This window comes from Pogoniulus pusillus, chromosome Z, assembly GCF_015220805.1.
Source record: "Pogoniulus pusillus isolate bPogPus1 chromosome Z, bPogPus1.pri, whole genome shotgun sequence".
NCBI classification, from domain to species: domain Eukaryota; kingdom Metazoa; phylum Chordata; class Aves; order Piciformes; family Lybiidae; genus Pogoniulus; species Pogoniulus pusillus.
This window is the reverse complement of record NC_087309.1, coordinates 84,748,998-85,037,355: the sequence shown is the minus strand read 5'-3', so window position 1 is coordinate 85,037,355 and position 288,358 is coordinate 84,748,998. Positions and strand designations below refer to the sequence as shown.

The 288,358-nt window shown below is 40.9% G+C and overlaps 2 protein-coding genes across 5 annotated transcripts; both read left to right on the top strand.

Moving 5' to 3' along the window:
* Positions 1–76,393: 76,393 nt before the first annotated feature.
* ADAMTS19 (ADAM metallopeptidase with thrombospondin type 1 motif 19) lies at positions 76,394–265,799 on the top strand. 4 transcript variants are annotated; one of them, XM_064140285.1, is made up of 24 exons: positions 76,394–76,688; positions 77,717–78,327; positions 124,882–125,047; positions 132,395–132,567; positions 133,401–133,484; positions 134,389–134,546; positions 142,330–142,373; positions 187,674–187,779; positions 201,507–201,647; positions 202,852–203,002; positions 210,202–210,303; positions 212,660–212,790; positions 214,304–214,473; positions 218,340–218,467; positions 222,720–222,840; positions 225,870–225,950; positions 234,546–234,703; positions 235,526–235,679; positions 238,396–238,531; positions 240,775–240,979; positions 242,819–242,971; positions 261,312–261,489; positions 264,559–264,643; positions 265,581–265,799. In XM_064140285.1, the coding sequence occupies exons 1-24, from the start codon at positions 76,604–76,606 to the stop codon at positions 265,633–265,635; spliced, it is 3,576 nt and encodes a 1,191-aa protein (XP_063996355.1). In that variant the 5' UTR covers positions 76,394–76,603; the 3' UTR covers positions 265,636–265,799. The 4 variants fall into 4 exon arrangements, with proteins under 4 accessions (XP_063996355.1, XP_063996354.1, XP_063996356.1 ...); XM_064140284.1 differs by having other exon boundaries at positions 264,559–265,799; XM_064140286.1 differs by lacking the exons at positions 261,312–261,489; positions 265,581–265,799 and having other exon boundaries at positions 264,559–264,620.
* Positions 265,800–273,801: 8,002 nt separating this feature from the next.
* Positions 273,802–281,472, top strand: MINAR2 (membrane integral NOTCH2 associated receptor 2). The gene is made up of 3 exons (XM_064176352.1): positions 273,802–273,966; positions 278,650–278,895; positions 281,278–281,472. The coding sequence occupies exons 1-3, from the start codon at positions 273,802–273,804 to the stop codon at positions 281,470–281,472; spliced, it is 606 nt and encodes a 201-aa protein (XP_064032422.1).
* Positions 281,473–288,358: the final 6,886 nt, after the last annotated feature.

Genomic DNA, 288,358 nt, shown 5'->3' with positions numbered 1-288,358 from the left:
GAAGATTGTGTGTCGATCCTGATTTCAGTTTGTTACAAGTGTTTATTTGAATTTTCAAAAATGGCAATGCTTTATTGAATAAAAAGCAACACATATAGTGTGTTATGTCTGCACAGCATCAGGTTAAAAAAAGAACAACAAACAACTCTCAATAAACCATAAGAAAAAACTAAATAAGTACAAGAGAGTAAAATTGAAATAATCTTGAAGAAATAAGGCCAAGTAATTACTGCTCTTCAGATATATGGACTATAAAGAAGTGTTTCCCTTGAAAGAATTTGAGGTTAACCATATGGCATACTGACCTAATCTTCAAAAGTGCAAAGATGAGAGGCTTTTGATGAAGTATGACATTGCTATCTACATCTGTCACACAAGAGAAGAAATTATGTAGCTCTTAAGATAATTTGCCAGTCACCATCTCTGGGGGTGTTCAAGAAAAGACTGGATGAGGCACTTGGTGCCATGGTCTAGTTGACTGGATAGGGCTGGGTGATAGGGTGGACTGGGTGATCTTGGAAGCCTCTTCCAACCTGGTTGATTCTATGATTCTGTGATGGCAACATTCAAGTATAATGTTTTAGGATATAAACTGAACAGTGTCAAAGCCAGAAACTAAATCCCTTGTTGTTGTGGAGAGGAGTTTTGGGGAGTTTTGGGGAATAACATGCGAGGCCGATTTTTATGAAAGTTGAAATGATTTATTACTAAAACACTAGAAATCCCCTTCCCCAAACTTATTTATAACTATCCCACGAAAGTTCTTCATTTGCAGTTGTGAATTAAAATACAGAATGGCAAAAATGAAGAGAGTCTGTGATTTAAGAAAGTTCACTGGAGTCTTGAGAGATTATTCAGTCTTTAGATTAAGGTTTTGTCAGTTACTCATTGTCCAAATGCAGTTCTAAGAAGTGAATTTAAGGTGCGTTGTCCGAGCCTCCATGGGTCCGGGCCAAGCTGGATGCTGGCTTCCGAGGCTGACGAGGATCAGGCGCTGCCAAGTTCCATTCCGTCCCAAGCCGGCTGTAACTTCGATGCTGCAGTGCGAATGCCGAGTGAGTGCCAATGTGTGCGTGTGCAAGCAAGCAGGGTAACAATAAAAGAGGGGAGATGCCCGATTAAGGCAAATGCAGTGTTTTTTATAGTGTCCTGAAGAGGTGTGTTCAGCCAACTCAGGCGGACTTACGTGAACTTTACAGATTGGTACAAAGTTATAATCAATTCACACATTGGATAATTTTTACCAAAAACAACCTGTGGCACCACCCAGGGGTCAGCCCCCAACAGGTGTTCATCAGGTAATGAGAATGCATGAGAACCAAGGTCCCTTATTGCAAAACAATAGCCTATGTTTATACTTTTGCCCCTCTGGGGGAGAGATGTTCCCAGAGACTATACGGCTGCTGGGACAGCAGCTGCCGTCATGCAGGCAGATAGAAAGCAATGTTTTGACTTTTTCGATGGCTGGCCTTTATGTGAGCCACAACCCTGTGTACAAATGAAGGTTTTGCAAAAGGGCAAGAGGGCTCTGCAACTCTCCATGACAGCTGTGTAGGACAGTGACTCACTGCAGCATCAATTATTTATGTCAAAAGCTATTGTGCTGTTAGATGTGGTGTTATTGTGATTTGCATCATGTCAATATTTCCATGGTAAATATTTTTTTTCAGAGCTTCTATCCATGGAAAATGGATTTTTTTATTGACATCAAGCCAGCAGCACAAATGTTAATTACTGTAATAGGTGTTTTCCCATGAAGAATCAATCTGAGTCCTTTGTATAAACGTTCAAGACAAAATTTACTTTCAAATTAATAATTTGATTTTGATTTTGTACTTATATTTTGTGAACTTAATAAAAAAACAAAACACCTGTGCATTTGGATGTATCTCATTATTTGGATTTCATGATTTTATTTTTTCTTAATGTTTTCTTTTCTCTCAGTCCTTTCTACTGTTTACCAGAAACATGTTTGTTTCAGGATTTATTTAGCTACAGGTATAAACCCAGTGGACTTCTCCTCCTCCCAGAATATATTTGTACAAATTATGCTTAGATTAACTGCTACTTTTGAAGATGTTTTAGTTGCCTTTTTGCTTTTATTCTTATGCAGTTTAGTGGTTGTAGCCTCCAACTGTTCCAAAAGTTTAGGATGAGACTATTTTTGTCAAAATGAAGAATTATCTTCTATATCTATTGCTAAGAGAATTGAAATTACCACCTCAGAACTGTGACGATAAATACTAACAACATCACTCAAATTATCATTAAAATATGTTTAGAACATCAAATGCAAATTTCAGTAAGTATTCATTAAAGCATCAAACAATACACATGATGCTGCTCAATTTTGCTGACAAAAAATATTTGCAACAGTAACAACAAAAATAATATTTAATAAGTAACAGCTGGGATTGTGCCACTTCCTGTATAGTATGAGAAAGTCATTTCAACAGCGAAAATAAAAGTATAGAAAGGTTTAGTTTTGCAGTCTTCAGATAAAATCCACAGGAAAAAAAAAAGAGAAAATTAACTTGATTTGGAATAGATTTTTTCATGTTTCCAAATAATGAAAATGAGACAGAACATAATCCAAGAAGTGTATAATACCTAATTTGACAGTTTTGTTCTGATTCTCTCATGTTAGAGTTCAGAAAATGAGAACAATTATTACTGTCTTATTTTTACTTGATTCCTCAGCATGAAATAATGTAAGTTTTCATTCATTTTCTTTTTAACATGGATTAACAGTATTATTTTTACTACTACAAATTGTTCAGGTCTACAATTAAGAAAGAATATGAAGACCTTTTTCTAAAACTGCCTTTTTTTTTTTTCCTCAACAAAATAGCAGTTAATGTTTTACTTCTCATTTTTATGGGAGAAATGTTGTCTTTCTTGATATTTGTCCTGGAAGTCCTGTGTACCCCTAAATTCCTCTCTCTCTGTGGCTTGAATGGGAGGGGGAAAGCCGCTTGGTTCCCCCCCCCTTGCCTGCCCTGCAAAGGGGTCCTGCCCGCACGAGGAGTGCCCCCTGCAGTGCCCGCGCTGGGATCGAGCCGGGATTGGCTGTGCGCTTTTGTGCCTAAGGTGTGGTAACTCTGCCCTTTGTCTATCGAAGGTATAAATATTGGGGTCTTCTCGCCTTTGGGGGTTCCTGCCTTGGATTTCGTCCATGCCTGGACGCTGGTGTCTGCCTGAGACTCCCCCCCTCCCTTGCTCACCTAAGGTGAATACAGAAAGCTTCAAAGGATTGCTTCCCCATTGACACCTTTGTAAGAGCTGAATACCTCTTAACGACTCTCCGACAGCTTCTGCAGGAGAATCAGAGAGACAAACCTCAGCAGGAAGCCAGCCTGATCGTGAGTTATTTTGGCTCAACTTTATTAGTAAGAAAACTGCTATTAATTAATAGCTAAAGCCTTTTCCAACTTCTGACTTCCACAATAGTCAGATTATTGATGATATCCCTGTAGATGATTCTCATGCGACTGAATCTGCTAATTAAACAAAATTAATCTTTGTATATATAGTTTTGGGGGTGGATTTTTGGGAAAATAAAATAACTATTTTTGTATAAAATTCCCGACTCAGCCACACATTAATTCCTGCCTCCACAACAATATTTATTTTATTTTCCTACTCTGGTCTAAATGTAATAATATTACTCCAGGCTTAAAAGTGAAAGTACTCAGGGTAGAAGATGGGAGAAATCATCATCCCTCTGCTTCTTTTGCTGACAACAGTGCACTTGCATAGACAAAACATGCAGGAGAAACAGATGGGATTAAAGATCATAATCTTATTTTCTTCTCCATATGAGCCAGAAGAGTAATTTCTTCTGTAGGTGATATGTACTTTGTTTGAAAGACATGACATTTCCATTTTGCCCTTGCAGCAAATATGGCAATAGATGTATTTAAGTCACAAATCTGACTTCAAGCAAGAAGGTGGTCAGGTTGAAAAGGAGTGGTTTAGGTCTTCTTAGGTTTTCTGTAGTATTTTCACTGTGAAACATTTCTATGAGAAAATGTCACACTTGCTATTGTCTTTACTATTCCAAAATGGGAAAATTTTCTCTAAAGTAACAGTCAGTGTCCCATGGATACCTTACATCTGGAACAGATTACCTGTGTGCATCTACAAGAGTAAGTTGCTCTGTAACCTTTTAGTAAATGTTTCACTAGAGACACTGGCAGCTCCTTTCATCACTTTACTGTCTCATGCAATTACTTTATCCTTGAAGCTACCAAGTGAAACTGTAGCTAATGCTTACAGTTAATTTAGTTATGGTACTTTGCTTACTGCACTCCACAGCAAGACAAGCCTGCACAAACTCCTACTATGCCAGCAATAAAGTAGGATTTCTGAGGAATAGCTTCTTATTTTGGAAGTTTGTTGCTATGAATAGGAAGAGTTTCCTGTCCTCATAAGTGTGCATGATTCTTGCCATCCCTAGGTCTTGCATTCAGAAGTCTGCCTGGAGTCGGCAAGCAACTTGCTAGTCAGTTTCAGAAGTGTTATATACCAAAGTCAGGAAGATTTATGTTTTCTTAAGTGAAGACTAACAAGGCTATTATAGGTGTCAAAGAGTGACAGCTGCCTGCTCTGGGGTAAAGCAAATATTTGGTAACAAGAGTACCTATGATGTAGTCTGCTGTGCCTAAAAAGATGGAAATGAAAAAGTATTCCTAGCATCAGACTAAAAGGCTCTCGAATCAGGTGAGATACATTGGAAAGTATCTACTGCTTGTATGTCTCAAGGGGAGACCTGTTGTGTAAATGTGCACCTGTTAAAGTAGTTAGTAATATTTGAACCCTTGGAGATATCCAAAGTCCAACTGGACACAACCCTGACTAACTTGCTCCAGCTGCCTCTACTTTGAGCAGGGAGGTTGGATTAGTCTATCTCCACAGGTCCCTTCCACTATCAGCCACTTCATGATTCTGAAAAGGATCTGTATGATAATCTGTAAAGCCCAGTGGACTATCAGTTTCCTTGGATCCTGTTGTGGAAGGCCAAAATTGGCCTAAAACATGGCCTGGCTTGTACAGACATGTTCTCTGTTCCTTCTCCCTTCAACATGATGGGGGAAGCAACTACAGGAAAGGAAGATAAAGGCTTGGTGCCATTGAGTCTCCTTCCTAAGTGGTAAACAGGTCCCTAAAAGTGTTTATATGCTTGTTTGTGTGCCACCCTAAAAGAGTAAAAGCAAGCCATAGCTCACCTAATATGGTCAAGTTTGGAAAACTGCCATTCTGATTGGGTAAGCTCTCTGGACAAAGAGCCATTAGTCTCAGGCTGAATCGATAAAAGAGAAGAGCAGGTAAACACAATGTGCTCTCGGATATTGCATACATGTTCTCTGCCACTGCATATGTGCTTTTGCTGTTGTACCCTGTCATGCTCTGTCTGCTGCATAATAACAAGTCCTGATGCCTTGGGCTTGTATGCCTGAAACTGCTTTAGTTTACCAGCAATAGGCAATAAGTGCCTCCATACGATAAGCTTGCTTAGCCACTGGCCTGACATTGTGCATGTCTGCGTATTTGCAAGTCATCATGCCAAGACTGCACACTTGCAAGTCCTCTGTCAAGACTGAGAGCCCTGGAAAGGACAGATTCATCCAAAAGGCACCAGGGTCAGTTCAGAGATCATCTGCCACTCTCCTAGCACCCTGGTAGAGCCCAGGAAGATCCAGAAATCTTCAACACTGACAGAACTTCATTCAAGTGTTTGGGTACTGTCTGATACTATTTTGTGAGTAGATATTCAAAACCCTCTCCCTAAGAAATTCTGTAACTAACTCTTAAGTGCCTTCTGCCTTAAGCAGGAAGGAGCCTCTTGTGTCCCTCTAGGGGGAAGCCATATCACAGACTGCAAGGACCTCTTTCCAGTTCTAATAATTTAATGTTTGTATTTTGCAAGTTATTTCTTGTATTCTAGATTGTCTGTTCCCTCTGTGTAATATTATTCCAACTGCTAATGAATCTCATGAGGATGCTTGCAATAAACAACAACAACCAAAAACCAAGAAACCAAATTCTGTTTCATTCTAGATTTTTTCCATCTTTAAAGTTCTAACTCCATATTAAAAAGTTAGAAATCTTTCTATTATTTTCCTTCTTTTCAATAAAATGATATTTTTATTAGTTAAAATTTGATATCACCTCTCTATGCCATGCCTTCACATACAGAATTCATTACAGGATTAGCTGATATGTGGCTCATAGAAAGCAATATTTGCCCTTGAACTTCTGAGAGTTGTATTTACATCCTTGTCAATCTAGAAATAGAGGCTAAAAAATTGTTAAGTCCTTTTCATTCCTTAAGTGTCAGTACTAAAAGCTCAACAGTAGAAGTTTATGAAACAACTAAAAAGTTGATTTGTTTTGATTTTTTTTTTTTTTGGATGAAAATGTAGTGAAAGTCATTCTGACTTTTTACTAACTATCTGATTTTGAGCACTGTGTAGTTGGCTCCAGAGTAATTAGGGTATTGGGGGTTACAACTCGTTATGGAAACTGTTCATTGAATTGAACTGAACTTCACACTATATTGCAGTAGATAATCAGCATACTTTATTGCCAGAGATTTGGGTTTTTTTCCCCTGTTTATTCTGATTCAAATGGCATATAGGTTGGGTTTTTTTTAATGATCATTGGTTCAGGTTATTAATTTGGGGTTCTGAAGGTTTGTACCTAACTTACTAAGAACATTGTACTGTGGAAAGAGACTAACACAAATATCTTAGGCAATAGGGCTGTATAAGCTATCTTAAAAAAAAAAAAAAAAAGCCAAATGGCCATTTTCATATATGTATCTAGGGTTCTGTTTAGGCTCTTTTTTGTTGTTGTTGTTTTGTTTGTTTGTTAGTTACTTTGTTTTTCTTTTTCTATTTTTTTTCATAGAGTATGTGCAGGTCTTTTGCCTTTCAAGTGTTAAATGAGATATCATTCAGCCTTTTTTAGACTGAGTCTCCTTCATCCTGCATCCATTAGAAGCCATTGAACTCAATTACTATTTGCTATTCTCCGTCCATTAAAAAGTAATGTCAAGTTCTCCGCAAAGATTTGTTCTCCAAACCACTCACCAGATCCTTTCCCCAGACATGCTCCAGCAACTCAATGTCTTTTTTGCAGTGAGGAGTCACAAGGGGCATGATTGATACCCTGGTACTACTGGCCACGTTACACCCAATGCAGGCCAGAATACTGTTTGCCTTCTTGTTTACCTGAGTACACTGCTGGTTCTTATTCAAGCAGCTGCCAGCCAGAACCACCAGCTCCTTTTCTGCCAGGCAGCTTTCCATTCACTCTGTCACAAGTTCATAGCATTATGTAGGGTTCTTGTAACCCACTTGCAAGACCTCACACTTGTCCTTATTGAATGTCACCCACCTGACCTCTGCCTATCAATCCAGCCTGTCCATGTTCCTCTGTAGAGCCTTCCTATCCTCAAGCAGATCAACACTCCCAGATTAGTGTCATCTGAAAACTTACTGAGGGTGTGTCTCCTTGTCTAGATCATTAATGAAGATAATACGGAGAACTGGCCCTGATATCATCTGTGACCAGCCAACAACTGCTTTTAACTCCATTCACCACCACTTTTTGGGCTCAGACATTCAGCTAGTTTTACCCAATAAAGCATCCATCTATCCAAGCCATGAGCAGACAGTTTCTCCAGGAGGATGCTGTGGGAGACAGAGTCAAAGGTTTTACTAAAGTCTACGTAAACAACATCCACAGCCTTTGGCTCACCCACTAAGCAGGTCACCTTTTTTGTAGGAGGCCAGGTTCATCAAGCAGGATGCTGGTTGCACTGCATGAGCTGCATAACAGCACACGTGGTCATCCTATCTGTAACCTTCCTCAGCACTGAGGTCAGACTGACAGTTTTGTAGTTACCCAGATCCTCCTTCCAGCCTTTCTTCTAGACAGACATTACATTTGACAGTCTCCAGTCATCTGGGACATCCCTAGCTAGCCAGGACTGCTGGTATATGTTGGAATGTAGCTTGATGAGCACTTCTTCAAGTTTTGTCAGTACACTTGTGTGTATGCCACCTGACCTCATAGACTTGTATATGTCTAAGTGGTGCATCAGTGTGGTGGAGGGGCAGCAGCCCCAAAACTGAGGCTTCACCATGCCTCTACATGCCCAGACATTTTCTTCTGCCAGGACTCACGAGGCAGCAAACAAATTGTGTAACACACACACGCCCAGCCCGTGTGCCCCTGATGTCCGGGCAGGTAATCCCCATTGGGAGGGTCCAGGCATGTCTCTATTGCCTACTGGGGCAAGGTTTGGCTTACGGCCAGCCTAATTGGTCATTTTAGATGTCCAACGAGCCATGAGTCTTGGCCCCAGAGCCTATAAAGAGGGGTGCACAGCAGCACCATGTGGTCAGATGTTCAGTCCTGTTTAGTCCAATCAGATGATCCAGACTGTTTACCAGTTCAGAAGCTTAGAGCATTTTAGACTCAGCTCTGATCCACAGCAGCATCCTGCTGCCCTGACCCGCTTGCAGTGGCCTAGACACGGGATCAGGCCTTGCTCACTTGCAAGCATTACAGAGGCTTAGACCTCATGCATTGATCTCAAGGCACAGACAAGCTATCTGCAAGCCCTCTGAGAAGCAGAGCACATTCATGCCTGCACCATACATATATGGTGAGCTGAGAGCCCCCCTGCCTAAAGCCTAGAGCTATCTTGATTCATCTGCAGAGTTAAATTTCCCTGCAGCACGGCATAAATGCTACTTGTCAGCTATCCTGTAACTCTGGAAAGACCCAGAGCTCAGCAGACCCTCAGACAGTCTGCAAACCTGCAAACACAGCTTGCTAGCTGCCAGACCGTGTCAGAAGCTACACGGACCAAATCCTTCTCCTGCACCTGGAATCCTGCCAGCTGGTCATCCCCGGACACACGGCTTCCAGAAGAAGAAGCAGCACCGAGGCAGAGATCACCCCAGGAGTGAAGGTTAGAGAAAACTCAATTTACCCCAGAGACTGGGAAAACTTTATCATCCCTTGCAAGCTGGGACAGACTCCAGCTCACCAAGACCCCAATACTAGGCACACACTGAGACAGATTCTCGGGAGGGTGATTTAATGATTAATACTTAAGAACAGCACACATAAGTAAGCTTCAATTCTTTTGTAATGTAAGTTACCTCTATCTGAGGAGCACACATAGTTTCACAGTATCACAGTATCACACAGTATCACAGTATCATCAGGGTTGGAAAAGACCTCACAGATCATCAAGTTCAACCCTTTACCACAGAGCTCAAGGCTAGACCATGGCACCAACTGCCACGTCCAACCTTGCCTTGAACTGCCCCAGGGACGGCGACTCCACCACCTCCCCGGGCAGCCCATTCCAGTGTCCAATGACTCTCTCAGTGAAGAACTTTCTCCTCACCTCAAGCCTAAATTTCCCCTGGCACAGCCTGAGGCTGTGTCCTCTCATTCTGGTGCTGGCCACCTGAGAGAAGAGAGCAACCTCCTCCTGGCCACAGCCACCCCTCAGGTAGTTGTAGACAGCAATAAGGTCACCCCTGAGCCTCCTCTTCTCCAGGCTGACGGGTCTGTAGTTCCCAGGTTCCTCCATCCGACCCTTCTTGTGGATGGGGACCACGTTGGCAATTTTCCAGTCTCCTGGGACCTCTCCGGTGAGCCAGGACTGCTGGAAAATGATGGAGAGCAGCTTGGCCAGCTCAGCTGCCAGCTCTCTCAGCACCTGGGATGGATCTCATCTGGTCCCATGGACTTGTGGGTGTCCAGATGGCTCACTGGCCTCACTGGGCAAACACTAGAGCTGTTAAGAGGCATTAAGTCTAAGAATATTTCTCTCTGTCAATAATTGTTAAGAATTTGATATTTCCATTTAATAATCAATCCCTGTAAATATATCCCAAAGCTATTTTCAAAAACTTGCAAATGAACTTGAATTTCATAGTGGTTGGGGGTGGTACAAATTTGTAAATATTAATTTTAATAAATAATTTTATAAAAAATCAAAACCACCTCAAATTAATTTCTCACCTCCCCCTAACAGGGGAGGAATAGAGAAACCCTTCCACGACAATCAGGTCACTAACAGATTCATCTTGGATTATGAGGGCTCTATTCCACTCCCCACCCCTATCTTACAGCCCAGAGGGCAGGGTATCCAGTGAACAACTGGTCCTACTACTAAAGACTGAGTTGAAGAAATTATTGAGTACTTCAGACTTTTTCTTATCCTGAATCACTATCTTCCCCTCTATATCCAACAAAGAACAGAGGTTGTCCTTAGTCTCCCTTTGGTTACTTACATATTTGTAGAAGCATTTCCTATTCTTTTTAACAGCTGAAGCCTAATTAGTTGTGGTTTGGCACATCTAATTTTCTCACTGCACAGCTGCATAGTCCTCCTGAGTGGCCTGCCCCTTCTTCTAACAACCACAGACTCTCCTTTTCTCTATGACTTGCAGACAAAAGTCCCTATTCAGCCAAGCTGGCCTTCTTCCCAGATGACTTGCCCTTCAGCACATTGGGGACAGCCTTTTTCTTGTGCCTTCAAGAGTTCCCTCTTGAAGACCATCTAGAATTTGTGGGTTCCTTAACCCTTCAGAACTACCTCCCACTGGAAATCCAATGTGGGAGTTATGTTTGCCTTCTTCTCTTCTACAAAAACTGACAATACGACTGATGATTTCAAGATGACTGTGCCCAAAATGGCCACCAGTTGTAACATCCTCCATAAATCCTGTTTGCAAATAGCAGATACAACAGGTCACCTTCCCAAGTTTTTTCCCTTACAGCTGTGTCAGGAAGTTATAGTTTACACACTCAAATTGCCTCTGGGAACACTCCCTTTCTGCTGCAATGTATTTCCATTATATCTATCAGGGAACTTGGGTGGTCTGTAACAGACTTTCACTGTGATATTTTCCTTGTTGGCTGCTCCTGACCCAGTTTATACTACTCACTGATCAAGAAGTGCAAATATCTGATATCAGATCTTGCTAGAGGAGAATGGGAGGAGGCTATTCCTTGCACAGAATGGATAAGTTTTACTTATGTAATGCATTTTTCATATCTAGAGTCAACATTTAAACATATTTCCTGCAGACTTTTGAAAATTTATGAAGGCTATAAATGAAGAAAATTACTTTAAATGGCCAACTAAACTGTGGCACACTTTAGCATAGTAGAAGTCCAAGTATGAGTATAAATACTCTGGAGAATGTATTTTTTGATGGTTCTGTGTGTGTAAGCTGTACATGTTTCTTCGCTTGGAATCAAACACTCTATATGGAGCTTAAGAGCAGTAAGAGAATAGAAACAAAAATCTTCAAAGTGCCTGAGAAATGACCAAAGGGCAAAGGAAAAGAGAACATTATAACTGAGAAACAAAAGATGAATAAACACATTGTCTCCATTACAGTTCTGCAGTTTCTGAGGGGGTCCAATCCAGGTCATGTGGTGTTAGTTACAGAGAAGTATCTACAGTACCTAGCTTAAAAAAAAAAAAAAAAAAAAAAAAAAAAAAAAAAAAAAGGCAGCGTTTTTGAAAGTGTGATTTGTATTCCTGGTCACTATGCAACACAGTACCAAAAAAAGACCACAGAAAATGTAGAGAAGTTGTTCCTAAGGAACTGCCTGTGGAAAGGTGACACAACAGGTTGTACAAGCACATATATTTATTACTGAAAAAGTATTGAAAGAGTCTATTTGTTACTCAGAACTCCTGCTAACTCTAACACATACTCAGCACAATTACATTAACATTATTGTCTACGTAGAATACCAAAACCTGTCATGAAATATGTTGTTTCCTATACACATAACTATGAAACACAACTTGTAAAATTATAAAGCCTGCAGTATGATCTACTCATCTGTCTCCAATGAAAGTCTGAGGGACTTAAAAAACTCTATATTGCATTGTGTTTGGCTCAGAAAAGGGAAATGCATTATAAAACAAATAAACAAAAAAATCCCAAAATGCAAGCAACCAACATATGAAAACCTTCCTGCTGAAGTCCACTTCCTGAAAGAAATGAAACTCCAACTGGAGACCACTACAGGTTGCAGCTGTGGTTTTACAAGCTGAGTGGAAAGACTCTGTGTGCCCCATACCTTCATATACATAGCTAAGACAGACCATCCTGGGGACTGCAGTCCTTAAAACTCCCAGTAGGAAATGCAATCTACCAGAGAGTGATTAAAGGCTTTGCATTCTGGTCTGTATTGGAATTACAGTAACCTCCTAGTGACCCATATGTGGCTACCTCATTGTCACAGAATTAGGAAATCTGCTCAAGATTTCTAGGTGATGGGAATTTTTTTTGTTGAACGTTAAACTCACCCTGTACCAAATGGAGGGCAACCAAACCTAAACAATGCTTTATATAGCCTTTATCTTAAACAGATGATAAACTGGCATTTCTGAAGTGACACTGGCCAATTCAGTCCAGCAAGGCACCAGTTCACCATTATAGCTAGTCTAAACGCAAGTCAGACTGGGCAAAAAGGGACTAACAGCAGCTTTCTCCAGCCTAGCAGGACATGCGATTTCACCAGATTCGCTCACTTGTGAGCTAATAGACGTCCTCGTGTGCTATCAAGGCTATTCAACTGCCCTCTCTGACTGCATCTCTGGTTGCCTTCTTTCCATGAAATACCTTTTGTTTACAGCTGTAAAGGGCTAACAATCCTCAAAGTGGTGTGAACATGATCCCAAGTCCTCCTGACTCCTCCATGGGGATGGTCTGAACCTGACCCCAGATGTAGTGGTTAGGTCACTCCCACTTCCTGTCCAGCTGTCTGTAAAAACAGAGGAACTTCCTGTTTCTTTCTCTGTCTGCCTGCCTGCATCAACCTTGTTCCTGCTGTTTCTGTTTTGCCATGTGGCCACCCTACCACATGGTGGACAACCCCTTCCTGAATCTAACCTCCATCCATTGCCATCAACCTGGTTGTATATATTTTCATATCTTGTTTCACTTCCCTACACCATTTTGTAACTCCCCTACCTTAAATATCTATTATTTATTCTTAAAATTTTTCTTTTAACTTCCAAATCAAAGCAAGACTATTCTTTGGGTGTTTTTACCCCTTTCCTGTCTATATCTAATTCCTTTTCTTCCAAAGGTGGAGAGAGGAGAAGGAATCCTATTAAAGTATTGGTTTTGTTAGCTATATTTTGACTCTCTGAGAAGCTTAAACTAGAACTAATTCAACAGCATGCAGGTAGGTATTAGAACTCCTCTATAAGGGTTTTCATTAAACCATCTTGTCTTGCTAGAAGTAAGTTGGTTCATCATAGTTTGCCATAGCACAGCTTGCCATCAGATAACAGCAGACTTATGCTCCTAGTTACTCTTCTAGTCCTTATGAGAGCTTGCATTTTGGTTGTGATGAGATCTTTTTGTCTGTGAAAGAAATCTGTCACCTGCAATGCCAGTCAAGCACAACACTGCAAGAGTACAGCTTTGTTCAGTACTGAGTTGTGTTAGGTATGATGTAGAAGCAAGCAATTGTGTGTAGCTACAAATGGAGGCCTTATTACAGAGCTCTGGCACTGAATGTTAGATTTCCTCATTTAGAAAGTGAACTAATCACACATATTATCCTTTACCTCATTCAGACTATCTTCATGTAGTGTATGTAGGTAACAATATCCTTAAAATGATGACAGTTTAAAAAAAATAACTTTTAAAGTATGTGGTTCTGTCTGTTTCTGGCATATATTTTATCTGTCACTAACCTTTTATCTCTTTAATATCTCAGTTTTTCCTAGTAAAAATGTCCTACGAGTCACACATAATTCTGTCTTTCATTTCTTTTTAAGTTCTTCTTTCACTCTCTTATTTCAAGGCAGTGTGAGTTCTCAGATTTCCTTGTGAAAAAGGAACTACTGATTGTTTCTTCTTCCTTTAAAGATGTCTTTATTAATTTTCATAGCAACAAAACACTGGACTATGTTTTCATCAAATCCATGACCTGATAAAGCAGTATTTGTGTGAGATGTTATTTAATATCTACTGTCTTGTAACAAAAATGGCAAGCAATGAAATAAGTGATAATACTTATTTTGTAAATAGTTTTTAGAAGTTCTGTGTATAGGGTTAACACTCCTGGGGGAGTGACCCTGAACCTGACCCTAGGGGTCTTGGCCCCTCCCCAGGGGTGGGCCACACTCCAGGTGATGGTTAGCCCACTCCCCCCACTTCCTGTGGTATAAAAGACAGGAGTTCTCCTGTCTCATTCTCTCTTTTTCCTGCGTTCACGCTACACACACATACACTGATACTGCATGCCAGCACACCACGTGGCAGCCACGAGACAGAGACACCATCACACTACTCGGGTTGTATCCATCCCTGTTTGTATTTTGCTGTTTTCCCTTCCTTACCCTTTGTAAACTTCCCTACCTCCAATCCCCTTTCTCTAAGTTATGGTTAAGCTTTTCCTTTTTAACTTCCAAATCGAGTGAGATTGATTTATTTGGGTGTCCCTACCTTTATCTCTCTCTCCCTGTCTTTGGGGAAAGGAGGGGGAAGAGGGGAGGGCACTCTATAAATTCTATAAATTGTCATTGGGTCTACTAAATTTATAAGAGTCTCTGGGAACCTGCATTTGAACCCAAGACAATTTATTTGGCGTCTCAACGTGGGGCTAGGTAGAAAGAATTCTTTCAGAGAAGATTTGGAAGTTAAAAAATGGATATTCTGAGAGTCTTAATCATTCACGCTTTTGCATGGCTGTTTTGGGGCTGGCTGTTAAAGTTTATAAGTTACCATGTCTTCTGGATTGTCATTGATATGCTCTGGGAATATTCTATGCATTTGCCTGTCCGAGTCTATGCCTGTTTCCTGAATTCTGTTAGTAATATCACTGTGTTTAGAAATGTTTCTGGAACATGGAATCAATCTGAGTATATGTTTTGGGGCACAGAAGCTCCAGATATTTTGGGGGAGAAATGGTACTGGATAGCTGTTATTTCACTGTGTGTAAATGTGGGTTTGGGAATTAACAAGGTAGTTCTGAACTTGGACACGTGGGGACCTCGGGTGGGCGCCGCCATTAGGATGCTTAGGGGGAGGGGTGGCCCTCACTGCCCGAGCTGCAGCTGCGGGGGGGTGGGCGACAAGTCAGACCGGTACGGCCGCCCCGAACTCCGCCCCCGGTCCCGCCCAGGGCAGCCCCCCGGACCCTGCCCCCTCAGCCCAGCCCCCTCCATCTGGCTCCAATTACCACACGGCCAGCCAGATCAAACCCAAACCCTCCCGCAGACACAGATCCAGGGCAAGGGACCTCTTCGGGAACCAGCACCCCCCAGCAACAGCAACCAGCTGGAAATGGACCTGATAATGGAGTGATCCTTATCAGCTCCATGCCCAGAAAGGAAATCAGGCACACAAGGCAGGAGTATGCAAGGGCAAACGGACAGTCCCTTTTAGCCTGGCTTTTGAAATGTTGGGATGCAGGAGCAGAAACCGTGGACCTAGATCAGAGGGAGGCAAAGCAGCTGGGATCCTTGTCGAGGGATGGAGGTGTGGATAAGGAGCTGGGAAGGCTCGATGGTACCCACTCACTTTGGGCCAGGCTTCTGATAGCTGTGAGGTACAGGTACCCAACTAAGGATGACATGATTTTCCATCCCCTTAAATGGACAGATATGGAACAAGGCATTTCCTACCTGAGGCAAATGGTGGTTCAGGAGTTAATCTATGGAGCCGACCAGAGGCCCTCGGACCCTGATGATGTCCGCATGAAGCCAGCCCTCTTAAAGAAACTGACCCAGTGTGCCCCTTCCACATATGCCCCTACACTGGGAGCACTGCTGCTGGGCAGAGACCCCAACAACCTTCCCACAATCAGGGAGTTTGTGAATGACCTAAGACAGTTTGAAGACAGTTTGTCGAGGAAAACCTTAATTGCCACTGTAGAGACCCTCACCCAAGAAATGAACGAGCTAAAAGCCTCTTTCTCTGAAATGCAGAAGGCAGAGGATGACTGCTCCTCACCTTCTGAATGGGTACAGGTCTCAGCTGTAAGGAACACACGCCACCGTGCTCCTCCTCCTCCCCGCAGGAGACCAGCCCAGAGCAGACAGGGTACACACAGGGGGTCACTCTGGAGAACACTGTGTGACCATGGGGAAAACATGGACAGATGGCATGGCCAGCCCACCTCAGCTTTATCGGCCAGGGTAAGGGAACTGCAGGGGACAAACACGGGGAATAACTCCTCCAGAAGAGGGGTTGCCCCAGTGTCCCGCAGGCAGCCCTCTCACCCAAGGGGTGGTGAAGCCAGTAACTCAGGTCCATGTGCCTCATGCGGTCACACTGCTGAGCATTAGAGGTGCCCTGTCTCCAGCCAGGCGGAGGCCAGGGATAACAGAGTATATTGGGACGTGTTTGTGAAATGGCCTGGCACTTCTGAAGCCGAGAAGTACAGAGCGTTGGTAGACACCGGTGCCCAATGCACTCTGATCCCCTCCAGCCACAGGGGGACAGAAACTGTTACAATTGCAGGAGTCACAGGGGGGTCTCAGGAGTTGACTGTGCTGCAGGCTGAGATAAGCCTCACCGGGAATGTGTGGGAGAAGCACTCCATAGTAACTGGCCCTGATGCACCTTGCATCCTGGGGATCGACTTTCTCCGGGAAGGGTACTTTAAAGATCCGAAGGGGAACAAGTGGGCTTTTGGCATAGCAGCTGTAGAGACTGCAGACAAAGAGCAGCTGTCTGTCATGCCTGGCCTGTCAGATGACCCTTCTGTGGTTGGTACCCACAAGGTGGAAGATGTTAAGCTACCTATTGCTTCTCATGTAGTTCATCGCAGGCAATACCGCACCAACAGAGACTCCCTGCTACCCATCCAGCAGCTGATTTGCTGCCTGGAGCAGCAGCTTGTCATCAGCAAGAGCCCCTCGCCCTTCAGCAGCCCGATATGGCCAGTGCGAAAGGAGACAGGGGAGTGGAGACTCACGGTGGATTTCCGAGGCCTGAACGAAGTGACTCCTCCAATCAGCGCAGCCGTGCCTGATATGTTGGAGCTGCAGTATGAACTGGAAACGAAGGAGGCCAAATGGTATGCCACAATTGACATTGCTAATGCCTTCTTCTCCATCCCCATTGCAGAAGAATGTAGGCCACAGTTTGCCTTCACCTGGAGAGGAGTCCAGTACCACTGGAACAGACTGCCTCAAGGGTGGAAGCACAGCCCTACAATCTGCCATAGCATCATCCAGACTGCACTGGAGAAGGGTGGAGCTCCTGAACATCTGCAGTACATCGATGACATCATTGTATGGGGTGAGACAGCAGAGGAGGTCTTCGAGAAGGGTGAGAAGATCATTAATATCCTGTTGGATGCTGGTTTTGCCATTAAGCAAAGTGAAAGGGCCTGCCAGAGAGATCCAGTTCCTGGGAGTTCGATGGCAGGATGGTCGACGCCACATCCCTATGGATGTGGTGAATAAAGTGGCCACTATGGTGGAACCCACTAACCGGAAGGAGACACAATCCTTCCTGGGGTTTGTGGGCTTTTGGAAGATGCACATTCCTGGGTACAGTCAAATTGTGAAACCCCTCTTTGACGTTACAAGAAAGAGAAATAACTTTGGGTGGGGACCTGAGCAGCAGGTGGCATTTGACCAGATCAACCGAGAGGAGGTCCATGCCATGGCCTTGGGACCAGTTCGAACCGGCCCAGAGATTAAGAACATTCTCTATACAGCAGCCGGTGAGCATGGTCCTAGCTGGAGCCTATGGCAGAAAGCTCCTGATGAGACACGGGGCCGCCCACTCGGGTTCTGGAGCAAGGCGTACAAAGGCTCAGAGACCAAGTATACCCCCACAGAGAAAGAAATCCTAGCTGCCTATGAGGGAGTCAGAGCTGCCTCTGAGGTGATTGGGACGGAGTCACCACTCCTTTTAGCTCCAAGGTTTCCAGTCCTGACTTGGATGTTTAAAGGGAAGGGTTCAACTCCGCACCATGCCACAGATGCCACTTGGAGTAAGTGGATGGCTCTGGTAACTCAGAGGGCTAGGATGGGGACTCTCGAGTGTCCAGGCATTGTGGAGGTCATCACCAACTGGCCAGAGGGCACTGACTTTGGAAAGCCAGCAGAAGAGAAGGCAGTGACCCATGCCGAGGAAGCCCCCCCATACAGTGACCTCCCTGAGGAGGAAAAGGCATATGCTCTCTTCACAGATGGATCCTGCCGCCTGGTAGGCAGCAAGCGGAGATGGAAGGCTGCCGTCTGGAACCCCACACGCAGGGTTGCAGAGGCAAGAGATGGAGAAGGTGAATCCAGCCAATATGCTGAGGTGAAAGCCATCCAGCTGGCCCTGGACATTGCCGAACGAGAGCAGTGGCCAATGCTATACATCTACACTGACTCATGGATGGTAGCAAATGCTTTATGGGGGTGGCTGAAGGAGTGGAAGAGAAATGGTTGGCAGAGAAAAGGGAAGCCTATTTGGGCTGCTGATCTCTGGCAAGACATTTCTGCACGCCTGGACAAACTGCCAGTTAAAATCAAACACATCAGTGCTCACATCCCAAAGAGCAGAGCCACTGAAGAACAGCAGCATAACCACCAAGCTGACCAGGCTGCCCACATCTGCCAGATTGACCTGGACTGGAAGCACAAAGGTGAACTGTTCTTAGCTCGGTGGCACATGACTCTTCTGGCCACTAAGGAAGAGATGCCACATACCAATGGGCCCGAGACAGGTCTGTGGACATATCCATGGAGGCCATAACTCAGGTTATCCATGAATGTGACATCTGTGCCACCATAAAGCAAGCTAAGCGCATGAAGCCTTTGTGGTACGGGGGGCGGTGGTCAAAGTACAGGTCTGGGGAGGCCTGGCAGATCGATTACATCACTCTGCCTCGGTCTCGCAGTGGCAAGCAGTATGTGTTAACCATGGTGGAGGGAAGCACGGGGTGGCTGGAAACCTACCCAGTACCTCATGCTACTGCCCGTAACACCATTCTGGGCCTGCAGAGCCACATCCTGTGGAGACACAGTACCCCAGAGAGAATTGAGTCAGACAACGGAACCCATTTCAAGAACCACCTTGTAAGCAACTGGGCAAAAGAGCATGGGATAGAATGGGTTTATCACATCCCATACTACCCACAAGCTGCAGGAAAGATTGAGCGACACAATGGCCTGCTGAAAACCACCCTGAAGGCTATGGGAGGTGGAACTCTCAGAAACTGGGAGAAGCACCTTGCAGAAGCCACTTGGCTGGTGAATAGCAGGGGATCAGTTAACAGAGCTGGTCCTGCTCAGTCTGCCCTACTGCCCATAGTTGAGGGAGATGGAGTTCCTGTAGTCTGTGAAAGGAATCTACTGGGAAAGACTGTGTGGGTTGCTCCTGCCTCTGGTAGGGGAAAACCTATCAAAGGGGTGGTATCTGAAGAGGGTCCTGGTCACACATACTGGATGATGATGGAAACTGGTGTTATCGAGTGTGTCCCTCAGAGAAATCTCTCTTTAGCTGAAAAGGTTTTGAAATCTCAGAGTTGATTCCATGTGTTCCAGATACTTTCAGGTTATCTTGTATAATAGTTGTATCATAGTTGTATTATAGTTGTGAATACTTGTATCATAGTTCATAAGGGGTTACAGGTTGTTTTTGTAGTTATACCCTCACCACTACACGGCGTCCAACAGAACCTACATGACAGCAGCAACTATCCAGAGTCCTACAGCATCGCATCACACCATGGCGTCCAACCAGAACCCTGCATCTGATTCGTCACTGGTGCCCTGCAGTGAGAGACTGTTCCTGATTTCCCTCCAGAGGATGTCTACAGCCATCTCATCCACACCTGTTCCCCTGATGCCAGACACCAAGAGAGACTGTTCCTGATGTTTTCTTCACAGAGGGAAAAGACTCTTTCCTGAGTTCCAACAAGAACTGTTCCTGCTTCACTGACTTTTCTCCCGTTCCTGTCCTGCTCACACCTCACCAACCTGCACCGGACCAGAGGAGCACATCGCCTTGGGATACAGCCGGGGACCAAGAAGGACTTCACGAACTCTTAACCCATGGACACTTTTCCCATCTTTGGAGAAGAAGACTGTTCTTAGGAAGGTGGAAGTGGTCTAACCAAGGGGTGGAATGTATAGGGCTAACACTCCTGGGGGAGTGACCCTGAACCTGACCCTAGGGGTCTTGGCCCCTCCCCAGGGGTGGGCCACACTCCAGGTGATGGTTAGCCCACTCCCCCCACTTCCTGTGGTATAAAAGACAGGAGTTCTCCTGTCTCATTCTCTCTTTTTCCTGCGTTCACGCTACACACACATACACTGATACTGCATACCAGCACACCACGTGGCAGCCACGAGGCAGAGACACCATCACACTACTCGGGTTGTATCCATCCCTGTTTGTATTTTGCTGTTTTCCCTTCCTTACCCTTTGTAAACTTCCCTACCTCCAATCCCCTTTCTCTAAGTTATGGTTAAACTTTTCCTTTTTAACTTCCAAATCGAGTGAGATTGATTTATTTGGGTGTCCCTACCTTTATCTCTCTCTCCCTGTCTTTGGGGAAAGGAAGGGGAAGAGGGGAGGGCACTCTATAAATTCTATAAATTGTCATTGGGTCTATTAGATTTATAAGAGTCTCTGGGAACCTGCATTTGAACCCAAGACATTTCTGTGACAAAGACAGACATTTGCTCTTAACAGCTTGTCTGCTTCTTTTTCCTCAATCCATGTAAGACTGTCAGATGTACAAGTGGTTGTCATAATTCTTAGAGCAGTTGTTGCTCAAACAGAGGGGATTACAGAAGTGACAGGGAATGTTTCTTTAAAGAAGAAAAAGCTTTCATATGAAAAAAAGCAGAATATAAGTCTAATTTTCTGTAGCTGCATGCTCCCAGGATTTAAAAAATAGGAAGCCCCAGGACTTTTCCCTAGAGACTTTTTCAAAGCTATTCATTCAGCCAGCCACTGACTTGAACAAAAAAGGCCTTTATATTATTAACCTGGCACAGGATAAAATTCTGTGGGTTTGTTTTGGTTTTCTGTTTTGGTTTTTTGTTGGGTTTTTTTTTTTGTTGTTGTTGTTTTCAAAAAGAAAAAAAAAGTGATATTCTAATGTATTTACTTCTCAGAGCACAAGTCGAGTTTCACAGTTAAGTGAAATCAGTAAAGGACTTGTGTGAAGGAATGGATGTCTGTATGGAAAAAAAAGGAGAAAAGGAGCAGAATTTAGAAAACATGCATTTGAAGACAACAAGTTCATGAAGAAGTAACTCCATTGAGTTGAAGATTTATAAACATTTCTGCTCCAAATCAAAGAATCAAGTAATAGCTTAAAAGACAAAACAAAACAAAACATATCCTACCCAAATCTCCCAACCACTCCCCAAAAATATGAACCAAACCAAGAAAAAAACAAAAAAACCCACACCATAAAATAATTGAAACACAAACCAAACAAAAAAATAAGCAGAAATCATAAATAACTGAAAAACTTTGAATCTTGCCCTTTTGCATTTTTCCAGATTAAAACTAGCTTTCAGAGCTTCAGTATCTGCAATAGCTGTCTTTTGAACATCCTGTTTCTAAAACATCTTTCACACATCCAGTGGGACTTAAAAAACCCAGCTATTGACATCCGGTAAGACTGATGAGGGAAAAACAAATGAGTGCAAACCTCTTGTGACGAAAAGAGTAAACACAGTTGGAAAAGTAGATTTCTAAGTACTCAAGGAAAAGGATTTTGGAAGAAATTTCCTAGAGGAAAAAAAATATGTGTACAGTCAATTTTAAGTGGAAACTTAAACATTTGTGGAAGGCAGGACATAAGAAGATTACTTGCAGTAAAAAGGGGTCAGAGTTACTATTCCAAAAGCATCTTTACAGTTTTATCTTCTTACATCACATTACAGAAAGCTGCAAGTTAATGGAATGCATGAATTTTCTCACATAGTTGCTGAAGCTCTGCACGTGAAAAAGATTTAAATATTCAACCCAAGAGTCTGGATTTGTTTTCAAAAGGGATAGGACTCAGCACATTACGCTGTCAGAACTGCTGTGTAGCATATTTTTAAAAGATACTTTTAGATAGTTTGAAAAGTATAAAAAATGAAATGTCTGTTTTCAAGAAATCCACAGAATCACAGAGGCTTAGAGGTTGGAAGGGACCTTCAGATATCATCAAGTCCAACCCCCACGCCAAAAGAATCATCACCTAGGGCAGACCACACAGGAATGTATCCAGGCAGGTTTTGAAAGTCTCCAGAGAAGGAGACTCCACGATCCATCCAGGCAGCCTGTTCCAGTGCTCTGCCACTGTAAGGAAGTTTTCCACTGTAAGGAAGTTTCTCTTTGTTCCTTGTCCAAAAAGACACCGTCCCCATCCACTTGACACTCACCCCTCCTATATTTATTGATATTGATCAGATCCCCTCTTAGTCTTCTCTTCTCAAGACTAAACAGCCCCACGTCTCTTAGTCTCTTCAGAGGGGAGATGCTCAGTTGCTGTGTAGGACTTTATATCCCACTCTCTCAGACAAGTAAGTCACTACTAGAAACAGCATTTGTTTTCTTTAATCAGCTGTACCAATTAGTTTCTGTAAGTTTATAATCAGAGAAACATTAGTTTCTTTAAAATTATTTCATGAAAAAAAATTAAAGCATACAGCTGGTTCTGAAGTAGTTCTAGGACTTTGAGGGTTTTATTATTCAGCAACCACACATATTGAGTGAGCTGGCTAAGATTATTGCTAAGCCACTTTCCATCATTCTTTCATGAAATTTCCAATGACAATTCAAACAGATGAAAGGTGTCTGAGGCCTGGAGAAAACCTAACATCACTTCAATATTCAAAAAGGGCAAGGAAGACATAGGAAATTACAGGCCAGTCAGCCGCACCTCCAGTCTTGGAAAGGTGATGGAACAGTTCATTTTGGAGGTCATCTCAAGGCACGTGGAGGAAAACAAGATTTTAAGGAGCTGTCAGCATGAATTTGTCAAGGTGAACCAGTGCTTGCCCAATCTCATATCCTTCTATGAAGGTGTGACTAGCTGGGCAGATGAGGGGAGAGCAGTAGACTTCTGCAAGGCTTTTGATGATGTCTCCCATAACATCCTCATAGGTAAGCTTAGGAAGTTAGATTAGTTAACTAAGTTGCAGGCTGAAATTAGTTTAACTGGTAAAGAGTGGAAGAAACATACTACCAGTTGGTCCTGATGCGCCTTGCATTCCAGGAATTGACTTTTTGAGACAAGGTTGTTTCAAAGATTCTAAAGGTCACAAATGGGCTTTTGAAATAGCATCTGTAGAAATTGAGGATGGTACATTAAAATTATCCATTATATCTGAGCTTTCAGATGGATCTGCAGTTATGGGACATCATGACATAGAGGATGTAAAACTGCCAATTGCTACTCAAACTGTGTACCATAGGAAGTTCAGAACTAACTGTGACTCTTTGTTGCACATTCATCAACTGATTTGTCAACTGGAACGTCAGTATTTTGGAGTACTCCATATTCCTTTCTTCCCCCCCCCCACCCTGTGGGTTTGAATGGGGCAAAGAAAGCATGAAAACTGAACTAAGTTTTTTTTAAAAAGAAAGACTAGCAGGGAGCACATCAAAGAATCCTATATGAATGAAACTGCAGCTCAGCAGCTATGTCAGAGGAAATCAGTGCTTTACTTCAAATCATACAGAAGACAATCACTCAGCTTTTCACTCTGTAGTGCCCTTCAGTGGCCTGCGAGTCCTGGCTTGTGGTTTTGCTTAGAGAATCTGTAAAGCAGTAATGCTAATCTTTGGAAGTAATTTTTAATCCACTTGACAGAGGTGTTCTATGACCATGAGCCAAGAAGGCTTAGGTAGAATTCCAAACTGTTATCATGGTTTTCAAATGGCATGTAAAGCAGCAGGGCAAATGGTAGACATATGACAGTGATGCTGAGAGGATGGCAGAAAGGAGTGGAAAGAGGAGAGGGACCTCTGCCAGGATTGTTGGGTTGTTTTTTTTTCCTAAGTGGCAGTTCCCCATAACACTTACTTTTGAGCTAAAATGCATGCCTTTTGTACTGGCAACTTCTGCTTCAGGTAGTCACTTAGCCTGTGGAAGTTAAATTTCTTTTGACAGTTGTCAGTAAGTGTTTTAGTTGAAACCAGGTTGTTTTAAACAAACACAAGGCCATATTCTGCAAGGGCCTGTGCTAGTTTGAAGCTAGCTAGAATGTTCTGGTGAAAAGAACTAGATTACAGGCTATGAAAGGAAAACAATGTTGATGTCTACTTCACTCATAGGCTTGCTGAATAACAAATGAAAACATCAGATAACACTCTCGCCATTTTTTCTCACTCTTGCTTGGGCTGCTGGCTGAGCAACATCTTACTCCCTAACCTCACCTTCCATTTGGCCTAACCCACTTTGCTTCTTAGCCTCTTGGCCGAACCTCTATTCTTCCTTAGGACTGCGGTAAGGTTGAGAGGGGCAGGGGGAAGGTGAAGGGGTGGTTGAGAGCCCCTCCTGGGGACTCAGGTTTCTGGGAGGGGAGTTGTGTTTCTGTATTACCTTTTGCCTTGTATATTTCTGTATATAACTGTATATACTGTACATATCTGCTTGTATATTGTGCTAGCTGTAAATATAAGCTTCATTCATATTTCCAGAGCTGACTGAGTCTAGTCTGGGTGACTTCTAAAGTCTGGGGGGGTGGGGAACACCTAAACCATCACAGGGCCTGAGTGCTTAACGTCTTTACTGACTGTACTAGTAGATAGAGTTCTACTGGTGTCAGTCAGGGACTGTGCAGTACTTTTTTTCAATATATAGCCAGTGTCAGATGTACTGGCTCCATAATTGCCTGGGCACAGTTGAGGATGCTGAGAACTCCTCTTGCTATCACATCTCAATGAGTTATTCTGAAGACTAATTTGTTATGAGGTCTGCCTGGACTATATACAGCAGTAAGGGTATTTGTATCTGATTTGTTCCTACCATTGGCATAATCATTACGTAAAAGCTACCAGCCACTATCTTCACTCTGCCTTTCACTGCCATATGAAAGTGTATCATTCCTTGAAGTGAGGTTTCTGGGATGTAACCCTTTCTGAGTTGAGTCAGTCACTTCAGCTGACAACAGCAAAATGATAATGCGACAGCAAACAAAGAGTTTAATGTAATGTGACAATTTTACAATTTTCCATGTTGTTTTAAAATATGAAATACATAGAACTGTGTGTGACTAGATGTTACTGTCAAAGGCAAATTTTACCTTACGGAATACCATGGTTGAATAATACTATCAAAATAACCCACATACCATCAAAGTCCACATGGTGGTTTATACAAAAACTGATATGCTGGGTTAATATTCCTGTTTCAAAGCTGATGTCAAAAAAACTGGATGGAATTACAGTAGCAGTAATTGCAAGTTACCATCAACTTGAATTCTAGATTTTGGTTCATTTTCACCATATAATTATTTCATTGCCTAAAAAGAAAAAAAAATAGCAAGCTGAAAATAAAATGGAAGATTCAGGACTTGATACACACAGCTTTGAGTGATCAAGGATCTTCTGTTAACGGTCACATTCAGGAAGGTCTGCTCTGCTTCTCCAGTGTGGCAGCTCATACATAGCCAAGGCAGCACAGCTTGCATAGGCTCTTGCTGGTAGAATTGCTGAATTTGCATCTTCATTATTAAGACAGTACACTAGTCTGTATATCTCACTACCTTCTGATCATGGTCATAATAATGACAATGAAAACTAATATGGTAGAAGAAAGAGCAAAATATTGAAAACCAGATAGAGAAGCTATATTCTACCATCTCTTTTATAATTAGTTATCTGTTAGATAGAAAAATATTTTTTTCTGCCACAATGACACAGTTCAAGGACTTGATATTGCATCTGTGTATGATGGCACACAGGCCTAAGTGTGCTAGCATATCATCTGTGTCTGTGAACTAAGATGCTTTAAATCACAATTTATCCAAGAGAAGCTCCCATGTATATCAGAGGTAGTTCTGATAGACTAACCAAGGCATGCTTTTTTTGAGTACTAGCTAACACCAGTATCTATTATTAAAAAAAAAAAAAAACACATATAAACTGATTGGAAGTCTGATAATGCACATCAGATTGCAGTTTTGTATCCCTATGTAATAAAATGACGTTCTACAAACACTTATTTCAACTATTTAGATAATGCATTTTTTCTTTTCTGAATCACTTCATCATGTTGGTTTGTACATTCTGTGCTAGTTTGAAGCTAGGTAGAATGTTTTGGTGAGAAGAACTAGATTACAGGCTGTAACTTTGCTCTGTTGAGACCTCACCTGGAATATTGCATCCAGATCTGGAGCCCTCATAGGAAGTACATGGACCTGATGGAGTGGCTCCATAGGATGGCCATGAAAATGATCAGGGAACTGAAGCACCTCTGCTATGAGGACAGGCTGAGGGAGCTGGGGTTGTTCAGCCTGGAGAAGAGAAAGCTCCAGGGATACCTAATAGTGACTTTCCAGTACCTGAAGAGGGCCTACAAGAAGGATGGAGACTGTAGTGACAAGACAAGGGATAATGGCTTTAAACTATAAAAAAGCAGATTTAGATTGGATGTTAGGAACAAGTTATTTACTATGAGGGTACTGGAGCACTGGAATAAGTTGCCCAGGGAGGTGGTTATGGCCCTATCCCTGGAGATACTCAAGGTGAGGCTCAATAGAGTTCTGGGCAACTGTCCTAGAAGGTTAATTGGCCTAAAACATGTCCTAGCTTGCCCCACCCTTCTGGTGATGGAAGAAGCAATGGTGGGAGGAAAACATTATGTCCCCGTCCAGAGTGATAAACAGGTACCTGCAGGTGTTTAGGATCTTGACAGCGTCTTGCCCAAATAAGGGTAAGCAAGTCCTCGTTTCATCTAATCCAGTCAGTTTTGCAAATGTCATTTTGATTGGTGAAACTCTGTGGCCAAAGGAGACATTACACTGGGACAAATAATATAAACTGGACTAAGTTGCAAGCAGTTGTGCTGCCTCTGCCTCAGTGTGTGCTGCTCTACTCTATGCATTCTGGTCTGCCTCATTGTGGGCTTGAACTACCTGGAAACTTAAATACCTCATAACATGGTGAAAAGTGCCACCAGTACCATGCTCTCTGAACACCTGCAAGAGATCCAGCCTGCGCCTCTGCAAACCTCCATGCCAAGAGGAACCAGGATCAGGTCAGAGATCATCTGCCTCTTTCCTGGCACTCTGCTAGAGCCTAGGAAGATCTAGAAGCTTCTCAATGGCTATCAAGGCACTGACATGATGAAGTTCCAACACTGCCACAAAGGAGCCAGGGACTATCTCTGAATTCTACTCCACTGCTGTGCCTAGAACAGACTTTCCCTAGTGCTCCAGGCTGCTTATTTATAAATGGGGCAGAGACATTTCCAATTTTCTGATTCTCCTAAATTAATGAGTTGCCCATAAGCATCCTTGTGAAGGTTTTCCCAGTTGAATTAGAACCCAAATTTAATTAGTTTGAATAGACTTTGTGGGCAAGGCTCCTTGGAAATAAAATAACTATGCCTTTTATAATCCCTGCCTTGTTAATTGCTTCTACTAATTCAGCAACCTGATCTAATGGAGGATGTTTCTGAAGCAGGAAGTAATTGCACTACAGCAAGCACTTTCCACATTTTACTGCCCTGGTTATATGTAATTTTACAGGAGAATCCTTCCTTTTACCAGACCAGTTGAAGGATTTTGATTTTTTTTTTCAATTTGGTTATGAATTACTATAAGATTTAACTCACAGAGATGTCCTGCAAGGTCTAATTTAAAGTAATAACAATGCTACAATCCAGAAAACTGTACTTATGAAACACTCTGACTGGAGCACAAATCCTATAAGGAGAAGTTGAGGGAGCTGGGCCTGTTTAGCCTGGAGAAGAGGAGGCTCAGGGGTGATCTTATTACTGTCTACAACTACCTGAAGGGGCATTGTAGCCAGGTGGGGGGTGGCCTCTTCTCCCAGGCAACCAGCAATTGAACAAGGAGACACAGTCTCAAGTTGTGCAGGGGTAGGTATAGGCTGGATATTAGGAAGAAGTTCTTCCCAGAGAGAGTGATTTCCCATTGGAATGGGCTGCCCAGGGAGGTGGTGGAGGCACCGTCCCTGGGGGTGTTCAAGAAAAGACTGGATGAGGCATTTAGTGCCATGGTCTAGTTGACTGGATAGGGCTGGGTGATAGGTTGGACTGGATGATCTTGGAGGTCTCTTACAACCTGTTTGATTCTATGTGGTATATGAAAGGTGGCAGTTGAAAAGTAATGGAGAGAAACAGAAACAGAAAACAGGTACAAGTTCAAGCCTGGAATATTTCAGAAACATAGCAAATTACAGATGAGTATGATAGAACCATGAAGGAATAGATTCCTGAGAATTTATTTTATAATTAGAATATGAGTATTGGCTATCTGGTGGATACTCTTCAACTACCGATAGGCTGACATCTTAAATAACTAAATTGTGTACTCTTCTCACATTATAGCAAAGTCACCACAATTTCACGTGTTCTAACTGCAAGATAGCATACTGAGAGTAACTGACCGCTTGCTATCTCTTTTGTAATTCAAATTCTCCTGACTAGATGTCAGAAAACGAGACACAAAGTATATCAACAAAAGGAGAGAATAAGAATAGAGTATATTCTATATAAATATATAGAATATATAAATATGATATAGAACATATTCCATATATAGAATATAAACATAGAAAATATTAGAAATAAGAATTGTGTAATTTACCCAGAAGTTGCATTATATACATTTAAATGAGACATCAGTGCGGAGACTTGGGTGATCACACTTCACATTATTTAAGTGCATCTTCTGTCAAATTTAGAAATGATGTAAGTAAGGTTCTGTGAATGCAGGTGAATTTAATTTGCAATTGTCACTTCATAATTTTAGAACAACAATTATCAAAGAGCATCAGTCTTTTCCATAAAACAACCTGATTTTGAAACTTACTATTTTCCCCCTTCTCTTTCAGCACAGAACTACCATGACTTGGAGATAATGTTATGTGATGTGAAGAAACACACACAAACACAGAAATGGAGATATTTTTATAATAATGAAGACAGAAAAAAGATACAGTGGATGACAGTTTCTGATACACTTAAAAAACAGCTTGAAAAACATTAATGTGGTACTAGTGTAACTCAAGGGAAGGTTCAAAGAACAACTAGCTTAATGAAATTTATTGACTACTGCTTAAGCAGTTGTTGAACTACATCTGTAGGCTTTCACCTACCATGAAACAATTAATTTTATGAGCATTTCTTCAGTGCAAAGTTAGACAGATTGTTTTCTTTGGACCATTTTGACTTGAGCCTCGAAGGAAGCCAGTCTGTGAGGCAGCAATAGTGAGGAGCTCCAGGGACGACATCTGCAACTACAAAGCCAAGCATGGCAGTTAAGGTGAGGATTTTGGGACTGAAAAGTACTATTGTGCAGACACCAACAAATTGTATAAATATTACATTAAACATGAAAAAGACCAAGGATCTGAAATCACCTGGAGGCCATCTCCAGCATAGGTTAAGTCTACACTGTGGAAGGGAATTACAGTGAAAAGGGACCACAAGGAGCTCTTCTGGGGCTTTCAAATATGAAGGCCAGCAGTTGTGGGTAGATACTGAGGTGGAGTGTGCAAAGTCAGGATCACTAGTGGCAGAGATAATTAGGGTTTCGAGGCTTCAGTGGCCACTCACCCAGACCATACACGCTTCATAAAAGAAGCCCCTTGGGAACACAGTGAACAGGCTGCGCACTGAGCAGGCAAGCAGTCAGTGAGTATCACCTAGAGTGTTGGAGTTTGTGACAAAGCACATGTGGGCAGGGCACTGCCAGTGTAAGAGGTAAGTTTGTGTGGTGGTAACTGATTCTCTCTCTTGGACTGAAAAGTAAACTCAACTAGAGATCATTGCCTTCCAGGAAGAGTATCCAGCCATGGTTACCACTTGGCCAAAAGCAGTTTCCAGAAGGAAAATGGGCATCTAGTCAGAACTCTCTCACAAACATGTGGCAGTGCAGGCCTCCAGCTGTAGGGAACTTCTGAGCCTGCCACTCATACCTAAGGGCAGCAGAGATAACACCTGCATGTGGTGTGACCAAGTGAATGGTCTGTTCAAATGGATGGCAAAGTTGAAGTAGAAATTGGAAATGCTAAGGAGTACCAGAGAGTGAGAGTGAGAGATAGATTGGTGGAGCCACATCCTCAAACAAAGGCAGCAGGTGGAGGAAGGTCATTATGCCATCGTACACTGAACTGCTGAGTAGCTTCAGTGCTGCATTTTGTTTTGTGACACTCACTGCAACTAAGACTTTGAGGTGCTGTAGTATGTCCAGAGAAGGGCAATGAAACTGGTGAAGGATCTTGAGAATAAGTTTTATGAGAAGCAGCTGAGAGACTTGAGGTTGTTTATGTTGCGGAGAGCAGGAATTAATATGTGGCCGAGTCGGGAATTTATCAAAAATAGTTATTTTCCCAAAAACCCGCCCCCACAACTATATATACAAAGATTAATTTAGTTTAATAAGCAGATTCAGTCGCTTGAGAATTAACCTACAAGGACACCGTCAATAATCTGACTATTTTGGAAGTCAGAAGTTGGAAAAGGCTTTAGCTATTAATTAATAGCGGTTTCTTACTAAATTAAGCTAAGCCAAATAACTCACTCAGGCTGACTCCTGCGGTCTGTCTTCCTCTTCCTTTCAACGGCTGCAAGTGAATCGTTAAGAGGTCGTTAAGGGTCGTTAGGCACACAAAGGTGTCAATAGGAAAGCAAATCCTTGAAGGTCTCACAGTATCACAGTATCACCAAGGTTGGAAGAGACCTCACAGATCATCAAGTCCAACCCTTTACCACAGTGCCCAAGGCTAGACCATGGCACCAAGTGCCACATCCAACCTTGCCTTGAACTGCCCCAGGGACGACGACTCCACCACCTCCCCAGGCAGCCCATTCCAGTGCCCAATGACTCTCTCAGTGAAGAACTTTCTCCTCAGCTCGTCTCTCTGCAGTCCAGGCACAGGGCAGTGTGTGAGCTCAGGCAGACACATAGGTCCAGGCACAGGCAAACTCCAAAGCGGGAACCCCAAAGGCAGGAAGATCCCCAATAGTTATAACCTTCGCTAGACAAAGGGCAGAGTTACCACACCTTAGGCGCGAAAACGCACGGCCAATCCCAGCCTGGCTCCAGCGCGGGAACTCACGGGGCAGTCCTCCCCCCCTTCATGGCTGCAGGGCACGCAATGGGGGAGGGAAACCAGGTGGCTTTTCCCCTTTCCCCCAGAAGTCCGGGCAGGAGAGGAATTTAGGGGTACAGGACTCCAGGACAGTTTAATCTGGAGAAAATGAAGATCTTATTGCTCTCTACAAATACCTATTTATAGAGAGGTGGGTGGTGGTCTCTTTCACAAGCCACAACTGGTCTGACAAGAAGAAACAGAATGAAGTTTAGATTAGACATCAGGAAAAGACTTCCATATCAAAAGGGTCATCAAAGCCCACACAAGCTCTCTGGAGAAGTTGATGAATCCCCATTCCTGGATACATTTAAGAGCCATCTAGACATAGACTTGATGATATAAAAGATACGGACTTGAAACAGACTTAATATGGTCTTGATGATACTAAAAGTCTTTTCCAATCACAATGGTTCTGTGTTTCTGTGATCTTAAAAAAAAATTAGAAGTCCAGGTTACTCAGAATTCAGGATAAAGAACAGGCAAAATACTCTGCTAATATTCCATGGCTTGTATTGCCACAATATAGTCAATCTTGTTCAAAAGAACAAGATTATTTACTAGCTAAAATCCACATAAATATAGTTGTAATTATAAGGAAGAGATCAGGTTATTCGGGTAGTGTAGTTGTGTGTCACTAAAATCAATGTTTTGTGCAAGTAGTCAGAGCCTCATTGAAGAGCAAGATGAGTTACTGCCTTGTGTCAATAGAGGAGTCACAATATCTGCTATCCAACAGATTTAAAATTAGTCTAATTAAATTGTAATTTTTTTTTTTTGTAATGGGAAGGTGCAACATTTAATCAGATTTTAATTATCATTGGAAGTTATACTGATAATTCGAGGAAAGTGAAATTGGAATAAAGTTTATCTTCTATTTCTTTTTTGAAATAATTGAGATTCCTCAAAATTACTGTAAGGACTACTTTGATTAAAATTACATGCTTTAAATAAGGATTGATTTGCAAATAATGGATATATAATTACAGAAAATATACTTCACACTCAGAGACATTGTTATGATTTTTATTAAAACTCTTTATTCAGAGGATAATATTACTTGCTTTGGAGGCTTCTTGATATGCAAAATCATATTGCTGAAGAGTGCTTCATTCTGTATTTACAAATAAATGGGTACCAGTACAAAGTAAGATTTTCAGACAGTAGCTCTGTTTTTTAAACCTGTCTTAGAATAAAACATTTATTATGTTTAGTAGTTCTCTGGTGTAACATAAGATGTAGATAGATATTTACAGAAGTGGAAGACAATACCTGTGAAAATGAAAAAGGCAAGTATATGATGGAATAATCTGACACTTCACCTGCAATTTAGTTAGCATGTAATTTTGGCCTTACCCTTTGTAATGTTGAAATAGACTGGTCAGAAGCAGGCACAGAAAAGAGATTTTGATAAGATCTCTAAATAATGTTTGCAAAACATTTAGAAGAAATCTTCTATATATGCCATAAATGAAGGGGGGAAATCAAACTAAATAATCTGATGTTGCAGTCTGACGAAGAACTCTCAAGCAGACAAAGAACTCTTAAGCAGACAAAAACTGGTACATGGACTGGGGGCACATGGGAGTCACACCCACAGTAAATCTAAAGTCCCTAGAGTTTTCCCAAGAACCCATATATCTTGTTTTCTAAATGCAATTTTGCTAGAAAATAGATTATTTTGCCTTCTATTTTTCAACACTTAGATCTAAAATAACAGCAATTTACAATGCGCAGAACAATGAAGATAGCTCCAGGTAGGCACATTTGGATTTTTATGTAAAATCACTCATCCCAATCCAACAGGAAAACTATCTCAAAGTAGCAGAGTACCTCGAGAAAAATCATATGAAGTCATTCATACTTTGTACTATCAAATTTTATTTTGGCATCAACCAAGTATAGCTGTCATATTTAATAGAAAACTGTAACATTTTAAACTGATGCCAGAGGAAATGAGGAATTGCAGAAATATTAAGAAACAAAAAAATAGCAAATAGCATAATCAGTATGGTACAGCATCTGAAGGACTTTCTTGTACAGAAAAAGGTACTATATATCCAACAGGGAAAAACACCACTAATGGCTTGCAGTGTGGCCCCCAATATTAGCATACATAAACTACAGGGAGGTCCAGCTGGAGAGCTGTGACTAGTGGTGTCTCCCAGGGATCAGTGCTGGGGCCAGTTCTGTTCAACATCTTCATCAATGACATTGATACCCTCAGCAAGTTTGCTGACAACACCAAGCTGGGAGGCTGTGCAGCCATCCAGACAGACCTGGACAGACTGGAGAGCTGGGCACAGAGGAATCAGACAACGTTCAACAAGGACAAGTGCAGAGTCCTGCATCTGGGGAGGAATAACAAACCCCACCATTACAGGCTGGGAGGTGACCTGCTGGAAAGCAGTCCTGTAGAGAGGGGTCCTGGTGGATAACAAGTTATCCATGGCACAGCAATGTGCCCTTGTGGCCAAGAAGGCCAATGGGATCCTGGCGTGTATTAGGAGGAGTGTATCCAGCAGATCAAAGGAGGTTCTCCTCCCCTCTACTCTGCCCTGGTAAGATCTCATCTTGAATACTGTGTTCAGTTTTGGGCTGCCCAGTTTAGGAGGGACAGGGATCTGTGGAGAGGATCCAGCAGAGGGATACAAGGATGATTAGCGGACAAGAGGGCATGGTTTATGAGGAGAGGCTGAGGGACCTGGGGCTTTTTAGTCTGGAGAAAAGAAGACTTAGAGGGGATTTGATAAATGTTTATAAATATCTGAAGGCTGGCCAGGAGTGGGGGGACAGGCTCTGCTCACTTGCTCCCTGTGATAGGACAAGGAGAAATGGGTGTAAGTTGCAGCAAAAGAGGTTCCACCTCAACAGAAGGGGGAACTTCTTTACTGTAAGGGTCACAGAGCACTGGAACAGGCTTCTGAGGGAGGTCGTGGAGTCTTCTTTTCTGGAGAGTTTCAAGGCCTGTCTGGATGTGTTCCTCTGTGATCTGTGTTAGATAGGATTGTCCTGCTTCAGCAGGGGGGTTGGACTCGATGATCTGTTTGGGTCGCTTCCAACCCCTAACATCCTGTGATCCTATGATGTTTTATTATCCCAGCATCCTGCAAAAATACAGAGAAGGGACAATGGCAATCTGCTAGTTTGTACAAGAACATCTTATACAGCAGCAACAGCAGGTCAGTAGCAATGCTTCTACCAAAGCAAAGAGCTCTGTGTGGCTCTTTTATGAAAAGCAATCAGCTTATAAATCTGCAGTAACAACATTTCATTGTTGCATTCATAACAAGCATCTATACTGTATGACTCCCTTGACAATGCTGTGGAAACTTTTACTGAAAAAAAAAAAAACAGAAAAACTTCAAAAAGTCCTTTGGGAACAAAAAGATCACTATTAGAGACTAAATAAATCTTTTTATGCACAACACAGCAAATTAATGTATTTTTATATAAAGTGTTTATGATATCTATAAACAAATATTTTCAAAATATGCTGACCACACTGTCACTTTTTCAGGTTATATTTCAGTCCATAAAAGAGGTTTACTTCATTGGCTCAGGAGTAACTCAGTAGTTGAGAACAGGTACTTTAACTTTTGAGTGTTCATGCTTTTTGTATGTCGCTTGACCTTGTTGCTGCTCTGCAGTAGGGTGAACATCAGTGCTGCAGTTTGGGGAAAAAATGTGAAGACTTAACAAGGGAGCAGAATTTCTTAGGAAAATGAAACCCAGGAATTTAAAAAAACAGGAGGTGGATAACTACGGCTAGACTGCCATTGCTCAAATTTGTCAAAGTTCTACTGTGGTGGGTCAGGAACTTTACCCCTGCCATGCTATTGAAATTTGCCAGGCCAGTTCAGACGGCTTGGAAATTAGATAAAGCTATATTTACGGCAAAGCAAAATTTGCAAGCATATTTACAGAATATATTTACAAATATTTATATTTAGTAATACAGAAACAATACAGAAATCTGCATTCCCTCCTGAGCAAAGAAACTGCCTACAAAGGGCTCAAAGCCCCCCACTCTCTCTTTCTTCCTTCCCAGACAGAAACCAGAACAACCAGCAAAGCTTACTTGTTATCTGGTTAGCCAAGGTTAGTGGAAGATATTGGAGCGGAGAAAGGGAGACATGAAGGGAGAAGCATCCCAGAGCAAAGAGGGACAGATTGTTTACAGTTTTATCCCTTTCAGCAAGCCAATGAATAATACAGACTTTATTATTCTTTTACAAGCAATGATCCAATTTCTCTCATTAGAATATTTGTGCTAACCTCAAATCAGCAGATTTACCTAAAATACAGTATCTTAAAAAAAAAAAAAAAAAGAAAATACCTACTGTCACATTTAACTTCATTCACAACTTCTTTAATCAGTCTTGGACAAAAGAGAAACATATGTTACAATGTCAAGCTCAAAACAATATAGTCACCTCTTTCTCTGGTTTAATTGCTTTCCTTCCAGGAATATAGGAAGTTCCTCTTTTTTGTGAACTAGTGTCCCATGACACTTAAAATACACTAAATGTTTTGAATGTACTGATCTGTAATTGTCTGTCCAGCCCACAGCTATTGATGCTAAGGAGTTACATGCGCTGCCTCCTCTGAGACTGGCTTGTGCTGCAGCCTGTTCAAAGTTCACGTTCCAGGAGTAACCACTCATGGCTGTTTGTAATAGTCTCCTCTTGCATGTCCATGCTGCTAGCTACCAGGCTGTTCCTCACACAGAGGTGATGTAAAGAACCACAAACAGAGTTAGCTGTAATTTATCTGTAAATCTGTCCATTTCATAGAAATTCATAGACCTGGTTTTGTACTTAAAGTATTAAGAGGGTAAGAGTTCTTAACAGCTGAGACTGGGTATAACAAGAGCCATGATTTTCAGATGTCTCCAAAAAGCTGACAAGGACCAGGTAACTAGAGTGAGACACAGAGACAGAGAAAGGCATGTGGAGGACCACGTAATATGTTCCTCACCTCCTTCAGCACAGGAATGTGGATCATAATTTTCCATTTCCTTCTTGCGATGGCACTCTATCACAAACAGCTGGCAGATAAGCAAGGATTGGCAGTCTTCTGGGAAGGGCCCTAAAGTCACCTTTCACCTCTTAGTAACTTGACTCTTTTAGTAACTTCCCTCATCCTGCTTGCAAAAGAAATGAAACTGTAAGGCAGATTGGCTGGGAAGATTGAGACATTTAGGAACAGTCAAGGACCTGAAGACCAAAATAAAATATAAGTGTAAACAACTTCAGTCTGATGCTTCTGGAAAAGAGATACCCGTAAAGGAATGCACTTCTTGCAGATAAAGAAAATCTTAACCAGTCAATGTTTGTACAACTGAAAATACAAAAAGTAATTTGAAGACAGGACATAAAAGATTCCTGTTGCCTTCACTGGTCTTGAGACTGGTCCCATTAAAAAATCTGTTGTTGTTGCAAGCTGGGTTTTTTTGTTTGGTTGGGTTTTTTTGTTTTTTTGTTTGTTTTTTTTTAGGCTGACAGATACCTGCTTGGAGGTCTTGGCGTGGAAATCTTGAGGCTTATTACAAAGCTGTGTACTCTTTACATGATGTTCCATCCTGTTTTGCAGCTGCAAAATGCTAAACAGTTTGCAGTTTCTTTACCCCAAGCAGATGACAGTGTTCTTGCTTATGACGTGGTGTAATGCTCTGAAAATGAAACCAGCTGATAGACCAGGACTTATCCTATGAATTTCCTAAGAGAATAAAAAATGAAGATCCTTTAAGAAGGAACATTGTTTGTGGTTTAGATGGTATCTAGCATTGTAAGTGATAATTCTATTTGACTTTGTGTAAAGGAGAAATAAACCACAGCCTGGTTCGGCAGGAGAGCAGGACCCAGGCTAGCTCAGCTGAAATGCGCTTTCTCGCAGCCTTTTTTCTCCTCTTTTCTTGAGGCTCTCTCGCTCTGAGGAGCCCAGAGGGAGGGAGGGAGCGGCAAGCAGGCGCTAAGTGCTCGCAGGAAGGTGAGTCAGAGGGCGGTGCCTGGCGAGCGGCAGATTTAAACGAGGAGCTCACTGCTGTCTCTGGGAAAGAAAAAAAAACCAAAAACCCACCACACCTAACAACTCGCAGCGGACCTTCAGGATAGCAGACATGGTTCGAACTAGGTCCAAGCTGTATAATACTTGTAAAACTGTGGGCACCCAAACAGAGCCCACCTGTAGGAGTACAGGCGTCCAGACGTCTGGATGTGAGGAGTGCTGGAGCCTGGCACTCGACACAGGCAATGGCTGCATTAGGTGTGAGCAGATTGATTGTCTGCTTAACCTGGTGGCTGAACTCAAGGGAGAGGTGGAACGACTGAAGGCTGAAAGGGAAGGTACAAAAGAGCAACATGCTCTGCAGTCCCCCTTGCCAGAGGGAGACGAACAGAGCAACCAAGAAGAATGGATGCAGGTGCCTGCCAGAAGGGGCAAGGGAAAACCCTTCCAGCCATCTTCACATCCCCAGCTGCCCTTACATAACAGATATAGGGCACTAGAGGTTGAGGATGAGGTGATCCTGGAGCAGGCAGAAGCATCACCGGCTGGGAGGGCAACTGAGACAAATCAGTTGCCCCCTCGCATCAGAACAAGTACCCAGAAGAAAAAGAGGAGGGTAATTGTTATTGGTGATTCCCTTCTGCAGGGAACAGAGGGCCCCATATGCCGGCCAGACCCCTTCCACAGGGAGCTCTGCTGCCTCCCTGGAGCCCGGGTCAGGGATGTTACCAGGAGGCTGCCTACTGTAGTGCAGCCCTCTGATTACTATCCCTTATTAGCTACTCAGGCAGGGAATGATGAGATTAATAACAGAGGGCTAAAAGCTATCAAAAGGGACTTTAAGACACTGGGGAAAGCAGTTGAGGGAGCAGGGGCACAGGTAATCTTTTCATCTATACCCTTAGTCACAGGCTGGAATACAGAGAAGAATAGGAAAGCATATTTGATGAACAAGTGGCTCAGAGGTTGGTCCATCCAACATAACTTTGGATTCGTTGATCTTGGGGAACTTCATCTTGCCACAGGTCTGCAATCAGCAGATGGGACACAACTATCACAGAAGGGGAGAAGGACCCTGGCACTTAAGCTGGCTGGGCTTGTTGAGAGGGCTTTAAACTAGAATGGAAGGGGGAGGGGGTTAAACATGACAGCACCAGAGATAAATCAAAGGGAATTGAGGATGGTAGGCTAGAGCTAGGAGTAAAAGCAGCAGCCCAGCTGAAGTGCATGTACACTAATGCACACAGTATGGGTAACAAACAAGAGGAGCTGGAAGCTCTGGTGCTGGAGGAAAACTATGATATTGTCGCCATCACTGAAACGTGGTGGGATAGCTCACATGATTGGTGTGCTGTAATCAATGGCTACAGACTCTTCAGGAGACACAGGCAAGGGAGAAAGGGCGGGGGAGTGGCTCTGTATATTAGGGATGCTCTGGATGTCGTGGAGGTAGAAATCAAAGATGTTCAAGTTGAGTCATTATGGGTGAGACTTAAGGTGAAGGCCAACAAGGCTGATATCCTGGTTGGAGTCTGTTACAGACCACCCAACCAGGAAGAAGAGGTTGATTTATTACTCTTTAAACAACTGGAGGCTGCCTCAAGATCACCTGCCCTTGTTCTGGTGGGCGACTTTAACCTACCAGACATCTGCTGGGACTTAAACACTGCAGAGAAGAAGCAGTCTAGAAGGTTTCTGCAATGTGTGGAAGACAACTTCCTATCCCAGCTGTTACGTGAGCCTACCAGGGGGGCAGCCCTGCTTGACCTGCTGCTCACAAATAGAGAGGGGCTGGTAGGCGATGTGGTGGTTGGAGGCTGCCTGGGGTCCAGTGACCATGAAATTATAGAGTTTTCAATCCATGGAGAAACCAGGAGGGGCATCAACAGAACCTCCACACTGGACTTCCGAAGGGCAGACTTCAGCCTATTTAAGGAACTAATTCAGAAAGTTCCTTGGGAAATAGCCCTTAGAAACAAAGGGGTCCAGGAAGGTTGGACCTGCTTCAAGAAAGAACTCCTGAAGGCACAGGAGCAGGCAGTGCCACTGAGCCGGAAGACGAGCCGAGGAGGGAGGCAGCCAGGCTGGATGGGCAGGGAGCTGCTGAAGGAATTAAAGATTAAAAAGAGAGTGTATCACCTTTGGAAGAGAGGGGAGGTGTCCCAGGAGAAGTTCAAGGAGGTTGCTAGGTCTTGTAGAGGAAAAATTAGAGAGGCAAAAGCCCACTTGGAGCTCAGGCTGGCCACGGCTGCCAAGGAAAATAAAAAGTGTTTCTTTAAATATATGAATGGCAAGAGAAGGGCCAAGGACAACCTCCAGTCCTTATTAGATAGAGAGGGGAACATAGTGACAAAGGATGAGGAAAAGGCAGAGGTGCTTAACACCTTCTTTGCCTCAATCTTCACTAGTGGGACAGGTTTTCTCCAGGACAGCTGGACTCCTGAAGTGGTGGATGGAGTCAGGGACCAGTACAGTCCCCCTCTAATCCATGAGGAAGCAGTAAGGGACCTGCTGCGTCATTTGGATCCTCACAAGTCCATGGGACCGGATGGGATCCACCCTAGGGTGCTGAGAGAGCTGGCAGCTGAGCTGGCCAAGCCACTCTCCATCATTTATCAGCAGTCCTGGCTCACTGGAGAGGTCCCTGAAGACTGGAAACTGGCCAATGTGATTCCCATACACAAGAAGGGTCGTAAGGAGGAGCCAGAAAACTACAGACCTGTGAGCCTGACCTCAGTTCCAGACAAGGTCATGGAACAGGTCATCTTGGGTGCCATCACAAAGCACCTACAGGATAGCCAAGGGATCAGGCCCAGCCAGCATGGGTTTAGGAAGGGCAGGTCCTGCCTCACCAACCTGATCTCCTTTTATGATCAGGTTACCTGCCTGGTGAATGTGGGGAAGGCTGTGGATGTAGTCTACTTGGACTTCAGCAAAGCCTTTGACACTGTCTGCCACAAGAAGCTCCTAGCCAAGCTGGCAGCTCATGGTTTGGACAGATTCACTCTGTGCTGGATCAAGAACTGGCTGGATGGCAGAGCTCAGAGAGTGGTGGTGAATGGTGCCATCTCCAGTTGGCAGCCAGTCACAAGTGGTGTTCCCCAAGGATCAGTGCTGGGCCCAGTCCTGTTCAATATCTTTATTGATGATGTGGACAAGGGCATTGAGTCCAGCATCAGTAAGTTTGCAGATGACACCAAGCTAGGAGCAGGTGTTGATCTGTTGGAAGGTAGGAGAGCCCTGCAGAGGGACCTGGACAGGCTGGATGGGTGGGCAGAGGCCAATGGGATGAGATTTAACAAGGCCAAGTGCAGGGTTCTGCACTTCGTCCACAATAACCCCAAGCAGCGCTATAGGCTGGGGTCTGAGTGGCTGGAGAGCAGCCAGGAGGAAAGGGACCTGGGGGTACTGATAGATAGTAAGCTGAAGATGAGCCAGCAGTGTGCCCAGGTGGCCAACAGAGCCAATGGCATCCTGGCCTGCATCAGGAACAGTATGACCAGTAGGACAAGGGAGGTTATTCTTCCCCTGTACTCAGCACTGGTCAGGCCACACCTTGAGTCCTGTGTCCAGTTCTGGGCCCCTCAATTCAAGAAAGATGTTGAGGTGCTGGAACATGTCCAGAGAAGGGCAACAAAGCTGGTGAAAGGCCTGGAGCACAAATCCTATGAGGAGAGGTTGAGGGAACTGGGCCTGTTTAGCCTGGAGAAGAGGAGGCTCAGGGGTGATTTTATTACTGTCTACAACTACCTGAAGGGGCATTGTAGCCAGGTGGGGGTTGGCCTCTTCTCCCAGGCAACCAGCAACAGAACAAGGGGACACAGTCTCAAGTTGTGCCAGGGTAGGTATAGGCTGGATGTTAGGAAGAAGTTCTTCCCAGAGAGAGTGATTTTCCATTGGAATGGGCTGCCCAGGGAGGTGGTGGAGGCACCGTCCCTGGAGGTGTTCAAGAAAAGACTGGATGAGGCACTCAGTGCCATGGTCTAGTTGACTGGCTAGGGCTGGGTGATAGGTTGGACTCGATGATCTTGGAGGTCTCTTCCAACCTGTTTGATTCTATGATTCTATGATTCTATGATTCTATGATTCAGCATACAGGAAATGCTCAAATGGATGTATTATGGTGTTTATTTTGTCCAGATTAAAAAAAATTACATTAGCTTGTCTGGTAAATTTTACATAACAACAAAGCTACAAAATAGCTGCCACTAATCATTACAATGTTATACACAACTCTTTTAAAAAGTTTATATGTGCTTGAAATTAGCCTTGTGTGTATTGTTTCGGTTTCATATCTCTGTGTCTTACATGTTGTTGTGTTTTGGTTTTTTTTTTCATTTCCAAATGGAAAAAAAAAACAACGAAACAACAAACCCATGAAATTGTTTTGCAGCAAGGTTTTTTTTCCTCTCTTTTTTGTTCTTAGTTTGATGGCTTGGGATTTTTTTTTTTTTGTGATTTTGGTTTTGGGTTGCTTTTTTTTAAATCTCTCTTCGTACTCTTACAGTCTGTTTGGCTGCTGAGAACGACAACCCCGCCTTTTTTTTTTTTTTCCTTTTCTTCCTTGTAGGCAAGTATATAAGAAATTATAACCCTGCTAGAATTATAGAATTCCTCTAGATGGAAAAGATGTTTAAGATAATTGAGTCCAACACCTAAGGGATGGCAAAGGGCTCAGGTCCAGCCAGCATGGGTTTAGGAAGGGCAGATCCTGCCTTTCTAACCTGATCTCCTTCTATGATCAGGTGAGCCGCTTGGTGGATGTGGGGAGGCCTGTGGATGTGGTCTATCTGGACTTCAGCAAGGCCTTTGACACTGTCCCCACAGCAAACTGCTGGCTAAGCTGTCAGCCCATGGCTTGGATGGCAACACTCTGTGCTGGGTTAGGAACTGGCTGGAGGGCCGGACCCAGAGAGTGGTGGTGAATGGTGCCACATCCAGCTGGCGGCCAGTCACTAGTGGTGTCCCTCAGGGATCAGTGCTGGGCCCCATCCTCTTTAACATCTTCATAGATGATCTGGATGAGGGCATGGAGTCAGTCATCAGCAAGTTTGCAGATGACACCAAGCTGGGGGCAGATGTGACTGGGTTGGAGGGCAGAAGGGCTCTGCAGCGGGACCTTGACCGCCTGCACAGATGGGCAGAGGCCAATGGGATGGCATTCAATAGCTCCAAGTGCAGGGTGCTGCACTTTGGCTACAACAACCCCATGCAGAGATACAGGCTAGGGTCAGAGTGGCTGGAGAGCAGCCAGACAGAGGGATCTGGGGGTACTGATTGATACCCACCTGAACATGAGCCAGCAGTGTGCCCAGGTGGCCAAGAGAGCCAGTGGCATCCTGGCCTGCATCAGGAATGGTGTGGTCAGCAGGAGCAGGGAGGTCATTCTGCCCCTGTACTCTGCGCTGGTTAGACCACACCTTGAGTATTGTGTTCAGTTCTGGGGCCCCCCAGTTTAAAAGGGACGTTGAGATGCTTGAGCGTGTCCAGAGAAAGGCGACGAGGCTGGGGAGAGGCCTCGAGCACAGCCCTACGAGGAGAGGCTGAGGGAGCTGGGATGTTTAGCCTGGAGAAGAGGAGGCTCAGGGGTGACCTTATTGCTGTCTACAACTACCTGAGGGGTGGTTGTGGCCAGGAGGAGGTTGCTCTCTTCTCTCAGGTGGCCAGCACCAGAACGAGAGGACACAGCCTCAGGCTGTGCCAGGGGAAATTTAGGCTGGAGGTGAGGAGAAAGTTCTTCACTGAGAGAGTCATTGGACACTGGAATGGGCTGCCCGGGGATGTGGTGGAGTCGCCGTCCCTGGGGCAGTTCAAGGCAAGGTTGGATGTGGCACTTGGTGCCATGGTCTATCCTTGAGCTCTGTGGTAAAGGGTTGGACTTGATGATCTGTGAGGTCTTTTCCAACCCTGATGATACTGTGATACTGTGATACTGTGATTATGTAAGTCAATCAAGTCTGGAGCTAAAACATTGTTGCAGAGGGGGGATCTCGGTACCTATGCCTATTTGGCGGAGGAGAGAAATTAATTTGGGGCGACATAAATTTTATATAAAAATATGGATTTTTTAAATTCAATATTCTGAACTCTCACCACCCCCAACCACTGTATATTAATATTAAAGGTCGTACACGATTATGAAAACAATTTAGGATAAAATATGTACAGAGATTTGTTCTTTAATTAGCAAATATTCAAACTATAAACAGAGAGAGGAGTTTTCCCTGTGGCTTAATGCTGCTTGGGACCTTTATGCTATTTGCCCAGCAGAGCGGGCTGAAAACTCTTTCTGCTCCATGGCAGAGACAACTTATATTACAGAGGTATTGAAGCTTTTACTCACAAGTGTTATTAATTATTAATCAATAATCACCCTCTGGGGCTGTGTCACAGCCTATGTCTAATGTCCAGTTCTCCAGGGTCTCCGCCTGTGGACTCTGAGGCTGGAATCTTCCCAGTTTGAGGGGGAAAGATGAATCTTCCCAGTTTCTGGGGAAATAGGTTTTCTCTAACCTTTGTTCTCCTGGCGAGGGATGATCTCTGCCTTGGTGCTGCTGGCTTCTTCTGGATGCTTTGTCCAGGGATTCTGAGCTTGGTGGGATTTCAGGAGCAGGGGAATGGTTGTCCACGGCTTCAGGCCATGTGTGCAGACAATCCAGAGTCTGTTTCCTGGTTATCTCAGCGGCAGCGGCTTTTATCAGGCAATGGTAGGCAGCAGGCATGCAAAGTGTGCACGGCTGCTGGGAGTCTGAGCTCCATAGGTAAATGCAGTGCAGGATCTGATCCTGGAAGCAATAGTATGCAGATGTGCACAGCTGGCTTAGGAGGCTATAAGCTTCTTATATATAAATGTGCAGGCTTAAATGAGCTCTGCAAGAAAGGTATGCAAGCAGGTAAGCTGTGAATAAGTCAAAGCATGAGGTCTGAGCCTCTGAGCATTGGAGCTATGCAGTGGCGTCCGAGCGTGGGGTCTGAGCAGCTGAGGACTGCAAGTGAGGGTCAGAGCACGTGTGTGAGCCGTACAGGTGAGTCAGATCTGAGCTGAGCTGCAGGTAGGGTCAGAGCAGGTTGTTTACCTGTGCACCCCTATTTATTGACTGTGGGCCGAGATTAATGGCCTCTTTGGCCACTAGAATGACCAACCAGGTTGGCAGTTAGCCAAACCTTACCATAATAGGCAGAAGCTCTTGCCTGGACTTTCCCAAATATGGGGATCACATGGGTTTACTCCAGGGAGACACGAGCTGGGTGTGTGTGGCTTACACCACCTGTTTACAACCAGGGGTCCTGGCAGAAAAACATGTCCAGGCAAGGCATAAATAAGCCTCTTTTCGGGCCTACAGGCCCTCCATGACAAACATGTCCTGTTAGCACCACATGGATGCATCTTTTGAATACCTCCAGGGATGGTGATTTGACCACCTCCCTAGGAAGCCTATTGCAGTGCTTGCTAAGCCTTTTAGTGATGAAGGTTCTGCTAATATCTAATCTAAACTTCCCCTGACACAATTTCATGCCATTTCCCTTCATCCTTTTACTTGTTACTAAGGAGAAGAGATCAACATTCACCTTGCTACATCCTCCTTTCAGGTAGCTGTAGGGAACAAGAGGGTCTCCCCTCAGCCTCCTCTTCTCCAAACTAAACAAATCCATTTCCCTTAGCTGCTTCTCAGAAGATTCCTTCACCAGCTTTGTTGCCCAGGACACACTCCAGCATCTCAATATCTTTCCTGTACTGCGGGCCCCAAAACTGAACACAGTACTCACAGTGCAACCGCACCAGTGCTGAGCACAGGTGCACAATCACTTCCCTGATCCTGCTGGCCACATCACTCATGACACAAGCCAGGATGCTGCTGGCATGCTACTGACTCCCATATTCAGCCAGCTGGCAACGAAGACCCTCAGGTCTTTGTGTGAAAGGCAGTTTTCCAGCTACTCACCCTCAAGGCTATAGCTTTGCATTTGGTTGTTGTGACCCAAGTGCAGGATCCCACACTTGTCTCTTTTGAATCTCATACTATTGGGCCTAGCTACATTGATCTACCCTGTCCAGGCCTCTCTGTAGAGCCTTCCGATCTTCAAGAAGATGAACACTTCCTCGCAGGTTAGCATCATCTGCAGACTTAGAGTGCACTCAATCTCCTTGTCAAAGATGGTCACTTCTCATTGAATAACTTCATTAAAATATCTGTACATATAAAGATCTTTTCAATACTTTTGTCAAGGATCTTATCAATACAGCTACCTCTTCACCACATACTTGTTTTTCTCATATCATATTACAAGAGTCTTCACTTCTATTCCAAGCTGAGTCTGAATAATAAGTACAAAAGAGTATAGGAAGACATTTTAATGAGGACAGGACCAGGGACAGGACTTGAACTGAGTGGGTGTGGTGGAGGGGCAGCAGCCCCAAAACTGAGGCTTCTCTATGCCTCTACATGCCTGGACATGTTTTTCTGCCAGGACCCATGAGGCAGTAAACAGATTGTGTAACAAACACACGCCCAGTCTGTGTATCCTGGGGTCCACCCAGGTAATCTCCTATTGGGAGGTCCAGGCAAACAGCTACTGCCTATTGGGGCAAGGTTTGGCTTACTGCCAACCTGATTGGTCATTTTAGATGTCCACATGAGCCACGAATCTCGGCCCAGAGCCTATAAAGAGGGGTGCATAGCAGCACCACGTGTTCAGAGGTTCAAACTGTTCATTAGTTTAGAGCATTCAGACTCAGCTCTGATCCACAGCAGCATCCTGCTGCCCTGACCTGCTTGCATGGCCTAGACACAGGATCAGGCCTTACTCACTTGCAAGCATTACTGAGGCTCAGACCTCTTGCATTGATCTCAAGGCGCAGTTAAGCTGTCTGTGAACCCTTTGAGAAGCAGAGCACAAGCACGCCTGCACTTCATACATATATGGGGAGCCGAGAGCCCCCTGCTTAAGCTCAAGAGCAGCTGTACATACTGGCTTGCTGCCTTACATTTTTCTATGGAGATCATCTCCCTGCAGCACGGCATAGACCCTGCTTGCCCGGCATATACTGCTTATCTGTAAGTCTGGAAAGATCCCAGGCCCAGCAGACCCTCAGACTGTCTGCAAACCTGCAAACGCAGCCTGCTAGCTGTGAGACCGTGTTAGAAGCTGCATGGACAAATCCTTCTCCTGCATCTGGGAATCCTGCCAGCTGATAATCCCTGGACACACACAGCATCCAGAAGAAGCAACAGCTCCAAGGCAGAGATCACACCAGGAGAGAAGATTAGAGAAATTCTGTTAACACAGAGACTGGGAACCCTTGCCATTCCCTGCAAGCCGGGACAGATCTTCGGCCCCACCGAGACCTGAATATTGGGCACACGCTGAGAAAGAATCCCGAGAGGGTGATTAATGATTAATACTCAAGAGCAACACATCTAAACAAACTTTAATCCTTTTGTAATATAAGTTATCTCTATCTGAAGAGCACACACAGTTTCAGCCCTTGCTGGGCAGACACTAGAGTTATTAAGAGGCATTAAGCCTAAGGGAATCTTTCTCTCTGTCTATAGTTGTTGATGATTTGATATTTTCATTTAATAATCAATCCCTGTAAATATATCCCAAGCTATTTTTATAACTTGCATACGAACCTGATTTCATCGTGGTTGGGGGTGGTACAAATTTGTAAAAATTAATTTTAATAAATAATTTCATAAAAATCAAAACTGCCTCAAATTAATTTCTCACCTCCCCCTAACAGAGGAGGAATAGAGAAATCCCATCCACGACAGTGGGGAAAACATTTCTGAGAGAATGACTAAAAGAAGCTGTAGGAGATAAATGAATCTTGTAGGGCAGAAGGGGAAAGGCTGCTGCAATGGCATGGGCCAGAAAGAATTTGGAAGAATTCAGGACCAACTCTTTGGACAAAAGAGTGTTAATACTTGTTTAGGCACTGCTTACAATGTCAGTGGCTGGCTGCACCTTAACCAATGTATTTTGTCAGAAGAACTCAAAGATGAAGCTCTTACAACAGGGACTGTACTTCTGGTACCATCTTCAAAGGTCACCAAACTAACTATACGGTAAATGACCCCACCTACGAAGTGTGACATCATTATAACTGGAAAATGAATTCAGGAGGTGAATTCAGCAAAAAGAAGGAAGTCCTACTTTCAGAGTTATATCCCAGTGAATTCTCAAAGGCAGAATGACTACTAACCTTTCTTAGTTTTAGGGCAGAAAATTGCACTTCTGTCTATATCTTCGTACCATAAAAACAGAAGGAAGAAGAAAAAAGTGAAAGGACCATAACTAACTTCTACTGTCACAGCTATGAAGCTTTAAACAAGTAAGATCCAAATAAAGCATTCAAATCTTGAAAGCTTTAGGACAGGCTACAACTGTCCCCAGCATGTTTTGCGTCAGTAAAAGATGGGACATAAACCAGTGCACTCAGACAATATTTCAGAGGAAGATGTTGTATGGGATGGAACTGTTCTTGTGAAGGTGAGTTCTGCAGTGCAGAGATGCTGCAGAACTGGATGGGTTAGTAAGCACCAAAAGTAAATCTGTCTTGCATAGTCATGCTTTCCTTGAGATCAGCCTGTCCTGCAGCATGCTCTCTCAGGTGCCAACTGCAAAAAAATAAGGGGCTAAGTGAAAGAGACAGATGTTGGGCTGTACAGCCTTGTAGACAGTGGCTGTATTTTAGGTTATGACTGTTAGCTGAGCAGGACAGACTATGCCAGCAGCCTTGCAGTGCGTGAAGGATCAGTCTGTCTAACATGTAGCTTAGTTTTCATAGATGTGATGTAGTGGGAGTGTTTCCCTTGTTCCCTATGGAAGTGAAAGAGGCTGTCAGTGGACTGGCAGCTGAAGAATATAATTACTATTAGACTCAATCTCAAATGAGGTCATAATAATAAATATTGTGAAGTACATTTGACAACATCGGTAGATTGCTTAGTATTTGCGGCAGCCACTACTTTACGGAATAGCAAAAAAAATACTTTTGTTAATAAAAATTGATCTGGATTTTTCTCAGTTTCTGCCTTTCCTCTTCTCTATTGCACCAAGTGCCTGTATCTTTTTAAAATTACTCTACTAGTTCAAAATCCTTTTTGTTAAGGTCCAGTTTCCCACTGCAAAAATCACATAGAGGGAGAAGGAGTAAGAGACCATGATACAAGGCAGACACTGTTTTGCAGTAGAATTTCTTAACTACTTCTGGCCAGTAAATGTATGTTTTCTGTCATACTTTGCTCTACCATGTGGCCTAATCTTCTTGATATTTTGCCCAACATATTACGAGCTCAAGCGACTACTTCTTTCCTTTGTACAAGCCAGTAAAATAAATGCTAGAGCAATGAGTATAAACCCCAGTGGAAACCACATATCTATTTTATTTGGGTTATTTAGCTGCCAATGGGAATAAACAGATTTTTGTCTTTGAAGAGCCTACTGGCTTCTAAGAAAAAAAAAAAAGAAAAAGAAAAAGAGCAACACAAAAAAACTTCCTAACCTTGGAACTCTTTTGAGATCCAAACACAAAATTTCAGTTAGTATTCTTGGGAGTGTCTGCTAACCTTGGCTTTGACAAACTGTGTGAGCTGTACTTTAGCCCACGCAGCTTTAGATGCTCACAGTAAGCTACAGGACACCAATTACTGCTCGTGTCAAACTGAAAAGGGTATTGGTTTAGAAAACAACTGCCTGAACGGCCACAATTAACTCCTCAATCTCTATTGCTAGCTTTTTGCTGCTATCTGAGTACTTATCTTTTTCTTAAGGTTCACGAAGGGAGTATCTTTCTTGGACAGTGTAAAACTGTGTCCCCAGAAAATTCTATCCCCATACAGAAGTGCAGTGATTGTAGGACATACAAATTCCCAGATAACCTGTTTCACTGTTTCCACTGGAAAACAAAACAAAACAAAACAAAACAAAACAAAACAAACCCCCACAAACAAAAAAAAAGGAACCTGGCAACATACAATGGCTCAAATATTGTGATTCTTACTTGATCTAAATTGTGAGCAATGCTGAAAGGAGAGTTGTTCAAGAAACTATCAGGAAGTCTATTGCTTTGTTTTGCTTCTTTTTCTGAAAGGCACTTACATCTTGCTAGTGATCTTGTCTCCAGAGGTAATCCTAACATACAGCTTTTAATCATACATACTTCAAAACTCAAATAATTTTGCAATCGGGAAAAAGAACTTGTGGATAAACAACATGTGCCAGAAAAAAGTGGGATTTTTTTTTTTTAATTTGGGATCAATTTTTCTGGTTGCATGTCATTTAAAAGTAATGGGTTTATGATGAAGAATACGGTGTTGAAAGAAGCAAGTAATTCAATTTAACCTGAATGGTTTTCATCCAAAATATATGCCTATGAGCTTGGAAATGCTGGCAAATTAATATAAAATTTCCAACTTAAAAATACAAATCTGTGAATAAATGTTGTGAAAAGTACTAAATTCAGTTTTGTTGCTAAATCTAACAAACAGTATTTTCAAATGCATTAAAAAAAAAATCAATGATAACTGACAATGTATTTGAATCAAAATTAAACTTTCATAGTCTAGGCTAAATTCTCTGCTGTACCCAAGTTCTTGTCCACAGTTACAAATATAAATGAGTTATTCAGTCTAAGGGAATAGTACCAAAATATTCATTGTAAGGTCTTAAATAATTGTTTTCCTGCATTGGCAGAACCAGCCAGTGAAGATAACCTCAGGTTCTAGTAAGATACTACAGCGTGGCCGCAGGCATCATGACTATTAGTGCTCCAAAAGCATCCATCTCTGCTTTGTCTGTCTTGTGGTTGCCTTACACTCTCATACACTTGAATCTCTTCTTAAAAATAACTGTTAAAACTTCTACTACTGAAGATCATGATTTCTTTCATTGTAGCTGCTATTAATGAGTTTGTTAGAGCCCTTCTCCTAGCACAAGCACTGGCAACTTTTTATATACGTAGTCTCATCATCACTGTGAAAACTACCTATAGCTGGCAATATGTCATTGCTGTTTCTTTTTTAATCTAATGCCTTTGGCTGTTACCAAGGAGACCTCAGCAACAAGTACTAAAAGTACATGAATCACATTTTTCTTGTAGAAAAACAAACAAACAAACAAACAAAACAAAACAAAACAAAACACCTTGATCTTGCCCAGAAATTTTAATCTAATAATACATTTTATTTAGTCATGTAAACAAGAAAAGCATAAAGCTGCCTGGATTATGCTGCAAAGTCAGAATTGAAAGGGAGAACAACTGCGGCAAATCTGAAACTACATGAATATTTTACCATTTCAGAATGATGCCAAGGTTGAATTAAAGGGCCAAGGCAGGATGGCTAGGGAGAATCAGAGTATGGAGCTAGAAACTGCTATGCTAAAGATAAAAAATAATTTAACTAATTGTGGTGGATTAGGAACTACACCTCCCCACCTCCCAGACTAACTCAAGTGATTTGGAAGTAAGAAGAAGCTATATTTACAGCATGGGAAAACTTGCAAGCACATAAACACAACATATACAAGCATTTACAGTTATATACAAGTTAGAAATAATACAGAAATCCAAATTCCCTCCTAGACAAGGAAACCGCCCAGAAGAGCTCAAAGCTACTCCTTTCTCTGTTCCCTCCCCTCTCTATCTCAAAAAGACAGCAGCAGCCAGCAAAGCTTATCATAGAATCAACCAGATTGGAACAGATTTCCAATATCATCCAGTCCAACCTATCACCCAGTCCTATCCAATCAATTAGATCATGCCACTAAATGCCTCATCCAGTCTTTCCTTGAACACCTCCAGGGATGGTGACTCTACCATCTCCCTGGGCAATATAAGAGGTAAGCTATCAAAGCAGATTGGGGTTAATAGGAAGTAATCAGATCTAATGATGCAGACCAGACAGAAATGAACAGGGCAACATCCCAGGACAAAGTAAGAGGACATTGTTTATGTTTTGACTTTTTATCCCTCTCAGTAAACCAGTGAATGATATAGACATCATCATTTCCTTTTCACAACAAATGATCTCATTTCTCTCATTAAAATATTCCAATTAGTCTCAAACCAACACACCCATTTTCTGTTCCCAAGTCAAGAGAACCTCATCATCTTCACTGCAGAATCCTGCAATACCCCTCTCTTTGATAGAGCTGGGCTCAGAGGAAGGTCCTTAACACAGAGAAAAAATAAACTGATATTTTTGTCTGCATGTGATTCATGTTTAGCCTGGAGAAGAGGAGGCTCAGAGGTGACCTCACTGCTGTCTACAACTACCTGAAGGGACATTGTAGCCAGGTGCAGGTTGGCCTCTTCTCCCAGGTAACCAGCAATAGAACAAGGGGACACAGTCTCAAGTTGTGTCTTCAAGAAGACTGGATGAGGCACTTAGTGCCATGGTCTAGTTGACTAGATAGGGCTGGGTGATAGGTTGGACTGGATGATCTTGGAGGTGTCTTCCAACTTGCTTGATTCTATGATTCTATGATTCTATGTGCTACACGGTTGTCAATTCTAAAGCAGGATTTTCTTTCTAAAGTGCAAGCTAGTATTTTAGAAGCAGGAAAAAAGAAGAAGTGTACATCATAGCAAATTGCAATGCAAGATGCTATTGTGATTGCCACAGATGCTATCTTAAGTTTTACTATGTAAAGTGTCTTCCAGCTAGAAGCAACTTTACATGCACCTGCATGTAAGATGGATGCAAAACGAAATAGGTGATGAGAAGGGATGTTTCGACAAATTGCACAGAAAGTACTTCATAATAGAATAATAAATGGGTTTCTTTTTGTCAGAATTCTTCCAAAAGAAAAGGCCTTACAGACATGTCAACTGTTATATCTCATTTAATATTAGGGTATTAGGTTCATTGGGAGTACTGTTCCAACAGTTTAATATAACATTATTTTTTCACGTCCAGTTTTGGAACATTAACATTCATTTAGATACAGATACTAATTGCTAACCAGTGGTAGAGCATAGACCCATTAACTTTGCTACCCCAGTTGCATACTTTGTCTACACTATTAATCAAGGCATAATCTAAGCCTTTCTAAACAGCCACCAAATAGTCATAGTATTTTGCTATTTTACAGTGTCATTTTTAGAACTATTTACAACTCTACTTGCATGCTATACCATGGGTAAAATCTTGGCCAACTTAAATGGCTGATGAACTCAGATTCATAGAATGCTTATGGTCAGAAGGGACCTAAAAGATGATTCTTACTTAGAGTTTTTCAATTCCGTATTTGAAAAAGAAGCACAATACTTTGTTTTAAATTAGACATGCAAGTAATTGCATTTAGCTGGGTACAATACTGTCTAAGTGTGATGAAACTGCCAGCAACTGTACTACCCATACAAACAACAAATCTGCAGAACAACTTTAAAAAATCATTGTTTATGTAAGCAGAAAAGAAAGGAATAATTATGGAGCCTGTACAATCAGTGTTCACTTTCTGGATTTTGGTTTTCATACAGGACTGGAGACAGTGCAGTGGAGTAGAGAGAGTGCATATTCTACATAAAATTAATTTAGAAATCACCCTAGTACCTCATGATTAAGAATTTCCTTGCTATAGTCTGGAGTATTTTCAGATCCAAATTGGCTATAAACAGATCTGAAGATGATCTCTTTTGCTGCTTACTAAGTCTTTTTAAACCAACATGCCCAAAATTATAGGTGCAATGCTGCCTAATAACCTTTTTGAGGTTCAGTGTAGCAACATTGTAAAGTATGACTGAAGATAACTAGAGTGTTGGTGACAAAGATGCTGATAAAGACTGTGTTTTATGTCATGACTGCTCAAGAAAAAATATATGAGCCTTCTTTTCCATGACATCTGCAACATCTCAGTCAGTGACTAGTTCCAAGTAATTGTCTACTCTTGCGGCTAGTTGAGTGTTTCATGATGAGAATTTTTTGTTATGCTTGGATAAACTCACTAAAACTCAGACTTGACTTTTGGCTTACAAAGAAAAAAGGGCTGGCTTCAGAAAGGACAAATTTTTTTTGGCTTCACTTTTAGTCAACACTATCTCTTGGTTAGAATCTAGAAGCACTGGGGGATTTTCAAACTGATAAATAAGCCAAACACACAAATTGATTTTGATCAATGAAATTACTAGGAGAAACTAAGATACCTCTTCCCATGTAGTTAAAACTGGTGAAAACTTGGTTTAGTTCTAACGTCATTGTACTATGTCTTACTTGCTATCAAGCATTCCTTTTATGACAGCACACGTAGTCAGAAGAAAAATGAATAGTCTTTTCTCCTGGTTTATGTTTTGTAATACAACACTGTCACCTCACAATACATGAGAATAAAGAGTGTATATACTTTAGCCACTGATACTAATGGGAAAAAAAAACCCAAGGACTGTAACCATGACAGCCCAATACGACAGAAATAATGCCAACTGGGAATTTATTTATGTATTTATTTCTTTACAGACTAAGAACAATCTTCAGTCTTCTGTTTTCAAAGAAATTTGTGATGGTGATAAAGTACTTGTGATTTTTATCTATTAACCAGTTTTTACAATGCAATATTCTAGTTAGACCAGTATTTTGCTCAGGGCATGTATGCAGGTAAATAATCACTCCAGCAAACATTTGTTAGAAGATCTAATGACATTGTTCTGCCTTCTATTGAGGAACGTTGTAACCGTTGTAAAGCTCTCTCCCAGAGCTTTCAGCTGAGTTCATTACAAAGGCTCACAGCAAGCATTTCTCAGAAAGTAAGATTCTTCAGTGTTCAGATTTCTCTTCATTTCATGACATAACACAAAGTTTGGATTTGTATTTCAGTTTTGGTTTTAAACTTCTGCTGTCTGAAAGGCAGCTAGTCTGAGAAGAGGGCTGTCACCACAGACAATAGTGAAGCTATGTTTGCTGGTTTATTCATGAGAAACTGGAAATTAAGTATTTGAATGAAGGAATTTTCGCAGTTAAAAATCTCATATGGGGCTCTTACAGTCTTTTGAGAAGATGATAAATCAGAATATATGAAACTCTTAAGAAACCTATGTTTTTCGCGAAGGAACTCTAATTGTGCTAAATTGTAATAATTGCTAGGACAATACTGCCAAATGTGAAAAGGGTAACTCATACATTCCTTGTGCTCTGATCCCTGATGTGCTTCTTCTTAGGGTTACAAATGATGAATGTCCTGTTTTGCTGTGTCCATAAAAAGACCAAGAAATCTAATCCTTTCACATAAATTTTCAAGTATAATACCCAGGGACTCTCCAGTTCTTTCTGCAAGGGATTAGACAGGACTGTCTGTGAGTAGTCCTACTGCTGAATGTGTGGGTTTACCACTAAGAGTGCTCTCCAGGGACTGTCACTTTTGTTCCTTTTTGTTAAGGCCAGGCAGAATGGGGCTCTGAGCAACCTGATCTACTGCGGGGTGTCCTTGCCCACAGCAGGGAGGGTTGAAGCTAGGTGATCCTTGAGGTCCTTTCCAGCCCTGACAATTCTATGATTCTATGATTTTATAACTTTGGAGCAAAACCTGCTCTTCCAGTATGGTTTACTTGACTTACCCATTTATTTGACATCATGTAGTATTTTCTTGCTTCAACAATTAGATTTTTCTCTTTGTAATTTCTGGTGGATGACATGAGTCAATAGTTCACACCTGCAGACCAGAATGCCAATCTCATCCCGGGCTCAATCAAAAGAAATGTGGCCAGCAGATCAAGAGAAGTTTCTGCAACTTTGCGCTGCTCTGGTGAAGACCTCACCTGGAGTACTGTGTCCAGCTCTGCTGCCCTCAACACAAGGACATGGACCTGATGGAATAGGTCCAGAGGAGTGCCACAAAAATGATCAAGGGACTGGAACACCACATCTATAACTGTGGTTGTTCAGTGTGGAGGAGACTCCAGCAGACTTAACAGCAGCTTTCCAGTGCCTGAAAGGGGCCAACAAGAAGGACGGAAAGGTACGGTTTACAAAGGCCTGTAATGATAGGTCAAGGAGCAATGGTTTTAAATTAGAGAAGAACATGTTTAGTTTGGGTGTTAGGAGGAAGTCCCTTACCATGTGGGTAGTGGAATACTGGAACAAGTTTCCCAGGGAGGTAGTTTAGATCCCATTCCTGGAAATATTCAATATCAGGCCAATGGGTCTCTGGGCAATCTGATCTAATGGAAGATGTCCTTGCTCACTGCAGGGAGGTTGGACCAGATGACCTTTGGAGGTCTCTTCTGACCAAAACCATTATATGATTATATGATTCTACAACTATTTCTTTGGTTTTCTTCCTGTTCTCTTATTCATTTAAACAGTCATGGAAGCCTTTCTCCTTTTGTCAAAGAAGATAAATCTCCATCTGACCCTTCTTCCTTACACATTTATGTTTCAGTTTCTTGCCTAATATTCCTCTGATTTCTCCTCCCTGGGAAACTCAATCATCCTCATTTATTTTAACTATCCAACACATTAAATAGTTGAGGAGAGGGACCCTGTGGTTGAGTACAGGTGTATACACATGCAGTGTGGACACTTCTTTTACTGACAGGCTTGCGAGTTTGTCCATATGCTTGGACAGTTCCCATATCACTGAGTGAACCAGAAGAACACAGAGTGTGACTAGAAACTCTTCCCAGGAACTACATTTGAAGCCTATGATCTAGACTTCATTTGGTGTCTTTGTATATCTGTCCACTATCATATGGATCCCCCCAAGCTATTACAAATTCCTTTACACACTCAAAGGTAAAGGTCTCGTTTCTTGCTCTTGACTGAATAGTAGAATGCTACTTTTCTTTCTCTCTCTAGTGTGCATGTATCCATCTGGTCCAGATGCCTTTCAAAATCACTTACTAAAACCTACCAAAAGTACTGTATTTGGGAGTGTGCCGAGGGAAAATATTCATGATCTCAGTGGATTTTCGATTGTTCTGAGTATCCTTGTTTTTGTTGAACATGATCTAAGGCAAGCTTTAAATATGTCCAGAACAAAACTGGACACCGAATTCACTCTAACTTTCATGGCACAAATTCAAAACTTTTCTGATTAAAGGGAAAAATGGTAATACACAATATCTTTCTGTGCAATTAAGCCATACTTCTAGATAGTTCCTGGCAGAGCTGGAATCCTCAATTCATACTTAGAAAATTATGAACTTCTTGGTATGCCTCTCCTCAGACTGTGAACAAATGCATTATGCTCACTGCTGATTCTATGTAGTCATTGATTAAATGAAAACTGAATCTTTGTAACCAGTTCACATCACCTAAAGCTGAAAATTCAATTATTATTGTCACCAGAAAAAAAAAACCACCATAAAATAACGCATAAAGAAAAACATTTTTAGTATGGGAGGTCAAAGAGGGTGTGAAGCAAGTTCACTACTCTGGACTTCAAGAGAGCAGACTTTAAAGAGAGTAAATTTCATTCTCTCAGCAATCTGCCTGTCAGAGTGTCATGGGATAAAGCCCTGAATTGAAGAAGGGCCCAAAAAAGCTGGTCGATATTCAAGGACCACCTCCTCCAAGCCCAGGAGTGGTGGATCCCAAAAAGGAAGAAGATAGGCAAGAGCACTGGGAGGCTAGCATGGATGAACATGGACTTACTTAGGAAAAAAAAGGAGAGACTATAAGCAACGCAAGGGAGAACGAGCCACAAGGGAGGACTACAGTGAAGTTGTCTAAGCAAACAGAGATCAGGTTAGAAAAGCAAAAGCACAGACAGAGAATAACAAAAGTAAGGCTAGGGAAGGTGTGGGGCCTCACCAAAAGAAAAAAATGACACCTCATCATTACAGATACAGAGAATACTAAGGTGCTCAATGACTACTTTGCCTTAATGGTCACTGGTAAGGGCTTCAGCTGCACTGTCTGACCTCCAGAAAACACAGCCAGGGATGGGGAGAGGAAGATCTGGCATTGTAAGTGAAGATCAGGTTTAAGACCATCTAAGGAGCATGAAGGTGAAAAAGTCTATGCGGGTTGACAAGATTCACCCACAGGACCTGAGGTATTGGCAGATGAAGTTGCCAAAACACTGCCCATCATATTTGAAAAGTCATGGCCATCTGGTGAAGCCACTTCTGACTGTAAAAGGGGAAACATAACCTACATCTTACAAAAGGGGAAAAAAGGAAGACCCCAGAAACTACAGGCCTGTCAGTCTTACTTCTGTTGATGGCAAGATCATGGAGCAGATCCTCCTGAAGACATTGCTAAAGCATACGGAAATTGAAGAAGAGGTGGTTGGTTGCAACCAAGGGCAAATCATGCCTGACTAACTTGATGACTTTCCATGATGCAGTTACAGCATCAATGGATACGTTAAAAACAACTGATGTACTTCTGTAAAGCATCTGACGCTGTCCCACATGACATCCTTGTCAACAAATTGGACCATTCACTGGAGAAGGAATTGTCTGGATGGTTCTGCTCAGACAGTTGTGGTCAACTGCTCAATGTCCAAATGGAACTAGATGATCTTTAAGGTCCCTTTCAACTCAAACCATTACATGACTCTAGGAAACTGAGATTATAAATCTCCAAAATCAAATTACTTCATTTCTGATTTAAGAACTCATTTGAAATAAAAACTATTTTGAAAAAGTAAAAAAGACCAAAGTTATTTTTCTTCTACATAAATTAATTTTCAAGACACTAGCAAGCATTTGCTTTCACATATACCTTGATACGTGAAAGTGGCTGTTGTGAGATCATACTATAGAATCATAGAATCATAGAATCAAACAGGTTGGAAGAGACCTCCAAGATCATCCAGGCCAACTTATCACCCAGCCCTATCCAGTCAACTAGACCATGGCACTAAGTGCCTCAGCCAGGCTTTTCTTGAGCACCCCCAGGGACGGTGCCTCCACCACCTCCCTGGGCAGCCCATTCCAATGGGAAATCACTGTCTCTGGCAAGAACTTCCTCCTAACATCCAGCCTATACCTACACCGGCACAACTTGAGACTGTGTCCCCTTGTTCTGTTGCTGGTTGCCTGGGAGAAGAGGCCACCCCCCACCTGGCTACAATATCCTTTCAGGTAGTTGTAGACAGTAATAAAATCACCCCTGAGCCTCCTCTTCTCCAGCCTAAACAACTCCAGCTCCCTCAGCCTCTCCTCAGAGGGTTTGTGTTCCAGGCCCTTCACCAGCTTTGTTGCCCTTCTCTGGACACGTTCCAGCACCTCAACATCTCTCTTGAATTGAGAGGCCCAGAACTGGACACAGGACTCAAGGTGGGGCCTGACGACAGCTGAGTACAGGGGAAGAATAACCTCCCTTGTCCTACTGGTCATACTGTTCCTGATGCAGGCCAGGATGCCATTGGCTCTGTTGGCCACCTGGGCACACTGCTGGCTCATCTTCAGCTTACTATCTATCAGTACCCCCAGGTCCCTTTCCTCCTGGCTGCTCTCCAGCCACTCAGTCCCCAGCCTGTAGCGCTGCTTGGGGTTGTTGTGGCCAAATGGCAGAATCCTGCACTTGGCCTTGTTAAATCTCATCCCATTGGCCTCTGCCCACCCATCCAGCCTGTCCAGGTCCCTCTGCAGGGCTCTCCTACCTTCCAACAGATTAACACCTGCTCCCAGCTTGGTGTCATCTGCAAACTTACTGATGCTGGACTCAATGCCCTTGTCCAGATCATCAATAAAGATATTGAACAGGACTGGGCCCAGTGCTGTTCCCTGGGGAACACCACTAGTGACTGGCTGCCAACTGGATGTGGCACCATTCACCACCACTCTCTGAGCTCTGCCATCCAGCCAGTTCTTGATCCAGCACAGAGTGAATTTGTCCAAACCATGAGCTGCCAGCTTGGCTAGGAGCTTCTTGTGGCAGACAGCATCAAAGGCTTTGCTGAAGTCCAAGCAGACTGCATCCACAGCCTTCCCCACATTCACCAGGCAGGTAACCTGATCATAAAAGGAGATCAGGTTGGTGAGGCAGGACCTGCCCTTCCTAAACCCATGCTGGCTGGGCCTGATCCCTTGGCTATCCTGTAGGTGCTTTGTGATGGCACCCAAGATGAACTGTTCCATGACCTTGTCTGGCACTGAGGTCAGGCTCACAGGTCTGTAGTTTTCTGGCTCCTCCTTACCACCCTTTTTGTGAATGGGTATCATATTGGCCAGCTTCCAGTCTCCAGGGACCTCTCCAGTGAGCCAGCACTGCTGATAAATGATGGAGAGTGGCTTGGCCAGCTCATCTGCCAGCTCTCTCAGCACCCTAGGATGGATCCCATCCGGTCCCATGGACTTGTGAGGATCCAAATGACACAGCAGGTCCCTTACTGCTTCCTCATGGATTAGAGGGGGACTATACTGGTCTCTGACTCCTTCCACCACTTCAGGAGTCCAGCTGTCCTGGAGACAACCTGTCCCACTAGTGAAGATTGAGGCAAAGAAGGTGTTAAGCACCTCTGCCTTTTCCTCATCCTTTGTCATTATGTTCCTCTCTCTATCTAATAAGGACTGGAGGTTGTCCTTGGCCCTTCTCTTGCCATTCATATATTTAAAGAAACACTTTTTATTTTCCTTGGCAGCCATGGCCAGCCTGAGCTCCAAGTGGGCTTTTGCCTCTCTAATTTTTCCTCTACAAGACCTAGCAACTTCCTTAAACTTTTCCTGGGACACCTCCCCTCTTTTCCAAAGGTGATACACTCTCTTTTTAAGCTTTAACTCCTTCAGTAGCTCCCTGCCCATCCAGTCTGGGTGCCTCCCTTGTCGGCTCATCTTCCGGCTCAGTGGCACTGCCTGCTCCTGTGCCTTCAGGAGTTCTTTCTTGAAGTAGGTCCAACCTTCCTGGACCCCTTCATTTCCAAGGGCTATTTCCCAAGGAACTTTCTGAATTAGTTCCTTAAATAGGCTGAAGTCTGCCCTTCGGAAGTCCAGTGTGGAGGTTCTGTTGATGCCCCTCCTGGTTTCTCCATGGATTGAAAACTCTATAATTTCATGGTCACTGGACCCCAGGCAGCCTCCAACCACCACATCCCCTACCAGCCCCTCTCTATTTGTGAGCAGCAGGTCAAGCAGGGCTGCCCCCCTGGTAGGCTCACGTAACAGCTGGGATAGGAAGTTGTCTTCCACACATTGCAGAAACCTTCTAGACTGCTTCTTCTCTGCAGTGTTTAAGTCCCAACAGATGTCTGGTAGGTTAAAGTCACCCACTAGAACAAGGGCAGGTGATCTTGAGGCAGCCTCCAGTTGTTTAAAGAGTAATAAATCAACCTCTTCTTCCTGGTTGGGTGGTCTGTAACAGACTCCAACCAGGATATCAGCCTTGTTGGCCTTTGTCTTAAGTCTCACCCATAATGACTCAACTTGATCATCTTTGATATGTACCTCCATGACATTCAGAGCATCCCTAATATACAGAGCCACTCCCCCACCTTTTCTCCCTTGCCTGTCTCTCCTGAAGAGTCTGTAGCCCTTGATTACAGCACACCAATCATGTGAGCCATCCCACCACGTTTCAGTGATGACGACAATATCATAGTTTTCCTCCAGCACCAGAGCTTCCAGCTCCTCGTTTGTTACCCATACTGCGTGCATTAGTGTACATGCACTTCAGCTGGGCTGCTGCTTTTACTCCTAGCTCTAGCCTACCATCCTCAATTTCCTTTGATTTATCTCTGGTGCTGTCATGTTTAACCCCCTCCCTCTTCCATTCTAGTTTAAAGCCCTTTCAACAAGCCCAGCCAGCTTATGTGCCAGGGTCCTTCTCCCCTTCTGTGACAGTTGTATCCCATCTGCTGATTGCAGGCCTGTGGCAAGATGAAGTTCCCCAAGATCAACGAATCCAAAGTTATGTCGGAGGCATCAACCTCTGAGCCACTTGTCCATCAAATACGCTTTCCTATTCCTCTCTGTATTCTGGCCTGTGACTAAGGGTATAGATGAGAAGACTACCTGTGCCCCTGCTCCATCAACTGCTTTCCCCAGTGTCTTAAAGTCCCTTTTGATAGCTTTTAGCCCTCTGTTATTAATCTCATCATTCCCTGCCTGAATAACTAATAAGGGATAGTAATCAGAGGGCTGCACTACAGTAGGCAGCCTCCTGGTAACATCCCTGACCCGGGCTCCAGGGTTTAGGAGGAAGTTCTTCACAGAAAGAGTGATTTCCCATTGGAATGGGCTGTCCGGAGAGGTGGTGGAGGCACCATCCCTGGAGGTGTTCAAGAAAAGACTCGATGAGACACTTAGTGCCATGGTCTAGCTGAATGGATAGGGCTGGGGGATAGGTTGGACTGGATGATCTTGATGGTCTCTTCCAACCTGGTTGATTCTATGATTCTATGATTCTAACTATCACACTCCTTCTTTGTTAAACTAGATCTAATTATTGGCATTGGCTGACATGTGCTTGGTAACTGAGCAGGTGGACTTTACCCTCTGCCCGATCCTCAGTTTCTAGTGCCTCATATCTGTTACGCAACAGCAGCTGGTAAGACTGAGAAGACCAGGAGAACCTGACTTCTCCAGCAAATGTCATACCTCCAGAGGGTGGCTCATGAATATATGCTTGTACTGTGTTAGCATGTATTTCCTCTGTTCTGCATAGTATAACATTACTTATTCTGTTGTTTTTTTCCCCATAATCCTGAGGCTGGGAAAATCAGAATAATAGCTGCCAATGAAATTCAGTTTGGGTTCCTTTCACATGAGTATCATATGGCATTTGCAAAATAAGATAAAGCTAGTAGTAACCATGGTTTTTGGAGGCACACATTTCCTGAGATCATTGTATGTGCTTCCAAGTAGATTAGATTAGGTAAGATTATTATATAAACAGGTGAATTTTTTTCTTGGTAGTAATGTTTGTGCTCTCTGTAGGTATGTAGCATGGTCTGATATTCTTTAGTCTCAGTAAGTCCTTTCTGTTCATTTGCTATTGAGTGGTTCATTAAAAAATCAAATGAATTATTTCTATGAGCAATTGAAACTGAAGGTCATTTGGAAGAACCACTTTTCACGTCTGCCACAGGTTAATAAAATGCCTGTATGAATAGGCATAACTGTTTGGCTTTTAACTACAGAAATAAGGAGAGTAACAAATCACCATAATGCTTCCTGATGTAGAATCTGAAATACGTGAGAAATCACGGGGAGGCAGGGAACATAATGCCAAATACACCTTGAGGAAGTTTATACACAGTGTAATTCAGCTAATACCTGGAAAGCACCTCACTCAGCTATACTACCTTATCATTCTTACTTTCAATCTAACAGCAATATAGGGAAAATCAAAGTGCTCTGTGTGCTCTGTTTTCTCCCCTCCATTGTTTATGCAGGTCTTCTGAATATAGCAAAATCTATCATACACATAGAAATGTGTCTTTGTTTCTGCATAACATTTATGATAGAAGAAGAAATGGTGTACTGTCCTGGAATGCAATGTGCAGATACTGACTTACATCACTTAGTCATTTTGGAATGCAATTCCAATTAAAGAACACAAGATAAGTATATTACATAGTTAGCTTTTATTCTTACAAAATATTTAATGTCATGAGAGCTTTCTTGTCTGGGATCATGACCAAACTCTATGTCAACAAATTTCCATAAGGGTTATTGGATGCCTTCTCGTAAGTCCTTGCAGTTGTGCTTTTTTAAAGCCAAGGAAACAAAATATTTTTAAGTGTTTTTTTCTTTACATGTGCTGTCAATGAAGAAAAGCACAGGGAAACACTGAAAAGAAATTGAACTGCAGTAAAAGACTCTCCTGTTGAACAGAATCATTCATCAAATCCAACAGTAGCAGAAAGTGAAGGAAAACCTGACCTGAATCAGCAGGTTTAAAAAAAAAAAAAAAAAAAAAGAGTAGAAGTTAAGCCCCCTAGAAATGTTTCTGTCATATTTTTGACTTAGTTTTGCTATTTTATTATATGTCTAAAATACTGTAGGTATGTTCTCAAAATAATAATAATGATAATAAGAACAATAGTAATAACAACAATAATAAAAATAATAGTAGCAACTGTAGGAGATAGTAAAGCAATTCCTCTTCAAGAAGCAATGTAAGCTTAATAGAAACCATCTGTTAAGATGCTTGGACTCAAGAGGCCATTGTTTTATCTGCTTATTTTGATCTTATTCTGTGATATTTTAAACAACATATTCTTTGCAAAGATACTCTTTTATAATAGTTTCTAAATTACAATGTCCATATTTTCCCATTTTAAGTGGGGAAAAAATTAAATCACATTGTACAGCTACTTGCTTTATAAGTGCTTAAATGCTCTCTCATTCCTGGCAAAAAGCTCCTCCTGGAACCATTTGCTACCTTATGTATAATGAAGCGTTTTTGCAAGCTAGCATAGGAAATTGAAGCTTGTCACTAATTGCTCTTAATAGCCATCTTTTCTCCTCTGTTTTTTAACACTAATTTCTATCTTCTGATCTCTGAGCTGTATATGGGAGGGAGATAAAGCCAGAAGCCATTAATGAGATAAGGTCTGTCTCTGCAATGATTAATAAATAAATGCTATTTTTAAAGAAAAAGCAGTAATAAAGAAACTCCTGTTTTTTCTCTCACCATACACTTTGTACTTTCATTAATTTGGCAGTCCTCTCTGTGCAGACCACTGCATGGAAGTGTACAGTCTTCTGAAATAGGCTTTAACTATAAGGTTTCAGTTCTGCTAGCAGCATAGTTACAGTGACTACAACATTAAACACACATAATATGTCTTTCCTGCTCCACACAGGTTTTGTGACTACTGGGGCTGTTTCACACAAGGGAATTTCATGCTGCCCTTGGCTGATAGCAATGCCTGCACACAGTAATGCAAGGTTGCCACTGAGAGACTATGGCAGTACAGCTGTATGGAAGTGGCGAACTCAAAAGTGAGTAGGAAATGAGGCCTGTCTATGGAATAATTAGTAGATGAAGTGAGATAGTTTGACTGTAAATTACGCATCATTCTTGATAATCTTAAAGTATATAAGTAGAAATTGTGACCTTTTCCAGAGCTCACGTATTTAGTATGGCTGTACTCTAAAACTAATGGATGATTTGCCTAACATAGAATCTGTCTTTCTCCTGCATTTCTGGTACAACATGTTTGGTGTCTACACTCAGGTTTGAAACTAAGAAAAGACATTTATTTCTTATCATGTAACATTATTCACATTCTTGCATCCATCTATAATACAACTACCATTTAAGCTATTGCTGTCAAAAGCAGACTTGGTAACAAAAATAGTACTCAAAGAAAAAAATGTTTTAGAGATCATAGATTATCAGTAATGTAGATGTTGTGCCTGGGATAACATATAATTTCTACATGCCACTTCCAAGTTCATGTTAATTTATCATAATTCTGCATAGAGTTCTGGAAATTATGTATGTCAACCATCATAACAGGGCTCAACTTTAGGTCTGCACTGAATCAATTACCAGAAAATATATTAAAATGCTTTTTATTAATAGCTCTGCAGACTCCGAGGAGGAACCCTGAACAAAGAAATCTCTAAGCAATTATATCCTTACAATCTAAGGTCCCTACCCCTCACATGACAGTTCAGGCCAATAGTAATATTGTCAGCAGTCTTCTTGCTTTTTAGCTGATTTGATTGGCTTATCATTTTGTTACTAAGAGGTTACTAACTAGTCATCTCCTTATGCAATATCACATCCTCTAAGGCTGGTTTCAGCTGATTCTGTAGTTAGCTACCTGGCAAGTTTTAATATGGTTGTTACATTTCATATGCCGTGATCTATGTCTGCTCTAGCTATGATTAATGTATGATTTTCTAGCTCCAAATTTTGATTAACTTTGCCTACAAAAGTAGGTAGATTGCAAATTCTTGTAAAGTTCACTGTTTGAGCAAATAATGCAGCTTCAGAGCTCCCTCTAGCAGAGTTTAGTTATTCACAGTCATTTTATCCAGTGTGTCCTCTAAACTGGTTCTATGACTGCTTTTCTCTTTGTTTATTTAAAATATATTGCTTCATATAGATTTTTTTTTTCCCCCAGAATTTAAGGCCAGGTATTCTGAGAGCTTAATTAATTTTGGAAGTGATTTATACAATATAGGAATACTATTTTCATCACACACCTAAGAGGGGAGAATAAACATTTTTATCTTTAAAAGATGTGAAAAGCTGAAAACAGCTTTGAAATTTGTAGTTACCTGTATACTCTCATGAACATGTCAAACAAGCTTTAAAAGAGAGGGAACATATGAATAAAATGTGTAGTGATGATGCTGTTGATATGTAGTTGAAAAGTCACAGTGTTGTTTAGAAAGTTAGAGGAAGTGTAATTAAGTCCTACAAGCACTTTCTTCCAGCAGCATTAACAGGAGTTGGTGGATACATGATAATGAACTGGAAGACAACGTGCATCAGTGCTAAGATAAACCCCCATACACTTTAATCCGCTCATTCAGTAACCTTGAGGACCAAAGCTAGGTTGTATATCCAGGTTGTGCAACCTGCTTACGAAGCTAGGCATACAGAGATCGAGAACTGGCTGAATGACAGAGCGCAAAGGGTTGTGATCAATGAGGCAGGGTCTAGGTGGAGTTCTGTGAGTGTTCCTCTAGGGTCAGTACTGGGTTCAGTTTTGTTCAACCTCTTAAACAACGTGGATGAGGAAACAGTGTGCACTCTTCACAGGTTTGCTGATAATACAAAACTGGGATGAGTGGTGAACACGCTAGAAGACTGTGATGCAGTTCAGTGAGACCCGGACAGGCCGGAAAGCTGGGCAGAGATAAACCTCATGAAGTTCAGCATGAAGTGCAGAGTCCTAAACTTGTGGAGGAATGACACCATGCACCAGTACAGGTTAGGGGATGAGCTGCTTTCAGTTGTGGCCAGTGACAGGACAAGGATCAATGGGTATAAACTAAAATATAGGAGATTTCACTTGAACTTAAGGAGAAAATTCTTTCCTTTGAGGGCAATGGAGCACAGGAACAGGCTGTCCAGAGAGGTTATAGGTTCTTCTTCTCTGGTGATTTTCCAAACCTACATGGGCTTTTTTCTGTGCAACTTGATCCAGGCAAATCTGCATTATCAGGACGTTGGGCTAAATGATCTCCAATGGTCCCTTCCAAACCTTATCATATGATTCTGTGTTCTTATATGAGGTGGATTGCTGCTTTAACTTGAGATGAACAATTAATAGATAATCTGGTATGACAGCTACAGACAGCAGGGCATAACAGACTGTTTGACTTGAGACCATTCAGGGTCTGTATTGAGGTACTGCCATGTTAGGGAAGAATTATTATGTGTAGCCTATCACTGAGATGGTTTCAGTACAGAAAGTGGGATTATTCTGGGGGCCACTGAGTTATCAATTTCATAAAAATGAGGAATACAGTTAGATAGAGTATGATACCTAACTACAAGTTAGCAAATGTGGTAGATACATTAAATGTGTTGTCTACATTAAATGTAGTGTAAGGGGGCAGCTAGGGTAATACACAGACTCACATCAGATGACAGTGATTCTTATCCAGTGTGTATAAAACTGGAGTAGTTCTTAAGAAGAAATGTTCAAATGGAGACCAATAATGAGTGGTGTCCTTCAGGGGATATCTTTGCCAGTGATATGGACAGTGGAACTGACTGCACCCTCTGCAAGTTTGCAGATGACACCAACCTGTGTTCTGCTGGACAGAACAGATTCCATACAGAGGGACATGGACAGCCTTGAGAGGTGGGCACAGACCAACCGCATGAAGTTCAACAAGGCCGAGTGCAAGGTCCTGCACCTGGGATTGGGCAATCTCAAGCACAAATATAGGCTGGGCAAGGAATGTCTTAAGAATAGTCATGAGGAGAAGGATTTGGGAGTGTTGATTGATGAAAAATCTCAGTGTGAGCTGACAGTGCACATTTGCAGCACAGAAGGCCAACCTGTCCTGGCCTGCATCAAAAAAAGAGTGACCAACAGAATGACGGAGATGATTCTAACCCCCTACTCTGGTCTTGTGAGACCTCACCTGGAGTCCTATGCTCATTTCTGCTGCTGTCAACACAGGAAGGATACTGAACTGCTGGAGCAGGTCCAGAGGAGGGCTGCAAAGATGATCAGAGAGCTGGAGCACCTCCCCTGTGTTGACAGGCTGTAAGAGTTGGGGCTGTTCAGCCTGGAGAAGAGAAAGGTCTCGGGAGACCTTATAGTGGCCTTCCAGTACCTGAAGGAGGCCTAAAAAAAAAAGCCGGGGAGGGAGTTTTTACAAGGCTTTGCAGTGATAGGATGAAAGGGAATAGATTTAAGCTGGAAGAGGGTAGATTCAGACTAGATATTACAGAGAAATTCTCTATCATAAGGGTAGTGGACAGGTTGCCCAGGGAAGTTGTGGAAGCCCACTCCCTGGGGACGTGTGTTCAAGTCCAGGCTGGATGGGGCCTTGAGCAATCTGGTCTAGCGGAAGGTGTTCCTGCCCATGTAAGGGAGTTTAGAACTACATGATTTTTAAGGTAATTTTCAACCTAAACCATTCTATGATTCTATGAATTGTAATTTGTAAATTGGGAAGGTACATTAACTAAAGAAAAGTGAGTTCAATTATTCTATAAAAGTCAGTTTTATAGAAAACAGACTCAAGCTCTATTTTTTATTGAGTTGAAATGCATGAATCTCATCACAGAACCAAAATGTAGCACTCTTTGTAGTGCTGGTAGCATTTGCAATCTTAATAAAAGGTTTTTACTTACTTATATATAACGCATTATGATTTGTATTGGTCAACATAGGTTAGATATGATGCAGCAGATTTTCTTACAATCTCCATTTACTTGCTGTTTCAATTTCTGTACTACAGGAACAAACTGTTCTTTTCTTAGTTAAATGAAATAAATTTCCAACATCTTCGTGACCACTTTCTACCAATGCCACCCTGTAGCTCTGAGAATCTGAGTAGTCTCATTTATCTATGACTGTCTACACTGAACTATTAAAATACATAACTTATATTTGAATAGTCAGTAAAATAGGAAGGAGATTTTTTTCAGCATCAAGCCAGCCCCAAGAGCCTTAGAACTTTACTGTCTGCTGCTGATGTACTATGACCGGCACATTAATTTGTCTAAAAACAATGACAGTATTTGGTTTTCTTAAATGATATAAACTATTGATGGACATTAGGAAAATAAAATATACAACTTAGTGATGTATGGTAGGAATTTTAAATTAATAATTTCAAGGACAGAAGTGGGATTAATTTTATTTGAAGAGAGCATGCAGGAGTTTGACATGATGCCTTAAATTTGTTACAATAGTATGCCTTTTGCAAAACTCTGTAGGTTAAAAAAGCAGGATCAAAACTACAGCAGGTTTCAAGCTGAGAGAGTATAGCAGAGAGTCACCACAGGAACCTTGCAGTAGCTGTAATGGGAAAAAGATATTATCTGTTTCTTTTGTTGTTGTTGTTGTGTTTTCTTCTTTCCCCCCTCCCCCCTCCTTTTTCGGTTGTCTCCTTGGTCATTCATCAGTTTTGACTGCATTTATGAATCACAATTCTTAACAAAAGAGGCACCCAATTTTGCATGCTGGCAAGTATTTCAGAAATGAGGGAAGAATTATGATGTGCTAATCAAAGCAACTCAGCTGTCAGGCAGATCTGAACAGCATGTCCATGTTGGTTCAAAGAGAGCTGATCTCTGCGTGCTAAAGGCTGAACAGTTTACTGCAGTAAGTTTTTGCAGTGCCTAAAAGAGGAAGATTTTACCCTTCAAGTCTGTTTTCATTTTTTTCATTTCTTAGAACAACTTCTAGCTTTTTCTTGTCAGGATAGCCATTCCTTCTGTGGAATCCTTTCAGTTATTGTTTATTCTACCTTTCCCAGGTGTCATACAGTATAGTAGTTTGAATACAGAGAGAACTGTTTCCTTCATATTGACTACAAAACAAGCTTATACTGCTATCTAGTCATGAAGGTAAAATCCATGGTGAACAAGCCTTCACATTGGCAGAAAAAATAAGGAAAACAACCACAGGAGCAGACATGGGCAGCTGATTCATATCAGCTTGTTTAGATAAAGTATTTATAAATAATCCCAAGCAAGGTTTTCTGACAGTACATCTTAATTTACATTTTACTGGACACCAGAGCTTTCGGGATAGTAATGATGTACAACATTTTTAATCTTCAGAGTGCTCTGCAAACAAGATTTAACGTCTTTACTACAACAGACATCTTAGAGCTCTCTGTTGACTGACACTTCCTGGCTTTGGTCAGGAACGTGATCCCTGTTGTGCAGTTTCTCAATTTGTTTATTTCTACTCCCTGACTCATCTAAGTGCACCAACTCTTGTACTTTAATTTGTCTCAGCACAATGGAAGGAAGAGGAAAATGGAAATCAGCATCTAAGGAGCAAACCTGACATCTCATGTGACAGCAGTATTTTTTTTCCACCTAAATTCAAGCAAAAGACTATTAGAGACTAGCTTGGAAACCATTTAGCCATGTGTCTTTGGCCTTCTGCCTGCTTAACAGAGGTCTTGCACAACCTGTGTTTTATGTGCTGTCACCTTGATTTCTCTATATTTCAGCTGGTCTCTTGGTTCCACTGTTTGCCATTGGCCTGCCTTCAAAGTGAGTGCCTGTGGACAGTATTCATATGGTATGTAACATACCGTATGCTTTGACAACTCATGTGGTCTTAATGGCTTTCCCAGTTACAGAGGCTAAAAGAGCAAGGCAGCCTGTTCTGCAGGCTACCACACAGCAGTTCTTATGAATAAATCCTTTAGATAGGAAAAAATAAATCATTTCTACAATGTTTGTTTTTTATCTGGTAGATATAATGAAGTCTTTCTCTCCTGTAGCTGAGAAAAATGCAAATAGGATATCTGCAATGTCATTTAAATGAATAATGACCTGGGAGACTATTTAACTTCATTTCTCTAAGGCTTCATGACATCTTCAGTGCTTGCAGTCAGGGGATATATCGAAGAAGGATGTCTAGCAATCAATGATTATCTTTGTTTATCTATTACATGCTTTCTTTAAATCTTTACAAAAAGATATGTTTCAGAAAGCAAGGTTATTTATATGCCTCACTTTATAAAACAGCATGGAAATGATCCTTGATGCATGGAATACTTGGTTTGAATTACTTACAGCTCTTGAAGTGGTATCTCATTATCTTCTCAATTCTTTCTTGTTTTCCCTGGCTTTGTTTTCTTGATCGGCTTTTGATCATCTCTACGCTGGCTTCTCGTGATCCTAGATCCATTGTGCTTCATCATATCTTCCTTCTTCTCTGTGTGCATAAATAGTGTAATACACATATTCTTATATACTAAAAATAGTAATGCATCTATGTTTATAAACTGAAGAGTGTAAAGCAGTTTAACTGTCAGAATTTTTAAAACTCAGTTTTAAAACATTTAGTGGAGCCGTATTTCGTGTTCTACAACATTTGTCTCCTTGTGCTGTCTTTCATTTTACTTACACTATCATTCCTATCCCTGTATTCTTCATTTTATCTTCAAGTTTATATGTTTTCAAAATATAGTAATTCCTTGACAAGAAAAAAATGATTATCTAGATCTAGACCTATATAATTTTTCCTTTGGGTAAAATGGAGTAAATACACTATGATGGTATTACCACTCGACCATTTAAACTTTGTATATAAGCAATTGAAATATATTCTTAACTCACTGTATAAATCTTAACATAAGTGCTCCATTTCTTTTCACAGAATCACAATAAATCCTGAAGCAAACTGGCTACCTAGTAGGGTTGGGATAATTATGATTTATAAAATCTTTTAAACTTACTAGTTTAAACATAGCAATCATGTACCTAACATTCAGTAGTAATGTAACGTAAGGTAGTTGCCAATTATTGCAGGTTCATAACATTCATAACAAATACCAGAGTTTTGCATACAGCCTCAAATATTTGTAGCTCCTACAAAACAGTTTCCTTTATTGTACAGCTTGTGATTCCTGCCTGCTGTTTCCACCATCTTTTTATGACAGAACAGGCAGGTAAGGATGAAGCATCTCAGTCAAGTTCCCTGTGTTTGTTTCTGACATAAATTAGAGGAGGTTAGAATTTTTCACAACACAAATGTCACAGATTTTATAATTTTCCACTACTATCCAGGATTATAATTTTTTTTTTTGGTGATTCAAAAATTATTTGATTTTCCTAACCCACTCTCACAGTTTGGCAGAGGAGTCAGTTTCACTACTTTATTCTTCAAAACAAGCAATTTTTCCAGAATCAAAGCAAGTATATTTTTACTGTCAACAGAAATAACTGTTATCAGACATTTCCAATGTCACAGAAGGTTAGGGATAAAAGTTTGCAGATTGAACTCTGTATTTGTTTAAATGTTTACATGTCTGCAATTCGCAGCCATCTCCCAAAATGCAAACTAAGCTGTCCTTTGCCATCATCTTTGTTAGGAAGAAACTCAGAAGGATGTGCTTTTCACGCTCTTGAAAATTCATGAAATACAATTCCTTTACAAATCTTTTGAATTTGAAAAGAAGCTCAGCATTGCTTGATTTCCTTAATGTACAAAAGAAGTATCACCAACTGGGTCACTGTCTATGGGCAGAGCTTTAAAGCTAGAGGAGGGAATCTGCACTCAGGGTTTTTAAAAAAATCTACTATGTTGTTTCTTGTCTTGGTATAACTTTTTTTTCTTTTTGTATTAAAACTGTGAGACACAATTTCTGTCTCAGAAAAGCTTTCTCACAAATTAGCAATTCATTATCTCCAACAGGTGACTTGCAAGTTTCAAATTTGAATCTTGTTCTTCTAAGGTGCTCCAAAAATTGTAACTATTTCTTGATCATTCTGGACTAGCCCCTTTCTCACAACTGATAGAGTGATGTATTTGACAGATAACTTGCAGTTCAGGAATTTGAATAAGCTCCTCTTTGTGGGAGAGTTTAACCCGGTAAGTTGTAAGGGACTCAGATGCACAGAGTCTTGCTGCATTTTAAGAGGCTTTAAGGAAAAGAGTACTTTAGTACCTTCCACTGTACAGATAGAGCCTTCTGTCAAACTGTCAACAATTGTCAAAAATTTAGGGTTTTTTTCTGAGAATAAAAGTCAGCACATTAGAAGTCTATTCTGGTTAAATCACAACTCTGTCAAACATTCTTTTTGCTACACTGCTGGCATCCATGAAGACTTTGATCAATTTCACAGTATCACTCAGTAAAGTAATTCACAAGGCAACAACTGCAACTTGAGCATAAATTTCACTGAACTACTTAAACTTGATAGGATTATAAGAATTGGTGGCATACGCTAATAGCATTGAGCTCCGATGAGTTTAGCTTTGCACTTAAAACAATTTTGCACTTACAATGATTTTGCACTTTAAACCGGTAGAGGCATTAAGCTCATAATAATTTGACTCAGATCTTATTCCACGGGTCATCTGATTGTACCACTGAGTTTAGATGTAACTGAGAGATTTGCTCTGAAGAAAGATCTGCTAAAGAGAAGTTCTTTGAAGTGGTCTTAAATACATACGTTTTAAATAAACCCTTCATTTTCAGCATGTAAATAACAGTATAGAATTACACTCTAAACATTTAGAGTCTATGAGCTAACAGGCAGTTGAAATTCACTGTTCAGTTCAAGGGATTGAGAGCACAACATTTCCTAAAGTGGAAAGAACTTAATTTCATTCCTACTTAAGCAGAGAAAAGTTGTATTAATTTATATCTATCTTGCAGCTAACCCCAAAATTTCAGTTCAATCTGCTTTTAAACAAGCCTATTTATACTGAGATAACATTTGCAAAGCACCCTAGAAACAGGAAGATGAGAGTTTCTGTTTCTAATCTCAGCAGTCATATGATACGTGGCCTTAAGGTAGTATGCACCATTCAAAACAGGATAGATTTTTTTCCATTCATCTAGCATATTATGTTAAGCTGTAAAAATTTGAAACAAATGTACTCAAATTTTTTTTTTAAATCAATGATACCATCAATCACATTATATATAAAGCATATGCAAAAATAATTACCAACTATTTCCCTGTGAAGAGGATTAAAGGTTTGAGGTGTTTTGCTAACAATTATTTAAAGCAATCTTGTATATATTCTAAAGCAGGGGTAATTTTAAATCATTTTTGTATGTATGAACTTTGTAGCTTTTATACTTAGATAGTGAAGAGGAAAAATAAACCAAGGGAAGTCCCTGACTGATGGTTATGTCTATATTTGTAGAAGCTGTTATTATGAATTCAAAAGTATGATTTGTCCCTACTTAATGCCCGGAACTAAATCATGGGAAAATTCATTATCAGATATGGGGGCAGGGAGATTTATCCTTGCTCATGTAAGACAGTAACTGCAACACAGATTAAAATAAAACCACAATGATAAAGGTTATGGAGGGTTGAAGAACAACATCCATGCCTTGAAAAGGTGGTTTGAGAAGTCTGTGGTATGTCACCAGTGACTGGAGCATTAATGAACAATCCCTAGACACTAAAGAAGTTAAGAAGTCAGCCTGCAGCAAGGCCTGAGAGAGTCCTTGCTCTATCTGTCAGCTCCTATGGGACTGATGGCACAATTCCGTAAATTTAACATCAAGGAGGAACAAAAGAGAGGAAATAGCTAAATCTCTATTGATTTCAACAAAATTAGGCTGATTCATGTCAATCAAGATGGACTGATGAGGACACATACTTTACCTATTTTCTGTAATTTTTTCCTCATGTCAGTAGGATGGTCCTGATCATTGTTATACTTTACAAATCAACACATTCTTAATGCATTTATGATTCTGCATGAGTCCCTTGGAATGACAAAAAGTTTAGAATTTTCAGATAGGGAGGACAGTTTCAAGAATCTACTGAAACTAAGGAAATGTTTCTTTCTTTTTCGCTCTATGTTGTTTGAATATACTATTTCCACCAACTTTACAAAAGCACAGTTAATATTAGCTTATGTGCAATGCTTTCTGTAAAATACATAACTACTTTGCAAAGAGTTTTGATGATTTTGTGATCTAGAAAATGAAGATTTTTATAAAGTGCATGTGGATACAACAGTATATAATAATTGCAGTGTGGAAGTACTACTTTGTACCTTTAATTCTTACTCTTTTTGGCATAGATTTCTTTGTGATAGTTTTGTAGTGATGACAGTTAACATGTGGTGGGCTACAATACCATCTACCAGTATTAACCTATGACCATACTCTTTGTTAAAACTAATGAGCACCAGTAGGGACTCTATTTTATAGTGTACTTTCCCCAAAGTTAAACATAGAGAGCGTTTCCCGGTATTATTACTCTAACTATTGAAACAATAAAAATAAAACATTAAATGAGCTAAAGAAATTTGTTGCAGCTCCTCGCTGACTCCAGCTTCCGCTGTATTTGTACGGGGACCCACGTGAAATACTCCTCTTTTTCGGTTTGAAGTTAAACATACTAAAGCCTTCCTCAAATGGCGTCTTACCCTCTCTTTACCCCTTGCAGCTTGTGTCAAAATGGTCAAATTATACATACCTTACTGACAAAGGCAATTCTTTTGTCTTTATAGTAAGATTACACATATGAATGAGAAGCAGAGATAAGTCCAAAGAGACTGCTGACTTCAGCAGACTTAAGACAGCTATAGGTCACAGTTTTAAAATGAGCAAATGTACATGCCATGTCCTCTTTCCTTATTCCAGCTTGTCTGTTTCTCTTTTGGAATATAATTGTGTGTATTTTAAGTAAAGATTTTCTCCATGTTTTTTTTTTTTTTTGCATCCTGCCTTTGTTTTAAAATATACTACACAGTTTGTACCTATTCTCTTCACCAGAACTTGTAAATCACATCTTACAACATGTCCTGATGTTTGGCTGAGGAAAGGCTGCAGTATTGGGCCTATTAACAAACTCCACTGTAAATTAGTACGTGTGTTATTTACCTGGGAAACAAAGTTTCCCTTTAAATGCATTTTAAAACTAACCTAATCGCCAGGCAAATACTAGTTAGCAGCTTCTGGAAAACTCCTTGCTTTCTAATCTGTTAGATGTAAATCTGTCATCTTGTCTTTACTAAGCGACTCTAATATTAATGGGTGCAAGTTGGCTCAAATCCCTACAGACGACCACTGTATGAGTAACTTTTTTTCCTATAAAACCAAACAACTTATCAAAAATACTATTTGGAGGTAGTTGAGAATACACGTCCATGCAGCAGAGGTTTCAAGTAGCTATTGAATAGATCAGAGAGCAAACCCCAGCTGCATTTGGCTTCTGTGGAGTTTAAACGTGTTTTTTATTTGGAGTCCATGTGATTTTTGTTTTGCTTTTCATTTTGTACAACCAACTTTTAGAAAGAATCCTTTCAACTTCACAGCTTACCCTAAACAGCACAGATGGCTTTCAACACTAGATTGCCCTGCTCTTCCCTTGAGGCATGAAGTCACCCTTGACACCGACAACAGTAGATAAACCAGCAGGAGCTGTGATAAGAAATCAGGCTTTTTTCAGAGGTGTTTACCTGTTGCTTCTGCCGTTTATACTCACGTTGATGTGCATTTAAAAGCTTTTGCTTTGGTGACAGAGGGTTGGGGTGGAAGTGATGGCTTTCCGTGAAAGGTCGCACGGCCGGGGGGGAAAAGGAATACAGATTCAAAATACACAAAAAACAGGCAGAAATGGGCAGTTTCAGCTGCTCCCTGAATTTGAGGCAAAAGCTACGCACAATGCGGGACAGGGACGAGGGCAGGCCCTTCCGCTGACACACGGGGTGCCCGCTGCTGCACAGCCGGCGAGGCGAGCGGGGTGCGAAGCGCCGTCTCTCGACAGTCGGGCCCGCGTCTGCGCAAGGTGCCCAGAGGGCACGGAGAGGCCTCGGCTGCCCGCTGAGCCGCCCGGGTGCCAGTCGATTGCGAACCGGCGAGACTCCAGAAGCAAGGGGAAAAGGGAGGCCGCCCCGGGTGCCCGCCCGGGCGGAGTGGGGCGGGGCCGGACGGGACGGGACACGGCGCGTCCCGCCCCATGGGGGCGACCGGCGGGCGGGGGCAGCGCGGTCGCATTCACCGGGGCGCAGCTGCCCGCCCGCCGCCGGGCGCTGTGTTCGCGCACATCGCGCTGCTGCTGCCTGCGCCCACACGCACACACGGAGAGGCACGGGCACAGCCCCACACCCGCTGTTCCTATACGTCTCCCGCTGCCGGTGTTGCCCGCCCCGCTGGGACGCGCGCTTCGGGCTCGCCCGCCGATTCTGGGCGGGCGCCCAGGTGCTTGCGTCCCGCAGCGCTCCCTACCCGGCCGGCTGGGCACGGCCCTCCCTGTCCTGCCTGCTGGCGTCCCGCGGGCGCGGACTCAATGGGGACGGGTGGGAGGATGCGCCTGAGCCGCGTCTGCTGCGTGTTCTACCAGTTGTGCGTGCTGTCAAGCGGGCTTGCCGCAGGTAAGTATGAGCCTTCCGCCGGGCGGGGAGGCTGCCGCCTCCTGACGGTAGCCGGTCCCTGCCCATTGTTCAGCGCCTTAACAGACGTGACCATGCCTCGCAGCCGATCGGCGCTCAGAGAAGGCGTGCCGCGCCGCGCCGTGCCATGCCCAGCCGCCGCAGCGAGGGCGCGGGGCAGTGCTTCGGTCTGCAGAGGATGCCGGTTCTTAACCGCAGCCCTGTCATCTCGGCAGAGCTGCCCCTTGTAAATAAATCTGCCTTCTCCTTCAGCTCGGTGCATATGATGTGTGCTCACACGTTCGTAGACATAGCGCTGGTATGCTGGGAATTTTGGTTAGAATGAGATGTGTTGTGTGTAATAGGCAGACAACACTAGTTAGTGATTATAATGCAGTTTTATTATCATAGAATGCCATGGCTTGGAAGGGACCCCTAGAGGTCATCTAGTCAAACCTCCCTGTGGTAACGATGACACAGCATGCCCTATGAATCTGCCACTTCGGTGTGTGCTGACAAAGGTGCGGCTGCAGGGGGTATGTGCATTTGGCTGCGTTTTTAAGTCAGTCTTGCAGAACATGCCAAGAACAAGGTTGAAGATTTGAAATGGTTTTGTCCAGGTCTTCCCTGCTAAAATAGCAATTATTTTTAACTCTCTGGAAAAAAATGACATTTTAGACTAAACAATGAAGGATTTGTGCAACTCTCCTTGTGTGGAGATGGTGGTAACGAAGAACATCCCCAGCTACTGGTGCAAACAAAACTTCTGCCCAACTCGAACTTTAGCTGACTTTCAGTGTTTACCAGGGCTGTGCTGTGTTGCAGACCCCGAGACAGATGGACGTGTGTCTAGTGGCTGGCCTGACTGCTGCTGTGTGTAAGGACAAGATGAAAGGGCCAAATGGAGCTTGCTGTATTTTGTATGGTATACTTGGTGGGCTGAGAGAGTGTGTCACAGGGAGTCATAGGGTAGATTTCTGGCATATGCTGGGTGCTCCAGTCTTCTAAAGCATCTGCTGGTCTTCCCACAGGTCTCCATGCTTCAGAAGAAACTGAGGAGTGGGAGATCATCTTTCCCGCGTTGTGGAGCAGGGGCCAGCAGGAGCCAGCGGGTGGCAGTGGCGGTGGTGGAGGTTGCAGCCCCGATCCCGGCTGTGGGAACCGGAGCAGCACACTCACCGACCCTGTCATTCCTAGCCCAGTGGCTAGCAGTTCCCGGGAGGTGCGTTCAGTCTCCTCCTCTGTGGAGGGGCAGGCACAGGCTGTGGGGGAGGCGGCAGAGGAAGAGTACACTGAGGATGAGTATGAGTCTCAGGAGTTTTATCACTGGTCCCCTCTGCCCCAGGGGTCTGGTGCTGCTTCTCAGTTGCCACCACCACCGTCATCCCCGCTGCCACCTCCAGCAGAGGATGGAGATGAGGTGCTGCTGCGGATCCCAGCTTTTGCTCGGGAGCTCTACCTGCTGCTCAAGAGGGACAGCCGCTTCCTTGCTCCTGGCTTTGCCGTGGAGGAGAGGATTAGGGGTGAGGGCAGAAGCCCATCAAGTGCTGCACAGTTGCAACCTGAGAGAGCTTGTTACTACAGTGGTGCCGTCCTCCGCTACCCGGGCTCCTTCGCCTCCTTCAGTACCTGTGGTGGATTGGTAAGACTACTTTGCATGCAAGGGTAACACTCCATCCAAATGTCATCTTCATCTGATGCTTTTCACTCCTTTTCATAAGATCTTCCGTCTTTCATATACTTTTGTGTCCCACCTCTGTACTTACTTTTAACCATTTTTTTAATTAATATTTTTATTACTCCTAATTTTCTATAATCCTGCTTGTATTCTGTAAAGTTTTGATTTTTTTCTCCCTTTTCCAGATATATTTTATGTCTCTTAGTCTTATGCCTCCTTTTTTGTCTCCTTTATATTCTTATGCTATTCTTCAACTTTTCTCATGTGTGTCAAATTTTATCTTGATCTCCAGTGTGTACCTGTAATTAGTTACCTCCACTCTTACTCGTACTTCCTTTTCCCTGTATCTCTTTTCCAGTCCATCTGTAATCCATTTGTTCTTTGTTCCCATCACATGCTATAAACTTCCCTTTTTCCACTGTGTAATCTTCTTTATCTTCTACGTCTCATTTTTCAGACTATTCTTTCCTTGCTTTACTGATATTTTACATCTGTGTTTCTTACTATTCCCTTCCTTTCATTCTTCTCATCCTTTTGTGTACCTTGCAGTGTCCCATATGCAGTACCTGTACTTGCTTGGCTTTGAGGCTCCATACAATTCTTTCCTTTCAGTTTCTCCATAACAGTATATTTTCAGCAGCAATGTTAATACAGTGTGACCTTTTGAATGGTTATTACTTCTGTGGCATACCTCCCTTATTTAAGACATGTTTCACCTACTGTAATTTCTCTTGTATCAATCATGATTTTTACATGGTAAAGATCACAACTGGGCAGACTGACAGCAGCAATGGTGATGTAGCAAGCTGCAGTCCCAAGATACTTGGGGGTGGATGGAAAGAGTAGAAAGCATCTGGGATGATGTAAAATGCTGGCAGGATTAAAAAACAAAACAAATCAGACCCAAATATTACTACTTTTATTCTCATTTGGGACTTTTATATAGCATCATAAATGGACATGCCTTTATGCAGCACTTCGCAGAATATAAACTATAAACACTAATGATGCTAGGCAGAGTTAAGATCAAGCTGCTAGGGTTTTGTTTTGATGGCTAGGTGAGTATAAATCATGTCAATCAAATGAGAGATAGGTTCTTCTGTTCCTTGTTTCATCATTAGTTCATGAAGACAAGCCTGACTAGATACAGTCTGCATGATCATGAAGTGAAACCAGGTAAAGTGTGGAACTTTTGACTGCTTATTCATTTGCCTTTGAACTTACTCAAGACTGAAAGGAAAGTGCTGGAGTGGGAACATATATGGATTGACACCAAATAAAATATTTGTCAGAACTCCTTCAAAGTGAGACCAAGAGATTTCACAAAACTCTTAAGTGGCTGAAATCTATGTATTGACATTTTGTTAGATTTTCCAAATCATAGTAGCAGAATTAATTGTGGAGAAAAATAATGAAAGTCAACTGAAGGTGGTTTGAAAGCAATTAGGGAAGGATTTTTTTTATTCTGGAAAAGCATTTGATTTCTGTGCTCCTGGTTCTTAGAATTTTACTTCTTTCTGCATTTTGTATGGGTAAAATCAATTTAGAGAAAGTCTTTGTAAAGAAATTGGCAAAGATAATTATCACAAATGTCTAATGGAAAGTGGTGCACATCATTGCATACCTCTAAATCTTTCAACTTGATTTATAAATTGAAATTCACTGCAAAGGTAGCTCCCAGTTCTCTAGGAGGTGCATTAGTAATTTTTTATTTTACCAGAAGTACCAACATACTCCCAGCCTACCTGCCATCTAACCACGCATGCACCCTAATCATCTTCTCCATTCATAATTCTACAGCTGAAATATAAACGATTCTATGTATCCCACATAAAACTGGAAACTCTTGTGGTGTTGGCTGGTGGCATCATGGTCCTCACCTGCATAGTCTTCTTTGTATGATATAGTCAATCATCTGTTCTTACAGAGAGTTTTGCTGTGTTAGGCACACAGTTGAAAAATTATACAGTGGTATTATGTCAAAGTTGTCATGGCAACTTGTCATTCTTTTTTCAGTCATTCCTTGGGCTCTATTATATTTGTAAGTTGCTCTATTTCCAGAAGTCTTGGAAAGATACCAAAAGTACATTACATATTCTACCCTACATATTTTGCCCTGCAAAAAAACCCCAAGCAATGTCCAAACAACATTTTCTCTTCTAAGATGTAAAAATCTGCTCTATCTTGAAACTATATATATATTTTATTGTAATTAATTCAATTACATTTAACCATTTTAAAGGCATTTCAGTGATACGTTGATATGAGCATATTAGATATACTCTCATTCTAAATCTTTGCAGGTTTTGTGTTAGAATTGGTAGGCTGCATACACTTAGGAAAGTCCAACACGTGGTCTATAAATGCTTTAGTATAGAATCATAGAATTGGTAAAGTTGGAAAAGACCTTTTGAGATCATCAAGTCCAACCATTAACCCAACACTACTGAGTCTGGTGCTGAACCATGTCCTTTGGGACCACATCTGCATATCCCACTACTGCCCTGGGCAGTTTGTTGCAGGGCCTGACAATCCTTTTGGGAATGAAATTTTTTTAACTTCTGAGCTTCCCCTTGCCATAAGGTGGGCAGCAAAAAATATGCCATCCAAGCCACTTTGTGGGGCTTTCAACATATTTTTCTTGTCTGTGAACTGGCTGTACTGGGGTGCAGACCCTACTCATGCCTCCTGCAGGTCAGGAAGCCTACATGCAGAGGTCTCTGTGCAATAGCTGACCTTCAAGTGGCTTATTCCCAAGTGAAACAATACTGTGTTACTCACAGATTTGTCTCATTAATTTTTCTTCTTAATGTGAAATACAGCATCTCTCTAACAACAAAATGTTCACCTCTCTGCTCTTTTTGCAGTAGACTTTTAGCGAATCTCCTTATTTGGCTAAGTAAGTAAGTATGGTCTGACAGACAACAGTGATTTTTCTACACAAGAAGGAAGGATGAGAAATGTAAAGGCCAATAGAAAAGCATACTTGTCATGTTCAGGGGAGGGTAATACTTAATAGTAATGATAGGTGGCTAGTGACATAGGGACTAGTTTTGTGAAAATACAGAGTATCTTCAACAAAAGGAGAAAAAGGCATTGCATAAAATTGTGTCTTGGTTCCCAATTTCTCAAACAACATTAATGAAATTGAAAAAAGTCTATGTGAAAGTCGTGACTGCTCCTTCCACAGACAGAAAGGCATTACTGAAGGTGTTAGGTACCTTATGCCCTTGAAGTGAGGTTTAGATGCTTTTGGAATAGTTCACAAGTTGCCATTGGGCAACATACAACACATTAAAGCTTCCCCCTATTTGTTTCACAGTTCTTGAAAAATGCAGTAGTGCATTTTTTCCTGAGTTGTTTGTCAAAAGCTATTATGGAGCAGTGATAATAATGGGGTTCATAACATAGTATACTATCTTGTAAATATTTAGTAAAGCCTTTGATGCTGTTTCCCACAGCATCTCCCAGAAGATGTGCGTGGCTTGGATGGGTGGATGCCTTGAGAGGTTAAAAACTGGCTGGGTTGGCCAGACCCAAGGAGTGGTGGTGAATAGAGCTAAATCCAGCTGGTGGCCAGTCAAAGAATTGTGTTCCCCAGAGCTCAGTACTGGAGCCAGTTCTCTTTAATACATCAATGATGTGGGTGAGGGAATTGAGTGCCCCTCAGTAAGTTTACAGATGATGCTAAATTTTGTGGGAATGTTGATCTGCTTGAGGGTAGGAAGGCTCTGCAAAGGGATCTGGACGGGCTGGATAAGTGGGCCAAGGTCACTTGTATGAGGTTTAACAAGGCAAAGTGAAAGGTCTTACAGCTGGGTCACAGCAGCCCCTTCCTTGTTACAGGCTTGCAGCCAAGCAGGTGGAAAGCTGTCTGGTAGGAAAGAACCTGGAGATGCTGGTTGACAACCAACTGCACATGAGTTAGCAATATGTCCAGGTGACAAAGGTGGCTAACAGCATCCTGGCCTCTGTAAGGAACAGTATGAACTGCAGGAGTAGGGAAGTGATTGTGCCCATGTACTTGGCACTGGTGAGTCTGTACCTTGAATTCTCCGTTCAGCTTTGGGCCCCTCACCACACAAAAAACACTGAATTACTAGGGCATGTCCAGAGAGGGATAACAAAGTTGGTAAAAAGTCTTGAGAATAAGTCTTCTGAGGAGTGGCTGAGGGAACTGGGATTGCCTTAATAAGAGACTAAGGGGAAGCCTTCTTGTTCTATGTAACTGCCTGAAAGGAGGTTGTAGTGAGGTAGGTGTTGATCTCTTTTCCCTAGTAGCAAGTGATAGGTTGAAGAGGAAAATGCCTGAAATTGTACCAGGGGAGATTTAGTTTCGATATTACAAAAAAAATCTGTATGGAAAGAGTGGCATTGGAACAGACTGTCCAGTTTGGTGGCAGAGTTGCTGTCCCTGAAAGTCTTAAGAAACGTGGACATGTCAGTTCTGGACGTGGTTTGATGGTCATGGTTGTGTTAGGTTGGTGGTTCAATTCAATAATCTTAAAGTTCTTTTCCAACTCAAACAATTCTATGATTCTGTATACAAGTGAAAAATAAGAGCTGTACTAGCAGATAATTACTAATCAATTATGGCAGCACTGTCATCATCTGGCAACCTGTCTTGACAACTGAGTGAAGCATAAATCAGTGCATATATGCTAAGTATGTACTAAATACACACTACAATTCAAGAACTCCCATCACCATGACCTTGGTGTAATCTTAGCCCTCAAAATGATGAATAGGACCAGGCCTATCCAACTGCTTGGTAAAGCACTTGTGGATAATTTTGTACCTCAAGGAGATTTGCTTGGAGTACAGTCTGGGATTCTGAAGTGGTTCTGCAGAAAGATGAATGACAGTTTTCTAGGAATTTTCTGTCTGTGTGCTGACTGCTTACTTGTTCATTGTCAGCCAGATACCAGGATGTAAGCAGTCCTGCTGATGTCAGTGAGACTGCTCATCTGAAAAGGATGAATTGCAAAGCTGAACCATTTCTTTTTCTTTGTGTTCTGCTCTATTACTTGGAATAAGAAGAAAAACGTTAAATGTTGTTGATGATTTTATTTGTAACTGGTAGTGTGTGTATAACTTAAAATTGGTAGTTGTTTTAGACCATGTTGTAGGACAAACTGTGGGCACAGAATTAAGAAATCTGGCTATTGGTTCTTCACCATCTGGCTTGCTGCCAGGATGGAAATTGTAGTCTCACTGTATTTCCCTGCAGGGAGCTGTAAACATGGCGAATGTGTGTTTTATCCTCCATTCCTTTCATGTCAGAAAGAGAAGAATTTAATACCATTTTTCTCTGAATTGCTTAGGTAGTATGCTATGGCTGTGATGACAGGCAGGGCTTTTCCCAATGTTTCTTCCTTTTTTCCAACTCCTTTCCTGGCACAGAGCCAGGCTGATTGAGAATGCATATACTGTGCCTTCCTTTTGTGAGCGTCCCTGCCTTTATGGGGCTCATGGACCAGGAGGCCAGGAATAACTCCCTGTCTATTACAAATTGCGACTTCCTAGTGTAAGGCTCTGAGACTTAATAGAGTTTCTCCTTTGATTAAGCTGGAACTATCCTCTACATATCCTGGGCTATACAGTACCAACATACAGGCCTGAAATGAGTTAAATACCAAGCCCCTTGTTAACCAAAAATGTTACTCCTGCCTTCCTACTTCACTGATGTGTGACTTTCACACCATAAGCTTTTCCAAAGAAACCAGAGACAATTTCAGCTTCCTTTGTGCTGAGGATAAACATTAGAACACAGAGATCCCTCACAGTTTTTAATAAAAAGGGAAAGAAAATGAATTGTTAGCAATATTCATAGTACATTTAGTACATACATCCCTGAATATGACATTGCAGAAGGAAGATTTTAAAATTAAATAGGATAATTTTTAAAGACCGCCAATATACATTGAAAACCACTCTCCTTCCTTCTATAAACCCAGCTTCATGGAATCCTTAGTTGAATGGTGATGAAGACAAACAGAAAAAAAGTACTTGTTTAGATGCCCTCATTTTAAAAACTAGGGCTAACCCTAAGCAAACAGATGTGGGAAACCACAGGTCAGTTTTTCAGGAGTAATTTCTGTTAATTGTTTAGAATGTTAAACTGTTCATTGCTTAGTGTGCAGTCTGTCTACTGTTGCATTGCAAGTTTGTTAAAGGAGTAAAACTTTGCCTAAAGGGACAGAAATAAATATATGAATGAAGGTAGTCTTATGAGTATATCTTACGTATATAGGTATCCCTTAACCACCTCACATCGTTGCTTTGTTGACTGTATTTTATGCTGTATTTCTGTTTTAAACATTTAGAAAATGGGCAGTACAAAATTTGTCATTAGTAGAAATGAGTGGGCAAGGTAGGACATAAGTGGAAATGTAAGCCCCGAACAGAAATCATCTTTTCTCTGTTATGGTAGTGGGTTTCTTTCCAGAAAACAAACCAAACCAAAACCAAACCACCAAAAGCCAGAAGCACCCTATGGAAAATAAAATACTGGACTAAAATTTATGGTTCTGATCTTCACATAAGGTAGAAGCAAGGAAATTAAGTGGTACTTCTGCGAGAATATGCATACTTTCAATGTATGTGTTCAGTCTGAGATGGATTGTCCTCCTGAATTTACATGGCAGTGGAATGTGGGAGAAAGGAGGACAGGCTTCTAGAAAGTCTGGTCTCCAATAGAACAAAGCAGCTTGTTTACATGAGATTACTTTGGCATGCTTAGGCATCTTTCTCCATCATATGCTTATCTACTACTTCTGTTAGTCTCTCTGTTATATTAAAATCTCTTAATTATGATCTCACCTTAGATAGCTAATGAAGCACAACCGAAAACAGTAGAGAAGCCAGACAGATGAAAATCAAGAAACTAACTATGTCCATGTGGAACAGGGGCATATATGTACAGGAAGAGCACTATTAATAATCATTGCATTACCCTACTTGAACAGCAAGTTAATTACAAACAGAACTACTACTTACAGATTTGTTGTTGTTGTTGTTGTTTTCTTGGGGTTATTTATTTTTTTTCCTTCATAAAGAAGTACTGGATATGACATCCCTTTATATATTTGATTCGTGTCATTAAGAACCATAAAACAAAAAAGATCTGTGTTAACATAAAGGACTAAGAACTCTCTATTTTCCTTCTTGAGCCCTGTTACTACAATCTGTTGCTATTCATCTTTGCATGTTTCGATAAATCATCATTTGATAGATTTTTTTGTTTTGTGTCTCTGAGGACTTCTGCTATTGGTAAGAAGAAATCTTCTAAACATAGGAATATTAGTGTTAATGTAAAGTGGAAAGGTTTAGAAAATCAGTTTTGATTTAGGCTGAGATTACATCTGAACTATAATGATCTTGGTTTCCTTTACTATTAAACTCTGGCATGGTATTTGAGATGTTAGGCCAAGATGTCTCAGACCATGTGGTAATGATTTCTTTCTCCTAAGATCTAACCTATAATCATTTAATCACTCCAGGCTGAGGCAGGTTTGGTTTCTGATTCCAATCCTACTTACAGTAGCCTGCTGCTCTCCTAAAGGGCTTATTTTCAGTACAGATGCTTCCTTTGCAATGTATTTCCAGGTCATAATTATAAATGTGAAATATGCTATCTCCAGAGTAGCTTTATTTCTGAAAATTGAGACTGCTGACAATGACTTGAGATCTCCACACATTGTAACTAATAAGTATAAACTTATCAAGAAAGTTTTGCAAGATGTGAAAGTGAAATGGTAAACCAGAAGAACTGGCTAAGTCTATTGACGAGTAAACTTTTTGCAGTAATTCAATTAATAAAACTTTGATATCCTAATTTGAAAGTAACTGCTTTAAAAATAAGCCTCTAAGCTATAGCTCTTAAGGCTAGTGAAGTTACTGTTCTCTCCAGTACCCCTATCCCTGACTTTTATTCGTATATCATATATATTCCAGTTGTTTCTTTTATAGCAAATGAACAAGGATTTTTTAAAGAAGATGTTTTTGTTGTTTTTTTTTCTGTGTTGCAACCTTGTATTTTTGTATTAAAGGCACTATTCTTTGTCATTCTTTTTGGAAAGATTTCTTGGACAATTAAGAGTGGAGATCCTTTTTAGGAGTTAATGACAGATTGTGATGGGGCAGAAAGCCAGAAACATCCATAATTATGAAGATATAATACCATAAAAATAGGGAAGCTGGGAAATAGAGGCTAAACAATAGAAAATGTCAGGTATGAGTCATCATAGGATTTATGTTAGGTAACGATCTTGAAGAAGGAGTTTGTGAAAATTGGTGGTGATGTAGAGCATGCATATGTAATATGTAAATAATGCACATCTATCTTTGTTTTGTAATAAGAAATGCTGCCAAAGTAGAAAAGGATGAGTTGAAGCTGTTTGGATTTGGAGTTGAATGAGATGTTTACAGAAGTTCTTCTTTAGAGTGTGTACTTTTTCTTGGTTTACTCAGGTCTCTCACTAATTAAGTTGGGGACACAGCATGAGGGTTGGATTGGTTGCTTCTTGTTTAGCAGAAGCAGCAATATAATGGAAACAGTGTGAAATATGCTAAGCATGTTGCATGTGTGTTACATTGCATATACACAGGTAATTGGTCAAACTGCTATGATCCAACAGCCCAAAATATCTATATTAGATTTAAAAGCAGATGTACATCTGTTGTGCGTTAGTAGTTCAGTTAACCTTTTGTTGTTAACCTATTATTTCCTGAATTCTCTGATCTTTTTGGTTATTTCTTTTTCTTCTAATAATGACATAAACAAGCAAAACCATCTAATTGGAAAGAAAAAAAAAAGGAAAATTTCCAGCATTAATTGTAGAGCAGTGTATTTAGGATGATAAATCAATATCATAACACTAGTTGCTAATGATATATGCATCTACATGTGAATAGAAGTAAATTTTTTGGAAGACTGTGCTGTGAATGTTTTTCTTGGGTCTCCCACTACTTCAGTCAGAATTATTTTCTGAATGAGTTTTGCATTCAAAAATGTAGAAACGTGCCCATAACTGACTTGCAAAGTGATTTAATTTCTGTGTGATTATTCTCCAACAATTGTATGTGCTTGTTTTATGATCTCAGCTGTTCTACCTTAAGTTCTCATTAGATGTCAGATGTTTAACTGGGTCAGGTCAGGTCATGCTTATTTAGATAGCAGTATGTTAAGGAAAATACAGATATTTCTGCATGTGATCTTAATTCAGCTGGGGATGACTTTTTATGATTCATTACAGAATAAATATCCTGTTATGTCCCTTCTGGCTAAAGGGGGTGCTGGGCTGGGAGATGTGTCTAGGTAGTGTCTACAGCCATTACAGCAATGCCATCTTCTATAAAAAATGGTGAACAGTGGTTCAAATGGGATTAAACTGCTCAGTGCTTTCTTTGTCAGTTTAAAAATCTGATTAATTTGCCAATCTGTGACTGACTTCCTGACACAGCAGGTGAGGGGGCAAACTAAGGAGGATGCCTTTCTGGACTTGCTGTATGTAAACAGAGAAGGTCTTGTGAGTGATGTCATGGTTGAAGGCTGTCTTTAGCATAGCAGTCACAAAGTGAGAAGAGTTCTTGATTGTTGGAGAAATCTAGGGTCAGTAGAATTGCCACCTTGGATTTCCAGCAGCGCGATTTAGGGCTCTTTCAGAGACTGATTGACCAAGTCCCTTGAGAGACAGTCTTGAAAGGCCATGGAGACACAGATGTCATGCCCATCTACGAAAAGGGATGGAAGGACCATACAGGGAACTAGAGACCTGTCAGTCTGATCTCAGTTCTGGAAAACGTCCCAGAGTCACAGAATGTTAGGGGCAGGACGAGATCTTGAAAAATTGTCGAGTCCGACCCTCCTGCCGGAGCAGGATCACCTATGCCAGATCACAGAGGAACACATCCAGATGGATTTTGAGTATCTCCAGAGAAGGAGACTCCACAACCCCCATGGGCAGCCTATTCCAGTGTTCTGTTACCCTCACAGTGAAAAAAATGTTTCCTCATGGAACTTCCTATGCCTCAATTTCCACCCATTGCCCCTTGTCCTGTCATTGGGCATCACTGATATGCTTGTTTTGCACCAGACAGAACGTGGTATTTACCTCAAAAGGAGTGAAAAACAATGCTTGCACAGAATTTGGAACTTAAATGAAATTATTATTTACAAAAGTATATTAAATACAAAAGATAATGAATATATATACATATATATGTTCATATATTTATACATATATATATATATATATATAAAAGCTGACAACACCTGAGTGTCCCCTCCCAGACCAAAGCCAGAAGGCTGTGTGGTGCAGTTGAAATTTATCACTTTGTCCTTGCCTTACCTCCCACATGCAGCAAAATCAAAGCAAAGTTATGCAAGGGAGCAAGGAGAAGGTGAGAGAAGCAAGAGCAAAATGCAAAGAGCAAAAGAGAAAGAGTAAGCTGTAATGTCTGATTATACAGAGATTTGCAGGAAGATGGGATTGGCTAAAAATGTTTTTTAATGTCCTGTCCAACCCCCTGGGAATTGTCTAGCCCCCCTGGTACTCTGTGATACTCTGGAGGATTTTTACATACTAGTCTTCAACCTAAAATAACTGAACAGAGACTGACTACATCGTCTTGGCACTCACCCTTTACATATTTATAAACATGAATGAGGTCACCCCTCAGTCTCCTCTCTAAGCTGAAGAGCCCCAGCTCCCTCAGTCTCTCCTCATAAGGAAGATGTTCCACTCCCTTACTCATCCTTGTGGCTTTGTGCTGGACTCTTTCAAGTTCCTTCTTAAAATAAGGAGCCTCACCAGGGCAGAGTAAAGGGGGAGGAGAACCTCTCTCTCTCTCAACCTAGTAACCACATCCCTTCTAATACACCCTATTTGGCCACAAGAGCACAGTGCTGGCTTATGGTCAGCTTTCCATCCACTAGGACCCCCAAGTCTTTTTCCCCTTCCCTGCTCTCCAACAGGTCAGTCCCCAACCTGTAATGCTACCGCTGGAGAGTGGCCAGGCAGAAAGGGACTTGGAAGTACCATTTGACAGCTGTCTGAACACCAGCCAGCAGTGTGCCCAGGTGGCCAAGGATCAGGAATAGTGTGGCCCATAGGATCAGAGGAGTTATTATTGTCCTCTACTTAGCACCATTTGGGCCACACCTTGAGTACTGTGTCCAGTTCTGGGCCCCTCAATTTAAGAAAGATGCTCAAATGTGTCCAGATAAGGGCAGCAAGGCTGAGGAGGGGGCTGGAGCACAGCCTTATGAGGAGTGGCTAAGGGAGCTGGAGTTGTTTAGCCTGGAGAAGAGGAGGCTCAGGGGAGACCATACTGCCCTCTACAACTACCTGAAGAAAGGCTGTAGCCAAGTGGGAGTTGGTCTCTTCTCTCAGGAAGAGTGACAGAATGAGGGGACACAGTCTCAAACTGCACCAGGGGAGGTTTAGGCTGGATACTAGGAAAAAGATCTTCACAAAAAGAGTGATTGGCCATTGGAACAGGATGCCCAGGGAGGTGGTGGAGTCCCCATCCCTGCAGGTGTTTAAAAAGAGACTTGATGTGGCACTTAAGTGCTGTGATTTAGTTGATTAGATAATGTTGGGTAATAGGTTGGACTTGATGATGTTGAAGGTCTTTTCCAAGATTCTGTGGGATTGTATAGTACTGGTCCCAGTACTGATCTGAGGGACTCCACTAGCTACAAGCCTCCAACTAGGCTCCATCCCATTGACTACAACTCTTTGATTTCTTTCCTTTAATCAGTTCTCAGTTCACCTCACTACCAGACCACACTGCCTTGGTTTAGCTGTGAGAATGCGGTGGAAGACAGTGTCAAATGCTTTACTGAAACTATGATATAGAGCAGATGATCATGGAGCAGATGACCATGAGTGCCATTATGCAGCATGTGCAGGACAGGCAGGCTCAGTTAATGAGGGTTCATGAAGGGCAGGTCCTGCTTAACAAGCCTCATCTCATTCTATAACAAGGTGACCCACTTAGTGAATGAGGGAAAAGCTATGGATGTTGTTTAGATTTCAGTAAAGCCTTTGACAGTGTCTCCCATAGCATCCTCCTGGAGAACTGTCTGCTCATGATTTGGATGGATAGATGCTTCTCTGGGTTAAAAACTGGCTGGCTAGGCCCAAAGAGTGGTGGTGAATAGAATTAAATCCAGCTGTTGGCCAGTCACAAGTGGTGTGAAGCTTGTGAGGAGTGGCCAAGGGAACTGGTTTTAGTCTGGAGTAAGGGAGGCTGAGGGGAGACCTTCCTATTCTCTACAAACAGCTGAAAGGAGGTTGTAGTAAGGTACGTATTGGTCTGTTTTCTCTAGTAACAAGTGATAGGATGAAGAGATTATGGCATGAAATTGTGCCAGGAGTGATTTAGATTGAGTTTCACTGAAAGGATTATCAAGCATTGCAATACACTCCCCAGGGAGATGGTTAAGGGAGCAAGAACTAGCAGGGCTGTTCTTTAATTTTGAAGGGAGAAGAGGGAAAATCCAGGCTCACTGAAGACAAACCTGGGACACTTGTGAGGTGGAGTACCAGCTCCATCACTATCCCAGAGGCTGTAGGGGATGGTGGATTGTGTAACGCACACAATGGTAGCACATACTCCTCTACTAAGTCTCTGCAGTGTCTGCATACCAACGCAAGTGTCACTGCATATATGTTATGGACAAAAGAGCAACACCACGTTGTGTGGACATTGTAGTCGTTTATTGCTATAGCAGCAGTCTTTTTATGTTCCATTCTATAAATTGTGGTATCTCTACAAGTTGTGGAATGCAGTGATTGGATTGGTGTTACTAAAGGTAAAAGGCTTGTTCTAATGTGCATCGTTGATTCCAGAAGGATCAAGGCTTTACTTTACTTCTAGGGAGAGAACTTGCATCCCTTGTTGCACGGTTCAACACAAAGAAGTCAAGACAGTCGATCAGATCCACTCCAAAATGGTTGTTCTCTTGCTGTTAGGTGTTTGCCTATTCACTGCTATAGTGATTTTGGCTGCCAGTGTCTATTATTATTTAATCTGTTGTTGCAAATAAGTTGTTTTATATTCCCTGTTGATATATTCGCTGTTGATGGTTATTGTTATATATGTTACATACATGTTATCCTAAAGTTTAGTTTGGTTATTTAGTTTATTAAGAGCCTTTCCTTTTATATATATATTTCTAATAGACCCATTAAAGGCAAAAAGAAAGAAAGGGAAAACAGGGTGGGAACTACTACATAGCTTGGCTATAATAATTCTGATATGTGATCGCATTGGGTGAAGTCACTGTGATGGTACCTTTTAATAGCTGCAGTGGTCTGTATTAAGCCATCTTTTTGAAGTGTCACCACTTTTTATGTATCTGCTATAGAAGGTTAGTAGCTAATCTAACATGCTGTGGTGGTTTGGGTGTAACTCGCCCCCCCCACACTTTAGAAGGTACACCACTAGACTCAGCTGGGCTCTGGGAATATAAATGAAGCTATTTATTTACAGCTAGCACAATATACAAGCAGATATTTACAATATATACAGAAATATACAAAAATATACAAGGTAAAAGTAATACAGAAACACAACTCCCCTGCCAGAAACCTGAGTCCCCAGGAGGGGCTCTCAACCACCCCTGCACCTTCCCCCTGCCCCTCTCAACCTTACCCCAGTCCTAAGGAAGAATAGAGGTTCAGCCAAGATGTTAAGAAGCAAAGGTGAGTGGCAGGTGAGGTTAGGGAGCTGCAGCTCAGTCCAAAGCCAGAAGCAGAGTGAGAAAATGGCGAGAGTGTTATCTAATGTTTACTTTCTTCTTGTTCAGCAAGACTGAGGGAAGCAGACATCACCATTGTTTTCCTTTCATAGCTATGATTAATTCTTTTTCACCAAAACATTCTAGCCTGCTTCAAACTAGCACACATGCTGTGCATGAAATCTCAGCTGTTTACATGTGAAAACTGAATTTGGTAATCTCTACCATTTTTAAATCTTAACGTGATCCCTTTCCTAAGACGTTATCATTGATATAAAGAAAAACCCCAAAACATCCTGTAATATGCCTGTTCTGAACTCCTGACCTTAACTATGCTAATGCTAGAAATGCATAAACTGAAAGACTGTGTTGAAGTTAAACCACTGAATCAATTCTGAAAACAAAAAGAACCAAAAAAAAAGTTACACGGAGCCCCTTTAAAATACCATGGTATACAGAAAAAGACCTTAAGTCAGTCAACCTAAAAGAAATTTATTAACTTATAAACTCACAAGCAATTTATCCTATTAAAATTACTCCAACCTTACTCCCATTATAGTATTCCATTATAATTCCTAACCTTTTATCATATTCTATTACAATTGCCAACTACTTAACATGCTCTATTTTAAGTACCTAAGCCATATTATAATTATGCATTGTTTTATTATTTCTTTTACTCCCATTGTTCCTATACCCCCATTAATATCACCTGTTACCATTGGTATTACTAGTACTATGTATTCCCCTTGCATTCACCGCACTTTCCCTTGTGAATCTTATACATATCAAAGCTGTCTTATCCATTAACTTTTAAGGTCTATTACAATCAAAAACTAAAGACATTATAAGGGGTTTTGCACACAAAATACTAAATCATTCTTTACCACTAGAATACAAATTCAGCATTCCCACTTTAAAAGTCAGTGTAGCTCCTGGAGAAAGTAAAGGTTTACAATACATGGAAAAAAGGTCAATTGAGAGAATTATAGAAATATTGCCAGACAATGTAAAGATGCGACAAGAAACGCCAAGACTCTCTTGGAACTAAGTCTTGCCAGGGATGTGAATGAAAACAGGAAGAGCTTTTTTAAGCATATCAATAACAAATGGTGGGTACATCAAAGAAAAGGTGGGTTCCCTACTGAATGATGTGATAGATACGTTAACTGAAGATGCAGAGATGGCAAAGCTCCGAATGCCTTCTTTGCCTCAGTCTTTACTCCTAAGACCAGCTCTCAGGAACCTCAGCCTCTGGAAGCAAGGCAGCAGAACTGGAGGAAGGACACTCCACTAGTCAGTCAGGACTGGATCAGAGATCTCTTATACCAGCTGAAGACACACAAATTCATGGGCCCCATGGGTTGCACCCATGAGTGCTGAGAGAACCATCTGATACTGATGCTGAGTGTCTCTCCATCATTTTTGAAAAGTCTTGTAGAAGAGGAGACGTGCTTGATGACTGGAAGAAAGACAGTGTCACTTCAGTGTTCAAAAAAGGCAAGAAAGAAGACCCAGGCAACCACAGACCAGCCAGCCTCACCTCCACCCCTGGAAAGGTGATGGAGCAGCTCATTCTGGAAGTCATCTCTAACCACAAGGAAGAAAAAGGGATCATCAGGAGGGGAAATCTTGTTTAACTAACCTGATAGCCTTCTATGATACCATGACCAAATAGGTAGGCAAAGGAAGAGCTGTGGATGTCACATGCCTTGAATTGAGCAAGGCTTTTGGTACTGTCTCCCAAAACATCCTCATAGAAAAGCTCATGAGATGTGGCATACTGTTGGTCTGTGAGGTGAATTGAAAACTGGTTTGACAGCAGAGTTCATAGAATTGTTGTCAGTGTCACAGAGACAAGTTGGAGGCTTGTAGCCAGTAGTGTTCCCCAAGGATCAGTACTGGTCCAGTTTTGTTCAGTGTCTTCATCAACAATCTGGATGAGGGCATTGGGTGTACCTTTAGCAAGTTCACTGGTGACAGAAAACTGGAAGGCTGGCTGACAGCCTGTCAGACTGTGCTGCCATACAGTGAGACGTGGACAAGCTGGAGAGCTGGGTGAAGGGAAACCTCATGAAGTTCAATAAGGACAAGTGTAGGGTCCTACATCTGGGGAGGAGTAACAACAGACACCAGCACAGGTTGGGGGCTGCCCTGCTGGAAAGCAGGTCTGTGGAGAAAGACCGTGGAGTACTAGTGGACAGCAGGTTCTCCATGGGACAGCAATGTGCCCTTGTGGTCTAGAGAGCCAGTGGCACCCTGGGGTGCATCAAGAAAAGTGTGTCCAGCAGGTTTAGGGAGGTCCTCCTGTTCTGTTCTGCCCTAGTGACACCACATCTGGAATACTGTGTCCAATTTTGGGTTCCTCAGTTCAAGAGAGACAGGGACCTGCTGGAGAGAGTCCACCAGAGAGCCATGAAGATGACTGGGGGACTTGAGCATCTCCCCTGTGAAGAGAGTCTGAGAGACCTGGGGCTGTTTTGTCTGGAGAAGACTGGGAGATGTCATTAATGTGTACATGTATCTGAAGGGTGGGTATTGAGTGGATGGGGACAGTCTCTTCAGTGGTGCACAGCACAGTGGATACAAACTGGAATACAGCAAGTTTCACCACAACATGAGGAGAAACTTCATAGTGAGGGTGACAAAGTGGTGGAACAGGCTGCCCAGAGAGGATGTGGAGTCTCCTTTTGCTGGAGGCTTTCAAAACCTGCCTGAATGCATTCCTGTGAGGATTGCCCTAGGTAATCCTGATTTTGACAGGGACATAAGATACAATGATCTCTGGAGGTCCCTTCCGATCTCTAACATTCTGTGATTCTGTGTTCCTGTGCATCACCATCCCTGGAATTGTTTAACAAATGTTTTGATACGGTGGTAAGGGACATGATTTAGTAGCAGACTTGGTAGAGTTTGGTAATGGTTGGACTCAATGATCTCAAAGGTCTTTTCCAATGAAAGCGATCCTATAATTGGACTATAACTCTGCTTGCTTCAGGGCTTCATTTGTGAAGTGCTCTGCTTTTGTTCTACAGGTGTGAGACAGAAAGAAAGGAAAAAGGACAGGATAGGGGACGAATGAAGTTGAACACCTGCTATTCTGAGACACAGCAGTGGGCACTCATGGTATGTGCAGGGAACATAATGACAGCTTAATACACGTTTTCAGGACTTAAAATTCTGGTCTTGCTTAATTTGCTTTTTAAAAAACATTCTATAAGTCTGCATCTGTCTTGAGCTTTGCTTCAGTTGTAAACTCTGCATGAGAAAGCTTTTTTATCAAATCAACATCTTTGTTGGTGACATGGACAGTGGCACTGAGTGGAGCAAGTTTACTGACAATACCAAGCTGTGTGGTGGAGCAAACATGCTGGAGGGAAGGGATGCCATCCAGAGGGACCTGGACAGGCTGAAGAGGTGGGCACAAGCCAACCTCATGAGGTTCAGCAAGACCAAATGCAAGGTCCTGCATCTGGGTTGAGACAGTGCCAAACACAAATAGAGTCTGGGCAGTGACTGGCTTGAGAGCAGACGTGAGGAGAGAGACTTGGGGATGCTGTTGGACGAGAAGCTCAGCATGAGCCAGCAGACTGCACTTGCCGCCTGAGAGCCCAGTCAGATCCTGGGCTGTATCAGGAGAAGTGTGGCCAGCAGGTCAAGGGAGGTGATTCTCCCCCTCTACTCCACTCTGGTGAGACCCCACCTGGAGTACTGCACCCAGTTCTGGAGCCCCCATTACAAGAAAGATGTGGACGTGCTGGAGTGTGTCCAGAGAAGGGCCATGAGGATGATCAGAGAGCTGGAGCACCTCTCCTATAAGGATAGACTGAAAGAGTTGGGGCTGTTCAGTCAGGAGAAGAGGAGGCTCTGAGGTGACCTTCTTGTGGCCTTCCAGTATCTGAAGGGGGCCTACAAAAAATCTCCGGAGGGATGTTTTAGGCTCTCAGGTAGTGACAGGACTAGGGGGAATGTAGTGAAGCTGGAGGTGGGTAGATTCAGACTGGCTGTGAGGAGGAAGTTGTTCAGCATGAGAGTGGTGAGAGCCTGGAATGGGTTGCCCAGAGAGGTAGTTGAGGCCCCATCCCTGGAGGTGTTTAAGGCCAGGCTGGATGTGGCTCTGGCTAGGCTGATGTATGGTAGGGCGTCCCTGCCCAAGGCAAGGGAGTTGGAATTAGGTATCCTTGTGGTCCCTTCCAGTCCTGACTGATTCTATGATTTTGTGATTCTATAAAATAGCATATGAGGAGAGTGAGGGAATTTAAAGTAGAAAATGGCTTATAAACTGAAATGAATGTGATTATGTATACAAAAATCTTAGTTTTCCAATATCTGTCTGATATTCCTAGCATACTTCCCTTCCTTTTTTTTTTTTTTTGATTCTTCTCTGATTGCCTGTTTCTTCTATAGTAATCTACCAGAGGAATCATACAAAGATTCCGTGTCCCTTTTGTGTGTTATTTTATGTCTAATACCAAGTTAATTGCATCTGGAAAAAAATCCTTCCTTTCTGATTTCATTTTGACTGATAATTTTTTAAGTTGTTTCATAGAAAGAAATTTTCTTAAAAGCAGCCACTGATACTAATGCTACTTGGTTCAAGTCACTGATACCAAAACTCCGTTCTGCTGACATTTATGTTCTTACACGTCAGTTAAAAATTCTAATTCTTCAGAAATACATACTCTTCTTTCATGAGGGTAGCATAACTTTAGTGTCTGTGTGCAACAAAAGGTAAATTAATATTTTTTTCCCCCAAAAAAGGGAAGGAAGGATTAGAAGTTAAAACCAAAATACTATTCATATTCAAGTATGAATTTCAGTGTAGAGTGAGTCATAGAAGTACTTCTACATATTATTTATGTTTTGAAGTGATGTGATTATAAAATAATAATAAATGGTGAGAACCTTATTTATTTCTCTTAAAGCCACCATTTCTGGATTCAGGCAATTCTAGATAGAGATACAAAAAAGCTGTGCTAAGAAGTCTGTCCCCATCTTTCTTATAGGCCCCTTGTCCTGGGTTAATTTGAGTATTTGAGGCTCCTATTTAAAACCATCCTGCCTCATGCCAGCTTGAAAATGAAATGCAGGCTGGAGCAAAGTATTATGGGGCTTTGTTGTGGAGGGGGGAATCTCACTACCTACACCTATTTGGCAGAGGGGAGAAATTAATTGGGGCGATATAATTTTATATAAAAATATATATATTTATTAATATCAATATTCTGAACTCTTGCCACCCCCAACCACTGTATATTTATATTAAAATCTGATACATGGTTATGAAAACAATCTAGGATAAAATATGTACAGGAATTTGTTAATTAACTAGCAAACATTCAAACTATAAACAGAGAGAGGAGTTTTCCCCACGGCGTAATGCTGTTTGGGGTCTTATGCTATTTGCCCAGCAGAGTGGGCTGAAACTCTTTCTGCTCTATGGCAGAGGTAACAGATATTTACAGAGGTATTAAAGCTTTACTCACAATTCTTATTAATTATTAATCGCGCTCCGGAGCTGCATCACAGCCTATGTCTAATGTCCAGACTTCTGGGGATCTCTGCCTGTGGACTTTGAGGCTGGAATCCTCCTGGCTTGAGGGGAAAGGATGAATCTTCCCAGCTTGTGGGGAAATAGGTTTCTGACCTTTTTCTTCTGGCGAAGAGGCGATCTCTGCCTTTGGTGCTGCTGGCTTCTTCTGGATGCTGTGTCCAGGAATTCTCAGCTGGCAGGATTTCAGGAGAATATCGTGCTGTCTCTGGCACGGCTCTTCATGGCTAGCAGGCCGTGTGTGTGTGCAGACAATTCAAAGTCTGCTTCCTGGTTATCTCAGCAGCGATGGTGCTTACCAGGCAATGATAGGCAGCGGTCATGCAAAGTGTGCGCAGCTGCTGGGAGTCTGAGCTCCGTAGGTAAAGACAATGCAGGATCTGGTCCTGATAACATGATAGTGTGCAGATGTACACAGCTGGCTTAGGAGACTATAGGCTCCTTATATATATATATATTATAGGCAGGCTTAAATGAGCTCTGCAAGAAAGGTACTCAGGCAGGTGAGCTGTGAATGAGTCAAAGCATGAGGTCTGGGCCTCTGAGCATCTGAGTGGCTGAGCTATGCAGGCTCTGTGCCTGAGGGTCTGAGCTGAGCATGTTGTTTACCTGTGCACCCCTATTTATTGAATGTGGGCCGAGATTAATGGTCCCTTTGGCCACTAGAATGACCAATCAGGTTGACAGTCAGCCAAACCTTACCATAATAGGCAGAAGCTCTTGCCTGGGCTTTCCCAAATATGGGGATCACATGGACTTACTCCAGGGGGACACGAGCTGGGTGTGTGTGGGCTTACACCACCTGTTTACAACCAGGGGTCCTGGCAGAAAAACATGTCCAGGCAAGGCATAAATAAGCCTCTTTTCAGGCCTACAGGCCCTCCACGACAGGCTTGAAGTTCAGTTTGTAACATGAGAGGCTTCCTGTTCTGGTTGCCGTTTTTGGGTTCCAGATTTTGGGTGTTGGCTCTGCTTTTCCACAGGGATGGTGGCGAGGCAGGTGGGAGTTGGGTAGCATGCTGGCTTTCTTTTATGCTGTTTTTATTTCCTGCATTTTGCTGCACTTTTTCTGCAGAGACTAAGCTAAGGTAATCATGCATTGTATTGTTAGCTAAGGTAATTGTGCGTTTATGTTACCTCATTTATATTAAACTCTTCTCTCAACTTTTTTTTTTCCTCAACCTGGAGTTTATGTGTGTTATTTTTCTCTCACTTCTGTATTGAGGGGGGAATGATCAGATTAACCTGTTCTCAGGGTTTAACCTTTTAGACCCTTTTAAGTGCTGAAAGTCCACCAGAAGTTCTCCCAGGAGCTGTCTCTTCTCTAGGCTGAACAACCCCAGCTCTCTCAGCCTATCCTCACGTCAGAGGGGTTCCAGCTCTTGGATCATTTCCATGGCCTCCTCTGGCCCTGCTCCAACATGTCTATGTCTCTCCTGTGCTGAGGACTCCAGAGCTGGACCCTGCATTGCAGGGGAGATGGGCACAATCCCTCAACCTGTAATTCTGTGCCCATAAATATGATTTATTTTCCTGTCTTGAATTACTGTTCAGAGTTAGTAGTTCTGGCAAATCATAGATTGAATTAAATTAATTTTCATGGAGCATTGATGTGAATGCAGTACAACCCATCTCTCAGAAGAAAACCAAAATAATAGAGTCTTGGATAGATATTTCAGTAGGGATTTACAGTGATTAAATTTCTCTATGAGCAATCACGACTGGGTTTAGGACCTCTGCCACATCTGTCCGTGGCTACAATGAAAGCACATGGGTTCGAGCAATAGTAGCTCATTGGTATGCAATATGTAAATGTTTTACACTGATGACTCAATCTAAATTTGGAACCTTCGTATTGGTCTTTTTGGTACTAGTCTATGTATATTACCTAATGCAGATTATGTACACGGGTGCTGATATTCTCTTAAATCTCCTGTGTGTAAGGAACTCAGTGTAGAATACTTTGTGCTTATCCTTTTAAACTTTTTTCCTGCATAAAATAGCATTTCAGGTTGTGATGGGATTAAAACCAGACTTGCACTAAAGAAGTGGGATTAATGCAGTTTCATTAGCTAAAGGTACAGCAGTTTGATTCATACCCCAAAAGAGTGGTTTTTAGTCTTACCACAAGAAGTGCTAAAGTTACTCATATTGCACCAAAAAGCTCTAAAGAAACACGTCTTTACAAGCACTGAGACTTAAACTGCAAAATTTTTTCTCAGAGGTGCTATTTTTCCGTAAGTGTTGCTATTTCTAGGACTAGTGGTAGTTCACTATGGAGAGGGACTTTCATACAGAGTAACAGTAATTGCTGAAATTTTGTATATAATAAATTAGTCTGGACTACCACTAAGCCAGTTCATTGCAAAGAATCTGCAAATGAAGTTTATGTAAAACAGTTTTTTTTAAAAATCTTGGCTTACTGTAGAGAAGCTGTAGTATTTCTTCTGAAATAGGGATATGGTTGCAACTGTGAATTTTATTCAGTAGTAAATCAATGGCAGTGTTCTTGTACTTGAGGAGCAAAATCAAATGGTTAACATCGTGTGTCACTCATTTTTGACAACATGTTAACCATAGTTTACAGGTTAGTTGGCTGTTTTAAAAATGGGTTGTTATGACAGTTCTGCTTTTAACTGTGCAAGTAAAGTGCTGTGTCATGTTTGTTCATGCATAGTTGTATCCTGGTTTTTAGTTTGATTATGGTGTGTGCTATTGTGTTGGTGGTTGTTTTTTTTTCTGTATTAGTCATCTGTGGTTGGTTGAGCACATTGCTTCAGCATTCTTTTGGAAACAAAACAAAATTAGGCTTTCCAGAACATTTCAGGGAATGAAGAAGCATCTTTATTCATTAGTCAGTTCGTATATGCACCAACAATGCAGCTGAAGCCATACAACTACATAAAACTGGGAACAAAATGAAGATCTTTTTCCATAGGACTCACACATTTGATATCTTTGATTTTTTCCATATGGTTTAGCAGTCTTGCTAGTTCATTAATGCTTACTTTTGTAGTGGTGGGTACTTCTTTTAATTCATTTGGAAACTGCTTGAATCATGTTAATCTCTGATCATTGTGTTTTTGATGAACTCTGCTGAAGACATGTCCCTTCTGAAATTCCATACTGTTGCTGCGGCTCCCAGCTTCTTGAAACATAGTCCTATGTGAAAATGAGAACTCATACAAACAAAAAAGTAATGACTCTTGCCTACACAGGGACAAATCAAAATACAAAACCTGAAGGCCATAAATGCTGAGACACCACTGAAAGAGCTCCATGGGGGAAATAAGGGTACTGATTGTGACTGACCATTTATAGTGTGAATACAGAAAGTTTACACGTTCTCTTAGTTGAATAATAAATTCCATTTTAATTAAATTGGTTTCTGATTAATGATTTTTTTTTTAATGAAGTGAAAAGGAATGTGCTACATGGTCAGTTCATTACTTCTGCATTAATGTCTTCTAGTTTTCTTTTTTTAACTAGTTCTAGCTACGTTTAGGAATTACTATTTTAAAAATAGATGTAATTTATAACATAAAGATACAGGCAGTGAATTTTTCTACACACCATAAAATCAGATACTTGGTTATGTAACAAAACTTTCTATCTGCCACAGCTCTATCATTGATCTAAACTGATAAGAAATCAGATCTGGTTGAGCTTAGAGACAAAGGGCAAAATACTGTATTCTGCCTTATAGACAATATATTGACCAAAGCAGACAGAGTTTTGAGGATAGTATCCATGAAATTATTTTTTCAGATTTTTTTTTCTTTTAAACATTCTAAAATGGAGAGTCTTCTGATATTAAGTATGTAGTTACCTTCTTGATGGGGAGGGGAAATTAATTAATGCGAGATTGTATTTTCCAAAATTAATTACTTATTAATTTTGCTATTCAGAACTCTCACCACCCCCAACCACTAAATTTAATAATATTTCGGTTCTTACATGGTTATGGAAACATTCTAAGAATAATATCTACATCTAGTAATAACCAGCAAAATATATAAACATGAATTGAACTGGAAGAGACTATTCCCATGGTCAAATGCTGCTTGCGGTCAAACATGCCGTTTGCGCAGTAGATGGGCTCAAGCTCTTTCTGCTCTGTGGCAGAAGGCAGTAGAGAATTACAAAGAGGCATTTAAGCATTTACTCACAGATTGTTATTATTATTACCCACTCGTGGGGGCTAGCCACAATCCAGACCAAATGCTTTCAGGGGACTCTGTCTTGTTGGACGTTGAATCTTGAATCTTCCTGGCAGACAATCTCTGACCTTGTTCTCCTGGCTTCCTCTGGACGATCTGTATGTATGTCCAGGAATTCTAGGCAGGACCTGCAGGTGCAGAAGGCAGATGTTGTGCAGTCTTAGCATCATGTCACACTGGCCACACAGGCTGATCTCATGCAGGCATCCAGGGTCTGCTCCTGGTAACTCTTGGCAGTGGAGTTTACCAGGCAAGCAATAAGGCAGTGTGCAATAGCAACACGACTGGGCACAGCAGAGAGAGCACAACAAAGAGCAGGGAAGCAAAGCAGGGAAGCAAAAGCAGGTTGTTTACCTGCGTATCTACTTTTAACAATGTGGGCCAAGATTAATTGCTCTTTGGACACAAGAATAGCCAATCAGGATGGCAGTTAGCCAAACCATACCATATTAGGCAAAGCCACAGGCTCGCTTTTCCCTAATTTGGGAAAAGCACAGGCCTTGCACTAGGCAGGCACAAGCTAAGTCTGTGTACTTTACACCACAGGACCCAGGGCAGGCCAAACTCTGTGGCTCCAGGTCCTTTTGTGTCCGTTTCTGCACTTGCCTCTCTGGTGGTGCAGAAAAATATGCCTAGGCAAGGCAGGACACGTAGATGCCTATTTTGGGCCTATGAGTCCTACCACAACACTTCTTACTGTAATATCAAGGCTTTTTATGAACAGTGATTTAAAAAAAGACACAGAATGGTCTTTAGTGTTGATATTCTTAAAAAAAAAAAAATGTTACTCAGGGTTTCTGAGCAAAAAATACCTACTTTACAAATTCAGCTTCTGTCTTTGGAATAAATAGACAATCATTCACAGTATCACAGTATCACAGTATCAGGGTTGGAAGAGACCTCATTCAATCATTAAGACTTTCTAACTTTTTTTCCAGAGCATCTTTTTCTTTTAATAGAAGCAAAGCTGACAGGTAAAACAGTTCCAGAATTAACTAGTTCTAACAATGAGTTTGACTTTTCAAGATAAAAAGTAGGAGCTAACTAATGAAGGGAGAAATGATCAGAGGAGGATCGGTAATTTATTATATAGTGTTTGGGCAGAGTAGGTGATGTTTTCTATTCTAACATAGACATGGTCACCATAAAATCTGTATAGTTTTATGCATCTAAAGTTGCGAATACCATGTTTGTTTTCTTACAGATTTCAAAGTGTGTTTTGTATGCAGTTGTAAATGTCCTCACACTTCATACTTGCACTACTGATGAGGTCTGGTTTGGCAATAGCTGTCTCTCCTTGCGGAATTAATCTGCAGCAAATGCATACAGTACAGCTTTTTAATATCAGTTAGTTTAAAAATCAAATGCTTTCAGTGTTTCTTTAACCTAGTGTGTCTTGAAAATAGATTTTAAATTGACTGTCACACATACAATGTAGAATTGGGCTTCCTGTTTCAAAATGACTGGTAGCACTTGGATCAGAAATGCTAATTTGATTTTAAAATTATATAATCTCAGAATTGCAGAATGTCAGGAGCTGGAAGTGATCTTGAAAGATCATTTAGTCCAACTCTTCTGCTAGAGCAGGATCTCCTATACAAGATGACACAGGCATCAGTGCCGTGAGTAATAGGTTTCCTGTACTTCTTAAACTTTTAGAGGGCTGCATAAGGAAAAGAAATAATAAGATGCCTGTGGTAAGTCTGCATTTCTTAGTTTGTAATTTATAAGTATAAATTTTCGTATGTTAATAATCTTGAATTTATGGTTTTAAAGATAAATTTTTAAAGTACTTTTCTTGAGTTATCATGAAACTGCTTATTTGGAAGAAAATGAAATTTCATGTACAGTAAACGCAGAAGTCCAGATCACCTCTCTATAGTATAGTCTCTCTCTCTCTCCCTCTGCTTTTTGCCTCCTTTTTTTAAAGGATGTAGTGCTTACATACTTAGAAGATTAATAGATGCATAGCTACAGAGAAGGCGTATTTGCAATACATGTAGTAGCTTGAATTTAGTATAACAATGCCTTTATGTCACAGTAATTCTGTAGTATACTTCTGTCAAACATTTTTCATGCATATACATTTGCATGCAACTGCAGTTGCTTTGTAGAAGTTGCAGTTGAAAGTTTGGCTTAAAACTGTGGTTTATGCCAAAGTTTTAAAACTATTTGTATGCCTCAAATTATTACTATTCAGTATATTCAGATATAATTTCCAAACAATGCTAGTTATGAATACATGAACATAAATATCTTAGGAAAATTTATATTGCAAGTCAGTGACAGAACAAGACTAGACTTCAAAACTTAATGCAGAGAAAAAAGTAAACAACAGAATCGGACTATACAGATCAGGACAGTAACAGCTTAGTACAACATGACAGCCAAGTACATGTCTGCTGTGTGAAAAGTGATGGTGTTAACAGAGGCAGTCTCGCAGATAGCTTTTGTTACAAGAAAATGAACAAACAAACAAACAAACAAGAAACCAACAACCAAAATCCAACAGAATAGAGTTGTAGGAATTATTCAGCCTAAACTGAGGAAGTAGTGAATGAGCTGTTACATCTTTTAGAAATTATACATGCATAAATGTTCTAATATTCATGCAATACAGCTGATGGTGGGATTTTTGTTGTTGTTTTTTGTTTCTTGTTTTGTTTGTTTGGTTTTTTTTTCCTCGGACAAAGATACTTAAATATATTTTCTCTTTCTAAATGTATATTACAGTTCAGTAGGATTACATAAGTTTTTTCATTATAATTTTTCTCTTTATTTACATATGCCCCTTTGTTGTATTCCATGCTCCACTTACTCCCCACAATGACCACCACATCTAGTTTATCAGATCTGCTTGCAATCCCTCCATCCATCCACCTGACTTAGGAATTCTCTTCTAGTGCAAGGAGTGAATCTGTTCTCAAGCAGTCATCCTTGCTGAGTGACCTTCCAGCTGATAACTATTCATAAATACCTATTTGTACATATATTTATTTATATAGGTAGATTGTATGGCACTGAAGTGAGGTCATGTGAATGACTGCTGTTTCCATGAGTCCCATATTTGCATCATTCCGTGGCTTCAGTCAGATACTATCTATCCCTGCTCTTTATGTCTTTATTTGGCTCATGTGGCATTCTTTGTCCAGCCATACCTCTTTGAACCCTAAAATTCTAAATTACCTGAAAGTTAGTAGTATCTGTAATGCAAATAATTAAGTAACAGAGTTATCTGCATGTGACGCATTGGGAATAAGCTATCCACAGTTAGGCACAGTTGGTTTCATTGACCTCTTTCTAGAAAAATAAACTATACAACACAAATAGCATGTTTAGCTTTAGGAGTTTTTTGATTAATATATTTGTTACATTTTGAAATTTGAAGTGTTTTAAAAATTGCACTTAGAACTCCCTTATTGGAGGAGTTTCCAGTTAATTATTAGTAAAGATACTTTAGATATTTCAAATGGAACATACTCGACTTGTCTCTGTGGAGAGAAAGAACAAAATACACACACCTGTAGCTTTTGGGACAGTCTATGTAGGGTAGTCATTGGTTATAAAGGTTTATGTAGTTCCAGAGAGTCATCTTAAGAGCTGTAGGGATTCACTCAGCACCAGTGTCCTGTTTGAAATTCGAGTTATGGTGCACTAGCAATTTTGAAATTTTGTAATGTATGGTTAAATCATACTGTGCCTTCTCAGTGCGAGACTTAAAAGGATGAGTTCTGCATTTTAAAACATCGAGCCTCTTCAACTGTTTTGACACAACTAATTTGACTGAAAGAAACTGCAGTTAAAGTGTACTTCTGTGTAACTGCTTCCAGAAAAAAGAGTGCATGGTACAGTGCAGTTACAACGTGCAGTAGAAGCGATAAATCCCTGAGAAAAATAACATATCTTTAATTCCAGTAAACATTTTATACTTTTTGTCGGGTTTTTTTTCTATAAGGAGAAAGCTTATACACAATGTTGTAATGAACCTGCTGTCATGTTACCTGGGAGAAACAATTTTCTCTGCTATGTATGGCTAATGTGTTGTATGCCTTACAATACCAAAGGGGAGCGTAGCATCAAAGACTAAAAAACTGCTTAAATCTAGGAAACTGAGACAATAAAGTTATTTTTGTTGACACAGAATGTCAAAAGAAGTAATCGCCTTAAACTAATTTCCCAGTTCTACTCATGAAAAACTATCTTGGAAGCTGTAGATGTACAGGAAGTCATAATTGGAAGCAACAGCTGGGGAGCTGACTTTGATTTACTGCTAGGTAAATGCAGAGATGGTAGGCACAAAAGAATTAAACAACACAAAGGTTGGATTGAGTGGCTTCTAGTGTGACTTACTACTTTTATAGTGCATTAGAGATTTGACTTCTAGATCAGTGACTTAGCCAACAGTCGCAGAATCAGAGAATCATAGAATTACAGAATGGCAGGAGTTGTGAGGAACCACAGGAGATTATAGAGTCTAACGCCCATGCTAAAGCAGGTTCACCTAGATCATATTGCATAGAAGTATGTCCATGTGTGTTTTGAAAGTCTCCAGAGGAGACTCCACAACCTTTCTGGGCAACCTGTTCTAGTGTTCCACTATAATTAAAATGAAGAAGTTTTTCCTTATGTTCAAGTGAAGTGATATCTCCACTGTTCTTTTTTATACCCATTAGCCCTTGTCATGTCACTGGACACTACTGAAAGAAAGCCCATCCCTGTCCTCTTGTTCTCCATCATTTAGATATTTGTAAGATCACCTCTCACTCTCCTCCAGGCTAAAGAGCCCCAGGTGTCTCAGCCTTGTAAGACAGATGCTCCAGTTCCCTAATAATCTTCATGGGTGTCCATTTCACTCTCTTCAGTAGTTCCCTGTCTCAAACTGGGGAGCCTAGAACTACACACAGTACTCCAGATGTGGCCTCATTAAGGTGAAGGAGAGAAGAGAGTGCCCTGTGACTTGCTGGCCAGACTCTTCTTAAGGCACCTCAAAATACCAGAGTGTAACAAAAGGAGGAAAACATTATTTGGTGATCCTAGAATCATTATGAATCATCAGGTATGACATGGATGTAAAAGATGCATCTATCTGGTGTTGTGGTAGGCTTGATAGCCCAAAGTTACATTATACTCCAAAATATCCCAAAAATCATGGCAGTCTGGTGAAGTCCCCAATGACTGGAAAAAGGGAAGCATATCTCCCATTTTCAAAAAGGGTAGGAAGGAGGAGCTAGGGAACTAGCTGACAGGGCAGCCAGTCTCACCTCTGTGCCCAGTAAGATCATGGAGCAAATCCTCCTGGAGGCACTACTGGGACAGAAGAATAGTGAAGAGGTGATTGGGTACAATCAGCATGGATTCACCAAGGGGAAGGCTTCTATGAACAGGTCACAACATTAATAGATGAAGGGTGAGCAACTGATGTCATTTACCTGCACCTGGGCAAGGCCTTTGACACTGTTCTGCACCACATCCTGGTCTCCAAGCTGGTGAAACATGGGTTTGGTGGGTGGACCACTAGATAGATGAAAAACTGGCTTGATGGACACAACCAAAGAGGGGCTGTCAATGGGTCCATGTCCAAATGGAGGCCAGTGACAAGCAGAGTCCCTCAGGGATAAGCCCTAGGACCAGTTTTGTTCAAGCTCTTTGTCGGTGACATGGACAGTGGGACTGAGTGGACCCTGAGCAAGTTTACTGACAACACTAAGCTCTGTGGTGCAGCAGACATGCTGGAGGGAAGGGATGCCATCCAGAGGGACCTGGACAGGCTGAAAAGGTGGACACAAGCCAACCTCATGAGGTTTAAAAAGACCAAATGCAGGGTCCTGCATCAGAGTCGAAGCAGTGCCAAGCACAAATAGAGTCTGGGCAGTGACTGGCTTGAGAGCAGACGTGAGGAGAGAGACTTGGGGATGCTGTTGGACGAGAAGCTCAGCATGAGCCAGCAGACTGCACTTGCCGCCTGAGAGCCCAGTCAGATCCTGGGCTGTATCAGGAGAAGTGTGGCCAGCAGGTCGAGGGAGGTGATTCTCCCCCTCTACTCCACTCTGGTGAGACCCCACCTGGAGTACTGCATCCAGTTCTGGAGCCCCCATTACAAGAAGGATGTGGACGTACTGGAGTGTGTCCAGAGAAGGGCCATGAGGATGATCAGAGGGCTGGAGCACCTCTGCTATGAAAGAGTTGAGTCTGTTCAGTCAGGAGAAGAGAAGACCCCGAGGTGACCTTCTTGTGGCCTTCCAGTATCTGAAGGGGGCCTACAAAAAATCTGGGGAGGAACATTTTAGGCTCTTAGGTAGTGACAGGACTAGAGGGAATGTAGCAAAGCTGAAGATGGGTAGGTTCAGCCTGGACATGAGGAGGAAGTGGTTCAGCATGAGAGTGGTGAGAGCCTGGAATGGGTTGCCCAAGGAGAAGCGGTTGAGGCCCCATTTCTGGAGGTGTTTAAGGTTGGATGGGGCTCTGGCTAGGCTGATCTAGGGTAGGGTGTCCCTGGGCATGGCAGGGAGTTGGAACTAGATGATCCTTGTGGTCCCTTCCAGCCCTGACTGATTCTATAATTCTATGAACATCGGCTTATACATGTCCTGACTTGCCCAGGTATGTTTTTCTGCTCTCCCTTCTGTTTTGGAGAGAAGCAACAGTGGGAAAGATGACAAAGAACCTGGAGCTACTGAATCTAAGGACTCTGGCCTGGCCAGAATTATTTTGCTCATGTGGTAAACAAGGTACACATGCTTATCTTGTGCCTGCCTTGTGCAAGGCCTATGCTTTTCCCAGATTTGAGTAAAGCAAGCCTATGGTCAAGCTTAGCTAACTGCTGTTCTGATTGGCTATTCTGTGTCCAAAGGCCCATTAGTCTTGAGCTGCACTGATAAAAGAGTTGAGCAGGTAATGCAGTGTGCTCTGCCATTGTGTTAATGCCTGCTGTTGCCTGCTGCTATTGCTTATTGCCTCAGTGCATCCTGAATTGCCTGGAAACTGCCTGCATTGAGTTTGCCAGGGACAGACTCTAAATGCCTCCGCGCGATCGGCCTGCATAGACATTGTGCTAAGACTGCACATTGCAAGACATTCTCCCTACACCTGAAAGTCTCCTGCCAAGACGGGAAATACTGGAGATACACAGATCGTCCAGAGGAGCCAAGAGATGGGGTCAGAGATTGTCTGCCTCCTTTCCAAGCACTCTGAAGCCAAGGATGACTCTGAAGTCTGAGCAGCTGACAAGACAATAACAGAGTTTCCTGAAAGCGTTTGGGTACTGTCTGAAGTTGTAGCTAGCCCAGCAAGTTGGGAAGTAATATTTATACTTAAAGCCTCTTATAATTCACCATGGGCAAGTGGTATTTGGCTGAAAGAACCTTCTCTTCCAGTTCAATGAATGTATATATTTTTGCAAGTTATTTCTAGATTTAGTTATTCCTTTGTATAATGTTTCCATGACCGTACGAAGAACCGATTATTATTAAAATTAGTGGTCGGAGGTGGCGAGAGTTCTGAATATCAAAATTCATAAGCAACATTAATTTTGGAAATATGTAATGCTCACATCAATTAAGTACTCCTTCTTTATATAACTGGTGATGGATATTTAGTGGGGATACAAAACCTTTAGTGTTTCTGTAAGCTGAACTAAAAAAATGACTGAGATACGGCTTGCAATTCTGTTTGCTGCTGCTCCGACAGAGGAATCTATGGGTATAAAGATAATTACAGTAATAAAGCCTGTTTCATCAAGCAACAGTCAAAGACTGATGTGCTTATCCCAAGGAAGAAATTATGATACTGTATGATTGCCTGTTGTGAAAACACTAGAGTGATTGAATTTCAAGGAGCCAAGACGAAAATCAATTTAGATCCAAGATCAGAATGATCTTAAACTAAGGGCTATGAATAAATTAAGGTAGAAAATTGGAAAGATTTTCAGATGAGAAAAATATGAAACAAATTTCAAACAGGAGAAGTAGCAGTTTTATTGAAACTACAGTGAGTAAGAGCAGCAAGAAAATAAAAAATCTAGAGCAATAAAGAATCTGTTAGAAGGCTGATAAGTGTAATAAGGCCTCTGTTTTACAAAGTCTTGAATGCTCAGGCAGTTAGACTTGATCTGTGGATATAAAACATCTACAAAGATAATTTCCAATCACTGTTCTAGACTGTTTATTGTCTTTTATTAACTTTTTGATACTGCAGGACTTAAGTAATGAGAATTACAGTAGTATGAGATTAAAGAAATAATGCATGCTGCATATGATGCAAAGTGAAGATTGGATATGATTTTGCAAGTTCAGTCTAGCTGGGTCTCGTTTTAATATTCAAGTTAAATGTATAAGTAAACCTACAATTTCATGAGTGGTATGTAATTCTCTTTGATTGATTTCCTGGCTAAAATAAAAAGATTAAGTGCCTTTTAGACTTTGAGACAGTATTAAAAACCCTGAAAATTCATGGTACTAGAGGAAGAAGCCAACTGTTCTCTTGGCCTGTGCTTCTTACAAGACAGTGTAATCCGTGTAGGAGAATACACATTGTTTCTGTTGCTAGTGGGTGCTGTGATCAGCACCAGAGTAGTCCAAGTTACTCACTTGGTAGCAAGTGATGTTTCCTTGTGAAAGTTTTCTGTCCTTCACAGAATACACAGGTTTGCTGTGCACTGATTTTTCTAGAAACAGTGCCACAAGCTGAGCAAGCCTACTCCATGAGTGATGTGACGATATTGTTGCTGATTGTAATCAATCGATATTTCTAATAATTAGAACAGCAAGTAGTTGGCATATGGAGAGGAGTTTGCCTGACTCTGATGACCAGCCTGCTACATTGCACTGAAAACTGTGGTCCTTGGAGGAGCTTGTGTCAGATTGATGAATTTCACTGCTGATGTCAGTGACAGTGTGTTTGAGTTGCATACCAATTCATGACACAAAAATTTTAAAATATTAAACTAGGATTGATTAAAAACGCAACCATACAAAATGCAGGCAAAAGCCCATTTTGTATGAGCTCCATGGAATATAAATATGATAGCATCATTACACATTTATTATGATGATCATGGGCAAGTTTCAGATTTTTATGGATTTAGAAAATTTCATGAGACAGAAAAAAGCAAAAGATATGATAACTTTTATGCTAAACCCAGATATTGCAGGATCTGAGACCAAAGTGCAAATGCTGAAACAACACCAACAAAAATATATGATATATGGTCTCTTCTCCCAGGCAACCAGCAATAGAACGAGGGGACACAGTCTCAAGTTGTGCTGGGGGAAGTATAGGCTGGATGTTTGGAGGAAGTTCTTCCCAGAGAGAGTGATTTGCTGTTGGAATGGGCTGCCCGGGGAGATGGTGGAGTCACAGTCCCTGGAGGTGTTCAAGAAAAGACTGGATGCGGCATTTAGTGGCATTTAGTGCCATGGTCTGGTTGACTGGCTAGGGCTGGGTGCTAGGTTGGACTGGATGATCTTGGAGGTCTCTTCCAACCTGGCTGATTCTATGATTCTGTGAATAAGAAGCTTAACTATAAGCATTGAAAAGCTTTTTCAAAATTCTTGGGAAATCAGAGTTTAAACTGTCTGGAGAATTTCTTATAAAAATACAGATGATGTAATTTACATCCTCTGAACTAAAATATGCCTTGGAAATCAGTTGTCTTATAATGGCAGTTGAAACATCAGAAAATTCTACCTTGCACTGAGGCATGATGCCACCAAGTAGCAGAATGACATTACCTTCTGTGAAGAAATTATTTCTTATGGACCACATAATCTGCAAGAAATGTGGATAATGCAGTCGGCCTTAAGGGGAGTGGTACACTTTATAGCGGGGGAGGGAAAGAAGTATTGCTGGATTTATGGGTGGAGATTCTCTTTTGAGTAGGTCTGGTTGTGACTGATGGATAGCAAAGGCATTTGTGGAGTGGGACTTCAAAACGTGTTCTGAGGGACTTTGTATTGCAAGTTACAAGTTAATGTTCAGTTTAATCAAGAAAGTGCAGCTGAATCAAAGTAGACTTTCTTGAGGCCCTTGAGAATGTCTGCAAACTCGAATAGAAAACAATAGGTGTTTCACAATCCTGTCCATTTCACAGTTGTGACCATGTATTATGGTGCCTTAATTGTCTTGCTTCCAAGGTGTGTTGAATTTGCTACAGTTCTCAAGTGGTATTTAGTAAGCTGTTGTGATGGTTTGGGGGTTACCCCGCCCCCCCACACTTTGTATTTGCCCCAGCTAACTCAGACGGACCCTGGGAATATAGATGAAGCAATTTATTTACAGCTAGCAGAATTTACAAGCAACTATTTACAATATATACAGTTATATACAATTATATACAGAAATATACAAAGGATAAACAATACAAAAAGCACAACTCCCCTCCCAGAAACCTGAGTCCCCAGGAGGGGCTCTCAAACCACCCCAACACCTCCCCCGGCCCTCTCAACCTTACCCCAGTTCTCAGGAAGAAAAGAGGTGCAGCCAAGAGGTTAGGGAGCAAGGTTAGTGGGAGCAGGGTTAATGAGATGTGACCAGGTCTAAGGCAAAAGCAAGAGAGAGAGAGAAAATGGAGAATGTTTTCTTCTTCTTCCCAGAGTTCTCAGTGAGACTGTGAGAGAAGTTGACATCAATTGTTTTTCATTTCACTGCCCGTTATCTAGTTCTTTTACCAAAACATTCTAGCTTGCTTCAAACTAGCACAATCCACCCCTTGTCTACTTCGCTCAGAGTATCGCTGAGAATTATCCAATCTAATCTAAACCAATATTTACACTAAAACAATATATACAAGTTCAGTTCACACTTCAATCAGATGTAGGTGATTCAAAAGCTCAGAACAGGGACTCCCAGGTGATGTTGGGTTCGTGCTCACGTACTGTAGATTCTATCGTAGATCCTCTCAGTGTTGGGCGCCGATGTTACCTGGAACAGAAAACTCCTAACAGCTTGAATTTAAACTCTCTCAGCTAAGGTTAAATTTCTCTGCGGAATACACTGGATTTCACCATTCTCCTGCATTACCCAGTATGTATGACCAGGACCTTCAGCGGAAACCACCCCTCGGACAGGTTTCCCTTCGCCCGAAGGAGAAAATACCCAAACAGTTTTCCCTAACAGATTCTTTTCATGTACAACAGGAACTTTATCACCGTCTACTGTTTGGACTAAATCTGATTGTGCAGGTCCTGCTCTATTTACTGAACCTCTACTATTTACCAACCAGGTAGCTTGTGCTAAATGTTTGTCCCAGTTTTTCAGAGTTCCACCCCCCATGGCTTTTAGGGTGGTTTTCAGTAAACCATTGTAGCGTTCAATCTTCCCTGAAGCTGGTGCATAGTAGGGTATGTGATAGATCCATTCAATACCATGCTCTTTGGCCCAGTTTTTTCACAAGATTGTTGTTGAAATGAGTGCCATTGTCTGACTCAATTCTCTCTGGAGTTCCATGTCTCCACAAGATCTGTCTCTCCAAACCAACAATGGTGTTACGTGCAGTAGCATGTGGAACTGGATAGGTTTCCAACCATCCAATGCTGGCTTTTACCATCGTTAGCACATACTGCTTGCCAGAACGAGATCGAGGTAAAGAGATGTAGTCAATCTGCCAGGCTTCACCATACTTGTACTTTGACCATCTCTCACCATGCCATAAGGGCTTGATTCGCTTAGCCTGCTTAATAGCAGCACAAATGTCACAGTCATAGATGACTTGGGTGATAGCGTCCATGGACAAGTCAATTGACCTATCGTGTGCCCATCGGTATGTTCCATCTCTGCCTTGATGTCCAGATGAGTCATGGGCCCACCGAGCTAAGAACAGTTCACCTCGGTGTTTCCAATCAAGGACAATGTCAAGTTCAGAATTGGTATCAACTTGAGCAATCTTAGCAGCTTGGTCTGCCTTCTGGTTATGTTGATGTTCCTCAGTGGCTCTGCTCTTAGGCATGTGTGCATCTACGTGCCGCACCTTGACTGGAATTTTCTCCAGCCATGCATCAATGTCCTGCCATAGATCAGCACACCAAATAGGCTTTCCTTTCCTCTGCCAACCATTCTTCTTCCAGTCCTTCAGCCAACCTCATAAAGCATTAGCTACCATCCACGAGTCAGTGTAGAGGTAAAGGATAGGCCAGTTCTCACGTTCAGCCACATCAAGAGCAAGTTGAACAGCTTTTACCTCAGCGAACTGACTGGATTCTCCTTCTCCATCTTTCGTTTCGGTAACTCTCCTGGTAGGACTCCAAACTGCTGACTTCCATATTCGCTTGTTCCCAACAAGAGAACAGGAACCGTCTGTGAACAAAGCATAGTTCTTTTCCTGATCAGAGAGATCACCATAGGGAGGAGCTTCCTCAGCACAAGTTATTTTCTCCTCTGGAGGTTTGGAACAGTCTGTGCCTTCCAGCCAGTTGGTGATCACCTCCACCAGACCAGGTCGATCAAGATTACCCATTCGTGCTCGTTGAGTTATCAAAGCCATCCATTTAGACCAGGTTGCATCTGTGGCATGATGTGGTGATGAACCTTTGCCCTTGAACATCCAGTTTAGAACTGGCAGTCTAGGAGCTAAAAGCAATTGTGACTCAGTTCCAATCACTTCAGAAGCTGCTTTCACTCCCTCATAGGCTGCTAGAATCTCTTTCTCAGTTGCAGTGTAATTTGTCTCTGAACCTCTGTAGCAACGTCCCCAGAAACCAAGTGGACGACCACGTGTCTCATTTGGAGCTCTCTGCCAAAGGCTGCAAGTTGGACCATTGTCACTGGCAGCCGTGTACAGAATGTTCTTAATGTCCGGACCAGATCTCACAGGTCCCAAGCCCACTGCATGGACTACTTCTCGCTTAATTTGATCAAAGGCTGCTTGTTGTTCAGGTCCCCACTCGAAATTGTTTCTCTTACGAGTCACATCATGCAGAGGTTTGACAATCTGACTGAAACCAGGAATGTGTAGTCTCCAAAATCCCACCACACCAGGAAAAGAAAGTGTGTCCTTCTTACTGGTGGGAACTGCCATGGTAGAGACTTTGTTAATCACATCCTGAGGAATGTAACGGCGACCATCCTGCCACCGCACTCCCAGAAACTGAATTTCTTTGGCAGGTCCTTTGACCTTGTCTCTCTTAATGGCAAAACCTGCTTGCAACAGAATGTCAATGATTTTGTTACCTTTCTCAAAGACTTCCTCAGCAGTTTGGCCCCACACAATGATGTTGTCGATGTACTGGATGTGCTCTGGAGCTTTACCTTTCTCCAGTGCATTGTGGATGACTGAGTGGCAGATGGTTGAGCTGTGTTTCCACCCCTGAGGCAAACGGTTGAACTGGTACTGGATTCCTCTCCAGGTGAATGCAAACTGAGGTCTGCACTCTTTTGCTATGGGAATAGAGAAGAAAGCATTAGCAATGTCTATGGTTGCATACCATTTAGCCTCCTTCGATTCCAGCTCGTACTGGAGTTCCAGCATGTCTGGCACAGCTGCACTCATGGGTGGCGTCACCTCGTTGAGGGCACGAAAGTCAACTGTCAGTCTCCAGTCGCCCGTAGGTTTGCGCACAGGCCAGATGGGACTGTTGAAAGGTGAATGAGCTTTCTCGATGACAGCCTGACTCTCCAATTGACGAATCAGCTGATGAATGGGCAACAAAGAGTCACGGTTAGTTCTGTACTGCCTATGATGAACAGTTTGAGTTGCCATTGGCACTTCCAGATCCTCTATGTCATGATGTCCCACAACTGCAGATTCATCAGAGAGTTCAGGTCTAATAGACAATTTCAATTTATCATCCTCAATCTCTACAGATGCTATTCCAAAGGCCCATTTGTGACCCTTAGGATCTTTGAAACAACCTTGTCTCAAAAAGTCAATTCCCAAAATACAAGGCGCATCAGGACCAGTTACAATAGTATGTGTCTTCCACTCTTTACCAGTTAAACTGATCTCAGCCTGTATCTTAGTTAACTCTTGAGATCCACCAGTGATTCCAAAGATAGAAATGGACTCTGTCCCTTTGCAATTAGATGGCAATAAAGTACACTGAGCACCTGTGTCAACTAAAGCCCTGTATTTGCGAACTCTTGAACTGCCAGGCCACCTAATGAACACATTCCAATAGATTCGGTTCTCTCCACTATCCCTTTCCTCCTCCTGGCTGGAGGCAGGGCACCCCTAATGCTGAACATGGCATGTAGGGTGTACACAGTGATTGGTGGTGTTGTGAGAGGAACTGCAACTGTTGGAACAATTGCAATTGCCCTCGGGAGCTGAAGAAGTGACAGCTACTTTTCGGGCATTACTGCCTCTGTTTCTGCCACTCTGCAGTTCCCTGACTCTCTTTGAAAGAGCTGAAGTAGGTTTACCATCCCATTTGTTCATGTTCTCCCTGTATGTGTCACGCAGAAGTATCCACAGTGACGCACGTGATTGCTGATATCTAGGTGGAATTTGTCTCCTCCTGGGCTGGAATTGCCTTGCAGGAGGTGGGCATCTGTTCCTGACTGCAGAAACATGCACCCATTCAGATGATGCAGGAATGGTATCCTTTACCAGATTGGTAATGTTTCGGAGATCCTCCTTCAGTTCTTTCATGGTATCTTTAATCTCTGTGGTCATAGTTTGTATGGCAGAGACTAGGCCAGAATGTGACAAGCTGTCCTCAATCTGCCTGAGCTGGTCAGTAAATTCACCAACAGTGAAAGATCTTCCATTATCACTCCTTGCTAGAAATTTACTGGCCAAGATGTTAGCATAGGATGAAGGAGCAAGCTTAATCAGCTTCTTCATGAGACCTGTTCCCAAAGGAATATCGTCAGGCTCATGAGTACCATGATCTCCATAAAGCACTTCCTTCACAGCAAACTCCTTCAGAAGCTTAATTCCCTGCTCAATGGTGTTCCACTTCTTGGCAGCCCATGGCAAATCATCTCGGGAAGGATATCTCATAGCCACAGCCAACAAAAGACGTGTCCACAAGCTAACCCTACCAAGAGGACTTGCTAGGTAATTGTCCACTCCACTCTCCTTAGTGAGTGGTCCCAGCTGCTTGGCAGACTTGTCTCCTACCTGCAGAGCATTAGCACCAATGCCACGGCATCTCACTAGCCAGCTTAGGATTGGCTCACCTGATTCCCTTGTGTATTCCTTCCTAACTTCCCTGACCTCTCTGAGTGGATCCTTGGAGCCTTGGATGTCATCTTCCTCCTCCTCTTCCTGTTGTTGATCTGGTGGTACCTGGCCTAACAGAACCTTCCTCATAGCATTCCTAAACTCATGGGAACCATCCTCTCTCTTGGCAGCTAGCCTCACAGCACTCCTCTCACTTGAGTATTGTTGTCTCAGCACATCTACAAGGTCTCGCAGACTAACTGCCTCCTCTTCCTCCTCTTGCTGCTGATCACCAGAGGTCCCCTCTCTTACATCCTCCTGCGAACCACTCTTTGTCTTAGCTTTTGCCTTAGCAGGTGCCAGAAAGGCCTGAACAGCAACAGACTTGGATGTGTCTGCTGGAGGATTTGAATCTTTAGGAGTCTGACCTGGAGGGTTTGAATCATTAGGAGTCTGACTTGGAGGGTTTGAATTATTGGAGGTCTGACTTGGAGCATTTGTATTACTGGGGGTCTGACCTGGAGCTTGTGAGTTCAAATCTGCCTTGCTTTTAACAGGAGGATTTTGGTTCTGGTCTGCTGGCTGGGGGTTCAAATTGGCTGAGCTGGTGTCATTAGGATTTGGACTGACTGGGCTAGTGTTACCAGCATTAGTGTTATTATCATTAGTGGGATTATTTGCCTGTCCTCCTGGGATACCTGCCAACCCTGAGGTGTTTTGATTATTGCTAGGAACATTCTGATTTTGGGTACCTGCCTGTCCTCCTAGGGCTCCTGCCGAACTCTGTGGATTGTTGTTGCTTTTGTTATCATTGTTTATGTTAGTGGCGGGAACATTGGCCGTGTTCCCAGCACTTGGAGAAGGAGGGGCAGAGGCTGGCAAGGGGGAAGCCGATAACTGTGTTCCCTTGTTTTGCTGTGAAAGAGACTGCTTCTGAGACACAGAATTTTTCCTAGTTCTTACAGAAACTGGTTTTGAATTTTTCACCAATAATGCCAAAATTAATATGAATATTAAAATCATAAGAGCCATGATAATGCACAGCAACCCCGCCACAATCTCTTTCCTGTAAAAATCCTTGCATGGACTTGGCATTTCAGTTTGGGGCTGGATGATCCTCATGAGAGCAGTAGATAAAGCAGACTCTCGATTGATTGTAACATTATTGACAAAAACTCTTGTAATATCACTAGTAATATTCTCAGTGACACTAAAACCAGCATAACCAAGAATAAAATCACCCCAGCTCCAGAACATGTTTGAAAGCTTAACTTTAGCCTTCTTAAAAACAACATGAAGCAAGAAATAACCAATTTGATCTTTGATCCAATTGTACACAAAAAACCAGAAAACAGGCCACACAGCAATCCCCACCAAGTACAATAGCTGCTTGATTAGCTTCATCTTAATTCCCAGAGCTAATTTTCCAATCACTCAAAAATCTCTAGCCCCACGTTGGGCGCCAATTAAAAAATGTGATGGTTTGGGGGTTACCCCGCCCCCCCACACTTTGTATTTGCCCCAGCTAACTCAGACGGACCCTGGGAATATAGATGAAGCAATTTATTTACAGCTAGCAGACTTTACAAGCAACTATTTACAATATATACAGTTATATACAATTATATACAGAAATATACAAAGGATAAACAATACAAAAAGCACAACTCCCCTCCCAGAAACCTGAGTCCCCAGGAGGGGCTCTCAAACCACCCCAACACCTCCCCCGGCCCTCTCAACCTTACCCCAGTTCTCAGGAAGAAAAGAGGTGCAGCCAAGAGGTTAGGGAGCAAGGTTAGTGGGAGCAGAGTTAATGAGATGTGACCAGGTCTAAGGCAAAAGCAAGAGAGAGAGAGAAAATGGAGAATGTTTTCTTCTTCTTCCCAGAGTTCTCAGCGTAACTGTGAGAGAAGTTGACATCAATTGTTTTTCATTTCACTGCCCGTTATCTAGTTCTTTTACCAAAACATTCTAGCTTGCTTCAAACTAGCACAGCTGTCAACCTTTTACTGATTATAAGATTGCTTGTAAATATTTGACAGCACTGAATAGTTTCCAGAGATAGAAATCTTTTGGCTTCTTTGAATTCTAGTCTGCTAAAGGACTGAGAGACAGCACTGAGTTTAACCATCAGTGTCTGTATGCACATGCAGTGTGCTGAGCACAAGAACACTGGTTTTGTGTTACACCTTATGAAGTGGGAAAACCCAGGGTTCTCTGAAGAACAAATGACAAAGGAAGTAGAGACTACAAGTCCAGGAAACTGAAATAACCCCCTGTCCACCCTTCAGTACTGCCATTCAGTACTGGACAGACTGGAGAACTGGATAGTGGAAAATATAATGAAATACAAAAAAGGACAAGTGCAGAGTCTTGCACCTGGGAAAGGACAAACCTATCTGTCAGTATAGGTTGGGGACTGATCTATTGGAGAGCAGTGTAGTGGAAATGGACCTGGGGGTCCTGGTGGACAGAGGGATGACCATGAGCCAACATTTTGCCATTGTTGCCAAGAAGGCCAATAGCATCCTGGGATGTATTAGAAGAGCTGTGGTGAGTAGATAGGGAGAGGTTCCTCTCCCCTTCTGCTCTGCCCTGGTGAGGCCACATCTGGAATATTATGTCCAGTTCTGGGCTCTTCAGTTCAAGGAGGACAGGGAATTGCTTGAAAGAATCCGGTACAGAGCCATAAAGATATTAAGGGAGTGGAACATCCCCCTTATGAGGAAAGGCTGAGGGAGCTGAGGCTCTTCAGTTTGGAGCAGAAAAGCCTGAGGGGTGACCACATTCATATTTATAAATACATGAAGGGCAGTGTTGGGAGGAGAGAAACAGACTCTTTTCAGTGTCATCCAATGATAGGACAGGGGGCAACTGGTGCAAGATGGAGCATAAGAGGTTCCACGTTGGCATAAGTAAAAACGTTTTCACTGTGAAGGTGACAGAACACTGGAACAGGCTTCCCAGAGAAGTTGTGTAGTCTTCTTCACTGGAGACATACAAAATCCCCCTGAATGCGTTTCTGTGTGACCTGCTCTAATTGGTCCTGCTCTAGCAGCAGGATTGGAGTAGATGATCTTTCAGTGTCCCTTCCAACCCCTAATGTTCTGTGATTCAGTGATTCAGTAACTGTTAGTCCATAAGTGACTAATGACAAATTGTAGAATAATAAAACTTGACTTTGGAGCTGGCAAACGCCTTTGTTTAAAAAAAGAAAAAATCTTAATGTTCTGACATTTCCTTGAAGTCTGTTGTGTCATCTGCATCTATTATTGTATTTTAGCAAATCTCTGTGATGAAAACAATGCAACATAGTGGAAAAACGCTATTTCATAACTGTCTTGATGGAATAATATCTGTGTCCCATCTTTTCTCAGAGATATTAAAATGAGAATGACTTCATGCTAGTGGATTTTTTTCTGCCACCCTATGGCATTTTTGTGTGTATGATAATGATAGCAAGGGAAATAAATTTTCTTTTTTTGCTTACTGCTCAATTCCTGTTCTAAGGAAAGCATGTTCATTTTTCATACATTCTTTCATTGTCTTATTTGTACAGATTCTGCGAGAAGCAATATTATGGTCAAAATCTGCATTGCTTCAACTTCAAACGATAAGAATCTGTCTCTCTGAGTTGGTATGAAAGGAAGAGTATATGAAAGTTTAAATAAATCTTTGTCAATTTTGACATGTTCTGGGTTATGCATAGTACCTGGTAACTACTTGCATAGATAGTCTTAGCAAAATAATTTCACTTTTAAGTTTCTATAACTTCTCACATTGATATAGCTTTATTAGAAGCAGTAGACTTGGTTGAGGTTTGCATAGAATGTGTGACAGAGTGCCAAATTCTTATATATGCTCCAAACAGGGAAAAAAATGGTGTTCTTTCAGGAAAGAAATGCTGGACAGACAAGATTAACAGGAGTGTTTCAACTTAGATCTAAGAAATGAGGAGATGTAGGAGTTATAAATTAATTTATTGGATGCAATTGCTCAGAATATTCAGTTATTTTTCATTCTTCATCACTTATCTATAATGTTTCTGATTGAATTTAAGGAAGAACCCAAGGCTTCATATTTCAGAAGAATTTCAATCTACCTGCTTTTTATGATTATTGGCATATTTCAGATATGAACTACTTTAACAGTTGTTATTCAGAGCTGGTGTTTCTGGATGACTTTTTTGTGTTTGCTTCTTCTAAGAAAGTGAAAAGTCTTGGTATAAAGTGAATGTATTTTATGGAAAACTTTCATTTACAAGGGCAAGTGTTCATTATAAGATACTTGTAGTTGATGTGACTCTATTGCAGAATGTTTCTGCTTAGTCCCATGTAGTGCTTTGCGTGCTCATTTGGTGAAGTCTGTCCTATACTCAACTTCTCACTCTACTGCTTAAAGTGAATAAGGAGCAGAGTCAGTACCCACTTCAGTCGTAGGGTTTTTTTCCAGATGGTATTGTACTGAGATTGAATCCTACTGAATTGTGCCTATGCTATGTGTAAGTTCTGTTTCAGATACAAAACTTGAAAATGCAGAGATCCATGAGTGCAAGGGGGAAAGTGGCATGCTATGTTACCTTTGTATGAGATAAATCCACCATCCCGGTAGGGTTTTCAGTTGGAGTTGTAAGTAGCGGCAGCTTTTCAGATGACTTTTGGGAGGTGGATTGGTTCCTCTGAACTCATTTACAGTTCTGCCTCAGAATGATACTATCTTTAGTACTTTTTTTGCGCCTTACATTGCTATGTATTTTCATTGTGTGGAGGTTTTGCCATTTGAACTTTCTGAAGCCTATTTTTGCCTTAGCATCCAATGTCTATATTGAGCCACAAAGATGATTAAGGGAATGGAGCATCTCTCTTACGAGGAGAGACTGAGGGTGCTGGGGATCTTTAGCTTGGAAAAGAGGAGACTGAGAGCTGACCTCTGTAATGTTTATTAATATGTAAATGGTGAGTGCTAAGAGGATGGACCCAGGCTGTGCTCAGTGATGCTCAGTGTCAGGACAAGGGGCAATAGGAGGAAATTGGGGTATAGGAAGTTTCATGTAAGAATGAGGAAGATTTTTTTCACAGTGAGGGTGAGAAACACTGGAACAGGCTTATCAGAGGAGTTGTGGAGTCTCCTTCTCTGAAGATTCAGAACCCACCTGGAAACATTCCTGTGTGATCTGGTATAGGTGATCCTGCTCTGATAAGGGGTTTGGACTAGACGATCTTTCAATGTCCCTTCCAGCACTTGACATTCTGTGATTCTGTGGTCTAAAAAAACACATTGAAACTGGGGCTTTAATGCATGACTTCTATTTTCTCTGCTTTCTGTGTTTAGTTTTGGGTTAGAAGGTCTTTTAATCGTTGCAAAAAAAATAAGGGCATGGCTGCCAAGGATGTGGTTTCATCTTCTCTTTTCTGGCTGTGAAATTGCCCAAGACATGAAACAATAGTATTTTTTTTCCCCCAAAGTAGTCAAAATTATCGCAGAGGGCATGCTGGAGTGTGTCCAGAGAAGGGCCAAGAGGATGATCAGAGGGCTGGAGCACCTCTCTTATGAGGACAGAAAGAGTTGGGACGGTTCAATCGGAAGAAAAGGAGACCTCGAGGTGACCTTCTTGTGGCCTTCCAGTATCTGAAGGGGGCCTACAAAAGAGCTGGGGAGGGACTTTCTAGGCTATCAGGTAGTGACAGGACTTGGGGGAATGTAGCAAAGCTGAAGATGGGTAGGTTCAGCCTGGACATGAGGAGGAAGTTGTTCAGCATGAGAGTGGTGAGAACCTGGAATAGGTTGCCCAAGGAGGTGGTTGAGGCCCCATCTCTGGATGTGTTTAAGATTGGAAGGGGCTCTGGCTAGGCTGATCTAGGGTAGGGTGTCCCTGGGCATGGCAGGGAGTTGGAACTAGATGATCCTTGTGGTCCCTTCTGACCCTGACTGAATCGATCATTATAAAGTAATAGCAATACATAAGTAGTTAATCTCTCAATGTTTAACATTTAAAGATCATCTACTAAAGTAAGTGCAAAATGGAAACAGAACAAAGAAACTGAGCTACCTTTACGTTTCAGTACAGTGTTAATGATGACCTGTCAGCATCTGTTCAGCGTTCTATCGTGAATGTGGACAAAAAAAAAAAAATAGATATATTCACATTTATTTAAAGTGGTTGTGCAAAGATTTTGCTGGGGTTTGCTTTTCAAAATAACTTCCACTTACATTTGAGGGAAACAGTATTTTGTACCACCTATAAAATTTGATTTTTTTTTTCCTTTGCTTGGATTGGAATTTCCTTTCGATGATTTATACATATGTCAGACAGAATACCTTATATGATAACGGTACCTATGTAATTCACAGTATCACACAGTATCACAGTATTATCAGGGTTGGAAGAGTCCTCACAGATCATCAAGTCCAACCCTTTACCACAGAGCTCAAGGCTAGACCATGGCACCAAGTGCCACGTCCAACCTTGCCTTGAACAGCCCCAGGGACAGCGACTCCACCACCTCCCCGGGCAGCCCATTCCAGTGTCCAATGACTCTCTCAGTGAAGAACTTTCTCCTCACCTCAAGCCTAAATTTCCCCTGGCGTAGCCTGAGGCTGTGTCCTCTCGTTCTGGTGCTGGCCACCTGAGAGAAGAGAGCAACCTCCTCCTGGCCACAACCACCCCTCAGATAGTTGTAGACAGCAATAAGGTCTCCCCTGAGCCTCCTCTTCTCCAGGCTAAACAATCCCAGCTCCCTCAGCCTCTCCTCGTAGGGCTGTGCTCAAGGCCTCTCACCAGCCTTGTTGCCCTTCTCTGGACACGCTCAAGCATCTCAGTGTCCCTCCTAAACTGGGGGGCCCAGAGCTGAACACAGTACTCAAGGTGTGGTCTAACCAGTGCAGAGTACAGGGGCAGAGTGACCTCCCTGCTCCTGCTGACCACACCATTCCTGATGCAGGCCATCAGAAACAATAATGTTTTCTATGTGTTTTTCATTCGTACTACATGGAGGCATACAGAAGATCTCTGCTCCTCATAGCCAGACGCACCACATTGTTTTGTTCCTGTAGCAAAACTGTTTCATAGGTTTTTAAGTTTAGAGAATGAGAATGTTAACTGTCAGTCTTGCTGATGACATTTTCTAGGAGAAATAAAATGCTTTTTGTCTCCAGCTTAACTTGAAATTTGAGCTGAGTTAGATTTTATATGGTATTTTTTTATATATATTTTATAGTATTTATTTTTTTGATTTTGGCCAGACTCTTAGGATATTAGATATGCATCTAGTGTGTTACCTTTTTATATATGTTTGCATGTAAAAATATGTTGGGGTGTGTAGAAATATCTTGGGGTGGGGGGAACGCTAAATGGCAGTATTAGAATGTTTTTATGTTTTAGCTGCTGGCAACCAGAAGGGAATGCTGTATCTTTTACAAAATATTTTTAATTTTCATTTTTAATTTGAGTGTAGAAGAAGTGTCAAATGATGGCTTACACATCTTCATAGTTGTTTGTGTTGTTATTTATAGATTGTTCCTGTCACTCCATGAAATACAGTTATCTAGAAATGTGACAATATACTAAGCTGTAAAAATAGCGTATAGACTTCTCTGTATGTGCTGTACATATTTAAATGACCCCATGGGTCTCCCAAAGCAAACTTTCAACATTCCAGGTCTTTTACCATGCATCTGCTACTGGCGTGTGGCCACCCACCCACACAGTTTTAGATTAAATAAATGAAATTTATTCTAGTTTACTTAAGTAGAAAGGCTTGTAAAATGTAAAGGTAGTCATCTTCTTGCAAGGCTAAGAAAAGGGGTTCTTAAAGTTTAGCAGGTCTTTTAATTCTGGAGGTCTGTGCTCAGCTCCATACTTTCTTAAATTCTTATGTGTTCCTTTTGTTTTCCTTTGCAGATGGGGTTTATACAGATTAATGAGGACTTCATATTTATTGAGCCACTCAATCACACTTTGGCTGTGACAGGTCATGCACACAGGGTGTACAGACGAAAAAGGTCCACAGAGGAGAAAATTTCTGAAAAGACAACCTCTCAGAATCAGTACTGTGGTGTTGTTACAGGTAATATACTAATCTCACAAGTAAGTTCTAATGTGGTGGACGTATTTTTAAGACGTGTGGATAGTGGTTAAATAAGCTCCCAACAAATGTGTGTCTGATTTTACTTATAGCAGTAACTAGAAACTTATGGTAAACTTCAAATGGCTGTCTTTTCACTTATCAGAAGAGAGATCTCTCTGTTGAGAAGCAAACACTGCTTCTTAGTGTCCAGAAGGTAGAAACCTTCAGGTCAATGTTTCTACTTCAACTGAATAATTACTTAATTACTCAGTATATGCAGTGTTTGTACTAATTTGCCTTTTTTTTTTTTTTTTTTTTGAAACAGTAGTACATTTCACTCCAGGTTCAGTCAGTAATGTCTTGAACTTCCAAATAGGTCTAACTTGAATTGAAAGGATTTTTATAACAATGTCGTTCTATGATTGACACCTAAAAGAACTGTGGGAACTAATCCTAACACATCCATCTCAGTGGTGGGTAGAAAAAGTAGTTGAAGTAGAAGGGTTTCAACAGAAGTTTAAAATACAATGGTGACAGTAATTTTGAATGGAAATGGCAAAAGCAGCTTTTGTGAAAGGTGACATTCTGTTCCAGCTTCTTAATAAGCTACCCTTCTTCAAAGGATAGAGGACATATCAGTCTTTTGACCTTAGCATGAGCTCATTATGTTTCCAATATTGCTGTGGTACATTATTTTTTTTCAGGAAATGAAACATAGTGAGTTCAACATTTTTAGGCATTTTTTTTCTTAGATCTCCTAATGTAGTATAGGTGAGATACTGATGAAGTGATAAAAAATAGTGGAGCTACAGTGACATGGCTAGAAAGCTGGATTATATGACATTTGGAATGAAGCAGGAGGAGCTAGATTGTTTCAAACAGATACAGAAAGGTAAAGGAAGCATGCAGCTGCATTTTATAAATACTGCTTTTATGATTAGGAAACCATCTGCAGGTTGAAATCAAAGATTAATTAGCAAGCAAAGGCTCCTTTGTAGTTGTTAAAAAGAATTAAATAAATTATAGTATCATTAAGGTTGGAAAAGACTTTTAAGATCATTGAGCCCAACTAACATGACCACTAAATTATACCCATACATGCTTCTTTAGCACCTCCAAGGACTCTGACTCCATCATCTCCCGGGGCAGCCTTTTCCAACACCTCACCACTTTTTCAGTAAAGAATTTTTTTGTAATATCCAGTATAAAATTCTAGTGGTGGAATTTAAGTCCCATTGCTAGTTACTTGGGAGAGGACACTTATACCTGCCCCATTACAAGCCCCTTTCAGGTAGTTGTAGAGAGCCATGTAGAGAGCAGGCTCTGTTCTTCTCTTCTAGGTATTATATTGCATTACCACTACTTATCCAGAAGTGCAGTTTTCTATAACAGCATAAGTAGTTCACATAAAGTAAAGCTAATTATTCTTGTTGGTGGTGAGATCATGCATGTCAACATGTTTGTGAGTGAGAGAAAGAAAATAAAAAATGTGCATGGTTTCTACACTGGGAAAGGGGAGATGGGCATCAAACAGCAAACCATGGCATGCGTGGAAATTAGAAAAGATGCAAACTCTTCTGTAAGGACATTATTTTTCTGTCATGTTCATTATCAGTCATCTCTTCTTTTATGCTTTAAAATGGGTAAGTCAGCTTATTGTCTTCTAATAATTATTCCCAAGGATCTAACTCTGCGCAAATAATCTGTCAACAGATTCAACTATTTGCTTGAAATAAGTTTCATTGTCTCTGCTACCATCTTGAAATTTCAAAATAAGCTGTGCATAACTCATTAGCACCTTATTGCCAGGGGGGTATAAATATCTAGAATTTATGAATGATGTTATGTCCTAGCAAGAGCAATCCCTCCCTCTGCTGATACAGGTTACTTCACTAAATAGGGTTCCAGCAAGTTACATGCATAAAAGCCCTGTCTATGCTAAGAGCATTTTGCTCTTAGCATAGTGTCATGCCTTTAGCTGATACCACAAAAACATTTGTGATATGGGCACAGCCTTTAAGTTGTCTTGTAGCAACAAAAATAAGTCTTTACAATAGTATTTGAAAGTTTTAAGTCAAATTCTAAACGAGGATTTGAATGAAACAAAGATCAAACAGATCAGTATACAGGACTCTCTGATACTCGAGTTATGCACAGTGGCCTTTGTTGTAGCTTTATGACACAGAGAAGCTGTTATCTTGCCAGTGTGGCAACTTCTCAGCACTATAGATGTTATCATACAACGGGATCTCTTGCTTCTACAGCACTCATGTGTTAGATTAGGTAATGTGGGACAGGTACTTATGCAGCTGGTTTTGAGCCAAATTGACCTCAAAGACTGTCTACCTACACAGAAGATATGTATTGCCAGTGGTGGTTTGCAGTTATTAGAAAGAATGAACATCTATGATGTACATGGTGAAGGGTTGGAAGTAGTAGTTTTTCATGCACAGTTAGAAGAGGCAAAGAAAATACTTCTGTTATCTGTTACTTTTGTGGGCTGGATTGAAAGATGCTATACAGCCAAACTTGTTTGGAGGGAACAAAGAACTTGTTTTTGAAAAAGGGGAGTGTTTTTCTTATTAATTAGGGGAGGAAGAGAATTACACCAACAGAAGCAGATACCTTCTGGATTTGTGAGATTGTGTGTGAATATCCTTTTGTTGAATGTGTGTGTGATTTACTTACACAAGAGACCCAGCTGCAAGTGGTATATTGACTGCAAGAACTTTCTCTTCCAGTATAATGTTTGCATTTGCTAGTTATTTCTTAAAGTGTTCTAGTTTTCCCTGCTCCTTGTGTGTGTAAGTATCCAAACCATGCATTTCGAATCTTGTAAATAACTTTTCTGCTGAGATTTAATGTAAATAGTTTTCATAGTTATTAACAATTTGTGTTTGGATGTAAAAATGAATATAGATTATTAATTTTGCATAATTCATGACAAAGGCTAGTCATTTTACCTAACCTGTGGCCCTTGTTACAGGCCAATGGTTTAGTTGTGAGGGCTAAACTCCCTGATCCTCCAAAAGAAGAGTGAGGGGAAGAGTAACTCACATAACTCAGGGCTGAGATAAAGAGCAAAGAGTTTACTATAACATGAGATGTCATAAGCACAATGTGTGATTATCTTAGCTAATAATCTAATGAATAATACAATACATGATTACCTTATTTAGGTAATCATGTATTGTATTATTCATTAGATTATTAACTAAGATATTAGATTATTCATTAGATTATTAGCTAAGATATTAGCATGTATTGTATTAGGTTAGCCTATTTGCAGAAGAAGCAGAGTGAGATACAGAGGGAAAAAAAAACAAAGCAGCATAAAACAGCCAAAACCAGCAGCTACCTGACTCCCACCTGTTCTGCCACCATGCCTGCAGAAAAGAGCCAACACCCAAGAAGACAGAACCCAGGAGCAGCAACTGGGAACAGGAAGCCTCCCATGTATCAATCTGAACTTAAAATGCCATAATGCTTTGCTCTAGTTGGCACATTCATGTCTGAAACTGGCATGGCTGCAGCATGGTGTAGATAACACCAGCAGGTTCAATTCAATCCTTGACAGTTGTAAATCAAAAAATAATTCTCAAATACTCATTCCTTTTCACACAGACTGGTGATCCAGAGCTCTTACCTGGAATACAGCAAATCTGATTTTTTAATCCCTTCTGTATTTGGGATACTGGAAGCCTTCCCTTCACAGTTCTTGTGATAAACAATATTCTTAATTAAACTTATTCTTAATTATGAGCGTATTGTTCTTTCCATCCTATGGTGATGATGTCTTGCACAAAAAAGCCTGCAAGTTTCACTGGATCAAAACCAGATGAGTGACTTTATGGAATGTAGACTGTAAGACAGCTGGGAGAACTGTGATGGTTCTTTCTCTACAGCTTGGTTCCACGTGATAATTGTGATATAAAATGCATTAACAATCTTAGTCGTAGTTCTCTATCTGTAAGATTGCACTAGCTGGTGCTGCTTTAAGGTATTGATTTCCATGTCCTAGATCATAAACCAATTGCCAGTCTGCACTGGAACATCTAAATCCCTATCCAAACTATAGTGGAAGTGTAGCTCATATCTTCTTAAGCTCTGGGATATTCCTTCCCTAGCCAGAACACTGCAATTCCTGCGCGTCTAGGACACCCATTCTCTTTTCCCTAGGGAAAGAAACTCTGAAGTGCGATGGTGGTTGCTCTGTAGTCTGGGTCTCATATGGGTGTACTCAGGGAAATGCTGTTGTGTCTGGGGACTTAGAATCCATGTCCGTAAGTCCTGTGGTCAGAATCAGTTCTTAATTTTGGCTAATGCTTTATGCAACCTGTAATTATAGTTGTTGGATTTTCATCTCTTTAGTTGTCAGGGTTTTTTGCAAGGTGTGTGTGTGGGGCTGCAGACGTGGAAACATCATTTATTATTAACATTTCCGGTTATTTTCTCAAATGTCAGAGGTACTTGCTACAGTATTTCTAGTTTCCTTACTGGAGTAGTGGAGTATTGCTAGCTTTCTGTCAATTGAATTTCACTAATAATTATATATGGGATCTTTATATTTTCTGCAGCTGCACAAAACCTAGAAGGAAGAGTCCTTCTGTAGCATCTTGCAATATGCCAATGTAATTAAAATTTTAAATTTAAATCTTTAACCCCTAACAGGATTTTTTTTCAGTTAATCTGACTTTCATCTTGCTAGCACATGCATTACTGATGTAGGTAGGGTGTTTTGTAGCAATTGTAATCTCTCACATAAGGTACCTTCAGTAATGAGCAATTCTTTGTAATTTTGCTTTATTTATGAGTATACAGAAAAATGAATGACTTTGCCTAAAGTCCCTTTTGCCTGTTCTCTGGCAGTAATCATGACAATTGTTTGAATATTGTTAGTACCAAAATGGCTTCTGTTTATTTAAACGTCTTGGGGAAGAACTTAAGTTATTACATAAATAAATTTTAATCTGCTGTGGAATTCTGCCAGCAATTTGGAAGAGGTTGGCTGGCCAAGAACAGATTGTCCTTCAGTTTGTTAACCCAGCAGATATCTGAGGCAAATAATGGTCACTTCTTCTTGCAGCCAGCTTGTTTACTAGGATGTGCAGTCTTCTCATCCACTACAGTCCTAAAAGACAGAGGTTTAAACAGCAGAGGGGACTGCAGTGACCTTAGTGTATGTTGGATTTCATTGTGGGCTGTTGGCAGTTCTGAATACAGATGCACTGCTGATTAAAATTTCTAGAGAGGTGTGTTAGCAGACTTTTCTAACAGCCGTGATAATACTAAATTCAAAGTTTGTAACCATTAGGTGTTGGCCTTACAAAATGAACAATGAATAAGCTGTGTTGTTGGAAACTGCACTGGAATCAGTCACGACTCCTAGGAGGAAGGCAAATTGACTAGATGACTCACGAGAGATCTTTTTTAACCCAAATGAGTTTAGCATTTAAACGTAGATCTATAGACTACTCTAACAGTGTTAGATGCTTGCATGGTAAGTCATAGTTGTTATAGCGTATTGGGTGTGGGTTTTTTTGGCACAAATCCCGACACTGAGATTTCATTAAAAAATATTCTCAAAAGAGTAATGAAAACACACATAATGTTTTATAAACTAGGTTGTAGATCCACACTTAGCAAACATAAGTCAGAGAGTAGCTGTACATACAAGGCTAAGCAAGTGTCTAAAGGATCAAAATGGAACAGATTAAAATAGATTTTACATAGTTTATGAATTCATAAGTTGTTTCTGTTTCTAGGCATTCAAACACCAAATACTTATTTCTGGAGGAAAAAATACCTTTTTTTTCTTTTAGTAAATGTTTGTGTTTATTAGTGTTACTAAGTCTTGAATTTTTACTAGTTGTACAGGAATCAGTAAGCCTTTCTGTAGCAGGATGCACTAAATCACTCACATATGTAACTTCTAACTAATGACTACACAAAAAAGATACATAACCTGTTTTAAGGCATGGGTACTGTATACTTTGAAAGGTATATCTCTACCTGATATTTATGTGACGCATATATTAAATCACAGATCCTTATTTCATTGGCATCTTGTATTTTAAAGTTATTTTGTGAGTTCTGTGACTTTTCAGGCACATTTTTAGCGCTTTCCTGAGGAGTGACTTTTTTGGGTTTTTTTTGAGAGTAGTTATGTATTATAAAATGAACTGCAGGAACTTTGTTATTAGAGATGAGGCTGACTAACTGCAAAATAGCTCCTCAAAAATTCTTAATATTTAATGGTTTGTGGAACGTGTTTATATTTGTCATCTCGAGCATCACTTTAGTTATAAACAGAAAGCACAGTATTCTGTTGTGGAACAGCTGAATAGGACCAGTCACAGAGGTTTTTTTTCTTCCCAAAAATATCTACCTGAGTTTGCGTATTACGACAGGGAGTTAAATTTTATATTTTATTTTAAGGAAAATTATTTTAAATGTCATTGCTAACTCCTGTATGCATATCTCTGGCCTCCTGGCTTGAACTGTTTCTGTGTAAATAGTTTTTCTATTCCTATATATACTGCAGTGGTAATGGGGATTTGGTTGTGTTTTCAAAGAGGAAACTTAGAAAGAGGACTAAATTTTGGCTTGCAATAAATGTAACAGGGGCTTGATTTCGAGCTTTCTGTAGGGTTAGAAGCCTGTTTCCAGGGTTTGCTTTTGTTTCACTTTAGCTGTTTATACAGACGACAGCACTGGCTTTGAAGTCATTAACAGAACTTCCCTTTTTTTGTTTCCAGAAACCTATGTCCTGCATGTAATTTCTCTGTCATTTCGCTGTCTCTTTCATCCTTGCAAGGCACTGAGTAGTTCCATGTATTTTCTTAATATTGAATTTGTGCCATTATAGATATCCTTGCTCTCTTTTAGCCCAGGATACCATGACTTTATGTTTTTATTTCTGTGCAGTTTATGAAGATGGACAGAAAACATTTCTGCAATCTCAGACCATCTCCCTATGAAGTGTAACATGAGTTTATCTTTTGAGGTCCCTTCTAGCCTCTGACATTCTATGATTGTATTATTTTCCCACAAACCAAACTAGAAGGTGTATATGTATATGTAAATATGTTACAATGAGGTACACAAAGAACCTACACAGACTTTATTTGAGCAGTTTTGTAAGATGCCTCTTATTTTGGTGTGAACCAACGTTTAGTACAGACCTTCAGTTTGAGCCTGAGCATTGGTTGGGCTAATTAAGCATGTACTAGAGTTCACAGGTATTGCATTCCTCAGTTATACCATAATGACAGATAGCGAATCCTAGAAGTACTGTAGGAGTATTTTGAAGGATGAGATTGTTAAGCAACGTTTTTTGTTTAACAGATAAAAGAAAATCCAAGAATCAAAAAGGATCAGAAAATAGAAGAGGAAAACGATACTCTTACAAGTTACCTCAGGAGTACAATATAGAAACTGTTGTGGTGGCAGACCCAGCTATGGTTTCGTATCATGGAACAGATGCTGCCAGAAGATTTATTCTAACCATCTTAAACATGGTAGGAAATTTAAAATTAATTTTGGCATTTTTCTATCAATGTAAGCACAGCAGAGTCTCCTTTTTTAATTATTCTGACTGACCATCTGTAATGGACAGTCAGTACATAGCCATCAACAGACTATGAAGGCTTCCTCTATGCATTTTGCAGCAGAAAACTGTGGTGCTGCAGGCTTGTCTAGACTGTCTGGTCTTCTTCAACAAAGCTAGAAAGTGAAGAGTATGTTTTTTTGGTTATTTTTTGGTACTGCTGGTAAGGCTGGGTTACTGGGTGATTTCTCGTGAAGTAGTGTGCTTACTGTGAAAAGATGACATTGCTTTTGTGAAGAATTGCATGATCCTTAGCACCTGAAAAAAAACCCACGAAGCATAATGCACTCAATTACATCCCTTCCCAGCTCTATCTGGAAGTGTAGGACACTAATTTGGTGCAGGAAAGCAGCCTCTTAAATATAAACCAGGAAATACTGTCCTGAAGAAAGTGTATGAGATGAACAATAAATACAAACTTTTAACTATACTGAATGATAGGAAGAGTTGTTGCCACATACTGGCTCAGACCAATGAGCCATTCTGGATTTAAATGAACAGAATTATTGTGTGAGTAGTATTATATGCATGTGTAAGTATTGAGAGAAGCAAGGTACAATTTGTGAAGTGGTGATGGTCAGTGAGAGGAAAAGGTATTGTATGCTCCCAGGATGAGTACTGCTTAAACTTTGCTTTTTCTTCAGATCAAACAGCAGAATATGAGATTTTTTTTAGATTGAGTTTATGTTACTTCAGTCTATCATGCACTGTGTGCAATACAAACACTTTTTTTTTTTCCTTTAGGTTTTTAACCTTTTCCAGCATAAGAGCCTTGGGCTTCAAGTAAATCTTCGTGTGACAAAACTTGTCCTCCTTCATGAGACTCCAGTAAGTGTATATTGTCTCTGTCTTAGCCTGTAATGCAACTTAGCTTTTTGCTTGCAATATTCACTGACATGAACAGCTGTCAAATTTTCCCAGTTAACCTTTTGTCTATTACTTAGTTAGTTGTGCTGCTGGCTAACTCAGCAAAGATTAGGCATCTCCTAATTTTATGTCCTCCATATACTGAGATTTTAGTGTGTATGCAGTTGACAGTCAATCAAATGAAGTTTCCTTGTAGAAATCAGCTAGTTCATATCAAAATCTGCTTGTGCATTCGTATAGCTCAAGGCAAAAATGATCTCTCTTATGCCCAGTGGACAGTAGAACTGATGTTCCTTATCAGCCAGTGCCTAGATGAGTAAGAGATACCATGACATAGCAGTATTCTTTCACTGCACCTTTCAGGCACCATCTCAAATACTGTTCTGTCATTCTGAAGGAAAACAAGTGAGCAGTAGCTTGACTGAGACTATTGACCTATTGTTTATACATCATATTTCAGCACAATATAAACTTGTTTTTTTTTTCTAAAAAATAATATGAAAATGCTTTGTATTTTAATTAATGAATGAGATTCCCTCACATGTTTCTAATTATGTGGGTTTTTTTGTTATTAGAAAGTGTTCCTCTATTTAGTGTCCTCCAAAATTTAATTTCATGTTCAAATTCAGGATCCTTCTATCATTTATCTTCACTGTGGATAGTGAAAAAGCAGCAAATGAATGAGACAAGTTCAGATGAACAGATCCAATGCATGCCTCTCAGTGTACTATGTGCTTTTGAAACTCATGTCATTCTACTGTCAAAATATTGTGCCATAAAAAGGAGAACAATTTTGCAAAGTAAAAAAATAAATACTCTCAATTCTATTTACAGAATCCTCATTTTAATTGTTTTTTGTTTCCAGACAGATATGTATATTGGACATCATGGGGAAAAAATGCTGGAAAGCTTCTGCAAATGGCAACATGAAGAATTTGGCAAGAAGAATGATATACACTTAGAAATGTCAACAAGCTGGGGAGAAGACACATCTTCAGTGGATGCAGCCATACTGATAACAAGGTAAAATACTGAAAAATAAGAATTAAAAAATAAAAGAAAAAAATATAGTTGCCTAATGTGAACCAAAGGTTCCCACCAGAGTTAGGATTATTTTTTGTAGTAAGGAAGAATACAACTTGAGGCTTCTTTAGAGAACTCAAAAGTGATGGTAAAAGGGTGGTTCAGAAAGTAATAGTTCCCAGGTGGTAAAGATCTGAAATGGTTTCCTCTTCGGCTAGAAAGCTGAGGCCATAGTTTGGATGCCTCTCTTCAGTGCTTCTTAAGAAACAGCACAGACAGACCTGTAGATAACTTTAATTCAAAACATGAAAGCATACATAAACAATTCAGGGATGGATCACCATGACGTTAGGCACATTACTGTGTTATGCTTCCCTTTAATGGATCTAGAGCTATTATGTTTCATCGTGTGCTGTATGTACATCATGTATACATTATGTGCTTTCCAGACACAGGGATATGAACCTAGATCTGCAGTTCTTTAAGAATCAAACAGTTGAAACATTCAGAAGGAAATAGGCCTCCAGCTCACTTCTTTCTCCTCGGCAGATGCTGTCATGATTGAGGTTGTAAGTGATTTGCAGGGCAATCCATTTTGATGTCCAGACAGAATACAGCCATCATCCAGGGAAAAGGACAGAATGATGTTTCAGCTGGTCTAGAGGTGAAGTTAGTGCCATTTTTGAGGTGGACTTAAGACTAGATGAACTTGCAGAGTTCTTTTCCAAAGAAAATGCCTGTGATTGTTATATGGGAACCCTCTTTCACTGCACCATGATAGTTGGTGGCATAGTATTCTGAAGCTATGTGTAACCTTTAAAGTTAAGTGTAACCTTATACCATGTATTCAGGGCAATCTCAATAGAAGCTGTATGCATTTTGAAAGATCACTTTACATTCTGATTATTCCAATATCTGGAATCTGTTTAAAATTTATGAATCAGAAAAATGCTTCCCAAAATTTCCTTGTTTTGGAGAGCCAGTCACATACAGGAAGCAGGAAATTAAGAAGTCCAAATTGTCAGTACTTTTGCTATTCAGTCTCTTACCTGTCCTAGCAAAGCCTGTATTCATCTCTTCTTATTGTTGGGGCCTTGAGGGGACAAATCAGTTTTTGTTACACATTTATATGTTAGCTAGGGAGTAGTCCTTCACACAGGGTCCTCTGAAAGCATAAGAAATAATATTCTCAGTAAAAGACTTTAATTAGCTTATCAGAAAACTTGTGACAGACTAGAAAGACATTTTTCTGAGTAAGAACCAAACCTGATTTTCATAGCAGTGAGTGTATTGATGGTGGAAGAGTCTAGGTGAGGGAAAGATGTGAGTAGAAGGAAAGAGTTGAACTTGGGTCAAGCCATACCATATATGCCATATGCTTAATGAGCAGAACTAAAGAGGAGTAGACTTCCTGGTTGCACTTTGTGTCTGTGCCAGGAGCAATTGCATACTGCTTATTTGCTTAAAATGCTCTCACCTATCCTATGACTCTCTTACTTGAGACAGCAAAGGCACTCAGCAGTGCCTGCATCAACAGCAGCAGCTTGAGGGATGTTCCAGTGCTTCAAGGCTGCATTCTTTAGCTGTAGGGTGTATCTGACAAATAGTAAGATACTATGAAATAAAGCAAGTAACACCTTCTTCCTATCATTTTTTTCATCTTGGCATTGACAAGCTTTTGTGAGAAGAGACAGAATCAATCTGATGATGGAAGTGGGGTGTTAGCTAAGCAGTCAAAAGGCAGTGGTGTTTGGTTTTTTTTTTGTGTAGTATCTCTACGTGATAAAAAAGCTTTTGGAAAGTCTTATCATGTGCTAGGACATGCTTTTTTGATGTGCTTTGTAATAATGACATTCCGGTTTGTGGGGTGTTTTTTTTGAGTGAATCTCTGATCAGTATTTAGAAAACTGAAGTAGGGAGCAGGAAGTGATTGGTTGGATGTCAGCGAGTAAGTCAGTACTGAGGCCAGAAATTAAAGACCTGTTCTTCTGACATTTTAAATTTTTTTGGTAGTATACTCTGGACTACTGCCTCCCATCTCAGAGCAGCTTTAGCTGCTAGTAAATCAAGCCACTGTGTTTTGCTGATTGTGTGAATATTTTGCTATTTCAGGCCTCCTCTGCACCACATCAGCTTTATGGTGCAGCTAGCTTCACGTATGGTTCCTCTTGTGTGTTTTGTTAATTCAGAGTCTCATTCTGTTTTGCAAACACAGAACAAGCCCTTTTGTCACAACTTCCTAACAGCTTTGGATTGTAGATCTGCTTTATTGAGAGAAATAATTTAGTTTAGCCAGATGTGCACCAACTGCTTGGTATTTTTCAAATAAAAATAAAAGGTTTTATTGGTTATCTAACACATTCACTGTTAGACCTCTTACAACTAACCCACACTTCCTTTTTTGTCTTGCATGATAATAGAATAGTAAGAGTCCTTTGAAAAACCTTTCCTGTTCTTTCACATGCCAGTTGTGTCTAGTAACTGAAAGAGTTAGAAATGAAGTGTTCAGTATTCTGCAGAGCTCATTTTTAACGTTTAACTACAAAGACCAGAATGTGCTTGTAACATAGATTGGTTTTCAACAGTTGAAAAGATGTCATAGCCTTTTCATGAAAAAAGTAATTTACAGGAGTTATTTTTACATTACATAGATAAAGTGGAAAGTAAGACTGGGTTCTCCCCTAATCTTTCTCTGCAGCACAAGTCAGCTTTAATGAGGCATATGAATCTGCTGCCACTTTGTTCATTTCCCCGTACCATAGCCCGGTTTCAGTCTATGAAGTTTTTATTCAGTTTCCCATTAAATTGGCTTACTCTAATGAAGTAATGTCCTGTTTAAAATAATAGTGCCATAAATTAAAACAAAAACAGGAAGGAAAAGTTTCAATATTAAGAAAGGACCCCAGGGAGGGAGAGTCTGGGCTGAAAGAGACCCCAAGGATCAGCTAGCTCCACCCCCTTGCCATGGGCAGGGATACCTCACACTACATCAGGTTGCTCAAAGCCCCATTGAGTGTGGACTTTAAAACTTCCAGGGATGGGGCTTCCACCACCTCCCTGAAATAGAGAGTGAAAAGAGAAATTGTTTTAAGGACGTGAAGAAGGATGAGGTGCTCAATGCCCACTTTGGCTCCGTCTTTAGCACTGGGTCCAGCAGTGCCCTGGGCATTCACCCTCTTATAGTAGGAGTCAGGGAAGGAAATTGTAATGAGGACATCACAATAAATGAGAAAGTGGTCACTGACTTTCTGTGCCACATAGACATACACAAGTCTGTGGGGCTGAGTGGGCTGCACCCAAGGTTGCTGAGGGAGTTGGCAGACGTGCTCGCCAAGCCACTTTCCATTATTTACCAGAAGTTCTGTCTAACTGGGAAGGTTGTCAATGGACTGGAGGGTAGCAAATGTGACACCTGTCTTCAAGAAGGGTGGAAAGAAAGATCTGGGAAAGTATAGACCTGTCAATCTGACCTCAGTACCAGGGAAAGTGATAGAGCAGGTCATCTCACGTGCCATCGTAACGTCATATAGACAATCAGGGGATCAGGCCAAATCAGTGTGGGTTTACAAGGAGCAGGTCCTTTGTGACCAACCTGATCTCCTTCTATGACATGATCACCTGGCTACTGCATGAGTGAAAGGCTGTCGATGTTGTATTCCTAGACTTTTGAAAAACCTTTGATAGTGTTCCCCACACAATTCCTGTGGACAGATTGGCTACTCATGGCTTGGATGAGCACACTGCCTCCTGGATAAAGCACTGGCTGAATGGGAGCGCCCAGAGAGTGGTGGTCATTGGAGTTAAATCCATTGGTAGCTGGGCACTGGTAGTGTTCCTCAGGGTTCTGTGTTGGGACCACTTCTTTTTAATATCTTTATTGGTGACCTTGATTCAGGCATAGAGAGTGTCAACAGTAAATTTGCCACGTTAGGTGGTAAAGTTGATTTGAATGAGGGTAGAGAAGCTCTTCAGAGGAACTTGGATAGGCTAGATCAATGGGCCAGCATTAACGGACTGAATTTCAACAAGGCCAAATGCCAGGCCCTTCACTTGGGTCACAACAACCCCAAGCAACACTACAGGCTTGAGGCAGTGTGTCTGAAGAGCTGTCTGGCAGAAAGGGATCTGGAGGTTGTAATAGACAGGCAGCTGAATATGAGCCAGCAGTATGCCCAGGTGGCCAAGAAGCCCAATGGCATCCTGGCTTATATTAAAAATGCTGTGACCAGCAGGAATAGGGAGGTGATTGTCCCCTTATGCTTGGTGCTAGTGAAGCCACACCTCAAGTGTTGTGTTCAGTCTTGGACACCACAATAGAGGAGAGATATGGAGGTGCTGGGGCAGGTCCAGAGGAGGGTAACAAGGCTGGTGAACGGCCTAGAGAATAAATCTTATGAGGAGCAGCTGAAGGAGCTGGGGCTGTTAGTTTGAGGAAGATGAGGCGGAGGGGAGATCTCATTGCTGTCTACAACTACCTGAAGGGACATTGTGGAGAAGCTGGTGCTGGTCTGTTCTCACAGGTAATTTGAGACAAAACAAGGGGAAATTGGCCTCAATCTGAGACTGGGTAGGTTCAGACTGGACATTAGGAAAAAGTTTTTCAGAGAGAGTGGTCAGACACTAGAATGAGCTACCCATGGAGGTGGTTGAGTCACCCACCCTGGATGTGTTTGAAGGTTGTTTGCATGTGGTGCTTAGGGATATGGTTTAAGGTGAATCTTGTAGAGTAGAGTTATAGATTGGACTTGGTGACCCGAAGGGTCTTTTCCAACCTGGATTTTGTAATTCATGTCTCTTGATAAAACTGGTTCATAGAAACGAGTTTGTAATAGTACTTTAATAATATGCACATCAGGAAGTAATTTACTTTGAAGAAAAAATATACCACTTCACACCAACATCCTACTTACATTTAAAGTTACAGAGTCTATGGAAATAAGTCTTGATTTGGGTGGCTGCTGAGATGGTATTACCAGTTACTATCTGCATAGGATGTCTGAATGAGGTACCAAAGAAATACAGTTTTCTAAAACAAGGGATTAGTGATTACTCATTATTCCTTAGAAATCTTTTCTAGGGTTAGCCAACTTGTTTAAGATGGAAAATCAGTCCAGAATCTCACAAAAGCATATCTTTTACTGGAATAAGGATGTATTTTCTTTTCCATGTGCATGCAAAGCAACTGTTTAGACTAATGTGTGATATCCAACACACTGTTGTGTGCTGCGGAGTGGTTAGAATGAGATTTTAGTGTGCTTTAACTAGTTTCTTGCTTTCATTGTTAGACTCCATTACTAACGTGTACCATGAAAGTTCTTCTGTATGTGTTAATGGTAATGCAAATATCTTTGCCCAGTTTTGGAAAGAGAATGGAGGAAAAGAATAAAGGCGAATAATCTCAGCGGCTTTTCTCAGGGCTTTGTTGTGTGCTTTATTGCTGTTTTATGCATCCTCTTACTTGGAAAAGTCTTAAGCCTCTCTTGTTTTGTGCAGTTTCAGGATGCTAATATCATATATATAGAGCATAGAGGGGTGTATGTGTATAATATATATGTGTGTGTGTTATATACACAGAGAAGAACATAGTTATAGTACGATGGAATTTTTAAGTTAGCACGTGGGGATTAGAAAACAACTGTGAGAGTTGTTGGTAGGTCTAGGCTGTGAGTCTTTACTAAGGGCCCTAGTCTCATATGCATGTAATGCATTCATATTCTTGGAAATTTAAGGAGGTATGACATTCTTTCAGTGTAAATCTGGAAATAAGATCGGTTTATTGTACTTCCCTCATGCCAAATCATAGCAGTACTATTTCCCTCAAGTCCGATAATGAAAGCCTGGATGCATAGCATAACTATAGTCAGAGTCAGCCAAGAAGGAAAAACAAAGCAAAATCATCTCCTTCAGGTTTTCAGAACAAAGCTATTACATAAGCAGAATCCTTCTGGAAACTGGTGGGTTTAAAATGTCAGATGGTATTCTTTTATGTTTGAAAATATGATCTCTTTTTTTCTGCCGCTTGTTGTTACCTCAGTTAATATATGGCAGTTGTATGAGTGTTCATGGAAGACAGTCTGTGTCCTTACGTTGTCCTTCTATGTGTTCTTTTCCCCCAGCGCAAGTCCCATATTTCTAACGATTCTGTCATGTCTTAACAAGACAGTAAGTCCCTTGTGTCACATAGCAGAAAATATAGAGTTGTATTACATCCCAGTGCTTTAGTGCAATTTGTTGCAGGTTTGAAAAAATAGATTGCATTTTCTTCTGTATCTTATTAGAGTTTCTTGTTTGCTACCTTTGACTCAATTTCCAGGGTTCTTCTAACTGGATTCTCAGAGTTTCTTTATGAGTGTATTTGCAAGATTTCTTTCCAGCACTCTTGTTTTGGTTTTCTACTTTGCAATCATCTACCAATGGTGACTGGAAAATCAAAAGCTATATAGCTTCACATCTCTGTCTTTATGGCCTTTCACAACTGTCAGAAAGTTGCCAGCCTTTTGAGAAGATTGCTTTTGGGTCTGTCGCTCTGTGGGAGTTGTCTGTGGGAAGCAAACAAACAAATAAACGAAAAGGTCTTGGAGTAGTTAAATTTTTTGAAGTGATAAGTATCACAATTCTACTCTCATCGCTAGCACTGAACAGTTCCTGTGTTTTGGTCCGGAAAATTAGTGTTTCTATATGTAAATGTCTTTATAATTAACAATCTATCATAGAATCACAGAATGTGTATATCTGTCTAGTTTCGTGATCAGAATGTAAAATTGAAACTATCTCTGACCCTTATGAGTACTCTCTACAATCAGATGATTACTCTGTGACACACCTAAAGAACATAAAATTACTTATTTGTTTATGTCAGAATGAAGTTCAGGTAATTAGGCTTTTTTTTTTTTGTTAGAATGAAGTTCAGGTAACTAGGCTGTGTTTTGGTTAGAAAGTAAACCTGGGAGGAGTTTTGTTGTTCATTCCTGTTGGTTCCCTCTTCCACTCCCCAGTACATGTATATCTCAGCTGCTCTCTTTTTACGTAAAAATTAACATGAGTTATAAAGACTGCAGTGATTTGGGGTTTGGTCTTTTTGGTTTTTTTTGGCTTCTTTGTTAAGTTGTTACATGCCTCTGAGAACAGGTAAAATAGGTAATGAAATTAAAAAAGAGTCTCATGCAGAAGTTGTTTAAAAGAGAGATCCAGTATTTATTCCACTTCATGAAATGGGGCAGTCTTACCTAGAGAGCTGTGGCTGGGCTAAAATCAGTGTCAGTGATAGCATTCTCTTCTCCCATTGCTTTTGCTTCCACAAGATTGAAAAGACCTAGCAGACATGCAGAATGTATTCCTTTTACCTTAGCATGTGTTCCTATTAGTCATTTAAACCACCGACTTCTTAGCACAAAAACTTTCTGACTCTGTCTCTGGTGTGGATGCTAAATTTCATTTCTGCATTTGGATGTGACACTGAGCACTGAAGGTAGTTTGATATTGAATGAAAGAAAGACTAACTTTAGACTTGTAACATTTCAAGATACTTATGTAGGGAAAAAAAACAGAAAATTAGACATAATGCCATTTAAATTTGTGGTACATGTTTTGTCACATGACTAATCTGTTTTGAGACTGAAGTTTTAAGTGTTCTGGGTAACCCTTCCTCATGCTCTTTGTTGAGATAATAGTGTTCTGTGTTTATTCATTGAGCTATACAAATTATTTGTAAATAGGTCACATAGTCATTACCAGTCTGACAGCCTGGTTTGCTTAATGTTTTTCTTTTCCCCCCCAAATCTAGGAAGGATTTCTGTGTGCATAAAGATGAACCATGTGATACTGTTGGTAAGTAAACAAATGTAAGAGACTGTGTAAACAACTTTGTAAAATAAGTGTTATGTAAATAGCCATGTGAAGCTGGAAGCTGGCAACAGTGTTGGTGATGGATAGCTCTAAGTAGCCAAAATGGAAAATGCGTCTTAAATGCCAATAGCTCTTTGTTAGATTTGTTCATGTTTATATAAAAGTAATATATTTAATTACAGCATTTCCATGTCATATGTAGAGCAATTTTTTTTTCTTTTAATCTCACTGACAATTTAATGCAAATTTGTTCTAATATTCTTAATTCAAAATATGAAGCTAGAGATGTGTTTATGATTTTTTTATGCAGAGAATTTATCTTTGGTGAGAATATGTCCATGATGTTTTAAAGACGTTTTCAGAATAATATAATATAATATAATATAGTGATGGAGTGTTTATCAAGTTAAGAATACAGGATGTGAACTATTGTGCAAAGTATCTTCTGACATCCTCAATTAAAGTGAGTGCTAGCTGCACTGAAGTTTTCTGTCAAGAGTCATTAATTTACCATTTGAGGAAGATGATTTATCAGTGAAGAGATCTGGTGGAAAAGACAGGAGAAGGTGGCAACTGTTCTATTGTCACAATTCTGAATAAAATCATGCCCTGACACTAAATAAAGGGTGAAGGATGTCATGATGTTTAGACCTTAGAATTTCATTTGGCTAATAGAAGTCTTGCACAGTTCCATATGTAAATACAGAACCTAAATTATTTCAGCCAAATTAGGATGATAGAAATGGACTATAAAGTATTGCCACACTTGTACTCCCTCTTAGGTAGAGAAGCAGATGGTTTTGTGGTTTAATTTCAGTGGCAAAGGTTTGGACTTATGTAAACTATATTACTTTACTATTTGCTAGCCTTTTCTGCTGCTGTGTCATCTCATGTCTATGTGAACATGTCCCTAGGGTGGATATCAATAATCTCAAATGAAAAATGGAATGTTTCTTGCAACAGCTACTGGTTAAGAATTCATAGTGTTCTTCCACATATCAGTATCTTAGTCTGTGGTGAATTTTGTATGAGTGTTTGGTGCTCAGAGATATTTCTTTTAGTCTTGTAAGTGGAAAAATGTTTCCTTAGAGCTGAAAGCGGAAATAGTGTGACAAGAAGTCTTTAGAGCCGTATGTAAATATGAGCTGAAGAGCAAAGTTGGTCCACTTACACTGTACTCAAATCAGAGTAGGATGTTATCTGGGTTTCCCAGATGAAGTGGATGTATTCAAGGTAAACACCTGCAGAAGATTCTTCAGTTGAACCTTGGAGGTAATAGAATGGCAGTCTCCAATTTTGTCTGTGAAATTGTATATGAAGTAAGATTGAACTGAGTCAAGTATCAGTCATTAACATTTCTGTGATGAAGAGGCATGGATGAAACTTGAAAATGAAGCAGTGCATTAATTTTAAGTGGCAATAAACAGTTTACAGTCTTGGTGTGGTCATAAAAAACATGAAGATACCTTGGCTATCTAGTTTGGCATTTTGTGGAATGACTGTTACGGACTTTGCCACACTGTTCTCACTTAGAATTTTGTTCAGGGATTGAAGAACATTTCCATATAGTTGCAGTTGTACAACAAAAGGTCATTCTCCTTTTGTCATTCCATCAACTACTATATAAATTTAATAATTAGTTGTTCGGGTGAACATAGTATCTTTACAAACATGACATCTATGCTCACTTTTAAGAAAACAATGTCATTCTGAAGCTCTTGTCCACTGTCATCTATGATCTGATCTAAAGAAGCATGTTTAAAAAAGTAGAAAGCACTTTACACATTTCTCTTGAAGAATTGTCTTGCTGACATGAATGTGTTACATTAGTATTTTTAGGATTTCAGGTTTATATGTTAATTATTGAAAGCACATATAGGTAGTTGGGGGGTTCATTTTGGCATCTGTTTACTTTTGATTTCTCCAGTGAAACCAGAATGATGGTTTTCAGTCAGATTCTATCATTAGGTCACTGAAGGGTAAGGATGAACATTTTGATCTTACTATGGGTCTTCATGCAACATTATTGTGGGCAAAAGGAGACAGTGTATTGCAGGAATGTTTAACATAATGGAAATTGCAGAATGTGTCAAAGAAAATACAGAAAAAATGGTAATGTATTGTGAACTGTATGACTCCCAGCTGTCTAGAGCTTGCTTCTCCTTCCTGCTTTAAAAAAAAAGCAAAAGAACACACTGCAACACAAACTTTTGGCTGTGATAAAGATTGAAACAAGGCAGTTCTCTGCGAAAGGCAAACGTAGCTGTACATTTGTAGCACGTTGCAGGATCCAGAAATGAAAGTCAAGAGAAACATTTACAGAACAGATTTTGGTACTGGAAGGGGTTGTCACATCGGATCATAGTTTTTCCCAGTGATGGATATTAAGCAGACAAATAATGGATTTATTGTTTATTCATTAAATGCCAAGACTCCCAGTTTTCAGACTGGACATGAGTATCCACTTAGACTGGATAGAGTAGGTGCCAATATTCTGTTGTGTAGTCAGAGTTTGCATGTATTTAGATGGCAAACAATACATTTCTTTGTGCTTCTGGTCTTGTTCTAATAAAAGTACAGAACTCATGCACTTTTCAATTAGTGCATTTTTGTTGTCTCTTAAAATAGCAGTGACTCATGTGAAGATTTAATGGTTTGAGGATAACATTAACCGAGAACTGTTAACCAGGAAAAAAAAATTACCCAAAATGAGAAATGTGTGTCAAAATTCTCTTAGAATATATAATTTCATTCTTGATTTTGGAAGAAAATGCTTGATACCAGTCTTCCAAATACTTGTTCAAAACAACATTTAAGTTGGACAAACAAGAATTTTCTTTCATAATGATAGAATACACGTTTTGGAATGTTTGTCAGACTTTTACATTCTTAATCGGAAAAAGAATTCTGGTTTGGTGATGAAACATGAAATAATACTTCATATTTAGTAGTTTTGCTAAGCAGGCAGAAATAGAATTAGTTCTGGTATTTTACTTGGTTTCCCAAAGTGTACTGAATTTTAGAAAGCAGAATACCCGTGTTTTATGCTCTTCAAAGTTAAATACTAAATTTTATACTATTGCTAGAAGTGTTTAGAAAATTCTGCAGCCAGAGAAATTGTGAGTCTGCTTTCTTACTTCACAGTGTCTGGAGTAACTCAGATGAAAGCCTTCCTTGAATAATGTCATGTTTCTGTAAAACAATAAACTAGATGTGATATCAGTCAGTCCAGGTCAACTGAGTTCAGTAAGCTACTCTGATATCCTCAGTAGCCCCTGCCAAATTCATCTTGGGGTGGTGAATCACAAGGCAATTGTTTTAGGCTCCAAATTGACCAGACCCAAATGCTCTTGAACTTCCTCTGTTGATATACTGCAGAATTCTGTTGTTGTATATATTTTCTTCTGCTGTTTCACTATTCCTGCACAGAATTAAGGACTACATTCACTGATTCTCACAACTCTGTAGCTTAAAGAGAGGGTGAATTAGTTGGAGCAATTAATGAGGCAGGAATTACAAAATAGGTAGTTATTTTATTTCCAAAAAGCCCCACCCACAAACTACCTACAAACTAGTTAAATTTGTGTTGTAATCTGGTCAGGAAAATCTTCACAAGGATGTTTATGGGCAATTTAGTAATTTAAAAGAATCAGAAAATTGGAAAAAGTTTAGCCACAAAGTGGCTTTGTCCCACTTATAAATAGGCAGCCTGTAGCCCTAGGTAAAGTCTATTCTACTCACAGCACTGGAGCAGAATTCAGAGATAGTCCCTGGCTCCTTTGCAGTGGTGTTTTTGCTGCTCGGTGTCTTGATAGTCATTGAGAGGCTTCTAGATCTTCTCAGGCTCTAGCAGAGTGCTGGGAAAGAGAAAGACCATCTCTGACCTGATCCTGGTTTATCCTGGCACAGAGGTTTGCAGAGGTGCAGGCAGGATCTCTAGCAGATGTGCAGAGAGCATGATACTGGTGGCACTTCTCGCCACATCGTGAGGCACTTAATGCCTTCACCTGGTAAACTTGAAGCATTTAAATTTCCAGGTAGTTCAAGCCCGAAACATCAGGGCTATGATGGTCAGAAGCATGAGACAGAGCATGTTGTCTAAGCAGAGGAGAGCACATTGTCTGAGCAGTGAGGCAGGGCAGAGCATAGAGCAGAGCAGCACAACTGCTTGCAGCTCAGCTCAATTATTTGCTCGAGTGCAATGGCTCCTTTGGCCACAGAGATTCACCAATCAAAATGGCATTTGCAAACCTGACCTTATTAGGTGAAAGCAGGACTTGCTTACCCTAATTTGGACAAGACACTAGCAAGTACCTAAACACCTGTGGGTACCTGTTTATCACTTTGGGAGGGGACATAATGACCCAAGCCTTTGTTTTCCTCCTACCTTTGCTTTCCCTGTCAGCAGAAGGGTAGGGCAAGCTGGGGCATGTTTTAGGCTTACCAGCCTTCCAGGACAGAGAGTTCAGATCTTGTTTTACTGTACAGTCATTAGGGACATACTATGATTAAAATAAATAAAAGGTTTGCCTGAAATGGAATATATTTACATAAACATTAAATTTACTTTAGTTAATGAAAAAAAAAAAGGTCTGTAATTGTCCAAGTTTCTTTTCTCCCGTAAGACAACTGGGTTTTGGAATCATGTAATTTCTGTTCTCCAGATAGATTTGATTAGTTTCATCAGATGGAACTATCTTTTAAATTTGCAGTGATTTGGAGTGTTGGTTTTTTTTCATGCTTTATACAGGTGAAATTACAAATGTAGGTATCTCAACAAACTTCTGGAAAATCTAATAAATAGTGCAATTGTCATTTTTCAGAAAATTAAATCTATGCTAAAAGAATCAACATTAAATGCACACTAGGGGCAAATACAGGCTTTCCCATACTTTTCTGGTATTGTCACATTTAAATAGATGAAAGGAGAAATGATTCATAGGGCAACTTATTAATGGGCTGTTTCAAAAAACCTGGTGCCAAAAGGTGGAAATCACCAGATATTTTCTCATTCTCCTTGTGATGGTTTGGGTGTTACCCAGCCCCACACACTTTGGAAATTACCCAGCCTAGACTCAGCCAGCTCTGGAAATATGAATGAAGCTTATTATTTACAGCTTAGCAGAATATACAAGCAGATATGTACAGTATATACAGATATATATAAGGTAAAAGGTAATACAGAAAACACAGCAGCCCTCTCAGAAACCTGAGTCCCCAGGAGGGACTCCCAACTGCCCTTCCACCTTCTCTCCCCCTCCCCCTCTCAACCTTACCCCAGTCCCAAGGAAGAATGGAGGTTTGGCGAGGAGGGTAGGAAGCAAAGTGGATTAATCAGAGAAACAGAGGGTGAGGTTAGAGAGAGAGAGATGCAGCTCGGAGCTCTCCAGCAGGAGTAGTGCTTTATCTACATTTTGATTCTTGTTCTTACACATCTCAGCAAGCCTATGAAGGAAGCAGACATCACCATTGTTTTCCTTTCACAGCCTGTAATCTAGTCCTTCTCACCAAAACATTCTAGCTAGGTTCAAATTATCACACTCTTCAAGGATTAGGTTAACAAATAGTCACAGAAAGACTAGTTCTTGAAGCAAATGTATGCACATTTTAATTTCCTTCTGTCTAACATACTACTGTAGCAGTTAAGATTTGGAGATTTGTATTGGAAATTAATAATATGTTATGCATTATGAATTTTAATTTTGGAATGATTATTAATTTTATTATTAATATTCAAAAATTTGGGAAAATTCCTTGAGAGTCTTTGGATTTTTGGTCGACAGGAAGTAGTTGCACAGAAGGTATTTATAAACACAGAATTAACAGTTTAAACAATCAGAACTTGGAAAATAGGGACACAAAACCAGGAAAAATTCTAACTAGGCTTATGGAGTCTTAGCATTAACTCCAGCATATGTACTCGTGATGCTTTGTGTCCCTGAATAAGTCTCCTGTACAAAGATGCTTTCAAAACTCACGATAATGATCCCAAGGTAAAATAAAAACTATTCCAGGCAGAGGGAAGGAGAGAACTGAGATGCTGCTGCTGAGCTAGGGCAAGCTGCATACACATGGCTGCATAATTCCCAGTTAACGAGCCGCAAATGAGGTACTGCTTCCAGTGGAGGGTCAATGCAGAAAGGCTCAGTGCAGAAGGGCAGAAAGGCTCAGTACAGAAAGGTGGAGTTTCTAAACCATCCCCCATTAAATACTTCATTTTGAGAATGAAACTGGCCAATAGGCACTAGCATCATTGTTCTGTCCAATGAATTCAAAGCTTCGTGCCTTGTGTGACCACACAGACATGTTGAGGGGCAACACAAGACACCTGGCATGTGATGCTAAGCCCCTAGCCCTCAAGGCTTTGCTGGTAACAAAACCTCATTGTTTGCTCATCTAACTCCACTGCTGGACCCGCCAGGAGGAGAGCAAGGGTTAAACTGGCCTGGCAGGATTTATGCCCTACCAGGACAAGACTCTAATACGTGCTTCTTTTGGATTACATTTGTTTGCTGCTAGCTAATGTCTTCTGTGGAAACACTGTAATAGAGAGTTCTTTGTGTGGATTATTACAGACATGGACAGATTGTAAAATGATACTCATCTTTTGTTGGCATCAGTTTAGAGCCTCATTAATCTGCAGGAACTGAGAGGAATGGCTGCTTCTAAGGGAGGCTGTGTTCTTTCTGGGGCTGCTCCACTTGGACTCTGCTCACTGCCTTGGTTTAGCATCCCTCTGTCTACTTTTACAGTCTTTCCTTGTGCCAGCAAAATGGCTTAACAAGTCTTAGCACAAATAAGCAGTTATGTTTAATGGAAATTGTATTTACTTAATTAGCTTTAAAAATTTGTTTGTACATTCCATGTGGTTCACTCTTTGCATCAAAGCTGTTGGTGACAGATAGGTTCTCTAGCAGGGCACTTTTCTCACAGCAGTATAATCTCAAAATAGTTTTCAAAAGGCATAGGAATGAGCATAATTGCTGCAGCTGGAAATACTGTCAGGCTGCATGATCTGCACAAGATCAGTGAAACAGCAAGTGAGAGAATCAGGAAGGGAACCAAATGTTCATTACATTGTCTGCATTTCTAATGCCTGTGATCTGACTTTTCAGAGAATGTAAAATACTGCTATGCTGTCATATTACTGTAAGTTAGAAAGGTCCAAGTAAACTCACACTTAAAGAACATCTATTCTATTATTTGAAAGCTGTTACTTCAGTAATACTATAACACTTAGAGTGCATAGTAATGGCAATTGCTGCCAGTAGATATTTTTTCCCCTAAGTTTTTAATAAAGGTTGTTACAAATACCAGACCTTAAGGACCTGAATCCTTGTGTTACCACTTATCTGTCATGGATAGAGTTGAACATGGTGCTACTATTCATATCATGCTGCAGTCATGCCAGCTTCAAAAAGTGAAAGTGCTAATTGGAGCAAAGTATTATGTGTCTTAAAGTTCATATTGCAATGTGGAAGGCTTCCTATTCTGGTTGCTGCTTCTGGATTCCATCTTGATTATTGGCTCTTTCTCCAGGCATGGTGGCAGAATGGCTGGGAGTTGGGTAGCTGATGGTTTTGGCTTTCTGTTTTATGCTGTGTTTTTCTTGTGTTTCACTGTGCTGTTTCTGCAAATAGGCTAAGCTAAGGTAATTATGCATTGTGCTTATGATATCTCATGTTATATTAAACTATTATTTCTTTATCTTAACCCTGAGTTTTGTGTTGCTCTTCCCCACATGTTTGTGTTGGAGGAGCAGGTGGTTTAGCCCTTGCACTAAACCACCTCATTATCATATCTGATTCTACAGGTATCTGATTCTGCAGAATATTTTCTCTCACCCTTCGTAACAGAATCACAGAATTATAGAATGTTAGAGGTTGGAAGGGACCTCCAGACCAACTTCCCTAGCAAACACAGGGTGACCTAGGGTGGTCTGCACAGGAATACATCCAGGCAGGTTTTGAAAGTCTCCAGAGAAGAAGACTCCACAACCTCTCTGGGCAGTCTGTTACTGTGCGCTGTCACCCTCACTGTAAAGAAGTTTCTCCTCATGTTGAGGTGAAACCTTTTATGTTCAAGGCATATCTGAAGGCATGAAGACAATGCATGTGCTTCATAAACTATTGTGGCCATAGTAAATCCACTCTGGGTGGGTCTGATCCCCTGGCCATTTGATAGGTGCTGTGTGATTGCACTCAGGATGATCTGTTCTATCATCTTGCATGGCAGTGAAGTCAGGCTGACAGGTTTGTAATTTCCCAGGTTCTCCTTCTAACCTGTCGTGTGAATGGGCACCACATTGGCCAGCTTACAGCCATCTGGGACCTCTCCAGTGAGCCAGGACTGCTGATAAATGTTAGAGAGTGGCTTGGCCAGCTCATCTGCCAGCTGTCTTATCACCCTAGGATGGATCCCGTCTGGTCCTATAGACATGTGAGGATCCAGGAGGCTCAACGGGTCCCTAACTGCTTCTTTCTGGATTACAGCGCTATGAGGAGAGGCTGAGGGAGCTGGAGTTGTTTAGCTTGGAGAGGAGGAGGCTCAGGGGTGACCTCCTTGCTGTCTACAACTACCTGAAGGGAGGCTGTAACCCAGTGGGGGTCACTCTCTTCTCCCAGGCAACCAGCAACAGAACAAGAGGACACAGACTCAAGTTGTGCCAGGGTAGGTATAGGCTGGATGTTAGGAGGAAGTTCTTCCCAGAGAGAGTGATTTGCCATTGGAATGGGCTGCCCGGGGAGATGATGGAGGCACTGTCCCTGGAGGTGTTCAAGAAAAACCTGGATGAGGCACTTAGTGCCATGGTCTAGTTGATTGGACAGGGCTGGGTGCTATGTTGGACTGGATGATCTTGGAGTTCTCTTCCAACCTGGCTGATTCTGTGATTCTATGATCTCTAGTAACTACATTCCCCTTCTTGCCCAGTAAGGAGTGGAGGTTGTCCTTGCCCCTCTTTTTGCCACTAATATATTTATAACTAACAATTTTTTAATTATCATTCACAGCAGTGGCCAGGCTAAGTTCTAACTGGGCTTTTGCCTCTCTGTTTTTCTTCCTACACAACCTAGCAACATCTTTAAACTTTTCCTGAGTTATCTCCCCCTCTTTCCAAAGGTGTTACACTGTATTTTTTTTGTTAATTCCTTCAGGAGTTCCTTGCACATCCAGACTTGTCATCTTCCCCACTGGCTCTGCTTTCAGCACACTGGGACAGCCTGTTCCTGCACCTTCAAGATTTCTTTCTTGAAGTAGGTCCAACCCTCCAGACGCTTTTATTTTTAAGGGCTATTTCCCAAGGTGCTCTCCAAGTTAGTTCTTTCAATAAGCCCCAGTCTGCTCTCCAGAAGTCCAGTGTAGATGTTCTGTTTATGCCCCTCCCGAGTTTCACTGCATATTGAAAACATTCATTATTTCATGGTCACAGTATCACACAGTATCACAGTATCATCAGGGTTGGAAGAGACCTCACAGATCATCAAGTCCAACCCTTTACCACAGAGCTCAAGGCTAGACCATGGCACCAAGTGCCACGTCCAACCTTGCCTGCACTCCAGACAGCCTCCGACCACCACAGCTCCGACCAGCCTCTCGCTGTTTGTAAACAGCATGTCAAGCAGAGCCTCATGCCTGGTAGACTCACACAGCAGCTGTGTCAGGAAGCTGTCCTCTGTACTCTCTATAAACCTTCTAGACTGCCTCTTCTCTGCTGTGTTAAGTGCCCAGCAGATATCTGGCAGGTTAAAGTCACCTACAAGAACAAGGGCTGGCAATCTTGAGACAACCTCCAGCTGTTTGTAGAATAATACATCCACCTCCTCTTCCTGGTTGGGTGGCCTGTAACAGACTCCAACCAGTATGTTGGTCTTACTGGTTTTCCCTCTGATTTTTACCCACAGGCAATCAATGTGGTCATCATTAGCCTTAAACTCCATGGCATCAAGAGCTTCTCTAATATACAGGGCCACTCCTACACCCCTTCTCCCTCTCCTGTCTTTCCTGAAAAGCCAGTATCTGTCCACTGCAGTGCTCCAGTCATGCTATTCATCCCACCACGTTTCTGTGATGACAGCTACATCATAGTGATAAGGCCTGTGCCATGATAATAAGGTCTAAAGCCTAAGCCTTCTTTCCTCAAGACTGAAAAAGATAATTCTCTCAGCCTTTCCTCATGTGGCAGGCTTCCCAGTCCTTTCATCATAGTTGTGGTCCTTCTCTGGACCTTCTCCAGCCTTTTTCTGTATTGTGAGGACCAAAACAGAACACACTACTCCAGATGTGGCCTGACAAGTCCTTAATAGAGTGGGATAAGGATTTTGTGATCTCTGCTGGTTGTTGCAGCTCAGCATCCTGTTGGCTCACTTTCCCACAGCAGCATACTGTGCACTCATATTGCACTTGTTGTTCATCGAGATACTCAAGTCCTTTTCCACAGAGGTGCTCCTCAGGTAGATCAATCCCAGTCTGTGCTGCACTCCTGTATTATGCTTTCCCAGGTGCAAGACATTAGATTTGTCTTGGCTGAACGTAACAGTGTTCTTGTTAGCGAACTCTTCCAGCCTATGCAGTGAAATCTCTAAGTTTTAGTTAGAGCTGAGAAAGTTTATCACACATGTACTGAAATTCCAATAGCCTGTGGGTGTTCTGTTTCAAAGAATAATAACTTTTGAAACAGTCTATCTACTCATTTAATTTATAGGATAATTTTATGTATTTGTTGATAGTGTGGTATTTATGGTTGTCCTTAATAGGAAGTGGTCCTGTATTATGCTGTAATACCATCCACAGTTCTTCATAATTGCATGTGTAGCTATATTCCTTCTGTGAAAATGTAATAGAACTTTGTAATTTTCTGCAGATTGTACTATCTCATCTCTAGGTAATTTTTTATATTTTTGTTGTATTCTGTATTTAGTCTCAGGTGACATAAAATATTTAAAGTTCTAGCTGAAAAGGATTTAAAATACAGAGAGATTTCCTATATGTGAAGAATTTTAACATTGCACTGAATAGAATTTAGAATGTTTGAGAGCTTAAATTTCTTTCAAAACTCCTTTGCCCATCAGAAAAAGGAATTTTGTAGTAAGGACAAAAGAATCTGTAATATTAAACAGTGCATATTTGTTTTATTTTAAACAAAAGGAAATTGCAAACTAATTATCACAATGATCTGTACTCAGCTGTGCATGCTACATTCAAAAGTGGCAATTGAAACAGAGCGGTACTGGCACAGTATACAGAAGATGCTAATGTCTGGACTAGGGAAGGGTGGTGAAACATAAGGCAGAGGACAGGAGTGGACATGGCTTAACTAAGCTCAGATTTTGGCTTTCACCAGGAGGAAATCATAGTTTTAGCTAATCGGACTGCAAGTGGTAAATGAATGAGTGCGTTGGTGGCCCTTTCACTGCATTGCACAGTGAATTATGTCCTGTGTCACTTTATTAATCCAAAATACGAAACAAGGATACTCAGGTCCAAACATCCGTGAGGTCTTAAAAATATCTTTCAGTGTCTCCTGAGTTTTATCTATTATATCACTCACGTAGGTGTAATGTTATGTACATGCATAATAAAACTAATGTGGATTGGCAACTGCAGGTAGTTGTGCTTTGATAATCAGTTGCACTCTGTATATGCTTTATAGACATATATACCTTCTGTTGGTATGTATAAAGAATAACACTCCACTTTATCTGTCATGGATACAATTAAATAAAAATAAATTTTCATGTCAAATGTGAGGAATTAAAGACTTGCAGAATAGATGGCTGTTAAATAAGATACCTGTTTTTTGGCTAGTAATCCATTTCTGTAATATTAATCTTGTGTGACCTGCTTGGTGGATGTGGGGAGGCCTGTGGATGTGGTCTATCTGGACTTCAGCAAGGCCTTTGACACTGTCCCCCACAGCAAACTGCTGGCTAAGCTGTCAGCCCGCGGCTTGGATGGTAACACTTTGTGCTGGATTAGGAACTGGCTGGAGGGCCGGACCCAGAGAGTGGTGGTGAATGGTGCCACATCCAGCTGGCGGCCAGTCACTAGTGGTGTCCCTCAGGGATCAGTGCTGGGCCCCATCCTCTTTAACATCTTCATAGATGATCTGGATGAGGGCATGGAGTCAGTCATCAGCAAGTTTGCAGATGACAGCAAGCTGGGGGCAGATGTGGCTGGGTTGGAGGGCAGAAGGGCTCTGCAGCGGGACCTTGACCGCCTGTACAGATGGGCAGAGTCCAATGGGATGGGGTTCAATAGCTCCAAGTGCAGGGTGCTGCACTTTGGCTACAACAACCCCATGGAGAGATACAGGCTAGGGTCGGAGTGGCTGGAGAGCAGCCAGACAGAGAGGGATCTGGGGGTACTGATTGATACCCGCCTGAACATGAGGCAGCAGTGTGCCCAGGTGGCCAAGAGAGCCAGTGGCATCCTGGCCTGCATCAGGAATGGTGTGGTCAGCAGGAGCAGGGAGGTCATTCTGCCCCTGTACTCTGCACTGGTTAGACCACACTTTGAGTATTGTGTTCAGTTCTGGGCCACCCAGTTTAAAAGGGACGCTGAGATGCTTGAGCGTGTCCAGAGAAGGGTGACGAGGCTGGTGAGGGGCCTTGAGCACAAGCCCTATGAGGAGAGGCTGAGGGATCTGGGATTGTTTAGCCTGGAGAAGAGGAGGCTCAGGGGTGAACTTATTGCTGTCTACAACTACCTGAGAGGTGGTTGTGGCCAGGGGGAGATTGCTGTCTTCTCTCAGGTGGCCAGCACCAGAACAAGAGGACACAGCCTTAGGCTGCGCCAGGGGAGGTTTAGGCTGGAGGTGAGGAGAAAGTTCTTCACTGAGAGAGTCATTGGGCACTGGAATGGGCTGCCCGGGGAGGTGGTGGAGTCGCCATCCCTGGGGCACTTTAAAGCAAGGTTGGACGTGGCACTTGGTGCCATGGTCTAGCCTTGAGCTCTGTGGTAAAGGGTTGGACTCGATGATCTGTGAGGTCTCTTCCATCCCATCCCTTATGATACTATGATAAGGAACAGGGTACAAGCTAGAACACAGGAGGTTTCACCTGAACACAAGGAGACAATTCTCTTTGGTGAGGGTGACAGAGCACTGGAAAAGGCTGTCCAGAGAGGTTGTGGAGTCTCCTCTAGAGACTTTAAAACCTGCCCGGATGCATTCCTGTATGGCCTATCCTAGGTGATCCTGGCAAGGGTGTTGGATTTGATGATCTCTGAAGGTCCCTTCCAACTCCTAACATTCTGCAATTCTGTGATTCTGTGATTCTGTGTTTAGTTCTTGGTAAATACACTTATGTATGCTACTTTTGTTCCTTCAAAAGAAACATTTGCAAAGTTCTATATCAATAGAGTAGCCAGCTTTGTGTATTTTTTTGTCTGAGAACACCCACTGGTTTTTAATTTGATTTTTTTTTTTGAAAAGAGGAGCTACTGTGTAGCTTCTTGTGACGAGTGCATCAGTCTCTGTGCCTCGTAGCTATACAGTGGCAAACCAAAATCATTGCAGTGGAATGAATGTAATGAATGAATATTTTGCTCTGAATTTTGAAGAATGGAATGGCCTAGCAGTGATACATGAATCCTTTAACTGAGGAGGAAACAAAGAGGGCTCCCCATTTGTGGGGAGAACAGCTGCTCTCTTCTCTCAGGTGGCCAGCGCCAGAACGAGAGGACACAGCCTCAGGCTGTGCCAGAGGAAATTTAGGCTGGAGGTGAGGAGAAAGTTCTTCACTGAGAGAGTCATTGGACACTGGAATGGGCTGCCCGGGGAGGTGGTGGAGTCGCCGTCCCTGGAGCTGTTCAAAGCGATATGGCAAGGTTGGACGTGGCACTTGGTGCCATAGTCTAGCCTTGAGCTCTGTGGTAAAGGGTTGGACTTGATGATCTGTGAGGTCTCTTCCAACCCTGATAATACTGTGATACTGTGTGATGCTGTGATACTGTGATAATCCATACAACTGCATTTAACTGTTGTCGAATTCAAAGAAAACTGCTCCACAAATACAAACAGGAAGAAACAGGGTGTGATGGTTTGGGGGTTACCCCGCCCCTCCCACACTTTGTGTTTGCCCCAGCTAACTCAGACGGACCCTGGGAATATAGATGAAGCAATTTATTTACAGCTAGCAGAATTTACAAGCAGCTATTTACAATATATACAGTTATATACAGAAATATACAAAGGATAAACGATATGAAAGCACAACTCCCCTCCCAGAAACCTGAGTCCCCAGGAGGGGCTCTCAAACCACCCCAACACCTCCCCCCGGCCCTCTCAACCTTACCCCAGTTCTCAGGAAGAAAAGAGGTGCAGCCAAGAGGTTAGGGAGCAAGGTTAGTAGGAGCAGGGTTAATGAGATGTGACCAGGTCTAAGGCAAAAGCAAGAGTGAGACAAAATGGAGAAAAAGTCTTTCTTCTTCCCAGAGTTCTCAGCGTAACTGTGAGAGAAGTAGACACAATTGTTTTTCATTTCACTGCCCGTTATCTAGTTCTGTTACCAAAACATTCTCACTTGCTTCAAACTAGCACAATCCACCCCTGTCTACTTCGCTCAGAGTATCGCTGAGAATTATCCAATCTAATCTAAACCAATATTTACAATAAACCAATATATACAAGTTCAGTTCACACTTCAATCAGATGTAGGTGATTCAAAAGCTCAGAACAGGGACTCCCAGATGATGTTGGGTTCGTGCTCACGTATTGTAGATTCTATTGTAGATTCTCTCAGTGTTGGGCACCGATGTTACCTAGAACAGAAAACTCCTAACAGCTTGAATTTAAACTCTCTCAGCTAATGTTAGATTTCTCTGTGGAATACACTGGATTTCACCATTCTCCTGCATTACCCAGTATGTATGACCAGGACCTTCAGCAGAAACCACCCCTCGGACAGGTTTCCCTTCGCCTGAAGGAGAAAATACCCAAACAGTTTTCCCTAACAGATTCTTTTCACGTACAACAGGAACTTTATCACCGTCTACTGTTTGGACCAAATCTGATTGTGCAGGTCCTGCTCTGTTTACTGAACCTCTACTATTTACCAACCAGGTAGCTTGTGCTAAATGTTTGTCCCAGTTTTTCAGAGTTCCACCCCCCATGGCTTTTAGGGTGGTTTTCAGCAAGCCGTTGTAGCGCTCAATCTTCCCTGAAGCTGGTGCATAGTAGGGTATGTGATAGATCCATTCAATACCATGCTCTTTGGCCCAGTTTTTCACAAGATTGTTCTTGAAATGAGTACCATTGTCTGACTCGATTCTCTCTGGAGTTCCATGTCTCCACAAGATCTGTCTCTCCAAACCAACAATGGTGTTACGTGCAGTAGCATGTGGAACTGGATAGGTTTCCAACCATCCAGTGCTGGCTTCTACCATCGTTAGCACATACTGCTTGCCAGAACGTGATCGAGGTAAAGTGATGTAGTCAATCTGCCAGGCTTCACCATACTTGTACTTTGACCATCTATCACCATACCATAAGGGCTTGATTCGCTTAGCCTGCTTAATAGCAGCACAAATGTCACAGTCATAGATGACTTGGGTGATAGCGTCCATGGACAAGTCAATTGACCTATCACGAGCCCATCGGTATGTTCCATCTCTGCCTTGATGTCCAGACGAGTCATGGGCCCACCGAGCTAAGAACAACTCACCTCGGTGTTTCCAATCAAGGTCAATGTCAAGTTCAGAGTTGGTATCAACTTGAGCAATCTTAGCAGCTTGGTCTGCCTTCTGGTTATGTTGATGTTCCTCAGTGGCTCTGCTCTTGGGCATGTGTGCATCTACGTGCCGCACCTTCACTGGAGTTCTCTCCAGCCGTGCATCAATGTCCTGCCATAGATCAGCACACCAAATAGGCTTTCCTTTCCTCTGCCAACCATTCTTCTTCCAGTCCTTCAGCCAACCCCATAGAGCATTGGCTACCATCCACGAGTCGGTGTAGAGGTAAAGGATAGGCCAATTCTCACGTTCAGCCACATCAAGAGCAAGTTGAACAGCTTTTACCTCAGCGAACTGACTGGATTCTCCTTCTCCATCTTTCGTTTCGGTAACTCTCCTGGTTGGACTCCAAACCGCTGACTTCCATCTTCGCTTGTTCCCAACAAGACGACAGGAACCATCTGTGAACAAAGCATAGTTCTTTTCCTGATCAGAGAGATCACCATAGGGAGGAGCTTCCTCAGCACGAGTTATTTTCTCCTCTGGAGGTTTGGAACAGTCTGTGCCTTCCGGCCAGTTGGTGATCACCTCCACCAGACCAGGTCGGTCAAGATTACCCATTCGTGCTCGTTGGGTTATCAAAGCCATCCATTTAGACCAGGTTGCATCTGTGGCATGATGTGGTGATGAACCTTTGCCCTTGAACATCCAGTTAAGAACTGGCAGTCTAGGAGCTAAAAGCAATTGTGACTCAGTTCCAATCACTTCAGAAGCTGCTTTCACTCCCTCATAGGCTGCTAGTATCTCTTTCTCAGTTGCAGTGTAATTTGTCTCTGAACCTCTGTAACAACGTCCCCAGAAACCAAGTGGACGACCACGTGTCTCATTTGGAGCTCTCTGCCAAAGACTCCAAGTTGGACCATTGTCACTGGCAGCCGTGTACAGAATGTTTTTAATGTCTGGACCAGATCGCACAGGTCCCAAACCCACTGCATGGACTACTTCTCGTTTGATTTGATCAAAGGCTGCTTGTTGTTCAGGTCCCCACTCGAAATTGTTTCTCTTACGAGTCACATCATGCAGAGGTTTGACAATCTGACTGAAACCAGGAATGTGTAGTCTCCAAAATCCCACCACACCAAGAAAAGAAAGTGTGTCCTTCTTACTGGTGGGAACAGCCATGGTAGAGACTTTGTTGATCACATCCTGAGGAATGTAACGGCGACCATCCTGCCACCGCACTCCCAGAAACTGAATTTCTTTGGCAGGTCCTTTGACCTTGTCTCTCTTAATGGCAAAACCTGCTTGCAACAGAATGTCAATGATTTTGTTACCTTTCTCGAAGACTTCCTCAGCAGTTTGGCCCCACACAATGATGTCGTCGATGTACTGGATGTGCTCTGGAGCTTTACCTTTCTCCAGTGCATTGTGGATGACTGAGTGACAGATGGTTGAGCTGTGTTTCCACCCCTGAGGCAAACGGTTGAACTGGTACTGGATTCCTCTCCAGGTGAATGCAAACTGAGGCCTGCACTCCTTTGCTATGGGAATAGAGAAGAAAGCATTAGCAATGTCTATGGTTGCATACCACTTAGCCTCCTTCGATTCCAGCTCGTACTGGAGTTCCAGCATGTCCGGCACAGCTGCACTCATGGGTGGCGTCACCTCGTTGAGGGCACGGAAGTCAACTGTCAGTCTCCAGTCGCCCGTAGGTTTGCGCACAGGCCAGATGGGACTGTTGAAAGGTGAATGAGCTTTCTTGATGACAGCCTGACTCTCCAGCTGACGAATCAGCTGATGAATGGGCAACAAAGAGTCACGGTTAGTTCTGTACTGTCTATGATGAACAGTTTGAGTTGCAATTGGCACTTCCAGGTCCTCTATGTCATGATGTCCCACAACTGCAGATTCATCAGAAAGTTCAGGTCTAATAGACAATTTCAATTTATCATCCTCAATCTCTACAGATGCTATTCCAAAAGCCCATTTATGACCCTTAGGATCTTTGAAACAACCTTGTCTCAAAAAGTCAATTCCCAGAATGCAAGGCGCATCAGGACCAGTTACAATAGTATGTGTCTTCCACTCTTTACCAGTTAAACTGATCTCAGCCTGTACCTTAGTTAACTCTTGAGATCCACCTGTGATTCCAAAGATAGAAATGGACTCTGTCCCCTTACAATTAGATGGCAATAAAGTACACTGAGCACCTGTGTCAACTAAAGCCCTGTATTTCCGAACTCTTGAACTGCCAGGCCACCTAATGAATACATTCCAATAGATTCGGTTCTCTCCACTATCCCTTTCCTCCTCCTGGCTGGAGGCAGGGCACCCCTAATGCTGAACATGGCATGTAGGGTGTACACAATGATTGGTGTTGTTGTGAGAGGAACTGCAACTGTTGGAACAATTGCAGTTGCTCTCGGGAGCTGAAGAAGTGACAGCTACTTTCCTGGCATTGCTGCCTCTGTTTCTGCCACTCTGCAGATCCCTGACCCTCTTTGAAAGAGCTGAAGTAGGTTTACCATCCCATTTGTTCATGTTCTCCCCATATGTGTCACGCAGAAGTATCCACAGTGACGCACGTGATTGCTGCTGTCTAGGTGGAATTTGTCTCCTCCTAGGCTGGAATTGCCTTGCAGGAGGTGGGCGTCTGTTCCTGACTGCAGAAACATGCACCCATTCAGATGATGCAGGAATGGTATCCTTTACCAGATTGGTAATGTTTTTGAGATCCTCCTTCAGTTCTTTCATGCTCTCCTTGATGCCATCTCTTATACCATCTTTAAGCTCTGTGGTCATAGTCTTTATGGCACAGATTATACCAGAATGGGACAAGCTGTCCTCAATCTGCCTGAGCTGGTCAGTGAATTCACCAACAGTGAAAGATCTTCCATTATCACTCCTTGCTAGAAACTTACTGGCCAAGATGTTAGCATAGGATGAAGGAGCAAGCTTAATCAGCTTCTTCATGAGACCTGTTCCCAAAGGAATATCATCAGGCTCATGAGTGCCATGATCTCCATAAAGCACTTCCTTCACAGCAAACTCCTTCAGAAGCTTAATTCCCTGCTCAACGGTGTTCCACTTCTTGGCGGCCCATGGCAAATCATCTCGGGAAGGATATCTCATAGCCACAGCCAACAGGAGGCGTGTCCACAAGCTAACCCTACCAAGAGGACTTGCTAGGTGTTTGTCCACTCCACTCTCCTTAGTGAGTGGTCCCAGCTGCTTGGCAGACTTGTCTCCTACCTGCAGAGCATTAGCACCAATGCCACGGCATCTCACTAGCCAGCTTAGGATTGGCTCACCTGATTCCCTTGTGTATTCCTTCCTAACTTCCCTGACCTCTCTGAGTGGATCCTTGGAGCCTTGGATGTCATCTTCCTCCTCTTCCTCCTGTTGTTCTGGTGGTGCCGGGCCTAACACAATCTTCCTCATAGCATTCCTAAACTCATGGGAACCATCCTCTCTCCTGGCAGCTAACCTCACAGCGCTCCTCTCACTTGAGTATTGTTGTCTCAGCACATCTACAAGGTCTCGTAGACTAACTGCCTCCTCTTCCTCTTCTCCTTGCTGATCACCAGAGGTCCCATCTCTTACATCCTCCTGCGAACCACTCTGTGTTTTAGCTTTTGCCTTAGCAGGTGCCAGAAGGGCCTGAGCAGCAACAGACTTGGATGTGTCTGCTGGAGGATTTGAATCTTTAGGAGTCTGACTTGGAGGGTTTGAATCCTTAGGGGTCTGACTTGGAGCATTTGAATTATTGGAGGTCTGACTTGGAGCATTTGTATCCTTAGGGGTCTGAACTGGAGCTTGTGAGTTCAAATCTGCCTTGCTTTTAACAGGAGGATTTTGGTTCTGGTCTGCTGGCTTGGGGTTTGAATTGGCTGAGCTGGTGTTATTAGGATTTGGACTGACTGGGCTAGCGTTACCAGCACTAGCAGTGTTATTATTTGCCTGTCCTCCTGGGATGCCTGCCAACCCTGATGTGTTTTGATTGTTGCTAGGAACATTCTGATTTTGGGTACCTGCCTGTCCTCCTGAGGCTCCTACCGAATTCTGCCCGTTTTTGTTTTTGTTTTTGTTATCATTGTTTACGTTAGCGGTGGGAACATTGGCCGTGTTCCCAGCACTTGGAGAAGGAGGGGCAGAGGCTGGCAAGGGGGAAGCCGATAACTGTGTTCCCTTGTTTTGCTGTGAAAGAGACTGCTTCTGAGACACAGAATTTTTCCTAGCTCTTACAGAAACTGGTTTTGAATTTTTTTTCACCAATAATGCCAAAATTAATATGAATATTAAAATCATGAGGCAAATATTAAAAATTGTGAGAAGAAAAACAGTTTTACACGAGCATGTACCTATGCAAACAGTTGGAATTCCTGTCTTAGGCTGAATAACTCTCATTAGAGCCATATTTAAAGCAGAATTTCCATTGATTGTCACATTATTGACCAGAGCTCCTGTAATGTCCTTGGTAATATTCTCAGAGATATTAAAACCAGCATAACCAAGAATGAAATCACCCCAGCTCCAGAACATATCTGAAACCTTAGCTTTAGCCTTATTATAAGCCAGATCAATGAAATAAGCAACAATTTGACCTTTTAACCAACTAAATGCCAAGAAAACAAAACCAGACCAGAGCAATGCACCAACCAAATACAATAGCTGCTTGATTAGCTTCATCTTAATTCCCAGAGCTAATTTCCACTCACTGAAATATCTAGCCCCACGTTGGGAAAGCCAATTAAAAATGTGATGGTTTGGGGGTTACCCCGCCCCTCCCACACTTTGTGTTTGCCCCAGCTAACTCAGACGGACCCTGGGAATATAGATGAAGCAATTTATTTACAGCTAGCAGAATTTACAAGCAGCTATTTACAATATATACAGTTATATACAGAAATATACAAAGGATAAACGATATGAAAGCACAACTCCCCTCCCAGAAACCTGAGTCCCCAGGAGGGGCTCTCAAACCACCCCAACACCTCCCCCCGGCCCTCTCAACCTTACCCCAGTTCTCAGGAAGAAAAGAGGTGCAGCCAAGAGGTTAGGGAGCAAGGTTAGTAGGAGCAGGGTTAATGAGATGTGACCAGGTCTAAGGCAAAAGCAAGAGTGAGACAAAATGGAGAAAAAGTCTTTCTTCTTCCCAGAGTTCTCAGCGTAACTGTGAGAGAAGTAGACACAATTGTTTTTCATTTCACTGCCCGTTATCTAGTTCTGTTACCAAAACATTCTCACTTGCTTCAAACTAGCACACAGGGATAGGGCTATGGCTAACTTCATTTAAATGCCTTTGGACAAATTTCTGTTCCACTTCTTCATGGAAAGAGTGGTCAGGCATTGGAATATGTTGCTATCATGGAGGGCCTGTAGGCCTGAAAAGAGGCTTATTTGTGCCGATGCATGCCTGGACATGTCTTTCTGCCAGGACCCCTGGTTGTAAACAAGTTGTGTAAGCCCCACACACTCAGCTCGTGTCTGCCTGGGGTAAGTCCATGTGATCCCCGTATTTGGGAAAATCCAGGCAAGCAGCTTCTGCCTATTATGGTAAGGTTTGGCTGACTGTCAACCTGATTGGTCATTCTAGTGGCCAAAGGGACCATTAATCTTGGCCCTCATTCAATAAATAGGGGTGCACAGGTAAACAAAGTGCTCAGCTCAGACATGTGCTCTGACCCTCACTTGCAGTGCTCAGCTCAGACCCTCAGTCACAGACCTTGTGTAGCTCAGCCACTCAGATGTGCAGAGGCTCAGACCTCATGCTTTGACTCATTCACAGCTCACCTGCCTGAATACCTTTCTTGCAGAGCTCATTTAAGCCTTCACATATATATATATACACATATATATATATCACAGTATCACAGTATCACTGTGATACTGTGATACTGTGATATATATATATGTATATATATATATATGCCTGGAGACTATAGGCTCCTCATATATATATATGAGGAGCCTATAGTCTCCAGGCAGCTGTGCACATCTGCATGCCATTGTGTTATCAGAACCAGATCCTGTACTGCCTTTAGCTACAGAGCTCAGACTCCCAGCAGCCACACATATCCTGCATGCCCGCTGCCTATTATTGCCTGGTAAGAGCCGTTGCTGCTGAGATAACCAGGAAGCACTTTCTGAATTGTCTGCACACACACACGGCCTGCTAGCTGTGAACAACCGTGCCGGAGGCGGCACGATATTCTCCTCCTGCTCCTCAGATCCTGCCAGCTGAGAATTCCTGGACACAGCATCCAAAGGAGCCAGCAGCACCAAAGCCAGAGATTGCATCTTCCCCAGGAGAAAAGGTCAGAAAACCTATTTCCCCAGAAGCTGGGAAGATTTATCCTTTCCCCTCAAGCCGGGAGGTTTCCAGCCTCAGAGTCCACAAGCAGAGACCCTGGAGAATTGGACATTTGTATAGGCTGTGACGCAGCCCCGGAGGGTGATTAATAATTAATAAGAATTGTGAATAAAAGCTTTAATACCTCTTTAAATATCTGTTGCCTCTGCCATAGAGCAGAATCAGTTTCAGCCCACTCTGCTGGGCAAGTAGCATATGACCCCAAGTGACATTAAGCTGCGGGGAGAACTCTCTCTGTTTATAGTTTGGATATTTGCTAGTTAATTAACAAATTTCTGTACATATTTTATCCTAAGCTGTTTTCATAACCGTGTAAAGAACAATTTAATATTAATAGACAGTGGTTGGGGGTGGCAAGAGTTCAGAATATTGAGAGTAATAAATATATATTTTTATATAAAATTATCTCGCCCCAATTAATTTCTCCCCTCCACCAAATAGGCGTAGGTACTGAGAATCTCCCTCTGCAACAGTTGCCCAGGGAGGTGGTGGAGTCTCTTTCCCTGGTGGTGTTCAAGAAATGTGGACGTGGCTCTATGAGATATGGTTTAATGCCCATGATAGTGTTAGGTTGATGGGTGGACTTGATGATCTTGAAGGTCTTTTCCAGCTGAAATAATTCTATGACTTGGTGGTTTGTTTGTTTGTTTTTAATGATATCTCTCTTGTATTGAAAAAAAGATATAATTTGTTCACATGAAAAACTTAAGGGTCACAAATTTTTTTTTTTAACATAGAGTTAATATATTATTCTAAAACTCAACCAACTGAAAAACTGACTGATACCTGCTTCAGACAACTTAGCTGCCCCTTGTCTCACATAAAAGAATGCAAATTTTACCATGCTTTAGAAAAAGGAAAAAAAACACACAAATGTTTTAAGTGACATATCAACAACAGTAAAATTATCACTTTCTTACCACTCTTAGCTTGATTATCTCATGAAAACATGAGAAGTGCTTTATAGGAATCACTAAGATTGCAGAAAACAAGGAAATGTATTATTGAAGCACTGTCAGGAAAAAAAATATCAGAGTTTCAATCACAGCCTGCCATTTCCAAAGTGCAATAGAATAAATTATGAAAGAAGGTTGTTTTCCTCATATTTTGTTGTAGAAATAAAAACAGATATGAAGAAAGTGTGTTAGAGTAAAAATTACATCGTCTCATGAGTGATTGTGCATCCGTTTGTTCCAAAGAGGATTGTGTCATGACAAGGGGAAGAAGTCACAGGAAGTTAAACTACGGAAAAATCAGGTTGATATGCTATCAAGTCTCAATTCTTCATAAAACATCAGTGATACATTATGAGTAGATTGAATTGGTAGTGGGAGTTGATATTACGTAAGGCTTGGAAGCATATTCAGAAAAAGTGACTCATGTAATGAGACAAGAGGTGAATGCAAATAGACTTCAGTGTGCATAAATGTGTAGGATATGAGGATTTCTTCAGCAGCTGCAGATTCTGTGAATGTGAGAATTGAAACCCAGATGTAAGGAGGACAGTAAGGGAGATAAGCAGCACCTGGGTGAATATTTTAACTCTTTGGATGGAGTGACATAATTTATTACCTCTACTATATATTTTACTCTGTAATGGTAATGTATTTTGACCCAAGTGCTTAGAGTTTTAGGCTTGTAATATTGTAAAACATCTAAAAGTGAACTCACACTTCACAGAGGTGGAAGCAGTACCAACAACTAATTGGACTGTCTTACGTTGAAGGGTAACATCTACTCCTCACATTGGTTACGCGGAGAGTTACATTTTCTCAGAAGCAGGATAAGAGGCGAGACATAGTTTTAAAAATATAACATTTACTTTAAAATAGGAATGCAATATTTTTAAAAAATATTCGGGGATAAATTACAGAAAATACTTAATTCTCTTTAAATTATATATAAACTCAAGTTTTAAGGTCAGCCCAATTTTTAATTTTTTTTTTTAATGTTACAGAAGTAATGTGAAACTTCCATTTAGAAAATGGAGACTACCTCAGAACTGATCTTGAAAACCAAGGGGGCATCAAAAGTATCTGCATTGCAAGTAGCTCCCCTGAACATCTGAAGCCTACCCTTACGTCTGCATTTTCATAGACAAGCTATTTTGTGCACTGTGCATCTTTTTTTCTTGAGCCAGGTCCCCAGGCGTGAAATGATGAGAGGCTTTTCATAGATACACTTTAGGATAAAATGGTGGAGTTTTTGATATATTCCAGATATTTAAAATAGTTTTAAATCAACCAAGACTTTTTGTACACTATTTTTATAGAAGGGTGTTTAAAATAATGCTTATGTTTATTAAAAAATAATTTAAACAATTGACAATGGTAATAATGTATACACAATAGGAAATCTGTAACAAATTGTTAGAAGGTCATCTTCATAAAAGGCAGTTTGTGTTTCCTAGTGCTTAATTGTGTTTCTTAATGATCTAAATACTTAAAAGTATTCAAATTGTAATTCCTTGTACTACTCTGGCATTTATGACAAACTAAAAAACCTTTTAGCCAGAATCCTTGAAGATTTTTGAATGGACAAATACCAGTCCTGCACGAAGCAATATTCACCAGGCTACTTAATCACCTGCTATTCTTTCCCCCGGTTGTGTGGTTTATTACTCAAAAAATGCTCCAGAAGGAAATATGCCTGATAATAATTTTCCTAATATCTATTTTTACAAAGGAAAACTTATTTTTAAACTCATTGGAAGAATTTTTAAATTTTTAACTTAAAGGATTTTTCCCACTTCAAAGATGTGACAGTTTTGGTGTTACCTGCCCCCCACCCCCCCTTCTTATGAAATCACACAGAGTAGACTCAGTGGAGCTGGAAGTTTTTATTTACAGCTTAGCACAATTTGCAAGCAGATATTTACAACATATACAACTATATACAGAAATATACAAGTTAAAGGTAATACAGAAACACAACAGCCCTCCAGAAAACAGAGTCCCCAGGAGGGGCTCTCAACCACCCTTCCATCTTCCACCCGTCTATCTTATCCCAGAGTTTGCTCGACATTGATGATGAGCTGGAAGGATCAGCAAGGGGGAGTTAGAAAGCAGAAGGATTAGTTACACAGAAGCAGCAGCCCAGAGAGAAAGCACAGACACCAGTGCAATAGAGACACACTGTATTATCTATGATTTTGTCTTGTTTTTAAACCTCTCAGCAAGACTATGAGTAAAGTAGACATCACTATTGTTTTCACAGCCTATAATCTAATTTCTCTCACTAAAGCATTACAATTTTCCTCAAACTAGCACAGTCCACCCCTGTCTGTTTCACTCAGAGTTTTGCTGAGAACTATCTATCTAATCTAAACCAATACTTGCAATAATGAATATTACAAGTACAGTTCACAGCTGTCTTGGATGTAGGTGATTCATTTTAATACTATGAGGAAAATATGATGCAAAGAAATTATTTATTGTATGTTATTCCGTATGCTGTGATTTTTCTCTTTTTTTCCTGGACACAATTGACTTAGCACCTCTTCAATATCCGTTAGTTGCAATCTAACCATGGGTTTTTTTATATCTAGATCACAGGTGCAATATAAAGTCAGATGTGGAAGAAATGAAGCTGAGACTTTGCTCTTTTTCACATTACTTTTTTAAAAAATATTTTTGTTTTCCTGTTGATGTATTTTTTAATGAACAACCTTTCCACTTGGTGATGTCACCTTTACAGGAAAAAAAGAAGCTATTAAGAAATTTTAAAAGTATAGTGGCTGTACTGTCTGGCTATGTTACATTGTATTGTTGCTTTAAAGTTTTCCCTTTAAATGTGTAGGAGATTTTTTCACATGTTGCTTAAAAGTTGAAAAACAAAACATGGGAATTAGTTGTCATAGAATCATAGAATCAACCAGGTTGGAAGAGACCTCCAAGATCATCCAGTCCAACCTATCCCCCAGCCCTATCGAATCAACTAGACCACGGCACCAAGTGCCTCATCCAGTCTTTTCTTGAACACCTCCAGGGACAGTGACTCCACCACCTCTCTGGGCAGCCCATTCCAATGGCAAATCACTCTCTCTGTGAAGAACTTCCTCCTAACATCTAGCCTATACTTTCCCCGGCACAACTTGAGGCTGCATCCCCTTGTTCTATTGCTGATTGTCTGGTAGAAGAGGTCAACCTCCACCTGGATACAATGTCCCTTCAGGTAGTTGTAAGCTTTTACATTAGAAGGAAGTTGTCTTCGAGTTCAGAGATTATGTGCTTCATAAATTGTGGTGGCCTGAGTGTGCTTCAGTGTGGTTTGAAACATTCTGGACAGTTCACTATCAGGCTTACAAAAATTCAGATGAACGTCATAGTACTGAAAAGCAGATGAAGTTCATCACTGCCAAATATAAAGTAATGCAGTTAAGGAAGGAAAAGTAGTCTTAAGGTAATATGTGTGAAACCATCAGATGTACTACCACTCAGGAAAGAGGTCAGTTCTCTGAAAATATCAGCTTATTGGTCAGCTGAGTAAAGTCATTGTTGGGACTGATCAGAGAGGAATAGAGAGGTTGAGTTAGAGTACACCATATGCAGTCTTCATAAAAAGGAAAAAAAGTACTCTGAATCGATTTGCCATCACATGTTATGGACCCAAAGTCTGAAGCAGTTTAAGAAGGAATACTCAGAGAGTAAATGCTTTGGTGGCTGTTAAGGATGACAATTGGTATGCAGCCTTTAGCTCAGAGAATCTCTACAACACTTGTCAGAAAAGGCCAGGAGGGGACAGTGAGGAAAATTCACTTACTGACTCAACTGTGGAGAAAAGTGTAACCCTACGAGGAGAGGCTGAGGGAGCTGGGGTTGTTTATGCTGGAGAAGAGGATGCTCAGGGGTGACATCATTGCTCTCTAGAACTACCTGAAGGGAGTTAGTAGCCGGGTGGGGGTTGATCTATTCTCCCAGGCAACCACCAATAGAACAAGAGGACACAGTCTCAAGTTGTGCCAGGAGAAGTATAGGCTGGATGTTAGGAGAAAGTTCTTGCCAGAGAGAGTGATTTGCCATTAGAATGGGCTGCCCAGGGAGGTGGTGGAGTCACTGTCCCTGAAGGTGGTCAAGAGAGGACTGGATGAGGCACTTGGTGCTGTGGTCTAGTTGATTCGATAGGGCTGGGTTCTAGGTTGGACTGGATGATCTTGGAGTTCTCTTCCAACCTGGTTGATTCTGATTCTATGTGGTCTGCATTTTAGTAGAAAATGAGTACCTTTCAGCAGTTCTATCTTCCCATTCCTTTACAGACGTATTAAATATGGCATACATTGATATGCCCTTGTGGTGGTTTGGATGTACCCCGCCCCCCCACACTTTTAGAAATACCTAGCTAGACTCAGCCAGGCTCTGGGAATATAAATGAAGCTATTTATTTACAGCTAGCACAATATACAAGCAGATATTTACAATATATACAGTTATAGACAGAAATATACAAGGGAAAAAGAAATCCAGAAACACAACTCCCCTTCCAGAAGCCTGAGTCCCCAGGAGAGGCTCTCAACCACCCCTGCACCTTCCCCCTGCCCCTCTCAACCATACCCCAGTCCTAAGGAAGAATAGAGGTTCAGCCAAGAGGTTAAGAAGCAAGGTTAGTGGCAGATGAGGTTAGGGAGATGTAGCTCAGTCCGAAGACAGCCAGAAAGTGAAGAGAAAAATGGCGAGAGTGTTATCTAATTTTTACATTCTTCAGCAAGACTCTGAGGGAAAGTAGACATCACTGTTTTGTTTTTTTTTCTTTTTCACAGCCTATGATCTAGTTTTTCTCACCAAAACATTCTAGCCTGCTTCAAACTAGCACAATCCACCCCTGTCTACTTCGCTCAGAGTATTGCTAAGAACTATCTGATCTAATCTAAACCAATATTTACACTAATGAATATTACAAATTCAGTTCACACTTCATTCCAGCTATCTCAGATGTAGGTGATTCAAAAGCTCAGAACAGTTTGTCTCCTCACAGGTGAGACAAGAACAGGGACTCTCAGGTGACGTTGGGTTCGTGCTCACGTAATGTAGATTCTCTCGTAGATTCCTTCAGTGTTGGATGCCGATGGTACCTAGAACAGAAAACTCCTAACAGCTTGGATTAGACACTCTGAATTCAGACTCTTTCAGCTAAGGTTAGATTTCTCTGTGGAATACACTGGATTTCACCATTCTCCTGCAGTAGGTATGACCAGGACCTTCAGTAGACACCACCCCTCAGACAGGTTTCCCTTCGCCCAAAGGAGAAAATACCCAAAAAGCTTTCCCTAACAGATTCTTTTCACGTACAACAGGAACTTTATCACCGTCTACTGTTTGGACCAAGCCTGATTGTGCAGGTCCTGCTCTATTTACTAAACCCCTACTATTTACCAACCAGGTAGCTTGTGCTAAATGTTTGTCCCAGTTTTTTAGAGTTCCACCCCCCATGGCTTTTAGGGTGATTTTCAGCAAACCATTGTAGCGTACAATCTTCCCTGGAGCTGGTGCATAGTAGGGTATGTGATAGATCCATTCAATACCATGCTCTTTGGCCCAGTTTTTCACAAGATTGTTCTTGAAATGAGTGCCATTGTCTGACTAAATTCTCTCTGGAGTTCCATGTCTCCACGTGATCTATCTTTCCAAGCCAAGAATTGTGTTACGTGCAGTAGCATGTGGAACTGGATAGGTTTCCAGCTATCTGGTGCTGGCCTCTACCATTGTCAACACATACTGCTTGCCAGAACGAGATCGAGGTAAAGTGATGTAGTCAATCTGCCAGGCTTCACCATCCTTGTACTTTGACCATCTCTCACCATACCATAAGGGCTTGATTCGCTTAGCCTGCTTAATAGCAGCACAAATGTCACAGTCATGGATGATTTGGGTGATAGCGTCCATGGACAAGTCAATTGACCTATCATGAGCCCATTGGTATCTTGCATCTCTGCCTTGATGTCCAGATGAATCATGGGCTCACCGAGCTAAGAACAGCTCACCTCGGTGTTTCCAATCAAGGTCAAGATCAGAGTTGGTATCAACTTGAGAAATCTTAGCGGCTTGGTCTGCCTGCTGGTTGTGGTGATGTTCCTCGGTAGCTCTGCTCTTAGGCATGTGTGCGTCTACGTGCCGCACCTTCACTGGAGTTCTCTCCAGCCGTGCATCGGTGTCCTGCCATAGATCAGCACACCAAATAGGCTTTCCTTTCCTCTGCCAACCATTCTTCTTCCAGTCCTTCAGCCAACCCCATAGAGCATTGGCTACTATCCATGAGTCGGTGTAGAGGTAAAGGATAGGCCAATTCTCACGTTCAGCCACATCAAAAGCAAGTTGGACAGCTTTTACCTCAGCAAACTGACTGGATTCTCCTTCTCCATCTCTCGCTTCGGTAACTCTCCTGGTAGGACTCCAGACTGCTGACTTCCATCTTCGCTTGTTCCCAACAAGACGACAGGAACCATCTGTGAACAAAGCATAGTTCTTTTCCTGATCAGAGAGATCACCATAGGGAGGAGCTTCCTCAGCACGAGTTATTTTCTCCTCTGGAGGTTTGGAACAGTCTGTGCCTTCTGGCTAATTGGTGATCAGGTCCACCAGACCAGGTCGGTCAAGATTACCCATTTGTGCTCGTTGGGTTATCAAAGCCATCATAGAAGAATCATAGAATCATAGAATCATCCATTTAGACCAGGTTGCATCTGTGGCATGATGTGGTGATGAACCTTTGCCTTTGAACATCCAGTTTAGAACTGGCAGTCTAGGAGCTAAAAGCAATTGTGACTCAGTTCCAATCACTTCAGAAGCTGCTTTCACTCCTTCATAGGCTGCTAGTGTCTCTTTCTCTGTTGGGGTATAATTTGCCTCTGAACCTCTGTAGCTATGACCCCAGAAACCACGTGGACGACCATGTGTCTCATTTGGAGCTCTCTGCCAAAGGCTGCAAGTTGGACCATTGTCACTGGCAGCTGTGTACAGAATGTTTTTAATGTCCGGACCAGATCTCACAGGTCCCAAGCCCACTGCATAGACTATTTCTCGTTTGATCTGATCAAAGGCTGCTTGCTGTTCAGGTCCCCACTGAAAATTGTTTCTCTTACGAGTCACATCGTTGTTGTGAACTGGAGTTTAGGGAAATTTGTGGGGAAAAACATGCGAGGCCGATTTGTAAAAAAAAAATTAAATGATTTATTACTAACATACGAAAAATCCCCTTTCCCAAACTTATCTATAACTATCCCATGTAGATTCTTGGTTTGCAGTTGCAGATTAAAATAGAAAATGACCAAAAAAAAAGAGAGTCTATGATTTTAAGAGAGTTCATTTCAGTCTTGAGAAATTTTCAGTCTTCAGATAAAAGCTCATCAGTTACTCACTGTCCACAAGTAGTTCATCAGGGTTTTGAAGTATTATGAATTTCAGGACGTTGTCCGAGTTCGTGACGAGCTGGCCGTAATTCTTAATGCTGTGGTGCGAATGCCGAGCGATGCCTATGCAGGCAGAGTGTCATACAGCAAGGTTGAGAGTGAGAGGGTATCGAGATGCAGAGGAAAGGGTAGGGGTGCTCGGTTTAGGCGAATGCACCATTTTTATAGTGTTTAAGAGAGGTGTGTTTTGCCAGTTCATGCGATTTTTACATTAATTTTACAGATTGGTACAAAGTTATAATCAATTCATACAATTGGACAATTCTTACCATAAACAACCTGTAGGACCACCCAGGGGTCAGCCCCTAACAGGTGTCCAGCGGGCTATGGGAACCAAGGTCTTTTGGCTCGAAACATAGCTAATGTTTACCTTCTACTCCTCTGAAGGAGGAATCTTCTCAGGGGCCCTGTAGCTCATGCAGACAGATAGGAATATTGTTTTTAGTTTTTTTGATAGTTTGTCTTCATGTGAGCCACGACCCTGTGCATAAATGAGGCCTGCTAAAGGGCTCTGCTACCTTCCATGACAATTGTGCAGAGGTTTGACAATCTGACTGAAATCAGGAATGTGTAGTCTTCAAAATCTCACTGCGCCTAAGAAAGAGAGAGTCTTCTTCTTACTGGTGGGAACTGCCATGGTGGAGACTTTGTTGATCACATCCTGTGGAATGTGACGGTGACCATCCTGCCACCGCACTCCCAGAAACTGAATTTCTCTGGCAGGTCACAGTATCACAATATCACAGCATCATCAGGGTTGGAAGAGACCTCACAGATCATCAAGTCCAACCCTTCACCACAGAGCTCAAGGCTAGACCATGGCACCAAGTGCCACGTCCAATATTGCTTTGAACAGCTCCAGGGACGGCGACTCCACCACCTCCTCGGGCAGCCCATTCCAGTGTCCAATGACTCTCTCAGTGAAGAACTTTCTCCTCACCTCCAGCCTAAATCTGCCATGGCGCAGCCTGAGGCTGTGTCCTCTCGTTCTGGCGCTGGCCACCTGAGAGAAGAGAGCAACCTCCTCCTGGCCACAACCACCCCTCAGATAGTTGTAGACAGCAATGAGGTCACCCCTGAGCCTCCTCTTCTCCAGGCTAAACAATCCCAGCTCCCTCAGCCTCTCCTCATAGGACTTGTGCTCAAGGCCTCTCTCCAGCCTCGTCACCCTTCTCGGGACATGCTCAAGCATCTCAATGTCCCTCCTAAACTGGGGGGCCCAGAACTGAACACAGTACTCAAGGTGTGGTCTAACCAGTGCAGAGTACAGGGGCAGAATGACCTCCCTGCTCCTGCTGACCACACCATTCCTGATGCAGGCCAGGATGCCACTGGCTCTCTTGGCCACCTGGGCACACTGCTGGCTCATGTTCAGGCGGGTATCAATCAGTACCCCCAGATCCCTCTCTGTTTGGCTGCTCTCCAGCCACTCCGACCCCAGCCTGTATCTCTGCATGGGGTTGTTGTGGCCAAAGTGCAGCAGCCTGCACTTGGAGCTATTGAACACCATCCCATTGGACAATGCCCATCTGTGCAGGTGGTCAAGGTCCCGCTGCAGAGCCCTTCTGCCCTCCAACTCAGTCACATCTGCCCCCAGCTTGGTGTCATCTGCAAACTTGCTGATGACTGACTCCGGGCCCTCATCCAGATCATCTATGAAGATGTTAAAGAGGATGGGGCCCAGCACTGATCCCTGAGGGACACCACCAGTAACTGGCCGCCAGCTGGATGTGGCACCATTCATCACCACTCTCTGGGTCCGGCCCTCCAGCCAGTTCCTAACCCAGCACAGAGTGTTGCCATCCAAGCCGCGGGCTGACAGCTTAGCCAGCAGTTTGCTGTGGGGGACAGTGTCAAAGGCCTTGCTGAAGTCCAGATAGACCACATCCACAGGCCTCCCCACATCCACCAAGCAGGTCACCTGATCATAGAAGGAGATCAGATTAGAAAGGCAGGATCTGCCCTTCCTAAACCCATGCTAGCTGGACCTGAGCTCTTTGCCATCCCTCAGGTGTGCTCTTATCACCCCTAAGATAACCTGCTCCATCAGTTTCCCTGGCACTGAGGTCAGGCTGACGGGTCTGTAGTTCCCAGGTTCCTCCATCCGACCCTTCTTGTGGATGGGGACCACGTTGGCCATTTTCCAGTCTCCTGGGACCTCTCCGGTGAGCCAGGACTGCTGGAAAATGATGGAGAGTGGCTTGGCCAGCTCAGCTGCCAGCTCTCTCAGCACCCTGGGATGAATCTCATCTGGTCCCATGGACTTGTGGGTGTCCAGGTGGCTCAGCAGGTCCTGAACTAATTATTCATGAATTTCCAGGGGACCACACTACTCCCCGATCCCATCCCCCAGTTTAAGAGGCCACTTGCCTCCTCCTCCTCCCTCCTTACTGTTGAAAACTGAGGCGAAGAAGGCATTCAGGACCTCAGCCTTTTCTACATCATCAGTTGTAGTGTTCCCCTCCTGGTCCAGTAAGGAGTGGAGCCTCTTCTTGCCCTTCTTTTTAGCATTGATAAATTTATAAAAGTGCTTTTTATTATCTTTCACGGAAGTGGCAGCCTAAGTTCTAGCTGGGCCTTAGCCTCTCTAATTTTTCTCCTGCATAATCTGGCTACCTCCTTAAACACGTCAGGAGAAGCCTTCCCCTCCTTCCAGAGGTGATACACCTTCTTGTTTTCCACCAATTCCTTCAGGAGCTCTTTACTCATCCAGGCTGGTCGCCTTCCCCGACGGCTCATCTTTCGGCACATGGGAACTGCCAGTTCCTGTGCCTTCAAGAGCTCCTGTTTGAAGTAGGTCCAACCATCCTGGACCTCTTTGTTCTCAAGGACTGCTGCCCAGGGGACTTTGGAAATAAGTTGCTCAAGCAAATTGAAGTTTGCCCTTCGAAAGTCCAAGGTGTAGGTTTTGTTGTAGTGCCTCCCTATCTCCCTGCATATTGAAAATTCCACTATCTCGTGATCACTACACCCCAGGCAGCCTCCCACTTTCACATTTCCTACCAGCCCTTCTCTGTTGGAGAGCAGCAGGTCAAGCTGAGCTTGACCCCTAGTAGGCTCGCTTAGCAGCTGGGTCATGAAGCTGTCCTCCATACACTCTAGAAATCTCCTGGACTGCCTCCTCTCTGCTGAATTAAGTTCCCAGCAGATATCTGGCAGGTTAAAGTCACCCACAAGGACAAGATCTGATGATCTTGAGACAGCCTCCAACTGTTTGTAAAATATCTCGTCTGTTTCCTCATCCTGGTTGGGTGGTCTATAACAGACTCCAACCAGGATGTCAGATTTATTAGTCCTCCCTCTGATTTTAACCCACAAGCTCTCAACCCCTTCATCCCTCACCTCAAGCTCTGTGGCAAGGAGTGACTCCCTAATATACAGGGCCACCCCTCCTCCTCTTCTCCCTAGCCTATCTCTCCTGAAGAGGTTATATCCCCCCCAGTATAGCAGTCCAGTCATGCCTGTCATCCCACCAAGTTTCTGAAATGGCAACTATATCATAGTCACCCTCGTGGACCAGGACATCCAATTCCTCCTGCTTGTTACCCAAGCTGCGTGCATTGGTGTAGATGCACTTCAACTGGGCTCTCAATTCTCCAATTGTCCCTAGTCAAGGTCCTTTGACCTTGTCTCTTTTAGTGGCAAAACCTGCTTGCAACAGAATGTCAATGATTTTGTTACCTTTCTCGAAGACTTCCTCCGCAGTTTGGCCCCACACAATGGTGTCGTCAATGTACTGGATGTGCTCTGGAGCTTTACCTTTCTCCAGTGCATTGTGGATGACTGAGTGGCAGATGGTTGAGCTGTGCTTCCACCCCTGAGGCAAACGGTTGAACTGGTACTGGATTCCTCTCCAGGTGAATGCAAACTGAGGTCTGCACTCTTTTGCTATAGGAATAGAGAAGAAAGCATTAGCAATGTCTATGGTTGCATACCATTTAGCCTCCTTCGATTCCAGCTCGTACTGGAGTTCCAGCATGTCCGGCACAGCTGTGCTCATGGGTGGAGTCACCTCTTTGAGGGCACGAAAATCAACTGTCAGTCTCCAGTCTCCGTTAGGTTTATGCACAGGCCAGATGGGACTGTTGAAAGGTGAATGAGCTTTCTCGATGACAGCCTGACTGTCCAGTTGACGAATCAGCTGATGAATGGGCAACAAAGAGTCACGGTTAGTTCTGTACTGTCTGTGATGAACAGTTTGAGTTGCAATTGGCACTTCCAGATCCTCTATGTCATGATGTCCCACAACTGCAGATTCATCTGAAAGTTCAGGTCTAATGGACAATTTCAATTTACCATCCTCAATCTCTACAGATGCTATTCCAAAAGCCCATTTGTGACCCTTAGGATCTTTGAAACAACCTTGTCTCAAAAAGTCAATTCCCAGAATGCAAAGCGCATCAGGACCAGTTACAATAGTATGTGTCTTCCACTCTTTACCAGTTAAACTGATCTCAGCCTGCAACTTAGTTAACTCTTGAGATCCACCAGTGATTCCAAAAATAAATACAGACTCTGTCCTCTTGTAATTTGATGGCAACAAAGTACACTGAGCACCTGTGTCAACTAAAGCCCTGTATTTCCGAACTTTTGAACTGCCAGGCTACCTAATGAATGCATTCCAATAGATTCGGTTCTCTCCACTATCCCTTTCCTCCTCCTGACTGGAGACAGGGCACCCCTAATGCTGAACGTGGCATGTAGGGTGTACATAATGATTGGTGGTGTTGTGAGAGAAACTGCAATTGTTGAAATAATTGCACTTGCTCTTGGGAGCTGAAGAAATGACAGATACTTTTATGGCATTGGCAGAAATGCCTCTGTTTCTGCCACTCTGCAGGTCCCTGACTCTCTTTGAAAGAGCTGAAGTAGGTTTACCATCCCATTTGTTCATGTTCTCACCATAATTGTCACACAGCATTATCCACAGTGACGCACGTGATTGCTGATATCTAGGTGGAATTTGTCTCCTCCTGGGCTGGAATTGCCTTGCAGGAGGTGGGCGTCTGTTCCTGATGGCAGAAACATGCACCCATTCAGATGATGCAGGAATGGTATCCTTTACCAGATTGGTAATGTTTCGGAGATCCTCCTTCAGTTCTTTCATACTCTCTTTCATCTCTGTGGTCATAGTTTTTATGGCAGAGACTAGAGCAGAATGTGACAAGCTGTCCTCTATCTGCCTGAGCTGGTCAGTGAACTCACCAACAGTGAAAGACCTTCCATTATCACTCCTTGATAGAAACTTGCTAGCCAAGATGTTAGCATAGGATGAAGGAGCAAGCTTAATAAGCTTCTTCATGAGACCTGTTCCAAGAGGAATGTCATCAGGCTCATGTGTGCCATGATCTCCATAAAGCACTTCCTTCACAGCAAACTCCTTCAGAAGCTTAATTCCCTGCTCAATGGTGTTCCACTTCTTGGCAGCCCATGGCAGATCATTTCGGGAAGGATATCTCATAGCCACAGCCAACAGAAGGCGTGTCCACAAGCTCACCTTACCAAGAGGACTTGCTAGGTAATTGTCCACTCCACTCTCCTTGGTGAGTGGTCCCAGCTGCTTGGCAGACTTGTGTTCTGCCTGCAGGGCGTTAGCACCAATTCTACGGTATCTCACCAGCCAGCTTAGGATTGGTTCACCTGATTCCCTTGAGTATTCCTTTCTAACTTCCCTGACCTCTCTGAGTGGATCGTTGGAGTCCTGGATGTCATCCTCCTCCTCTTCCTCTTGTTGATCTGGTTGTCCCTGGCCTAGAAACAGAACCTTCCTCATAGCACTCTTAAACTCATTGGATCCATCCTCTTTCTTGGCAGCCAACCTCACAGCGCTCTTCTCATTTGAGTATTGTGATCTCAGCATGTTCACTAGGTCTCGCAGACTAAATGCCTCCTCTTCCTCCTCTTGCTCACCAGAGGTCCCCTCTCTTACATCCTCCTTTGAATCACTCTTTGTTAAAAGCTGTGTCTTGGCTTTCGCCTTAGCAGGTGCCAAAAAGGCCTGCACAGCAACAGACTTGGACATGTCTACTGGAGGGTTTGAATCACTGGGGGTCTGACCTGGGGTCTTTGAGTTCAGATCTGCCTTCCAGCTAACAGGGTTCTGGACTGCTGGCTGGGGATTCGAACTGACTGAGCTGGTGTTATTATTGTTATCATTGTTATTAGGAACATTCTGACTTTGAGCCTGTACTCCTGGGATGCCTGCCAATCCTGACGCATTATCTTTGTTGCTATTGTTGTTTGGAACGTTGGCAGTTTTCCCAGAATCTGAAGAAGGAGGTACAGGGACTGACTGGGGAGAAGGTGGTTGTTGAGAAATTGTCCCTGGCTGTGCCCCTGAATTTTGCTGGGAAGGAGATTGTTGTGTTCCCGAATTATCGGTTTGATTTCCAATCGTACACTGTTTCTGAGACACTGAGCCGTTTGCTTTTGAGACAGAAATTTTCCTAGTTTTTACAGGCACTACATTCGAATTTTTCACACATAATGCCAGAATTAATATGAAAATTATAACTATAAGACCCAGGATGGTGCACACTAGACCTGCCACAATTTGTTTTGAGTAAAAATCGTTACAAGGGTCTGGCATCTCAGTTTGGGGGTAAATTACCCTCATGAGGGCTGTAGTTAAAGCAGTATTTTGATTGGATATAATATTATTGACAAATACCCCTGTAATGTTACTGGTAAGATTTTCAGTGACATTAAAACCAGCATACCCAAGAATGAGATCACCCCAGGACCAGAAAATGGTTGTGACTTTATCTTTAGCCTTTGTATAAGCTACATTAAGAAAGAAAGAAACAATTTGGGCTTTGATCCAATTGAATGCAAGAAAAGAGAAGCCAGACCACATCAAAGCCCTCACCAAGTACAATAGCTGCTTTATTAGCTTCATTCTGTTTCCCAGAGTTAATTAACAGTCACTCAAATGAATTTGCCCCACGTTGGGCACCAAATATGTGGTGGTTTGGATGTACCCTGCCCCCACACACATTTAGAAATACCTGGCTAGACTCAGACAGGCTCTGGGAATATAAATGAAGCTATTTATTTACAGCTAGCACAATATAAGCAGATAGTTAAAATATATACAGAAACATATAAGTAATCCAGAAACACAACTCCCCTCCCAGAAGCCTGAGTCCCCCCACCCCTGCACCTTCCCCCTGCCCCTCTCAACCTTACCCCAGTCCTAAGGAAGAATAGAGGTTCAGCCAAGAGGTTAAGAAGCAAGGTTAGTGGCAGATGAGGTTAGGGAGATGTAGCTCAGTCCGAAGACAGCCAGAAAGTGAAGACAAAAATGGCGAGAGTGTTATCTAATGTTTACATTATTCTTCAGCAAGACTCTGAGGGAAAGTAGATATCACCGTGGGGTTTTTTTTGTTGTTGTTGTTTTGTTTTGTTTTGTTTTGTTTTTTTCTTTCACAGCCTACGATCTAGTTCTTTTCACCAAAACATTCTAGCCTGCATCAAACTAGTACAGCCCTCTCCATCTGAAACTTTTTCCCCACTCCAGGAATTAAAGTGCAGCAGTTTATTTTAAGGAAGAAGAGTAAGGTTGTTAGGCTATTCTAAAACATAAAAGAACTTATTAGATATTGTGAAATGTTTTTCTGGAAACCTTCATTTTTTTAAGAAGTACATAAATCATACATTGATAAAGTAGGTGAATAAAATCTGATTTAGGCTGCCATAAAACGCAGCAGAAGTTGTTCTCTTTTTTTTCTGTTTTTCCAATGTTTTGGATCAGCGTGTTAGTAGATTTATATATCTACACACATGTGTAACTATGGTTATCATCATCGTCAATCTCCGTTTAAAAAGAAAAAATAAGTATTTCAAAGCATCATTAATTGCATTGGAGATTCCCATTTGTTAACTCTATTTTGATTGCTGCTGTGTGTGCAAGGATTGTGGATTCACTGATGATCGACGTGACATTTTTTCCTGGTCTCTCTTTACAGCAGCTTGTGCTGATCAGACTTCTAAGTGTCAGCTCTTTGGAAAGGTTTTTTTTCCCCTCCTGTTTCCTAAAAGCATCTGGGCTTCTAAAAAAAGTTTTTTATTAGATTAGTAATCCGGTCTAGTTAAATACTATCATTTATGCACACAGTTCTACTGATTAGTCACTTCAGTTTAAAAATGTGTGTGTTTGAGTCAAAAGCCAGATGTATTTGGGCATTGAATTATGTTTTTATTGCAGTGACTTGCTAAGTTTGACCATCATCAATAATTTCCACTACAGTCATGTCGTGGAGGGGTATTCTGCCACCTATGCCAATTTTGGCAGAGGGGAGAAATTAATTGGTTCGAGATAATATTCTGTAAAAATATTTATTTATTAAACTCAATATTCTGAACTCTCACCACCCCCAACCACTACATATTTAATATTAAAAGGTTTCTACACGGTCATGAAAACATTCTAGGATTAAATTCTACAGTAACTTATTAATAACTGGTTCAAACTATAAACAGAGAGAGGAGTTTTTCCCTGCGGCAAATACCGCTTGGGGTCCATATGCCATTCGCCCATCAGAATGGGCTGGAAACTGTTTTCTGCTCTATGGCAGAGGCAACAGACGCTACAGAGGCATTAAAGCATTTACTCACGACTCTTATTAATCATCAGTCATCCTCCAGGGCTATGTCACAGCCTATTACTAGTGTCCAAACTTCAGGGGACTCTTTGCCCATGGACTTTGAGGCTGGAATCCTCCTGGCTTTGGGGAAAGGATATTCTTCCCGGCTTGTGGGGAAATAGTCTCTGATCTTGTGCTGCTGGATTCTTCTGGATGCTCTCTTGAGGGATACATAGGCAGGATCTCAGGTGCAGAGGGAGGATGTTGTACTGTCTCAGCACGATTTCATTCTGGCCAGTAGGCTGATCACATGCAGACAATTGGAGTCTGCTTCCCTGAGCAGCAGTGGCGCTTACCAGGGTGGTAATAAGCAGCAGGCATGCAAGGTGTGTATGGCTGCTTGGGAGACTATAGGCTCCACATATATATAGGCAGGCTTAAGTGAGCTCTGCAAGTAAGTACGCAGGCAGAGGAGTCCAAGCATGATCAATGGAGTTCGAGCACATTGTTTACCTGTGTACCCCTGTTTATTAAATGTGGACCGAGATTAAGGGCCCTTTGGCCACTAGAATGACCAATCAGGTTGGCAGTCAGCCAAACCTTACCATTGTAGGCAAAAGCCACTTGCCTGGACGTTCCCCAAATGTGGGGATCACATGGGTTTACATTAGGGAAGCACAAGCTGGGTGTGTGGGGGCTTACACAACATGTTTACAAACACCTTATACAATCAGGGGTCCTAGGCAGACCAGACTTTGTGGCACCAGGTCTGTTATGCCCCTTTGTGCTTGTTTAATATGTTTACCTCTGGTTTGGGCAGAAAAACATGTCCAGCCGACGCAAGGCATAAATAAGCCTATTTTCAGGCCTACAGGCCCTCCAAAACAGGTCATGCTGTCAGGAATGTATCACTGTATGGCTAAAGAGTTTTTTTTCTAGAATTTTGTGATTCAGATTACTTGTTCTGCATAGCTTCTATCCCATTTGTTGACAAAACTTGGTGTGGTAACTTTAGGAGAAAATTCTATGCAGAAATATTACTTTTTGTTCATAATACGTACTTAAACAATATCACTTGTATATATACTAATTTAATAAAAATAGATCAATAATTTATGAAGTTCGTAAACAATTTCAGTATTACTGGAATTATATTTGATGTGCATTCAGTAGTGCTTCATAACTGAATGCAATAGATGTTGCATGTTGTCCTGATTTTCATCTTGGTTAAATTTGACAGGTGGATGAATAGCACAACAAGGAGAATCCTATCCTTTAAAGAAATGCTTTAAAATGTAAATGCCTTCCCCCGCCCCCTTCCTGGACTGTGCTGTACAGACAAATGCTCTTTTCAGTTCTTTCAGCTTGTGTTTTCAAGTGTTGGAAACAGAACATAGGTATTTGGGTTTTGTGGAATTTTGATTTGACATGAACTGGAAATTCAGGTAGACTCTACTTGTGATCTGTAGCAGAAGTAACATCTGGGTGATCTCCTATCCTTTTTTGTCAATGAATGTGTAACAGGAAGTTTGTTCTGTGTTTTTTATGGCTGTTATTGCCATACAATTTAGGAAAAAAAATCTGGCAAGCAGAACATTAATGTTCTTAAAACAAAAGAGCTGTGAAATAGCTCAGGAATGTGTAGTGGTGATATCCAGGTGTTACGAATAGATTAAACTGGTACTATGTGGAAGGGACTTTTTTTAACAGCATATAAAATTGGCAAGTAAGTTTTGGAGCAAATATGAAGAAGGGGATTTGGAATAAGCACATAGCTAATTGTATGACAAGCTAAGTTTAAATGTGTTGTGAAACCAAGGAAGTTCAGTAGAAAAGAAACCCAACTGTGCTAAGCAAGTAATTTGTGTGATTAAAACTTTCAGAATATTAACTCTACTTCACTGGATCATTCTAAAGAGAAAAGCAGTCCAATTGTACAAATGCAGATGTATTTGCATGGTGTATGGTCACTGCAAGGGAGAGCAGCATTTACATATTTGACTGCATACTTTTTAATGTGATTTTACTGCAGAGTTTTAGTTCCTGTAGGCAATGCTGACAGTGGCCTTTTAATATAGGTAGTGGATTTATACTATGAACTGTAGGCCATGAATGAGTAAGTACAGAAAGCTGACAAATTTGTCTGAGTACTTTAGCTGGTGTGGTTTGTGTAATATCCTTGTGAGCTGAACTATGGATTTTAAACGGAAAAGTTGCGTGTGCCTGCTTTCCAAGTTTGATTTCTTGAGAATGTTCATTAAGTAATTAGAAAATTTATCATATCATGTAGAATGAAATACTCATGTCTGTGGGTAGCAGTAATAGTAGTATTAGGGAAGTAGTGCTGCGAGTTTTGTGAAAGTTCTGCTTTTCTGAAAGAGAATTGGATAGTTACAAGTTTGGTTAAAAAATGTAGTCCACCACCTAGGTGTGGTTCCTGTAAGGCTAAATAGTAAACGAAGCTTTACTCTTTTAATTGATACAGCATGTATTTTCTGCTGAATTAACTTGATAAATAGTTATCTGCAAAGTGAAGTAATTTAAGTATTTTACATTTGGAAGGAATTCGTTAGGTGGTTGGTTTGTTTGTTTGTTTTCAAAACACAGCTTTCTTTATAGCTAAATAACACAATCCTTTCTTAAATTGTCAGTGACACAATATTGCTGCTTTCCAGCCAACACTTTCCAGATACCAAGTGTTTCAGTTTGAAGCTACGTGGTGAAACTGTGGGGTTCACTAGGAATGCCTTTATCATAACAAGGGAGCAATTGTTCATTTTGTGTTTTTTTTTCTCATGTGGATATAACTTTGGAGCATTTCCAGCTGTGTTAATAAGCCACAGGAATCTGCAGTGAACATACATATATTTAAGACTAAATTCCTTCTCTTAGCTAAAGCAGAGACAAGTAAGACCAACTACTTACTGAAGTCAATTTCTTTTTTTCTACATAGGAAATTAATAACCAAGGACAAGACATGAAAGTAGTCTACAGCTACTGCTTAGTTACTCTGCATGCAGTAGCTGATGTTGGATGTGGCTTTCACATATGAGGTTGACTATAATAGGTGAAAAGTCATAAAGATTAATTGCAATTCGTGCTTTTGGACATTTCTAAAATCAGAAATCTGACTTCATCTAAATGAAATGCAGGTCTTATATTTTGTGTGTTACACTTGAAAAGGTCAGACATGATTAATTCCCTTCAAGGAATGCCAAGTCTAAAACTGTTATTTGTGATATATATTGAGCATTGTTGAAGATGCCTGCTACTGTTCACTGCTCCTTCTGCAGAACAGGTATGAAACTTGGCAATGTGAAAAGTTCTTTGGGAATAAACTAAGGGGCAGGCAGGACAGTCGACAGCAAATTAGAGTACTCATATTAAAGGGAAAGATATTGCTAATGTACTTGAAGCTGCCATTTTAAAGGCCAAAAAAACGTAAGCGAGTTCTTTGCCCTAGAAAAAATAAAGCCCACAAAGGAATAGCTAGAGACCATCAGGCAGTTTCCAGTTAGTATTCAGCATTCATGTGCAGAGGGAGATTTGGGAATTCTCTTTCTGTAGATCCCAGCAAGTAAACTTTTTATTCAAGTCAGATGTTCATTACCAGTAGCTGTTCTTGTTTAACCACAGCTAGCAAGTAAGCATTACACAGCTGCTCACTCACCACCAGTCAAATGTGGGGAGAGAACTGGAAGAGTAAAAAGTGAGAAAACTCAAGGATTGAGAGATAAGAACAGATTTCTAACTAAAATAATAATGATTTAATGATAAATTTTTAAACCATTGTAATGAAAAGAAAAATAACAAAGAAGAAGAAATAAAACCCAGGAAAGACAAATTATACAAATGAAAACCACAAAACAAAATGTGCCCAGCCTGAGCAGTAGCCCTCCCACAAACTTTCTGCCTGGTTTTATTACTGAGCATGATGCCATATGTTATGGAATATCCCTTTGGTCAGTTGGGGGCCAGCTGTGTCCCATCCCAACTTTGTGTGCACTCCCAGCCTACTCATTGGTGGAGCAGTGTGAGAAGTAAGAAAGGCATTGGCTCTATGTAAGCACTTCTCAACAGTGACTAACACATGCCTGTATTATCAACACTATTCCCAGCACAGATCCAAACCATAGACACTTACCAGCTACTGTGAAGAAAATTAACTCAATACCTCCCAGGGCCAGTACAGTTAAGAAAGCATTTCTGAACATTTTTTCATAAAACTAATAATGTTCACATGGCATTGTTGTGTTTTGTCTATTACAAAAGTAATTTTTCTGTTTTGCTTAGTGCTTTGTAAATTCATTGGTGTTTGCTGAAGTCAGAGCCCTGGTGCCTGTTTCTTCTGGTACTGTTACAACTCAACTACTTAGAACTACAATATTAAAAGTACCACTATCTTTTTCAGTTTGACCATCAAAACTTGAAGGAAGTACTGGCAGTACTGGAACTAAAAGGCAAAAAGTGGTTTTAGAAATACTTTTATTTTTATTTCAGCCACTGAAGTATAACAGTCAGAGTATATTTCAGAGTATTTTCATGTGTCTTACTTTCAGTACAGTTAATAAAAAGGACACTTACATTTAGCATGTGTCATTTAGAACAACTTCAAGTTTTTTTCTTTGAACATCTTTTGCCTTTTGTTGTGTCCTAAGTTATGCCCTACATTTGCCTCTGTGCCAATATTTCGTCCTTTCTTTGGAAAGTAATAGTAAAAGTTGAAATAGTCAGCCATGTTTAAATACAGTTTGTGATTGTTTTGCTCAGTCATGAAGAACTTTTTTTGGTGATGTGAGCTGTGTGTTCAAGAAATTTCAGTGAAGATATACTGAGAGCAACACTGTCAGACTAGTGGTGGGGTTACTACTTGAATTTCATGCTGTAGATGACACGTTGTACTCACAGGCTGACAAATACTTGGGTTGTAAGAAGAATGACTTTTATCTTGTTAACTTAGAATGCTAATAATGACTGAATTTGAAACATTGTCAAACATTTCAAACTTGACTTATACATGTGAACAGCGGAAAAACATGTTAATTCAGAGAGTGCCATTCCACTGAAAGGATGTTCCCGGGAAGAAGGCCAAACACTTGAAACAGTGTTTTGATTGCTCACTCTGAAATTTCAAACCAGTGATGGCAGTAGGTCCCAGCTAAATGTATTTGTGGTATGAAAAATATTATCACAGCACAGGTTAAGCTCTATGTTCCTCAATCTTTTACGATGACATAGATTTTATTTTCTATCAGCAGAACTTAAAAGCTTACCATTCAGACTTCTGTTTTTTTGAAACTTATTTATGTTGTAAATGGGACTAGTTGAAATCTGAGTTTGGGGTAAAATGCAATGAGGCAGGTTTGAAAATTATTAACTATTTATTAACAAACCCAAAATAATTCCCCCCCAAACTTATTTACAACTATCCACACAAGTTCTTGGATGCGGTCAGTAGAACTATTTCACAGAATGTCTATGCACAATGGAATGAATTTTGACTGATTAAAATCCTTTAGCTACTTGAACAAAGAATGGAGAATACTCACTAGTCCTAAAGTCCATAGCCCAAAAAAACATAGGCAGGAAAATATGCAACAGAAGTCCCGTAACAAACTCCACGTGGGCCGCAAAGTGAAAAGTCCGCTGCGGGCTGGCTGAGGTGGCTTGAGGCGATGGGTGGGCGAGTGGCAGGTCAGCAAGGAATGAATGAACACACCAGCACCTTTTCCCTGTTCACCCCCAATTTATAGGGTAATGGCCGAGGCTAATAGTCTCATTGACCACACAAATCACCCAAGTAGACACAGAAATGCCAGAACCCACAGGCTGTTGTCTTCCATAGAATGAGGCGCGGTTCCCCTGAAACCCCTCGCAGGCAAAGAGACTCAGTTGCCTGGGTCTCCTTTGTCCTGTTTTCCCGCCTCTGGCTGCAACAGGACATGCTTAAGCAAAGTTTTATGCCCTTTAGGGCTATTCACCACAATTTATTACATGATAGAAGCATTATAGCATCTACAATGAGTGTGTCAGGCTACAGAATTCTTCTACTTCTGTGACACGTGGCTTCTTTACACATTTTTAAAGTCACTAATGCACTGGACATTGTAGTAGTACTTAACAGTGATAATGTAGGGGCACTGTTTGAATGACTCTGATCACTGTAACGTTTCTGACATGTTTAGGGTCAGCAGTGCCATAATACACACAATAATTTAAAAATAAAAATCAAATGTAGCATTTTTGTTTCCTAGGTATAGCATATCTGAGTGGAATGTGCAGTGATAAACGAAAATGTATAATTGCGGAGGACAATGGTCTGAATCTCGCTTTTACCATCGCCCATGAAATGGGTCACAAGTAAGTATGTGGATATCAAACGCTGGTAATGTGTTTGCATGTAATACTACTATGAATTATTCATGTACTTCAGTTTTCCCTTAGATTTTTTCTTTTATCTTTTTCTTTAAATTTTTAATGAAGATTTATTATTAATAATAGTGGCATGTATTGGTATCTGTTTGCAGTAATGTGGGAATCTTCATAGCTACACAAAAACTGGGTTTGATGGAAGAACTGATATGGTCTATAGAAAAAAACGGTGTCTCAGGGTTTTATTTGTGACTTTGTAGTCAGATCCAGTTCTGACTACTGATGCCAACAGCAATCTTAATGAGATTGTGAATTGGAAAAAGCCAGAATTTTGTTTTGCTTTCTTGAGGTAGGTCTCATTAAAATATATAATGGTTGTTAGTCATCTCTACATTAATATTGCTTTTTTCTTCTGCCCTTACTCAAAAAGGATGACAAAATGAAGGAATGAAAGTGGGAGTAGCTATCCTTCACAGCTGGATTTAAATTTTTGTACTCATTCATTAAGGAATGCAGCAAAAGTGAAAAACTATCATGTTTTAATAATCATAGAATCAGCCAGATTGGAAGAGATCTCCAAGATCATCCAGTCCAACCTAGAACCCAGCCCTGTCCAGTCAACTAGACTATGGCACTAAGTGCCTCATCCAGTGCCTCTCCTGAACACCTCCAGGAACGGTGACTCCGTTACCTCCCTGGGCAGCCCATTCCAATGGCAAATCACTCTCTCTGGCAAGAACTTCCTCCTAACATCCAGCGTATACTTCCCCTGGCACAACTTAAGACTGTGTCCCCTTGTTCTATTGCTGGTTGTCTGGGAGAAGAGACCAACTCTCACATAGGTACAACCTCCCTTCAGGTAGTTGTAGGCAGCAATGAGGTCACCCCTGAGCCTCCTCTTCTCCAGGCTGAACAACCCCAGCTCCCTCAGCTTCTCCTCATAGGGTTTGTGCTCCAGGCCTTTCACTAGCTTCATCGCCCTTCTCTAGACACATTCCAGTACCTCAACATCTCTTCTGAACTGAGGAGCCCAGAACTGGATACAGTACTAAAGGTGTGGCCTGCCAAGTATTGAGTACAGGGGCAGAATAACCTCCCCTGTCCTACTGGCCACACTGTTCCTGATTCATTAGTGAAAGTTATATTTGATTCTTGGCTTATTAAAGAGAAATAGATAGGAGAGTTGTACTTCTTAAACAGAAATAAACAGGAAAGTTCATATTTTCAGATAAAATGAAAGGCAGGTGTGTACTAATCTGGTGTTTTCAACTACAGTGCCTCTTCTGCATATCATTTTTAGAATAGCATCTCCAGAGTGACAACAGAGATGAATATTATGTGAAGTCATTTGAATGTCTGAATTTGAGGTTGGGTGTCTTAGGACAAATATGATTCACATAGACTTCCATAGACTGGAAGAGAGTTTTGAATGGGAGATTAGGAAATAGTAATGAAACATCAGTTTCTCCATGCATTTTTGTTATCACAATCCAAAATATGATAGGAGAGCACAAGAAAGTCAACAAGATTAATAAAAGCAGCCCTCTGCCAATCTCTGTGAATGGCTTGTAAAATGAAGTAGGGAATCTCATTAAAGTAACTGGAAAAAGAGATGTCATGATGCTTCATTTGGCATTTATTTTGATTGTTTACCATTCATCTGTGAGTGAAATAAAGAAGCCTTATTTGATACCTGGGTGGATATGTGAAAGAATGATCAGAAGAACCTAAGAAATGATCAGGCTTCAGTCTGTTTCAAAAAATGGTCAACAAAGTCTCTTGGGAGGCAGTTATGAAGGGTCAAGGAGTCCAGGAAGGCTGGACATTCTTCAAGAATTAATTGAAAAAGCTCAGGAATAAGCTATCTCCATATACCAAAAGACAAGCTGGCGGGGAATAAGGCTGGCCTGCTTGATTGCAGCTTAGGAAGATGTCGTGGAGGGCCTGTGGGCCCGAAAATAGGCTTGCTTATGCCCGGCCTTGCCTGGACATGTTTTTCTGCCAGGACCCCGGCTGTAGCCCTGATTGTGTAAGCCCCCCCACACCCAGCTCGTGTCTCCCTGGTGTAAACCTATGTGATCCCCATATTTGGGAAAGTCCAGGCAAGTGCCTTTTGCCTATTATGGTAAGGTTTTGCTAACTGCCAACATGATTGGTCATTCTAGTGGCCAAAGGGCCCATTAATCTTGGCCCACATTCAATAAATAGGGGTGCACAGGTAAACAACGTGCTCAGACCCCTGCTCAGATGCTGCCTTGCTAGCTCGGACCCCAGCGCACAGCTCAGACCCTCAGCCTCAGACCCTCATGCTCTGACTTGCAGCTATCAGCCTGCGTACCTTAGTTGCAGAGCTTACTTAAGCCTGCTTATATACATATATATATATGAGGAGCCTATAGTCTCCAGCCAGCTGTGCACATCTGCACGCCACTGTGTTATCAGGACCAGATCCTGTATTGCCTGTCTTTACCTACGGAGCTCTGCCTCGCAGCAGCCACGCACATCCTGCATGCCCGCTGCCTATCATTGCCTGTTAAGCACACCACTGCCGCTGAGATAACCAGGAAGCAGACTCTGGATTGTTTGCACACACGGCCTGCCAGCTATGTGACAACTGTGCCAGAGACAGCACGATGTTCTCCTCCTACACTGGAGAAGCCAGCAGCACAAAGGCAGAGATTGCATCTTTGCTAGGAGAACTAGGTCAGAGACCACTGTTTCCCCACAGGCTGGGAAGATTTATCCTTTCCCCACAAGCTGGGAGGATTCCAGCCTCGAAGTCCACGGGCAAAGATCCCCTGAAGTTTGGACATTAGGCATGGGCTGTGACATAGCCCTGGAGGGTGATTATTGATTAATAAGAATTGTGAGTAGATGCTTTAATACCTTTGTAATATAAGTTGCCTCTGCCATAGAGCAGAATCAGTTTCAGCCCACTCTGCTGGGCAAATAACATATAGACCCCAAACGGTATTTGCCACAGGGAAAACTCCTCTGTCTGTTTATAGTTGGAATATTTCTTAGTTATTAAAATGTTACTGTATATATTTTATCCTAGAATGTTTTCATAACCATGTAAAGAATCCATTAATATTAATATACAGTGGTTGGGGGTGGCTAGAGTTCAGAATATTGGGTTTAATAAATATATATTCTTATATAATATCATCTCACCCCAATTAATTTCTCCCCTCTGCCAAAACTGGCTTAGGCTGGCCGAATACCCCTCCCCGACAGAAGAAAAGGAGAGTATGTAATTCGAAGAAGGGGCAGGCCCTTCAAGAGGATAAAAAAGCTGTGAGGCTATGCAGAGAGAAAATGAGAAGGGGCAGAGCCCAATTGGAAATTAATCTGTCTTCAGCTGCTGAAAAACACATAAAATACATCTAAAAGTATGTTAGGAAACAAAGGAGGACTAAGGAGAATCTCTGTCCTTTCTTGGATAAGGGGAGGAAATGTAGTGGTCAAGGATGAAGGAAAGTCTTGAGATGCTTCAATACCTTCTTTGCTTAAGTCTTTAGTAGTAAGACTGATTGTTCACTGAATACACAGCCTCCTGAGATGGAAGATGGGGATGGGATGCAAAATAGTCCTCACAGTCTCAGAGGAGATGGTTAGCAACATGCTACACCACTTAGACATATACAGTGCTATGAGGTCAAATAGCATACAGCTAAGGGTACTGAGAGGACTGGTGGAGGTGCTCACCAGGCCACTTTCTGTCATTTAATCCTGGCTAGCCAAGGAGGTCCCAGATGAATGGAAACTGGCACATGTGACACTTCCTTACAAGAAGGGCCAGAAAGAATGTCTGGGGAACTACAAATCTGTCAGTGTGATCTCAGTGCTGTGGAAGGCCATGGAGCAGATCATCTTGTGCAACATTAGACAGCATATGCAGTGCAGCCAAGTGATCAGGCCCAGTCAGCATGGGTTCACTAAGGGTGGGTCCTGCTTGATGAACTGAATCTCCCTCTGTGACAAGGTGACCCATTTAGTGGGTCAGAGAAAGGCTGTGAATGTTGTTTGCACTGTAGTAAAGCATTTGACACTCTCCCACAGTGTCCTGGAGAAACTGGCTGGTCATGTATTGGATGAGTGACACTTAACAGGGTAAAACACTGGGTCCTAAGAGTAGTGGTGGAAAGAATTAAATCCAGTTGGTACCCAGTCACAAACGGTGTTCTTCAAGGGTCAATAGTGGGCCCAGTTCTCTTCAGTATTTGTGTCAGTGGTCTCAATGAAGGCATTGAATGCCTTCTCTGGAAGTTCGCAGATGACACTAAACTGGGAAGGAGTTTTGATTTGCTTAAAGGTAGGAGGGCTGTGCAGAGGGACGTGGCAGGCTGGATTAATGAGCTGACACAAAATGTAGGTTTAACACGGCCGAGTGCTGGATCTTGCACTTCAGTCACAACTCCATGCTGCAGACCTGGGGCAGTGTGGTTGGAAAGCTGACCAGTAGAGACAGACTGGGGGTTGCTGAGTGACAGCCATCTGAATGTGTAACAGCTATGTTCTCAGATGGCAAACAGCATCCTGGCCTGAATCAGGAACAGCACGACCAGCAAGAGTAGGGAGGTGATCATGTGCCTGTACTTGTCACTTGTGAGGCCACACCTCCAATACTGTGTTCAGTTTTAGTCCTCTCATGACAAGAAGGATATTGAGTTGCTTGAGCATGTCCAGAGAAGGGCAACAAAGATGGTAAATGGCCTGGAGAACAGGTCTTAAAAGAAGCAGCTGAGAGAGCTGAGATTGTTTAGTCTGCAGAAGAGGAGGCTGAGGGGATACTTCATTCCTCTCTACGACTACCTGAAAGGAGGCTGTAGTAAGGTGGGAGTTGATCTCTTTCCTAGTATCAGGTGAGAGGAAAAGAGGAAATGGCCTGACATTGTGCCAAGGGAGGTTTAGGTTGGATATTAGGAAAAATTTCTTCATGGAAAAAGGGGTCAGGCATAGGAAGAAGTTGCCCAGAGAGGTTGTGGACTCACTGTTCCTGGAGGTGTTCAAGCAATGTGTGAGCATGGCTCTTTGGGACATGGTTTAATGTCTGTGTCGTGGAGGAGTTTTCTCTGTTCCTCCTCTGTTAGGGGGAGGGGAGAGATTAATTTGAGGCAGTTTTGATTTTTTATAAAGTTATTTATTAAATTTAATATTTGCAAATTTGTACCACCCCCAAACACTATGAAATCCAGGTTCTTATGCAAAGTTATGAAAACAGCTTATTTACAGGGATTGATTATTAAATGAAAATATAAAATTATGAACAATTATAGACAGAGAGAAAATTTCATAGGCTTAATGCCTCTTAACAACTCTAGTGTTTGCCCAGTAGGGGCTGAAACTGTGTGTGCTCTTCAGATAGAGATGACTTATATTACAAAAGAATTAAAGCTTACTTAGGTGTTGCTCTCAGGTATTAATTATTAATCACCCTCCCGGGATTCTGTCTCAGCGTGTGCCTCAGTATTGGGGTCTTGGTGAGCTGGAGTCTGTCCCGGCTTGCAAGGGAAATTGATAAGGTGCTCTCAATCTCTGGGTTAAAAAGAGTTTTCTCTAACCTTCTCTGCTGGAGTGGTCTCTGCCTCGGAGCTGCTGCTTCTGGAAGCCGTGTGTCCAGGGATGACCAGCTGGCAGGAATTCCAGGTGCAGGAGAAGGATCTGTCCATGTAGCTTCTGACACGGTCTCACAGCTAGCAGGCTGTGTTTGCAGGCTTGCAGACTTTCTGAGGGTCTGCTGGGCGCTGCGTCTTTCCAGACTTCCAGAGCAGCTGGCAAGTAATATCTATGCCGGGCAAGCAGGGTCTAGGCTGTGCTGCAGGGAGACGAGCTCTGTAGCTGAATCAAGATAGCTCTAGGCTTAAGCAGAGGACTATTGGCTCCCCATATATGTATGGAGTGCAGGCATGAATGTGCTCTGCTTTCAAAGGATTCACAGGTAGCTTGACTGCGCCTTGAGATCAATGCATGAGGTCTGAGCCTCTGTAATGCTTGCAAATGAGTAAGGCCTGATCTTGTGTCTAGGCCATGCAAGCAGGTCAGGGCAGCAGGGTGCTGCTGTGGATCAGAGCTGAGCCTGCATGCTCTAAGCTTGTGAATGGTTTGAACGGTCTGCACTGTCTGCTGTGCACCCCTCTTTATGGACTCTGGGCCGAGATTTGTGGCTTGTTGGACATCTAAAGTGACCAATCAGGCTGGCAGTAAGCCAAACCTTGCCCCAATAGGCAGTAGAGACATGCCTGGACCTCTCAATAGGGGATTACCTGTCCGGCCCTCAGGGGCACACGGGCTAGGTGTGTGTGTGTTACACAACATGTTTGCTACCTTGTGGGTCCTGGCAGAAAAACATGTCTGGGCATATAGAGGCATGGTGAAGCCTCAGTTTTGGGGCTGCTGCCCCTCCACCACAGTCTGTGATAGTGTTAGGTTGATGGGTGGACTTGATGATCTTGGAGGTCTTTTCCAGCTGGAACAATTCTATGATTGTGCTATAATCACCCCAGTAGTCTCATCACAATACTGCTTATACTGTTTTCCCCCCTCCCCACTTAGATTAGGAAAAGAATCTGTAAAATAACTGTTTCCGGTTAGATTAGGAAAAGAATTGATAAGATAACAGTTCAAAACTATTGCAATAAATGCCTACAGTGCACTGACTGATCTTTAAAGACTTTTAAATGAAGTTCAAAGATCTTCATCCATACAAAAGGACATGTCATTGTTATGAAGGGGAAATTAATTAATGCAAGATTATATTCTTTTCCAAAATGAATTTTTTTTATTAATTTTGATAGTCAGAACTCTTGCCACCCCTGACCACTATGTTTAGTAATAATAATAGGTCCTTTGCACAGTCATGGAAACATTTTACAGGTAATAACTAGCAAAACATATAAATACTAACTGAATTGGAAGAGAAGATTCCTGCGATCAAATGCTGCTTGTGGTCAATATACCGCTTGCCCTCTAGATGGATGCAAGGAGCTCTTTCTGCTTCTGGCAGAAGGCAATGGAGAATTACAAAGAGGCTTTTAAGTGTTTACTCACAAAACTATTCTTACCTGACTCGCAGGGCTAGCCACAGTCCCAGGCAGTGCCAAAGTGCTTTCAGGGAACTCTGTCTTGTCAGACGCTGAGACTTGATTTTTCCCAGGCTTCTGGGGAAAGGAGGCAGACAATCTCTGATCTTGTCTCCTGGCTCTTCTGGATGGTCTGTGTGTCTCCAGGACTTCTCATCTTGGCAGGAGAATTTCAGATGTAGGAAAGATGTCTTGCAACATGTAGTATTAGCACAATGTCACGCTGGCTATGCCAGCCAATTGCGTGGAGGCATTTAAAGCCTCTTAGCCTCTTCCTGGTAAACTTGAGACGGTGGAGTTTCCAGGCAATCAGTAAGGCAGCATGCAATAGCAGCAGGCAACAGCAGGCACAAATAGAGTGGCAGAGCACAGCAGAACACATTGTGTTTACCTGCGTATTTCATTTATCAAAGTGGGATGAGATTGATTGCCCTTTGGACGCAGAACAGCCAAGCAGAATGGCAGGTAGCCAAGCCCAATCATATTAGGAGAAGTCATAGGTTTGCTTTACCCAAATTTGGGAAGAGCATAGGCCTTGCACAAGGCAGGCACAAGCTAAGTGTATGTACCTTGTTTACCACAGGGTCAAGATGAGTCTGGGCAGGCCAGAGTCCTTAGACTTAGTGGCTCCAGGCTCTTATGTTTTCTTTCCCACAGTTGCTTCTCCCCATAACAGAAGGAGGGAGAGCAGAAAAACATGCCTGGGCAAGCCAGGACATGTGTAAGCCTATCAGGCCTACCACGACAGTCATATGCCTACAGTGATAGTAAATAGAAAGTAAAGTCAAAAAAAGCATTGTCAAAGAAAAAAAAATCAGTTGCACTTGAGATCACCTTACATTGCCATTCAGTTTTCATCTTTCAAAACCTGATAGCCTGTGGTTTTCTTGCATACATATCAAAGTAGGCATCTATATTCCAGAATCACAAAGTTACGGTGATTTAAATCACCCTAGGATCTTACTGGGCAAGTGGATATGCCTTAATAAACTTTCCAGTATATATGCAATTAGAGATGAGAGAAACAAATACAGTTTGGTGATTCAAAACTGTGGAAAAAATAAGTGGTTTTGCTTAGCCTAGCTCTAAGAACAGGTAAGAGGCTAACACATCACAACAGCATTTAACAGAAATCAAGCCTCACTGTCCTTTTGCAGGTAGCTAGACACCTGAATTAAAACTCAGCTCACAAAAACTAAAGCACTGAGACTGCAGAGTAAGGCTGCATCGGAATTGTTACTAAGTTTTAATAGGTAGTAATGTTATACTTGAAATTTTGAATAATTGTCTCAGTGTTTTCTCTAGTAGGATATCAAGATTTCAATTTTTTATACACCGTGATATACTAGGGTGGACTTAAAGTTTATTTTCCTTAGAATGGCAGTTATAAAATGAACAGTCTACAGGATGCATAGGCTTAACTGATAGCCTGATACATTCAAAATGGTTCTGAACAAGTTGGCAAAAGATCATAACAGTGCCACTGTTTTTTGTCAGTAAGGACACTTAATTTACTTTTTTTTTGTCCTTTCACTGAGTTCACGATAGCTCAAAGTCTTTTTCTTGATTACATCTTTTCTTCAAATTGCAGAAATGTTGTATGTCAGTGTTTTTCTCTGGCATAAGATTAAAGGCATAAATCAGGGATGTAATTATTTATCTTGAAATACTGCAGTTTGCAGGATGTGGCATGAATATTGCGTTTCCCAAGTGAATACTTTTATTGCATTTTACACTGTAAAAATCTTCAACAAAGGGCAGTATGCATCTTCATGTCATGATGCTAAATACATCTGTTACATCAGTGCTTTAGAGTAAAAATCTTCAACAAAGATTTGTAAATCTGTAAAATTTACAACCCTCTGTAAAAATCTTCAACAAAGGGCAGTATGCATCTTCATGTCATGATGCTAAATACATCTGTTACATCAGTGCTTTAGAGTATTATTATTATTATTATTATTATTATTATTATTATTATTATAATACTTAAGTCAAAGGACCATGGTATGTCTAGATTCAGCTTCTTGAAGTGTGGTGGTAGCAAAAGTTACGAACTCAGATGTCCAGTAGCGTGCATTATATGTTATTTTCTGTATCTTAATATACATGTTTTATTCCTTGCCCAAATACTTTAAGATTAAAGATGTAATCCAAGTTGCTGTCACGTCCAGAGAACAAGGCAGTGTTTCTCAAAAGAAAAATATACACTGCATAAACACACTTCTTGATTTTTTCTATCATCAGATTGTTTACAAAAAGATTGATGTTTCTTTGTCCAGTAGTTTCTTACTTTGAAGACTACAGTTTTCAGAAAGACATCATCTTCTACTTTTTACCATCAAATCTTCTCTGTAGCCATGTTACTTGACTTTCAGTTCACTTTAAATAATTCATTTGCAAATAGAACCACACGTCTTAACCCATTTATGCAGTGATCTGTGAAGGTGTCACGGGTTTTAAAACACTTAAAAAGTCATGCAAGAATTCATCATTCACTAACAGAGATTTTTGTAAAAAAAAAACCAGACAAACCTATAATGCATATGATTTTTTATTAATTTCATAGGACAGTTTACAGAGGTCTGCTACTAGTCCATTTGTTTACATACATTTCTCTATAAAGGTAGCAGTGTGATAAAACTTACTTTGTTGTGGTTGTTGTGGTTGTTGGATAAGTGCAGCACAAAGTAGCAAAGCTTCCATCTCCCTGTCTGCAATAGTCAAATGAGTGATGTTATTTTCATGTATCAAATACATTTTTTAGACATTACAATCCATTTTATGTTTGTGATTTATTTGCTACAGTGAAAAAAAAAATCTGTAAGATAGTAACTGCAGTACATTTACAAAGCCTTTGTAATGATAATTTATAAAAATAAGAATTTTGAAAGAAAACAGGTGGCACCCTGATCCCATCACACATCACAGGTGTACACTGGCAGCAGCGTTCAGAGGCTTACTATGTTTCCTTCTGAAAGGAAAAGTTGAGCTTAAACTAGTGTGATTATCCTAGATCTGCAATTTGCAGTCATCATTCCTCTGCTGCTTATGTCTGTTGGGCTGAACTATTTTTGTTTAGGATTTTGGAGTCATATTTATTATAATGACTATTAAAACCCAGCCCACTGTACTTGCTCTTTTGAGTTTCCCTAATTAAATATCTTATCTGCTAACCTGTCTCACTGTTAGTGACTATAAAATTCTGAACATTAGCAGTTCTCTTTAATCCTTTTAATTCTAGTTGTTTGTGGGGATTGGGTGTATTATTATTATTATTATTAATATTCACAGATAGATCTCAAGTGAGAGATAGATGTGACAAATAATTGCTCCCATATTAAGTTTTTTATACTACTTGGTCTTTGTGCCTGCAATGTCTGTTTCAAGTTTTAATACCAACATTGCTATTCAGTGGCATTACTATGCATTTGAGTGGAATGGGATGGTAATAACCAGGTCATCATCTGCAATTTTCAGAGCACAATGAAAATAATGAATAAAAAATGGAAAAGTTTCTACCTGGAAGAGTGTGGAGTCACTGAGCAAATTTATGATGCTGTGCAGGTAGCACTTGCAGGAGAATTTCAGAGTCCTATAGTAAGAAATGGCGCTTTACAATGTAGTCTTAATTCTTTCCAGAAGATGTGTGTATAGCCTTATTTGACTTGTCTAAATATAGCATAATGACTGAGAACACTTTGTTTAGACTTAAAATTGATTTTATTTCTTCATACTCAGCTATAATCAAATTGAATCAAATTAGAGTGTGATACTTGGTAATTTTTCAGCGTGTGGGTTGACACTGGAATGCATTTTCTGCCTGCAAGTTTATAATCTATTCTCCTGATAGCAGGAGAGATGCTGTTGTCTGTCTTGAATTCATCTGTACACATAGAATTGCAGTGATAGTAAATTATGAAAGAACTTTTTGTTAACTGTAAAATGAAACTAGTATCGGTTTCCTGCTTTCAATGGCCTGAAATTAGGTGTTTTTGCTTTGGACTAATTCTACTGCACATTAAACAACAACAAGAATGATCTTCAAAATTTAGCAGACTTTGTTCCAACTTGCTGTGTAATGTCACACATACAAAAAAAAAAAAATCTATCTGGCAGTGTTTTTTAAACAAGATTTAGATATTTTATTAGGAAAAAACATTTTTTCAGTTGACTTAGCAACCATGTATAATGTTAGTGGAGTTTATTTTACCAAGGCTCTGAGATTATTTAAATATAGTTTAGTTGCACACTATAAGTTGAATATGACTAATATTTTTGTTAGAGACTGCATTCCATTAGATGCTCCCTAATTTTGTGTTCTGCCAGATATAGTTTGTAACCAGAAAGGGAAAATTAAAAAATAATAGTTAAATAGCAGTTAAAAAAATAACTCATTTGTTCTTAAAACAGAATTTGATTTATTTCTATGTGGACATCATTGAAGCACAGCACTGTTTTTATTAATTATATGAGGGTTTTTTCAGACTGTTACAAAGTTATCCTGTTACCCCAAACTCCCTTGTCCTCCTCCCACATGCACATGGTGTTGCTTTGCTCTTCCATGAGGCTGACTGGTCACAGCTGTGGGAGAGAGGAGTTTATGGACAGAGAGGGCAATGTGCCCAATGCTAGCATAATAAATTACACTGGAAGAGCATATAACAGTACCTTAAACAGATGCAATTTCTGTGGTGCCTTTGTCTTAAGGAAAGGAGGTAGTTATCTCTTTCTTGTAGACAGCATATCAAGAAAGGCTCATGAAGGGCTAAAAAAGCCATCTCCACCAGTGTGAGTGTTGAATATTGTTATATCCTTCACTGATAGTGAAGCAGATGCATGTGCTAACATTACGTACTCCCTTGCTGGATAGGAAGATAGCAATGACTGTACATCTTCTTTCTTCACTGCACACATAATGTTACATAGGGAAAGAAATCAGAAGTCAATATATCTATTTTTGCATGGTCTTATAGTTGATACTAGGTCAGTGCTATAGAATACTTCAGCAGTATGTTTCAGAGGAATAGATTTCCTGAGACTGCTTATGAGCAGGATTTGTTCCTACTTTAGTGTACTCCTCAAATATTGTCTTGTGATTTAGTTAGTTGATGTTACTGTAATGACCTGTACTTCCTTTTTGAAGTAGCTAGTCATTCTAATAGTAGCTATTCAGTCTGACATCAGTCTTCACGACTACTTTGCTACATGCACTTACAAGTGGAAGCACATTGAGAAATTTGAGTGCCAAAGCAGAGCAGAAGTGTTACAAAAGTGTAGCAGCTGAAGTATTGGAAGATGATAGGAATGATATTTGTTGGTTTTGTTGTTCTTTTTTGTTAGTTCTTAATATTGCTAATATTCCAGTACTCCAGATTATGGGGGGTACACATCACTGTAAGAGACTGAGCACTCTATAGGCAAGAACAAGCCTTACACACCATTTAAGCTCATTTAATTTGTAAAGAGGAGGTTATGCAGCTTTCAAAAAAATTAAAAAAAAATATCTGGGCATGAGGATAGAAAACTGATAAGTCAGATGGTGTTTTCAGTTGAGTGAAAACAATCAACTGTTTAAGTTACAGTGGCAGGCCTTTTTTGCCCTTTAACACTATGATGTATTGAAATACAGAGAAGCATGATGTACTGTAGTTTTTCTACAGAAGCAGCTAACTTGTCCCACCTTCGCGGTCTGTAAGTGATTTGACTACTCTTTGACTGAAGGAATCGATACAAAGTAAAAGCTTTATTCGCTCTGAAGTTTTGCTTTTCTGCAGGGCAGAGTGGAGCTGAAAAATCAGTCACATTTTGAATCTGGTGCTCTGGAGAACAGCCCTGTTCACTTTAACCAGTCTTTAAAAACAGCTGAAAATATTTAATTTATTTCTCTTAATGATGGTCAAGCATATATCTCTGTAGCTAATTTGATAACTTTATTAGGTCTGTTTTCTTCCTTCCTGATTACTGATTGTGGATGAGATTGCTAGTGAGTCTGCAGTTCAAGGAGATTTTTACTAGAGTTTGACATTGGAGTGCCCTATATGAGAACTCACTGGGATGCATATGGTCACTAAGTCTTTAAATTGCTTCATTAGTGTGATTTCTAACAGTAGACATTGAAAACACATTTAGGTGATTTTTCTTTAGACGTAGTAATTGCATGTTAAGCTTTAGTATTCTATAAAGTTTCAAGAAACCATTTCCATATGGAATTAGGATAGAATCACCGCCAGTATCTTGAACGATTCGTTGATCTCAAAAAGGAAATTTCCAGTATTGTTGCCTCCCATTAGTGAAAGAACTACAGTTCATTCTACCTGCAATGTTCTACCTGCAGTATAGTTCAAAACATTCAACAAGTTGTCCAAAATATGTCTTGGACATACTAGAATGTAATGGTTCTCATTAATGAGTTTTGCTTCACTTCCACTTTTTAGTATAGAATACTTCAGGATAGTCCTTGACATTCTTTCTATCTGAAAGATATCACAGAAAAAAAGTTAAAAGCGATTTTCTATATGTAAGATACATGCGTTTTTTCATAGCCTTTTGCAAGAGTTTTAACTTACAAACATTGCATTATGTTGTTATTTTGTTGTGCTTTGGTTTATTTTCATTAACTTCAAAATTCAGCATGGGGATAAACCACGACAATGACCACCCGTCCTGTGCAGATGGTCTCCATATCATGTCTGGGGAGTGGATTAAAGGACAGAATCTTGGAGATGTTTCCTGGTCCCGGTGCAGCAGGGAGGATCTGGAAAGATTTCTCAGGTATATCACTCAAGAAAAAGAATCCTAACTGTATGTTATTTATAAATAGTTTCTATAAAATGCTGAAAAAATAAGTTGGGGGGTGGGGGTTTATAATTTCTGTGAAAGATTTGTGTTTGCACAAGTCACCAAGTAATATAAGTCATTATGAACTATATAATATTTGACAGATTAATTAAAATACAACATTTTTCAGTAATCATTTGAGTTTTTATATTTTCATGTCCTGATTTATATGGTTTTATTTACTTATATTCATATATACCTTTTACATATATAGAAATATGTTAAAAATATATTATTAAATGAGTCATTGAATGTTGAACAGTAAATGACCAATGAACATTGTGTAGGTTCTCTGATTTATGTTGTGTCATTCAGTGTCAAACCATGTATTTAATTACAGTAATTTTTAAAATAGAAACTCACTGTGGGGTATGTAATAGAGAATATTATGCCTAGAAAGCAAATTAAAACATTTAATATCACTCTATATCTCCCTTCATGGGATCTGTTCCCTAAAGCTGTGCTCCTTTATTAAGTTTATGAATACATTTGTATTGAGAACTTTGTTGCAAGAGTTAAGCAATCCTCAAAAGGTCTGTTTTATGACAGTGGAACAGTTAGTGTAAGTTAAATGTGTCGGTCTGATGCGTTTGTACTGAATCTGGATGGAAATCCTAACTATGACTTGGTGCTCTAACAGGTTTGAGGATTTTCAAATACTTTACCTTCAGTTTTCGAGAAAACTATTAGCTCAGAAACGTGTGTGTTTTTAAATGTATATACATGTATAGAAATTATTAATCTAAGGTCCTGCTAGGTGTGAAAACTAAGCTACACAACTGCCTATGCATTATAAATTGTCTACTCTTTTAGTTTTTTTTAATCTGTATGCAAACTTTAAGCAGTTAACTGAAGTTTACAGTAAAATGTTGTCCAGCACTTTTCCTGTCGTTCTTATTGTAGCTGCTAAATTATGTTGTCTTTCTGCAATTGTGCAACATCAAACCATATCACTAATGTGCATCAAGTAAGGGATATTAATTTCTATTGAGTTATTTCTCTGAATGACTGCCCAGTGCTGATGAATACAAAAATTTTAAGATTCCGCATTTTTCTGCTGCCAAATGCATGTTTAAGTTGGCATGACAATCAAATTTGTTAGGCTTGCTCAGCATATGAAATCTCTGCATATTGCCAGGTCAAAGGCCAGTAACTGTCTGCTACAGACGAATCCTCAGAGCCTCAATTCTGTGATTATTCCCTCCAAGCTTCCAGGAATGACATACACTACAGATGAACAGTGTCAGATTCTTTTTGGACCAACTGCTTCCTTTTGCCAAGAAATGCAAGTAAGGATGGGTGTGTACTTCAGAAAATACACCTACTAACTTTTTTTCTGTGAAAGATATTTTCATGCCTGTGTTTGAAAGATCTTAGAGCATAGCACCTTTGAAACAAGACATTTACACCTCACTTCCCAATGCTAATATTTAACATTTTCATTTGTTTTGTCTTGTAAGGCTTGCTTTGGATCTCCAAACATCCTGAGCCATGTCGTATTTTACCATACCACTGATACATTCCATGTACTTTAGAAACAAAAAAGTGTCATAGTTGGAGTATTTGCAATACTGCAATTTGCAACACTCTGCAGCAACCATAGGTTCCATTTCATTATATTGCAGGTCTTGGACCTCCGTATCTGACCTTCAGTAGAGTATATTGTGCCTGTGCATGCTCCAAGGGTGAAGAATGGTGTTGACTAAGCTCTCTGTATTCCTGAATATTCCCTGCCTCTCAGTAGTCCCCTGTCAGCCCAGGTGAAGCTATGCAGTGCAATGGCAATGGGAGCTAAATACTTGAATTTGCTGTTTATGATTCCCATTATTGTATGAAACAGAGTCACTGTATATTAACCTTGAAAATACAGAGTAACAAAACTGGAGAGCTCTTAGTAATTTTATGGCCTAATGCCAGGAAACTTCTGATTCAAAACAATAACAAACAAAAAACCCAATATTTTAAAAAGGAACACTTAAAGAATGGTTTTAGCAGAGAAAAATTCATCCTTTAATGTCAACAAAGCTAGTCCTGAACATGTTAGAAGCCCATAAGAAGGTAAACAATACAAGATGGATAGATAGTACTAGTACAAATGTATCCGGAGAATGGAGTATGGATTAATAGAACAGAAGCTATGAGGAACACTGAAACAAATTTTCATCAGTGGACAGATAGTGGCAAATGTCAAGATTATTTAATATGAAAGCATAATTCCATGCTCCTTTAGTTCTGTTTATCTTTTCCACTTCGACATAGCCATCTTTTTTAGCAATTTTCAGTGAGAGTGATCTTTATCCTAATGATTCTCAGAGGAAACATTGTAATAGATGTATCATTACCAAATAGAGAGAATGAGACAGCTGGAAAAAAGGAGCTCTAGGTTATTCATTATTATTTTGACTGCCTTACTGAAAACATTTTCCCTTTGAGAGAGGAGCAGTAGAACTCAATGTAACAATTCTACAAATGTTCTTAATTACTAATTACTTCCAAGTGCTTTTTGTCATAATCTGCAGCCTGTTTCTTAGGGTTTAGTGCTTTGTTTTCAATTCAAAGAAATCTGGTTTCTCATTCTGTAGAAATCTGTTTTGAACAAGCATTTCAGTGTTAGCCCATTATTTCTGCTAGCTCTTCTTTACAAGGTAAAAAAACCAGTTCAAAAGCAGTTGAAGAGTGAGGCAAACCTGGAGACCTGCTGCTGCATAGTAGCCTTTGTATTTAATTTCTCTGAGCAATTCCCCTCCTTTTATACCCTTATGTTTAGTTCTAATTCAATCATCTATGTGCAGATAGCCAAGTAGCCCCGTGACTGTTATGTTTCATTAACAGCTGCAATGAATATTCCACCAAAGTTTTTCTTTGTTTTCATTACTATTTTAGAAATATTAGGAAGTTAAATTAATTCATGCTACCCTGGCAGTTTTCAACTGTTTACACAGGAAGTGCTTAGGTTCTGTGTGGTGGTACCTAATTGTCCATTTCTAATCCTCCTCAAAAACTTTCTCCCCTTCTGGCCTTTGGTATGTAAGAGGATACATTGCAGCTAAATCACTTTTTGTGCTTTCGCCCTCCCTACCCCCTCTTGCAGCATCATTACTGGATTTTGAAACAGTTGAGGAAAATTCCTATTAATTATTATTAATATTAAGACACCACTGTAACTTAAATCCAAAGGTAGGTAGTTTTGCTTTGAAAACAGAACCTAGTAAAGAAGCAAAGAAATTAAAAATAAAAAGTGGACTTTTCAACTGCTCATTTTTTTTTGACAAACTTCAGTTTCATTTTCAGTCTATTACTTAATAACCTTATGGCCTTAAGAGTAAGAAAAGGATAACTTGGTAACACTTTCTCAGAACCGAAAGGAGCTGCCTTCTGCAGTTTCACCAAAATCATCTGCAAAACTGGTGGACCTGAACTGGAACTCATACAAGCAAATTTTGAACTGTGAAATCACGTAATACACTTTTAAGAGCTTTGCAACTATTAGAAATTACATCAAAATTAATAAGTAATGGCAGAACTGAGAAAATCTCATGAGGGTACTGAGGCAGAAGATGAGCTCTTCAAAGCTCCACTGCTAACCTCCTGTCATGGAGAGTTCCCCCATAACTCTGCCGCGAAACTGCGTTCCACGACACCTCCCTAAAGTCACCTCATGTTTTTCCTCTGTGTTCTTTCTCAGAAGGCAAAATTCATACCTTTTCTCTAGAAAAAAAAAAAAGTCCAGTAAATTTGACCCTCAGGCCACAGACATGAAGGTCTAGTTAAAACACACAAACACTATTCAACTCTCCCTCTTTTGTTTCCTGCTGTGGGTCTTAAGTTTAGTTCTTCTATTAGGTAAGGTTACAGTGTCCTAGTGTAATTAAATAAGATGTACTAAATGAAGAGAAAATCACAGTAACGGATAGACCACAGCCCACAGAATCTTTCCCTTTCATATGTTTCACCTGTGTATGAAGAGAAAGAAAATTAAAGATGCAATTTAAATTAGGCTAGAACAAAGCTATATAAATCTGCATCATTTCTAGCACATGGGCTGTGCAATACTGACATTGTATAACTGTGAAGTGCTGTCAGTAGCTAATTTTATAATCTCTGATATACAAGGATGTTTATATGGAAATAACAAATACATTGACCTTAAGCTATCAAATTCTACATATTGTGAAGGTGGTTCAGTGTTCACAGTCAGTGTTGATTGTATGGGTTGTTGTGACTGCCACTAGAGAAGTCAGCATTTAGAATTATTTTCCACATTGAATACAGTATTTTGTTAACAATATTCATTGATTAAAACTACTTTATGCTCAGGGTTCTTTGATGCCTTCTGCTTTCTGAAACAGCTCATGCACTTAGATGAAACTGTGTGGAAGGCAGATTATGAACCATTTCAGTTTTATGGGGTTTCTGAATGGAAGATAGTTTGATGACCAGATTTCCATGCAGTCTTCTACATATTTCATATATAATAGCTATTAATCTAGGAAAACTATTGAGTAGTGGTGGAAAATAATTTTCTTAATGGTCTAAAAATCATGTACAAATATCATGGATACCATCCATGCATTTCTGCTGAGATGCAGTTTTCTACAGACATTATTACTGAACAGCAGTTTAGGATAATTTAAGTTCAAATTACATGGCAGCCTCTGAGAAACACTGCAGATGCCAAAGATTTTCCCAGCCTATCAGGAATTCCTCTTTGTAATTTACTCGTAAAGCAAAGGAATGAAGGGACCACTGAGGGCCTACTCCTGTATTTTCTGAAGTGTGACCCTCCCACTCCTTTCATGAATGGTATCCAGACTTTATTTTTTCCTTTTCATCTTTATTTCAAAGACTTTTTTTTATAGCCTAAGCAAAATTTATAGAGAAAAGTGTGACTGGATCTAGGAGTGCAAGATTTATACATTGTCGCCATATTAATCTTGTCAGGGAGCCAAGTTTGCTTTTATGCCACACAAATCAATTAGGCACTAATGTCTTTCATATAACAGATAGAGAGAGCATTGTCCAGAAGTAGTCCTTGATGATTAAATGTGATTGTGGAACTTGACAATTTAATATAATTGTTGAACTATTAAATGTTGTTTTTTGAGATTAAAGCCCAGGATGTGAATGCTATCTAGTCAGTTCCACTAAATCAGTTCTTGTCATAACACAGCTGTGATCTTTGCAAAGAAGCAGAAGACTGGTTATATTTCATGGGGATATTTAAAGCATTTCAGGGGCAGATCACAAAGAGGAGAAGAAAAGTCATGGAAATGAAATATCTGTCCTCATCTCCTCCACCACACTTTAAACAGTCTTCACTTTACAAAAAACATATTCCTGAAATGCCTTTTTTGTTTCTGGTCTTTCCTCTAAACTGGACTTTCTTTTCAGATGCTTACATGATTACAAAAGTATTCCTCTGATGCACACATCTTGCCTCCTTCTTTTCCTTGAAAAAAAAAAATCCAAAAAGCTGGAATAATGTCTACGATCTCTGCAATACATTGTTACTTTCATGGTTCATTTTACAAATTATTGTTATTAAAAACTCAGAGTTAACACGTTCCTTGAGAAAAAAAATATCTCTGTGTGTGGCGATACCTTGTTTTCCAGTACACACACACACACACACGATGAAATGTTTTACACAGATTGATAATAGTCTGATATCATGAATATGAATATATAATTAATAACTTATTCCCATTGGCTAGTCTGAAGTACTGTAACGCCTGTTGAATTGTTCTTGTGGCTAATATATAGTTTAAAAATCTCTGGATGGTAACTTATCTATCCTGATTTTAACTTATTTAACTTAACTGATTTCATGGTTTTGCTCCAGAGGAATAAATTTTCAGTTTAGCAGTTTGTGCTCTGATTTCACATTGACTGTAAATATCAATACTGAAGTCCAAATTTCTGTTAATCAAATGTTAAATGGTAACTGTAATCTCCATTTGCCTTACTTTTGCAGCAGATGCAGAATCTGAAGAGTAACTAAAAGGCTCATTTATGATTTGACTGAAAAGCCTACCAAAAACCAATTTATCCTTCTCTTAATTTTTGTAATTCCCTATCTCCATTTTATTTGGTTTGGAGAATCTCAAAGCCTAGAGTGAAATGTTACAGTAATACTGAAAGCTTATTTTAATAATTGGTGAAGTGAGTATGTCCGGAATAAAGTTCACTTAAGGCACTAGTATATAGTTAGCTAAGGAAGTTAGGGCCATGGTTCATGAGAAGATGGTATACATGAGCAGAAACATGCAGATGTGTACAAGGCACAATAGCAAATCAAGCATCTTGATTTTATTTACTTGATTTATGATGCACAGCTTAAGTGCGTCTCTGTGTTCAGGTACCCAAATGCTTGTAAATCTGACTTTATGCCTTCCTAAGAATAGAAGCATTGTTTCCTGATTTGTAAGGAACTGTTTGTCTGTTGTCAGCCATTCCACAGTCATTTGCTAGTGAAATTGAGCACAAGCCTGAAGTATTTGGGGTAGCATACTTTAAAATGTGATGACATAAAGGAGATTTTGATGGTTTTTTTTTAACCTATACACCTTTTCCTCAAACGTAGTCAGTGGAAAATAAAAATTTAGGGATATGAAAAACATTACATTAATTAGGAACATTTAATTGACAGGTATTTTTTGAAGTTGTTCCAATAGTATAGCATGTCATGTCATAGTTCATGCAGAAGCACTTTGTCATGAACATCTGATGCTCTGTCTCTTCTATATTGTCCTCAAAAAATGGCCCAGAAGTCTTCTCACTAAATTTAGTTCTCAGCTCCAAAGTTACACCTTAAAATGCATTGTTTTTAAAAAAATATATTTTTACCTTGAACAAACCCAGAAATTTGATGTTTAAAAATATCAAATATCAAAATTGTTTGATATTTGAAAAACACCTGTTAAAATTATCCAGGAACAGGGTGAGTCTTCTGTAGCAATATTGTAGTATATGCAGAGGCTAACTGTTGTCTTGTTAGTTCAGCTCCAGCAAAAAGCTGTTAGATGGTGAATTAGGAGTTAGTCTGCCTGCTGCTGTCCTGTCTCTTGTTCAGGTATCTATAATCCTAGACTTTTTTTTTTGAAAGCTGATGTTGCAGACATTGGTACATGCCAAACTCCTGCTGGAGCTGTTCTGTTCTTTGGTTCAGATACAGTCTTTTGTTGAATTATGTTTCCTGTGCTGTAAGACTTTTTTCAAGGTAGTATAAGATTTTTCACACGCTTTTCATACATAGTGTAAAATGCACACATGTTCTCACTGGGTGTGAGTCAGAAAACAACTGACTTGTGGCAACCCTAGTTTAAAAACAACCCAACATTTTTTCCCATTCTTTTAGCAATCTGTCCCACTCTCCTTATCTATTTGGAGAGAATCAGTCTGCATATGTAATAGCATTCCAGCCAGAACTGAGCCCAACATGTCCTCTGTTCACTTACACCAATTTTACTACTAAGGGGGGAGTAAGACGGCAAGGAGAATGAAGTCATGACCATAGGAGAAGGAAAACATTTTAAAGGAAAAGAGGAAAAGCTACCAAGGAAATATGGGCAAATACAAGCCAGCATACTCCAAGGCTGTACTTTCTTTTGAAGATGGTAAAATTGTCTTTTTATGCTGTTTAAGAGGGACAGTATAAGCAGTTTCTCTTTCTATCTCTAAAATTCACTATTGACTAGCACCCCTCTCATCTCTCCTTCTTCCTAGCACAAATATTTCATCCTAATTTTGTCAGTTTCCTTTGTGTCTTCTTTATGGATACCAGATTCAATTGATTTTTTGAGATATTTCTAGAGAAATCAGTAAATTCTAAAGAAATTATGAATCACTGGGAGAGCATAATGTAGCAGCAGCTATTGGGATGGTATGTACAAGGGAGATTCAGAAGTCCAGAAAAAGCCTCAAAACTTCTTAGAAACACATTTTGCATAATTCCAGTGAACAGTTCTCTGTGGCTTCACAAAGACTCAGTGGTCCCTGGATATAAATATGGACTAATTTTAAAACCTTAGGTTTATTGCTACTGGCAATATTGGCTTTCTCCCTTTCACATAAAATAAACAACCACTAAATAGAAAGATTGAAAATATTTATTAATTTTAAAAATAATTCTCAGAAAGCTCACACTTCTTCCAGTTTCTGGGGTCTGCTTCTGCATAGTGCCTGCTTCACATCATGGAGCAAAGCTGTTCCTATGTGCTTTGTCAGATCTGCCATATGCAAGGAACCTGATCCCTAGAGCTCTTCCCACTCTGTATCAACACAGTGGTTTGACTGTTTCCAAGTGTTCATGATTAATAAAAATCCTATAAAATTCTACCCATTTTGGATTTTGTGCATGTTTAACCTGTCTTTAAACATACTTTGGTACCATCAAGCTAGAAGCTTTATATTAGTATTTGTGATTTGCATGCAGAAAGTAATTTTGTGTAAGAGAGGTTTTGTGCTTAACTGTGAGTTTGGTTTTCAGCATGTCATTTGCACTGGGTTGTGGTGTAAGGTGGAAAGTGAGAGTGAATGCAAGACTAAACTGGATCCACCAATGGATGGAACAGATTGTGACACTGGAAAGGTATGCTTTGGGGGGGTAAAAGCAATATAAATTATATTGAACACCTAACAGTGAAGGAAACAAGCTAAACTGATCTTTACACTTGTTTGAACTTCCTTCTTGGCTCAGTTTTCATAGAAATACTACTAATATAGTTGAATGTATTACATATTATATATTATATAATTATGATTCAAGTGTACATTTCCCTGAAAACAATGATTCAATGATTTTTTTTAAGTTAGTCAAAGGCAAAGATGTTCTAAAACATCTGTATTTAAACTTTGTTTTGGTTTTGTATCCTGTTTATGAATGGAATGGCATTCTTGCACTACTTCTGTGGACAGAAAAATAAGCTTTCAAAGATAGAACATTATCAGCTGTGAGTTAAGGTTTAGATGTAGTCTGATCAAAGCAATTGGTACAGATTCCTGATAAAACATTTCAGAATATGCTTTATGAAGAAGTATTTGTAGTGTCGGTGCATGTAAAAGAGTGATAAATGTAATTAAAAATGCATCTTCAAAGACAAAGTGGTCACCTGAAGTCAAACGTAAACGTTCTTTCTCTGAGTAACTTGTCATCAATTTATATAACTATAAATTAAGATAAATAGCCTCAAATAGATAACAGAGCAGAAGCATGCATATAGTTGAGATTTCCATTATGTTGTGCTGACAGCACAACAGTATTCCAGAGGTCTGCTCTTTGAATCCATGTAACATTTCACTGAACTGTCATCATCCCTCTAAAAAGTAAACAGATCAATCAACTAAGATGCAATGTTCAGATAACATAATTTTACACAATAAAGGGAAAACAGACTTTATTATTTTTTGTATCTCTAAAATAATGAAATTTCATGTCATCTTTTAATTCTGATAAACATATGTATTTCATACTCTGCCTTAAAAAAATACCTGGAAAGTCAGAGATAGCTGTTTGTTCAATGTTGCATCCTTTATGTTGAGACTTGTGTTACCATGGTGTGGAATCAGAAAGCACCACCTCTTATTAATTCTACCCTGGTAGAATTCATTGTGAAACCATTGTCACCATGAACTAGGCATCCAAAAGTAGTGTGCATTTACTAGTATCTGAATTCCCATTCTATGTGAAGATTTTTCAAAGGTAGCATATTTGTGCCATCATTGTAAGGCCATAATTTAAGAGACAAAATTGAGATCAGTTTATCCATGAGTAGCAGTTTGAAACAAGTGAAGTTTAGAATCACCAGACTAGGATTTAGCATGGATACTGCAAGTAACAAAAGTGTATTTTAAGAGGCAAAAGCTCTTCATTTACTGTATTAAGTGACATCATCTCTTTTGCCTCAAGTATGAACCTACTTAATCCATACCTACTTAATCCAATCCAACTTCATGTACTGAATCCAATTCTAACAGTAATTCACCAGTAATTCAGAATGTAAAGAGTTAAGTTACTGTTAGTGACATTAAGCCTTCCTTGTCCACTTGTAGCCTTATGGCTTTGCAATTGCTGAAATTTTATAATGCAGATAATTCAATTGGATGATAAAGCTGATAAAGTAATAGTTTCTGCAGTGTTGTAATGATTTATACCAGATATGGACACAGATGACAATGTTTAACAATAAGGATCTTAAAGCTTTTAGATAAGAAAGTACACAAGATAGTCAAGGTGATTATTATTATTATTATTATTATTATTATTATTATTTAAATAAATGCCAGATATTTTCTTGGCTTTCTCAACACTTGCTTATTCAGCTTCCATTTTCTCTTTGAATACAACTTGTGAATAAAATCTCATTCTCTCTATTAATTGCAATATGTCAGTATTCTATTGACATTGTTATTGGATAATCAATGGTAGTTCTGTTCCTTCCATTTACACTGGAACAGTGATAGCAAACCAAACGAGTCCTGAGAACAGCCTAGATTTTTGCAGTGGGTTTGGGCTGGACTTAAAAGTGCTTTCCTAGGGGAAAGTCTGACCACGACTTCCAGCTTGTGTTTAAGCAAGCAAGTTGCACCTGCTCCTCAGTCACTGAGCCACAGAAGGGTCTTTTGCTGTTACATTTCATAGAATCATAGGATGTTTTGGACTGGAAAGGACCTTTAAAGGTCGTGTAGACCCTGGAGTGAGTCGAAACATCTTTAACTAGATCAGGTTGCTCAGATCCCCATCCAGCTTGACCTTGGATGTTTCCAGCAGTGGGGAACCTAGGATAGAAAGAAAGCTATGAGGAGCAATAGGACAAAATAGATCTGACTCATAGGGAAACTGTCTTGAACAAAATATTTATGTTGTGCTTCCCATATGCTTGTGCAGCAGTAAATTGTTTTGTACATATACCTTGATTTATTTATCTAAGAGCTGAATTTTCACCTAGTGGTGTAAGGCTGGAGAGTGCATCAATCGGACCTCTTTTGTGGAGCATACAGAGGGAGAGTGGAGCGCGTGGAGCACTTGCAGTCGCACCTGCGACACTGGAGTCAGCAGTCGGCAGCGCAAATGTCCTGGGTAAAAACAAGTTCAGGTTTCCATTGCTGTTCATCAGAATTTCCAAAAAGAATTTAAGTCTTATTAGTATAGAACTCATTAAGATATCGTTGCCCTATACATAAGTTCTTTTTTATGAATGCACTCATGAGAACAGGGTTTGGGTTTTTTGAACGGTTAACACTACTTCTTCCTCTTTTTCTACTTCTGTCAAAAAGCTTTGATAATGGTAGAAGTTTCTTTTTAAGCTTCACTTGAAGAGGCAACAGAAAATTAAATACATATTTTTTTGGCTCAGAGCATCAGTGTGTAATTCTAGTCTTTGAGGATTTTGCTGGTGAGAGTGAACCTCTGTCTCATTTGGAGATCCAAGGACATGCAGCTTTTACACAGATCTTTCTACTAATTTCACAAATATTAAGGTAGAATATCTGGAAGAAGTATTTAGCTTCTCTAACTTGTGAAAATGAAAATTTTGTGCATTGAGATGAAGAGAGCTTTACTGCTTCTTGAGTATCTTTCACCATATCTGAAGGTTCAGCTAAAGATGCTTAACTCTTAATTAGTCAGTAGCATACCTCTCCTTTGTTTTGTGTAATTTACACGCCAATAGGAATAGAATAAATAGGCAGAGAAGTGAGAACAAAGTAGGCTAGACTAGACAAGCTAGTCAGAGTAGAATAGGGTTGGGCAGGGCAGAACAGAGTTCATGGTGACAAAAAGTATTGAAAGTGGAAAATAAGGAAAAGTGAAAGACAATATAACAGGTTTGGGGCAAAAAATAATGACAGGAAGGACAAGAGGGATTGAAAGAGAGAAGTCTGCATAAAGAAATACAAAGAAAACGTGGATATGGCTACACAAAAGTGTGGTAGTTTGACAGAAGCCTTAGATGTGTAGAATGCTTTCATATTTCCTGACGTCTGAACACTACATCCAGCTTTATGCATAGAAGCTCTTTCTAGAATTTAGAGAGATCCTAGGTTTGCTTTTATGCATTTGCTTTTCCATGCAAGATTCCAAATAATTAGCTCCATTTTCTGCAGTTCACTATTCTGCATTTGTTCAGTAGGACCTGCAAGCACAACTGAAGTGACCAAAAAGACAGCAAAACATGTTGTCTGAACTTTGTGACACCACACTTGTAAAAGGAGAGGTAGAAAATCTGCAGGTGGTTTGCGAGTTTTTTTTTTTTAACTTTTGGCTCTGTCTAGCTAAAATAAAATCACCTGAACTATATCAAAATTGAAGCTGAGATTCTTCTTACTGAACACTTCTATTAGTCCTAGTGCTTTTTTGGGCCCAAGTATAAATTATGGTTTAGCACCCATGACTCTTTGTATGTAATGTGACCAGTACAAACAGAAGGCCAACATGTTTTATTCTGCAGTTTTGATTTTTGTATGTGTTTATGTGTAGGAAAAAACCCAAGTTTTAAAACTGAATTTGTGTGTAATGTAAATGAACTATGATATAAGTTTGACAAAACATTACCAACAATAATAAAGCATGATATTTTTGTCCTCTTTTCTAGTTCAGGGCTTGAAGGAGAGTGTCATGGTCCCACAATGCAGTATAGAGTATGTGAAAATCCTTCTTGTCCTGCTGGCATGCCTGCCTTCAGGGACTGGCAGTGCCATGCTTTCAGTGTCAGATCTTCCTATCAGAAGCACATGCACCAGTGGCAGGCTGTCATCAATGATGGTGAGTATTAACATCTGCCACATTCTTATCATCTATGCATATGGCTAATAGCTTGCTGGTATTGTTGATTCAGAAAGATATGGTAAAAACTAAAGCAAACAAAAAAGCAAAGCCAAAGATTTTTGTTAAGATTTTTGTTTTGTGGACAAGATCTGTTTGTATTTTCACACCCTCTGGAATCTTTGTTAGATTTCTATTGAATTTGTCCTTCTCGGTATGTAATCACAGAATACATCTGATTGGAAGAGACCTCAAAGATCATCCAGTCCAACCCTCAACTCAGCACTGAAGGATTGACACTAAACCATGTCGCTAAGCACCAGGTCCACACACTCCTTGAACACCCTCAGGGACAGAGACTCCACCACTGCCCTGGGCAAACCATTTCAGTGTTTGATAACTCATTCCATGAATATTTTCTAATGTCCAGTGTAAACCTCCCTTAGAGCATCTTGTAACCATTTTCTCTAGTACTGTTGCTTGCCACCTTGCTCCAACCTGCTTTCAGGTACTTGTAGAGTGATAAAGTCTCCCCTGAGCCTCCTCTTTAGACCGAACAGCCCTAGCTCCCTCAGATGCTTCTGGTAAGAATTGTTCTGTAGAACCTTTACCATCATTGTTGTCCTTCTCTGGACATACTGCAGGAACACAATGTCCTTCTAGTAGTGAGGGGCTCAAAACAGATGCAACCTCGTCAGTGCTGAGTACAGGGGGTACAATCACTTCTCTTTTCCTGCTGGCCACACTATTTGTGATATAGGCCAGAATGCTTTTGAAATGATGGATTTCTGCCTGTCTTCATGAAGTGCTCCTAAACCTGAATTTGTGTTGCATACACAACCATTCAACTGCTGGTATAAATGAGATTAAAAGGCATCCAGGTTCCATCCAGGTCCCTCTCCAAGTTGCAGATTTCTAACCACACATCTCTAGGTCTGTAGCTTGACACAGGGTTATTGTTATCCAAGTGGAGGACCTGACACTTGGCATTGTTGAACTTCATACAGTTAGCCTTGGGCACTCAGCCTAACCTATCCAGATCCTGTTGTAAATTTATCTGCCTTCAAGCAGGTCAACACAGCCACCTAGCTTGGTGTATTCTGCAAACCTGCTGAGGGTGCACTCAATCCTCTCGTCCAGATAATAATGACATTAAAGAGAATAGGCTCCATTACTGAACCCTGGTGGACAGTTGAACTGAAATTCAGTATTGGTTTGGTCCTATTTAATCAGAAATGTAGTATGAAGTTACTCAGAATTACAGCTTTCTAGAGGTATGCTGTAACATTAAGCATGCATGTATCTGCCATACTTCTACCTACAAAACTAAAAAGGCAGCATAGCTGTTGTAAGCTTCTATTTTTGAGGAAAGAGAGAGCACTTTTAGCTTAACATTTGAGTGATTGATTTTGGCAGAAATCCATATGTAATATATACTGTAAAATTAGGTGGGATTTCTATAAGTCCTAACAGCTACAGCATGTGAAGTCCTGGTATACTCTGTTTGCTTCAGTGTAACAAACTTGCTTAGATACCATATAATTATGAATGTGCTCAAGTAAGAGTGTAGTAATGTCAAACTTGCAGTATCTGTAAAGATAATGTTGGTGTATGGTAACAGAAGCTAGAAAACAAAACACTCTTACCCAGCTACTCCTAGCAATGTGAACCATAGCTGCTGTTCCATTGATTTTCTTTCTAAATTGTTATAATGTGATTTATTTAATTAAAGAAAGCAAGTAAACAGAAAGACTTGCATTATAAAAACAGATAACCATATCCACTAGTGATAAAGAAGAGCCTGCAGTACTGTGAATACGTGTTACCACACTTTAAGTAGCTCATTATTGCCATGTATATTTAAGTCTTGAAACTAATTATGCTAAAACATTAGAAAGCATAGATTTTAAAAGAACAATTTTACTGAATCCTGAAAAATGTGTATTTATTGTCCAGAACTTACTTTATGGTATGCCTAGCTAAACAAGGGTTTTTTTGTAAACTCATGAGGATATTTTCTTTGCAGTTGTATGTTAGGCAGTTTCATAGTACGGGTAGCTCTCTCCAGCTATCTTTTAGGTGCTTATCTAACTGAATTAGTTTTGGCTTGTTTTACTGAATATCATTTTGCCACAGGAATGTGTGATTTATAGCCTAAGGGATCTAAAGGCCTGACTTTGAATAATTCAGTCATCTGATTACAAATATTGTCTTGAGTTGTCCTTTAGGAGATACACAATTGGACATCAGCTGAAAAGTTCCAGTATTACAGAAATGCATTCTTTCCAAATCCTTATTTGCACTCTTAGGCTGCAGTAGCCACCATGTCCAGAACAGTTGCTGTATTTGAATAAGGTGTTCTCTGATTGGTTGAAGTTATCCAGCATTGTTTAGTTACTGACTCTTTGAGTTCAGCATCCTTTAAAAATATTTATGTTGTTAATCTTGTATTGCTTTAAAAAATGCTGATACTGCTTAAAGCTCCCAGGGAACTTAGAGATTACTATTTGAGGAGCATAGCAGGAATGCAGAGGGCACAAACTCAGGCAAGAGACACATGCTTCTCAGCTGGAGATGGCTTGTGTCCGATTGGCTTCACATGTTGGCAAAAGAGATTACATCTGTTTTCACCAGTCCCCTAGAGATACTCAGAGGTTGTGTCAATTTTAGTACATCAGATGTGCCCAGACCAGTCTCTGATGTGTGAGTCCACTAGTACAGAAGCCCTCTGTATGTACTTTTCAACTTTTGGTTTTTTTCATTCTAAGAGGATGATAACATCCAAACTACATTTTGGAAATGGTCCTTTGAAGGTGTTAATTTCCAGTTTAGACCAAGCTTGCTCTAGTTAGCACATGCAAAAAGATGTGGCATAGACTGTCTTACAACTCAGCTGTATAGACAGTAGAATTCCAGTGCCCATGAACGTTTCCTGGAACTGTTTAATTTACTAATAAAAATGTGCTCCAGGAATCTAGAAGTCAGTATGAAGTCAGCATGGTGTAGGTTGTGTCCAAGTGCAATAATTTTCAGCTTTAGGACTGACTTTATCCTTTCAAAAATGTGAAACAGATTTAGGAAGAAGTTCTGAGTAAGTACACTTGTGAATAAAGATATGAAAAAGTCATGTTGTTTTGTACTCAGCCAGCCACCAAGAGGAGACTTAGTTTATTTTATTTGGTGTTATTTCAACAGTGGTGAACCAAACATCATTATTCATAAATGAGGGCTGTGAGGAATAAATGAATACATAGGATATTACTACTTTTTAAATTTTCTTTCAAATCAGAAATTATTTGCAGAACGCTTTAGAAATGTAGTAGAAAATTGTTGGACCTTGATGAAGATCTTAGAAAGAATGTGTTTGATTTTCTGTCTAGTTCTTCATGTGAACTTTGTAAATCTGTATATTTTTCTTCCCAGGATGTCTCAATTACTTAATTTTTTTTTTCTTTTTGACCTCTGTGGTTTGAAAATCTGGAAAGTGTTAAGTTACTTTTTTAACCGGTATTTATGGTCTGCCAAAAATACAGTAGAATGAAAGCAGAGATTGCAATCAAAAAACTCCCAACAACTGTAATGTGCATATTCATAATTGCAGCAGTGAACATGACATGAGCACTATGTAGGTGAAGTTCATAGCACCAGCATGGTCAAAGAAGGACAAACAACCTCATTTTTTCAAACAATTGAGAAAAGGATCAAAATCATTTTGTTTGCACTTTATTTAAGATAACTTCTTATGCTGCTGTGGATTCATGCCACACAGATAAGCAATTGTCAGTTTCTAAAACAATGCTGATCTGTATTTGTTAAACCAACTTTTACCAATTTGGTGTTTTTCTTCCCATCAATTGTTATGACAGAAAAGCCATGTGCCTTATTTTGTTCGCCGTCTGGAAAAGATCAAGCCATTCTTCTAATAGAAAAAGTGATGGATGGGACTTCTTGTGGCCAGCATGGGTTAGATGTCTGTGCAGATGGTAAATGCCAGGTATGAATTGCTTGTTTTGTGCCTGGATACACAGCCACAGGTATGCAAGCTCATACACTTGTTACACATGGGTGTTGTTGCTCCGATAACATGTTGTAATACCTCTGTGACGGAGACTAAATGGCTGTTTTTTGCACCATATTAAAACATCTTTAGTTAATTTCATTCAGTGCAGGATAGTATGTGAAGAAGATGAAAAGTTAGCTTGGGAAATGTATCTGTGATGATGGTGCTAATAATAAACTGCTACAGAGAGGAATAAGAGTATAACTGATTTAATCTTCTAAGGGAAGTGTCAGCTTTCAACAGGTTGGGAAATTTTGCCATTTAATATATGTATATCTTATTCTGCCTTTTTCAACAGTACAAAGTTCTACAATCTAAATAATCCAAGACCATAGGAGCAGAATAACAGATAATTAAAGCTGAGTGATTATGCTGTTCCTGCTCCTCATTTGATTCATAGAATTTCTTTTGTCTCTTTTATAGAGTCTCATATGGAAACTCTCCTATGTAAAAATCCCACAAGGCTGTTTCTTTTCTTTGACCACTTCTGATTGTACAGGTTGAGTTCAGTAAAAAAGCCATCAGATTGCACAGAAACAACATCAATAGATGATGTAATAATTTTAACAAATTAATATATGTATTTATACATACAGAGGCATACATATGTGCTTGTATAGTTATTCTTTCTGAAGTGACTGAGCGAATGCAACAAGAATACTTTGCTGAATTGAGGCTTAAGTTCACCTTGTAACAATTTCTGAAAGAAAAGTTTTCATTTGTTTTGTTATTCACTTTTCACAAGTGATTAATAAAGACCAAAAAAAGTCTTAAGCCAAGCCCACCTGACTATGAATGTGTTGGCTTTTTGGTGTATTAATAGTCAGAGATAGGTGCTAATCAGATTTAAAAGTCTAATTTGTAAGGTCTTGCACATTTTACTGTTTCCTTAGACAATCCATTAGGAAGAAGTTTGATGACTACGATTAAAGAGCTAGGTATTTACATCTTCTAGATGTGTGATTTTGGATACACAGTCCACAAGTTTACCCTGTGATGACTCCTCTAGACTGAAAGTGCTTTTATTTCATATCAGGCCAGGGCATGATATTAATGGTATTTAATACTGGTAGATATTGATAGAAACACATCTAATGCGGTAATGTGGAGCTGCCTGAGTAAAGTTTGGGGATTTTTTTCAAATTAAATGCCTTCTTTTTATGAAAACATGAATACAGTTTGTATTTGCATATTTTACATATTTATATTGATATTTACATATTCCAATTCCATATATTTACATATTTTACATTCATGTCCAGTTCAGAATATGACATCTGATTGACATTGGCATTTTACCATTGTGGGTATCGCAAAGGACCTCCCGTATTTTGATTAGAAAACATTAGAGTTGCACATGATGCAGCTGTTGATCAGTGTTGCAGTGACTGAGAAGTGCCAGACATCCTGGAGGGAGAGAGGAACACAGTTTTCCTCTTGGAGAACAGCTGGTAAAGTTAGTCAATTGTATAGGTAGAGTAAATGCAACAATCTAAACAAATCATAGAATGAAGCATAGAATCATAGAATGTCAGGGGCTGGAAGGGACCTCAAAAAATCATCTGGTCCAGCCCCACTGCCAGAGCACGATCACCTAGAGCAGATCACATTGGAATGCATACAGATGGTATTTGAATATCTCCAGAGAGGGAGACTCCACAACCTCCCTGGGCAGACAGTTCCAGTACTCTGACCCTCACAGTGAAAAAAATTCATCCACATGGAATCTCCTGTGCCTCAGATTCCACCCACCGCCCCTTGTCCTGCCACTGGACATCACCGAGAAGAGGCTGGCTCCATCCTCCTGACACTCACCCCTTAGATATTTATAAACTTTAATCAGGTCACCCCTTAGTCTTCTCCTCTCCAAGCTAAAAAGCTCTGGGTCACTCAGTCTCTCCTCATAAGGAAGATGTTCGACTTCCTTTATAATTTTGGTTGCTTTGTGCTGGACTCCCTCAAGCAGCTCCCTGCCCTTCTTGAGCTGAGGGGCCCAGAACTGAACACAATACTCCAGATGAGGCCTCTCCAAGGCAGAGTGGAGGGGGAGAAGAATATCCCTCGACCTACTAACCACACCCCTTCTAATACACCCCAGAATGGCATTGGCCTTCCTTGCCGCAAGAGCACACTGGTGGCTCATGACCATCCTTCCATCCACCAGAACTCCCAAGTCCTTCTCCCCTTCACTGCTCTCCCGCAAGTCAGTCTCCAACCTATATATACCCTATACATGACATTGTTCTTTCCCAGGTGCATGACTCTACACTTGCCCCTGTTGAACCTCATTAAATTTCTCCCTGCCCAACTGTCCAGCCTAAGTCTCTCTGAATAGCAGCACAACTCTCTGGTGTGTCAGCCACTCCACCCAGCTTGGTGTCATCAGCACACTTGCGGACAATGCACTCCATGCCCTCATCCACATCATTAATGAATGCATTGAATAATACTGGTCCCAGTACTGACCCCTGAGGGACTCCACTAATTACAGGCCTCCTGCTAGACTCTGTCCCATTGACCACAGCTCTCTGACTTCTTTTCTTTAACCAGTTCCCAATCCACCTCATTACTCCATCACACAGACCACATCTCCTCAGTTTAGCTATGAGGATGCTGTGGGAGGCAGTGTCAACTGCTTAACTGAAATCAAGGTAAAGCACATCCACCAGTCTTCCATCATCTATCCACCCGGTTACATCCTCATAGAAAATTATCAGGATGGTCAAACATGACTTCCCCTTTATAAAAACATGCTGACTGCTCCCAGTGACCCAGTGACCTTCTTGTATGAGGGATTATGCAAAATTAATAATTTGTACTAATTTGGTACTCAGGCAATGATTCTTAATAACTATGAAAACTGTTTATTAACATTAAAACTCACCAGAAAATTTGTTCACAAGGTGCAAAAATGCAGAGTTTGGAAATTTACACACACAGGGAACAGGCAGAACTAAAGCACTTATTTCTAGAGTGTTTGTGTTGGGAAACACAAACATTATACTGAAAGAGAAGATTCTTGTGGTTAATTATACTGCTTATCCACTAGAGGACACAGGAAGCTCCTTTCTGCTTACGGCAGAAGGTAATTAGTGAATTACAAGAGGCTTTAAGTACTTACTCACTTGCTGAGTTACTGTTGCTGGTCTCAAAGCTGTTAAAGGCTTTAGAATTTCCCACGTTCTTTTCTCAGAAGCTGGGAGTCTATAGCATAGTCGCTGACCTGGTTCCTCTTGATTCCTGATTCAACGGAAGCCTTGCAGAGGGGCGGACAGGATGTAATTCCATGTGCAGTCTTGGCACAATGTCATGCTGGCTCTGCAGGCTGATCACGTGCAGGCATTTAGAGCCTGTTCCTGGTGAATTCGAGGTAGTGGAGTTTACAGGCAGTTTCAGGATGCAACAAGGCAGCATCAGCACACCATGATACCTGCTCATCCCTTTCTATCAAAACCACCTAAGACTAATGGACCTTTGGACATAGATTAGCCAATCATAATGGCACTTTACCAAGCTTGACCATATTAGGTGAAGCCAGGGCTTTTGTTTTCCTTTCCTGTGGTTGCTTCCCCCAGCACAGAAGGAGGGGGAGCAGGGGAATGTGTCTAGACAAGCCAGAGTCCTTAGACTCAGTGGTTCCAGGTTCTTTATCCTCTTTCCTGTGCTTGCTTTTCCCCACAGCAGAAGGGGGGAGACCAGGAAAAACATGCCTGGTCAAGCCAGGACATGGATTACTCTATTTTTGGCCTATCAGGCCTACCATGACATGTTGTCCTTGATATGGTGAAGCACAGCGCTGGAGATAAGCTGTTCCATTATCTTTCCGGGGATGGAGATGAGGCTGACTGGTCTATAGTTACCTGGGTCCTCCTTCTTACTCTTTTTGAAGATTGGAGTGATATTTGCCCTCCTTCAATCCCCAGGCACCTCTCTGGTCCACCATGAATTACCAAAGATGATGGAGAGTGGTCTGGCAATGACCTCTGCCTCTGCTCCTTTCAGCATTTGTGGGTGACAAGTTACTATGGAAGGGATCTCTTCACATGAGCTAGTACAACCCTCATTCTGAGCAATGATAAATCATGTTGATTAGGATGTCTTCCAGAGGGTGAAATCCACATGGCTAAAGGCAGAGTTATGAAAACTGTGGCCTGTGTCTCAATAACTTTATTGACTTTTCTGACAGAAATTTGGATGTGATGGCATATTAGGATCTCTGGCTCGAGAAGATCATTGTGGTGTGTGCAACGGTAATGGAAAATCATGCAAAGTTATTAAAGGTGACTTTAACCATACCAGAGGAGCAGGTAAGTCTGTTTAACTTTAGATACTTGGGAAAATAGTAGCCATTTGATTACTTTGACACTGGGAATTTTAACAGGCTATGCCTATCAAAATTTAAAAAGCTATAATTTTTAAAATAGCACAGTTCTTCACAAAAACTATAGATGTACTCTTTTTTAAAAAAGATAAGACATTTAAGATAGGAGCACATGGGTATTTTCAAATTTAGTTATTGCAAAGTTATTGCAATTTGTATCAATTACAAAATTAAGGAATTAGCTACTTTACTTTCCATTAACACACACAATGTTTCAAAGTCTGCTTTTTAAGAAATTTGTAGAATAAAATGTCTATTTTTAGTATATAAATGAACAGTAAATTCTCCTAGTGTTTAGTTTAATTTAGTGTTTTTCAAAATAAACACCGAAGTTACATTCTGTTACTTTGGGTTATGTCATTAAAATAAGCCAGACAGGGGGAGAACTAAAAGCTGAATGATGTGTGCCTTGCACTGTCACAGAATCACAGGACGTCAGGAGCTGGAAGGGACCCAAAGAGATCTTCAAGTCCAACACCCTCTGTGAGAGCAGGACCATAATCTAGCTCAGGTTCAGATGGACCTTGAAAGTCTCAAGAGAAGGAGACTCCACAACCTCTCTGGGGAGCTTGTTCCAGTGCTCTGTGACCCTTACAGTAGAGAAATTCCCCCTTGTGTTGAGGTGGAGCCTCCTGTGCTGCAGCTTACATCCATTGCTCTTTGTCCTATCACAGGGAGCAAGGGAGAAGAGCCTGTCCTCTGCTCCCTGACACCCAGCCCTCAGATATTTATAGACATTTATTAAATGCCCTCTCAGTCATTTCTTCTCCAGACTAAAAAGCCCCAGGTCCCTCAACCTCTCCTCATAAGGCAGTTTTCCAGTCCCCTAATCATCCTTGTAGCCCTCCACTGGACCTTCTCCAGCAGATCCCTGCCCATCTTAATCTGGGCAGCCCAAAACTGAACACAGTACTCAAGATGGGATCTCACCAGGGCAGAGAGGGAGGAGAACCTCCCTTGATCTGCTGGACACACTCTTCTTAATACACACCAGGATCCCACTGGCCTTCTTGGCCACAAGGGCACATTGCTGTCCCATGGAGAACTTGTTATCCACCAGGACCCCCAGGTCCCTCTCCACAGGGCTGCTCTCCAGCAGATCAACTCCCAGCCTGTACTGGTGTAGTTTATTATTCCTCCCCAGGTGCAGGACTCTGCACTTGCCCTTTTTGAACTTCATTCGGTTCCTCTGTGCCCAGCTCTCCTGTCTGTACAAGTCTCACTGGATGGCTGCACAGCCCTCAACTGTATCAGCTGAGCCTCCCAGTTTGGTGTCATCAGCAAACTTGCTGAGCAGACTCTATGTGCGTCTTTTCTCCAAGAAAAGTCTTTTCTTTGAAGCAGTGTTTGGCCAACTGTGTTCAGCATTTGTTTGCTATTACACTTTCAGTTTCTTGAGTAGAAAATGTGCAGAATTTCAAGACAGTGAGTAAATCACATCAAAAAATACTGTAATTAGAAGCAGACAGTATATCTTTGAAAAATCAAGGACTTCAATGCATTTTAGACTGAATTATGGTACTTCTACAAATAAAAAAGTCATAGTTAGATATTTTTATCTGTCCCTTTTTAAGCTGAAGGTAATGTAGAGCAGGGATCCCAAACCACAGATTAATTTAGAGCACTACAAGATGAAAAGCTACAAAGAAGGAGGTTGCTAATAGAGATTAGAATGTGACAGCTTTCTTTTATAGCTAATGTGGATATCCACAAGGGTATAATTTAGGAGACTGTGTAAATCCACCATATTGCAGTACTTCCCTCTAAAAGCTGCCAGAGTTATTTTCCTTCTCAAGGAACTGGACTGGAAGCCATACTTAGAAAGTGTTACTAGCTCTTAAGGAAATAAAAAATAATCCTACTTTGTAGCAATTGAGTTTTTAGGTTTTGGGATTGGTGAAAAGGTGTTGCAAATGCTTAGTACTGTGTTACAGGACATGATATATCTACACAGAATAAAAACATGATTTACTGTCCACTTTTTGAAGTTCACCTGGTGTGATGGTTTGGGGGTTACCCCGCCCCCCCACACTTTTGAATTTGCCCCAGCTAACGCAGACGGACCCTGGGAATATAGATGAAGCAATTTATTTACAGCTAGCAGAATTTACAAGCAGCTATTTACAATATATACAGTTATATACAATTATATACAGAATATATACAAAGGATAAACAATACAAAAGCACAACTCCCCTCCCAGAAACCTGAGTCCCCAGGAGGGGCTCTCAAACCACCCCAACACCTCCCCTTGCCCTCTCAACCTTACCCCAGTTCTCAGGAAGAAAAGAGGTGCAGCCAAGAGGTTAGGGAGCAGGGTTAGTAGGAGCAAGGTTAATGAGATGTGTCTCGGTCTAAGGCAAAAGCAAGAGTGAGAAACAAAATGGAGAAAGTTTTCTTCTTCTTCCCAGAGCTCTCAGCGAGACTGTGAGAGAAGTTGACATCAATTGTTTTCATTTCACTGCCCGTTATCTAGTTCTTTTACCAAAACATTCTAGCTTGCTTCAAACTAGCACACCTGGGTAATCTAAAATACATTTCTGTTGTTTATAATGCTCCTGTGTGCATAGTGTTTCTCACCTGCATTGACTTTTCAGTCCTCACCAATGCCTTTTCAATTCCTCAACAGTGTTTTAGTCCCATACTCTAAGGAAGCGGTTGTAATGCAAAGAAACTAATCAAGCAGACTTCAAAACTAAAGCATTTCATAGTGGGGTTTGAATGTGTTAAAGCAAGGTGAGGGAGATGGAGCAGAAAATATTTTTTAAATAACAACAAAGCCAAAACCCTAATTGTTCATTTTTTAGTGCCGTATCATATGTCTCAACATAGTGAGAATCCTCAAACCATTGCCATGTAAATTACAACTTGTTAATATTGAAAAAGCAAATAAATTAAAAGGCCTTCCAGACGTAATTTTCTATTCTTTTATATGTAACTTGGTCTCATGTCTAGGTTATGTGGAAGCTTTGGTGATACCTGCAGGAGCAAGGAGAATCAAAGTTGTAGAAGAAAAACCTGCTCACAGTTATTTAGGTAAATGTCATGTGTTTTTGTATTCATGTCTTGTTTTGGTCAGCACTAAAGACTGCAAGCTACACAAGCTTTTGTGATTAAACAAAACTCTGAATGGGAAACGAAAATCTGTGAAGAGTATGTCCTGGTTTTTATTTTGAACTTAGTTTTTTTGTTTAAAGAATGTTTCAATTAATGTATTCAGATAAATGAAGAAAAATTCTACTTGCTTTAAAAATTTCAATTTTCAGTAAGGAAAACACTGAAGAAAATACAATTTGTACCAAGTGAAGTATAGGCTGAATATTATGAGGAAGTTCTTCACAGAGCGAGTGATTCACCTTTGGAATGGGCTGCCAGGGAGGTGGTGGATTTACTGTCCCCGGAGGTGTTCAAGAAAAGACTGGATGAGGTGCTTAGTTCTTGCTAGTTTGGGGTTAGCTGGAATATTTTAGTGAGAGAGATTATAGTCTGTTAAAAGGAAACAATAGTGATGTCTGCTTCAGTCATAGGCTTGCTGAGATGTATGAAAACAAGAACACAAAACGTAGATAAGGGAGTCACTGTGTCTCTGGGTGCCTGTAGTTTTCTCCCTGGCCTGCTTTTTGTGTAACTAATCCTTCTGCTTTCTAACCCCCCTGACCAATCCTCCAGAATCACCTTGCTCTTAAGGCAAAGTCTGGGATAAGGTAAAGTCTTGGAAAGAAGGTGGAAGGGTAGTTGGGAGCCCCTTCTGGGAATTCTGATTTCTGGGATGGGCTGTTGTGTTTCTGTATTACCTTTAACTTGAATATTTCTGTATATAGCTATATATATTGTAAATATCTACTTGTATATTGTGCTAAACTGTAAATTTTTAAGCTACATTTCTTAATTTCCAGCTGGCTGAGGCTAGTCTGGGTGATTTCATAAGAGTGGGAGGATGGGTAACTCCCAAACCATCACATCTTTATTTTGGTGCCCAACATGGGGCCAATTCAATTTGATTGATTGCTAATTGTCTCAATGTTAAGATGAAGTTATTTTATATTGTATTTTCAATTTTGTACCCGATAGGGGCATGGTTCTTTTACCATTGGATAACAGGCAAAATTGGTGACCTGTTTGATCTAGAGTAGATGAAGATTAAAGGAATGTTTTTTTTATTATGGAGAGTATCTTCTTGGCTGGCTAGGCTTTAATATTACTGAAACTGTTACCAACTCTGTTTTTAACAAGTCAGGAAATGTTCAGTAATTCTGCATAAAACTAACCTGCCAAATTCCTGTACCGAGTTTTTATACAGTGATATATTTATCATGTGTAATTTTAGCTCTAATAATTCTGGGTTTATCACTAACACTAGTATGGTGCATAAAAAATTCAAACATGGTTGCTTTAAGAAAACAGAAAAAGAGACAAATTTGCTCATGAACAGAGTTAGAGATAAGGCCTTCAGACAATGAAAACAACACTTGTTCAAGTGGAGAGCAAAAGGAGGCTGCCATGTCCACCACTGCACCTTCTCCTGCAGGTTCTGGGACAACCACCAAAGTCTCAGTTGTTGACAATAACATGGAAGGCAGCCAAAGAACAGGTCCATCTGTGCAAGTCTCTGCTGCTTCTTCACCTAGTTCAAATCCTCAGGCAGCAGCTTCTAACCCTAAACCAGATTCAAACTCACAGACATCAGGTCAGAACCTCAATGATTCAGACCTATTAGATAGAACTTCCACTGCCTTGTCTCCAGCCGTTCTTGCGCCCACGAAGGCAAGAGCTGATACGAAACATTTGACAGAGAGTGATTCAAGAAAATATTTAGTGGAGGGGACCTCTGGTACACAAGAAGAAGAAGAGGAGAAATATAGCCTTAGAGACTTAAGCAATATACTAGGGTCTCCATACTCTGATGAGGAAAGCTATGTGAGATTGGCTGCCAAGAAGGATGGCTCTGAGGACTTTAAGAGTGCTCTTAGGAAAGTTCTGTTTCTAGGTCCAGGATAACCAGGACAACCAGAGGAAGAGGAGAAGGATGACATCCAGAATTCCAATGATCTCCTCAAAGAGGTCAGGGAAGTTAGAAAGGAATATGTGAGGGAATCAGGAGAGCCAGTCCTAAGCTGGCTGGTGAGATGCTATACTGTTGGTGCTAATGCCCTGCAGGTAGGAGACAAGTCTGCCAAGCAGCTGGGACCACTCACCAAGGAGAGTGGAATGGACAAATACCTGGCAAGTCCTCTTGGTAAGGTTAGCTTGTGGACTCGCCTCCTGTTGGCTGTGGCTATGAGATATCCTTCCCAAGATGATTTGCCATGGGCAGGTAACAAGTGGAACACAATTGAGCAGGGAATTAAGCTTCAGAAGGAGTTTGCTGTGAAGAAAGTGCTTTATGAAGATCATGGTAACATCAACCTGATGATATTTCTCTTGGAACAGGTCTCACAAAGAAGCTTATTAAACTTGCTCTTCATCCTGTGCTAACATCTTGGTTAGTAGGTTTCTATCAAGGAGTGATAATGGAAGTCTTCTCACTGTTGGTGAATTCACTGACCAAATGAGGGAGAGGACAGCTCGTTGCATTCTGCCCTAGTTTCTGCCATAAAACCCCTGGGTACAGAGATAAAGGATTCTATTAAAAATAGAATCATAGAATCAACCAGGTTGGAAGAGACCTCCAAGATCATCCAGTCCAATCTATCACCCAGCCCTGTCCAGTCAACTAGACCATGGCACTAAGTGCCTCATCCAGTCTTCTTGAACACCTCCAGGGATGGCAACTCCACCACCTCCCTGGGCAGCCCATTCCAATGGCAAATCACACTCTCTGTGAAGAGCTTCCTCCTAACATCCTGCCTTTACCTCCCCTGGCACACCTTGAGACAGTGTCCCCTTGTTCTGTTGCTGGTTTCCTTGGATGAGACCAACTACCATCTGGCTACAGCCTCCCTTCAGGTAGTTGTAAGCAGCAATGAGATCACCCCTGAGCCTCCTCATCTCCAAGCTAAACAGTCCCATCTCTCTTAGCCTCTCCTCATGAAAGAATTCCTCATGAAAGAACTGAACATTCCCGCCTTGAGGTTCCCGTCTTGAGCATTCCCGTCTTCAAAGAGCTTCTGCCTTAAGAGCGCCTGGTGGGACAGGTTCCTGCCGTGGCTGGACCATCCCTGCTCTTGGACGGTTCTCCCCACTTTGCACTATTCTGTGCAAACCTGCAGCTTGACAAGCCCTAGGGTCCTTTTAGAGAGAGATGGCAGCATCTGGACCACCCTTTCTCAGACCATATTAGTACTCAACTTCTTGGCTGTCTCTCAGACTAGGGGATGCTGTGAAGGCAGCATTGTTCCACAATCATCTCACAGAAGAAGTGCTCGAGACATTTCTGAGTTTGGCAGCTCTGCCACCTGCCTCGGGCTTCTGCTTCATGGACATATTGCTGTTCCTTCAGAGGAATCGAGCAAGGGGTGGTTTCTAATGAACGTCCTGGTCATACAGTACTGGGTAATGCAGGAGAATGGTGAATTCCAGTGTATTCTACAGAGAAATTTAACCTTAGCTGAGACAACTTAAATTCAGAGTGTATAATACAAGCTGTTAGGGGTTTTCTGTTCTAGGTATTACCTAGCGTCTAAACACACAATCTGCAAGAGAATCTATGGTACATGAACACAAACCCAATGTCACCTGGGAGTCCCTGTTCTCGTCTCATCTATGAGGAGACAAACTGCTGGTTTCTGAGCTTTACAATCGCCTGCATCTGACATAGCCAGAACGAAGTGTGAACTGAACTTGTAATATTTATTATTGTAAATATTGTTTTAGATCAGACAGATAGTTCTTAGCAAAACTCTGAATGAAATAGACAATGGTGGATTGTGCTAGTTTGAGGCTAGTTGGAATAGTTTAGTGAGAGAAATTAGATTATAGTCTGTGAAAAGGAAACAATAGTGATGTCTACTTCTCTCATAGGCTTGCTGAGATGTATGAAAACAAGAACACATAACACAGATAAGGGAGTCAGTGTGTGTCTCTGGATGCCTGTACTTTTCTCTCTGGCTTGCTTTCTGTGTAACTAATCCTTCTGCTTTCTAACCCCTCTGGCTGATCCTCCAAACTCACCTTGCATGTAAGGCAATAATAGGATAATAGGGTAAGGTAGAGGGGTGGAAAGAAGATGGAAGGGCAGTTATGAGCCTCTCCTGGGTGTCCTGGAGGCAGGGAATTCATGAGGCCAAGTCAGGAATTATAAAAATAGAATTATTTTATTTTCCTGGAATCCTACCCCCCAACTATATACAAAAATTAGTTTAGGTTATTTACAGTTTGATTGGGGAGTTCTTCTGAAAAGGATATTATAGACAAATTCAGATATTTAGGAAGTGAGGAAATGCAAAAGGCTAAGCTGTAAATACAGCTTTACCCCACGATCAATCAGGCTGAGCAGAAGATTAAGGATTTTACGCACAGAGGTGGGATAGACATTTGGCAATGATCCCTTACTGGGTCCCTCTGCAGAAGCAGCCTTCTGATGCTGTAGGCAATATCCAGTAGTGTATATCCATGAAGCAGAAGCCTGAGGAGAGTGGCAGAGCTGCCAAACTCAGAAATATCTCAAGTACTTCTTCCACAACAGGGATGACTGTGGAACAATATGGCCTTCACAGTGGCTGGGGAGAGCCAAAACTGCTAGCATCCCCCAGTCCAAAAGGCAAACAGGAAGTTGGCTGCTGATGTGGTCTGAGAGGGGCCAGTCCCAATGTTGCCACTGGCTCTCTCTAAGGACCCCAGGGCTTGCCAAACCTGCGGGTTTGCACCAAATGGTGCAAAGTGGGGAGAACCGTCCAAAGGCAGGGATGGTGTAAAACCAAGAGCCAGACAAAAAGGTAGGAGCCATCCAAAACCGGGGACAGTCCAGTCACGGCAGGAGCCTGTCCTCTTGGGCACTCTGTCAGTTTCAAGGTGGGAACTCTCATGGTGGGAACCTTTTCCTATTCTGCCTTGCTCTATTTACCTTTTTCTAGACAAAGTGTCTATTTACCATTTTATACTCGGCACGAAAACACAACCAACCACCAGCCCAATTCCAGTGCAGGCTTCCACATGGGTCAGACCACGTGTGGAAAGGCGCCTTTTGCTGTTCTCACTTTGAGCCTGCAGTGCAGGATGGGGAAAGCAGTTTTTGCGCCTTCTTCTCCCATTCAAACCCATGGAGGAGAAGGGAGAATAAAGGAATTTGGGGTACATTGTACATATCTGCTTGTATATTGTGCTAAACTGTAAAGCTTCATTTCTTAATTTCCACCCATCTGAGTCTAGTCTGAGTGATTTCATAAGAGTTGGGGTGTGGGTAACTCCCAGACTGTTCCAAGTGCCATGGTCTAGTTGATTGGATAGGGCTGGGTGATAGGTTGGACTGGATGATCTTGCAGGCCTCTTCCAACCTTGTTGATTCTATGATTATATGATTCACATAACTATCAAAGAGAGTTTTAGGCTGATCATTGAATAATTTGTGCTCAAATAACAAAAATACCACACTGACCAATATATGGCAAATCAGCAGTGATGTCGAATGAACATTCTAGAATTAGACTAGGAAAGCAGAAAATAATTTCTTTGTAAATTACTTAATTGTAATTTTTTTTCTCTTTAGCGAGTTCTAAACCTGTTCTGTAAAAGGGTAGAATTTGTTACTATTATTGTTACAGGATTTAAGTCAATATATGAAATACCATAAACGGTGATGGTTTATGTGCTGCCTAAGTTTAATTTGAGAGAGACTTAGTATGAGAAGTGGGACAATGCTAAGAAAAGTTCCCTAGTTTCATCGCTCCTGTCAGTTCTGCTGAAGAGGTCTATCAGTATTTTAAGAAACATTTTACCTGAGTGTTCTCAGTATTTCTGCTGAGAATGTTGAAAATTGTGAATCTTAATTATCACAGCATAAGTTACCAATAGGTGACTTTTGGTTTGTCATGGGGTCTACACCTGCCCTGTTAAAATACCTGAGGAGGTTTAGAAATATAGATTATTTTGTTGTGCCTTAATGGACCACAGACACAGGTACTTAAGTACCAAACCAATAACTGAAGTGTCATTGACATGCTTTCTAGTTTTATGTGGGTTTTTCCCCCCTTGTGTGATCTGTGTTAATACATGTGGACAACAGAAGTAATGTTTGTTTGTTTCTCGCTAATGCAAAAATAAATACTGGGATTGTATCAAGGGAAATTAATTCCTTTTTCATGAGTGGCAAACTGACCCATCCCTTACCTTGCAAAAAGGCCCATGAAATAGTCAACCATGTTGCTTAGTTTTTAAAAGGTACTAATTGGCACGTTATCAGCTCTTCATTGACTGTCATCTAAACTTAACTTCTCTTGATGTCGCTAATGTTGGTCTGAATAGGGCTAGTCAGTTATTCCCTGCAGTATTTCTTATTAGCCTGTATGAAACAGATACGTTCCAGTATTTTAGATTAAAGTTTGTTTTTCACCTTTTTTTTTTCCTTCTACCAGCACAAGTTATTTCAAATTTCTTTACTTACAGGAGATCTATTCTGAAATCTTAAAAATAAGAATTCAAGAGGATTAACATTTTGAATAGGAATATTTTCAAAGAGGAATAAATAAAAATTAAATTAACGTTTTAGAGAGTTTTTCACATTAAAATTACGCTAAACACAGATTACCAAGTGGAGGACCAGAGCCCTGTTGGTTCCCACTGAGCACTGGAAGATGCAATAGCGGATCTGTGAAATGTTGCATCTGTAGCCATATAGCTAGCCTCTCACACCTCATTAAAATTGGAGGAGTGTATATTCCTGGTACAGGAATTTAAAAGTACATTGCACACATCAGCATCACTTATTTGTCATAGTGATGATGGCTATTTTATGTTTGCAGAGATATAATTGTAATTAGCTCCCTTGTTTTGGCACTCAAATTTCTATCTTGGTTACAGTTGCAGTAGGTTTCCCCAGTCTGGGTTTTCTTGTCTTTTTCATTATAGGTGTATTGCTCAATTTGTTTTACAGCCTGAGAGAGGAAGCTAAGCAGAGTGAGAGTATGTGTGTGATGTGGGATAGAAGTCAGTGAACTTACAATTTGGTGTGTGGCAGAGGCAAGAACGGAAGCTGGAGTGCTTGAATCCAAGTCTAAATCTGAGACTTGAGGGTACCCATTTTACTTTATCTAGCCTCAGTGGCTCAAATGAGGAATCTGAAAGCTGAAAATGCAAGATCTGGCATATTTCTATATCATGGGATTGGGATTCCACATATTTGCATGCTGGATCAGCTGAGCCTGCTGCTCTCCAGTGAAAAGATGCTGCTCCATCTGAGCAGCATGACCCGACTGGACCTTGGCACTTTATAGTACATTTGTTTTGTTTCTCCACTAAGAAGAGGATTTGCCTCTACAGTTTAAACACTAAATAGAACTTAGAAGACATTAATAATAGTATGTATAAACTTAAAATAGCAATTTTAAAATATTGTAAAATTACTGGCTATTTATACTGCAGAGATTATCTACAACACTTACAGATTTTATGGTCTTAATATTTCTGATATAGTGCTGCTACAGGGGTACACATCAGTGGTGCCTTATGCAATAGGATTTCTGCCAGTATGTAGACCTGTTGCCATTGTTTCCCATATAAACAAAACATAAATATGAATAGGAGAGAAGATGATTACAGGAGTGACTCATGTTAACTTAAAACTTGAAAAAAGAAATTTTGGACAAGGCCTAAGCTGTTGAGGTTCTCTTACAACAGTCTGTTGCCAAACATGCAATTTCAGTGAAGAGGAATGCTTAAAACTCTTTGTCCAGAAGGTGATTTCAAGTATACTCTGCTTCACATGCTTGCTCAGAACTTAACAATACAATATAAAATAAAATAAAATAAAATTACAAGTTGTTCACAGAAGAATCCATTCCATTTCCGAAGGAATTCGAATGTAAAGTCCTGTCTTCTCGGTGTACGAAATATGTCTTTTACCTGACTTGCTGATGCTTTTGATTAAGAGTTGGGCCACCAAGAAGATTCAGCCAAAAAGAACAAGCTTTCACTATTTGCTAGAAGCATCAAGTTATGTGGCAAAAGTGTATAAAACAAGTGTTTAGGTAGCATGACATATTGTCATATTCTAAGGTGAAAAAAAGAGATGAATGTATTTATTAGAGGGAAAAGAATTCTGAATGAGAGGTTTTTTAAAGTTTAAGCCTACTTCCACAAATCTTAAAGAGTGTCCTGTAAACGTCTATTTTCCATGCCTTTATGGATTATAGAAATTACCACCTTGGAAACAGAGAACTGTGCCCTTTGTCTTAAAATAATTCAGAGATCAAATTATGCATTATGGTGGTGCCTGTCGGTCTCTCCAGGCATTGAAACACTGAGGTTAACTTCAAGTAATGTTAAATCCACATGGTTTTGCCAAGCATTCCTTCCAAATTTGAAGCATATTCCAACTGAGGTTCATGTAGAGTAGGATCCATAAATATTTGTGCAAACAGAGTTAGGTGATTTTAGGTACCTGTTAAATCATCCAAGTATCCAAGAAAGCGAAGGGAGGTCCAAGTCACTACAGAACAGGCACCTTTTATATTTGTCTTTTTTTCATATATTTTGCAGCTCTACGAGATTCTGGAAAACAGTCAATCAATAGTGACTGGAAGATAGAGCATTCAGGAATGTTCAATATCGCTGGGACCACTGTCCATTATGTTCGGAGAGGTCTCTGGGAGAAGATATCAGCCAAAGGTCCCACGACTTCACCTTTACATTTACTGGTATGACGGTACAGGTCGTTTCTGGCTTGGGTTTGTTGTTTTGTTTTCTTTTTTTACCTGATTCCTATCATATGACAGAGTAACTTATTTTTTCCCAGGCATCTGAAGATGTCTATAAGATGTACCTTTTATATATGAATACAGAGATATATACCTGCTTAAATAGAGATCTGCCAATCCACTTCTGAAAAAAATGCATTTCAATCCAAGAATAATCTTTACACTGTTAAGGCAGGATGGAGGGTTTCAGCATTCCAACAAATGTCATAAAAAGCTGATGTGACACTTAAGGAGAGAGATTCAAATTAGTATCACATAGTTTTTGCCCTGGTTGACTATAGCACAACATCACAACTTCAGGACTGCAGTCACCATGTTCCCTATAAAGAAGTGGAGTTTTCATGCATTTCACTGTAGGGGAGGAAAAGATGATAATTACCTGAAAGAAAGAAGGAGAGGTGATGAGGAAGTACTTCACAATTCAAAATGCTTCAAATGCTGAAAAATTGGTAATGCTGAAAATTGAAATATCTAAAATAATTTTAAATCACATGCATCTTGTCCTCTACATTTTTATTTGCTTATTTCTCATGGAGAGCTTTTCAAACTTAAATATTAAGTGAAATAATCATTCTTATTTTCTTGATTTCTTGATTTGGATACTCTCATTAATGTGTTCTACAAAATCCATCGGGGGAGCTGATGGGCTACAGTGTTAAGTTATTCTGTCATGTTTTTTCAGGATTACCTCCTGACAATTTGGAGTTTGCTTTCCACAGTGTCTGTGTACATAGGTAGGTTTTCCATCTCTGTATTTTGCAGGTGTTGCTCTTCCATGACCAGAGCTATGGTCTACACTATGAGTACACAATCCCACTGGATCCTCTTCCTGAAAATCAAAGTTCTAAAGTTCCAGAGCCTCTTTTCATGTGGACTCACTCAGGCTGGGAGGACTGCGATGCTGTATGTGGAGGAGGTAAAAAGAAAAATGTACAAATGCACACCCAGAGATACATATGTAAAAGTATATATGTATATACATAATACATAGATGTGTGCATACAATATACATACAGTATATTCAGTATGTGGGTTTCTGTGTGTATATCTCTCAATTTAAACACTCTGTATATTAATATTTAAGGCTCTGGTGGGCAGTGGTTTATATTTAAGAGTTAATATTGTTATTGCAGCTCATGTCATTCCCAACAGTGATAGACATACTTCAGTCTCATGCTTACTGATGATGTTGAAAGAATAATAAGAACTCTAGGAAAACCTTCAAACTAAATAAACTTAAGTAGAAAAGACGATAGTGAAGGAGCAAAATGTAGCTTAGTGAAGAATCTTTAGGACACAGTTTCTAAGAAACATAAATGCAAGACCTAGAACAAGAATAGAAAGTCCATATTCATTCCACTCTCTATTTGAAACTAGTAAATGATCCATAAAAAAATGTTTCAAACTACAGAAAAGCTGAACCCCGATCTCAGGTCAAATGCATACAGTTAATAACATGAGTTGAGGACGATCTGGAAACATATGGAACAAATATTACAACAGAAGATATTAGTACATTGTGATGTGATATTTTCCTACATTTATGTTTATAAACCATAAAAAAATGTGCGTTTGGAAGAACAAAATATTATTATGAAAACAAATAACACAAATATTGGAACATGAACAGCATTGCTGTAGCAAAATTCTTTAAAACTGCTGTTTAGACAATGGTTTTTCAAATAGATAATTATGCCAAAAAATTATTTCAGAGTTTTTTTAGTGAATGCAACCTATAGAGATTAACCTTGAGAAAATAATCAGACTTACAATGGGAATACTATATTGATTTTTGGTACCTTCATTTCCTGCTTATGACCTTGATAGTCATGGTTGCTGTAATCAGCAGTCACAAAGCTGTGCACCTTGTTATTGTGTAATAAGGCCTGGAAATGTTTCCCTTTCTCATAGCAGCAGCATAAGGAACACAGTGTTCTAGCACCCTTGACTCTGTGAACACTCCTGGTGTCAAGACAGATGACTATAGTTTCCATAAACATGTGTTTTGCGGTTAGGTATGGTGTTTTGTATGTAGTGCTAGTAATATCCTCTGATTCTTAGTACTGCATTCTTAGTCATTTGGAATAGTCATGATTTTTACAGTTTCCTGAAGTATTTTTAGAATAAGTTTAATACTGCCACGATCTCTCATGATTGCCCTGAATATTTCTGAAGTTACCTATCATTTAGAGAAGTCTTAAAATGCAGTATGTTCCTAATTTATTCTACATTAATGCTTAAATAAATATTTAAGTGTTGCACTGTAATGTTTATTTAGTTTATTTTTCTGTTGTAATTGGCTCTCAGTTTATGTTATTGTCTAAAATAGCTGAATTAATACAAAGTTCCATACAAGGTATTTTTACTGCATTTTTTTATTTTTAGTTTAGGCAAAACCATTTTAATTGTTCTTTTAGTTACTGGTTTAAATATGAGACAATAATAAAATTAAATGCTTCAGCGTGTGACCTGTGTGAATATCTGTTTAACAACAATAATGAATCTGGTTAAACAGCTTTTGATAGAGTTTTCCTTAAATGCTTAAAGAATATGTTAGGATGAAATTAGTGATGAAGCTGTGTGGTTTTGTGCACGTTTACATATGCAACTGGTCTGCAACCTCCTGTGTTGGAGCAAAGCTTTCTTTTTGTGAGAGAGAATATGAACACACAGATGTACACGCAAATGCAGAAAGAATTGTCGAACATTTGAAATGCTGAACATGATAGATTAGTTGCATGTGCTTTCACATACACAAGCGATGTCTAGAGCACCAGCTGTGGTCACACAAATAACATGCATTTGTAACGTAACTGCTCCATCCACAGGCACGTTTCTGACTGCTGGTGAGCATTGCCTGCTGAAGACTGCCCAGCTCCTTTTTGTTAGTAAACTTCCAAGGAGAAGCAATTTTAAAGCGCAGCAATAGCAACAAATGGTTGCGAACCTGTTTTCTACTAATTGAAGTTTCTAATTCAAGGATTGCTTATTGTAAATGACATTCCAGTCTAATTAACAAGTTCCTCTCTGTGGTAGTTTCTACTTCTAATTCTGATTCTAATGTTTACAGCTTCAAGAGAGACTGATCTCCAACCCATTCAACAGGGCAAGGTTTCTGTACAGAACATGCAGGAAGTACCCAACTTACTAAATTGTTACCTTTTAGTTCATGGGGAATAGTGCAGTCCTTACTGACTTGGCTTTTGCTGGTTGTCTTTAGCTGAGTGCCACCACACGTGCCAGTACACTACTAAACCAGGCAGCACTACTAAGCTCAAGCAAGACATATTAATTTATGTATAATTTTACAAATGCTTTTCAAATGTTTCTCTGCAAGCTTTTCTCAACATTGGTATCTCAGTGACAGAGAAACAGTTATTCCAGTAAGGCTAAGCATAGATTTGGCCTATGACTGATTACAGGAACAAAACAACAAACCTCTGTCAAGGCAGTGATATGCAAAGACTGGATTAGAAAATCACATTATTCCCTACAAACCTCTCTCTTAGGCTTCCTGTTTATACAGGGTTTACAGTTCTTTCAACCAAACTGTACATATACCTTTATCCCTCCTTTTTTAACAAAGCTGCACAATCATGGTTTCACCATGTACCTACTATATTTTTTACTAGGAGAAAGAAAGACAACAGTCTCTTGCACAAAGATTATGGACAAGAATATCAGTCTTGTGGACAACAAGAAGTGCAAATACTTAACAAAACCTGAACCACAGATCCGCAAGTGCAATGAGCAACCGTGCCAGACCAGGTAATAGTGATTTGGTTAGATTAAACTCTAATGTCTAGATGTGAAAAAAACTTAAGACTGCCTCTGGCAAGGAATGTGCAGTAAATACACACATCCAACAGGTGATAATGCAAAATGTAGGGAAAACAGAAACACTGCCTGTTGTTTCTCCTGAGTTTAATGAAAGAGAGCCCTTAAGCACCATGCCTAAATCAATTTTTAGTCAATAAAGCAGCTCATTACATTGCTCAGGAAATGTTCTCACAGACTGTTTTGCACTATGAAATTGAAATTTAAATGCTGCATATATGGATAGATGGATTTAATCTCATGCTTTTAATTAATGATATATTCCAGTGTTTTGTTCAGTCAAGACTTCAGCTCTGAGAGCTTTTAAGTAGTGAATAAATAAACTACTTAATCTGGCTTTCTACACTGATACAACTTGAAGCATAGAAAGTATTGCTTCTCTTTCTTGCCCCCTCCCCCCCCCATCTCTTTGTATGTAGATCAAGACTGTAAAGTTGGAATGGTAAGAGAAGTAAGAGGAACCTTTTTTTATCTGAAGTTCATCCCAGGAGACAGCTGCAGCATGTGCACTGCTGCAGCATGTGCACTGCACACCCTACCTCATTTAATGTGCCTGCAGCCAAGCTGGCAACTTGCTCCATGCACTGGCTGGCCAGCCTGGCACAATGACCCATTGCAGAGTTTGTCAGTCTTTTTCCATATGACAGCTAAGAATTATGACTAAGAAAGTGCCTAGGTATTGTGCAGACTCAGATAAAGAATCTGACATCTTTCAAGGGAGGGGAGAGCAGCTAACAATAATTGACTACCATCCCCAGGAGTAAGTACTTAGTTCTACTGCAGCTATCTCAAGAAGAAGTAGGTGGTATTAAAAAAAAAAAAAGGCAAATTAAATAAAATGCTAATATGCTTGAAGAAAGTATGTAAAAGGAATCAGAAGACATACCTTGGAAAGGATGAATTACTGACCTTGATAAGATGCAATTTAAAATACATTTTAAGTAAGACCTAACCACCAAGACCTAGGTTTGGACTTACCTTGACTAAAGGGTTACACTTTGGAGATTTTATTTGTATTTCATCATACACATACTTAAGCAAACATTAAAATAATTCTGTTAACATCACTATACACATATACACTGAATGGATAGAAATGGAGTAGTCTGATCTTTTTTCTGAAACATTGTCAGCTATAAATATTCTGTACTTTTTCCCAACTTACCAAGCGAAATTTTAAATGTTGCTAAGAGATGTTGTGCTAAGAAATGAAGACAGTTAATCCTTAACATATAGCCGTTTTTTAACACAGTATTAATGATTTTTACATAGCAAGTGTTTTTGTCTTTCAACAGAAAATTAACTCATGCTTGGGTAAGTAGTTGCTTGTTATTGGCACTTGAAGAAGTATCTTAAACTCTACTGCATTATTTTGACAGGCTATGGTTTGTAAATGGATTCTTTGTACTGATAATGAAAAAACTTTGGTAAATGTTTTATTTTCTTACAATAAATGCATGACAGAAGGTTGGAACAGATTTGTTAAATCTTAATTTCCCAAAAACTGCCCATTGCTGTCTCTGTCTCCGGGGTTGCACTTCCATACTGCAATTCTATACCACATCAGTGGTGGAGATGTTTTGGCCATATCCTGGAGCTAAACAACATTTTGGGAAAATCGTATTAGAGAATGATTGTCCTCCAGGTATGTGGATTCTGTCAAGATGCATCAGTTTTCCTTTCTGCTGTGGTTTAAACCATACTACCTGAGTTAGGCCTGACTCTGAGAAACATGAAGAAGTCTGAGTTTTTATACTTCTTCCTGAGCAGTGGAGCCACAGGAGTGATTTTTGTCTTGCAACTAAGTGTTTTCAAGGAGTGCTGGATTTCACATGCATGGTGTGCTCTTGACATAGGGAATAACAGGCTGAGTAGTGATCTGTTATCTTTAAAATATATGTGTACTTTGGAGCTTACCTGATTGGGATTATATGAGAAGTACTATGAAAACTTAGGGACAATGGGCTGGGAAATGAAATTATATGAACATTAACACTTTGTTTCATGTAAAATATGTTAGATTAATAAGTAGTCCATTAACAAAGTGAAGTTAAAAGGAGACAGAAAATATACCAGTAAGTTTTGGGTACTGGAAAGTAAGAGAGTAAGATGATAAAATAGTATTTTTTCCCATCCTGATTTCATGTTACTGCATTGCCTGTATCTCATTGCAGATGGATGATGACAGAGTGGACTCCATGTTCAAGGACATGTGGAAAAGGAACCCAGAACAGACAAGTGGCCTGCACACAGCAGCTCAGAAATGGGACCCTGATCAGAGCTAGGGAAAGGGATTGTCTTGGACCCAAGCCCACTTCAGCACAACGCTGTGAAGGCCAGGACTGCATGACTGTGTGGGAAGCAGGAGTCTGGTCTGAGGTGCTGCATTTACTTATACAAATAGTCCATAGCGAGTATTTATGTCTTACTGTTTTCTAGGAATATGATTTTTTCAGCAGCAAGTGGCACAGCTCAGACTTAATGATTTTCATGGCCCTCATGCAATGATTTGGCAAGGGGATCAGCGGCTAGGGAAATCAGCCATGTAGAACTACTACTTTTTACCTAGTTAATGTCCTGGAACAGTTTATTTTGGCCAGTTTTCAGGCATGTGTAATCAAGTATGTTCTGAGTGTAGTAGTGGGTAACAAGGGGTAAATGGAATTAAGGCTAGCATTTACCAGCTACCAGACCTTGGGTTCAGAGTAGGAACTTCTCTGACATAGTTTGGTAGCAAGGATTGTTTATCAACAAATGGTTGCTGCCATTCTGTTTGAGAGAGGCTATCAGGGGAGCTGCTGTAAAGGATGTTCCCTTTTTCCATCCTCTCACTTCTCACCTCTTTTTCCAAGAACAGCACAAGCAGTAGGCAGAAGGGCACATAAATAACACAGATTTGCATGTGTTGAGTTCTGAAGCACTGCTGTAGAGCACAATGGTTGTTCAAAAAGCTTTAAGATCCTTTAATGTGCATGTCCATTTGACTTTCTTCTTCTAAGCTATAAGGCTTCTGAAAGTAATTGAGTGTGAGGAAAGAAGGGTGTTGTTACCACTGCTGCCTGGGCAAGCCAAAAGGGTTATTTGAAGCTTCTGTCTCCATTTGAAGACCAAATGCAATTCTGACTGCCTTCTGTACCAGAAGCTGTGCTATGGGTCCCTTTCCTCTGGGTTCGAATACAACTAACAGCTTCTGAACGTTGATGCAGTCACTTACATGGGATAGTCTGCTCAGCAGTCCCCCTTACTACCCAAGGGAAAAAGAACTAAAACATAGGGAATGTTTTCAGAGATGAAAAGCAGATGCTAAGGTAAAGATAAGAGAAGTAAAGAGCAGCAGTTTTAAGTTTGGAACACAGGGGTTTATAATGCAAGGGCTGGTTGGGAGAAGAATGGTGTTCATTTACAGAAGTGTGAGAAAGAAACTCAGATTGCTTAGTTGCTTTACTTTAGAGATGAGAAATAAGTAAGCATGTTTTTCTTGGAAGCAATAAATACATTTTGAAGAGTGAGGTGTTTCCCATGGCCATTCCTACTATCACCATTATACTGGAAGCTAGCCATTACTGCTTCCTGGAGTTACAAACAGCTTGGCAAAGGAGAGTTTTGATCTGCAAGCAGTGGGATGATCAAAAGCAGTGATAATGTTTTGAGAAGGAAATGGCATAATTTTTGGCAGTCTAAGTGGTAATGATGGAAAAAAAAAGCCATAGATTAAGACTTTTGTGCAACTAGAAGAGAGTTTTCACATGCTGTAAATGCAGTGATTTCAAATTTTCAAATTCAGTGTAGATTATTGTATAGTTTTAGAATATTTTTTTTTCCATTTTAAATCACTTCCCTCCCCAAAAAAGTAGAGTTTCTCTGAAGTTGCTTTATGTCTCATGAACATTATTTAGATTTTTTTTTCACTGTATTTCCTTTCATTCGTAGGCAAATATTGACTAATATTTTCAGTGTAACATTTTACATCCACTGCACCTAGTTTTTTCCTTAATCAAATAATTTTAATATATTTTTATATTTTTTAGCAATGCAACAATTGTCATTCTGCCCTCTGTTCATTTGTTATTTTTAACAAATCCAGTCGTAGCTTGGGAGTCAGAAACTCACAGAAGTCTCGAAATATTAGTGTCAGCCTGGTAGAGGTCATTAGAAGAGGATAGAATGGGGTAACTATGACTTTTATAGAAACCAGACAAAGACACCTTTTTCCAACAGTGCTCTGTAAAGTGTGGTAAGGGAGTACGTCATCGGACTGTGAGGTGCACCAATCCCCGCAAGAAGTGTATTTTGTCCACAAGACCTAAAGAAGCAGAGGACTGTGAAGACTATTCCAAATGTTACATCTGGAGAACGGGAGACTGGTCTAAGGTGAGTCAGCCTTTGTAATAATGCCTCACAGCGTAAAGCATTTTACAAGCTTTTGTAAGAATTGCTTTTATCAGAAGAGTAGGTAGGAGTCACCCAGCTGAGGGAACAACATGGCTACAAAAGACACCACAGTTTAAACACAGTCACTCTGGGACAGCCATAGTGCGAATAACCGTCAGGAATGTAAAGAAAGTGTGAGGTTAATCTTCAGTATCATGAAATCTGGTATAAATTTACTGCTGTCAGTAGGCAGGCAAACAACTCCAGAAATGGTACTTCAATCTAACCTCACAGTTTGCACATTTTGTTAATTTGTGTTTGCACATTTTATTTTGGTTTCCAATAGGTTACACCCTCCAACCATATAAGGAAGTACCAGAAGCCCTTGACATTTTCACACAGACCATTTCATATTTAGGAATAATGTAATACTGTCTGTTCTGAACACTTGACATAGCTGTCATTACATTATTTCTTGGCATATATGTTTTTATTTCATAGAAGTGCTTAAGCCAAATGGTAACAGAAAATATTAGTTAGATTTGGTGATTGAGTGTGTTATGGGAATGGGATTTTAAACCTTTGATATAGTTTTGAGTCTCCAAAACATGTTGAAATACTGAAACTGAATCTTGTCGTGGTTTTCTCTTGCCATATCCCAGACTACACTTTAGCGGAGAGATTGTAATCTTCCCCCTTTTTTTTTTTCTTTTTTCTTTTTCTTTTTCTTTTTCTTTTCCTTTTCCTTTTCCTTTTCCTTTTCCTTTTCCTTTTCCTTTTCCTTTTCCTTTTCCTTTTCCTTTTCCTTTTCCTTTTCCTTTTCCTTTTCCTTTTTCTTTTCCTTTTCCTTTTCCTTTTCCTTTTCCTTTTCCTTTTTCTTTTTTTTTTTCTTTTTCTTTTTCTTTTTCTTTTTCTTTTTCTTTTTCTTTTTCTTTTTCTTTTTCTTTTTCTTTTTCTTTTTCTTTTTCTTTTTCTTTTTCTTTTTCTTTTTCTTTTTCTTTTTCTTTTTCTTTTTCTTTTTCTTTTTCCTTTTCTTTTTCTTTTTCCTTTTCTTTTTCCCTCCTTGCTTCCCTGCACATAACATTTCTGCATTTGGTCCTGTACATTATTGCAGCACTTTTTCACTTGCTTGTATGGAGAAGCATTTAATGTATTTTTAGTTGTCTTTCATGTGATGTAACAGCTAGAATCAAAAACTAAAGCCAGCAGTATGTGAATAGCCAGTCTTCAAGAATTGGCAGCAAGTACTCTGTGGGCAACTAGTGTTTCAGAGAATTCTGCTTGGCAGCTCCCATCTTGATGGGGTATGATTTGTCAGTATGACATTACTATTTATTCCATAGTCTTTATTTTTATCATATTTAAATAATAAAGGGTAGTGTCAGATGTTGGGGGTTTTTGCAGTGGTGGTCATTTAAAGTGTTGAGAATAACCTTACAAAACTGGAAGATAGCCCCCCACCCCTGCACAAAGTAGTGTAAACATTATTTTTTAAAAACAACAGAAACCAATAACCTTCAGTAGCAGGGTTACTTTTACAGGAAGATAGGTCTGTCAATAAGGTTCAGTATTTGGATTTCTATATCACAGAAATGCAGTAGAAGTCTGTATCATTCAGCACTAAGCACTGCAGGGAGCAGACTATAGAGGAATGCTTTCTTAGTTGATGCTGTTATTCAGATTGGGATTGCTGGGGCCGTGTGATGCTGCTAAGACAGTTACACTGTGTTCCTAGCCCTCTCTAGAAAAATGAGAGTTTTATTCTCTAATTCAGTATTTTTCACAAACATCCATGTCATAAAGTAAAAGAATTTACTTATTCCTGTTTAATTTGACTGACATTTTGCATGTTCTGCATCCCTCCAACTGCCAAAGTTGTCACTTAAATTGTACTTTGAACTTCAAAACTAGATGAGGAAATACTTCACATGAAACTGACAAAACCTTTTGAATAGTTAACATAAAGCCTGACTGTGACTTGTGCAGCTGAGATTTTCCAAGATTTATACCAAAAATAATTCTGCATAGAGACACAAATTCAATTTAAAATATATTTGGATTTCCTTTTTTTATTCACTGTTACTATCCTGTTCCACTGCTAGAGTCCATAGCAACATGAAGTCATGGCATACATACTGTCTGTGATGGCAGAAACAAATGGAAAGCTCAGATAACTGTTAGTCTTTGTTCATTGTTTGTTTCTAACTCATAGATTGAGTGTAGCCTTCTCTGTTCACTTTTTTAACTCTTTAGGATTGTTCTTGACACTGACAGAAGGCTGTTGCTTTGAACAGAGCCAAATTCTTAGAATCATAGAATCAACCAGGTTGGAAGGGACTTCCATGCTCATCCACTCCAACCTATCACCCAGCCCTATCCAGTGAACTAACCTAATGCATAATTTAAAACAAAGGTTAAATTGCACTATTATTGAAATGGTGTCATTATTAATAATCATAGTAGTGATATAATGAAGTAGGTTTGCTTTAAAGGTACAGTCACATGAATATCAAATAATTCTGCTCATTGTTTTAGCAATAATACCAAGTCAAAGAAAATTTTACTGAAGTTTCAAGCTCCAATAGGTCAGTAAACACTTCAGTCCTGCTAGAACTCTAACTTGATTTGGAAGTATGCTGCACAACCCAGGCTGTATGCAGGACTAAACTTAGTAGTAGCTTTTAAATCAACAAGGTGGATCACTATACTTAACATTGCTGTTCTTAGCATCAGCTGGGCCTTCTGAAGAAAATTAGTACAATGAGAAACTAAAGAATATAGGGTCAAACCTTCAGGAGCTTTAGGAACCTAGGAACACTACCAGTTATACTGTCTTTTCTGAGTGATTGCTGTTACTAAAATACTGAAATTAACAATACAAAAGTTACCTTCGGATGAGGAAAGCTCATAGCTACTAAAACACTGGCTCAAGCTGAGTGAAATGAAACACGTGTGAACTGCATGTTTACAGCTCTACCTGGTTTACTATAGAATTTTACATCATTGTAGAAGTCATTCTCCAAAACCCACTTAAGTCTCAAAAGCATGGGATGATCAAAGTACATGTTTGGGGTGCTTTATGTAGGAAGCTGTGTATAGCTGGGTTTTTTTTTCTTTTTTTCTAGAATGTTTAGAACATTGATGGAATAAATGAAGCATGAGAGGCAGGGTGAATTTTGGAAGAGAGAATAATTTGAAGAGTGTGTTTTGAAAATTATTAAAAGCTTAAGTTTGATATATTAGACCAGAAGACACTGGAGACATTCAGCAGAGGATAATAGGATCATACACTGGACACAGAGTAGAACTTAAGACCAGCTATTTATAAGATGAAGAAATACAAAGTACGCCTATATAGCAGAACAAAGAAAATAATGTTATATAAGTTCTAACCAGACCTTTAAGTATGGAAGCTGGAAAGAGGGTGTATTCTGTAGAAACCAAATAAACAGCAACAGCAATCAGGGATATTTTAAAATAGTATCTCTGTGTTAGTTCAGAAGTGCAGAGGAGTCAAATATGACATGGAGTTCACTTAGTCCATGGCCTGAAGAAGTGAAAATGGGGAACAAATATAGATAATTTTTTCCAGTGAGTCACAAAAATGATTGGGAGTGGAACATGTTCCATATGAGGAGACACTGAGGGAGCTGGGTCTCTTTAGTTTGGAGAGGAGGAGACCTTATTAATGTTTATAAATATGTGAAGGTTTAGAGTGCCAAGAGGATGGAGCCAGGCTCTTCTCAGTTATGCCCAATGACAGGACAAGGGGCAATGGGTGGAAGTTGAGGCACAGGAAGTTCCATGAAACATGAGGAGTGAAAAACCACTGTGAGGGTGCCCAGGGTGGGTTACAGAGTCTCCCTCTCTGGAGATATTTAAAATCCACCTGGATGCATTCCCGTGTGATCTGCTGTAGTGGTCCTGCTTTGTCAGAGGATTGGACTAGATGATCTTTCAAGCTCCCCTCCAGCCCCTAACATTCTGTGATTCTGTAATCTGAAGCAACTGCTTAATTTTCACACCACTGAGTTGCAGAGTTCATCATAGGCTATTCAAAATTATTTAAGACAGTACCTGAGATATCCTCTAGAAAGTGGGGGAAGTGAGACACAGTGAACCCAATAGGTCACAGAGAGATATCCGTATTGAGTGGTGTAATAAGCAGCTGTCAGTAGCATGGAATGCTTCTCCTCTGTCCCAATGAATGAACATGAAGAACATGTGAAAATCTATCTATTTTTTCTCATTAAAATATTCCAATTTGCCTCAAATTAACACAGAATACCAGACTGGATTTGAAAGGTAATTATGGACAGATACTGTGTTAGCACTTGAACTGCATTACCTGTAAGTGAGGCTGTATTAGAAAAGAATAACTAACCTGAGAGATGACAGTATGTAACAGAAGCCCCATGCTTAAGCAAGACTGTAGAGCCACTGTCTCACTGCACAAGGTACAGCATGCTACAGGGTGCCCTCTATAAGAATGGTATGGGGAAAGGAGAGTCACACAGCCATTGTTGTGCCTGTGCCTTCATCAGTTCATGGGAACTGCTCAATAGAAGCATTATCCTATGTCCACTGCTTTGCTATGTGCTTTCTCAGAAATGCCTACTAATTTTTGTTAAGGGCTGCTGAGATCTTCGAACTATGAGGCTTCTGGAAGGCTAATGCATAATCCAGCAGGCAGGTACCTTTACCACTAAAATCTTTACTATCCTCTGCTACTTAAGTACTACAATGCAGAACTTTGTAGCTGAACTAGCAGGATCCATATCCCACAGTATCCTTCAGAATAAGTAAGAGAAGTAACACTAATCATCCCATTGGCATCCTTGTGCTGACACTCTTGTTCAGTCAGACTCAAGTCTGAAAAGCTTATTTACAACAAAATTTGGGCTTTCATTTTACTGGGACTATCCTGACCATCAGAGTTTTGGTGTCTCAGGAGCTGTGTTGAATTTCTATGCAAAAAAATACCATGCACATAATATAAAGAAGTATAAAAGGAATTAATGGAAGTAGAAGTTACGTTGGACAGCAAAGGAGGTGATAAGACAAACAAAAGCAAGCATCTTCTACTTCATCTTCTCAAAATCTAACTAAACTGCAATGAACATATTGTGCATGTACAGCCCATTCTACTGAGGATCTCCAGCCTTTTTAAAACAACTGATTGTGTACCTGAGTCTGCATTTTAAGCCTATCTCAGTACACAAACTGGAAAACAATGCAGTCCATACAACTTTTGGTAGCTGATCCCACAGTCTGGAGGAGGACACCAACTCCTTGACATTTGAACCACATATTTTTTTATCTTTTCAGGGTAGTTTTTTGCTGCATATTCATTACTGTAATTTCTGGTTTATGTTCTTTTTTGCTTTTGCTTAGTGATACAACCTTGATACATAATTTCACTGGTCTATTCATGATAATGCCTAGTTTTTTTTCTCTGATAGCTGACAAGTCATAGAATCATAGAATCAACCAGGTTGGAAGAGACCTCTGAGATCATCCAGTCCAACCTGTCACCCAGCCCTATCCAGTCAACTAGACCATGGCGCTAAGTGCCTCATCCAGTCTTCTCTTGAACACCTCCAGGGATGGTGACTTCACCACCTCCCTGGGCAGCCCATTCCAATGGCAAATCATTCTCTCTGTGAAGAACTTCCTTCTAAAGTCATTCCAAATCTGTCAATGTGAGCAGGAGAATTGAACTTCATAGTCCACTCATGAGACACAGTCCAGTAGGCATCCCTTTGCTTAGCGTATCTCCCATCTCTGAGATACCTACTCTTTACAGAGGTTTTCCACAGCATCTTTGCCAGCATGTAACTTATTTAGCTAGTTCACTTTGGTCCTATTAGAATCTGTGTATTCCTTCTACTTCTGTGTGGTCTAATTCATTTTTATGTGTTGGAAAACTTTTTTTTTTCTTTCATGTAATTCTTAATCCTGTCTTTTATGCAGTTAATGCTGTTTCAGGTGTTCATTCTTGTGATAATTTTTTGTCACAAAGGTATTTATTGCTGGAGTTTATTGGGGGTTTTGAGGGGTTTTTTTTGTGTGTGTTGTTGGGTTTTTTTCTGTTGTTATTTTGTTCTAATTTGTGTGATTCCTACTTTTCACTGTTACAACTTACAAGATGAAAATACTTTTTAAATGTAATTAGTAACTAATTATTGAAAAGTTCATTTAAATAAGTATTTCAAATCAAGGTCTGTTATTTTTTACTGGAAAGACACAAATAAAATAGCCACTTAATATTCTTCATATACCAGTTTTAAAGAATTACAAGCAATGTTACATATTCTTAAGCAGTGTAAGAAATAGGTACTTTAATTCTTTATCTGTGCAGTTTCAGGTTGCTGGGTTTAGATTTGTGTTTAATCTCCAGATTTCCTTCATCCTATCATGCCACAAATACTCCAAATACTCTTGATACAGAACAGGGTTCTGTATCTTTCTAATTTTATCACAGCATAACAATTCAGGTCAACATTGTGTATCTACTGGGTCCCTAATAGCACACTCAGAACAGTCATGCTTTTGAGTGTCTTCGTTATAAATAATGAAAGTTTTGGACTTCAGTGTGGTTTTCGTACTAATAGAGCAGTTAGAGTAATGGGATGGTTTGGGTGTTCCCCACCCCCTCACGCTTTGGAAATCAACCAGACTAGACTCAGCTGGCTCTGGAAATTGAATGAAGCTTATTCTTTACAGCTTAGCAGAATATACAAGCAGATATGCACAGTATGTACAGTTATATACAGAAATATACAAGGTGAAAGGTAATACAGAAACACAATTCCCTTCTCAGAAACCTGAGTCCCCAGGAGGAGCTCCCAACCACCCCTTCACCTTCCCCCTACCCCTCTCAATCTTACCCCAGTCCCAAGGAAGAATGGAGGTTTGGCCAGGGGGTTAGGAATCAAAGTGGATTAGTCAGAGAAACAGAGGGTGAGGTTAGAGAGAGAGATGCAGCTTGGAGCTCCCCAGCAGGAGTAGTAGTGCCTTATCTATGTTTTGATTCCTGTTTTTATACATCTCAGCAAGCCTATGAGTGAGGTAGACATCAGCCTTGTTTTCCTTTTACAGCCTGTAACCTAGTTCTTCTCACCAAAACATTCTAGCTAGGCTCAAACTAGCACAAGTAATTTTCTGGAAGTGTTTAGACATTTTGAAAAGTAACTGGTGAAAGTTTTATTGATAGTTTTAAGTTATTTTTCTCCTTCATTTTCTCTGTTTCTCTTTCAAGGTTTTTATTTCAAAAATAATTACCCATATGTTGGATGGTGGTACTTCAGCTAAAAATAAAAGTCCTTTGGATTCAGTTCCCTTAAAAACTTTCCTTCCTTTTTGTTGTTTGCTTTGGGGTTTGGTTGTTTGGGTTCTTGTTTTGTTCATTTGTTTAATTTGTTTTTCTTTTGTTTTGTTTAGTATCTTTCATATCCATTTAACTGTTACCTACTACCACTTCAGATCTTCAAGAGATACAGTGCATAGAAGTAAGGGGTGAGCCCTTTTGCTTACCATAAGACTAGAGAAAGGAGAATGCTACATAGTGTGATGCTGTTTAAAGATAATTAATTTTATGTAATACAAACCATCTCTTTGACACATGCTTCTTCTATTTCACAAAAATGAATAGATAAAGTAGTAGAAATTTTTAAGATAAATGTGTTTCTTGGAGTTTTTTTCCTCCTCCTATGACATGTTCTTTATGTCCTCAACATTTCTTTTCATTAGAAATGCCAGAATCCTTTAATTACACTTTTGTGATGATGAGCTGTGCATTTCCCTGGGAGGCTTTCTATAGAGCAGCCAGGCCAGCACTGTGATAGATGCTAACATTACATTATGTAGTTAAAGGCAATTTTTTCAAGTGTTCAGTTTGAAAAAGAGGAGGCTGCGGGGAGACCTCATTACTGTCTACAGCTACCTGAAAGGATGCTGTGGAGATGCTGGTGCTGGTCTCACAGGTAAATAGTGATAAGATTAAAGGGAATGACATAAAGCTGCAACTGGAAAGGTTTAGACTGGACATTAGGAATCTTTTTTTTATAGGAAGAGTGGTCACATATTGGAATGGGCTGTCCAGAGAAGTGGCACAGTCACCAACCCTGGATGTGTTTAAAGGCCGTTTGCGTGTGACACTTGGGGATATGTTTAGGGTGAACCTTCTAGAGCAGGCATATCAGTTGGACTTGGTGATCCTAAGGGTCTTTTCCAACCTGAATATTTCTGTGATTCTATGATTCTGTTTGGTATTGTCCAGGTCCAGAGAACAGAGATTAACAATATCTCTCTCCAGAGGAGCAAGATCTATTCTTAGGGATTTCTGTGTTGTGAAATTAAGGCGCAAGTGGACCATATTTCACCACAAGACTATTTATTAAAGGATACAGTTGGACAAAACAGAGGGAGAGAGAGGGAAGGAGGAGAGAGAGAGATAAAGAGAACGATGGAGAAGAAGAGAAGAAGCAGGGAAGGAAAAGAGCTGGGATCATATTGCCCTCAGTCGCAGATAGGGAGGGAGAGAGAGAGAGATGAGTGCGTGGCCCAGGGATGATCTTCTGTGGAGTTCGTCAGGGGTTCTGGTGGTGGTGCAGCTCTGGTGGTCTGGTGGAGGTCCACCCTTGGTAGTCTGGTAGAAGTGCACACCTGGTACTCTGGTAGAAATGCATCCTTGGTGGTCCGGTGGAGGTGCCACCCTTTGGCGGGCATCCTCCTGTTTATTCTACATTCTTCTGCTCGGTGTCCAGCTGCAGCTCCCCAGGAAATCTTCCTGTGTATCCTCATGCATTCACAGGGGTCCAGCGCCACCGGGGAGAGGGCCTCTACCTCCTCCCTGGCTGTGCCTGTCCATACCCTGAATACACATCAGCCTTTTCTCTTCGGGGTAGCTGAGATAAGATGTAAGATTCCAGCCAGGCTGAGGTCCAGGAGTTTCCAAGGCGCTGTCTGTTCATTTGCATCCCTGAGCTTTCGGCCAAGCACCGAGTCTGAGTCCCGGAGGTTAACAAAGGCAATATTTGTCTTTGTTGATTAGGGAGAGACGATGCAATCTTTATCTTTGTTGATGAATAAGAGAGAGGATATCCTTTAGGCTTTCACAGTAGTTGCAATCAGTGGAAAGTCATCTTCTGCCAAAACACTACACAGTGATATCTCAGATATGAAAGTATGAGATATAACAATGTCTCATTGATCGCTAGGCACAAGATACAATACTGTCTTACTGACCACTAAGCACTAAAGGACATAATATATACAGGATGCCACATAAATGGCATTTTGCAAAGTGTTGGCAGTGTAACAGTGAGTCTAATCCACTATCTGTGAATGCTATCACAGTTACGAGTTGCATCTGTACAAGCAGTTTATCACATGCCTCTAAAAATAATTATATCCTCGTTTTTTGTTGTTTTTGTTTGCTTGTTTTTCTGATGACATACATTAAAAGTAACATACATCCTTAGGCAAATGTTTAGGCTCTTTAGAATTAATAAAATGTCTGTAAAGACATTGAAAGCCAGACACAGTTCTTTGAAGATGCCATTGCTTGGAGTTGCTTGTCTGCCTGGCTGGAGCATAATAACTGTAAAGGACACTTTGCTTTGACTCTCATCTGACAATATAAGAACCATCACATATCTACTTTATCAGGAGAACTAAGTTAATACTTAGTTTCAGCTTTGTATTGGTATTGCCTTTAGAAACCATGAAGGAGAAACAGAGTTTACAGAACTGGAAACAATTTAATGGTTGTCCTTTAGATCTACAAATTATAACACTCTTTGGTAAATTTAAACAGTATATCAAGTTTAAGCTTAACCAGAAATACACATTCCATTGAGCATCTAAGAAAAAGATATACCTCTGCATCTGTAACAGCATTACTGGTTTTTCTATGAGAAAAAAGTGTTTATAGCTTCCTTGATCTGGAGTGGGAATAGTGAGGGTAATGAGAGGCTGCAGCACAGTCTTGGTTTTATGGATCCAGACTCCAGGTTATCATACATGATTTTTTTTCAGCTTTATCACAGTATCACAGTATCATCAGGGTTGGAAGAGACCTCACAGATCATCAAGTCCAACCCTTTACCACAGAGCTCAAGGCTAGACCATGGGACCAAGTGCCACGTCCAACCTTGCCTTGAACAGCCCCAGGGATGGTGACTCCACCACCTCCCCGGGCAGCCCATTCCAGTGTCCAATGACTCTCTCAGTGAAGAACTTTCTCCTCACCTCCAGCCTAAATTTCCCCTGGCACAGCTTGAGGCTGTGTCCTCTCATTCTGGTGCTGGCCACCTGAGAGAAGAGAGCAACCTCCCCCTGGCCACAACCACCCCTCAGGTAGTTGTAGACAGCAATAAGGTCACCCCTGAGCCTCCTCTTCTCCAGGCTAAACAATTCCAGCTCCCTCAGCCTCTCCTCGTAGGGCTGTGCTCAAGGCCTCTCCCCAGCCTCGTCGCCCTTCTCTGGACACGCTCAAGCATCTCAGTGTCCCTCCTAAACTGGGGGGCTCAGAACTGAACACAGTACTCAAGGTGTGGTCTAACCAGTGCAGAGTACAGGGGCAGAATGACCTCCCTGCTCCTGCTGACCACACCATTCCTGATGCAGGCCAGAATGCCATTGGCTCTCATGGCCACCTGGGCACACTGCTGGCTCAATGATGATGTTTAATTGTCACTTAAAAAATTTTGGGAACCTAAGTATTTTTCTGAAAAATAATATAATCATAATCAGATACCTATTGTGGAGGAAAGAAAAATCTTCATGACAAACACTTTTAAGTGTGTAAAGCTGGTGGAAGAATCCAGCAGGGAAAAAAAGTCCCTTCCCCTTTGCTCTTTTCTGGTTCCAGGGGGAACCACACCTGTCGTGTGTGCCACATTAGAAAACTTCAGTCCTGCAAGAAATTTCCCCTCCAAACTTCAAGGGTCTTTTGCCTATTCCTTGCATTGTCTGGTAATCAGTTTCTTGCATCATCAGCCTTGCATGAGATTCTTGTTCCACCAGTAACTCTTTAAGCAAGCTTCCTAAATTAACCAATCAGTGTAACTATCCTAACAAAACCAACTGGTTTCTTTGGCCTAACAAGGTTTTTAAAACAAGAAGTGTGTGACTCTTTCATTAGTTTCCCCAAGAATTACACTGGGAAACTGAACCTGCCTATCAAATGCCATTATTGATTCATAGTAAATGGGTAATGATATCTTAAGTAATATATTTTTATATACTGTCCTAGGAAAAAAATGGGATTTATTGTTCCATTATTAATTGTATTAGACAAAATTCAACATGATTTTCTTCCACCAGTTTTGCTTGTAGACTTCCAGTTGCTTCTTGTCTTATTACCAAAGATCTGAATTGTTCTGCATGGGAAGCTAACAGGGAATTATGTTTTTTTTTAAATAAAAAGAAAGCTAAAAGAAAGGTCTGTCTCCTTGAGATAAGGTGAGTATTTCCTCCATAGAACACCACCCTTAGCCTAACTTATCAAAGGTGTGCTGGAGCTCTGTCCATCTTACTTTAAAATCTTCACTTTGCAACCTTTATACAGTACTAACTCTTACTCCATAAAAAGGTGTCATAAAGAAAAATACAGAGAGGAGAGAGGGAGAATTAAAAGAAAAATAAAATTAGTAAGGACACTCAAGCTTGCTAAACTTAGGACAGACCAACAGCAGATTTTTTTCACCTAAATTTAGTACAAATGCTGAATTTTAAATTTGGCATTCACGTACTGAGGTGTTGGGTGTGTCAGAAATGAGAGAAGCAGAAAGATCTTCCCAGAAGTTATGCGTGGGAGAACTCAAGTCTCCATCTCAAGTTTTCATCCATTAGTGCCTCCTTTTTATATTAGTTACAATATTCACAAAAAGCTGTAATATTTTTTAAGTGCTTATATAAACTGCAGATTATTTGTTTTATTTAAGTAACCTTTGAGACTATTGCTAAACTCAATATAAAGTCTGTTGCAAACAAATACACCACTTCACCTACTACTTGACTTCAAAAGCAAACGTCTTAAAAATACAAGCTTCACGGAAAGACTGCAAATGTGTCAGCAAATGTGAACCCTGTTGCTGAATCTGATCATTTGCTGTCCTTGTTTCATGCCCACTTTATGAAAACGTTGAAACTGCTTAACTGCTGGAACTGATGAACCTATACATACATGATTAGGAATGCTCTGCTAATAATTTCCAGTAGAACTCATCACTGAGTTTCCTTATGAGTACACTGCTCTCCACTTTGAATGCTAACACAGATTTGTAAGAACTTTTTTGACTGAACAGTCCATTTACTTTTGAAAATAAATTGTCCAAGTTGGTGCTGTCAATACTGTCACAGATTGGGGTTTTTCATTGTGGATTATATCATGCTGTGAAGTGACTGATCGCTGTCTTGGCAGAAAGATGCATTATGACCATTACTGCCTGCCAGTGACAATTTTTCCCTTAATATAGGAATTCCTACTTCTTATGAAGGCCAGCTGGAAGCAGCTAATGCATTACAGCACCTTTCTCAGTTGTTGGCCATGGGAATACGTATTCTCTCCAGAATATATATCTTTGGCAGGGAACAGAAAGAAGGAATTTTGGGTAAAGTCTGTGCATGCCAAGTGAAAGGATTGTTATATTTAATGCCTAGGTTTCTGTCCTTGAGATTATGTCTAAAAGAAGTTCAGAAGTAGGACAAAATTCTAACAGGGTGGGTAGATTTTATTTGAAAGAAAGAAAAACTTAAAAAAACCCAAAAGCTGTTAACTGTATTTATCCAGGAGATGTTTTGTGATCTTTAACAGGAATGCTTTACATGTCTTGCTGCATGAACAGTTTTACAGTACTTTTAGGACTGTGTCCAAAATGTACAGATTAACAGCCACATAAAAAAGAACTCTGGCTGCATAGTAGAACATTTAGTCTAAACCTACAAACACAGTTTTCCTATGAGAATTTTTTTGCTCTTCAGCTCCATGGCCTTAAAGCATAGGTCATCTGAACAATCAGAAGTAAAATGTAATTAACCACCACTAAAACAAGTATGTGGAAGAGTGACATTTGAGAGATGGAGGAGTTGAGAATAAGAAGCATAGAAAAGTATTCTTCATTCAGTAGTAATAAAAGCTGTGAGTTGAAGTTAATATGAGATACATGATTAATTGCTACAGGTTGCTATAGGTTGGTTTGGAGTTGACACTTTTTATAAATTTTCTTTCTGTAAGTTTTATATTAATATATTTATAAAGTCATGAAAAACAAGCCACTGACTACTGCTTCAGCTAGTACCTACACGTGTCTGTGTAGTAGGAGTATCAAAATGAGAGTCAGCTGTTCCTTTGAGTTGCCTCTAACGAACAGAAGTTGAAGTCTTCTATTTAAATTGCAAGAAGTCCATACCTTTGCAGGATGAAAATAAAAATATTATGGACACCTTTTATGCTCCAGTATCAGTAACTGCTCTCAGTCTTACCAGCCATTGAATAATGTGTATGCAGCACAAATTCAGATTTCATACCACTTCATGGAGACAAACAGAAATCTCTTTATCATTTCAACAACATCCTGGCCTGTATCAGGAATAGTGTGGCCAGCATCAGTAGGGAAGTAATAATGTACTGATGAGACCACATCTCCTATACTCTTTTTTTGGGCCACTCACTACAAGAAGGACATTGACTTGCTGGAGTGTGTTCAGAGAAGTGCAACAAAAATGGTGAAAGGTCTAGAGCACATGTGGCTGAAGGAGCTGGGATTGTTTAGTCTGAAGAAGAGGGGACACCTTATTGCTCTCTACTTGAAGGGAGATTGTAGTGAGGTGAATGCTGGTCTCTTCTCCCTAGAATGAAGTGATAGGATGAGAGGAAGTGGCCTCAGATTATGCAGGGGAGGTTTAGATTGGATATTAGGAAATTTTTCATTACTGAAAGAATGGTAAGACATTGGAATAGGTTGCCTAGGGAGGTGGTGGAATTATCATCCCCAGAGGTGTTCAAAACACATGTGGATATGGCACTTTGGAACATGGTTTAATTTCCATGGTGATGTTAAGACAATGGTTGGATTTAATGGTCTTAGAAGTCTTTTCAAATTAAAACAATTTTATGACTCTATGGTCATTTTTGTTGCCAGCAAACGCACTAGTAAATGCCATATCTGAAATGTGATTTCCCCATTTCATAATGGTTTAGATATGAGATAATATAGATACGGTTTCCAGTCAGTAGAATTCTTCATTCTGAAATGGGACACCAGTGTTGATGGTGTGAGTACAGCTGTACTATAGGGTCCCTGCTTGACTGTGAAACAGTAGTGGTTTGGAAAAACCTGTACTTGTAATCTAATCAAGGTGGGTTTTTGAAAGTTCTGGATTGCAAATCAGTGTGGTAGCCCTACCTCTTCACAGTTTTTTTTTCCCAAACATCTTACAAGACTTAATAAAAGTACTTGATTTTGTAAAACAAGAATAAATATTAAGTTAAAAATCAGTACATTTCTGTGAAAAGAAGAAAAACCAAACTTCCTTATTTCCTGCTTTGCCACTTCCTATATGACATGAGACATATTTATTTTCCCATCTTTTGGCAACAGTTTCTTCCTCTAAATTTGAGTGCTGACAAGTAGGTCATGAAAGACTAAGATTGTTTGCAGGATGTGTATGTCTTTGGATAGAAAACTATATTGTACTGCTCCATAATGCTCTCTGAAATAACTCACAAAGGTCAGTGGTGGCTTAAGTCATTAAAGAGATGTTAATTCACCAATTAAGATGTTAATGACAAAATCTTCCCAAATTATTCATAGAAACTCAAGGCCTAAACGCTGATTGCATATTATCTCAGTTGCAGTCATGAGACAGGGTGAGTGATTTGCCATTGGAATGGGCTGCCCAGGGAGGTGGTGGAGTCACCATCTCTGGAAGTGTTCAAGAAAATGCTGGATGAGGCACTTAGTGACATGGTCTACTTGACTGGATAGGGCTGGGTGACAGGTTGGACTGGATGAGCTTGGAGGTCTCTTCCAACCTGGTTGGTTCTATGAGGAGCTTTCAGGCTAGAGCTCATGTGATATAAAGAAGACATGACTGCTGACAGAATGCTCCCCACAATGGCACCTGCAGGCATGAATTGTTGCACATTATCAGTTAGAAGATAGAGCACTGAAGCCCATTGTGCCAGCAGAAGTCTAGTGTTTCCAAATCCCATTCTCTCCTCTAGTATTCCAGATGGCTAGGTGGTACTTTAGAATAGCCAAAGATTAAGGACAGACACATTATTTTTAGGAGATTTTATGTGCCAAATCTACCTGTTTGTCCTGTTCTCCTCCTCTATAGCTGTTAAAAGACGCATACATGCGGTAAGCTCACACATACTCTAACTTTGATAAACTTACCTGTGTTTTACTGCAAGGAAGAAAATACAAAATACCTCTAAATTAAGAGCATGGATAATCTTTAATGATTACCTCCACCTCATCACTTTTATTGTATTATCATATTACCTCCATCTTTCCTTCATTCTTGAAGTTTGGAGGATTTTGTGTTGTTGCTTTTGTTTGTTTTTTAATGTTCTTATTCCATTCTCTCACTTGCTATTCCATTGAAATATGCCAATGGATAACCTCTCTGAACTTATGGAGAGGGGAATCCAAAAAGTACCTGGAATCTTGTCAGCAGCAAAATCAAAGTTCTGGCTACCAATTAAATTGGAGTATATGATTATTCATGTTTACCATGTGCATAATGTTGGCCATTGGAGAAAGTCAGCAGCACAGGGAAAAGGCAGAGAATCCAGAAAAAAAGAATTCTGCTGAGATGTTTTCACTCATACAGTTTAAAAGCAGTACACTAAATTCAAATGTGATGGCAGACTACTACCTCAGAAAGACTTCAGTACTAGCTACATTCTATTCTGTAAACAGCATATTTCCTCATATATTGTTATGGTTAGTATTGAATAGAAAATTATGTATTCATAAATCTAATATCTTTGCAAGCAAGTATATCAGATTAACTATGCAATACATTACAGTTCTTTATCAACTTTATCCTGATACACATTGCTGAGAACAGAAGCAAAATCAAGTCTACTTGCTGCCTCTATAGAATGCCAGAGTTTGATTTCACATCATTACATGCTGAAGTGTGCTTTGGCCCTTGTTCAGTCTCTTGGGAAAATACTATTTCTTGTAGTTTCATGAGTCTCAAATCTCCTTATGTACATATTTGAGTGAAAGCCCTCTATTTCTCACTCGGTATGTGTAAATCTTACCTCCAATTAGCAGTGTTAAAAATGTCACTCAAAAGCACACAGAAAAGAAAACTGAAGGATAAAAACCCTATAGTGTTTCCCACACTCAAAATTTATTCTTTTGTAGCAGAAAAACATACTTCCCCACCTCCATCTTGAAGCAGCATGATTGGGAAACCTCTTTTGTTATAGCACACTCTCCTAGTCTTTCTCATGTCAGTATTTTTTCTGCTGCTTGAAGCTTCTCAACGGAAAGTGTTCTGACTATTGATGTAATTTAAATTTTGTAGAATAAAAATATTTTCAGGATTATGTGGATGGTAGTGACAATTTTCAGCTTTACCTGTGCTCCTGTCATTCATGGCTAGAAACTGATTCATATTTTTAAATGTCCATTATAGAAAATTAATCTAAACTTAATTAAATACATGAGAACTTGAGCCAAAGTCACAGTATCATCATCATCAGGGTTGGAAGAGACCTCACAGATCATCAAGTCCAACCCTTTACCACAGAGCTCAAGGCTAGACCATGGGACCAAGTGCCACATCCAACCTTGCCTTGAAGTGCCCCAGGGACGGCGACTCCACCACCTCCCCAGGCAGCCCATTCCAGTGCCCAATGACTCTCTCAGTGAAGAACTTTCTCCTCACCTCCAGCCTAAATTTCCCCTGGCGCAGCCTGAGGCTGTGTCCTCTCATTCTGGTGCTGGCCACCTGAGAGAAGAGAGCAACCTCCTCCTGGCCACAACCACCCCTCAGGTAGTTGTAGACAGCAATAAGGTCACCCCTGAGCCTCCTCTTCTCCAGGCTAAACAATCCCAGCTCCCTCAGCCTCTCCTTGTAGGGCTTGTGCTCGAGGCCTCTCACCAGCCTCGTCGCCCTTCTCTGGACACGCTCAAGCATCTCAACGTCCCTTCTAAACTGGGGGGCCCAGAATTGAACACAATACTCAAGGTGTGGTCTAACCAGAGCAGAGTACAGGGGCAGAATGACCTCCCTGCTCCTGCTGGCCACACCATTCCTGATGCAGGCCAGGATGCCACTGGCTCTCTTGGCCACCTGGGCACACTGCTGGCTCATGTTCAGGCAGGTATCAATCAGTACCCCCAGATCCCTCTCTGTCTGGCTGCTCTCCAGCCACTCCGACCCTAGCCTGTATCTCTGCATGGGGTTGTTGTAGCCAAAGTGCAGCACCCTGCACTTGGAGCTATTGAACCCCACCCCATTGGACTCTGCCCATCTGTACAGGCGGTCAAAGTCATTAGCAGGTAGGAGCAAATCACAGGTTTTTTTTTAATCATTTACAGTTAAAGCATAGAACATACGTCAATGAGCACAAAAGTAATTCAAGCCCTGTGAAACTTTGTTCACAAAAAGTCAGTGAAGGGGAAGGCATGTATTTTGTTGATTTGGACTAGGTTTTGTACACATCCATCCAGCACTGCCTAAGTTTTCATTCTGTATGTTACTGTGATAGAAGCAGAACATTAGTCATTGCTCTTTTATTTTCTCATCTCATTTTCTGTGGCAACAAGGTGATTAAAATCTTATTAAAGACCAGGGGCAGCATGTCTCATGTTGTTTGTTTTATTTGCGGGACAAATATGTAAACTTGCAAAGACAGAAGGCACACCCTCTGCTCGGTAGTAAGAGTGCTTTTGCACTGTCAAAGCAAAGGATTAATTAAAAATGGCTTCTCTCAGTGAAAATAAGAGCATTTTCAGATTTTTTACATTACTTTCACCTCTTGTAAGAGTAAACTGTGATACAGATACAAGAGAACACCCCCTGCTCCCTTCAGAAACATTGCTGTATTTTAGTTATATCCCAGGCTCAACAAAACGGACCTTGACAACAGCAGGATGCTAGAATTAGTCCTTCAATAAATACTGTCAATGTTTTTGTGCTTTTAAAATTTACTTTTTATTTAGCTAACAGAATGAAAAGCAGAAATCCTGAAATGCTGACAACTGAAGGAGCAGCCACTGACTTCACCTGGAGTAGGATTTCACCTTCATGTTTGCAGACAAAAATCGCTTTCCAGTGAATGTGTGTCTTCTGTGTGTTCCAGTGCTCCGTCAGCTGCGGCAAAGGGATGCAGTCCCGAGTCATTCAGTGCATGCACAAGATCACAGGAAGGCATGGAAATGAGTGCTTTTCCTCAGAAAAGCCTGCAGCCTACAGACCTTGTCATCTCCACCCATGCAATGAGAAAATTAATGTCAATACAATAACATCACCTAGGTTAGGTAAGAGTCAAAATTATATGTTTCTGCTGGAAGTCTTATTTCTCTCTGTAGAGTAATGACACTCTCATTTTACAGTGAAATAGTACTCAGACAATGTAAATTCTGTATAGATTCTCATCTCTCTACCTCAGTTTTCCAGTGTGTACATCACAGAGACTGTATGTCAGAATGGTGAAGGGTTTGTTTGTCCAGAAAAGGACCGAATTATGAGTCTGTATGGTATTATGGACAGAAAACATCATAGATGAAAACACATTTATATTAGAGAGATGGTTCTATCCACTCAATTCTATCAAACATCTCTAAAATAGGAAAATACTTTGTTTTCTTCTTTGAATCTCTACAAACTGTGTTACTGTGATACTTGTGAGATCAAGGAGGCCCTTACTTGTTTCTCAGATACAGGCAACTCTTCAATTACATTTAGTTCAAATGCTTACAATGTATGCCTGATGGAGTAGAATACATGAAGAAAAATCACTAACATGAAGAAATTTCCTATTCCTGGAACTTGGATCTCTATTAGCTTTGAAGAAATTATGTTACTGTGTAACTACAGAACTGTTAGTTGTTATTTCCTAGTGGATTGTTTCATGATGGTCTTACCATTAAGTCCCTAAATCATTCATCTGCTTCTTGAGAATGACTATGTTAGTTGTTATTTCCTAGTGGATTGTTTCATGATGGTCTTACCATTAAGTCCCTAAATCATTCATCTGCTTCTTGAGAATGACTATAGCATATTCAAAGGCTTCCTGTAATGCAACATACCTTTTCCAGACAATATTTGTGGAAAGCAAGTTTAACATTTCAGGCTGTATATAATCCTTCCTGTAAGTTAATCAAGGACATTTGTCTTTGAAGTGTTTACATTTCCATGTAGTAGTCATTATTACAATTTGATGGCTGAGATGGCAGCTGTTGCTTATGGCCACCATTTCACTGTTAAAAGGTTGCCTTTCATACACTGTCTTCCTTTGTAGAAGTGATCTGTTAGAAGCAAGACACCACCACGTCATTACTGACACTCTTCTGGTGAGGTACAAGTACCTTGGTGTCATAGACTAAAGTGAATCATAGTGTTTCAAAGGAAAAAATACAGAATTAGAGTCATTAGAATTTGCCTTCATGTGAAGCACCACACACACACACACACACACACACACACACACACACACAAAAGGCTACATTACCCTTGTGGAATGGATTAGGCATCATTAATATTAGTTGTCTACAGGTCAGCCTCATCCAGCAGCTGTCAGAATCCAATCATTTGGAATATTAACAGCTCAAAGATACACAATGCAATGCTTCTCTTCAATATATTGATCATTTTGGTCTCCAATTCCATTCCTATTATACAGTGTATATCCTCTGGATTTGGGAGTAAGGCAAGTGGAACCTGGTGTGAATTTCAGAAACTCTACTATTATTGAAAATATGCTCTGTTTCTCTTTCCCTTCTTTTAAAAGAGTAACTCATATCTTCTGTGAGACTGACATTTTTTTTTCAATTCAATTTTAACAATCATTTGTCTATGATTTCTGTTTCTTGTGCTCTGTTTTTCACTCTCTTTCCATATTAATTCCATGCATGCACTACAGTTTAACTGAATGTGTAAAAATCCAAATTTGGTACTTACTTCTTTAGCAATTGCTGTAAGAGGCTTTTGTAGGCAAAACAAGTGGGTGTATTAACACACAGTTCCACAGTACATATGAAATTATGCCTGTTTTGTACAGTAGCCATACAACAGAAATAAGGCTTCTCCATCTGAATACTGAAGGACAGCTAGAGAGAACTGAATAGTTGTAACAACCATGGCAGGAGGCAGAGTAAACCAAATAGTGGCTTTTTGGCTAGTGTGGTGTCATTATAGTTTCAGAAGATTTCTGATAAAGAAATTGGTAGTCAGGGATTCCCATAGTTAAAAGCAGTAACAGAGTACTAATGGAGCAATCTGAATAACTGGGTGAAGGTAAGACGTGAAAGATGTGACAGTAAGGATTAATAGCCTGACGTTGACGTGGAGGAGTGATGAAAAAGAGGGTGATGCAGTCAGACCAGTGCAATGGAAGAAAATTAAAATCCCAAACATTTTGAATATATTGGAGAGGTGAGAAAAAGGTTGGAAAGATAAGTCCTTGTGCACTTGAGAAGCCTAAAATGGGATAGTTAGGCCTGGACACATGTATTTGCCAATATATCAACTGTCATTGACTCCATGTTGTAAGTTTAATTTTTCTAGATAAAAACTGATTTCCATTACAAAACACACCATGGCACTTGCTAACTGTCTTCAAACGTTATGAGTGCCTCTTACTGTGGTCTCTGTAGTGTTCAGGCTAGCAAGACAATATATTTCTGTTACTTTGAACAAAAAAGTGGGACAAAACTATAAGTCTTGTAGATAATTTCACTCGTGAAAAAAGATGATGGTAGATGTGTAGTTTTGTTCAGTTTTCATTCATTAACAACACAAAACAAAGTCTTGATTTCTTCAGCAAGAGCTGATCAGAAGACCAGCAGCATCAGTCTCTATGCTTTTAATTCCTACATTTCCCTACCTGCCTCTGATTTTCAAAAGATACTCTTTTAGGTGTCACTAAGAACTCCATTCTTGTAATGTTCAAGTTGAGGCTTCTTGTTTTCAAAGCGGCAAATTCAATCTCAGACTGAGGGCAATGTCAACAAGAGCTCCTGCTCTGGGAGCTGTTGCTGGGGCTAGCTCTGCAGTCCCCGAGTACCCATGGTTCCAGCTCCATCCCGCTTCTGTATTCATGTGAAAGATGGGCTTCAATCTCGCATGACAATACAGCTGCATGGCATTAAAACAACTACTTTCAATGCAAGTTAATCCAATTTTTTAATCAATCTAGCCTTAAAAAAATTCTAATGTTGAAAATACTGACAGCATGATGATTTTTTTTGGTCTTTTATTAAATATCTACATCTATTCTTTTCCTTCCACAGGTATGCTTCTGGTGTCCTTGTTACCTTTGCTATGTGATTCTTTGCTAATAAATATAACAATAACATGTATTTGATTTTGTTATTGTTGTTTCACAGCTGCTTTGACATTCAAGTGCCTGGGAGACCAGTGGCCTGTATACTGCAGGGTGATAAGAGAGAAGAACCTCTGTCAAGACATGAGGTGGTATCAGCGGTGCTGTGAGACTTGCAGGGACTTTTATGCGCAAAAAATGCAACAGAAAAGTTGACCTCTATCAGACTGGCTGGCTCTTCACTCTTTGCAATCTTACTATTTATAAACACACTTGTTCACACACACAGACACAAACACACACTCTTCTTCAGGCCAAATATTACATATTACAGATTACCTATAATTTAATCAAAGTAATTTATTTTTGCCTGCCAGACATTCTTAATCGTTTTGATTAGTCAGCCAACTTGTTTTATCTTCTGAAATTTGCATAATTAATTCTTATAGGAACACTTTTGGATACATTTATCAGAATGTTTATGAAATAGTAACTAGTATTTTAAATGTTTATTTTCAGTAGGGTCATGTCTCTGTTGCCAAAAAGAAAAGAAAAGAAAATATAAGAAAAAAAAAGAAAAAGGAAAAAAAAAAGTCATGCTATCTTGAATTTATTTTAATTTAGCTGAATAGCTTTGTTGTATATGGAAACAAAGCTCATTTTATTACATTTTTGGAATTCAAAGTCAGAATGATCTTGTGTATTTTGCAACAGATGTTGAGGTGAGTAAGCTAACATTATTGAATAGGTTATTACAGAATGTATTGTGAAATCAGTTAATTTGATTTAGAAACTAAAGGGGATAATCTACTGTAACTTATAAACAAGAATATTAAGATAGCTAAGTAGGAATTTTGATCATTCTCATGGACACATACTTGAACACAGATATTAAATCAATGAAACACTGTAGAGATTTACACTGAATCACTGTTGCACTGTTTGAGGTAGTGTAGAGAAATGCAGTTCTAGAACTTGTACCATCCTATGAGTCCACCTCTGTACTGTTTTAACACGTCACTTGATTTTAAATGTTTTGAAGCAAAAGACTTATGCCCCTCTATACCTTTGTGTGTCCTTCTGCAGATTTATGAATGGAAGAGTCCTTCCTCCTACCACTTCTATAAATGAATCTGATTAATATTTTCAGTTCTCTGTGGATGATATAGAAAATAGCATTGTAATACTACTTTAGTTTTATCTTTGTTGTATGAAAAAGTCTTTATAAAAATTAAATGTTTTACAGTGTTGTGAAACGTTATGAACAGCTAAAATTTTCCTTATGAGAAAATATTGTACATGATTCACATGATTTTTACAGTTTCAATAAAAGTAAAGCTTCTTTTGTTATTTGGATTCTCTTTTTTTTGGGGCGTCTGTGTGTTGTAGCTGAATCCATAGAGCCCTGCATCACAACAGGTACAGCTACAGCAATCCTTAAAAGAAATGCCTCTTAGGCAAAAAAGGAAATGCATATTTACTTGAGTTTTTGTTATGTAGGGGTAATTAATGCAAGATTTTTTTTTTCCAAAATTAATACTGCTTATTAATTTTTATATTCAGAACTCTTGCCATTCCTGACCACTAATTTTAATAATCATTGTTTCCTCACTCGGTCATGGGAACATTATAAAAAGGAATAACTAGATTTAGAAATACCTAGCAAAAATATATAAACATAAATTGAATTGGAAGAGAAGGTTCCTGGGTCAATATACTGCTTGCCCACAAGATGGACTCAGGGAGCTCCTTTCTGCTTATGGCAGCAGACTAAGTGCATTACAAGAGGCTTTAAGTATTTACTCACAAAATACTATCTTCTGACTTGTGGAGCTAACTACAGCTTCAGACAGTACCCAAAACACTTTCAGGGAATTCTGTCAGTCTTATCAGCTGCTGAGGCATCTGATTCTTCCCAGGCTTCACAGAATGCTGGGAAAAGGAGACAGACTATCTCTGACCTAGTCCTGGACAATCTGTGTACCTCCAGGACTTCCTGTCTTGGCAGGAGACTTTCAGGTGGAGGCAGGATGTCTTTCATTGTGCAGTCTTAGCACGATGTCACACTGGCTATGCAAGCCAATTGCATGGAGGCACATACAGCCTATTCACACACACAGTATCACACAGTATCATCAGGGTTGGAAGAGACCTTACAGATCATCAAGTCCAACCCTTTACCACAGAGCTCAAGGCTAGACCATGGCACCAAGTGCCCTCCACAACATTTACACAGCACCTTTCTCACTGAGCACACCCTTTCCCTCTCTCCAGCAGGCTGCCATGCCATGCTCCTGCCACGCATGGGTCAGTCCAGGACCAAGATCTATCCATTTGGATGGACCCTCTGTCAATTTCAGAGGGATCCAACCTCTGTGAAAAATGCCCCATGGGCTACCACCACCCGGTTTATTCCTGGTAAACTTCAGGCAGTAGAGTTTCCAGGCAGTTCAGGATGCTATAAGGCAGTAAGGCAGTATACTGCCAGGCGTGGACAGTAATAGCAGCAGGCAACAGCAGTCACAAATACAATGGCAGAGCATGTTGTGTTTACATGATCATCTTTTTATCAGTGTAGTCGAAGACTGATGAGTCTTTGAACACAGAATAGCCAATCAGAATGGGAGTTAGCCAAGCTTGACCATAGTAGGTGAAAACATAGGCTTGCTTTACCCAAATTAGGGAAAAACAAAGGACTTATACAAAGCAAGCACAAGCTAAGTGTGTGTACCTTGTTTACCACAGGATCTAAACAAGTCTGAGCAGGCCAGAGTCCTTAGACTCAGTGGCTCCAGGTTCTTTGTCCTCTCTCCTGCTGTTGCTTCTCCCCAAAACAGATGGAGGGAGAGCAGAAAAAACATGTCTGGGCAGGCCAGGATATGTGTAAGCCTATTTTGGCCTATTTAGGCCTACCACAACAGTTGTTCCTTTAAATTCCTTTTGAAGAGTCTAGTCTATGGATATGATGTAGGTGTCCACATAATTTAGTATGTTGAGGCCCTTAATCAGGACTGTAATTCTGTCCAGGATGAGTACTTAGTCACAGTCTTTACTCCCACTGAATTCACATGCTTTGAAATGACTGTAGTGCCAAAGTTGTTGTTTTGGTATGTTACTACTATGTGTTCAAAACCAGCAAGTCTAACAATGCACTGATGTATGATTTTAAATTAAGCATCTTCTGGTTAGGAAGGAAGGAAGGAATTAGATTACTGTCTGTGAAAAGAAAATATAGTGATGTCTATATTACCCATTCATTCTTCTGGGACATATGAAAACAAGGGCACAAAGAGAACCTATCAGGTCAATTGTAAACAGAAAACTAGAAGTCCCTAGAGAAATGTTAAGAGCTCTTAAAAAAGGGGCCCAAACTAAGAGAGACTTGAAATGCATCAAAAGCTTGAAATGCATCAAAAGCTAAGCCATCTAAGGAGTCAGTGGGACCATTTGATAATACAAGTGTGACAGAGGGCAAAACAAACCTAGGAAAAGGAAGTTCAGTGAATTGTGTTGGCCTTTCCAGCTGAAATGCTGCAGAGGTTTTCATACACTGCAAGTTACTTATAGCAGAGATGTCATAGAGACTGAATCAAGCTGAAGGAAACATAAGAGAATCTTGGATGCTAGCAGGCACCTGAAGTAGTTGTCAGTTGAGAATCCTGGAAGAAGACAATTGGGCTATTGCAGAACTCCTTGCCATGGTACGTAAACTATTGTTTCAAACACCCAGTCAGCCAGAGGACTGGCAGATTTCAGTGTAATCCCTGCATGTAGAAAAGGAGATTTTTAGGAGATCCTTTGAACTGACTAGGGAGTCTTGAGTTCCTTTTCCTGTGCCGTAATAGGCAATAAAAGGAGTATGATACCTGAGCACCTGGCTAAGTAGGGGCTGTCAGGAAAGAGTCAGCCTGGCTTCACTTTTGTCCTGAGCAAATAAGATTTGTGGACATAGTGGACATAGAAGTCTTTTACAGGGTTCCACAGTACAGGATATTCAAGGAACTACATTCGCATAGGAGTACAGGAGCAATCTCTGTGCCTTCAAACCTGGTTAAAGGAATGGAAGCAAAATGGTTATCTTTCAATGATGTGGATGGTAGTGATGTGGATTGTGAACTATTTGAAGGAAAGAAGCCAGAGTTGTGTTCAACAGGACAGAGTCTAGTGGGGTCTTTCAGGGGTCAGTAGTGGGGCCATTGCTGTTCAATGTACATCAACTACCTAGATGAGGGCACAGAGTGCACTGCCAGCAAGTTTGCTGATGACACAAATCTGGGAGGAATGGCCGACACACTGGAGGGCTGTGCTGCCACTCAATGAGACTTAGGCTGGAGGGCTGGGCAGGGAGAAACTGAATGAAACAGAATAAGGGCAAGTGTAGCCATTAGGACATCTGGGAAAGAACAGCCTCATATAGGTTGAGGACTGACCTGTTGGACAGCAGTGTAGAGGAAAGGGATTGTGGTGGTTTGAGGCCAACTGGAATATTTTAAGGAGAGAAATTAGATTATTGGCGGTGAAAAGAAAATATAGTGATGTCTATATTACCCATTCATTCTGCTGGTACATATGAAAACAAGGACACAAAGAAAGGTAAGTCAGTCTCTGTCTGGCTGTTGCCTTATTAACTCTTCTGCCTGAACCTGCACATTCCCAACTAATCATTCTAGTTCTAACACCTCTCACTGACCTTTCCAGTTCACCCTGCACGTAAAGGAGATTCTGAGATAAGGGTATACAAGGGGTAGAAAGAAGGAGGGATGTTGGTTGGAAGCCCCTCTTGGGCAGTCTGGCTGCTGGGAGGGGTTTTGTTTTACCTTATATATTACGGTATATAGTTGTAAATATCTGTAATATATTGCATATATGTGCTTGTAAATTGTGTCAGCTGTTAAGTATAAAGCTTCATTTCTTAACTTCTAGCCAGCTGAGTTAATCTGGTTAATCTAGTGTGTGTGTGTGTGTGTGTGTATTTAAACTCCCAAACTACTACAGGGACCTAGAAGTCCTGGTGGATAGAAGGAAGACCATGAGCAATGTGTCCCAGTGGCCAAAAAGGCAAATGGTACTCTGTGGTGTATTAGAACGGCTGTGGTTAGTAGGTCAAGGGAGGTTTTCCTCTCCCCCTACTCCATCCTAGTGAGGCCAGGTCTGGAATATTGTGTCCAGTTCTTCACCCTACATTTCAACAAGAAGAGAGAACTGCCTTAACAATTCCAGCAAAGATGCTTAGGGAAGTGGAACCGCTGTTATGAGGAAAGTCTAAGTGAATTGGATCTCTCCAATGATAGGACAAGTGGCAGTGGCTGCAATCTGGAGCCTAAAAGGTTCCATGTGAGCATAAAGAAAAGCTTTTTCACTGTGAGGATGCCATGGAAGGCCAAAATAGGCCACATTTGGTCTAAACATGTCCTGGCTTGCCCAGACATGTTTCCCTGCTCTCCCTCCTCCTGCTGATGGGAGAAGCAACAGTGAGAAAGGGGAAAAAAAGGCCCAATGCCTTTGAGTATCCACTTCTTCCAAACTTCTAAACAAGGTACACTGATGTGTTTTCACACTTGTTTGTGTGTTCTGCCCTAAATAGGTAAAAGCAAGCTCTGACTTCACCTAATATGGTTAAGTTTGGCAAAGTGCCATTCTGATTGGCTAGTCTGTGGCCAAAGACCCATTAGTCTCAGAATGGGACTAGAGAAAAGAGACAAGCAAGTAAACACAACATGCTCTGCCATTGCTCTGCCTTGCTTGCTTCTGTCAGTGTTCTGCCTCAGTGAGCTTCTACCTCATTGCTCTCTGCCATGCTCTGCAACATTCTACCTGCCACATAATACCAAGCCCTGATGCTTTGGGTTTACATGCCTGGAAACTCCCTTGTCTCAGTTTACCAGAGGATTGGCATTAATTGCCTTCACGCAATAGGCTTGCTTAGCCAGTGTGACATTGTGCCCATCTGCACATCCACAAGACATCCTGCCTGCCCCTCTGCAAAGCTCTGTGCTGAATCTGGAGTCCAAGAGGAACCAAAATCAGGTCACAGATCATCTGCCTCTCTCCCAGCACTCTGTCAATACCTAGGAAGACCAGAAGGCCAAGAAGACACCAACAGAACTACCTGCAAGTGTTTGGGTACTGTCTGGAAACTGTAGTTAGCCTTGGGATTCTGGAGATATAATTTCTGTGAGTAAATGCTCCAAAGCCTCCTTTGCAAAACTCTGTGAACTCTTAAGTGAATCCAAAGCCTTAAGCAGAAAGGAGCTTCTCGAGTTCCCCTAGTAGGCAAGCGGTATAATCAATCACAAGAACTTCTTTCTAGTTCTAATGGTTTAATGTTTGTTGTATTATTGTTAGTCAGTTATTAAGTGTTCTAGACTCTGTTCTCATCTGTGTAATGTTGCAAAGAACTTGTTATTATTAAGACTGTGGCCAGTAGTGAGGCTCCTGAAAATCAAAATTAAACAATACTAATTCTGGAAAATCCCTCTCATACCTTACCAGGTATCATATATGATCCCTCACAGGGTCATAAAACACTAGAGCAGGCTGCCCAAAGAGGTTTATGAATCTCCTTCTCTGAAGACATTCAAAACCCTTCTGTATGCTTTCCTGTGTGACCTGCTGTAGGTGATCCTGTGCTAATAGAGCAGTTGGACTAGATGATTTTCCAACCCCAATGTTCTGTTATTCTGTGGTTTTGTGTAAATAGAGGAGTCAGCAGTATGATGATGCCTTTTTTTTTTTTTTTTTTATCATCAATGGCTTGAGGAAGAGAGCAAAAAGTGAAATCTCTGGCTCTACAGGTGATGCTAAGCTCCTCTGGTTAGTCCTTTGATGCCTCATTTGGCAAGGAGCCCACAAGATTGAAGGACTGTGCAAGACAACAGCCAACAGACTTTGATGTGGTTACACCTAGGGTGGCATATCTATGGAAAATAGCCTAAACTATTCCTACAAGACATAGAACGTGCATCTGGCAGTCAGAGATCAACAAAAATCAAAGTATTATTGGTAAGTGTAGTCTCATGTTATTAGGCCTATGAAAATAGTGGGAAATAAAGCAAAAAAAAAAAAAATGGATATAGTCAGAAGCCTTTTAAGCAGATGAAGTTATGAAGCTCCTTTCTAGGGGTGGAAATATCAGAAGATTTGAAAAGCAGTTAGAGACCACATAGACCAGCATAGAGCACAAGTCCTGGGAATAAATAAAAGGCCTGGGAATAGATACTACCACAACAAGATAGTGTGGTTTTATTTTGACTATTTCCAGGAATGAGGCCTCAATCACATCCCTGGGCAGCTGTTCCAGCATTTTAACATACTTATTGTAAAGAACTTCTTCATAATATCCAACCTATCTCTACCCTGCTACAGTTCAAAACCATTGCCCCTCATCCTCTCACTACAAGCCCTTCTGAACAGTCCTTCCCCAGATGTCCTGCCAATCTCCATGGAGCCTTCTTCACGCTGAACAGCCTAAATTCTTTCAGCCTGTCTTCACAGGAGAGGTGCTTATGGGAGAATAAAAGGAGAATGAACTCAGAAAGTAGCCAAGTGTACACAGTCTTGTTTACACCTCTTTTTTACTTTTTCAAACACAGTGATAGATCCTGGGCATTTGGGATCTGACCTAGTGAGAAGTCTGTTCTTATGTTAGGCCTAATGAAACTAAATGATGTTGGTAAGTAAATTCACACAGATTCACACCACATTGTATGCTAGTATAGCATGGCAGAATCCCATGTTCAAAGAGATGCTGGAAAAGAGAGATGTTTAAGAAAGAAGGCATAGTTTTATATACCCAGATATTTTCACACAGAAATTACTCCTGTCTTAATTCTGCATAAGGACAAAGGGAGTCTACATGTCATGATAAGCCTTAAAACAGCAGCTTCATGGTAGTCCTTTAGTGGTACATTATAGAGGTCACTGTAGAAGCTTCCGGGCTTCTTTATGTTGAGGAGTCTGAGTTCTAACTGTAGCATCTGCCTGCCCAGAAGCATGTATGCCTACTCAGAAATATAGTCACTACCATCTTGTTTGTGGCTTGGCATAAATACTTCGAGTATCTACTTAAAAGGTGATAGATTAACAATTTGTAACAGGTACGCTGTAAAGTAATTGTCAATAAATATATGCAAGGACAAATCATGAGCTTTCTAATTAGATAAGGGTTTTAACTCCTATGTATACCAAAGCATTAATTTATTACATTAAGATATCACATGAGTTCACATTTTAAAGAACAGCTTACTGATTTATTTTTTCACATTTCAGCAATCTTCAGTAAAGAAAATATATTGAACTAATTCTATGGCGTCCACACAATGTTAAAATGTTTGTGGTGTCCTAGTTCTCAGCACTAATTAGATTCAAACTAGGTTTCTCTGGATTTTCAACAATGAACTTTCAGAAACCTATCCTCTGTGCCAGTGTCATGAAAAAATAGACATATTTTAGAAAAACTGAATGATTGGAGAGGAAAAAAGGTTAAAATAAACATGAGGAGATGAGCTTTCCTGGTTGTAACACACAGCCATGATAAGAAGGGAAATTCTACTAGCAGAAAGTCAGAAGAACTTATAAAATTATTATGAAAATGCCAAATCTCAAAATAAAATAATAAAATTGAAGGGACTGAGACTATACTGTTGAAGTTAGTAAGACTTTTTTTTTTTTCCCATTCACTTCACTTGAACAGAAGCAGAATCGTTTCTCTGAAAACCTCTGCTATCAATTACTTGAAACAATCTCATATTTTCTCAGGGTCAAAAAGAATTTACTGTGAAATGGATCCCTCAACCCAAAGAAGTGCATGTCATAGCTGATATGGAAAACGGTAATGACCCACAGAGCACAATGGAGCCTCTTAACACTGCCACAGAAAAGGATGAGTTGCTTTGGAGGGGAGCTGCTTCTAATTTGCTGGGGGGAAAAGCTTACTTTGAAGTATCATAAGCTTGACTTTTTTGGCAGGTCACTTGAGGAAGTGCTGGTATGCATTTAAGTGTCTCATGCATCTACTCACTGGTACTCTGTTAGCTTTAATGAACACATTATGCATCTATCAAAATAGACCTTGACTTGAAAACTTAAGCTAGGCACTTATAGAAACATGTCCTGTCTGCTCTGCCATTTCTAAACAATCTTTTATCATTGCTGGATGATATAAGTGAGCCTGACACCAAACAGGGGTCAGATACAGTTTCAGGAAGCTGTTGTATCCTTCTTCACGTCATTAATAATAGAGGGAGCATGCACAGCCAGGGATCAGAAGCTGTGGCTGTTTTCATTAGTACTCCACAGGACAGAAAACATGGACTTCTCCGCTTTGCCAAACAACAACCATCCTGATAAATTCCTGCAACTGGAAGTGAAGTCTTTAGTGAAAAACTCTGCATTTCTACAAGCCAGCCTGGCAAAATTCCCAGAAGCAGCTTTACCTGGAGTGCAACGGTGGCACAACAGGGTCTATTTACAGGTAAGATCTAAAAATGGCTGATATTTTTTCCCCATTTTTCTACCTCATTTTTGAGATCAGGACACTAAAGGCATGAGGTTGAGGCTTAAGCTGTGAATTCAGTTTCCTGCATCTCTGAAGCTGCATCACTAATATCTCTGTACATTTTGCCACTGACTACAGGGAGGATGAGGCTTTAGCAGAATAATGCTCTTCAGGGTAGTCCATTGACCGGTTTTCAGTACATTAGGCTTCCTGCTGTTCATTGTAGCACTTTCATAGCATTCCCCAGAAACTCTACTGATGTTAAATACCAATTAATTGTACTAAAGGGATGAACAAAAGGCACTCTCTGAAGTAATAAGAAAAAAAAATTCAGACTTAGATCTGAAAGCCAGGTCGTTAAAAGGTACACTAGAGACAGCATGAGAGATTCTTGCTAGTGTCTCACAAGCCTATATAGGTCTTCATAACTCACCATAGCTTCTTTTTTATTTTGACTTGGTTTTCTCAGTTCTAATTAGACCTTGCTTTCGACAGACAGATGTTGAAAGTGTGAAATACTCTCGCTGTATTAACCTAGGTTGTTATATAGAGGTAGAAGCAGTTTCTTACTAAAAATGTAAATATGTATTGCCTACTAGAGGCCCTGGAGTCGGCAGAGGAGAAATTCATGTCTGGATCAGCAGCAGTACAGCTGCATCAGCTCACACCCCTCTGGGCCCCACTTGCTGCTCCACAGTGCTCCTTTCCCGCTGCCTGGGGAGCCTCTCGCCTTTCTCCACCCCTAGCATGAGCAAAAGCTGCAAGGTCTGGTTCTTGTCAAGGGATGGAGACACACATAAGCGTTTGGGGCCGGGCGTGGGTGTTAGGGGGGGGTGAGTGTGGAATGTGGAGAAAGGGTCTGCATCCTGAGGGTCCTAAGGGTGACATTCTGGTCCTCCAGTGGGAACTGAGGAAGAGCAAGCCAAAAAAACATCAACCCTGGGGGAGGGGAAGAAAATTAAAGTTTCCCGCAGCTAATTCCAGTTGCAATTCTCCTCCCTCAGACATTTCTACCCATCAGCACCCCAAACCCCGTCGCTCCCTCACAGAGACCATTCCAGTCCTCATCCACACGGAAAAGTCCTCCCTCCATAAAAAACCTGCTTCCATGACACCCCTCACATTCACTAGCCTCTTTCCTACCCCAGACACCCTCCCCTTTGCCTACTCCTATGCCTCCAGCCACCTCTGCCCATATTGTACTTTTTTTTTTCCTGGCAATTCCCCGTGGAAAGCTGGGAAGGGAGGATGCACGGTTTCCCCTTGTCTCCCATGCAAAGAGCCCAAACCAAGGGAAGGAGCCTGCGGGATCCCAAACAATGGGATATGGTGCAATGCCGGCCTCGCTCCCCGCCCCACCTAAGCCCTTCTTTTGTGCAGGAGGGAAGCAGCCACACACAGAGCCTCCTCCACAGCAGGGATCCTTCTCCCCATTGTTGTTAAACAGGACGCACTGTCACCGAGCCAGGGCTGCAGAGCTGCAGGACGATTAAAAATGCGTGTGGAGCCCTGTGCTTTTTCTACGTGTGATCTGCCCTTTGCCACCAGCGAGAGGGTTTTCCTGGAACTCTGTTCCCAGCCCTGGGATGACCATTTCAAAAGAAATGTCTGTGCTCCCCATGTCTCCATAAATGCAGATTGCAATGCGGTATGTTTTGTAAATGTTACAGCCGAGGCACAACCTATACTTTTAAGTGCAGTCACTAGTGAATTCAAGCTGTCCAGAAAAAATTCATAGTGCCTTATTCTTTCTCCCGCATGAGCTCGCCTCCTTTTTTCTCCCTTTTGGTGACAATCAAATGAAGGGAAAACAACTGATGAGTTCCAGACATTAGAATAAACGCTATGGCACAGTGGAGAACTAATGGTGAAGGAATAAGATGTTTTTTCTTTAAGACGAGAGAACTAATGGGGTGAAGGGTTAGTTAATTCAGAAACAGAAATGGGGCAGGACGGGCACGACTGACAGAGTCCCAAAGTAATTAAACCTTAAGAGAAGCTTAAATTCCTTCTTCAGAAATGTATGTATAATTTGCATTATTAAGTAATCTGAAAAAAAAGAGAAAAAGTGGAGTAAGCATATTTTGACCCAGAGATGGAACTACCACTGACTCTCTCTAGATCTTCAGGTATTTTGCAGAATCTGTTTTGTACATGCTAGCCAGGTGTGTCAAAGGACAAACTGTTCTTAGAGAAACATGAGTAATAACAGCTTTCTTGCTCCTGAGTATATGTAGATTGGACAGTAATAAATGTCTAAAGAGATGAGCATTTACCATCTTGCTAAATGACCACTTATTTTGCCAACACATTCTTAGAATTCTCCATATCTATGATGCTCTGTGTATATGCTGCTCCCTCCTTCCATTAAGTGAATAGTAACATAAATTGCTTATTATTTCATCTGCTCTCTTCTCATTCAGACTGGCTTGTTGGATACAGTGTATATTGTATACATTCTGCAGCACATAGGGGTACATAAGTTTACAATAATTTCCTCTTTCACTGAACATTTGCTTCATGAATCAGGATCAAAACATAGAAGTCTGTGAAAACTGGAGATGTTTTGAATCTCAAAAAAAATTTGCCAGAATTAGTACTATACAGGAATATTTTTTGTATCTAATCTCCTTCTGTTTTTCTGCTTTTATAAACACATGTGTTTCATGTAATCTTCTTTGTACTTCCATGAATGATTTCTTGGACCTAATTTTTTAAAAGAAAATTTATGTGCTTCAGGCTTCTATCTTCCTTTTTTTTTCCTAACTAAACTCTAGGACATACCTCCTGCAGAAGTTTCTCGGACAAGCATTTGTTTTGCATTCAAATCTGTTCTCCCGATTAGTTTGTCCTTTCAATGTCTGCTCTCTAAAACTTCCACAAACTATCTTCTACCTCTAATGCCAGTCCAGTTCTCATGGCAAAATCCTGCTGACTCTCCTGTTTTACTCCTGCTGTACCTCTGCTTCGAGTTGCCATATTTTCCTGTTCACATGCCCATGAAAAGGAAGGTAGACCAGACAGAAAGGGCAAAAGGTCTTGCCACAAATCACTTTCTTTATAAACAATTTTTGCATCATGCCATCTCTCCCAAGTTTTGGAGCATTTCATTTAAAACGGCTTTAGAAATTACTGTCAAGTCTTTTCACAACATTTTAGCCTAGAGAAACTGAGCATCCCCTGGTGAGATAGTTCACGTTCTTCAACAAAATGTTCTCCAAGCTGAACTGTCTAGCAAGCCTGAGGGAAGCATCATTAAAGTAAACGATAAATTTTAAATAATAATAATAATAATAATAATAATAATAATAATAATAATAATAATAATACAAAACAAATGGCTATCAGAAATAAACTACGGCTACAAAACACCAACATAGCTGAACTCTGGCTGGTACAAGCCAGGAAGCTTCAGTGACAACTGAAATTGCAATGCATAGAGTAATACAGTTTCAGAATATGTCCAGGCTAAGGAATGACATATGGAAATTATGAACTAACAGAGCGACTGGGAGAGCACTGAGGATCCACTCCCCTACTAATAGTAATTAGTAATTCATGGGAAATATGCTTAGTCACTTTTTCATGCCTTAGTGATAAGAATGCCAGCACGATGCCTCCTCCTAGGGTTTCTTAGGAAAAACTCTGTTCCTCCTCCACCTTTCCTTTCTGATGGAAACCACCGCGCCTGCCCTAGATCAACTCATTTATGTCTGTGAAGAGGCGCTAATGGGTTAGTTCTGTTTTGCTAATGACAAAAGCAGAATTCGCACTGTCACGGTTCAGTAGGAGTACATGGGAGAAGTGTGAGCACGAGGCAAGGCAGAAGCAGGTCTCAGGAAGCCGATGTACCACCTGAAACGCAGATTGGTGATGGACAAATTTGAAGTGTCAGTGAAGAAAGTCACATTGAACCAATACGTTGAACAGCTTGCCTTGGACTGACTGCTTGTATTCCTCCATGAAATTACAGATCAAAAAATACAGTAACTACCATTTTACTGGCTTCTAAAGAGGCTCTTACAGATGTGTTTAGCAGCAGCATGTGAGTTTACCAAATTGTGATGCTGTCAGTGTTGTTTGTCTTCTCCCTTGCCGCACGCATGCTCTAAGAGGTCCAAGATAACAATTGATGCCACTGGAAGACTGCTCACATGTCTATATATTTAGTTAGCCTTGAGTTCTGAAAGTATCCAAATTAAGGACTCTTCCTCAGTTGAATGAAGGATCTCTGACATCCTGACATGGGTCTAGTAGTCAACAGTGCAAAAGAACTGCAAACCCCTGCTGTCAGAGATGCAAGTCCAGTCAACAGCCACTTATACATCGTTACCCCTCAGCTTCATTCTGCCTTGTTCTTACAGTTCTGCTACTGCATCATATGCTCGTAGCTTTCATCAGAGCTGCATCTTCCATCAGTGTTCGACAGCAGAGGCTCTCTTTCAGCAGGCATTATAGTGCAAAAGAGTTTAATGTTCATGCTTTCCCCAGAAGAAAGAAAATGTTCCCAGTGTGAGGAGTCAGACTTCCTATACTGCAGAGTAAATGTTTGCGAAGATAAGAAAAAGTGTTGCATGTGTAATTTAATTAATTCTTCTATTGTATAAATTGTAATTCTGGAAGGGAGCCTGTGTCATAGATAAAATTTATACCTTACAGAGAGAAAAGAGAAATGTCACTGAGCTACCAGGCTTAGACTCGAACGGAGTCAGTCAAGAAATGATAGACAAAGCCCTTGGAAAACACATTACACCCATCACCTTGAAATCCACAATCAAAAGCAATCCCCTATATAGTGACATACAGGTGGAGGATGACTGGGAAGAGAACAAAAGGAGCCCTTCCTGGACTGTGCAAGACTATGACAAGCACTCGCTGCACTCTGACTTGGCAAGCCACATAAAGGTAATATGCTGCTACAAGAAATTGAAGCAAACTGAATTGCTGTGAGCTGAGCAGTGTATGCATGAGCCACTTTGGTTGTTTTGGTGGAATTCCAGAAGTAAATATGGACATATTTTCTGGTACAGACATGACACTAGCACGGGTCTGATAATCACAGAATCACAGAACTTTAAAGGTTGGAAGGGACCTCCAGAGATTGAGTCCAACTCCCCTGCCAAAGCAGGACCACCTAGGGCAGTCCACACAGAAATGTATCCAGGTGGGTTTTGAAAATCTCCAGAGATGAAGACTCCACAACCTCTCTGGGCAGCCTGTTCCAGTGCTCTGTCACCCTCACTGTAAAGAAGTTTCTCCTCATGTTTGTAGCTGTTGATCCTTGTCTTACTGCTGTGAGCCACTGAAAAAGAGATTGGCCTCATCCACTTGACACCCACCCCTCATATATTTATAGACATTAGTAAGATCTCCTCCCAGTCTTCTCTCCTTCAGACTCAACAGCCCTAGGTGTCTCAGTCTCTTTTCACAGGGGAGCTGTTCAAATCCCCCAGTCATCTTCATGGCTCTCTGATAAATATTTTCCACCAGGTCCCTGTCTCTCCTGAACTGCGAAGCCCAAAATTTGGCACAGTGTTCTCACTGTGGTCCCACTAGGGCAGAGCAGAGTGGGAGAAGAACTTCCCTAGACCTGCTGGACACACTTTTCTTGATGCACTCCAGGATGGCACTGGCTGTCTTGCCACAAGGGCACATTGGTGTCCCATGGAGAACTTGTCTATCAGGACTCCAAGGGTTTTTTTCTACGAAGAAGGCAATTAAAAGAAAATTAAGTATCTGGTTAGACTACAGAAATTCCAGTTCTGTAGAGCATGACATTACATTTCAACATCTCACATCTCAACTGCCCCATTTATATAAGGAAGAACTACAGATGAAGCACTTAAACACCACATGCCCACTTTAATAACTGTTCATAGCATCATTGTGTTATGAAACATCTATTTCCCCAGTCTCATCCACATTATAGAATTGTTTTGCTTGGAAAGAACCTTTAAGGTCATCAAGTCTAACTGCTGGTCTAACACCACCATGGCTATTAATCCAAGTCCTGAAGTGGCATGTCAACATGGTTTTTGAACACCTCCAGGGATGCATATTCAGCCACCTCCTGGGGCAACCTATTCCAATGCCTGACCACTCTTTCAGTAAGTATTTTTTCCCCTAATATCCAATCTAAACATTCCCTGGCACACCTTTACTTTCATTGTATCACTTGTTATTAGGAAGAAGAGATATAACCTCAGTATAACCTTCTTTCAGGTAGCTGTAGAGAGCAATAAAATATCCACTCAGCTTCCTCTTCTCCAGATTAAACAACTCTAGTTCTCTCAGCCACTGCTCAGAAGACTCATGTTCTAGATCCTTTGCAATCTTTGTTGCCCTTCTCTGGACAAGCTTCAGCACTTCTATATCCTTCTTGCAGTGAGGGGCCCAAAACTGAACACAGTGTTTGAGGTGGGGCCTCACCAGTGCCAAGTACAAGGGCACCAGCCCTTCCCTGATCCTGCTAATCACCCTATTCCTGATCCAGTATGCTGTTGGCCTTCCTGGCCACCTGCTGCCCAGCCACGGCTAACCCAGGGTCAGAGGGCTCTCAACCAGTACCCCTAGGTCCTCTTCTGTCAGGCATCTTTTGAGCCACTTTCCCCCAAGCTTGTACCATTGCATGGAGCTGTTGTGACTCAGGTGCAGTACCCAGTACTTTACCTTGTTGTATCTCACAGTTGACCTTGGCCCATCAATCCAGCATGTCCAGATCCCTCTGCAGAGCCTTTCTCCCTTCAAGCAGATCCACACTCCTGGCCCATTCCAATGTCACCTGCAAACCTACTGAGGGTGCACTCAGTTCCCTCATCCAGATCACTGATAAAGATACTAAAAAATATGCAGGATCCTACCTGACTATGAACTGGCACAAATGACTTTTAGGTTTACTTTTCTAAGTAATGTGGTTTTATTTTTATGTTCTGGCTTTTTCAAAAGGGACTTAGGCCTGTGTTTATGAATCAGACATTTCTTCTCAAGACAACATGGTTTCTTCCAGGTTTCTTAATTGCATTTCAGTGACTGGTGTTCTACATTTGGCTGTTGATTGAAAATTGTGTTTTTAATTTCCCACAGTGGAATATGTGCAGCATCAGGGAAATAGCTCAACCTATGTCCAAATTAAAAAAAAAAATTGTAGTTATGTAGTGATACCTCATATTTATTAATCACTATCTGTTAGTAGTCAAAATACTCCTGGATACGTTTTAATGACTTTGTGCACAAAAGACAAGCACTTAGGGTTTTTTTGTTTGTTTGTTTGTTTTTATTTTCTTTTAGGAAAATCCTAATGATCTGCACTTCTGGATGGGGGATATTTATACTCCTGGGTATGATACCTTGCTAAAAAAGAAAGAAAGAGAAAAAAAACATTCCAAATGTTGCCGAATCATCCTGCTCACAGTACTAGCTGTTTGCATCCTGATTACCATAGTCACACTCAGTGTTTTACTTAGTACAGTCAAATGTTGTTGATGGGAATTTTTTCAATAAACACTTTTATTAAGTTATTCTCCTCCCTTGTTTTATTCCAATTATTTTAATTTTTTTTCCACAAATACTTTTTTTTTTTTTTTTTGACCTCACTGTTTTATAATGTTCAGGAACTTTAGAGGCTGGAAGGGACCTCCAGAGATCATTGAGTCCAACCTCCCTGCCAAGGCACGATCTCCTAGGGTAGTTCAGACAGAAATGCATCCAGGTGGGTTTTGAAAGTCTCCAGAGAAAAAGACTCCACAACCTCTCTGGGCAGCCTGTTCTACTGCTCTGTCACCCTCAATATAAAGAATTTTCTCATGTTGAGGTGAAACCTTCTATGTTTGAGTTTGTAGCCATTGCTTCTTGTCTTACTGCTGCCGAGCGGTGAAAAGAGATTGGCACCATTCACTTGACACTCACCCCTCATATATTTATATACATTGATGAAATCTCCTCTCAGTCTTCTCTCCTCCAGACTACACAGTCTCAGGTCTCCCAGGCTCCCTTTATATGGGAGATGCTCAAGTCCCTCAGTCATCCTTGTGGATCTCCTATCGACTCTTCGCAGCAGGTCCGTGTCTCTCTTGAATTGGGGAGCCCAAAACTGGCCACAGTATTCCAGCTGTGGTCTCACCAGGGCAGAGTAGAGGGGGAGGCAAACCTCCCTAGACCTGCTGGACAGACATTTCCTGAAGCATCCCAGGATGCCTGTTGATGAGGTGAAATTAATTGATGCGAGATTGTATTTTCCAAAATTAATATTGTTTATTAATTTTGATACTCAGAGCTCTCACCATCCCTGACCACTAATTTTAATAATATTTCAAGTCTTACACGGGTGTGGAAACATTCTATGGATAATATCTACATCTATTATAATCAGCAAAATATATAAACATTAATTGAACTGGAAGAGACTATTCCCATGGTCAAATTCTGTTTGCCCACTAGATGGGCAGAGGCAGCAGAGAATTACAAAGAGGCATTGAGTATTTACTCACAGATTATTATTATTACTCTCAAGGGGGGTAGCCACAGTCCAGACAGTACCCAAACGCTTTCAAGGGATTCTGTCTTGTTGGACGTTGAGACTTGAATCTTCCCAGCTTCTGGGGAAAAGACGCAGATAATCTCTGACCTTGTTCTCCTGGCTTCCTCTGGAGGATCTGTGTATATGTCCAGGAATTTTAGGCAGGACCTTCGGGTGCAGAAAGCAGGATGTTGTGCAGTCTCAGCATGATGCCACACCGGCCACACAGGCTGATCGTGTGCAGACATCCAGGGTCTGATCCTGGTAACTCATGGCAGGGGAGTTTACCAGGCAGTGTGCAATAGCAGCAGAGCTGGGCACAGCAAAGGGAGCATGGCAAAGAGCAGGGAAGCAAAGCAGCGAAGCAAAAACAGGTTGTTCACCTGCGTGTCTCCTTTTATCAATGTGGGCTGAGATTAATTGCCCTTTGGACACAAGAATAGCCAATCAGGACAGCAGTTAGCCAAACCACACCATATTAGGCAAAGCTACAGGCTTGCTTTTCCCTAATTTGGGAAAAGCACAGGCCTTGCACTAGGCAGGCACAAGCTAAGTGTGTGTACCTTACACCACAGGACTCTGGGCAGGCTAGTCTCAGCGGCTCCAGGTTTTGTGTCTGTTTCCCAAGCTTGCCTCTCTGGTGGTGCAGAAAAACATGCTAAGCAAGGCAGGACATGTATAAGCCTACTTTGGGCCTATGAGTCTGATCACAACAATGCCATTGGCTGTTTTGGCCACAAGGGCAGATTGCTGTCCCATGGAGAACCTGCTGTCCATTAGGACTCCAAGGTCTTTCTCCACAGAGCTGTTTTCCAGTAGGGCAGCCCCCAACCTGTACTGGTGCCTCCCCAAATGCAGGACCCTGCACTTGTCCTTATTGAACTTCATGAGGTTTCCCTCCACCCAGCTCTCCAGCTTGTCCAGATCTTGTTGGACGGCAACACAGTCTTACAGGCTGTCAGACAAACCCTCAATTTTGTATCATCACTGAACTTGCTGAGGGTACACTCAATGCCTGCCCTCATCCAGGTCATTGACAAAGAAAACGAACAAAATTAGACCTAGTGCAGATCCCTGGGGAATACCACTGGCCACAGGCCTACAACTTGATTCTGTGCCATTGATGACAACCCTCTGAACTCTGCTGTCAAGAAAGTTTTCAATCCACCTCACACATCAGCCATCTGTGCCACATCTCCTGAGATTATCTATGAGGATGTTGTGGGAGATAGTATCAGAAGCCTTGCTGAATTAAAGGTAGATGACATCTACAGCTCATTTTTTGTCTACCCATTTGGTAATGGTTTTACAGAAGGCTATCAGGTTAGTCAAGCAAGACCTTCCCTTGTTAAATAAATCCATGTTGGTTACTCCTGATAACCCATTTTTTCTTCCATGTGGTTAGAGATAGCCTCCAGAATGAGCTGATCCACCACCTTACTGGGGATGGAGGTGAGGATGACTAGTCTATAGTTTCCTGGGCCTTCTTTTTTGCCCTTTTTGAATAATAATTTTTAAAAAGACTAATAATAATAGATCCTGAATCTTAGTACTATAAGCACAGCAGAACATTTCTTTTGGAGTATCATAACAATAATAATAATAATGAAATTTAGAAGTGACCCCCTCCCCAAAAAAAGGTGCTTTTCTTAGTGCCTTATTTGAACTGGTGATTTGGGTCAGTATGTGTGGTATTGGTACGTATAATATCTACAGACAACCATCTGGCTATCTGTTTTAATAAATACCTACCACCCTGCTCACCTTTTTATGGTAGCCATTGTTTGAGTAGATAAAAGTGTAATGAAGCAGCATTCAAGATATCTCAAAGAATTCTAACACAAAAATTCAGAGATTACTTAATGATTGGATGCAAATGCCTAAATGCTTTCTCATATTTTTTCAGAGTATAGCAGTGAGCTTATGTTCAAAGAACTCTCCAAGATGGTGCTTCTTCAACCCCGTGTCATGTTCTCTGAACATGAAGTACCTCTGCATTCCAAAAGAGGGAATGCCATCGTTTGTTTAATCTGACATATCAAAATCTGGACCAAAATTGAAGGAGTACTTGAGCATAAACTAGAGCATAAACCTTTGAAACATTAGTTACACAGCCATGTTGTGAAAAAAAGGGTCTTTGCAAATGAAAGGACCAAAATATAATATTAAGAGCACCTCAGACAATTAATTTCATACATCTCAGAATAACTGAGGAAAATGAAAACGTGAGATATAAAGTACAAAGAAAGTGAATGGAGAAAGAACTTCTTTCTGAAAAACACTGACTGCTGAAAACCCTTTATACCTCTATTGTAGGGTAACAGGCTATGAATAATATCAAGATAGGAGTCTCCCTCCCTCACACACGAGAATCTCACAGATGCATGAAAGCATCAAAGTTTAGGTTAATGCTTTCCTTCCTCACTTGGTCCATGCTTGAATCTAGTTTGTGCCATAACTTTTTGGGCCTTAGTTTAGTTTTTCCTGTGAATGGTCTGAAGACCAAGGCTAGAACAGTTTATTGCTTTACTCTGGCGAGCAGCCAACAGCAAGAGTGTAGCAGTGTTTAAATGCATTGGCATAAAATAAGTATCCCAGAACTGAACACCGATGTAAATATACAGGGAGCTCAGCCTTGTGGTTTGCCACAGTTTCACGGCAGACCACTGCTTTTGCGCGAAAAGACCAGGTCCCTTCAGTTTAAGAATGAACGAATTTAGGACCGAATTTACAAGACTAGTAGCTGAGGTTATGAAGCAAACTATTCACATTAAAACAATACTACTTAACTGCTTTCTTTGCAGCACAAGTACCTTTGCTTTAAGTGCATTGCATACAACGCGGAGAGATGTTTTTGTGAATTATTGAGGCCCGCGGGTGGGAAGCCTGAAAGCAAAAAGGCGCTGCAGTTTCCAGGAAAGGAGCCAATAACGCGAGTTTCTTGACTGCGCTGCTCTCTGAGGGTTTAGCAGCAGGAATAATGCAGTTCTCTCCACAGGCTCGTTCCTGACTGTTTCAGTCCGACTGCTGTCATCTAGCGGAGAGTGTGAAAAGAAGATGAAAAGTATCAAACACAGAGCTGCCGCTTTGGACTAATTTGCCTTTGCTTCTAAGTTCTCCCCCTTTTCCCTCGGAGCGGGACGAGGGTGGGCAGGGCCTCACTTCCCGCCCGCGCCGCGGCGGCTTCCTCTGCTGACACCTGGCGGCGGTGAGGGGGCGGGCGCAGAGACCGCGCGGAGGGCGCTTCCCCGCCTCGCGCCGCTGCCGTGCCGCTTTTTCCGCGAGAGGCGCGCGGCGGCCGGGGCGGGAGGGGCCCGCGGGTGCCCTGCGCGAGGCTGCGGCACGGCGCGAGCGGCCCTTGTCTGACCGCTCGTGAGCTGCCTCTGTGGGAACTGCGAGAAAACAGCAAAGGATTGCTGGGGGCGCGGCGGAGCGGAGGGGACTGAGAGGCAAAGGGAGCCGTGAAGCCTGGGGATCGACTTAACGAGTCTAAAAACAGTTAAGGGGAAAGGCTTTCCTGAGCCACCTGGCGCAGTGTTGCGTTATGTGCGTTGTACACGAGTGGCATTCTTTTGGTTATTCAGGTTCCTTTGTGTATCACTTACCGTGTAATGCTAAAATTTATTTAGCTGGTTTTAGTAGCTTGCTAATGACAATGACTGAAGACTAAAAGTCATCGCGCAGCATTTATACGGTAGGATCCACATGGGGCTTTGGAGAACAGAATGTTTAGTGCTTTAGTTGCTTTAGTTCCAAAAGTGCTTTTAAAGCTGGATGAATAAAACAACTTTATTAGGTAATGACATTAAAATGAGACATAAAGCGTTTTTTCTGTGGGAAGTAATCTCTCAGATACGTTAGCCTCCCCCTGGCCTTAGGGAATACTTACACATACACTTAGACTTCAACAGCAATTAAAGCAGTTGCTTGAAAGATAAAAACATGGTCAGTTTGAGATCAGAACAAAACCAAAACTTGACATGGACTTTTGTTCGGGTTTTGTTGCTTGTTTTATTCTAATGGTAATCAGCTTAAATGGCAGTAAACTCTTCTACTTCATGGTCAGCCAAAACCCTAGCATTCAGTACCAGGTTGATATGATCAGTATCTTAGCAGATGTAGAACATGGATGTAACTGCAGTTGAATACCCCCGTTACCTGGGAAAACTGGCATCTACAGTGAGATGTGGCAGGAATCAGCGCTTACAAACAGTGAACTGCATTGTGGACATAAGCACTCATTTCTGCATTTTCTGCCATATTAAAATTGTGCTGGAAATTACTGTATTTCACAGGTGATTTTAGAGAAATACCTTCCTTCTCGCCAGCAAACAAGGATTAGTTTTCAAGAAAAATATGTAAGTGAATGAACTTTATTTTTTACTAATTTTTTATACAAGTGCTCTCCTAAATAAGTGGAGCATCATGGAAATTTCCAGCTTTCCTCTTCCTTTGGTACATTCTTCCCTTCCCAAAGGTGTATGTAAACAGGCAACTGGGTTTTCACATTGCTTAATTTTAGCCTGTGATGTTGCTGAGGATGGGCTCCTGCTCGGCTCTGGTTCTCCAGCAGGCACTATTTGGGGGGATTACAGCCATTGCTCTGCTTCAGTGAAATGCAGAGCCCAAAGCATCTTGAAGAGCTTATTGCTTTAGCAAGATACATGTTTTCACAGTTTCCAGCTTACTTTTTTTTTTTTTTTTTTTTTTTTTCCTTTTCTCTTCTGCCAATGCATTCATTAAACAAGACAAGGTCTAAAATCGGAAAAGAAGGGGAAAGAGACATTATTGAGTTTGCCATGGGTAGAGTTACCTTGGTCACATCAGGATTTGAGAAAGGAAAATGCACTGTGAGCTGTGGCATGTCACATATTCTAAATTGCTCTGGGCAGGGCAGAAGTTACTCCTTCAATTATGATCCTCTGGTGTGTGAGTGCTGAATTAGTATTTATTTGAGCAATGGATCCTAAGAGCAGTACCTCTGTGGATACTAAACGTCTCTGCTATGTGTTACTGAAAGATTAGGAAGGTCCTCACAAATTCCCCTACCCAAGGAGAGTGTCCCACTGATTAGTTCAGAAATGTTTTGAACGTTGTTTGAAATGAACAGTTTTGAAACGTTTATCAGGCTTCAAAACCAGCTCTAAAGACCTAGCTCAGTGTGGTTGTGCTCCTGTAAATACTATATTTCATTGAAATACAAATTTACATCAATACCAGCTAGGTGAGCTAAGAAACAGTTGCTAGAGCTGCAGTTACCTGCTGTAACAAGCAACAGGTACAGCGTAAGGTGTATAACATCTTTTTGTTGCACAAGATAAATATTTTAAATTTTTGGCAAGGGGTACTTTAGGCGAATTATGCTTTTTTTTTTGTTTGTTTGTTTAAAAACAGCACTTTTATCCTACAGAGTTTTCCTTTATAAAACACGCTTTTTGCAATCTTTTTAAGGATTTCCTGGAAAGCTTTACCGAATCCCAAGGGCAAAGGATACAATTGCAGAGCACTTCTATGGATTCGCAGTTCAGCTGAGACTCTACCTGTACAGCTGTAACCTGATAATTTGCTTTACATAGGAATGCATTAATAATAAATACTCTTGTGTCTGTGAGCTCTTGTTTGTACTGACAGGCTTTCTCAGCTGCAGTTCTATCTCCTGTGACATCATTTTGTTTCAGATCCTAGCTACAGCCACATTCTCATTCGGGATACCTGGATTCGTGAGTAAGAACATGGCATGTGCCGTGGTTCAACTCCTTTCTCAGCAGCCTGGCAGCAATGATAACCCAGAATTGTTAGTCAGGTTTGATAATGCTGTGCCCATTTCCAGTCTGTTGGCTGGAAGGAGAAAAG

Excerpts from the sequence above, each read along its gene's own strand:
- MINAR2 (XM_064176352.1), top strand. The coding sequence starts at position 273,802 with ATGGACTTCTCCGCTTTGCCAAACAACAACCATCCTGATAAATTCCTG. Across the intron at positions 273,967-278,649 it reads ACAACAGGGTCTATTTACAG|AGAGAAAAGAGAAATGTCAC; the intron begins GTAAGATCTAAA and ends TATACCTTACAG. Across the intron at positions 278,896-281,277 it reads ACTTGGCAAGCCACATAAAG|GAAAATCCTAATGATCTGCA; the intron begins GTAATATGCTGC and ends ATTTTCTTTTAG.
- ADAMTS19 (XM_064140284.1), top strand. The coding sequence starts at position 76,604 with ATGGGGACGGGTGGGAGGATGCGCCTGAGCCGCGTCTGCTGCGTGTTC. Across the intron at positions 132,568-133,400 it reads TTCTAACCATCTTAAACATG|GTTTTTAACCTTTTCCAGCA; the intron begins GTAGGAAATTTA and ends TTTTTCCTTTAG. Across the intron at positions 187,780-201,506 it reads GCCCATGAAATGGGTCACAA|CATGGGGATAAACCACGACA; the intron begins GTAAGTATGTGG and ends TTCAAAATTCAG.